A 284,694-nucleotide genomic window follows, 5' to 3' on the forward strand; every position below is an offset into this window, starting at 1 on the left:
CAAGCTATCGCGGACCGCACGACGGGACGACGACGACGACGACGACGACGACGACAAAGGAAATCACGACAACGCCACGGCACCGTAGCTCGCGCTCCGTTCTACTCTCGCGTGTCGACACACAGGCCCTTGCGCGTCTCCTCTCGAACTTGTCTCTCCCTGTACCTCTCTCTCTCTCTCTCTGTTTCTCTCTCTACATCCGTGTACGCCGTCGTTCCGTTCTATCTTGGAACGCGGCCGCCGCACACGGACCGTACGTTCCTTTTGTCGATCCTCGCCGAGTCTCTCGCGAGACCGTACCTCCGCCTCTCCCCTATATACCTTGCCGCGGCGTTTTTCCCGCCGTCGTTTAACGTGTTCCTTTTTGCGTCCATCGCGGGCGATAACGAGCGCGCATTCTACGCTGATACCGAGCAGACACGCGAGAAGACCGGAGGGATTTTCGGAAGCGAAACGCGCGTCGCTTCCTCCTTTCTTCCCTCCGCATCTCCGACAACTCATATGTACGTCAGCCACGCTTCCTTCTTCTTGCGCGAACCACCTCCGAATCTTCGAGCGATAGAATTTCGACGATCGCGCTGATATATCGGGGTCGAATGTTACAGATTCTTTTGTTACGGATTCTTCACCGATACGAGTAATTTCCGGAGCGAATTTGGGCTATCGCGCAACGAGCCAACCGCTGCGCCACCGTTACGTCACCCTTTCCTTCGTCTCGTTTCGGAATGCACGCGGCAGTGATACTTTTATTACGACTCGGTTACGGGTGCCGGTTGTTTTGAAAGCTAGAGTGCCGCGGGCGATAAAGGCGAGCGTAATGAGATATAATGCCAGTCTCGAGTGGCGACAAACACAACCGATGCCACTCTCTATCGCTGTGCAAATAAAATTACGCGTCCGCCGCGGAGGTGCGCGTGTGAGAAAAGCAACGCGCGCGCGTCGTGCCTCCCAGCCTGCACGCCGGACGAGGAGTCCCTTTCCTCGAATTCCTCACCCGCCCAGCGTCCATTATCTTGTCGAACCTCCGGCTCCCAATGTCCTTCGACGCGAACACGTATCGACCGCGTGGAGGGAGGTTCGACTCCTCGAAGCACGCCGGCTGAAACGCACGCCCGATGATTACACGGCTACTCTCGCTAAGCGTGCCACCTGTCATCCTTTTAAAAATTCAATAACCCTACCCCTGCGCTCCGAAACTACGCACACGCCGCCGGGACCAGCCGAGAATGGGACGGGAATCTTGAACCGCGCGTTCGTTCCACTTTTTATACTCGTGCTCCACCCACGCGTTAAGATTCTCTCCTCGTGTTTGTTTGCTTTCCCGTGTGCCGTTCAAACAGGAGCGATCGAGGCGATAAGTGTCAACCGAGCGAGGCTGAGCGGGTAAAAACGAAAAGAGAAAAGAAATCCTTCGGAGCGCGGGGCAACCCGGTCGAAAGATCGATACACCTCCGGGTGGCTGTCCTTGCACGGGAAAACGTAACGAGGTCGAGTAATTTTCGATAGCGTCGAGAGTGAGGCGGAAGGGAGAGGGCGGCGAGCGGGTAGGTAAGGGTGTATCGAAATTGAAATTTCCAGACGTGCACGCGTGGTAGCGGCCGACCGGTGGCGTTGTCAATTCGAGGATCCGCGCGGGGATCGCGAACCGTGGAAACGCGCCATTCTTCGCGTCCACGCCGGCTCGGTTCGTTCAATGAACTTCCCCCCCGGGCGGCCGTGGGCCGACGCGACGACGAGCCCGCGTCCCAGGGACGCGTGAGAACCACTGAATCCGCACCAAGTCCTCGGCTACGTACCGCGGCTCGGGCGCCGGTCGGTCGCGTCCGTCGGCTTTCGCTCGGTTTCGGTGGTTCTCGCCGGATTTCGGCCCCGGCATGCAGCAGTGCTACGTTGCGGGAAGAATTCGAACGCGTACGCCGCGTTCCTGAAGCGCGCGCATCCCTGCCCGGACGGGACAGACGAATAAATTAATTGCAGTTTATACGGACGCGGTGCCGGCGGCCGCGATGCAAATTCCAGCCGACGGCGGCGGCGACTCTCCGCCGCGCCTCGCTGCGTATCCTCCTCTTTACGCGATTGCATCTGCGCCAGGGAAAACGGTGCGGCACCGTTGCACCACTGCGATTCCCAGAACAGCTTCGGGGTCGAGAGACAACCGCGCGAAGCTTCTATACCCGCTCGTTGATTATCGATGCCATCGATCACGGATGAGATCGTCGCGTAACGAGGATAGATCGGTGGGTTCGTTCGACTGGAAACGTCGAGGGAAACGCGTATTCGTCGAGGAGTGAGAACCACTGGCCTGTAAGGGTGGTTGAGTGAACCAGGGCGTGGGTGGATTATGCGGGTGGTGGGAGAGAATCGGGCGGGAGAAGCAAGGAAGTATGATACTACGCCGCAGTGTAAGGGGTGGCCGATCGATGCCGACCAAAACATTGCCACATGCCCTAGCCACCGCGAACGCTCTCTACCACCTTCCGTAACCCAATTGTTCGGCTAGAATACGTTTTCTAAACGCGATTACGTACGCCGTGTTAACGGTGTCCTGGTTCGCACCTGCTAGGCCTTCTTAAACGATGTTTGCGGTGGAAAAAAAAACCCGTTTACACCGTCGACGGTTTTCACCGACTCGACCGCCACCCCTCGCTCCGTCGTTTTCGTCAAACTCTCTTTTTACCGGGGCGTGAAACGAGGGAAACGTCTCTAGAATGCCCCCGTGCAATTAAACGGAGACAGAACCGTTCGTGACCGAACAGTTTATAACCGACCAGTTTGTTTCTTTCGACCGAGAGGATATGTATTAACAAACGGTCTTCGCGAAACTTCTTCACCGCGATCCTATTTCGCGATTCTTCAAGTATTTTAACGAGCCAGCCATTTCGTCCAATTATCCGAGTTCAACTGTTCCTATTAGTGCGATTGCACCGCAGAAAAATCCGTCTCGAACTCTTCGTCGCGCACCTGACACATCGATCCCCTGCCTACCACCCTCTCCGTTCGTTCTAATGAATTTTCCGCCGCGATTCTAGCTGGGAAGGAGAAAAGAAAGATAGAGCCACCGAGAACCGAGACGATTCGCGATGATTCGGTGGCAAAAAAAATGCCGCGCGCTCAAAAATCTGCCGTCTGCTTGCGTCAATAGATTTAAGGAATCGTAACGCCGCGCTTATGTAACCAGGTATCGACGCGGTTCGTGTTATTGTATCGACGCGTGTCAAGGCGACGCCACGGAACCAATATCCGGATAATGGAGCGTTCTTAAGATCCGGCGACTAGAGTACGTACACGCAACCGGTGCGACACCTTTGTCTCCTCGAACAGCTAAAATCCTACCAAATTCTCACTCGCACGAAAAAAAAATGACACGTTCGAAGCTGCATAAACAGCCAACTACTACAAACTATCGTGTGTACACCGTTATCGAATCAATGTCACGGTAACGTATCGACTTTTTTACAGCGCGATCGCGATAGGTTTCCTACGAAAAACGATAACCGTAGGCTAATCTATCGGTTCACGAGTGCCTTATCGGACGCGCCTAATTTCAAGGGACGTAAACGCGAGCTGAATGGAAGTTGTTAAATAAATAAAGCTAATTGCGAAGGCGGACGGCGGCGAATCAGGGGATGATTGTCGTCGGGGGAGAGAAAACTGCGCGAGACCTGAGCACGATAGCGATTGTTTACGGGATCAATACGGAATTATCGGGCATACGAAATGTTCCATTGAACGGGGTGAATACAGAGAGTCTGTTCGGGAAGCACGCGAGATCACGGAGGCTATTACCAAGTATACATACCGGCACGGCAGAGGCACGCGCACAGATAATTGGAATTGTCGTTCCGCGTACGTGAACCGAGCCACCCCCGTGTTTCTCTGTCCACCGGTCTCCGAATCTTGTCGAGCGTTCGTTTGATACCGCGTACCATCGAATATCGGAAATATCTGTCCGACTTGTCCCTCTGAAAACCCCCTGGAAACACTCGAAACGTTTCATTTTAAACGATCGACGAAGACTCGCGCCGCAAGGTAAACTCCTAAAGGGAAACAGAATAATCCGAACGATGCGCGATCGGTGCATCTGGCTGCGCGAGCATTTTTGCATTCGCGAGAACGCCGCGGAGCGTGCTGCGCCAAGTGTCAACAGCGATAGCGATAATTCAATTTACTTTCGACGAGCATTCGATGGTAATAAGCGGTCTCGACGGTTGGTGGTACCGATTAAAATAAACGGTGAAGCGGCAGACGCGTGCCCCGCGAGAGACGGTCGCACGCGACGCGAGTTACGCGGAGCCGGTATCGCGAGGATTTCGCGCGAGGATGATGGTTTTGTTCCTTTCCGCTTGATATTAATAGACCTCCTGCTGGTATCCCGTCGTGGGTTTTGTCGCGGCACGAGGAAGCAAAAGCGTGCGAAACCTCGTTCGGTACTTGGTGCACGTAACTACGTGGACGTCGACTTGCCCCGCGCGTTCGAAGAAACGGTGGTACGCGATATACGCCCGTCTAAATGGAGCACCGCCGCGTCTAATCTACGCTCGTTCAAGAAATCAGTCGTGATTTACTGCCCTACACCGGTACGCGTCAGCTCGTTACACGCTCCCCCGATACACGTACACACCTACACGCGTATGTATATCCCTGTTACGATTGTCGAACGATTTTTAAACGATACGATCGAACACGGTGAGTATCGGAGAGTAAGGGAAAAAATTGGAGTAGAAGTAACACGCGTCGCTGTCCGTCCTTTGAAAGAGTCGAGAGAGCGTTTCTTTTGTAGGCCGATGGAGATGGGATAATTGTGCATCGTTAAAAGGAACAGAATGCTTGCTTTACTCTTCCTAGGAAATCGTCTATTTAAAACGGTTTCCTCTGTCGTTGCGAATTACCTGACCTATAGCTTAACCCTCGTCGTACATTGTTCGAACGAATGTCACACGACAAATTTCACACGCGTACACGCACGCGCGCAGGCAAACAGAACGATCGAACGTGTTCGACAAGAAGTTATTCAATGCCCAATTCCGTTGCGTCTCGCGTAGGTCAGGATCCGTCTGGAGCAAATAGAGGAAACGGCGCGAATACCATCGAAAAGTCGATCGTGGTAATTAAAAACGATCGAAAATCGATGGTACGATGGGATCTGCCGGTGACCGACTGCTGAGACGCCTAGTTCGAGAGCGTGCAAATATTTCAACCATGACTGTCCGTATTCTCGTGAGAAACCCACTCGTCGAGATGCTACTCGTCGTACGAGAATAAACTCGATAAAAAAAGGCATCCCGATTAATCGAAGGCACAATTACCGGGCAGACCTCTGACTCCGCGCGTCCAGTCGCAAGCGCGCGGCAGCTAAATTCGCACGAACCGATCGGCACCGCGCCGCGACCTGTCCCTCTGTCTCGTTCGGACGCGACGGTAATTGCGCAACCGTGCCGGCTATTTTGTTTCAAAAAACGCGGCGAACTTTTAACACTGCGCACGGTACGAGGAAAAGTCATTAAGCCTGGCTTAATGAATTGGTTCAACTTAATTGGATGGGTATACGTGCTTATTACCGATGTTTGCAGATACCATTAGCGATGTTAAACAGCTCGCGTCGCCTCGCGCGACATAAATTATTTCCAATGAAAATTGCAGATAGCGAGACGGTAAAAAGGATGCGGGTCGTGAAAAGGAATAGTGGCGAACGGACGAGAGAGAGAGAGAGGGGAGGGGGGGGGGGAGAGATCGGGTAATATCCAATTATCGAGACGGCCGAGTCGGTGGATCGCGTATCGGTGAGACGCGGCGAGAATTGCGGGACCAAGTGTAGCGGTTTACCGCTGCCATCATGGTCCCATTCTCGTTCTGGTTCGAGTTTCGAGTATACGAGTAACTCTTCGACGCGCGTGCATTGACCCTCTCTACCCTTGTCCTCACCCGTCGACGACATTCTCGTGTCCCGATCCCCCTGACTCCGATCCCAGTTACCCGTTCCATTATCCCTCGAACCGAGCTCTCGTATCTTTCGACGCGTCGCAAAACAGCAAGCCTACTTACTCTCTTCCTCTTTCCATCTCTCTCTCTCTCTCTCTCTTTCTCTCTCTCTCTCTCTCAAGCCGCGTGCGCGTCCATACAGCAGCAAAGCACACCCTTCAAACGATACGCATTAATAAATGCATCGGGGAATCGAACGCTTCGAACGTATCGAGAGGCGGAGGGCTGTCGTATAATGACGCGACACGACCAATACCGATTACGCGTATCCATACCCTCGTCGAACGACCGTCGAGCGATGACTCTGGTTCGATACGATGATCTCGCACTTGGAGCCGTCGATCGTAAATTTAAAGGGATCAGCCGCGGAATTAGTTTCCGCGTCGAGTTTCGACGGAACGTTGGGTGGCGCTCCGCGCGAATCACAACACTGCCACGCCGTCTTCTTACGAAACGTGGTTCGGAGCAACCACGAAGCGAACCAAAACACACCCGAGAAGGCTTAATGCGTCTTATCCGCTGCGTATCGCGACGAGTCACAAGTAGAATTGATGCGTTCGTCTACAGCAGCTACTTTACGGGTGTAAAAAGTAAAGAAAAATGATACACACCCCCGAAGAAAAGGCGAGAGAAAAAAAGAGACCAATTGTCCCCCGATACGTACTCGTAGACCAGCGATGTCTCGATGTCTCGTCGATGGCGACGCGTCGGGCGGCCTCGTGGTGGACGTAAACGAAGAGGTCGACGCACGTTCGCGTCGACGATCGCGGGATCGCGTGTGCACGCACGTAAACTTGCGCGGCCTCGTGGCGCCAAAGGGACAGTCGTGTACACACCACCGATGCACTCGCGCACGCAGTCGGTGCGCGTCCCCGAGAGGATACAACAACTGCAATTAGAACGAGAACGACGTTGTCTTTCGTCGAGGGTGAGCGGCACGGAATCGTTTCTCGCGTAACAAGCGAACAAGTACAGAGACACTGAAGGAAAAGCGGCACGCGCCACCACCTTTTTGTTAGAGAGCGAACTCTGTGTACCAGCGGACGTCGACTGTGCCGAGGGTTGAACGCGAACCAGCGGAGGGGTAAGAAAGTGCGCAGTAAGGAAAGGATGGGCTCCGCCCTCCGCAGCTTCCACCCTCGCATCCATCCCCACCAGTCCGACTCTCGGTTACGCTCACCTATTGCCTGCTCCGCTTCTCCGACAGACTTACGCTACCATCTGGAACCCTCTTGCCACTCGAGCCACCCCCGCGGCTCGGCTTCCGTCACTTCCACCGGCACCGTAATATTACGATCAAGCGTAGGAGCCGACCGTAGGTGTTTCCTTTCCGTCTCTCTCTCCCTCTTTCTCTCTCTCTCTCTCTCTCTCTCTCTCTCTCTTTCTCTGTCTCTTTCAACCGATCGACGAATCGACTCGACTCCGGTTTGCCTTGTCGCCGCTCCCTACCCTCGCGCCCTCGCTTCTTTCCACCGCGTTTTCCTTTTAATTCCACCAGCTGCCCCCGAGTTCTGTTTTACCGCTTTGTGCAAGTGATAACCGTCCGAGAAGATTGTAAGGCTTGAACGAAGCTCGGTTTCTTTGAATAGGAGGAGATTAAAGCGTGGTACACAGTGCGTGGGGTGTGCCGCGCGAACGTAGTACGCGGGTGAATATCAATGTTTATCGTACGCGTAGAAATAGAAGAGAAACGGAGAGAACGAATGGTTAAGAGAATTTAGGGTAACATCGTGGAGCGAAGTGGTGAAACAGACGCGATCTGAAAATACATCGCAGCGCAGCGCATACCACGTAATTAGCGCGTTAATCAAATCGGAGACCGGTTTAGGTCGGTGGTTGCGCGGCGGCGTTTCAACAGGTCCCGTCACTCGGTTGACTTTATCCATCCGACCAACTTCCAGGGATCTCGTTAGGTTTTTTCTCCCCGCGTGAGAATTTAAAGGGGAACGAAGAAGATAAACGATGTCTACGAGAGGACCGCGTAGAATGTATGCGCTCGAAGGAGCCGAGGAGTCCAAGTAAACCGGACGAGTCGGTAGCGCGTCTCCTCGGCTTTATTCAGCTACACCGTTCTCCAGTATGCGGCGCAGTTCCTGGTTCGTCTCGACCTGGAATTCCGTGGCGTCGCGTTCGCCAGAGTCCGGCGAACCGTGGGAAAACGGAGACCCTCCGCGTAGCGGCCTTTCGGGGTCGAGATTCGCGATAATGCGACTTCTACGTGCATTAATCAAGGCCAAGTCGATCCGCGACGCTCTTCTTCTTCGTATTAACCGCAACTACCTACTCTTCGCGTACCGCGTAATCTACGATGGTTTCTACCGCAGTCTCGCTACACTCTTTACATGTTTAACCCAAAAAACTGCTCGTCCAAGGGGTGAGATCTCAAACTTGCAGGTCGACTCCATCCTAAATGGCAAGTGAAATTTCTATGCTATCGTTGGCAGGGATTACGCTCGATTGGAAGAGATTTTGGCTGGCAACCACTCGAAAGAAGAAGATTCGTACGACTCGTAAGAGTTTCGTTGAAGAGCAACGTCTGCAGATGATACGAGACGATAGAGGGGGCGCCATCCAACGGCGAGCACGAAAACTGAGCGTATCGTCTGTTCTAGCGCGATAAGCGAAGATTTCGGTCGCGAGAGTTCACCCCTTTTCCATCCTTGGCAACCCCTCACGGCGACACCTTCGCGCGGCGCCCGAGTTTTCGCTTCTACGCGGCGGCACCCCTACGAGACCTTGATCCGTACGATCGAATCAACCCCTTTCTCCATCTGATATCCAAGTGGTACCTAAGCGACATCTAATAGCTTTACGTTACAGGGATCATCCCTCTTCGTGGCTCGTAAAGAATTCCACAAGTAGCTTCGAATAAAGTTCTCTGCTAGGGAAAAGACGTCGTTCGCGCTCGTTTCCGGGTGATTTACGCCGACGAGAGTTTCGCGCCATTTATCACGGTAAATTGGAGGGTAGCGTTCACGTCGTATCGCAAAGTTTAAGTAGAACCGGCGAAAGGGTTGGGAGACAGCGAGAGCGGGACCGGCGAGAAAGAGAGATCCAGCGGGGGCGAAGAGGGAACGAGCCGCGAAAGCAATAACGCAGCTGTTTATTAGCGTCGACAGTCGGACAGACACTTGAAGCGCTCGTTTAAGTATTTACCCACGCCCAAAGGACAGCCGTGGATATCGTGAGCGTGAAACGCGGTCGCGGTGGTCTCTTCTTCTTCCCCTTCTCCGTACGGTGGCTACCAAGGAGGAAGCCGAAGGAAAACGAGACGCAGGGGTAATGAAGAACGGCAAAAAGGAGGAAGAAATGGGGCGCGGGGAGAGAAGTAGAGCGAGATAGAGAGATGGAAGCGGTAAGGGGGAGAAAAGGAAAAAAGTTGAGCAACCCGGTCCCGAAGAGGGAGACGAGCAAAGAAGACGGACGCGTGCATGCTCGTCCGCGGTCGAAGAGGAAACGAGACGGTAGAGAGGATCGGAGCGTAGAGAGCGCGGAAGGGGGCAACGAGAGAAGGATTCAAATATGGCGCGAGACAACGGTGGAATGCGCTTGTTATATACTAGCGAGAGATTCGTTTTGCTCTCTTTGCTCGTACCCGTTGGACTATTGTCGGTGCTTTTTCCCCTCCCTCCCACCCTCCTGCCCCTTCTTTCGCTTCGTTCCGATCCTCTCCTCTCTTGACTTCTTCCCTTGCGCCCTTCCTTTCTGTCTCTTTCTCTTCAGCTCCTCGTCTCTGCGAGTACCTTCCCCATGCCGCGCCGCAGCAAACCACGTACGTACGCTTATTACGACGTTTCTCCTCGTGTCCTCCGTTCGGGTCTCCCTTGAAACCGCGTAAGGGAACCTGCGTGCTCCGCGATGCTTTCCATCGATCCTAAGATATCCTCGATATCCTCGCCGTAGCGCGCGAGTTCCACTCGGTTATCTCACCCCTCTGAATCGATTTCGCTTGGTAGTTGGTATAGAAGTACCAAATCCACGAAAAATAAAAAATGAAGGTACGAGGAAGGAATGGAAGTAACAGCGTCTAAGTAGAACTTGCGAGTGGAGTTACAAACTTGGTCGGTTAGCGCGACTTCGCGTCTGACTCGTAACTGGGTGTTCCCCTTATGATTTTGGGGGTCGAGCGCGTTCGACCCTCGTGCAGCGAGTATCAGCTGGGCTGAAGCTCTTAATTAGCCCACGCAGCAAGTAAACTTGCTTCATCGAGTTCGTTCGGACGACAATCCCCTCGCGTTAGGGAGAGATGCCATCGTGATCGACCGCGGCGTTTGATATCGTGGCTCGTTGTCGGGCGAGACAAATCGAGGCTCCATTCGAGGAGCGTCCCAAATTACCGCGACGCAACGCGTTCTCGGCCAGCGAGACCAAGTAAGCAAGTAGTATCGACTTCGCGCGTCTGGCCGGCTCGTTTCTATGAAGAATGCGAGCAAGTCTCTCTCGTCCTTTCGAGCTGGGTGATCCGAGAACAGATGTTGGCCAACGATTATCGTTCTGCGTTCGCTCGCGATCGATACCGAGGAACACGTTCCAATTATTGTCACCGTGGAGAATCGGAGAAGTGGAGGCAGCGGGTGGGGCGGTTGCGTGTCGCGGCAAAGATGTTTGAAAATCGATGAGTCGAAACCTCGAACGCGAATCCCGCGAGCTTTTTCGCTCGCCTTGACACGTAACAGACGGCGCTATGGAAATCTCCGCGAGGCGGTCCCGGTTGATCCGTGCTAGCGATAAAAACAGTCGGGAATCAAATAACGGTCCCATTCCATCCGAGAGACGCTGATACAGGGCTGGCTCGGCAGAATTCTACATCGGGAGAGCACTATTCTCGTGCTCGCCGACTTCCTATTCGCCACGGCGTTCTCCCTTTCTCTCTCTCTCTCTCTCTCTCTCTCTCTCTCGCGCGCGCGCGATCCTCCTGCCAGTCGAACGATATTAATAACGAAAGAAACGTCACACCGTCGTGGCATCGATAATCGATAACGGTGGACAGCGGGCTAATAGACTCGCGAGGAACGTCGGCATAGACCAACGGATGCACGCTGCGCGTTTCCCTTCTCGAAATAGCCTCTCGAACCGTTCGAACGAAAAGGGAAAAAGATGCACGAGGGGGTGGAAGTATCACGGAAAGGGGGACAACGGCGTTCGGTGAGAAACGTTCTCCACAGCTGATCTAGATTCGAATCGGAGGCTCGGAACGCCGCGTGGGCGGAACCAAGACGGAGCTGCGGCGTTTACACTGGCGGCTACGTCCGCAACATCCGTAACACCGCTGGATGGTGAGCGTGCGAAGAAAAGCCGGATGCGCGGTGCGTCATGTGCGTAGCCGGCGCTCTTTTTCTACTATTCCACCCCGCCCTAGGAGGCCGTGCGCGCGATCCTCTCCTCGGCCAAATCGAACGGACCCGCGACAACTTGAGCGCATTCTGACGCGCAATAATAGACGGCTAGACACGCGGCTTCGACGACGATACTCTCGCTTTCGAACCGTTCCGCGCGGCACGCAACCGACAGAACGACGAGGGTACGTGCGCGTACGTTCGCGAGACTGAATGGTATCGTCAATTTTTTCTGTCTCCTAAATCGTTCGTCCTATCGCCTATTGAATATTCAAGAAAAATGCAAATCTCGATATCCATACAATAGTTGAAATTCACCGGCGCGCGCGTCGCGTCCCTCAAACCTTTTCTCCCCTGACCCATTCATGGAATTCGGATTTCTCTGACCCTGGGTACGGCCGCGCGTTTTGCAATTTCGTGACGAGGAAACGAGGCCCGGTGTTCTAACGGGTGTCAGCCCGTGGATTCCCTCGAAAAGTACGCGAGCACCGCGCGGCGATATACACGTACGCGTGTGGTACGCGTACGCTCAAAGAGAACGGACGGCCTACATTCCGCGTCGGCGATTCGTCGGCGAATAATCAAACGACCGCTTCTGCGCGTTGCATAATTTACGGGGTGCGCGTAAAAAGGGAAAGAGGAAACCGAACGGTCGGCTCGCACGCGGCGGGAAACCGCACGCGAAGGACGGGCGGTCCCTTCGCCGGAATTTCTCTCGATTGGTCGCTGCCCTTCGAAATCTGTACACGCGCTACCACTCCGCATAGATACGACGATAGGTCGTGCACGCGCGCGAGCGCCAAACACACGGTCGAGAGTATATGTGCCAAGGCTGAAGAGCGAGCGCGCGCCTCGACGAGGCCCCGCGAGCGCGCGTAAACAGAGAAGCCTCGTCAGCGGCGGCGACGTCGATGAAACGTCACCGGAGAAAAAGGTAAGCGCCGCGGCACGATGGAACGACGTAGTTTTCGGCGCTCCGCAACCCGATAGCCTCGGTTTCGCGCTCGATTATGCCCGATCGGCGCGATCCTCGCTCGATCGAGAGTAATCGCCGCCGCGGGAATGGGAACCGGGTTAAGACAGCGCGGGTGCGTACCTCGAGAGTATCGAAGAGGCGAGAGAGACGAGTCTATCGTGGACGAGGAAATAGGTCGAGGCAGATTTTTAGAGCAACGAGATATGGGCCGATCAACGGAGCCGTTCTTCGAGAGCTTTCACCGTTGGAATTCTGAGGGGGAGGGGATCGCCCCGTGAGAACAGAGAAGTCGCGACAATTGTAGGAAAAAAAGGTAGAAGAAGAAAGGGAAAGGGACGAAAAGGGCGGCGGCAGCGGCCGAGTGGTAGGAACGGCGTGCGACGCGTGCGAACACGGTTCTTTCGGGACGAGGCGAGTACTCGCGCGTGGAATGCGCCGCGTTCCCATCGCGGCCGGGCTCCCGCGGACGTTCGAATGAAATGTAGTTCGTGGAAGGTAGAACCAGCAGAACCACCGAGGAACCTCTACGTGGCCACAGTTTGCATACTTAACGTGCTCGAGCAACGGCATCGACGAGAGGGCACCCGTTCCCTTCTCTTTCCGATCGTCGTGCTTCATCTTCGCTGCTGACCCCTTCCTTTTTACCTCTACCTCCTTACGCTCCTCCCTGGCCCCTCTCTTTTACCTTTTCCCATCGTCCTCCCACCGCCCACCCTTTTCATTCTCTCTCTCTCTCTCTCTCCCTCTGTCTGTCTCTGTCTCGACGCGTCTCGCGATCCAGGAATCCTCGAAACAAACGCGAAAACAATCGCGCGGCAAAACCTCGATACGCGATTCCCCCGTTATCGAACGTAGCGCTAACGTTGATCGGTACCCGTACGTAGCGAGTGCGTCGAAGCGGAGGCAGAGATACTCGAGCTCTTTAGCTCGTGCTCGCCATTGGGTTAATTAGTGGCGATCAATTCGCACCGTCGAAGGTCGTGGCCGGCCGTAATGTTAGAAATCGACGCGTGCACGTACGCGCCGTGGAACGATAGAATATTTAAAGATCGAGGGGAGCATACAGGAAGCGATCGGCGAAGAATTTCACAGAGAACCGCTCTCGAGACACCGGTGGCTGCCTACCGCGGACCGATGCAAATGCAACCGGCGACTTTCTCGACGCCCTCGTTGTTGCAATTCGATCCGCTGCCAGAGCGAACGCTCGACGCTCGCCGCTACCTATTGCTGTTCTAGAACGATACCGTTCGATTCGATCCTACGTGTTTTACTCGCGAATCATCCCCGACTGTCCGACCGTCGCCTGCTGATTCTAATTTTTTACTCCACAATGTAATTACTTCGAAATTTTTCTTTCAACAGTAGTGGACGCGATCCGAAAATAGCTGAGATTTGCATGTAATTAACGAACGAGACAACGCCTAAATTTAACGAAGACGTGGACGATATAACTCAGCGCTAATCATCGATCGGGACGTGGAAACGGCTGGTCGAAGGATTTATGCGATCTAAACCTGTACACGTGTTAGATCGGACAGGACAGGGCAAAAGGAAACGAGCGTTAACAGGAGCCGGATCGCTATCGTCCATGAGAACCCCTTAGCGAAACCGAACGCGTGAACGCGCGAACGTCGACGGTCGCTACAGTTACGAATGCTCGCCGCCGTGTAAATCGGCTATAAACACGTCGATGATTTCAGCAGAGAAAGCGAGGCGACGCTGCCCCGTGTGGCTGGGCCTTGTTCGTCTTACCAAACGTTTTCACATTCTCGGCCAGTTACGAGCGCAAGAGGAAAAACGGGCGAGAACTAGCGGCGGCGAATCGCAGTCATCAGCCGGCCGATTAGAACTGAAACGCATGCGAAACGGCGACGCGTTCCACGAAATCGAATACCCCGGTGATAATGTTCGGTCGTGGCGACCTTCTCCAGCCGAGGAACGCGCTCACGTTGGCTCCACGCGCGTCGATTCGTAAGCAAATATTTAAGATTCTCGCGTCGAGTTACAATATTCGATAATATTGCTCCGCGCAAGCTTTCGAATACAAAATCAATAGACGCGGTTATATAATAATGTGTAACATACCGAGCAAGGCAGGAAAATTTGCATACGCGCAGGACTGTTCGATACGTATTATCTGTACGGAGGTGTTTAACCCTTCCTCGATCACGACCAGCTCTTACCAAATAAAGTATCATTGGACGCGGTGCGAGTAGTAAAACCGCGAGCCAGATTTCCAAATGTCGCGCGCGACGACGAAGAGCCGACGCGACATACGGCTCTCTGATCGTCGTTGATCGTTGGTAATGATACGTAATCGTCGGTTGATATTCGTGAGAATCCACGGTAATTCATAGATGCAATTACCGTGCGTGAAATAGTGACGAAGCTAGATTCGATGGAATGCGCGTGTCCGTGATAAGAGCGATCCGCGCGATGATGGTTGTCCTCGGTGGATGCGCACGTGGGACTCGGTGGTGGTGAAAACGTCGCACGCGAACTAGGCGTTACGTGGAGAACGGATGAAAAAATATGGCGAGACGCGAGGTGACGCGGGGAAAGGTTCTATCTATTTAAACGAGGCATGCGGAGCGTCGTGACGTCAGCCGCTTTCGCGATGACGAACCGAACCAAGTGGCAGCACAGAGGACCGTTTCTTCACGGTGTCGAATCGAAGGGGGAGGAGGAGGAGGAGGAGGAGGAGGAAGGTGGTATCCGCGTTTTCTTACGCAAGCCCGGGAAAATAAAGTCATCGGTGAGATCGCGGCGCAGAATGTAAGGACGAGCCGGCGCTGGTGGCGAACGCAATAAAAATTTTGTTTGCGACGCGTACGCGATGTGTTGCGCAACTTGACCGAGCCACGTGCGATGGTTACAACAAAAATAACGAATGCTCGCGCCCGTGCACGAATTCGAGGTTTCGATAAAAAAAGATACAAAAACGCGGAAAGTAGCTTCTTTTTCCTCCTTCTCTGAACTGGCAGAGAGACTTCGCGAATAAAAATTTCGAAACGATTAGCGAGAATCGCGAGCAGCCGAATCGAACCAGCGGTTCGCGTCGTTATCCGTAAATAGACGGTCAAAGGGTGACGATAGTTGGAACCGAAGCAAGATGTTCCTAGGAACAGCGCGCCACGTGCGTGACCATTTTCTTAAACGACGCCGATACCAGGAACGAGTACGCCCCGGAGTGGACGAATTGTAACGCGTTAATCGCTTAACAACGGGAATATTCCCCTGCGGTAGTGTCTGCCTATTTACCGCGAACCGTGGAGCCTGTTTATTCAATTACAATAACCCGCCGCAGCCCCGAGGCCGTCCACATGTAAACACGTAGTTTTTTAGCCAAAGTTGCCCCGGTCGGTGTTGCTTTTTCAGGATACCTCGATCGTTCGTAAAAGGAGTGACCGCTCTTTAGTCGTTCCAAGAATCGTCCCTTAGCCGCTAAATTGTTTTTCTTCCCCCCGGGAGAGAGAGAGCACGATTCCTGAATCGGAGAAAGAAAAGGGTACGTCTGTTGTTCGACGCGTAGTAGCGGGCTAATGGTGCAACGACAGACCGATCTATATACCGCGCTCTATGCGGATAATCCGCGATTTAAAGCGTCTCGATGACTATTTCGTTGCTCGAGGCTGGCGCGAAAAGAGACGAGAAACTCGCTCGAAAAATCGAGTACTTCTCATCGAAGCGACTCGCGAGAGATACTCGAGCGAAGTTAGCGTATCCGGTGGCATCGTCGTCCGTTTACCTGCGCGAAAGGAGGTTACGGTGGAGGAAAAGGGTGGATTCGGTTGGAGGGTGAGTCGTTGAAAAATTCTGGTTCCGAACGGAGACAGAGAAGCAGAAGAAGAAGAGACGGCACGGAATCGGTCGAGAGTGGTAAACAAGGAGGCGAGAGTGGCGGCGAAACGAGGTTGGCCGAGCAGCCGCGAGGTCAGTGACTAAAGAGAGAAATATCGTGGAATGCGATATAGCCGCACCGCCGCTCTGCCTATTGACGTTTCGAGGACCTTTTACCGAGGAGCTGGCCCCACGACGATCGACACCGACGCCGATCGCGCGCACTTCACCGTTTCTAATTTCCTATCCACACAGCCATACGCAACATCTACCGTAGTACCGCTCTGTTTTATCTGCCTCCTTGTCTCTGTGTCTAGAAAACTATGCTCCCTCTTCTCCTTCTTTCTTTCTTTCTTTCTTTTTCTCTCTCACTCGTTCTCTCTTTCTCTCTCTCTCTCTCTCTCTCTGTCTCTCTCTCCTTCTCTCACTGGCACGGTCGCTCGCTCGCTCGCTCACTGTTCCTCATTGAGCCATTTTTACACCCCAAATCCCCTACCATCGCGTACCACGAAGGAACACACAACACGCTCCAACTACGCACACGATTTTCACATGTCCGAGGCAGCAGCGAAACCATTGATATCGTCGCGACGCGTTCAACGCGAAACCATGCGCCGCGGACACGCCGCGTCACCGAATCGATCTTTATCCGGCCTAAAGGAAATTCGAGACGGATGATATTATCCGACGATCGGTCGTGTGTCAACCGATGAAAGAGGTAAACGATCGCGCACTTCCTTTACGCCTTTATTCCACGCCATCGCTATATCCCCCCAGCGCCCGTTCACTTTACGTTCAAATACGGGAGAAATGAAAGAATGCGTATATACGTGTGTACGTGTGTATATACAGAGGGACGCGCGCGCTACGAGGCCGACACTAAACTGACAGTCAGCCGAACGGGCGATAAATGAAAAAACGAAAGACGCTCGATTAGGATCGTCGAGTGATAGTGGCGCGCATTCCCAAATGGGAAGGGTCACGACGCGAGCAGACGAAAATTCGATCGGGCAACCAGAAGAACACTGTTATCGAAACGTTTAGACACGCGTTTCGCGATTTCGCGGTTCGCTCGTAGTCGCGCGCCAACCACGGCCATGCTTCCGAAAATACACCGCGTAGAAAGGTATTCGATAGACGCCGTGACCGGGATCGTAGGAATGCGGCTGTTCTATCAAAGAAATTCCAACTGATTCACTTACCGTGTCAACGTGGAGGGAAGAAGAATCCCGGATCTTCCTGGTGAAACACGCGAACTAGCAGGCTCGAGGCTGATCGAGAGTCGATCGATGACACTGGAAAATCGGTCAGCGGGGAAGACACTTGTTCTACGTAAACACGATCGTAACAGTCACCACACTCGTAAACATACGCACAAAAGGGGAACACACGAGGTGATCCGGGGTAGTCGAGTTTCTTAGTATAGAGAGAGAGAGAGAGAGAGAGAGAGAGAGAGAGAGAAAGAGAGAAAGAGAGAGGACAAAATTTTTTGGTTAAACCGCACTGAAACACCACGTACCTGGCCGTGCTCGCGAAACGCACACCGAACGATCTAATGTGCGTACGGTACGATTCATTGTGAGCGGCGGTATCGCGCTCGTTCGCAAGAAAAATCACGATTACTCGGGACGCAGATTCCCCGCACGAGTCGCACACAAGTTGTTTACTAGAACGCGCACCACGCCATGCCCCGTGAACGTGCGTCCGCCTCCGTATCCCCCTCGTCCCGCCGAGCAAAACAAGACTCTGCGCAGTAGCCTCGCGCGCACCTTCCGGGCCATGTTCGCACGAGCCGATGTGTGCGCCGTTTGTCGTTGCCTCGTGGTCCACCAAAGCGCCTCCGTCCCTCTGCTTTTCAATCTCTCCCTCTCTCTCTCCCTCTCTCTCTCTCTCTCTCTCTTCCTTTCCCTGCTTTCGACTCGAAGCAGACTCGCGCGCGCACTCGCTCCTTTTCTCCTTCTCTCTTACTCCTGCGTACTCGTTTCTCTCGACCTCTCCGTCTTTCCTTCCGAGACTGGCTTGCGAGCGACACGATTCCCCCACCCTTCTCGCGAATCTTGCTCCTGTCTATCGTCAGGTTCATACGATAACCGTGCTATACGGGCCGGACGAGGTATAGCGACCAAGTAGAATTCAACGGAGCTCGTCTTACGTTCTACGACGCAACTACGCTTCGCCACGTAACGCGTAAATCGAGCAGGTCATCGTACCCTCGCGTTGCCATCACGCCGGCTTGTTCCGTTGGAAAATTCCGAGGCCATACTGTGATCGCGCGGCGACATCTTTACGACGACTGCGCGTACCATCGACTGCGTCGGTAACCACGCTCCCGTGAGTCTGCGCCGCCGCGCAGCACGTCACAACCGGCGGGAATGTTCGAAGCGAATTTTCAATTTATTCATTCGAAACTTACGCACGCATGATTATTTAACATTTATTTATGCTCTCCGAAACACTTTTTACCTGTTCTAGAAGAAAGTAGACAAATACGAATATGAAGCGAACACTGGTTGAAAGATGAGGTTTATGAGGATCACAGGAGAATTAAATGACCTTTGTTACCTGTTAATATAATAGTAAAGATAATTAATTTAAACATCGCGATACCGAAAGCAGCGTAACGAGTCCTACAGTCATGGAAAGAGCGCAAACTAGGGCCAGTGTGTCCTTGTTATAATTCGGGCAAAGCTCCGGTTGTCTGCATCGCCTAGAAGATATAAAATACAATGGCTTCCATCCCGTTCCTCTCTCTCGACGATCTGAAAACTATCAATTTTCCCCACCATTTCTCGATAAGGATCACGACCAGTCCGGTGACAACTTTATCGAGAAAAGTCACGATAGAATAGACGATGGCGCTTCGTTCAGTCCGTGGCCCGATTATTTCCGCTGTCACGCTCAACGCTGTGACCATCGTAACGGAGCTTGCGCTTCCGATTAGAATGGCCACGATGTATATGACCGACGCTGAATTCCCGCCGTACTCGGCGATCGCGGCGGACAAAATGCCGATCAAAGTTCCTAAAAAATAGCATACCTGAAAGCCAATGAAACGTTCGATCATATTTTCGCTGGACGATGCTAGGCTTTAGCTTAATAGCCTTCGTTCGCATTTGAAAGATGTACCTTTGTTCCGCACGATTTATTTATGTATTTCAGCAGCAAAGCAGCGACAAAGGAGGACAGGTATGAGACCAATGGGACCGTAGCCAGGGCCTCCTTACCGTCGACGTCCGTTTCTTCGATGTACAAAGGCAAATATACCGTAGCCAACGTGATGAACAGCCTGCTGGCTACGTACAGCATAGCAACCCGTAGTAAAATTGTCGTACTGACCAAGGAGCTTCGATTATTCTGGGAATTATTGTCGACCAGCCTTCTGGCCTCCTCGACGGTCCCTTTGTTATTCGGACTTGATTTTTCCAAGAGATTCCCTTTCAGAAAGACGTGAAACAGTACGGTAGACGTCAAACCAATAGACGTTAGAGTTAACACAATGTTCTGTAATAGGAAACTTTCGATCAGGAAATGCTCGGCTGTTACAGATGTCTTACAGTCTTAAGGAGATTAGGTCGATTAAACGCTCATTGCGTTGGACAGGAAGACGTACTCCTGTGGAGTATATCCCAGTCAACGAGACCGCAGATACGCGTAATTGCGGTGTATTTCGATAGTCTAATCGAGGTACTCACTCTGAATTTATAACTGTCCTGTTGATCCAATCGCACCACGGCCTCTTCGCTTGTGGGTAAGACTATCCACGTAACGACGAATACCACGACGGCTGCTCCAACTTGAGCTGAATACCTGTACTCCAAAATCATCGAAAATTATTAGAATAGAAAATTATGTTGCATAGGATTCAATTAAACAAAATTATACCTTATCGCCGTTAAATCGGCTCGTGCCAATAACGAATTCGTTAAAGCGGGGATCATGGACAAATGGGATATTTGTACAGCTGCCCAGCCAATCTGGAACATGACGATGCTGACCACGTACAAGATCATGATACCAGAATTGGTCGATTTGGCGAAGCCACCAAAAATCACCGGAAACGACAGTGTAACCAGCACGGAGCCCAAAACGTGCCAATTTTTTTTCTTCGGATGCCGATCGACCAGTACTCCGAAAATAGGAGTCATGAAGGCGTCCACGATTTGTCCTGGAAAAAGATATCCACGCGTAGTTAGAAATAGCTCGAATTGGCGAATTTTAAATATAAATTTTATTCACCTAAAAGCAACAGAGCTCCGGCAGTAATGGGCTCCAGTAAAGCTACTCTTTGAAAGTAGATAAGGGTGTAGGAGAACCACATGGCAGCTGTGAGGTCATTGAAAATGTGTCCCAAAGCGTAGGCGAATTTCGTCGAGGTGCTCACTTTTCTCTCCAACAGTGGAGATCGCTCTTCCGCGCTGTCCATTACGAAAAAGCCTCGATCGATGATTTTCGCAGGATTTACAAGATATTTCAGAGACGACTTCGTTGTACTCGCGTTTCAGGTGCAACCGCTGCAATTACGGCATGGACTCTCCATCTTCGAGACTTAATATTCTCGAACAACCCGAAACCGCTCGATGAACCTACACATACATTCAAATTAATCCCGCTGAAATAAAACCAAAAACGATCGTCAGGAATGCGAAGTGAGTCAGCGGCGTCTGTCGCACCTTGCCGACTATTATCCGAGTTTCTTTCGTAATGCGACAATAATCGCTTGAATTAACTGAAACAAAGGACTAGCAAATAACTTTGTGTAATTATCGCGCAGGATACCATCTGTCAAACCACGCGCGTGTGCAAATATCTTCCGCGACTGTCGTACATAGCTACGAATCAAACTCTCAAACTTTATGAACATAAATATCAAACCATTAGATGGATGTTAAAAAAAAAAAAACTGTACACCGAAATGAAATTAAAACAGATTTATCTTTGTTGATGTTTTCATTCAGACGTCAATCCATCTAGTCTCGTTCCGTAACGACACCGGAAGCCGCGAGGGACTCACGAATCTCCCAACTGGTCGAACGCTTACGTACTCACCGCGCGTGGTGAACGTCTCGACGCGACGAGAACCGCAAAGGGAGCAATTTTCGCGGAGACCTAGTATTTTTAAGGCAACGCTCGCGCTCGTTCTCCCTTTCACCGGCGAATCGATCCGCAGGGCACAAAACGATTTCCGCTTAAGGCTGTGCACCCGGGGCCGAAAGCTTGTTAGCCGATCGATCGATCGCAGTAAGAAACACAGCTCGCGTTTACTCTGGAGATTACACTGAAGATTGACGGTGGAACGTTACACGATCGCGTATCGCGGCATCGGATTCCACGCGGTTACCGGATGTGTACACTGTATTTGTTTCTCGCGATTATTCGCCTCTTCGCGTTTCCTGTCGCTCGCGCATCGATCGCTCGCGTTCGCGTCGGACGCTGAACTGAACTCGTTGTTCAAGGAGATCCCGAGAAAGTTCCAAAGAACAAAGATCAAATGTTGCGCATCGCGTATCGCGTTAAAACGAAAACGCGAGAGAATGAGGATTATGCGCTAGAATGAGATGGTTTCTGTACGCACGATGTACCGTGAGCGAGCGTGAGCGAAGCGTGCGACTAGCCGCGACAGGATCGCTTAAGCGACTGAACTTTCAAACGCGTGCAGTTTCCCGCTTCACGAACCGAGGCTTATCGTTATAATCGATGACTGGATTACGACCGCCCGCTGACGCGATAGCGGTAATCTTATCGGGCAAAGGAAATACCTTTATAGGATTATGTACAGAATAGGTAAAGTTGTGCCAACATTTACATCCAGACGCGATCGAAGACGCTCGGATACTCGGCTGATCTGCTCGAGACCATATCTGTTTCTCGAAGGCAAACTACTTGCGCATTCCGAACGCAGTTGGGATAAGAAAATTTCGGAAACCGCGTCAGCGTTAAACAAGCAAGCTTAAGAAGGTCTAAGCCAGGTAAAGATTTTTCGCCTTCTCTGCAAGAGATGATAAGCGATTTGAATCTTGTTCGAAGCAAGCCGCGAGGAGTTAAAAATAAAAAAAAATCTATCATTAATGGATTTAAAAATATCCTTACTTGTAACGTAATAATAGAAGTCGGAGAATTTTTATAGAGCACAGCTATATATGTAGAGGAAGGGTAGAAGTTGATGCGTTAAGTTTCGTTGAAAAGAAGGAACCAGGTCAGCCGAGAATGCGCTCCAAGTTGGACGACGTATGTGTCTGCGGTTCGGTGCACGGCCGTAATTAATGCATGCGCGGTATGCACAGGAGAAGTAAGCAAAGGTGTCCCATAGGCGAACAGAAAAGGGGAACTGTAATCTGAGCTCGCTAGAGAGAAACGCGAACGAGAACGCGCGCGGAGAAATCGATACCGAACAAGTTCTTGTACGGTCTCTTCAGTTAGACGATCTCGCAGTAGAGTAAGTATGCACGTCCGGAGAGTTCATTCACCGGCAACCGCTATAGGCGAGCAGAGACCACCTCAATCAAACTGGTATTACACCGATCGCAACATCCCTCCGAATTTGCTGTTCTTTTCACATAATTTTTTTTTTTTCTTTTTGTTACAAAATTATATTTATTTCGAACAAGTATATACAAGTCGAGTTGGACTGAATATACCAGCGACATTAATTTAATCGTGATTTACTTAGTTTGTATTTTTTGAAACTTTTTAATCGATTTTACGCTTAATCCTATATTCTTTATTATTGTTTGTTCAATTGAATTCTTTTATTGACAGCGAACACTTTTTTTTTTATTCTTTTCCCCTCTCGTAAAAATTACGATATTGTATCTGCTACCGTTTGATCGAGAACGTTTCGAATTTACCTTCGAAACATATCGACTTACGATCAATAAATATTCGCTTAAAAAAATATAACAGGCCGTACTCGTGAACATCGCGATAAAAAATCGAGTAAACGTTTCACAACACTAGTACCTATATACACGTAAAATATTTCGGTATATTTGATATGGTGAATGTATTTGTAGAACGTTTCCGGATTTACTGTTATAATCGATGCGTTCTACTGGTAATGTGTAAATCAGACTGGTCATTGATCAGGAATTAAGTAGAGGAGCGCGTACATGTAAAATGCGCGTCGATCTAACAATTACGCATCGTATTGTCCAGAGTCCATGCCAAGGGCGCTATGATTTCGTTCGTTCCGAAGCAGCGTACTCGGTTCCATCGAACTGTCTCAAATGAATCTGCAAATGCGTTTTACTTCCGGTGAACAACGTAAATAAAATTTTCTCGATCGAATCGAGAGGAGGACGCATCGTCAATCGCATACATATATAGTCGATTGTGCTTACCTGCAAATGTAAATTTACTTCAGCTGCTCGACTTAAATATGGAAAATTTCCACCGCTTTTTAGATGGGCTAATTTAGCATTCGGGTAACACTTGTACATTTCCTCTCTCACTGAGTTCGATAACGCGTACTCATCAAATACATCTATAATCGTGATAGGCAAGTGGCATATCTTTTGTGGTTGAACGTAACAATTGACACAGTTCATCGTTAAGCGAGACGCTAGTTCGGGTTGAGTTAAACTCTCTAACTGCGAACAGAAAGGATCGTCATTATTAAATATTATAAAACACGAAATGTACATGTAACTTTGCCATGTTATACTCACCCTTTCTACCATAAAATCAATCGCCTCCACTATCTCCCCATCGACTTTCTCCGTCACAAAGTTTCCCATTAGCATCTTTTTCAGTACCAACGACGGTAGGATCCAAAAGCTGCAATTAAAATTAATCAATGATGGAACAGTCCCACGCGAAACATTCGCGATAACGTATCGTGTTGTGTCATACGCTTACTTATCTCGAAACGGACGAGAAACAAACGTATGAAACGCTACAGATTTATTTGACTTTTTATAGACGTTAGAAAACAAGGCACGATTAATCCCCTTACAGTGAATCACTGATATATCACACAAGGATTTTTAAGGTTTCTGTTGGTTTATTAAACGACACTACATTGATGTAGGAGGAAATATATCGATGTTTATGCAACATCGTACTCAAGGCGTGTACTAAGAGTACGCGTTAGAAATAAGCGTTTAATACTTACACTGCCGCGGAATCGTTGTAACTAAACACAGACGTATCTGTGAACGTGTTGCAGAGTATCAACGATACCACTCTAGGACAATGAGCGTTCACCTCGGTGAATTTTTGCGCTAAAAATCCGCCTGAAAGCAAACGTAAACGCGATTTCAATGAAAATTCTCAAAACTCCAGCTTCGTAATCGAGTCGATCAATAATTTTCGTTCGTACGTTCTGACCTAATGAAGCACCGAAGAGGTGCACCTTATCCAGCTCCATGTAGTCCAGAAGTTTTCGAAATCCATCGCACCATTCCTTAATATTCCAGTACACAGGTGGCTCGGCCTGAAGCAGAATTTATTTCAGAGATCAAGCAAGCTTTCGCGCAACAACCAACGTTCTAATATTTGTACTTACTGATATGATTCTGTATCCTTTAGCTGCTAAGCCCAATATTTGTTTAAAGAAAATATCGGCCGTCCCGCTAACCGGTGGAAGACATACGAGTGGACACTTGATAGTCTTTGGACTAGAATCGTACACTTTCCATCCCTAAAATAACAGAATTTCTATCGTTTAGATGAGCACAATTTTCATAACATGTTTTATTTTCTATTTTTATCAGGGAACGCTTCAAGTAAAGATAGAAGAGTGTCACGTTCCATTTAATAGCGGCGATCCGGATTTAAAGTAGAATGGAAAGAAAGTACGTACACAACGCAAAATAAATATTCGAACTTATGTATATGTATATATGTATACTTTCGCTGTAATGAAAACGAGACGATAACTTTTTTAAACGTAAAACGAGACGTAGGAATGTACGTAAATCAGTCAGTGAGGTCATCGATGCGGGTCTCGATCTGATGCCAGTCCCACCGAAACGAAACATCGAGTAGGGAAATTGACGTAGAACCAAAGTGAACGATTACGTACCTTAGTGCCATCGGCGTCTACAACGATTTTTCTAAGTGGAACAGAGCTACGAAAGCTGAGATACTCCTGGGATCGAGATAGTTCGCTCGAACACGACATTTTCTTTGTAACACTGCGGCTGATCACAGTTGTTTTTTTTTTAATCGCTTCAGGACTGGTTGCCTGCAGAGTTACAGATATCTAGAAGAACGGAGAAAGAGGGAAAAAGTGAGATAACAGAGTTGTCCAAACCGGAGATTCTACTTTGCGCGATTTGTTCGATTTTTGAGTGATCGGAGCACAAACAAGGATCCGTTTAATGTGTACAATTGTTGCGGAGTCGGAATACGTAATGGTTACAGACATAATGGTTACGCTTGTAATGTTTGGGTGAACTTACCTCAAAAATCAGGTTATAATGCGAACAGTTGTCTTCGTATCGTTACTCGCAGCGAACATCCTTGATCGTCGAAGGTTTCCAAAAAGGAACGTTCATGTTATCCAGTAACTTCGAAGGTCAAATCACTTTAATACTACTTGTTTGCGAGCGTATACCAGTAGTGCCGTTCAGTTTACACCCCCTTCCGAGCATCGTCGTCCTTTATCTCACTTGCTCTTCTTGGAGGTCTCGTTGCATTGTCACTATCGCAAACAACAATACGCCTGCGCAACAATTATCGTATTTCCCCGGTGTTCTTGTAATTTATCGTCCACTTATGGCCACACTTCGACCACACACGGTTCAACAAACTAAACCGATATACGAATTGTAATTAGAACGAAAATATTTGATAATAAATATATGCGAGCGTAACTTCTACGACGAGGGTAGCGCTGTTACTGTATTCCGCTGCGTGTCGATAACGTATGGCGTGCAAGACATAAGCCTACAGGTGGCACAACTAGCGCCATCTCTGTGGAAAGTAGTGAAACCAATGGCCAACCAGTTTCAGCATTTCTCCAACAGATGGCGCTAGTAGTTCTTGAGGAGTTCACTTCGCTGTCGATAACGCTGTGCGACCAGTTTGAGCACTTTTCACAGAGATGGCGCCACGGGTTCCAGAGAAGGGTCTGCTTCATCTATCTCACTCTTTCTAATAGCTTCTTTCATATATCTTTCTCTCTCTTACCTCTAAAGCGGGAAATATCAAATAAATGACAATAAAACTATTGAAATATACTAAATTGATGAATGAGGCTGATACCAGGCGGTATCGGTAGTGGAACAGTACCGCGTGATGTTCTGATGCATTTAAATATGCGTAACCCTCGTGATACTTACGATGGTGCTTTTTAAAGCGTTATGCGATCTGCTGTGTTGTCTGGGTAATTATTTAGGAATAAATAATAGAATGTTATCAAATGTAAAACGCTGGTAATCGTCCCCTTCCGCTGTTTCCGTAGTTAGTATTTGCGCACTGGCGATTCGCTCGGGTAGTCGCAGCAAATATTTGCGATCCCCGCAAAGTAGGGTCGCAACCACCGACTCGTGCAGGGGTGTGGCAGAGCTGCTCGCGTATCTACAAGTGTTACTCGTAGCTGTTCGATATACACCAAATACCTACTTCTCTGCCAACCTACCAGCTGTAAGATTAACGATTTCGCCTGTTCCACGGTATTACCCAAGGGTACTCGTCGACCAGTTTCTTATCCCCTTTCTCATTTTCAACCCCCCCACCATTCTTTATGTTTTGGAATTTTCCAATCATCGACAGCGCGCTGAAATAATTTATAATCTTACTGGTAGAAGGAGAGGCGCGCTGGTTTTTCTAAAATTCGACGATCGAAGAGAAACAAGGGTTACAGAGCGTGATCGTGAACGATGCAAGTATCGCGTAGGAAGGCCAGCGATCGCCGGGCGGTGGTTTTATTTGAGTTTTGTAACGTTTACGTGTTGTTAAACGATCGGGGATAATTAACCGCGATTCATCCGGCTATAATACGATCCATCGGCTGGTATCGGCTGCATTTATCAGTCGCGATTAATCTAAGCTTTCCAAAGTCACGAATGCGAAACGCTCGGTAAGGTTTACATTGGCAGAGGCCCGAGTCATTAATAACCGATACCGAGAGAGCTTCGTTCCTGTCCCGCGTTAATTCGACGTATCGAATCGAACGACACACCACCGCTCGTTAATCTTCTTCCCCAATCCGTCACTCGAAGCGATTTATTTAAGGAACGAATGTATATATATATATACACACCCGCACGGATGTATGTATACGGTACGTTGTCTCGCTTTCCTTCTTGCCTCCCTTCTTTATGAGGTTTCTTTTAGTTTCGCGCAAAAGCAAACGGTCTGGCTAAACTTAATTAATGCGAGGAGCATCGATGGCGTTAAGCCAACGAGGCATCGTCCCAGAGACCAGCCATCGAGCATTTCGTTGCTCCATTGTCCCGATATTCCGTCTCCCGGTAACGCAGTCGAGTTCCACCGGCTTGAATCGAAACCCAAAAGGTTCGCCGCGTAGGAAAATTCTGATCCGGCGACAAATAGCGACGTACAACAATCGTAAACACTGATATTCAGGCCGGGGTATTTGCGGACGGCCATAGAAATTTTATTGGGCGCAGGAAGCGGTTCGACTGTAACGCTACGAATTTCCCGAAAGTTTCGAAGGTTCGCGGGTATCGCTCTTATTACCGGAAAGGTTAACTGCGCTTTGAATTTTAGAACACGGCTATAAATACCTGTAATAAAGCGCGCGATCATTAATCTTCGACGGTAATTTCGGTTTGCAGTGGCGACATTCGCCATCTCCTTTGCTCTCTAATTCCGCTCCCTCCGTCGACATCCCCTTCGTCCCTGCCACCGCCGCCGCCGCTCCAGGTCGGCTGGTCGCGCGGCGCACGGTATCCTGCTCGTTCTCGCGCTTCCTAGGATAATTAATGATCCTAAAAGCGATCTACTCACGGTTGTCTCGTTTCGGAGCGATCTTTCTCCGTCTCGCGAGAACCACCGCCCACGACTGGCCCCCTTTTCACGTTGCGCGACCCTCTCGAACTCTGATACGCGGATCGGCACACGGATCCGCGTACGCGTTCGCGGTACGATCGGTAGAACGTCCGTTCAGAGCGTGTTACGAGGATGGTTCGATGATCGACAAACGTCTCTGGGACGGCTTTCACCGGTTCAGCTGCGAAGACGAGTTCCCAGTGTTATTAATAACGCTGTTGTTCCTTGGAAATTTCTGCGCTCGTTACGACTTACGGTTAAGCACTGAGACCAAGGTGGCGTCTCCTGTCCCGGTGCATCGAAATTTGTTTTACGCCCGGAGCATTGTTCGAGTTTCCCTTCGAACGATGGATCTCGTCCAACGGTAAAGGATTAGCGCGGAAGGAGTTCGGTAAAAACGGAAAGAGGGGAAGACCCAGAGGAATTAGCATAGAGACGGTCCAGGTGGCGTCTTCGGCCAGTCTTCGACGCAGCCGTCGATCTCTAATTATCTGGAAACACGGGGGAACAACGGGGAAGCAACTCTCTTTCCCTTCCACCGCTGATAATAAACGAATATTTTCATGACAATCGAGGGAACGGCAGGAGGAGACATTCGCCTTGGCTAATTCCTTCGACGCGAGTCGCTCGCTTCAGCCTCCCGATGCATCGACGAACCTTCTTCCATCGTCTCTCTTTTCCACCGTCTCGCACGCGTATCTCCTCTCCTCGCCCGGCCAGTGAATACGGAAGCGGCGAAAGCTGGAATTTCCGGTTGATTCGGCACGCTAACGATGGGGCGGTTCAACACCCCATAGGGGCCACGAAGACTTACGCGGAGATCCCCCCATTGTCAACCTTTTGCCGCAATCTGTTCGCCGATTTGCACAATAATGGACACGCACCGGAGAACAGCAAATTAGCGGACAGAAGCCGTTGAATCGCTCGCTCTCTCGCTTCCGTTTGCGAGATGCAACTCCTTCGTCGATTCTTCGATCGTTCCGCCAACGGACACCTGTCTGACGTTAATTGTAATAAATAATTAGAGTTTGCTCGGTAAAACGGTGCGGCCTGTTCTTCGTGGCGTGATGGGAGGCTCTCTCGATTAACTCCTGCGAAAGAACCGAGCAACGACAGTTCGATCTCGTGATTCATCGTCGTAGAAAAAGTCAAGCTGGCTCGTATAATTGAACATTGCCGTCCTAGATTCCCGCGGGCCGGATTCCGCGAACAGGGTACCTTTCCACTCTGAATATATCCGTTCTTGCATCAATATTTAATCGTAGCTAACAAGATGGCGGTGGTATGCACGCCACCAAGATGGGCTATAAAAGCACGAGGAGGCCCCGTAATAGTTAACTTACGTTCTCGGTACATCCTCGCGTCGGTGTGCGCGTGTCTGCACGTTCGACGACAACGCGTTTACGCGTACTACCAACGCAACCGGGAGGGGAACAGAGATAGGGAGAGGGAAGAGGGTAAGGGGAGTGGAAAGAAGGTTCATGAAGCGTTTAGAGAAAGAACAGAGACGATCGCGATTTCCGCAGGTAGGATGGAGAAAGGCAGAGCAAATAGTTGGACCTCGTGGCCAGGCGCAGGCCTGAGAATTGTCAATCGAAGGTGCCAAGAAACGAGAAAACGTCTGGAGGCGCGGCTTCTCAAACATCCTTCCTCGGGCACGGGGGCCGTCGATGTTCCTGGGACCGTGTGTTATTACGAACGGACCTCGATCGCTCGTTGTCGCGCAGCGATGGTTCCATCGCCGTAGTTCCAGGGAAATTTTCTTAAATTCGTTTCGCAAAAGTACTCGATAATCGTCTTCCGAATATTTACGGGCTAATTAATTTTCAGAAGGATTTGCAGATCGAGATAACGCGAAATCGCCCGGTAATGGTATGTATTTACGAACGCGTAGCGAAGGGCAAAGCGGTAGGGCCTGGTCAGGGTTTAATACCAAGGACCCGGCTTAATCCTCTGGCCCTTCGGCTAATGTGCTCTTGGGGATTCCGTAATACGATGAAAGTTGGTACCCTCACGGCACCTCGGTTTCCCTGCCACAATTTTTCGATTACGCTCGAGCATACGGGCGGACGCGCCGGAAAACACGTGTGCGCGTTACACGCTTTCACGTGTTGCTCGTCGCTGATGCATAAATTACAGGTATTCCTTCCCTGGGAAATTGATAGCAACAGTCGTGGCTCGAGGCGGCTATCGGGGGAGCACCGTGGCGACGTCGGGAATCGAATTCGAACGAACGTCGCTACTTTTATCTACGCGTAACCATTGCGACGGTTAGAACGATCGAAAGCGAAGAATTTGTAGAGGGTGAGAACGCGTGGGCGCGCTCGAGCGAACAAGCCGGAGTTTAGTCCGCTCGAGGGGGCTCTCCTATAAAATTTTCAAAATCGTAACGGTTTAAATTGGAATGAGCGAGGTCAAGAGGGACCAAGAAGGTTCCTCGGGGCAGGTCTGATGACCTTCCGAGAAACACCGTAACGGACAATGACTACCTACCGACTCGAAAATTCGATGTCCGATCGGTTTCCACTTGCGGTGGAAACGACCCGACCAACGCTTCCGACCAAGTGTCCCTTCGAATATTTCCATTGAACGTCGTCAATTGGGAAAAAATCATTCCCTCTAAAGTGCTCTTCCAAAGAGAGATAAGCAGATAAGTACGAATTTAAGAAGCTAGGAGACGTTTGCGCGTTAAATACCTAAATCGAAGACTGTAAACGTCCCGCGGGGAACTGTCGAGCTTTTCTTCGACCGGTCGATATTTCCCCGACTCGTCCAACCGCTCGAAATCGTAAATCGCGAGGAGTAAATCGTGCATCGTCCGTGGCGTGCAATTATCTCGCGGTTGGTCCGCGAGGTCACAGGGGCGGATCTTAACTGCGGCCCGGTTCGTTCCTCCGCGTAGATCCATATACCCTTATAAAGGATCACGTTTGTAAATCATAAAATTCGCAGTTTCACACGCTCTCGACTTCCCCCGGTGCGCCTCGTACCCTGGCGGAGGAGGAGAGCCCTCTCCGCGGGCTGCAATTACCTGCAATTTGTACTACGAGCACCGTATACGCCATCTTGGCTGTGTATGTGACGTGGGGCGCATGCAGATGCGCGTACAAACGCGCGGGAGATAGCCGAGGGATCCGAGGGACGAGGCGAAACTCGAAGAGAACCTACGGGAATTCAAACTACGTACACGCTAGCAGAAGACAGAGAAAGGAGAGCGAACGAGACGAGAACAGTTTCAGAGGGTGGATGTTTCGCGCAGACATTGCTCTCGTTACGTTTTTTGCTGGATTCCATCGGTTACGTTAATTCGTCGACTTTTTTGCTGCGAACGGAGGCGAACGAGTTTCAACGAATCGAGTATCGAGGAAAGGCAAACCGAGCCAGTAAGTTTTATAGCTGTCCAGCGATGAGTACTGTTGCTCGTCGTTAGATACCGATGAGATCGAATAGCCGTGCAGGTGTTAACTGCCTACGCTTCGCAAAAGAACCTACGTAACGTTTAATACCATTTACCGGTAGACACAGAGATCAGCGTTCTCTCGTTCCTCTCGCCGTTCGTTGCTTTCGCTGGTGCACTCTTCGACCTCCTCCTGTGCGATCGCCGTCGTCGCGCATGGTTTACCACGATGCACCGTGCACTTCGAAGGAAGACACTTGCGTTACTCTTGTCCGCTTGCGGCGGTGTGTTTTAAAGGCTACATCGAAGTAGCTTGTCACTCGTGGGAACGATTTGCCTCGCTATTTAACCGCTAGCTACGACTCTTTTCTCGTGTACCAGCGACAACGTCGACGAACTTTAGTTGCAGTGTACTTTAGCCTGCAATCAAGTAGTTTCGACTTGTGCATTTAATTTCGAGCGAACATAGGAGTCGAGAGAGGCAACGGTGTAAGTCAGAGATACGTTTTCAGTGGGTAGACGAAAACGAGGTGTTCCCTGAAGTTCATCCGACTTCGTTCCATTACTTTATTCGCGTTTGTTCAGGGGGTGCGGGAGTGTACGAGCGTCGAAAGAGTACCTCCGCGTGAACGAACACAGGGGATTGTTCACGAGCGAGTAGCCAGATTCATGCAATGTTGGCGAGTTCACGGCCGATTTCACAGACTAAATACGTTCACACTTTGGCGACCGTACATCCGTATGGACTGGCGATACCACGAACCCTCGAAACAACTCGACGAAAGATAAAAACGATATACCATGAAATAACAGTCTATTTTTCTTTCAGAATGTAAAGTGCAGCGTTTATCGCGGAAAATGATCTCTCTGGTAATAAAGGAAAAACGGAGATGTCGTGACGGGGATCTTTCGCAGGGTGGTATCGCGGAAGGGATCATCGCAATCACGGCCAATTACCTCGATGCAACGTGATACGAATACGAAAATGCGCGTAAGCGGAATCGCGAGCGGACGATCTCCTACCTCGGGCGTTTCCATCGAAAGCATCGTGATTGCTCGAGGTCGGCCGCGAGTTAACGAGCGTGCAGGAAAATAAAGGAAAATATAGACGTCAACCGGAGCGTAGGCTTGACTGATGATCGTTATCATTCGGCCGCGGTAATTGCCCCCAGGCTGAATAATTGAATTCCGTGCGAGAGAAATCGACAGAACGAACGTTTCCATTAAAGTGTATATAATGAGGGGTCCTTTTGGCAGCGCGTGCACGCATACCTCCGAGCAAGGTATCGCGAGACGATTCTCGGGGTGAAACGGAAGTGAAAACGTTCGAGGAAATCCTGCGCGACCGCACCGAAAATCTCCGTCGAGCTCGTAGCGTAGGGGTCGTTATCCGATAGGGTGCACGACGAGGAGGATGAAAGGAGAGGCGAGAGAGTCGCGAGGGGGAGTGAGAGAGAGAGAAAGGGTGAAAACGTCGGGGCAAAAGAGGGGGAAGAAGAGGTAAAGAAAAGAGGGAGGTGTCGATACCGGGCGTGACCATCGGTCTACCACCTACCGCAGCCCGATATACGTTGCCTGGCGACGGCGTTGGCGTCCTAGGCCTCCGCCCACTGAATGCTAGCACGGGTGTCTGGCTCGTCCTGTCCGCCAGCGAACGTTCGAAGCCTGCTATCGAGGCGTGGAAGAGTAGAGGGGATCGCAAACGCGAGCGAACGTCGAAGCGTCAGATCGCAAGGGGACGCGAGTGTGCGCGCGTCAGCTCCGTCGTCTTCGACTGTTCAAACGTTCCTTTTTACCCGGTCCGTTTCACGTTCCGTTCCGTTCCGTTCCGTTTCGTTCCGTTCAGTTTTCTTTCCGTTTCGTTTCGTTTCGTTTCGTTCCGTTCCGTTCCGTTCCGTCCCGCCCGATCAGTAGTCGTTGCGGTATTTTCCAAACGTTCGAACCGCGCACCGTCGCACTGTTCCGCGTTATCGTCGTTCGTTCGAGTGACGTTGATACGCGACGCGCGATGCAGAACGGAGTCGATGGCAAAGCGGCGCGCGTGTAATCACGGAATCGGTAGAAATCGGCTCGTATTCCGTCGCGTTCGTGCATCATCGCGAACACTCGCGGTCGCCTCGTGTCCTGCTCCTTTTCGCTGGGCTCACCCCTCCAATCCCGTCCACGAGTCTCTCCTTATCCCCTCCCCCCGCCGCTGGCCGTCCTTTCTTCCTTCCTTCCTCCCTGGAGTGTCAGTCTTTTTCGGTATCGCGGTGTGCGCGCACTACAACCGTACGACGACGGTACACAACACTGGCCGAACACGTAGACGCGTACGCGTGCGCGTCGTTCGCTCGTAAACTTTCCGCCTTTTTTCTTCCGTGCCGTTGTGTGTCTAACGCGCGACGGCGGCCCAGAGGTTCGCGATAGAAAGCTCGCGCGCATGTCAGCCAGCAGCGCGGCGCGTGTGATTCGTTCGCATCGGTGACAGCCAAGAGAACGGAGTGGATCGCGAGTTCACGGTGTAATCGGTACGAAAGAAGGATTAACCAGAGACATGGACAGGTATCCGCGTTCTGGTCGCGTCAGTGTTCGTCCGCGGTGCCAATGAATAGCCGGGTACACGTCGAGACCTGCCATTATTCACCGGTAACGTGACACTTACCGACGGAGCCAATAATTCGCGTCACGTGTGATTCACGCGGCCGCGGATAATCGGCCGGTGTATCCCGAGGGAGAGAGAAAAAAAGCAGCTGGTGTGCGATCGCGCGGGCGCGCGCGATTTCGTTCTTTCCGGTTCGGTTATTCGCGCACGGCGTTCCACGGCGTTCCACGGCGTGTTCGTTACGTGGAACATTGGACGGTGTCCTCTATCTCCGTGGATCGGTAGTTTTGGTGGCGTGCTCCGCTGCGGGGGTGTCTCTCGTGTCGTTGGCGACCGCGTTGCGGTAAAACAGCCAAAATTCGGGTGAAGAACAGAGAGCCGTTGCCATCCTACGCGATGGAAATGAGCGACGAGTATCAGGACATGGGAAACCCTGGGGGAGGGGTCGCGGTGGTCAACATACCTATGGCCCATCATCAACACACGCCCGACAGTCCATTGGTGAGTGTGTTTTTCTTTTTTCATCTTTATTTACGTTCCATTGTTTGCCACTCTTAAGAACATTTCCGCGCCAGTAATTATAGACGGCGAATCACGTGACCAAATCCTCTTAGTTTCTTTCGATAGCCGGTTCTCGGAAAAACTTGACCGAGAAATCCGCGGCGTTAACGTTCGCGCGCTCCTACGGACGGCGTGTAAATATTTTTATTATTCGCGAGTACGTCGGTGAGATTACATCGCGTCCCGTTGGCCCAGCCGTTTCGTCGATCGGCCTCTCAGGTCGATCGATAAAATTGCCTGACAATAGAGAAGACACACGTACGCCTGTGATTTATGTATTTTGCGGTATACGTCACTGGAAATACACCGAAATGCCACGGTCTGCCAGAAGGGCAGCACACCGTTTACAAACAATGCCGGGCTGGTTGCCTTGTCGGCGGCTTGGAACGCGTTTTTTATGTATCCCGGCAACGAGTTTTATGCACGTGCCTATCGTTCCTGATATAAAAGTCACATTCGGCTTGTTTATATCGCGATCGTCCTAGAAACCTCGATGAATTTAATGCCCCGTAAACGTTACCTACGCGCGATCATCCCCGGCCGTTTTGGTGCCTTTTTAGAATACCGTAAAACCACTACAATAAACGTTGAACGATTCGCGAGCGATACCGTTCTCCCGGGTGATTGATGTCGCGAGGATTTTGCAACGCGAGCGAATTCATCGGCGTTCCTAAGAATAACGATATCCTTGGTAGAGGGTACCACGAGGTAGGGTTACATCGAATAAAAAGACACATCGGTCATTCTCCTAGCGGATTTAGCACTGCTATTGTTGGCACGTTTGTTCGTAGTCGATTTAGTGGCGAACGATAATATTTGACGACAGTGTTTGCTCGAGCTCCGAATCCTGTTTTTATTCCTCGTTGTTGACATTAATTAAGTCGTCCCGCTCTTTTTATTGCGCGCGCCGCGATGGCTACCAAATCGTAACAGGCTCGCCCAGGGGTGAATTTTCTTTTTACTAAACCGCCGAGTGAATCCGAGAAGGTGACTTTCAAACGCGACCTACGAGATTTATTACTTTCGCGCAGAGACCAACTGCAACGACGCGCCATTACGAATAGTCCGTGAAGTGCAGTTAACTTTGCGTCCCATTAGTATTATTACACGTATAAGTATACTTCTACACAGTGTATACGTCGAACAGTCTCTCGTCTGATTAATGCCATTTAGTGACGTCATGAAAATTCGTGACCCAACGTGACGTCATTCTCCAACAGCAAATAGATACTAATTCCTACTTATTATTGCTATTCGCCGTCCGTCCGGCCATTGACGTCACCGAACGTGAAATATTTAAAATATCAGCGGTTTTCAATTGAAATCACGCGAACGTAACGCGTAACGACACAGCGAATATCCGCGAACGCGGACAAGAGAAGTTTTATTGCATTCAATCTATGAATAGACGGACAGTACCGATAAATTATGAAGCAATAGCTGACCCTACGCAGAAACGTTCCACCGATCGCGATTTACACTGATGGAAAACGCGCGTAGCAACGCCCGCCGCCACCTCCCTCGAGCCACCGATCCAGGAATGGTTATTGTCAATTTCGATCTCTCTCGGCTCTTTCCAGTAATAAAACATTCGCGTGTTCGCCGAGAGAGAAATTTCCATCGCGCATACCTGCTCCATTCTTATCCGCGTCGCTCGAAAGAAACGGCACCCTGCGCTCCCTCGGCATCGATACCGTTGCAACACTTTGTAACAACAATTCGAGTGATCGATTATTCCAGCCTGTTCCATTCTCCGTAACTAAATAGCGCGGAATGGTTCGATGGAAATCCAGAGAGAGAGAGAGAGCCATCGCGTCTTTGATCTTTGCCTTGATATGTCCGTGCTAAGAATACACGCATCTGTACGCGCAACCCCCTACCACGGCGGCGTGCGTTTAACGAATTTTACGTAACGTTACTCGGCGTCGATGCAGCGGATGCGTCGGTCGCGGGTTCACGCGAGAGAAAAGTCGTTCGTCAGCCGGTCCGCACGATAATAGCACTGTAAACAAGGAGAGTAAGAACGGGTTAACGAGCGTCTCGTCCGAAGTAGAAGATCCTTGGCCGGGCTGGACGAGCCGCGGTGCAAGGATGCGGCGCGAAACGACGCCGTCGCGTTGTCGTTGCACCAGGAGAGAGGTGTAAACACAGGCTCCAGGTTGATCCTGTGTCTGCGAGGAGAGGCGTGTGTGCGCGAGCCCCGTGTCACTCTCTCTATACCTCTGCGTCGAGTATTTGCGCGCGCGGTCACCTCGTCGAGGGGTGCCTTCTCTCCTAAGCTCAAGAGAGAGGAAGAGAGAGAGAGAGAGAGAGAGAGACAAAGAAAAAGAGACGACACGAAAATGACGTACGATTCGCGGGTGTGCGCGCGAGCTCATGGAAAAGGGGAAAGATGTAGGGAAAGGGAGAGAGAAAAGAGAGCGCGATAAATAGAGGCGAAGATAAAGATCTGGAGAGCGGGAGAGGGCGAGAGAGGGGGGTGGGCAAGAGAAGGGGGTTAGCCGGGTCGGACGTCGGGCAAACGGTGTGCAGAGCGAGGCGGAAGGGCGGGGATTCCCCTTTCGGCCAATCGGATCGACTAGCGAGTGCGCTCACTTACACAGCTAACATCGCTGCTTCACCTGCAGACGCCATGTCGTGACGTCATGTCTCGTTACGACGGGACCAGGTAAAACATGTGCGGTACCATCGTCGTGGCAGTGCTGCAAGCGCCACCCTGCGACAAGGGTACCCTATACCGGTCCAATAGATTTTTCCTATCGTTTGCTCCGCGAGAGATTTCGAACGATCTCGCCCCGATTCGCACGGTTGATAGATATTTCGAGTCCAATATATGTCTCGTGTCTTCAATATACTTGATTACTTAGTATCGCTGATTGATGCTGATGAGATATCCGCTGGCTTCCGTTTTCTAATTAACATTCCCACCGCGGGATATTTATCGTGTAAATCAGTCATACGCGGCCCGCAATTCGCGTTGCAATGAAATAAAACTCCACCGTCCTAATGAAAATTTGATTAGCGGCTGGTGTTAGCTAAATAACGTCCTTGACAGTGAGTCAGAGTTTCTTTTTGGAAAGGTCCGTCGTGGTATTTCCCATCATCTTGGCAGAGGATCCGTGGCGGTCGTAGCCTTCTCGCTCGAGGAGTTGCGCACTATTATTCGGCTGTTTTACGATAGCCCTATAAAAATCTCATAATTAGATTTTGAAGGTAATATCCTGTCGGAGCTGGGCCCTTGGACGCCCGGCCCATAGGAAGGCCGGGCCTAAAATTGCGAACACCAATCTCTTCCTTCTCCCTTTACTCTCTTTTTATCTCACAGATGCACCGTGTGTAGCGTGCTCGAGCGAAAAGGAGGACGAAAGAATTTTTTTCCCCCCGCTCCGTCCCGTTACCCGTTACACCGCGATGATAACACGTCGGTCTAGCTAATTACATAAGGAAATAGAGAAAAAGCATCGTATCGATCGAACGGAGTTACATTATCGCGCGACATTGACGCGTCGAGCACTGCACGCGCCGAAAACTCATTCAAACACTTATTACCACTGGTTAACCAATGAGTTAATCATTTGAACGGAAGGTCGGTTAACGTCAGGATCGAATATCGCGGACATTTTACGGGTGCTCCCGTTCCACCTTCCGTATCGCGTACCAAGACGAACAGGGGCCGAACGGAACGGCAGAAACATTAATAACTTTGCGTTTCGTTTTCTTTCTCTGTTGGCACGTCGCGCAACATCTCGCGGTACCATTATCGAGTTACTGTACGACACGAAGAAACGCCATCACCTATGTGTAATGAAAATTTTCGCGAAATCGCGTCGCATAGGGCGGAGTAAAGCATTAAATCGCGTGGATTCGCGGCGCCACGCTCGTCTATCGTTGACGAGCGGCGTTGTTCGTCGGCTAATGAATGGGTGGATGCGATTTTATCGGTGGCACGTCGTCGCGATGGCGTCAAATGCGGTTGATCGTCGGGCGCATCGTTGAGGACGCGCGGCTCGCGGAGCGCGCATGCATTCCTCGTTGCAGCTGCAATGCGCGTGATCGCGATCCAACGGGCCGTGAGCCTGTGAGCACGGACCGTGTCCCGATGGTGGGGAATCAGTGTGGCCGCGTAGCCGTAGAGGGGGAGAGGAGGGAGATAGAGTGAATGAAATAAAGAAAAAATAAAAATGCCGGTGGACCAGGCTGAATCGCGATTGGTCCAAGCTCGCGCCGCGGTCACGCCTGCCTTTATTTATGCGCCGCGCCGCTCGAACTCCCTTCGATGCAACACCGACGCGCCGCGATATCTCCTGCGTTCGATTTCGATCATCCTGCCAATTGCGTGCATCGCTTAAAGCCGATAAACGTTCGCAACTGCACGCCTTCGCATTCGAATAAACCACGTCGATCTCTTCCGGGTAGATCCGTTCGAACGAGCTGGATTCGAGTAATTCAATTTTTCAAAACTTTTTAATTTGACGCTAATGACACGTCATCTAATGTTTTTACCTTGTATCTGATAATAGATAATCACTATGCTGTAGACGTACGAGTATGATTTATCGTCGTCTTACGTATTCGGATATAAACCTGATACGATCGCTTCGTATAATTGTTACTTAACCTTAGCTGTTAGCTGAAATTGGTCCGATATCGATCGTAATAGCAGACGAAATTGATTAAGAACGATTATAACCATTAATCGAAAACTAAAAGCAGCTATTTTCTTTTCACGTGTCTCGAAAGCTGTAAATATAAAGAGCCGAACTGTCTTACGTGACGATTCCAAGATTACAATTACACGGCAATCGACGATCGTTGAACGTGTGTTACACTTTAGACAAGTAAAGTGGTCTGTGAATATCTGCAACTATCAATTATACGATGTTTTGAATCCTTCGACTACGTGGAATCGAGACGATCGATGCAAGTTCAAGGTATCCCAAAGAGGAATAGAGTTCTTGATAGGTTCGCTTTCGTTTCTAGTCGACGAACTGTGCTTCATAAATTATCCTAGTCTTTACGTTGCCAGGCCGGGTGGTGGTTGGTAAGCGGCCGCGGACGCTGAATATTCTATTAACTTTTTTGTCATCTCTGTACCCGGCGTCGATTATCCTTTTAAATTACCTTTAACGAAGGGAGTGTTATTGGCGTAACGTAAAAAGTCCCGCGGTTCGACGATTAATTTGCCCTCGAAAATTGCGTTCTGCCGGCAGCGTCGATATCTAGATTCCTCGTTAGTCGATGCGCCCCGTATATCCTACCTACCCACGTGGTTTTTGTCCGGACGAAATTAAGCTGCTCGCAAGGTGCACCTGTGGACAGGGTGGACGCGCGATGTGTGTGGCGTGGAAAACGGAACACCGTGTAAAAGGTGGAAGGAACGACGTCGGATCAGATTTTCGAAAGGAGCTGCTCCCTGTCGCCCCGGTTTGTTTGTTGTCTTCTACGAGTCAAGTGGGACTTTCTAAGGTTAGCACCCAATTGGCTATCACACCCCATCCTCTGGCTCGAAGGTAAAGGTACGAGCGACCATTAGGCAAGACTTATAAGGTGGCTACTGCCACCAAGGTGGTCGTAGGGTCCTCTTAGCTGGAAAAGACCCCATGCAGGTAATGGGCCTGGCACGAGCCTACCGATTCCCTTCTGTCCGGCCGCGTATATACCGCCTGTAAACGCACCGCTTCTCTAAAGGTTAAGCCGATTTCACGCGTACAACTTTTCACAAAACTGCCGTTTCTCGCAACAACGCGTTTCGCTCGTTTTCCTCTCTCTCTCCACGTTATACGCCTACACCTTGCCGCGTATCCATAGTCCTCGCAATGCACGGGCTGCCCGATAATCGGGAATTCATTAACCAGATGTAGATACGGGGATTCTTTGCTTTTCTTTTATCGTTTCTACGAATCCTGAATAGTTGCCTCTTAATTTACAAATCGGTTCCTTCTCGACTGTTCTCGGGCTCGAGCTTGCGTCATATCCGGCAACGAATGGAATATCGATCGGATTTACATTATTTTACGATTGCCCGTAGTTATTTTACGATTGACGCGTCGCCGGCAGCTTGGAAAAGGGAAATCGTCCGTATTTTTGGGCATACCCCACCCTGCTCTCGGTTGGGATATTTAATTTGAGCCACCTTGTGTATCGCGTGGTCCTAAGTAAACTGAAACCTCGATGGACTCTCTCGCGGATGCCCGTGCATGCTCGACAACGAAGAAGGCACGATGGAAAAAGGCGAAACGGGTTTCTCCGTCCGAACTCGTGCAAACATCGAGAGCCAGAGACGTGCCACGACCGACCACGAACCCTCTTGTTGACTCTTCAACTTTACTCGCGCCTTTTGCTCTCTCTTTCTCCGACGCCGATGACGCTTCTTCGTTCTCCTGGTCCGAGTCCTCCGCTTCTTCGGTACACCGGCCACCTCCAGGTCGGTCGGGTCGTCGACTTCTTACCTGCCCGCTTCGTGGAACCACGCGAGAAACGGAAAGAGAGAAGAGTTTCATTTAATTTTGTACGCCTGCTCGATGAAGCGGTGACCGGTAGACGATTTTCATTCTGGTCGTACTCGAAAAGTTATCCGTCGTCCGAGGAAGAGTCGATCGTGGAACCGATCGGGTCAGATTCGAGAATCGGTGGCTCGCGTGCGCCAACAGCCGGTCGTTGAGACGAGACTAGTCGCTCGAGAAGGGTCGTACCGATAACCGTCGAACCTATCGGAACGCAATGATTTATCGAGGAATAATTTTAGCTAATATATTTAATAGCCTGGAATAATCGGTTTGCCGAGGTTGTGCACGATTATCGTGGAAGGCGGTTGCCGCTCGTCGATGGGCTGTGTGTGTGTGTGTGTGTGTGCACCGAGCATAATGGTGGTTTGCGCAACCGATGCACACTTTGTGCCTTAATGCACGCGCACGAGAAGTCGGTTCACCTGCACAGCTATGCCCGCCTCTACTTGCCTATCGACGTACCCACGAAAGAGATGCCTGGCCACGTCGGGTGCCGTAACTCGTCCATTCACGTATCATTATCCGTACCAGTGCCGGCTGGGTAACGTTGTTGCAATCGCAGCGCAATTATATTTTTACGATCTCAGCCAAGGCTTCTATTCCGTGACTATTAATGCCCGGCTGGCCACCTCGATGTTCTACGATCGAGAATCGGCCCGGTTTCTAACCTAAATACCCCGTATCTGAGAATGCGATTGTTTTTCTCGGTTGTACCGTTTTGATCGAGGCACCGATCGCCTCTCCGTTGGGAGTGACCGACGAAAAAGGAGCGCGAGAGAAATAATTTTGCTAACGGTAGCCTGGAGGATATTTAGTGGGTTACACGTTAGCTTAGCCATTCTAGGAGCCTTCTTGCCACTGGCCTGCGTCGTTCTCAGTTGCACGCTCTTTTTTTCTCCAAGTCGCTAAAAACCGATCCGTGCCTAAGACAGGGAGCGTGATTTATTTTCTTATCGAACGTCCTCTTCTGCGGCTCGTGGGATATTCCGAGGAAGAAGGATTAAGGGCCGAAGAAAAATAGCTTTTAACATTATCTTAGCCGATCGGTTTTCTTCGAAGCCATCGACGAGGCGCGTATTCGAGGGTTACTTCCTTTTCCGTTGCCTCTGTTCAAACAATAGGAATAATTTCGTAGAAAGTGCCTGTCGCCAGTCAGGTCGGTCTGATGACTTTATAACTCCTGCAAGGACGACAGAGTACCTTCTCCTTAGGGTACGACGTTACCTTTTTTCCGCCCGTGACGTCACAATATTTTCATTTTCACGATAGCCAGGTAGCCCCATAAAGATTGCCATTTCTTCCGGAGCCACGACGGGAATACCCATACCCTGTAATTGGCTTTCTTCTTCCGTTCCCCAATTTAAGGCGTCCTAGGTCGTTTGGATTTTTATGCCCCCCTAGTTACAATTGTTCTTTTCGTAGATGCCAGCCTGTCGTTTTTACTCCCTCTCTTGTTATAAATAGGCTCGGTTGCCCTAAATAATGCGGGATACTTTTTATTTCACTGCTACAAAAACTTTTACACTCTGAACGTGTTCGCGATAGATTAAGGAAAAAATAACTTAGTTCTTAACAGTTGACAATTACAACACTTGTTACAACGTCGGAACTGTTTCTCAATTTTTTTTAAATATCTTCTCATAGATACGTGCTGACGTATAATCTTGTCACATGTTTACCAATTGAAATACATAGTCACGTACATGGAAACTATCATCGATTGCATACATCGCCAGCAGATGAGAATGCAGAATTGCCCACTATTTTAACATTTCGTATGTAGATTTACATTGAACGTGCATCGCCTCGCTAATTTCAATTCATCGATTCTCGCGCGATATCCTCGAACCACACCGTTCAATAACGGGTGTTCCAGATTTTCCACGAGGCGAAAATCATGAGACATGCGTTCGCCGGTAATTGCACTAAAATATGGTACCGCGTCCACCGGTATTTACCGTTCGGTGCTTTTGTAATAATTACCCATGCAAAGCGTGCAGCTGCAACGGTTACGTTGGACCCATGGCGACGGCGAGCGTGTTATTATCGATATTTATTACCGTCAATTGATTCCTAGCAAGCGCGGATATAATAATCGGCTATGGCGGTTACCGCGAACGAACGAATCCGTGAATGATTTTACCCTATTTCGAGCTAGCCACTTTACGCACGCCCTACTTTCGTTTTAATAAATCCGACGATCGCGCTCCTCCGGTAATGGTAGCTTTGATGTCTCCGGGGTAATGAGATAGAGCCTCGTGTCCAGAGGATTTAGGTACAAGTATAATCTCGACGTTCCTTTCCATCCGAACGAGGCCACGCCGTTTCGCATTCGTGATTCGTATAGACTCTTTAGTTTCGCGCCTTCCTTGTCGTTAATTACGCCGTTTGTGTTGGCGATACTTTGTTGCCTTATCCAACGGCCGGGAAAGAGAGAGAGAGAGAGAGAGAGAAAAAAAGAAACGCGTTTTACGATCCTCGTGCGATTCTCTCGCAGAACCCGCGATAATTTACGATCTGATTGCCAGCAATTAAACGGGGGAAATACGCCGTGGAAAAAAGCCCGTCTAAAAACGGTCAAATATTGCCGCGAATTGTCGGTAGCGATGGTCGACGAACGGCAGGAGCGACTCGAGTTCCGAGGGAATTAGCATCGAACGACCATAAGTCAAGGGACGTTCCGTTAGAGTTGAGGAGGGTAGGATTTTGGGGAGGAAAGGAAGAGTTAGCTCGGTTAACGGAGCCACACGCAGGACGAAGCCAGTAGTTTCACGTGATGGGCTGCAGGATCGCAGACCTAGATGGACGACGACGATATCGATAGTCATTGTGTATCGAGAGCCTTCCTATCTCTTTGGGATTATCGATCGAGGGTCCCTTCTCGCTGGGGGGTCTTAAGACGGTCTCGTACCCCGTTATTTGCCTCCTGTACGATCTACGATTTCGTTGTTTCTTTCCAAAGCGTACTTCTCCCGATATCTTGGCGCTCGTTGCTTCCATTAACGCGGTGTTTGCTAAAATGACCGATCAATTTTGTCCGGCTTCGTCCCCGATAACGGGTGTCGCGATCATCGAAGATGAGAGAGGGAACGGACCGTGGAGAAACATTTATTAGTGTCCCCAGTGTCTATGGTAATCGAAGGAGACGGGAAAACATGATGGATTAGAATTCGTTTTGTATATTTAAATAAGATATTCGAGGAAAAGATGAGAATCACTGGGGCTCGAGTTGTATCTAGCAAAAGGGACATTCGAGGGTGAGCCGCACGTGCCGACCGTATGTTTCCAAGACTCGCCTTCTCGAAGGTTTTAGAAAAGAACCTTTCAATTTCCGCTCCCGTAGATCCTAGCCTGGCACTAATGCACGAGGTTCAGATGCCATCGTCTCATGTAGGTCGTGAATTTATGCGGCTGCTGCCCTTGCATTGTGATGCGCGTTACGCAATTCTCTCGTCAAATATTTTCCGTCCGTGTAATCGTTGGCGAACACGTCTACGCCTCGCCTTTGCCACTTTGTCCGTATTAATTTACTAATAAAAGGAAAAACATTTTTTCTCTTTCCGTAACTAACGGAGCAATAACGTTGTCGCGTTAATTCCCGGGCGTATTTATGGAAGATCCTTGAAAGCTGTCCCGGCGATAACACGGCTAGATTTTACTTGGTAATTTTTCACGCGCGTCAGTGAAAATCACGTAGCCGGCCGTTTCTTCTTGTTCTTCTTCTTCTCCTCCTTCATTTTTCTTCTCTTTCCCCCCTTTTTCACCTCGGCTGTCGCGCGGTTGTTCGGCCGAACAACAATCCTAACAATCGTAGAACGGTACACGCCGCGGCCTTATTGTACGGGTAGCCGGCGTTTGTTCGTTTGCGGCACCGATTGCATTCTGCCGGCAGCGAGGCATCATTGTCGCCCGCGGAATACAATTAGCAGTAAATTAGCATACGCCATCGGGGCCGATAATAAAATCCTGCATATTATAACGATTGCATCGGATCTCACAATGCCGTTGTCGACCACAAATTATTAATTTAATGGCCGAGTGCCGGCTGGCGCTACTCGAACACGGGCCGAGGGAATTACGACTCGGGAAGCGCTGCGCGACGCGTTCGATGGAAATTTTCTCGTGTCCCCCCTCATCCCGCCATCGAAAAGAATAACCGTTCGCGTGACAACTTTTAAACTTTGTAACAATCGCGTTGCAATCGTCCCGCCGACCGGTTTCCACCGTGAAATCGGTACGCGTTTCTGGAGAATTTCCATACAGCCGAACCGGGTAGAACTGGCGTGTCTCGTTAAAGGCACACCTGTTGAAAGATAAGACGTCGAGGCTCGCGGGATAGAAAACTTGTTCGCTCGCTCGGGAGAAAATTCCCCCGGAAACGTCGAGGAAGGGGAGAGGGGAGGACGATGGTGCTTTAATGAAAAGCAATCTCTCTCGTAGGAGAGGAGTTACGTTGGACGTCGGTGCAGAGACGAAGGAAAAAGAAGTAGGTAGACCCGCGTGGAGGGCGGCGGTCGATGTTCCAGAACGAATGAGTAGAGAGGGAGATATTTCGGAGGTTACGCTTCGGGCCCGTGTCGCGCCATCAAACTTCGGAACGGGGGTTCGCCTCTTGACGTCTGGCGCGAGTTGCATTCGCTCGTAAAGGCGTCTCGTAACTCGAGGCGTTATAGACATCGTCGGGGGTATATAAACGTCTCGTCCTATGTACTTACTGGACGTCCCTCTCTCTCTCTCTCTCTCTCTCTCTCTCCTTCTTTCTTCGAACTCCTCCTGGGCTGGTGGTGCACCGTGGTTATGTACCGTCCCGTAGATACATACCAACGGGGCACGTCCCCGCGTTGAATACGCGAACGCGCTATCCGCAGAATGCACATAACGGGCTCATAACTCGGAGGACGCTTCTTTGTAGCGGCGTGCCACTCACGTACACCGTGTATCGACATTATCAGCGGATACTCTGGACACGTCGCCCGTTTCTTACGCGTTCGGAACGTCGCTTTACGGAATGCGCCGGGCAACTACTCGTAACTCGGAGAACGAGTTACGGCTGTACGCTATCGCGAGCATGGAAACTACTCGCGGCTGGTAATGGCGCGGCCCGCGTAATTGGCAGGGATTTAGCTGCGAGAGTTACACGCCGCCGGTTGTTGAGACGTCTTCGGAGACCACGCGGGTCTGACGGCACGTTGAATTACGAATATTATCGGAGGCCGGAGGATCTTCATGCCGATCGATGATCGCGTACGCCAGGAGGGCAACCGGGTACCCGCGATGCATCTCAACTGAACAATGTTGCAATGTTCGCGTGCGCGTCGCTGACACTCCCACTAGCGCACAAGAGAGTTGTTCTCTTCTGCGAAAGTTTGCTTTCACGAGCAACTACCATTTTATTTTTCTTTCGATGATACAAATATCGCTAGAGAGCCGATTACTTGGAACTCGAACATAGAATAAACCGGAATAGTCACGATAAGATAGATAATTCGCTTAACATCGTGCCGCGATGCCTTGGAAGTAATCGCAACGTCGTTTCTTGGAAGTCGGTGTGCAATCTTGGGAACATCCCACAATATATTTTAGCCCGAGGGAGCGTTCGTCCCGACGTTGCATTTCGCTCTGGTCCCGCGATACGCGAGCAGCATCGGTTCGGGCAGCCGATACCGCGCGGCGATTCCGTGACTCACGATGTTCGTTTCACCGAAAGCTACCAAGAGATCTTCCAAGATGGTACTCGGTAGCGGTGGAACGAAGGGGAGGGAAAGATCGGGTGGAGAGGGCGATCGTTTTGAATATATCGCTCGGGGGCTGTCGAATCGCGCCGCCCTGCGAGACCCAGACCGAATCGGTTGCACGCCTGCAGGATTCAGGATGCGAGCGCGGATTGGAGGAATCCACGGCCAGTCTGATTCTCCACGCTCGCTCGCTCGGCACCGTGTCCTCTTTCCTTTTCCCGCCGTCTTTCCCAGAAGCAGGACAACCAGCCAACAGGAACAAAAGTTCGCCCCGTAAAAGATCGGCGTAATCGTTATAATTAGAGATCGTAAAGCGTCGAAGAGGGCTCGCTCGCGCATCGATGAGAAAGCAACAGAGACGGACCGAGCTCGGGTGGGGACGAACGAGTAGGAGCGAGCAAGAGGGACGCCACGCCGGAGAACGAAACTTTGTTCAAGCCCCGATAACTATAATTTCGACGCGATACCGCGCAGACGTTCGAAAAGTAAATTCAAAGTTGAGATCGGTGGGATTTTGGGAAAGAGCGAGAGGCTGCTCGTCGAACGAAATTAGCTGGTCGTCGGAGGCCCCGCGCACCCTGGGACACCTGTGCAGAGAGTATATGTATATATGACTATAACCGCGAGCGTTTAATGCACGCTCGCAGACAACGCGAGACCAGACGAATTTTATAGGCTGTTCAGGGTTTCGGCTTAATAGCCGAATTTCACGTACCCACACACGACCGCTGGTGAGCGAAGCCCGGCCCTGCAGCGGGGAATTATAAGCCCTGAAACGGCGTCGTCTCAGCGTCAGACTTGCATTGTTCCTTCGCAGCGATCGCTCATTATTCTGTCGATTTCAGACAGCTACGTCACCGCCATTGTTGTCGCAAGTCGAAAGAGAAATCTGCGAAACGTCTGTGTCGTTCTTAATCGGTCTCGATCGCGCTACCGCTCTTCGAGTCGACGCGAACAATCCGGAAACGGAGAAACCTTAGGGCTCGCGATGGATCGCTGAAAAAGAAAAACAGAGAAACCATTTGAACGTGCAGGTTTTTCAGCTAGCTCGAACTAAACTGGCAAGCTTTAAAGCCACAATTTATCCACCGGCGAAGGCCAACAATTAATGTAATTACTCATTGAATAGGAATTACCATGCGCGGCGGCTTGGTCACGATCGTAATTTTTTGCAATCGTCCCTTAGATCGTAAAACGGGAGTAGCTGGCAGCTCTGATCGAAACGGTCGAGGATGCAGTTCGTCTTTGCGGAGAAAAGTCGCGTCTTACCTTAGCGGGTACGTTCCCGTATTATTTTCTGGCGGAACGTGTTGCGTCTCCCGGCGTTCTCAACTAGTACCTGCCACCGAGTTCCGGTCGTTCGAGCTAACGTATTGCTGAATTTATGAAGGTAGATTCGCTTTGGCGGGCAGATAGGAAAATTTGTTGGCTATCGCGGTGAACGGCGCGCATCGCGTTGCAATCGTTACGGGCTGAGCTCGTATAAAGCTGCATATCAGCTTAAGGGGGGTAAGGCTAACTCGATTAGTCGCATTATTGGTATCGGATAATATGCAGCGCAAGGGTTCCTCCGGTGCCGGGGCATATTAGTAACAGAATCCGTACAAGGCTGCCTCGTTTGATATTACCTACCGTTACCGCGAGCGAGACGGGTGTTGCGTTTTCTTAGCGAGTAAACGGCACACGATCGACCGCCGTCTCGTGTACCCATACGTACCCAGTCGCGTATGCGAACGTACGCGGTCTATACCTACGTACACCTCGTAAATCGAACGTAAATTACAGTCGGGGAAACGTATTGCCACCGTCGAGACGTCTCGGAAAAATATCATCCTTGTAAACTGTTCCCGCCCGCGTGGCTTTCATCCGCCGCCTCGATGCTTGACAAATTTCTGCCATTAAGATCGTACCGCCTACTCGCGGCCTCCCGATCATTTTTATTTTCTCTCCCCCCTCCGGGCTCTTAAAATATTCCCAGACGAAGAGAATCGAACGTCAAACGCTTAGAACGGCGGTGGATACGGAGGGATATCTATCGAGAGACAGGCAGAAAGAGAGAAGGGACTCTCTCCTCTCTCGAAAATAGAATCTTTCCACGAGATCATCGAAGAAGACGAAAACACCACGTGCGGCTGCAACAGGGAGGAAAGGATCAACTTCGGGAATGGTTTATTTCCGGCGGATGTGGCGGGAGGGGCGCGTCGCTGCGCCTTCTTCTTGTACGGTTCGAAGATTCGGAGTCATCGATGAGGTCGAAACGAAGCGTAGCGTGCACCGCGCGCGATGATTCCTCCGTGGACGAGTTCGTAGGCGGAGAGAGAGAGAAACAGGCTGTTGCCGCAGCGTGGCTAGCGCGGACGGGAAGGGTGCCTCGTCGAGGAGGAGGCACACACGCGAACGGTCTCGTGCAACGTGGGGCTCGCACGAGGTGCGTGTACGCGAGGTCGCGTGCTGACACCGACAACCTCCCCAACGCGCAGACCTTAAGTCTGTGGCGAGAAGCCCCGTGTTTACGGTATCCCGTTTCTTTCTCGTTTATCGTCTTCGCGCCCTATACGCGAATTTCTCGGCCCCGACGCGTCACCGATCATCGCAGATATCCACCCCTTCGTTCGCTCCGTTCCGCGCGCAACCGAGGATCGCTATCTCCTTCGAATCCACGGGGCAATAAATGGAATCGTAAACCGGCGAATTAACGCAAGCTATTTGCTCTCGTTATTTCCATGATTTATCTTGCATTCGTACGCGGATCAATGTTTACAATGGCTCGAACATTTTGTTACGTTGGATCAGCCCCGAGGAAAGGGGTCGGAGATTTACGAACGATGGCTAATTGCTCCTTTTACGCTGGCTCGCGATTTTACGGCAGAGCAGCACACACAATCGAAAAGAGCGTGGAAACTGAGCGGTCCGCTTGAGCCCCGAGCCTGTTTAACTACGAATCTGTCTCGCTGGCTCGACGACCAATTTTCAAAGCGAACCGCGATCGGCACGCACGCACGCACCTGCGTGCGCGCACCCTCGATCGAGAATGGGTTCGAACCTGCCTCGCGGTTCTACCAACTACTCTACCGGAACAACGAGAGACTTCACAGTTTTAATTAAATTTGGCAATCGACAACAAGCCACATTTTCATTAGTACGTAATAAGGCGGGATTTGTCTGGTTTCGCTCAGTTTCTGCTCGATCGACGAAGAACTTTGGCTCAACCGGTATACCCGCGATACGCAATTAACACGAATATGCAAATAGAGAACGTTTTATTTCCACGAAATCCGTGGCTAGAGGATGATAGTTACGTTAGTTATATTCTGCTCCGAAATTTGTAGATGCTCGAAAAATGAATTATGCGACGTTTCGAAAAATGTCGTTCAACTTCCTAATTGTTGGCCCACTCAATTATAGTTGGAACCCTTTCGTCGTTAAAATAGGAGCAACCAGACGATCTCGACGCGCGCATCTATCCACGTGAATGCGGGTGCACGGTGCTGTTTGACATGGAAACGTCAACAACAGCCTGGAAGCTTTTACAGGCCAATATGTCACATCTCTCTCGCTTTCTCGCGTATCTCGTGACGGTGAACGAAACAGAGTTTACGGACTCGCGGCGACCGCGTTCGGCGTACTTTATTATAAACACGCCTTTACGCGGCCTTCCCGAAGCCGCCGCTAAGCTTCGTGAACTGGTAGGACCACCTCGGTAGCAGCCCCGTAACACCGATTCAACGCGTCACATCGCGATTTATGCACGGTATCCCGTTTCATACGTTCCGTGCTTGCGCGAAACCACGCTGAGAAATTTTCTTTTTACCGAGATCGTATACAAGTATTCGCGTTCCAACCGCGAACCAGCGATAGAATTCAGTGGATCCGAGCATTTCCCGCGAGTTCTACGGAAATGAACGCATCGCATGTTCCGTAGCGAAAAAGGCTCGAATCGACATCGACTTTATCGTGGATCGATGCTGCCGTGTGTAATAATATATTGCCAATAACTTCTCCGAGCCAAGTATTTGATATGCAACCCGCGATGAAACTCTCTCACGGAATAAACGGAAGGTTAAAGAGGCGTATAAAGATATTCCACGAATCTGATCGGGACATTGCGTGACTGCAGATGTTCCTGAAAAGGTTGGTAGTAGGTAGATAGCGTATAATAATAACCCGTACACGAGGATCATCTTTGATCTCGTGTTTAGGTTATAGCGTCCTCGATAATTGGATTAATTAGCGCTTTTTGTCGAGGCGATCCCTGTAATCCGGCGAGAAGATTCTTCTTGGTAACAGTCTCGCTCGCGGACGATCGAACGGATATCGAGTCCCGTGGGAAGTTCTTCGTCGCGTCGAAAAAACGAATCGCCTCTCGCTAATCTGTCCTCGGTTCGCGTCTCGCGACGGGGCCGTTTTCCGCTTCACCCCTGAAATACGAAGAGGCGTGCGATCTCCTTCCAGGTTCGTACGCAACCCCATATACGCGAGCGACGATTGTATTATCCCGGTAGTTAATGCTATTTCGCGAGCCGAGTTTGACGAGTTTACGACGCGATTCTACGAGGGTACAAAACGGATGGACGGACGGTTCGCGACCGACCGCCCCTCGCCACACCGCCATCCTTGATTTATGCCCGACGTTACCTTTGCCAACGGATTTACATCCCGATATTTATTATTCGCAATATTATCGCGCGCGCCTTTATTGCGTTAGTCGAAAAGCCTCGGACAGCGAGGTTCGCCCGTCCAGCTTACCAGAGTCCCATCGCCTTCCTTTTTCTCCGCTTTCGTTCGACTGTCTCGCGTTCGCGGTGCCTGCGGCCGTCACGTTCGACAGGATCTCTCGAAACGCGTACTTTTTATCGAGTCGCCTCTCGAACGGGGTATTTGTCTCGCGAAAATTCTGATCGCTTCGCTCTTAATTGGGTCCGCTTGTAGGACGTTCACGTGCCAGAGTGTTAGCTGAGATGCTCGAGGCATTTCTCTGAAGAAAATTCTCCGATATCAAGGTTCATCTTCCGCGAAGGGAGGGTACGAGATAGTCGTTCTCTCGAGGCTCGTGTATCATTAAATTAACGTTAAATAAACGGTTACGCGGAGGCGTAATTTCGGTAGGGGCTGGATTTCCGTGTGTAGCCGAGCGAGCGGTGTGCTCGGACCGATTATTCATTCAAGGAGCGAAAAGAGCCACTGTCGGCTCCCGTTCCTTCTACCGGACACGCGATCTGCTATCGTCATCGTCGCGTCGATCCTTCGTTTCTCTCGTGCTCTTCTTTCTTTCCTGACCAGTGACCTTGGATCACGCCAACCACTTTGCAACCCTATCGTCTTCCCATCGTTCGATCCAGTATCAATGTTCAGTCGTTTCTACGACGAAGAAGCTTCGTCTTGATTTCAATTCAGGAAACCAATGGTTATGCGCGAGCAAGCTTTCGCGATCGATAATCGTGCTGATATTAATCTTGTTACGACGCAAATGGTATAATATAACTAAGGCTCGAGAACTTAAGTTTTGTTCCCTTGCCGATGAATGGGTCGTGAATTCGGGGCGAAAATCAGTGGAAATGTCGCAACGATGGCCCCGTTACGTACCGGAAGCAGTAAACTCGGTAAATTGTATTTATTGCCGACAGAGGGCTTGTGCAACTTCCGCGATCGACCGCGAGATACACGGTTCTCTATTGGTCGTAAATTGCGCGTGGCCGAGCATTCTGCCTGGAAGCGTCTTTTCTTTTCAAACTGCCGATCGTAGACCAGCGAAATCGAAGGTGGCGAATATTAAAGACAACCATCTGCCGTGAAAACGATCGAGGAGAGTTCGGGAGACGGAAACCGCTTGTCCCATCCGGAAGCGTATTGAAAGTCGACCGCACGTCCAGTTAGCCATTCTTTCCACGAAATTGCAGATTTCCGCGTGAACCTCGTATCGATTCTTTTACATCGTAGCGAACTTATTCGTGTACAGTGCACGTTGTCGAAAGTCCAGGGAAAGAAAACGTGTAGGACGATCTTGGAGCATTCGGTAGTAGATAAGCAAATGAATAGGCACGCGCTTCTGTTTCGATGATGCCACGTTCCAAGGTCAAGGCTGTTTCATCCCAAGAGCATCTGGCATCCCCTCGTGCTACACGGTTCTTCCCGAAAAACTCGCCGAATGGCTGCGCGTTGGGCATGTTTGAAGATACAGCTGGCGATAAATAAACTTTGGTTGCATGCACCAGTCATCGACTTGATTCAAAGAACTAGAGAGACACTATGCCCACTATGCCCTTATATACCTCCTCTCGTTACATATACAATCGTCGAATCGAAAATCTAGTTAAGCGCCGGGGTAGTAATCTCCCGGCTGCCTGCGGAGATGTTTTCCGGTGAGTCGAGTGGAGAATGTTGCTTGTCGACGATGTTCCCCTTATCGGAGAATGTGTCTCAGATAACTGGGAAAAATTACAGAGGGAACACTTAAGAACCGGACAGCCGGTCTTACGTATCTCTCTCTCTCTCTCTCTCTCTCTCTCTCTCTTTCTCTCTCTTCCCCATTGTAGACTTTCGGTTTCTATTCTTGAAAGTGAAATCGAGAAAATTCGATTTCCATTCCTCATTGTTCCGTTTCGTATTGTTTCCTTTTCTCTTCTCCTTTTTTCTTTTTTTTTAAAGATGAAGAAAATATCTCGGTTCTGACGTGTTATTCTGGATTTCACCGTTAACTCCGAAAGGAAGAGTGTTGCTGGATGGAAGGCCACGTGGGTGTTCGTTAAAAATTCCTCCGATATCCAATGTCGTTGGCATTATTTCAGAACCAGCGTCGTCCTGGTCGTCTTGGCGTCGTCACGGTAATCGATCTTACTTTCCGCTCCAAGTTTTTATTTTATTTTCGTGCCGATGATAAATGCGCAAGATTACGCATTCGCCCCGGCAACGATGGCGTGTCATTATTAAATAGCCCTATCGCTATCTGCTGTCTCATTTTCTTAATCGTTGTACACGGCTGTTAAAACGGAGATGTTACACGAGGTACTTACACGGTGTTGCCGGCTAGAAACGAGCGTCGTAAAGTTGCTCGTATAAGAGCGTGCATTATAGGTACGATCGTACCGTACGTCAAATATTTGTCGATCCAAAAAGGAAACCGTTCCAGAGAGAATCGAATCGCCGCGGCAGATTCGGCGAGGCCTGGAAAACAATGGGAAAATCCGACACGCTCGAGGCGGGTTTAAGCTCGTTAAGTTCCTCGGACAGTTTTCCATAAATTCGTTCTATTCTTACGGGCGGCGACCGAGGAGTCCACAAGCATCTCGGTTATTCTAGGTTATGGTTTAAGACACAAGACGGTTTCGCGGAAGGAAAATCGGGGATTAGGACAGGGGAGGGCAGAAACGATGAGCGAGAGAGCCGATCATGTGGTCGACAGATGGCGGCCTCCTGGTTCGTTGACAATAGATTTTCGGGATTTCCCGTTTGTTCGAGCCGAAGGACAGTTTCGAACGACAGGCTCCACCGATGCGTTAACGATTCCTTCTTAATTAACGCTTCGTCGTGAGTCTTAACGAATCGCACGACTCGATTCGATTCGATCGTTTTTCATTCGCTCCAAGCATCCGTTCGCGTTCGATCTCGTCAAAGACGTTTTCCCTTCGAGCATTCCGAGATAAAATGGAATTCGTGTTTGTCGTACGGGGTGTCTCGAGAGGATGGTTACCCTCGCTCCCATCGTAATCAGCGATTCGTGATATATGCGAACGACATTAGGCTAGATAAGACAACGGCCACCGCAGAATGGTACGTTGTTTTTGCTTTAATGGACATTCCGTGAGTGCTCTTGGGAATCTTATATTTTCCATTCCTGGCAGTCGTTTCCGGCCCAACCGAAGGCACGTTCATCGCTAAAGCAAACAGTAGTGCAATCGCGATTTCTGGCTAAACCAATGGACATCGGTGGGTAACGTTGGTATCGTAGGAATGGGAGGTCTACGCTGGCCCGTGAGTCATCGGTTGGGCATACTTTGAACCGTAATTAGTCCTTCAGGTAGCCAAGGGCCTGAAAGATTCTTGAAAAATCTCAAGGTCCGTGCGGCTCGGGTTCGACGGATGGATCGCCGACAAATACCGAATCCGGTAGTCCGCGTGGCTGTTCGCGCGCAGTTTCTTATTCAGGGGCAGCTCGATTGGTAGTCGATATCGCGATTTAAAACCCTCGTGAAATCGAAGGCGGACGAACGCGCAGGTTTTCTACGTTGCCGATCGCCTAGCTGGACGAGTTAATGGACTGTGAAATCGCACCGCTCGGTCTAACGGTTTTCTTTGCGTTCGTTTAGCGCCACCCCTTCGGCGCACGTGGTCCGAACCAGCGACAGAAAGCCAGTTCCCGTTCGTGCCTCTCGAATCATCGCCAATAATTCCACAAGTTTCTGTCACGACGCGTTCTAAATAAAGCTCGACCGGCGGGCACCGGGAGCGGGTGGACGATAATAACCAATAAATTAATCGTAAATTCGAATTCGTCATTGTCGCGGTACGACGCGGGAACAAAACGACGTTCGACGGTGAACGAGAACGGTAAATATCCGCGCAGCGAGTGGTTCGCGGCCGCTATTTATCGAGGCCCGTCGACGGCCCTCTCACCGAAAAAGCTTTTGCTGGGGATCGACGACGCGTGGGAGGCTCTCGATCTCTTGTTGTTACGGGGGCACAGCAGAAATCGGATCGAGAGATGGCGATACAGAAATACCGAATAGTTATCTAAAAGTGTGTGACGGACGGACAGCTGGCCGTCATTAAAACCCCATTAGCAAGGAGCTCCCCTCTGGACCGCGTAACGCAGCCCCCGAGTTCTAACAATATCTTCCACGACGCTCCGCCACCACCCACGCTATTAATATTGCTCTATACCCTCCCCCTTGGCGGCCAACGCGGTACACCCGCCCCCACGAACCCTTCTCCGACTCTGCTCGTCCTCCTCCTCGGCCACGGAATTCGCATAAACTTGCCTCTTGGATTTAGATGACAATTATCACTCCGTTTTAAGCGCGCTGCTTCGTTCACGCTCTCGAACCTTTCCCATTGTTGCATTTTCGCTCGACGCTCCAATTGCGATCCCGCGTTAATGCCTCCTCGACGACTCGATTCGTATCGTTTCCTGGTTACACTCGAGGAAACGATCACCGCGGCCATGATACCGAAATAAATGTTACGCGTACCGCGGATCAGTCCCGTGGAAATGAAGACGCGTCTCATCCGACGACCCTGATCGATCAATCTATTTCTTTCGGCACCTCGGCTGACAAACGGAAAATAAAAAGAGCCGAGAGAGGAACGTCCGCCGGTTCGACTTTGACTACGGTGTACCCGTCAAAGCGCAGTTCGCCGGAAGGCGGGAATGTGGGTCAAGTTCGAAATAACCATACAGTACCGGTGAGGTCTCTTCTCTCAGTGCGCCGCGTTTGTCGCGAACTTCTTGTTTACTTTAACCAAGTACTCCAATCTTTCACTACAATTCACTCGTTCTGCGAACCCAGACGTTCGAGGTTCTCGCGGATCATCGTTTTATCGCGTTCCCGTGAGAAATCTTCTTGCCTCCCAAGAATGTTAACTACTGGTCGCCAAAAAGAATGGAACTCGGTGTGTTTCGTCAACGTCCGCTAGTTGTTCGAAACTAAACGATCGTTTGTGGCGAACGCTGGCGAATTCTAGGGGGTTGAAGGAAGGGGTTGAACGTCGCGGCGAGTGGCGGTGCACAATTTGTCGAGCGACGTTCTCCACGCGGAGAGAGAGAGAGAGAGAGAGAGAGAGAGAGAGAGAGAGAAAGAATGCCGGCGTAATAAAACGGCGAAAGGGTCGAAAAAGCAAGAGAGGGTAAGCCGGTCGTGGCGCTTTGGAACAACAATAAGAGAGAGAGACGGGACGTGGGAGAGGCGAGGCCGCCCTTTACTCGCGTTTGCTCGCTCCAAGACCGAAATAAACGTTTGCTCTCTCGGGGCCCCTCTCTCTCTCTCTTCTGCTCGCTCTTTCGACGGGCTTGGTGGCCGTGCTGGAGGAGGGCGAGAAACAAGAGGGAGAAGGAGAAAGAGATCGGGTCTTGCCTTCGGTCTTTGTAGCGGCAGATCAAACTCGGCGGGTCATTAATTAAATCTGGCGGAGCAGCCATCGTCCGTCCGTCTTTCCACCGCGTCTCCGATTTACTTTACACGAAATGCGCCACGGTTATAAATATGGCTCGCGCGATGGGGACCCTTTTCCCCGAACTTGATCTTGCGGACCGCCCTCGGAGAGCTAGGGATACGTTGTAAGCTCCTCGTCACGTGCCCGCCGATCGGGACAGCTTTTCCCGCGACTCACAAAGCCGCGAAAGCGACGCGCCCTCAACGCGCGAACAATCGTCCGCCCTTATATCCTGTCACTCCTCTCCTTGTCTCTGCTCTTATTTCCACTTGCCTTCCGTTCGCCTCGTACAGACGATCGCATCTGTAGGTTGAATCGCGGGCAAATTTCGCGACCGAAATACGTACGTGTCTATATGGGAGTCTATTCTTGCGACGAAGGCGAAATGAAGATACCCCTTTGCTATATGTACACCTATACGCGCGATTCGACTCGATATCCACGCGTAGACGCCTCTTCTCTAGTGAACTCGGTAAGGTTCGCTCCTTTTGGAAACACCCCCTGCCAAGGGCGAGCGAAGTTGCATAAGAGCAGATTGATAAAAATAATTCGTGGCTGTCGTGAGAGGTTTCGAGATCTCGAATCTGGCAAACACGTGGAACAGAGCCGACCGCAGAAGCCGGATCGTAGGCTGCGCTCACGCGGTTTACGATCGATTGTAGTTACTACGAGGAGAGGCTTGGTGAGCTCGGAAACGGGGTAGAGGAGTCGTGACCAGTCGTAAAGCACTTCGCCTGCGTACCGTTGCGCTCGAATTACCGAAACGGCCCAAAAGGTCAGACGACGCTGCACGCGCTAGCGTCCAGAGGGACGATCCACGGCGAGGTGTCCCGTAGGAAGCTTCACCTAAATAGACAGGTTTGATCGATGCGCCTTCCCGGCGATATTGATAAATAAAGGCGATTACAGCGATGACGATTCCGATGGTCAATGAATTTATATACCTGACAAAAGTCCTGGCCGAGCCGATAAATCAGCCCCCTTCTACCCCACCCGCGGACGTTCGTCCTCCCTCGACACGATGGTGACCGCCAGGGGTAATCTCTCAATCTAAATCGATCGATCTGCCAAAACGACTTCGATTCGGAGCTGTTTATCATCGAGCAACTTATGAATTTATTTCACGAACGCGCTCGGCATAGACGGGCGACTCGTTGCGTACCGTGGCGCAACGTAAAGATCTGGTGATGAAGCCGTGATCTCTACGTGGGAGCACCGCAGGGGGTCGGAACGGAACTCGTGTAGATACTTAAACTTTCGTTTTTATTGCGCGTCGATGAACGCCGGGCCATTCATTAAATCGTAGCTGCACCACGTAGCTGCACCGTGATGCTGCCTGGGCTACGGAGCACGAACGCATCGCGCGGTACGGGAAAAAGGGCTCTCTCTCTCTCGTAAAGACGTGAAAGCTGAACGATCCCTCGAACGGGTCGCCGTTTCTCGATTCGATCGCGTTTCAACGCGCGGTTACCACCTTTCGTTGCAGTCGCGAGCGAACCGCAGGAAGGAAATAATGCCATCGAGATGAGTCAGAGTCTATACGCTTTTAGATGCGCACACTTTCCACGATAGCGGCAGTATTTACATTTTTCCTTATTCACGATTAATCATCGAGTTTACCCAGTCGTTCTTAATTTCCGCTCAGCCGTTGCCGCTATCGTGCTCGTATCTCGCCTCCAGCACCGATCATCTATTTTATACCGATAACATTGACGAGCTGTTTGAAGAAGATACCCCGCGCATGGAAATACAGCCGTTCATTCGACCAAATATACGAAGCAATTACGGAAAAGCAGTTTCCTCGGTTCCCCGTGTTACCGGCTTAGGAAATGAGCCCCGATAACGCTCCCGATAACGCGTACTGTTTCGCGCGGTTAAACTGCTGGTGTTGCAATTTTTTACGCGTTTCAATTTGCCACGAGCAACCGGTGCGCGTCTCCATTTTTTTCCCCCTGGGCACTAAAGATTTCCCGGCGAGAGGGGAAACGTCTTTCGCGATGAGGGCTCCCACGATTACGTCGGTCCCAATTTGCCGCTACTATTTACGCCTCGATAAGGAGTTATTTATTTTTATCAAACCCGCCACGTAGTTTTATTTTTTTTATCTCCTTCCGTTCTATATTGCTTCGCCGAGGTACTCGGTGTTTCTAGTCTTGGAACGTGTTAAGCATAATTACCAAAGTCGTAAAGCACACCCGTGTGGCTTAGGATTTATAGCGGGAAAGACCGCGGTGCAGTTTGGAGGGAGACAAGAAAGAAGAAAAGGAAAAAGAGCCGGGGAACGTGCTCGATCGGTGAAACGAAGTTCTACTTTGGAAAAACAAACGCGCCGCTCGTTTTACGACGCGTTACTGAAATGATCGCGAGCTGACGGCTCTTTGAATAATCGACGAATCAGGCGACACGGTGTTGCAGCCGCGCGATATATCTCCTCGCGGTCTCGCGCTCTAGGTGGGGTCAGATTAATCGTCCGTGTAATACGCCTGCGATTCTACTATTTCTTCGTTTTCCGAGCGACCCCCCTCCGTGCAACGACTGTGCACTCGACACGTCGTCACGAAACTCACCCACGAGTCTCCAAGCCGAGGCTCGCTCTCAGCGGTTTTGATTCGCGTTTTAATCTCGCCCCCACTAGTTCGTTCGGATTGCCTAATCGTATCGCGTGATTCTGCTCCCCTTTATTTGATATTCTTGGATACCGAGAACGACACACTCACCTCTGTCATGCGTCGCGGTTTCCCTGGGCTTGCGAAATCGAGACGTGGCACGATGCAACGCAGCCTGATCTCGCGCGCGGTACCAACAGCTGGGCGAATTAATTTATCGCGTCGGGGGGAGGGATGCATCGTAATTAAGGTCTCAAACGTTTGGGACGGAGCGAGCGGACGAGTCGATGGCAGGACAACAATAATTAGAATATTTAGAGAGCCGTTGCCCGAAGCGTTTAGGCGATGATTTATTGGCCGTGGCGCGAGCAAGACGCGCGGACCACGCGCACGGATGAACGGCATGGTCGCGCGGGTCTTTGTTACGGAGACACGGGTGTACGTACACCCGCGAAGCGTGCAAACTATAAAGTATAAACAATAAAACAATCGTACAGAGAGCGGCGACGCGGCGATAAATCACGACGGACTCGGTTATCTGCCGTTGCTTGTAAGGGATAACGCGTTCCCGTACCGGCCCCCGGTAAATTTAGCTATTGTCGTGCCTAGGATATATTAAATCTCGTTAAAACGTCTTCATGAGGCGTCGAGAGTCGAGTTCGCGGGAAACCTCCGCTGCCTATAACTGGACGATGGCGTCGCGCGGTCCTCCGCTGATTTTCACGTATTTAATCACGAGCGAGTTTCGTATTCGGTGGATCTCCGTTCGAAGAATGAAACGACAGAGATAGAGAGTGGGAGAGAGAGGGAGAGAAAGATGTTCAATATCGACGTGAGAAACTCGTGACCGTTGTAGCCGCGTTCGAAGTTTAAGAATCTCATTTGCGAGTCGTTTTTTCTGATCTGTCTCGCATCGGAAATAGACATCGAGCCGATAATTGGACGTGCCCGGCCCGTGGCCGTCATTTGGCTTCTCGGCCCTGCTCGAATAAAGGAAGGCGACGATCCCGCGGAGCCGCGTCGCCCGGCTCCGTGAGGAGTACAGGTGTAGCTTTTGTGGCTAATAGAGAGGAGAGGCGCTTCGCTGGCGTGAATAGACCTCTTGTGATTCGATTAGCTGCCCACGAGTCAGCACGAGGCAAACCCGGTCCGTGGAACGTGTTTTCGGTAGGCGAACCTACGAATTATGCAGGGACACAATCACCCACAGGTATTCCCGGTGACAGAAACGTGGGAGTGATTCTCTCCTATGGAAGAGGGACAGGCCGCGCCCACTTGTTTGCCCAAGGTAACAGTTTTACCTGAAGCTTCGCCCGGGTCTGGCTTAAGCCGCAGGGACCACTCGCCGCGCGCGCTCTCTCTCTCTCTCTCTCTCTATTGATTTATTCGGTTCATCTCGAGCTATTATCGCGGGACCAGCGACAAAGAGGTCGCCAGAGACGAGCACACGAATGTTTGTTCCTCTTAAAGATGGTCTTACAGCGAAACATCGCGAAATAACTTCCTCGAGTTTCTATTATCTTGTACGGATGAGAAAACGATCCGACGATCGAGAGGAACCTTAAAGGAGGCGCCAATGTTTCCGTCGAATACCTCTAGCCATGATTCAAACACCTACGTGCGAACGGTCGGTTCGAGTTAGAACAATAGCACCCCCGGACGCCTCTACCGTGATTACTGTAATGACGCCACCTTTCCTCGAGCACCCTCGAACCTCTTCAATGATATGATTTGTGGCCCGTGGCGCGTCGCGAATACCGATGCGAGACCGTTAACTAGCAGTCATTCATTTTCACTCTCTTGCCTCCCGTCCCCCTCCAAACTGCGCCTCCTCTTCCGATCCGACTTTCTACCAAGCGTGCGCGTCATTTTTCGCGAAATCGCTAGCCTTTGCGATACCCGTGGAACTTTCTACGGCGTCTTATCAGGAAGCTACCTCCGACGTCGTCGCCGTTCATTGCACTTGGAACGACGATATCGACTCGTTTAACAACGCCGCGGAAGGATTGGTATTCTCCCTATGATCGTCCCATTAGACGGATCGAGATCCTGCAGGACCGACTACCTTGTATTTGATTAGGATTCGAGCGTGGCGGACCATCGTTCATCGGTGACCACCTCGAAGGGTCAATATTATCACACGTGCTCGGAACTCCGCCGACAGAGGGACCGCGTCGTTCTATCTTGCCCGTTTCCATCCGTGATCACGATTCCGTTTCAGATCGGGGGACCATCGGTTGGTACACCCCGCGCGGCACCTGCATTCGATAGATATAATATTTATCCAAGTCCGCCCTTTCCAGGTAGACGCTCGCCGCGCCATTTGAATACACTCGAAGATTCGATGAATCTATTTGCATGTTCGCCTCGTAGATAAAAGGGGAGGACGGGGGGGGGGCACACCTTGGAGGGTCGGTGAACGCCCCTCGAATTTTGTTTCCTCGGTCCTATGGGAAAGAACGCGGCGAGTTTCGATGGGCGGACCGAATGGTTTGGGAAACAAGCATACCGTGTACCGGTGAAATCGTCGCGAGCATTTTCTTAGCTAAAAATTTCGTATCGACACAACGGGACACGGAATAACATCGAAAAAACGGCTGGTTGGAAAATACAAATAGGTACAAACATTGGCTCGTAGCCACTGTATATGCAAAGGATAGCAGCGAAAACGTGTAACGAGCGAATTATCGCAAGAACCGATGACTGTACTTAAATACTGGAGTGTAATCTTTGGACGGCTGCGTACGCCCTGCCCGCAGAAAGTAGCAACAAGTAATAACGCGTAGCGATACGATCGTGAGAAGGCAATTGTCGGGCTGGCGATAACGCCGATTCCGCGGCGAATGTAACAGGTTAGGGGGTTCGCGAGGAACGGGTGTGTACCTGGAAACGAATTAGGCGTTCGTCAAAACGGAACGACGAACAAACGAATCGCGGATAATTCGAGGGCAATTATTCGCGTGCATCGCGAGCGAACGGGTTCGAGGGACGCGGCTGCACCGGTTGCAGAGGATCGTAAGACAGGACCGATTCCGCGGGCAAGACAACCGAACATCCGTTTTTTCCACGTTTTTTACGATGCTCATTTCCGTTCACGGTAATGTCACTTTGTATAGTTTTATCACGGGACCGGTGCAACGGGCACAGTCGTAAAACACTTATGACACCCGTAGCATAATAATGCCGGCCGATAGCGGCTATCTGGCCGTATAGAACGCACCGCATTCGCCATTTTCCTAATTAATGTTTAATGCTTTCGATATCTGCCCTCCTTACCCACGATTATACCTGGACGGTTGATATCGCGTATCAACGCTCCCAGGCCTTTCCTTCGACTCGTCCATCCGTGGAATCAGGTTAAAATTTGCGTAGTTATTATTCAACAGATAACCGACAGAATTAAACGCCGGCAATGGGAGCTTAATCTTAATGGTCTTTCGCTTTTTTTTTTTTTTTCTATGAGTCACACCGTAATTCCGGCGAACGGAACGGCCGAACGAATGATCGATCGTTATTAAGTTGTAACCATCCTGACGAAAGTGGGTAATCGCGACAAGCGGTCTAACCAGAATCGTTTCTCTGTTCCCAGTCGCACCAGGAGGAGGATCTGTCGGATCCGGACCTTCAGGACGAGGAGAGCGGCGAGGAGTTACCTCAGCAACCACTTCAGGGTAACACGCACTCCTCCTCGGATAATGCATCCGCGCAGGCCGGTACACTTACTCCGTTAACACACTTGAACAGCCTGATGGGTACCCACCATCCGCACTTTCTGGCGAAGCTGAAAATGGAGGTCAGTGGAAGGAATTTTTCGCGCGTTCGCTTCGTCCTCGAAGGCTCTCGAGGGAACGCCTCGAATCCCCTGTTAAGTAAGAACGTTGCGTTTCGATGGGAACGGTTTCGATAATTGCCAGATCGTTGGTACGCCGCCGCGGACTAGCCGCGCGGCTATTTGCCAGCCTGGACCAATCGTTGCCCGGCGAGATGGATAGAAACAGATACGAGCGACACACGGGGTTCGGAAAATCGTTAGAGATTTTTCTTAACCGCCGGATTGCATTAGCTGTCGCAATCTTGGCGCCTACCAGGCGCTATTGCAACTCGTATTTCTGTTTCTCTTACGCAATCAAACAACAAGACCATTTTTTACGTTCTTTACTTTCAACTCGCGATCGTTATTTTTATTGTCCGACCCAAAGTCCACTACATACGTAATTAAACGGGCTGCCGTCCGGTATATCTACAATGCAACGTCGCATACCAACAATAAGCAGCAACGTGTACGTTGGTATAATGCATTTAGCGATAGAGAAACGATCGATGATACCTTGAATGCTAGCTACCGGTCGCGTCGAATCGTTTCGAATCGTTCCCGGGTATGAAATTTCATTAGCGACCGTTCTCCACAGCAAACAGACGTGGACGCGTTGAACAATAAGAGCGGGCTGGAAGCGTTGCAAGCTGCGATGGGCGGCAGCGGTTTCAATCTACCGTTCTCGTTTCCACCGCCAGCGGCGTTCCTGACGCCGCAGCATCACTCGCAAAACAGTCATCCGCAGTCAGGTGGTGGTATCGGGAGCAGCGTTGGAAATCAGGTAACATCGTCGGCCAGCTCGCATTCCAGCGAATCGTCGCAGGGCAGCGCCAGAAACGGCGGCGAGCCTCGGGAGAGCAGTAATCATTCGCAGAGCAACTCGACGGGAACGAATCACCAGCAGCAGACCAGCTGGAGCTTCGAAGAGCAGTTCAAACAGGTGCGTCAGGCAAGTACCTTACACATTCGTATGCATTGTATGTACCTACGTTTCGCCTCGCTGTTGTTATCGGGTCCGCCGGCGAATTTGTCGATCGCCTTTATCTAAATTGATCTCGCGCCTGGCCGTTGGTCGATCGTTGAAGAGGACAGCGGGATCCTTGAACTTGTTATCGCGCGATTTTCACCGTGGCGCCCGTCTATATCGCGCTCCTTTATCTGGGAGCCCTTCTTTTCTTTCGGTAGCCTTTATCGCATTCAGGGCGTACGAATGGTTCCGCAGAGTCCTCGCGGTCGTCGAACGTTCTCCAACAGCCGTGGCGAGTACCTCGGATGCAGAGGGATCGTAAACTAGCCAACGTAATTCGTCGTCGTCGTCGTCGTCGTCGTATCGATAAGGGTTGAACTTTTTCGGGACTCGCGTGCGCGCATCGGGGGCGTTCGCGCGAGTTTCGTGGGCGTGTAAAAGCGGTCGCCCTTTGTGGGACAGTGGTTAGCGGCATAAGGGACGCGTAATTACGAGCGGCGGGCGTTCGTGCGAGCGAAGGTGGAGGAAGGAGACCGTCCGCTGGTGGGGAGTTTAATTAATGCAACGATGGGAGCTAATTATTATTTTTACACGCGCGGAAGATAATTACCGACCGTCCCCGAATACCGCCTCGGTGGCGGTGTGTTCGTTGTCAATGTGCAAGGACACGACGATCGGCAGCGTGTACAGGGCTGAGGGGGTGGAGAAGAGGCGGGAAAAGGAGGAGGGAAAAAAGCAGGAAGGAAAAGAAGGAAGAACGGAAGGAACGGGACACCGGAGGATAGGACCGGAATAAGAAACAGAAGGGTGGAAAATAGGCGAAGGTGGAATGGGGGTTGGAGAGTCGGGCTATAGGACAACCTGAACGCGCATCGGAGCCTTGTTAATGCTTTTTGTCTCGCCTCGTTCTGGGTTCTCTCTACTCGCTTCGATATTTTTGCCCGGCCTGTCGGCCAGCCAGCCCGGGTCGATGCTACCAGCGTGGTTTTCAGTTTTTGCAAAGAGGGTGTGGTGTTGAATTACCATTTAGATTGTTCACGCGCGCTGCCCGCCGATATATTCCTTCGCGGTCTACGACAAACCTGCTCCTCGCGAGCCATCAAGAGAGGGAGACGAGAACGCGTTTGATGCACGCGCGACTTTTGTTTAGCTTTCTTGCTTTCGAACCGAACCCACCTTTCTTTCGCCTCCCCCTAGCCGCTCGATCGTTTCGCGTCACCGAAGAAAAAGTTGAACGAGAGAACTTTCTATATTCCACGATAGACGCGCTCGGCCGTCCTCGGGCTTTGATGTTCAAAGACCGTTGCGCAGGGGCTGTTCTCGGAGGCAGAGCGAGGCCTCCGGTTCGATGTCAAGGAGACGAGTCGAGTCGAGTCTGCGCGCGAGGCGTATCGCTGATTAAAGCGTACTGACGCGGGAGAACGCGAAAGAGGAACGATAGGGGAGACGTGGAACAACCGTAGGAATGAAAATGGAAGTCTCCACCTACTCGAAGAGCGGCGCCCGCGTCTCACGGATCGCATCCATCATTCCGGTGGGGGCGTACTTGCCGGGTCTTTAATCTTTCTCCTTAGCGAAGATGGTGGTGGTTCCTTCCCTTCTCCCTTAGGAGAATCTTGCCCCCTTTTCGACGCTGACACGACGCTGCCTCGACGCTGGCCCGGTGTTCTCGCGGCTCTCGATCTTGCGCGCCAAATTTAACCCAACACGCTCCAACTTCTCTCTAGCCCCCTACCGCCTCTCGATCGATCCGAAGAGGTTCGAAGTGCGAGACCGAACCGATGGCCGTTGCCACGTTCCTCGTACGCCACTTTTATCGTCCATGTTAGACGAACGTGAAACAATACGAATTATTTATTTCGACGAAGATAAAAACTATTTCCGCATTCCATCGACCAAGTAATCACGTTGCACGAGCGTATATACGTATCTGCTTACGTACGCCAGCCTCGAACGATAATGTCGGATATTAAAGTTCGGATCGCGAATCACCGGATTTCGTATCACCGGTTGACGACAAATTTACGATCCGTTGGTTTTCCATTCCTTTTTTTATTCTTTTCTAGTACCTTCACGCTTGCATAATCATATGCGAAACGATCGTTTAACCAATAGACCGTTGTAACACTCCCTGCGGTCGGTTTGTTTCTCTTCGGAACAATTTCATTACGAAATCGCCCATTTAACTGCCCCGCGATCGATAAATCCAACAGCCGCGAGTAGTTTATTCGTCAACGCTACCAGAAACGTATCGGTACCGCCAATGATCTACGAGCATGACAGCCGCTAATTCTGTTGTTAACGATCATACGGCTCGCAATCGAAGATTCGAGCAACCTTTCAACCTTTACGAGGAGCCGCTAACGAGGCGCGAAGGTAAAGGTATCCAGCTTCGAGCGGTTTATAGTTCTCCAGTTGTTTTCTGGAAACAAGGCGGCGGGCATCCCGCTACCTCGCAACGTACAAAATTCCGTTTCAATAAACCGAACCCGGCATACATTCATCCATGGTACACAGAGCTAGGTAGCTACCGTTGGCTAGGAGCACGCTTCCAGGCCGTCTCCGAGTTGCAACTTTAAAACTACACCTACACGTATCCCTCGACGCGCATCATCCCTGCGCTCGCACCACCGTTCACTGACCGTGCACTCGAGCTACCACGGCCATAGTATAATACTGTAGCACTATACTTTGCAGCCATTGTGAAATAACTCGTAAAGCTGCAAATTGCCGGGTATTTCGCTGCCATATACGTGTGTACCAGGCCTCTTCGCACCGTTCCACGGCTGTGTCTGTGCGTGCATCCATTACCGACGTAATGCACACCCACGAGCGGCTCGTATGCACGACGGCCCCGTTGCGTGAGTGTACGTTCGAACAACTTGGTCTCGAACAACTACCTTGCAACCCGTGCGCGCACACGTACACCCGCTCGCATCCGTGCACACGCTCGAGCCAACCGCAACCCGTGCATCAACTAGTGGTGTTCCTACTCGCGTTATCATTGTGATTATGCAAATGCGTTATCATTATGCAAACGCGTCGACGGAGTTTAAGCGCGGCCTACGATTCGCGCCTGATCGTTGTCGTCGCTGCTGTGCCCGGATGATGGGTTCGAATCGCGGGTGCGAATAACACGTTGCCGCGAAATTTCAAGAACCGATGGATTACGGGGAGTGACTTGTCGCGGTGTCGTTTAATAGCGCTCGTGCATGAAAAAGGTATCAGAGACGAAGCGAATGGTCACGCGAACTGGATTACCCACGAGGAAACATCGCGCGCGGACACGTAACAGTAGCGTAATACGAGTCTCATTTTTCTTTGCTCATTTGCGAAACGAAGCCGGTCAGGTATCGATGGCCTTGCGATACGGCGAGCCGCTCGAGCGCGCAGGCCGCGTACGAATATTCTACAAGTTATAAGGCACGTGTTCGTATCGAACGTTTTGTAATTATCAAACGGAGAACAACCGTTAGGGCGCAGAAAACGGTGAATCATAAATTTTATCGGTAGCAAGCGCGTTATTCGACATCACCGGTGAACACGTGGGCGTGCAGCCTAGCCGATAAACATAATTTGTTTTCCTCCATGTATCTTCCTCAACGAAGTTACCTCGGTTAACGTCGCCGCGGACCCCTCTCCCTACCCCGTTGGACCTCTGAACGAGTCACGACGTATTAATTAGTCGGCGGAACGTCCATTAATGTCCCTTTTTACGGATTCTCGATTTTCCTTTTTTCCAACGGCCGGCATTCCCGCCGGTCATTATCTCTGTATTCCCTCTTATCGATCAATTAGCAGGCCCATGCATGCAGAAGCGCAATTACGGCACGGTGCAACGAGAGATGGTTATTGGACGGAGCCACGTTCACAGAAGAGGGAATCGTCCGAGCGGGGTTAGGTCCCATTGTGCCACCCCTTTGTTTCACCAGCCGGCGGTGGTGCAAACGTTTGTTAATTCTCCTGCATTCGGGAAGGCAGCACCTTCAAAAGAATCTCTCGCTCGTTCTCGAACGGATCATCATCAGCCACGGGAGAGCTACTCTCGTAATCGGGTAGCGAAGCGTCGAACGAGCCGCGAAATTACGAACGACCGTGTTGCGCTCGACGATCGTGCCAAGCTTAATCTACTTACTTGCTGCCGCGGCAACACCTGCATCCCTTGCTCGGTAAACGGTCTCGTAGCGTCCGTTTCTTTTTCCTTTTTTTTTTTTTACGTAAGCAGAGAGAAGGAAGAACGACCCAACGGGGCAAGAAAGAGGGAATAGGATATATTGACTCGCGGATTGTTCGTGTTTACCCAATAATTGGATGAGGTTGTAAATATGGCTATTAAGCTACCTACGCTTACCATCGCGCGCTTGCTACAAGCAACCGATTGTTCTAAGAGTGTCTCTGATCTTTGTATTTCTTCGGGTAATGAACGAATAAACGAATCGTTTAACAGAGTTTAACGTTCACGAGGGATGACGATTCGCGACGATTCCGTCGCATCGGTTTTGTCCGTAGAGAAAGGTGTCAGTCTGCATCGTGTCGGCGATGCATCGCGTGCACCGCTGGCAAAACGATGTTTAAGCTCGTTCTGGCGTGACCGTAGCTTCTTGCAATTCCACGGAGATAGGAATCTCGTGGCCAGAGCGTATCGATGGAATCGCGACGTTTGTGTTTAGGCGACGGGCAAATTGGTTTGTTACGCCGCGTTGCGCCACTCGTGGGTAGGACCAGATTTCCCGTCACCTGGAAACACAGGAGCTTTGCAATTTCCCCGTTTCCTTTCTCGCGTACAAGTTCTTTTCTTCGAGGAACAAGAACCATAGACACTGGCTCGAGGGGATCAAGTAGCCGATCTGAAAAGAGTCAGACAGGAGAGGGGAACGTCCGCGTAGGAAGCGGTACACGCAGGAATTCGGGGATGTCTCCATCGCGCGAACGACAAACGACCGACACGAATCTCGACGGCCGTCGGAAGAGTTATATTTTGACCCCGGTTAGCATACCAAAGCTGCATTATATTACACGAGCCTGTGTGCTCGCTATTATAATGAATATCTTTGCCGGGCTATAAGCATATATGTAAAGCACGCGCGTTTCCATGGGGTGTCGGAGCCGGTCTCAGAGACGACCAGCCGCGCCGTCACAGCCGTATCGTGGTAGACGCGGACTGGTCCAGGAGGGTCGTCTTCTTCCTCTTCTTCGCCGCGTCGAGCCGCGCAGATATCATTTGAATTTCAATGAATCATGTGGGTGCAAGTGTCGCCAGTATTCATTCACGGTTTACATACGTACGCGGGGCTACGGCCCGTGTTCGTACACGAACCTCCGCGCGTCGGTCTGCGTGAACGCCTCGGACGTATACCTCGGAGCGTGTTCATATGTATGTAAAATATCATCGGCCCCTCGTCCTCCTCTGTCCTCCGCCCGTGTGGAAAGAGGAGACAAATGTCGGAATCCTCGTCGTTCTTTTTCCACGGCGCATTCACGGCCTTGCGTTCGAACCGGGCACAAAGGTGTCTGTCGCGCGATTCAAGTCGCGGCCCACAAAAGGAGATTATCTCCGATCGTCCTTTGTCGACCGATTCCACCGTGTCGTTGGTGCTCGACTATTACAGATAGCCCATTGGTAGCCGTATCAAACCTCGTAATTTTTCTTCTCGCGAACGCCTCGTGAATGGCTCGACGTCGCCGATGCCGGTGACCCTTTCGAGAGCCACCGCGCCACGGCGTCGCTTCTTCGCCCCGTGCTTTCGTCACGTGGACCAGCCAGAAACGGTGCGTCGAACGGGCGTAAAAGGTGTCTCCTCGATGTGGAACAGCAACGTGGAAATCCGAATCTCAATGGGATTGTTTACACCCCGAGATTCTCATAAAAGCCAGCATACAAGTCCGTTTTAATTTCCATTGACACCGCGGCGCACAATGGCTGGCTTTTTATCCTGGTCTTATGCAAATGCAACTCCGAACGGATTCCACGATGCAGTCGTTCCACGTTAGGTAATTTATATGAGTTCTATAACGGTTTGTCGCATTCGTCTCGGCTCATTAACGCGCACCGCGCAATTATATACGCCTCGCGTTCGAAGGAATTCAGTGTAGAATCGTTAGCTTCGGAATAGAATGGTTTGGAATTCAGTTTGGAATATTTTTAAATCGCCAACGCGAGCCGTCGAGGTTTTCCGTTCGTTTTTCCCCTCGATGTTCTTGCCTGGTAATTATCAAAATTGCCCCACGAGCCGTTGCGTACCAGCGTGCGCGCGTACGTTGCGCCGGGGGAGTCCAGGGTACGATGCGTGACATTGTCGAAAATGCTCGCGATCAGTGACAGATCGCTGGTTATCCAGCAACGATCTTCCGGTGAACGAAGTACTTCCGTGATTGCAGGTGTCGTTCGTCACGGTGGCTCCTTTGTTCGCGAAAAGCAGACCGAGGAGTTGAGCGTAAAAATTCGGCCGGTGCAAGTGCGCGGCAATTGTCGCCGCGCAATTGCCTCGTTTTCCTCGCGGAATTCCGCAAAGGTGACGGTGGCACCGGCGAATTGACGCTTCTTTACGAAAATTACACATAATTGTTAACAGCGAGCGTGCGCAGCTGCCGAAAAGTGACGGTTGCGTATTACATTATGTAGCCTTTTGCGTACAGAGCCGTTCTGCCCTCGCACACCGAAAGAAACACACCTCCGGTGTCGAGTCGTCTTTTAGCTTTTTAGCGAGTCTAGAAGACTCGAGATCGCAGTTGTATACCTGCCCTTTATTCGATTATTCCGGCCCGTCTCCGCGACGGACGCGCGCTCGAACGAAATTAATTTCGTCGCGCGACTATGTAGCAAGGGGGTCTTCTGCTCGCCTCGCGTCCTCGAGGAGATCCGCGTGGAACGGAAAGAGGGAGGAAGAAAGCCACGCGTGGGACGCGCCATTTGCTTAATTGCGCTATCCGTGAGACACGCTCGTTCGCATTATTCGACCAGGCGTGCAACTCGCGACGACTCGCGCGAGTTAAAGAGAATTGGAGCCGACCCGTGCAAATAGGGCGAGTGGAGAGAGAGAGAGAGCTGTCTTGGCCAACCCTGGGATACTTTCGCTCGATTGTACACGAAGGGATGGTATTGCGGAAGGGACCGGAGAACTCGTGCGCGAGCAGAGAAACCAGGCTGGAAATAATCTCTCGATGGAATCCGAGGTTGACGATCCTGATGAGTCGAAGCATCGCGGGGCGCGATGTCATCCCGGATATTTACGGAACGTTTGAAAACGGAGAACGGAAAATGGGAAGCAGAGATCGAGTGGCGCAAGAAACGGGATGTGTCGTGGGGCCAGCAGTGATGGAAGGACGACGGTGAGAAAGAGGGACGGAGAGGACGAGAGGGGTGAATAGAGAAGACCGGGCGAGAGAAAGCGCTGGAGGGGTGGGGCGCCTTGCCTTTTGACACGACATGTGTCGGTCGTCTCTCGCGCGAGATCTAAGACTGGACTGGCTTCCGCTAATCCGAGAATCGGGCCTTTTAATGCGGAGGCGAGTTTCGCGATTATAAATATCAGAGATACCGGGAACCCGGGCCACGGGGACGTCTAGACTCTAAATGAAACGGTCGCCGCGCCGTTGCGGGGGTTGCGGACGCATCGCGCGCAAAAAGGCCTCGACGGCCTGTGGAACTCGGCCCGTGCGTCTCTCACGCTTCTCTCCACGAGGCTGCCACCAATCGAGCCGCCTGATACGATTTGTAACCCCATCCACGTAATCGTTTACGATTCCTCGAGACTACTCGCGCGTTTCTTCTCTTTTCCCGTTAATTAGATTAACGTTTCGAATTTGTTCCTCGTGGGTAACGTGAAATCGATATACACGGGTCTACGTACCGTTATTACCGAGATATTTCTAAGTAGTTCCACGTGTAATAGACCTCTACTCTTTTTGTAAAAAAAAAAAAACATTATTTCCTAAGTTGTACCATAAAGTGTTAAAAGGATAATTGGGACGATTCGCGACGAGAGATAAGCAAATACGCGACAGTTCGACCCATTACAACTATTACGAGCGTGGTTAGCAGCTTTTCCGCGTAAGCTCCGTACGCGGACGTGAAAGTACGTCCTCGAACGGGGAAGAGTTATGAGCTGCGACGTTTCGCAGCTGCGAGAGAGGCTAGCTCCGTCCCAAAGGGCATCAGGACGGCCGGGCTAGCCAAGGGTTGTGATCGAGACGTCGTCGGCGATGGCACGCGACCCGTGCTGGATACGTCGAAACGTTCGGTGAAACGAGATGCCGATCCTGCGTACACACGGGATAATTTTAGGCGAAGTCACCGTCTGCTCTGTCACGGTCCACATGGATCGCTCTCGCCGCATTGTTGCGTTTGCCTGCGGCTCGTCGATAATTTTAGACGGAAAACCCAGCCTTTTCCGTATTTCGATATTACCCTAGGCAAGGCCACCGTTCGTACCACGCGTCTACGCGTACTTATATATAGAAGAGGGAGGTTTCTTTCCGAAATGCGGAGGAATGGATCGTCATCCGACTCGACGTCAACCGTCTCGTCTGGTCCATTTTAGAGAAATACGGTGCAGCTTTGCTTCCAGCCTTATCTCCCCGGGAAAAATAAATCAGTCGACCCCGGAGGAAAGCGTAGGATTGCTGGATTCGAAAGGGTGCGCAGTCGTTGCGTGGCTTATCCTGAATATAGCCGGTCGTTTCGTTCCATCGCGCCTTCGTTGCTATTATCAGACTCGCGATCGTCAGATGAGAGAACCTTCTTGCGTCCTTGCCAAGATGCCAGGCATACTATCGTAACCTTAACGGGTTAACCAGGAAGCATAATTTCGCTTGCATATAGAGATCTCCTATGAAATAAATGACACGCTTCGAGCTCGAAACCAAAGGCCTATACACCGCGTTTTCGTCCGGGGCGCCACCCCCGTTCGAAGAAACGATTTCGAACGATTCGTTCTTCCCTCTTTTGCTCCTCTTCGAACACCCTACTCGCATCTCTGTACACCTGCTGCTATCAGCTTCCCACGCGGTTCTTCACGCGGGGTTCCTCTGCTGGAACTACGGCTAGCACAGATACGCCTCGAGTAAACTGTGGCCCCTAATAAGAGCATCTCTCCCCGAGGACAGTGGTAAGCCTCGAATCCCGAGGCGGCTACCGTTGCTTCCGCCTCTGCCTGCGATTGCGTGCAGCGTCGCGTGCACCGACGCACCGCGCGATGCACCAGAGATCCCTTATCCTCCTGTAAACATCTTCCTCCAGCTTGCACCGTTCGCTTGGTGGTTTCCGTTCGCCGACCGCGCACCACCGCGTTTTGTCTCGACGCGTCCGCGACCCTAAATAATTGGCTGGCGATGCGATTCGTCACGAGAGAACCCCGAACGGTGTTCGCGTGTAGGTAGAGCGGATAGATAGAGTCGAAGGTCGGCTACCGCAGCGCGTTAAGATGCTTTTTAAACGGAAGCGCCGTTCATCGAAACGGGAAGAGTTTACTGGGCCAGGTTAAACGACACGGTTCACCACTTCTCCTTTTTTTCTCCTGTTCTCCGGAACAAGTTGTAGAAGCGAGGATAGAGAGTTATCGGCGGAGTATCGGCGGGGAATCGCCTTACTTTTTACGCGGTTTTTATCGGCACCCTCGAGCTCCTTAAGTGCCTCCCTGCAACAGGAATGTTCCCCGTTCGGATAATTGGTAACCGGGTGAAAAGATTTCGACGTTTGAAGAATTCTCCTCCCCCACTCTAACTGCTGTTTTCACGAGGACGCAGAGACAGGGCAGTCGTGGCGTCTGGTTAAGGGGGAAGGGCCAGAACAGGCCCTAGGAGAAACCATCGAGGGGTTGATAAGATCGTGCGTCGTAAACCGTTAAGTATCGGGCAGCGAGTAGGAGCGAGGCTGACTGAAAAGGAAAATATAGGAGCGTGGGACGGAAGCGGATGTAGAGGCCATAACTTCCTCACGGACCTACTCTACCTACTCGGCTAGCCACCCTGCTTGGACCATGATAGATTCTGTGGCCTCTGCCTATTCCGTTTTACGGTTTCACTTTGTTCGTCGTGCGCGGATGATCGATAAAACGAAAAGAAGAGAAAAGAAAAGAGACGCGCGGCTATAAATCAACTCGGCGGACCGGTGTTGTAATTTGTAGCGCGTGCGAGGTATCGTGATAACGGATCGATCGGCGCGCGGAGATCTCTCGGGAGAGATCGCGAGGGGATCGCGATGTACGTCTGTTCTTTCTGGTTTCGACGGGAATTATTCGGGAATTAACTCGTTCCCCAGGGGCAAGCTGTGATCCTCGTGAAAAGAGCCGCGTGTAGGTAACTACTGGCCCTTCGCGATATCGCACCTGCGCGCGCCTCTCGCCCTAGCGTCGCGGAGTGCGTGCGCTCGACGATTACGGTGCATCTTTGACCTCGTATGGAAAGCTTGCGATGTAGATAGCATGCGTAGACGCATCGATACATCGAACGGTTAAGAAAGCACCGGTGGACTCTGGATTTGAAAGTTTGTTCGCGGGCCGATCCCCGTGCAATTGAAATGCAAATTTCCCGCGAGCGGTCGATCCGTTCGACAGGCGTACGCGAATTTTAGCGGGTACCGTTGCGTAGAGCGCGTGATGCATTTGCAATGCAAAATGATAAATGAGATCGGAGGCTGGCTCGAGTAGCTCGGCAACTCGGATCGGCGCGATATCGGGAACGAGGAATTACGAGAGGAATCATTAGGGTATCTTTAATCGATCGTGTATACCTACTAAACGTACGCGCACCATATGCTATTAACAGTCGCCTGAGTGTGACCTCTCTCTCTCTCTTTCTCTCTCTCTCTGCCTCCCCACCACCTTTAATCGATCGCTTTAATGACCGTGCCGAGCGCGATCGAACTATCTCGATGGTAATTAATGCGATCGACGATGAAAAATGATCGGAGCGAGACCGGCCGATGCATCCAATGCGTTACGCTCGCTCTCTTCCGCTCTTTGTGATTTTATCGGACAGCCTGAGCGACATCTCATCTACTCCGACTCTATTTTCGAGCCAATCGGCCGGTGATCGATGCGAACGTAAATGCATCTCGCGAACCAACTGCACCTACCGGTGAAATCGAATCGAAACCAGTTACTATTCTTCTTCTTCCTCGGCTGAAATCCTCGACCCGGCGACCACGGTTTTTTCGGCTACCTTCCACACCCGAATCTATCGCGGAATGCGATCTTCGGGAATCTGTTAAGTATTCGAGTCGCGGCGATCGAGACAAATTGAAATCCTCCGGTCCACCAACGGCCATTCAACAATCGCCGCGCCACCGCGTCCTTTTGTGCCGTGATTTAGTGTCTCTGGCGCATATTATTAGCGAGCCGATAATGGGAGTCCGAAATCGTTCGGTGAATCCGTAATACTGTTCCACGGCGGCCGGGTAACCAGGAAAAACCAACCACCGCTCTCCTCCGCCATCTCTCCTTCTCGCCTCGCATCTGCATGAATTTGTTCCGAGCGTCCGTCATCGCCGCGGAAGAATGCCACTGTCGGGCTTTGCTTTCAACGAACCCTCTATACCAACGTGACGTCCAATGAATCTCCACCGCGGACGTGGAACGAAATCCATGCCATCACCTGTCCCCTGACTTCTTCGATTCTTCGCTTCCGCCTTGACAAATGCCCCTCGTTTGTTCTCCGTACCGGTGGATATCTCTGGAACGTTGCCTCGATCGCGATCCGTCCTGCTCTTCCGCACCGTATCGCCTCGTATCGCCCAGTGAATCGAAACTGCCTATCGTTCCCGGCGTTATCTTCCATCGAACGTTTACACAAGATCCTCTCGGTCAACCGTGAACCAATTATTCGTTAAATACCGTTTAGCGCCACCCATCGCGAGCGGTATTCGCGTACGCGTTTCCACGACGTCCGTTCGCGATTCTTATCGCGAAGAACGATCGCGATTCACTGCGAATGTTTTCAGGTATCCCCCTCGAAATTGGCGAATTTTTGACGAAATTGTCCGTCGCCCGGCACGATATCTCTCCCCTCGAGTCGAGTTTAATTTCGGACGGCAATTAAGGAGCCACCACGTCCGTCGATGGGACGCGGTGCTTTCCCACGAGGTTGATTCGCTTTCAATCAAAGGGCTCGCACCCAACACGGTGACAGATGCGATCCCTCTACCCAGGCCTGAACATCTCGAACATTACGCTTGCTCTCTGTAATTGTCCAATTTGCCAAGTTGGAAACCGGCGAACACGCCACAAATCATTCGCACACCGGCAGCCGTTCCCCTGTCGTTCGTCATTCCAGTCTCCTCCTCTCTCTCTCTCGCTCTCCGTCTCTCTCCCGCTCTCCCACCGTGGCTCTCCCTTAATAATGTTATTAAAATCGTTAGCGCGTTCCTGGTACTCACCAACGGCACACTTTGGCCACGCGCTCTTTCACGATGACAGCTTCGTCGAATTTAAACGACACTCGTAACTCTCTATCGAGCCGCCAGGTGTCAACGGATTACGATGTCAAGCGCGATGCTAAAGGGTTAATTTATGCGGATCTTCGCCGCATTCTCGATTCTGCGAATAGCACGCGCGGCGCGGAAGGTGAACGAACGAGGCGCAGGCTACGAACGTGGTCCTTGGCTCTACCCTTTTGGTACCGGTCTCTTAGCCGCACGGTCCATTTAGCGTCCTCTGGGAAAAAGAAGGGGTTAGCGACGAAGGGTCGGACGGAGAGAGAGAGAGAGAGAGGAACGGCACGCGAAATGCTGGACGGCTCGATGCGTGGCGGGTGGAAGGGAAAAAAGTCGGCAGGAAATAGCGCGAGAGGCGAAAGGGCACGGTTTAACGCGATATCGCGTTACACGGCGACACGAGGAACCGTGCCGCGATCACTATGTTGCCTGGCACCGGGGCCGTCCGCTTTGGAGCCGCTTGGTGAACGCGCGTGCATCGAACGCCGCCGCCCAGCCCCCGTTGCGTTTGCGTGAATTCGCGTCGGTCGCGTGCCACACCTGCGCTCGCGTGTTATTCGCGTTTATCGCCAACCTATGCCCCATCGACTTTATATCGGAAAAGCGTTCTCTCCCGCAAAAATAGCCAATCCAAAATGGCGGGATCGAGGCGCGTCGCGTTGCTCCTCGTAATTGATCGCGTCTGCACGTACGATTGAACTCGACGCTCGTTCGTGCAATTAGACGGTTGATGTTTCGTGGTGGTTGTAAAACTTTGAGCTACTATGTATAGGCGCGAAACAGAACGGAGCACAGAGAAAGACCGAGCCGGGAACGATAAATATCCGGGTGGTGAAACCGACCGCGGTTCGTGACCACCGGCAGGCTACGGACAAAACAATATTGTCACCGGCACACAGCGACGCTGAAGGCCCCACTCGTTAATGCCACACGGCGTGCATTGTTTCGAGCACGAATCTTCGCGGCCCATTTCGCGGCTCTCTAAACAGTACGTCGCGAAAATTCCCCGTAGCCGAGAAAGCCTAGCGTTCATCGTTGGCAAACGAGTCGGCTGCCCGGCAGCGTGACGATCTCCTCGGCTACAAAGTCGATCGAGAATATCGCCCCGCGCACGTGCTCCTCTTTTCTTCGCCGGAATCGTTCGAATGCATTTCGAAAAACCGCGCACAATGAGGTTACCGGGAAATTTTCTTTCCTCCAACTTGTTCCCATTCTGCAACTCCTTGCACCTGGGCCCCCACTGGGCGCACCGAGGCGACCCTTTTGTTGGCCTGTCGCGGATCGTATTTAAAAGGGTTGAGGTCATCGCGAGCGGACCGTAGCGGGCGTCGAGGGTGCGCGAGCGCGACGCGTTAACATTGTTTGAAAGCCGCGTCTTTGATCTGAACCCGGTTGGCGTACATCAGTCGGGTTTTATGCCTACCAAGAATTCACGGCCCCTCTCCGTCAGCGGGTAAACATTCGGACTTTGGTACCATTCAGCGATTTAGTGGGGTCCTCAAGACCCGCAACGCGCAACCGGCACGAACGACGTCGTCGTGCTCCTCTCGTCACGGATTGTTTCGATTGCGCCGCGCCCGTTGCTTTCTCCGTGGAAACAAATTTCACCGGCGTTTGATCGTCGGCGCGTATACCCTCGGTTGATTTGCCGTCGACGGGCCACGGGCACGCGGCTATTCTCGTGGCGTGCCGCCATCTGAAACCCGTCCAAATACGCGCGATTCAATTTTCCTGGTAATTCCGTGGCCGCTTTAGCGCTGGGCCTAACGCTGTCTACCGCTAATTGGGGAAAAGGAACACGAGGTCGGTCAGTCTTGCGACTTTCTCATCAGCCGGGCTGCAACTATGTCATACGTGGCTTATTACCGCGACACGATCTTCCTTGACGATGACCGCGCGACGAAACGAAGGAAAACGACGCGGTTGGATTTGCCCGGAAGCGAGAGACGGTCCAGCGCGGGTTGACATGCGCTCGCGAGGTTGTACACGTCGAGGGAGGCTCGTTCATGAAGCCATTAAGGCGGATAGATCGAGCCGGGTTCGTTCTCGTTTTCACGAAACCGTTTCGTCTCGGTGTGATACGCGTGTGGCGGACACGCATGCGACTCGTGCGTGGATACGCGCGCGTATACACGAGCGCATACACGCGTTCGCCGCGTAGAGAACGAAAGGGAAAGAGAGACAGAGAGAAAGAGAGAGGGTCGCGTCTCCGTATGCGTGAGCGCCCGTTAATGACGGGGTACGGTCCGGGTATAATGCGCGGGGCGGACTTTGGCGCCTCCCTAATCAATTAATCAGCGAATCTCGCTTTTATCTGCGCCGTGTAACCACGTAATTTTCTCCTTCTCGGTTTATTAGGAGCCGATTAAGGGGCTCGCTCGTTCTCGAAGGGAGATCCGCCGGGGGAACCCAGCCAACCCCCGAGGGAATAAACTCCGACACGGGAACTTAATTGCGGACAATACGAAGTTCTCCCGGCGGCGGACGAGCGTTCGACGGAAGTAGCCCGAGAAAGGCGAGCGCGTTATCGGTTTATCGATCTAAACGCGTACAAACCGTCCCATATTTTTCTATCTGTCGGTACGATCTGAGTGTCGCGCTCGTCGAAGGAGAGGTTCGCGCCACGGTGGGACGATATAAACGCGCGGTTTGTCGTCAATTACGATAGTCGTCGAGGTTTTCACCGAGGCGTGCCAGAGCGGCGAGGGGATCCGTGGAACGGGCAGGAAATAACTGTCGCGAGATCTTAATCGGTACAAATATCAATTAGGATAAAATAATTACGCGGCGAGCGGAGCATGGCCCCTCTAATCTTCGACTAAGCGCTATCTCGACAGGTATCTCGCCGTGTAACGAAGCTCGTTCGTTATCGTCGAATTAACTAGCTTTTCGCGGTGGTGCGTTCGCGGCGCGCGGCTCGAATCGCGCGGAGCCTGGCACGGGAGATAGGCGGGGAAGGATGCGATCGGTTGGTAGCCAGAGCGAGACAGAGGGAAACGGCGAAGAAACGCAGAGGAAAGGGTGGCGCGAACGAAAGAAGAAGAACCGCAAAACAATAACTCGCGCGCCGAGTCGATCCTAAGAGAGATCGCTTACGCTCCGCAGAGAGGAACAGGGAAGAACCACGTTGGGAGGGGAGGAAGAGAGAGATCATCCCCGTGGTCTGCTCCTCGTCGGTTAATGCGTTGCCACGAAGATCTATGGACTGCCCGTAGTTTATATGCTAATCCGTAAAGAGTGTTAAATACTCGATCATTTATCACGCCATCGCTTCTCCTCCCCCTCCCCCTCCCCCACCCCTACCCACTGGTTCCTCCTGTTGCTCTTTTGCCTCCTCCTTCGGTTCCTCCTTCTTCCCTCTGGCCCCGTGCATTTGTCGGCCGACCATTCGAGTAGCTTCGAACGCGTTGTTCCCCGAGCCTTCTTCCACTGTTTCTCTCCCCTTTCCCCACCGGTTGGCTTTAGCGCCTTCTCCGCCGCTCGCACCCCCCGCGAACCGACAACGAGTAATTATTATTCTTCACCCCTTCGACGTACGCTCGACCCTTTTTACCTCGATTCACTCGGACGAGCTCGCCCCCCAGCGGACGGAGAAACAAACGAAAGGGAGAAAAGATGCCGGGCAGCGCTTGACCATTTTCTCCATTTTTCACGGTGCAACGGTTGCCACGGTCCAGTTTCCCGGAATTCTCGGTAATTTGAGCCTCGACGGCGCCGTAGGGACGCCTCGTGGCATACCAAGATAAGGGGTAGTAACGCCGGTGGGTGAAGGAGAGAGAGAGAGAGAGAGAGAGAAGAACGGAAGAGAATTCGGGTTATCGCGCGAGAGAGAGGTTTGATCCGTCAGCGTGTTTATGGGCCGCGGAATCGGCAACTCGGGGCGAGATTTACGATTCGCCACGGATAATCCAATAAGCCGCGAACGATGAGGCGTGGGTGCAAATGATGGAAGTTCGCCAGCTGGGTCCACCACGCCATGCAACCACCGTTGCAGCTGGTTTCGTGCGTGCACGGACAGTGTCGGTCGTTCGACGCGCTGGTGGCGAACCGTTTCGCGCCCGCGCGCGCTTTCTGTCCGCTCGTAATAATCGTCAACGTCGAATTCGAGCACGGCGAATGATAAATCACGGCCCAGGCCGCGGCCGATCGTATCGCGGCCCTCGTGGAAACTTCGCCGGCCAATAAATCTTCGCCGCGCCCGTGAAAAAACCTAGTCACGCCGTTCCGAGCGTGGCTCGAGCTACGATTGTCGGCGAAATAGCATTCCGCGGTAGTCATTCGGGCGCGGGTCATTCCGCCGCGCGATTCCCCCGCCCCCGGCGCGTTGCACGCGGTCACGCGGCTTGGAAAAACCTCGAATCACCACTCGAGTTTAAATATTGTATTATTTTCTAAAACGTCGGAGAGCGTGAACGTTCACCGTGGCACGCGCGAAACGCGTTCGCCAACGACCGATCGATCGCCTGCGTGCCTCCGAGACACGTGGTGAAGTCGACCGGCGATTTTTCGTGCTTACCTACTCACGCGGCGCTTGCTTATGCGCCCGACGAGTGTACTCGAGATTCAGCCTCGTCTCGCGCGGAGACGACGAGCGAAAGAATGGCCAGCGGAGTAAGGGCGAGAAAGGAGGAGCGAGAGAGGGCCGCGTACGGGTATTTCTAAAATTAAAACCACCAAGAAGGAACGCGTCTGACACGCATCTACCGAGAATCACTTCACTGTCTCCGGTAACCAGCGTCCTCTCTTTATTACGAGAGATCCTGAAGTATGACTGGGCACGAGGATCGTTCGCTTTTCATCGTTCACCCGCGGGAGAAGGGAGAAGAGAAAAGAAAAAAAGAACGACGAAGGAGGGAAATCGCGCACGCAAGCAAACAAACCGTCTCCTCCACGCGTGCACCTCTTCCGTTCTGTCCCGTTCCGAGACGAAGGATACCGCGTAGCATCCTCGAGAGCCGCCGTCAATGGCGTGCTAGCCATTGTTGCCGTTTTACGAACAACTTCCGCTTTCAACGGTCCGTCCTTGCATCCGGAACCATTAATTTATTGCGAGCAGATCGTAAAGCTTTATTCCGGCTGGGGTTCCCGCACCTGACTTCCCTCTTGGGACTCGCAGATCATCGTGGTAACTTTTCATCCTCGAGGTTGACCTGTTGCGCACCGTAAAATCGATCCGATCCCTTTGTAAACGTCACGGTTGCCTATAGATGCCAATGAAAGTTTGAGTTTCATCGAGGATGCGATTGATGGGCCTCCACAAAGAGAACAGTCGACGACGTGGCGCTATTAGATCGTCGATTCGTAGAACGTTCATCCGTCTGTACGGTACGAGCTCATTAGACCGCATTTGAGCTTGATTAATTACATTTTCGACGAGAACCGTCGTCCCTTCGGCGAGGGCCGACCGAAGGTGCGCCTTAATCCGGCCCTCCCCAAGACCCAGGGACTCTCTCGTCCGTATCGGAGATTTTAGAACAATGTTAAGATTCAGAAGCAATAAATTATGTAGAAACGGCTCCCTGTGCTCAGGTAAGATAATTCCTTGGCGGAGGTCAGATCGCCTCTTAGTTGGGGATTAGAAATCGTCAGGTAGACGGAGACACACGGCAAAGTGGCTTTCCCTCTAGTCACGGTACCGTTGCAACCTCCCTGCTCACCTGCTATTCTCTATTGTTTCGCGGTACCCAAACAGACGCGTAAACTCTCGAAAAATGTTCACGGTTTAAACGAAACGCGCGAGCACTTTCTAAACGCGTACAGTTTTGAATATCTCTGCGAAACTGCCTCTGCGAACAGGTTTCTGTGATTGAATCTTCCATTGACAAAAAACAATACCGATTCGATTAAAGTTAGCCACGCTGATACTACGATTCCAGGGAAACGATACGAATCAGAGGAGACACATCGCGCACAAATTTCAAACGCCTCGAGATAAAATGGAGGGTGGTAGAGCTTAGTGGGGATGCTCGTCGAAGGATCTGACCCGCGCGCAACGGAAGAGACAAGAGTAAGAGGGAGAGAGAACGGTGCCGAGAGGAATGCCAAGGAGGAAAAAAGAGGTGCATCGGGAGGACACGAAAAGCTTCGAAGCTAGGTTTTCTAAAGGCCAGTTTTCAATGGGCGGCCTCGCAACAAGGTCACGTTTTCTCCGGCACGTGACTCTGTCAGAAAGCTCGATCGACTTCGACGAAAGACGCGCTTATCGAGTACGCATTGGCTCGTTGGTGAATCACTCGCGAAAAATTTCTGCCCTCTCGTGGTAAATCTCGTTCGTCGGAGATGGGACTGAAGGACTTGGCGTCGTCGGACTTGGCCACAGAGAACGTTCGAAAGGGAACCCCGGTTGGTAATTTCGGGCTGAAGAATTCCAAGGAGACTTCCACGAGCGTACTGCGCAAGGTGCGTTTTCAGAGCTGCTATTCTACAAAAAGAGCTTCCGTACCGTCGATCGAATAAATCGTATCGGATAGTCCAATTAAGAGGGCCTCGTTATCGCGTAATGGGGCTTTTATCGCGTCGATTCTCGATTAAAAAAGAGCGGGACTTATAGGGCCGCGTATGCATGCATCGAACGAGCCGGCGTGCTCTCGTTTTGCCGCATAAACTCGCGCACGAAAAGAAGCCGAAATAGAATTCTCGGTCCGGGGGAGCAGAGCCCGTAAATGAGCGGCTTGGCAAGGGGTGGAGAGCGAGAGAGAAAGAAAGCGGCGGTCAGAGAGGGTGGGGGAAGTCGAGCAGCCGGATAATCGCGGGCGTTAAACTTTTATAGGCCTGATTTTCATTTATATGTTAAACACGTCATAACTCGGACGGTGGCCAAGGGGAGAGGAGGCTAGCGAGAGAGAAGGGAAGCGTACGCGTGTGTGCGCGCAAGTTTTTCGACGCGTGTGGGTTCGGTTCACTTGCAGGTGTTGGTCCCTGGATCGCAGGTAGGGATCCGGGGTGGCGAACGGTCGAGGGCGAGGGCGGGAAGGGGGTGCCGACTTTTATTTCTAACAAATGAGCGGCAGGTATGACGATATAATATAAAAAGATTGGAGCTAGGTTGCGAGAGAGCGTAGTCGAGAGGGAAGGCGAGAGCGAGAGGGGTGCGAGACACCTGATTAATCGTCTTTTTATGGCTGGTAAAATATCGCCGTGCGTAACGACGCGGGAAAGGATACATAGAAAAGTTTCGGCTGACAGATATGATTTTCGGTAAATCCTCGTTCCTCCGTCGGTTCTCTCCCTTCCGTAGGTTATTGAAATATTTGGCTGTTTTTTGTTCCCGAGCGGATTTCGTTCCGGCGTGCTAGCCGCTCGCACGGCCAGGAAACGTCCGATTAATATCCCGGCTCGCTCGGTGTCAGGAACAGGGAAGCCGGTTTCTCCTCGGCTGGTTGGAATTTAACCGATTTACCATTCCGATTGCATCGATAATAAAGAGATATCAGGAGAGAGAGGCAATGGTATCAATTTGTCCTCGCTTCACGGTCTCCCATCGTCCCCTAGACGGGATCGCGTGAAAGATATTCCACGTCCCCTCTGTCGCTCGCCGCGGTCTTTTCAGAGAGCGCAACAATACCAGCGTCTCGGAATCCTCTTTGACGAGACGAGTGTCGCCTCGCGGCTCCTTCCAGGAGACCGCGTGACAAATGAACGCGATGGAATACATTACGCGCCACTTATCCCTAAAAAATATAGACTAATAGGTTGTACATACGTATAAATGAGAGAAGACGTCGTGGCGTGGACGAAAGAAAGTATTGAAATCAAAAGGTTACGGGTGAATCCGTGGCTTAAATGGCTACCAAACGCCGTGGCTCTCCGTGGAGGATTCTCGAGAAATCCGAGTGTGGCATCGATAATAAATTCGGTCGCGTCGGTTTCTTCGGCTTTTGTGCCCGCGACACGATCGCTGAAAGGACTCGGAAGTATTCGAAACGCACTCGCTGAAAGGGAACGCCTCTGAATCGGTCAGGCCACGTCGCTGATCGATCGATGATTTCTCTTCTCGCGGATCGTAAAAGGGTTCGCGAGACTCGCACGAATTTCGGCCTTGTTAAATCTGTTGTCGGTTAGAGCGAGGATAGCCGCGTGGAAACGAGCCGGTCGCCGCGAACGGCGAGCACCGCCGATAAACCTGGAACGACGCCCTAAACGTTCTTCGTTACGGTAATCGTTTAATCATTCTGATACGCGGTATCCGGTAAAACTCGTCTAGAATCTCATAAACGCGCTCGGTAGGCCTCCTAATTTCGATGGATATGGTCAACAAACGTCCTGCCGGATATCTTTTACCAGGGGCGGGCCTGGTGCGAGAGCAGCCGACTTTACAAAAGTGCCAACCGGTGGCTTTTACGATGACCGGCGGCGGGCCCCACTAAAAATTATTAATAAAAACGTTCTCATCGGCGTCGCCCCTGTAAACATCGCATTTTAGATGTCGTATCCGAAATCGTAAAAGAACGCTGTCCCAGGGATCTACGCCGTTTCGACCAGATCGAATCGACTTTGCCACTTTACGAGCCTGATTTTCTCCCGCGGAGGGGTACCAGAGGGGCCCAAAATGTCACCCCGCGTTTCGCGTGGAACACCCACGTAAATTTATTGCCGTCCTTTCTTCTCCGGTATATACTCCGTATACTCTGAAATTCTTCGCAGCGTCGAGACAATTCGCGCGGCAAAGGGATGCCCCTGAGGGGCGACAAGTGGAATCGGTAGTCGTAAGCGTACGCTGCACGTTCGCTCGTAAAACGTCCGAGACAATGATAAATTTGGTGGCTGAACAAAAATCTTGCTCCGAAATCTTCGCGTCCGGATCAAGCCTATCTCGTAACCCGTTCTTCTTCGTCTTCGGGCTCGTTAACGAACACGAATCTCGAGATATCGAAACGAGGGAACGGCTTCTGGATAATTGGTCGCATTTAAATATCAATCTCGCGAGCCTGGCCCCTCGCCGGTGTGTTAACCCGCTCCGTAGGGGCGAGGGTCATTATGCGTTCAAGGGTCGAGAGCACAGGCGGTGCTCGAAGGGTGGGAGAAAGCCGGGGCGAAGAGAGACAGAGCGATCGAAGGAAAGAAGGTATCGGATAGAAACGAACGGCCGGCGGGAAAGAGACGGAAAGAGGTGTTCGGACAAATAGAAACGTTCACTTCGCTCGGCTCGAGAGACTGTTCTGTGAGGTCGCCGGCTACATAGCGCTGTCGTGTAAACACGCGCTAACTGCCTCCTCTTGCCGACGCCGGCCGTCGTCTCCACCCGCCGCCCCTTCCTCTGCTGCACACCTCTCTTCGGACCTCGATTACCACCGGCCGTCTTCGCGTTCTCTCTCTCCCTCCCTCTCTTTCTTTCTCTTTCCTCCGTTCATTTCGCGAATTTCATTTGTCTCCCCCCCCCCCCTTTTTTTTCCTTTTTCACGTCCCGTACCGTGCGTTTGTTGGCAGAGTTGGTTGTTAATGGAACGTAAAAGTAACGATTGAAAATCCAATCGGTGGTACCGGGTCCGAGGGACGTTAGAAATTCGAAGGCGCGCGCGGCCCGCGCGGAACTTTTCATCGCCACTACTACTCGCCACTCTCTAATTCGATCGTTAAACGCACGCTCATTAGATCCCGATAGCCACGGTTTATAACCCGTCCGTAAGGAACTCGGTATTTTCGTACGTTACATCGCGATATATAGTGGGGATCCTTTCACGGTTCGATAAATTCCCATCGGTGAAGAATCGCGGAGGCACGAGGAAACAAAGATGGCCGTTGATACCGCGGGCAGGAACGACTGTGCGTTCTGTGTGTTCGTTCGATTAGCACGGCGGTGCGAGTTGTTTCGCTTCCTCGTTAATAAGGGAGCCTCCCCTCCGTCTTCCTCTTCTTCCCGGACCGTCGATCCCTCCCCCTCGGCCCCTCTATTCATCTTCCCTCTTTCTTTCTGATACGTAATTCAAGCCAGACGCATGATCTTCCCATGACTGAGGCCGCGAGTAATTCCGCAGCCCGCTACAGACAATACCCGTTGCTGTTACTCGCGTGGGACTACCGCTTCCTTCCTCGCAGACCGGTATCAGCTTCGCGGAACGAACCGCACGAGATTCAACCGTCCTGTCGTAGATATTAATCCTATTACACGGTCCATTGAAATAAATTACGATATAAAATCAAACTCGTTCCACGGGTGACGGTGAGAGATCTCGGTCCCTCGGGGTAGAAACATTAATCGCCGGTCGCAAACCCTCGCGTTGCATCGTTGCGAACCGGGCCAAGATTCGATTGCAGCCGCGTTCCTCTGTCCCCCTTTAGTTTAGCTGTTCCACCTCTGGCCCAGCCGTTCCTTCATTATTTACGTCTTGATTTATTATAATCGAAGCTCAGCTCCGTTTGATCCGCACCGAGGTGGGCCTTCCATCCCCTACCACCTAACACTGACCGATTCCTCTTCTTTTCCTCACCTCGGCTCCGTTGCGTTCCCCTTAGCCACCGCGATAAATCGATCTATTACTCGACGAGATATTTGAGAGATTCTGTTGAAATTCCAGTGAGTTTTATTGAAACTGGAGCCCCGGTGCTGTCGCTTCGTTCCTCTTTCTCTCGACCCTCGCTCTCGAGAACGACGCCTCGGAAATGCAATTGTGTTATACTTGATCTCTCAGTCATCCCTTAAATTCTTTGGCAACGGTAGCCCGATGGGCAGAGCGTACGTGCATCGGGACGATAAAAATAAATTCAAATTACGTCGGCGAGGCTCGCTTCACGTGTTCTTGTTCCCACCCCGGCTCGGATCGTACGAGGGGTTCGAACGATGTGACCACGGCACGACGGACACCGCAGCTTTATCGCGATATCGCGATCAAATTGGACGAGCTACCGAATTAAATCTCGCGATCGTAAATCTCGGGCAGCGGGCATCTCGTTATCTCGTGGCCGGATTTGCCAAGTGGCGAAGAAAAAAGTCCACGGGCGAGGACGACGGCGGAGGAAGTTATTGGCCGGGTCTACACGCCGCCTTACTGGCACAGGGCACCCGGTTGATAAAGGAGCTGCAACGAGCAAAGATTAACGCGCTGGTTAACACGCATTTGCACCAGGGTCTCTGACCCGTTCTCGCTCGCCGTGCAGTTTCCCTGCGTCCTCGCACAAATTGAATTAAGAATGCTCGAACAGGCGAGCGCGGTTTTTTCAAAAATCCACCCGGTCTCGCTACGGTTCGCCAGCTCGATTTCGATAACAGGAAGATGGTTGCGTAACGTCGCGTTTAGACGTCGCGAGACATTGAAATGCCCGTCCCGATGCTTACCATATTTTCAACGCATCGGATTAACATATCGCCTGAATGTATAATATATAATCTCTATTAATTCATACTTCTTTTACATCGTACGTTTTTAATGCGGTGTACGACATTGGAAGTTATTTTGTTTAAAGTTTTTACGCTCGTCACTCGTGCGTTTCTCGCGCGGGCGTCGAAAATGAGTGACCGGAAAATCGTAGCGCGTGGCAGAGCGGATCGAGTCGCGACAGAGGACGGATATCTTAATTCGACGAGCAAACGCGTTTAAATTAATCGCGACACGGGCCACATCTTGAGGCATAAAATATTTGCGCTTCGATAGCGGGGTGTTTGCTCTCACCGCGAATCGACGTAACAACGCGGAACACCAACGCGAACGATAAGAGATCGCGGAGGAAAAGCGGCTCGAGCGACGGTCTAATAAGCGGAACAGGTCGCTTCCTCTTCAAAGCTTTTACCCGGTGACTATTTTCTGCTTAGCCGCGACGCGTCGATCGCGCACCCGGATGGAAGAATGCGAGGAAGCGCAGACACGCGAGAAAGGCACGGCCGTCGCTTGTCACATAACTTCGTCCCGAGTTCAACGCCGGCACGAGCGAGTCGACGACGCTCTTTTTTACAGCCATCTCGAACGCGGCCGTCTGCCCGTGGCTTGTGCTACTTTTTCTTATTAACCAGTCATGAGCTTTTTTCCACCGTACCGCAGATTAAGCTATTAATGGGAAAAAGTAGGCTAAAGTTAATTTGCTCTACAAAGTATTCTCGAACTGTTTGCATTTACCTATTATTGCGGGGTCGTTCGATCCCGATTACGTAAATCGTACCGATCGGTAAGGTTGTCGAAAGAAATTGTAGAAGAAGCGAACGCGTGTACGGTTCGACGAAAGGGGTTTGTTGTAAATTGACCGTGGACAGCTGGACCACCGTCCGACCACCAACGATCGCGGTCCACTCGTGCTGCGCGGAGCGGAAGAGGAACGTGACCCGTTCCAGCGGGACCAGAGGAACGAAAACTGACGTGCTGGTCCCGCGGCTGGAGAAAGGGAGAGAAACAGTCCGTGGAGATTATTAGGCGGTCGACATAAAACGTGCTTAGGTGCGATTTAATATTTCCAGCTACGGGCATAAAATCCCCGGCGTATCGGGACTCTCGGTGAGAGTTGGAAGGACGCGAAGGGACCACGAACTTCGCCTCTCTTTATGCCGTCTCGTCTTTGTGACGCCGACATCTGGCGTCATCGAACGTCAACCATCTTCTCGTTCCTTCTATTTTATACCCCTCGCCCTCTTCAAAAGAAAAAGCTCTCGACCTCCTTCGTCGTTTAATAGGCCAGCCTCTTCGCTCGTACTTTCAAGAATCGCGACTCCGTCGATCGACCAGGCGTTCCACCAAGATTATCCTTCCCTCGATATCTCAATTTTCCGAAGGAAACCACATCGTGGAAACGAGGAAACTTTTCGGAGCATTCCTCGCGAAAATCTATTAGATTATCAGGTGTAAAAGAGATTTCACGGATGGACAAAGCAATAATCGATGAAAGGGAGTCCATCGAGCGCGTTCAATGTGCTCCTCGAAGGTGGCGGGAAGGTTCGGTTTCGAGATAGCCCGCAATCATCGGGCAATCACCACCGAGGGGATAAAGGAGGAACGCCGGAAGAAGCTTTCGGAGCGAGCAAGCCTGAATCGCTTGAAAAACGTCAACGATTCCTTCTGGAAGCTGTGGCTGGTCAAAGGAAGGCGAATGAACGCGAGGAAAATCTCATTCGGATTAGAGACTAACAGGGAGTTGAGGAGAGGGGAAGGCTCTTCTCTTTCCACGAGTCGATATCGCTGGAATAAAGCCGATTGATTTCGCCCCGATAATGGGAACTCCCAGATTGCTCCTCGCTACATTGTTATAAGAACGTTACAATGTTCTCTCGTCACAATGCGCGACACACCCTCTGAGCGATGGAGACAGTGCACGTTTGGAAAAGGTTAACAGGCACAGTTGGAGATGAATTCATCGGCAGCATTTAATGTTTCAAGAATCGTGTTGCAATTAAAGAACGGTCGTTCGCGCAAAGTATTTCCTCGAACAGGTGAAATTAGCTCGCAAACCGCAATCGTCGACGCCTCTATGGAATCGCGGGCAACGATCCCCGTTATTACCCCCGTGGCGTGCGATCGTTCGCGCGGGATGCTGCCCGGAGACAAAACCGGCTCGATATAAACGAATCCGGCCTTCCCTTCGGATATACAAGGGGGCTGGTCCGCGTCACGCTTATTGCTTCTTTGCCGGGTAGTACAAACAATCCCGCGTTTCCCCGATATTTCAACCGGCATCGCGCCCGAGTTTCCGCGAATCCACCTTACCCCTTTCTACCGCATTTCGCCGTATCGAATCTACCGCCGATTCTGGGTACTCCTCTGGGTCTTCGTGGGCCAGTTTCTGATCAAAGGAAGTGTCAAAAGGGAGTGTATCGACCGGCTCGGACGGAAATATCGAATATACGTTCCTTTCTTCTTCTTCTTTTCAAACATTTTCGTTCGATTTCTACTTTACGAGATACGTATATAGATCGATGGAGCAAGATTTAAACCGAGTCAGGAGTTTCGATTATTTGTTCAGGATAGATCGTACGGTAGACGCGAAGAAGGTATTCCGAAGAGTTGTAGCAAAGGTCTACGGTTCGCGTCTATTCTCGACGTTATGGTGGTCTCATAGAAACGTGGAGCGTTTTATATACGCTATTCTCACCGTAATCATAATAATTACCAGTGCTATCTTTAATGCCCTCAAAGAGGATAATGGTAGTAGCGGCTATTACGACCGCTCGTATAAAACGCGATCTTGATATCCCGTTGGCTTTTCCTCTTTCTCTCCTTCTTCGAGGAAGATGGCCGTTTACGGGCCGCTACGTTCGTCCAAAAATAATTTCACCAGAAATCCAAACTAACTTCGGAACGCGAACGAAAACAAAATTCTCTGATCGATCAATTCGGTTCCGAACGCTATCTCGAAACGTTCGGCCGGTTTTCTTATTTCGTGGATCGGCTGTTCGGAATCGCTTCCGCGTCGGATGCAACAACGGTTCCCGCGTGAAACGAGCGCGGGCCAAGTGCGCCAGTCCGCTACTCGTAAATCAACGAAACGGAAGAGGCGTTGTTTGCCTCCGCGAGGGTTATTATTTATCGATTCCCGACCGATCGACTTTCCCCGACGCGACCGCAAAAACCGACGCGACTGGTTCGCAAACGCGCTTCGTTAACCCTGCCTCCTCTTACCATCTTTTGCTCCGTTTTTCTCGCCTGTCTCCCTCTTCTCCTTACGAGCGCGTTGCCAGGATTCCAGGCTTATCATAAAACTCGAACCGCTTTCTCGATTCTCTTGGTCGACGTGGATTCTTCGACGGATACCTTGTCGAGTCGAAACGATCGTTCGAAACCTGCGTAATTACATTTCTCAGGCGGCGGAACGAGATACACGTGGGATAAATCGGCAACGTAATAAAATGTTCTCTCCTCTTACTTCATCGCGTCTCGTGGATTTTGCTTTGCACCGGACATGTTGGCTACTCGGGACGACGAGTCCTGGCGATTCCAGTCGATCGAAGAAAGTCGATCGCTGACTTGACTCGCGGAGCCGTAGATAGGTCATTCCAGGAAGCGCATCGACTCTGTCTTGACCTCGCCAACCAGCCACGAACGCATTATTTAAGGCTGCACCCGTTTCCGTTTCGCTCGAGACGCACCCTTATAAAAGCTTTTACGAGCGGAAGTTGACCCCGTGCTCGCGGGGCCACGCTATCCGTACGAAACCGCAACTATTGTAAATTATATAATTCCGCAGTCGAGTTAATGTACGAATTGAATTGTCCCTTGGCATCTTTTTTATCCGTTGAACCGGTTCTGAATCTCATTTTCTCATCGCCCCCTTGTTTTACATGCTTTCAACGCCTTCGTGAAAACGATTGGAATCTGTCAAATGCACCGTGCAAACACGTAGCAACGTTCGCGCGTTATCACCGTTGCTTATCAACCGGAAGAACGAGTTATCTAAATCTCGAAGACGGCAGAAAAAGCGCGGCGCATCGATAATTACCCGCCGTAAAGGCAGCGACGTGTGGCGTTGAAACGGCGTTCTCGCCGCCTCGCAGCTCCCTTTCGTCGTCTTCGCCGGACGATTTCACGGGGTTGACCCCACTTCCGGGTCGTGTTCGCGCTCGTAAACCCGCTCTCTCGATGATAATCGCGTATTCGCGTTCCCTCGGCCGTAAGCTGTTGCCAGAGAGAACTCGCGACGAACCGCGTCGAAGGAAAGCCAGGAGGAGCAGCTACCGCGAGCGTGTAAAAGGAAGGCGTTACGAGAGATGTTGGGAGTCGTTGTTGCGAATCGATCCGAGTGATAAATCGGATGAAAAAGGCTGGGGATCCACGGGCGAACGACGCGACGATGGGATGCTAACGATAGTTAATCGTTCGGACGATAAAAGCACAACTGTATCGCGTGGTCGACGGCGAGGATCACCGAGGACGGGGCGCTAGCAGCGGCGCGTACACATCGATCATCTAAGCGGGTTGCGCGTCCCTCCTCTGCTCGCAGGGACGAAAGTAACCCGATCAACGTCGGCTGTATCAGGAATTATTATTCACCGGCCGTCAGTCGATGAGAAGGAGAGGGCGGGGCCGCGGAGCATGCATCATCGAGAGCAAATTCCGTTCGCCTCTCTTTATTTTACGGTAGTGAAGGATAGGGGAGAAGATACGCGAGGGAGAAGGAGGAGGCGAGAGGACGCGTACGAGCGAGAGGAAGAGGTCATCACGTGGCTGCCGTCAGTCCGCTTAACTGTAGATCAATCAATATACGTACTGGTTGAACCCTCGGAACTCTCTCTTCCCTCTTCGTTCCTCCACGATCTCGGACGGTTCGTTCCTCTTCCTCCGACCTTTTACCCCGTCCTCTCCCTCCGGCTGCCCCTAACGAGCTCATCGCTCGTGTAGCCAAAGAAAAAACACGAGAAAGTGGTACAAAATGGCCCTTGAGAAATGCCGTCCGTCCGTCCGTCCGTTCGTTTGTCCAGTCGCTCGTTTCGACGCTCGGCCGTAGCAAGGGTGGATGAGATCGGGCTAGGGCGTTGCCATGATCGCAGAATGGAATGTATGAATAAGCGGAACATGCGATGCCGCCATTTCGGTGAACGAATTCATCCTTGGTTTCCACTCGCACTTTCGACGATAACAGTGATCGACAAATCGCGGGTACCTGCTACGATTTGCTTCTCGTTGGTTCGATCGTACGATACCAGATAGATCAGCCAGCGACGTAGGCGTTGGTGAACGCGAGACACCTGCCAACGGCCTTGGGAAACGGAGGATAATGGGCGATGAACCACCGGAAACACCTGTATTCTCGCGCTAAAGTTAAACATTTCCAGCATTGTCGATCACATCGCGACGTCTTTCGCGAAGCTTCTCGCGATCGTACAAAACAAATAAAAAAAACCAATTAACCATACCGTAACGACAGTGTTTGTCGGTTAGAGTCTGCCATGACGGATCACGATTCTTTTATTGTCGAAAGGTTACATACGTCATATTTTCATATCGATTGAACTCCACCGTGGCAAAAAAAAAAGAACCTCCACGAGGTGTCAATAATTAGTATACCGTGTATTCTATTGGCACCAATAAAACACATATTAATTGCCGTTCGTGGCGCGTAAAAAGCCAGCCGTGACGCAACAATCGCGCGGAAACGCGACGATTGAATCGGGGACATGCAAAATTGATTTAGACGCGCAGAACTGGCGTCGCCTTGAGACCGTCGTCGGATTTTGTTCGACGCATCGGAAACGGTATGAAAACACCTGTGGCTTCTCGCCACCTGAACTATGGCGCCTCGTGTCCACTCTCTCGGTGACATCTCGACGGTATCTGCCGGTCGTGAATACCAGATAGGATAAACGAGTCGCGTTTCAATTAATTATTCACCCCTCGCGGGAGAGGCAGCTCGCGTTCAATGAAATTTATCGGCCCGGCAGATCTACGAGCGGTGCGCGGATGGGAAAAGGCTCTCGAGCTTAAAGGAGTGGAACCGCGCGCGCGCGCGCGCGCGCACACGCCAATAAGAAGAACGGCTTAAACATTGGGTCGGTTCATAAATTCGCGCGTCGGAACCGGGTGTTACCTCGACGACGATCCAAGGTAACGCTCGCGCGCTCGGCACCGTGTAGCCGGTGTTCCTATTAAACGATCGTTTGTCTCGGTTCCCGGACGGGAACGATGGCGGACGTGTGCCACGTAATTTCTAAAAGCGGAAATCGCTGGACCGTCACGTTCCGCGCGCGGTTTATCGCCGTCCGGTGACACTCGCGCAGCTGTCGCCTGAAAGAGATAAAGGACCGAGGAGATTGTTTTAAACGGTTTCGGGGACGATCGTGAACGACGAATCACCGGTGGGAGATGGCACGGATGGAGTCTTGAGAACAGCAATTACTTCCAATAATTGTTAACCGGAGTTGATGAGTAGCCGGGCGAAGAAATAAGTAGTAGAAACGGCGGTCGAGGGGGGGAAAGATCGGACGACGGTGAAAGGTTGGGTGGCAGGGGGGTTGGAGGTGGGGCGGAGGTCGTATTATAAAAGCAATTAGAGGGCCTCGGATTAGATATAACACATCGTACATAACAAATATGATAATACGAGGCCCGTTGGCCCGAAGGGAGTTTGGCTTTCGCTCGGTCGAGGGGGTTTCGGGTTATGAGCCAGGTTAAACGGAATCATTAATAATCGGAGCTAACTAATCTGCCTGTCGCTATGAGCACACTTGTTTCACTCCTGTTTTTATTAGTCCGGCCGGAATAACATTTTATTCGTCGTGAAACGGGACGAGTGAGCGAGGATTCGCGCGCGTTGCCGGATAATCGTGACGATGAATCGAAGGATGAAAGCCATATTATCCTGTTCGTTTGCTCGGAAAAACAAACGCGATTCCAAATGTCTGAGACCAGCTTGCTTACCGTCACTCTTTGGTTCTTTCAGCTCTACGAGATTAACGACGATCCGAAAAGGAAAGAATTCTTGGACGACCTCTTCAGTTACATGCAGAAACGAGGTAAGTCCCTGCTTGTCGCCTGTCTTTATCGCATTGTGCGCGTTCATCGCAACCAACGTGGTATTCCGTTATCGTCCGATCGATGGATCGTCCCACGGGAATTAATTCCGCAAATATTGATCGTCCCGATCGGCGTTCAAGGCCGATTCGGCGTCGGGTCGGTAAGAATGTTCTCTGCATGCTCGGCTATCCGTCCGCATCAGGTCCCGACATTTGTCTCCATCCCAGAGGCGAAGACTTATTGCGATCCGTTGGCAAGCGGTCGCGTTCCGTGCGGGCCTGCAATCTTGTCATAATCCCGGGTACTTACACACACGTCCAACGGCGGGACGCCCCCGAATCCCGAGACGAGACTCCGGATTTAACCTTAGACCACCTACGCTTCCAGCCTCGATCTTCGTGGATCGTTTCTTTCGATCCAACGATTCGATCTCGTTCCAAGATTTTGCGCTCGTTTTCGCGACTGCCTCGCATTTCAACCCTTCGATACTATCGTAGATCATTGCCGGGGGTGAGAAAAAAAAAAATCTTAATCGTCGTTCGATTCGAGCGGAGGCGATATCCACTTGGCTATAATTAACCGACACACCTGTCGGGGACCCGTTGCATCGTCGCGCTCGGCATTATTTGTATCGTGGCGCGAACTTTGGAAACCGTGCCAAGGTATTTAGAATTCGGTGAACATTCCGCGCGCTCGCGGACAAGCTCCGAACTGGCTTCGCGTATTCTAATCTCTTCCGAGCGCAGTGAACTCTCCGCGGGCACTAATTAACAATGCTAATAACGATGACAGTTGATTGCGTAAACGAACGGTGTCTATCGAAGAAAAGTGTAGAGGCAGCCACGGTAGTAGCCTAGCGTGGTCAGGTGCGAATTATCGAACTTTTAACGGGCGAGAAATTCCGAGGATCGGAACCGTGTCCAAAGCGAGGGTGAGCCCGGCTCGGCGTTGCGAAAATTACGAGGCATTATTCACGCTGTCCGCGAACGGCCGGTTAAAGAAGCGTACGCACACGTGCGACCCGCATCTCGTTTCCTGCACACGTGGATTCTCGGGAGGCTTCGCGCCTAGCCACGTCCGAGCGCCTCGTAAACGTCCACGTGGTTAAAAGGTTCGATAACACGTTGCATCTGCCTCCGTTAGACGGGACGAAATTAGATTCTAAGGCGGAGGAACAACGGAACCGCGGAGCTTTGTCCTTCCTCTGCTTTGGGAAGGCAGGATGGAACTGTTGACGCGATTCGAATTTTTCGCGGGTAAATCACTTGCGTTATACCTTGGCTCGGTTGGCGACGGTTAAATTGGAATCCCAAAATGGTGGGGTATCGTGGAGGAACGTACCGGGCGGGAAGACAATCGGAGCCGGGCGTAGGACCGGAAACGCGAGCCTCTAATTATAAACTGGGTGACCCGACCATCGATCAACCGTGGCAATTCTGCGTCACGCTTCTTCTGCTCCATCTCCCTCAAAGACCGTGCTATTATTTTTCGTCTCCACTTTCGTGAAATAATTGCAACAAGTCGATTCAACGTTCTCGCGTTCGACGAGTCCTCGACGATCAAATCAGCCACTCCAAACGATGCCAGTTGAAATTTCCAATCACAGCCGATTGATCGTTCGATGATGCGGTCTTTACGGGGCCGATTAAAATCGCTGCTCGAGAAAAAAGGGGTACCACGAGCAGCGAGGAGGGAATATAAAGGCGCGTATCGGGGGGGTAGAAGCTCGAGCGAAAAGCCAGGGGAACCACCCCCCGTGGGGCCCGTTATTGTGTCGACGCGAACAATGATTCGACGCTAACGCGATTCATAACACCTCGACCACGTCCGTAGATATAAAAGATCATTCATCACATCCCGCTACATTAGCCGAGCCATCGACCCGATCCGTGTTGTTTGTTATCGACGCGCTCACCCTTCGAGGGTGCCAACCCGTATCGGGGCTCGCGCTCGCGAGTTCGATCGAATTAATTACCGTGAATCGTTTCGAATCGGACGACGCTGTTTTAATTTCGCATTCCTCCATCGGAGCTCTAGCGGAAAGGTAAACGTACGCGCGCCGAGATTCGGTCTTCCTCCACTGGGAATAACGACGGGATTATCTTAATTAACGGTCGTAAAGTTAATCATCGATAGAGAGTTTTTGTCCGGCAGTTTTATCGCCGCGGCCACGAAAAGACACCGAGCTACCATTTCGCGGCACTTATCTCCGGATGACCTCAAAATTCGGCGCTGCGGTGGATATTACGAGGTCGTTTCGCAACAAAGTGTCCGACTCGTTCGTATATCAAACGAGCCGACGAGCCGGAGCGGAACGCACAAATTCGCATATAAGCGGAACATAATTGGCGACGATAAGTCCGGCCCGTGGGACGATATCCTTTGGAACCGGTTCGTCTCGAGCAACGACACATTCGTGACTCCGATATCTATGGGGACATCCTCGCCGCGGACTGTTCACCGTTTCGTCGCGTCTACTAACCGACTAGTCGTGTACGTTCGCCTTATCGTAGGCTCTATCACTGAAACGAAGCTGCGCGAGATCCGACCTTCGATTGATCAAACGTACTCCCCGCTGCAGACGATTTATTAGGCTTTGTCAGTGGACATTGTTTCCGAACATCGGCGAAATCGATCGAACGTAGCAAGAGGACGAGGATGCCGAGGCTCGGTGACGGTGGTGCGGCGTCTATCGCGAAGGGAAGGTTCTTTATTTATCGCGCGTATTGCTAGCACCTCTCCGGGGCCGACCGTTATAAATCTCAAGCCATTTAATATGCAAATCCCGGCATCTCCGACAGCCCGAGGACTCCCCTCGGCTGCCTTTTTTTTTCATCGCGAACGAGTTTCAATCGCCGATGTAATTCATACTGCGGCGGACGACCGCGCGAGAGCAATGCCATTCTCTGTCGAATACGTTATTATCTTACTCCTCTGGGCCCCGTATACCTCCAGCCCAGTCCCTCGCGTTTCTCTCCTCTTCCACGATGCGTTCTCGGCCCGGTTGCGCGCCAACACTCCCACGAGAACTGCGCCCCGCTTAATGATATCTGCTCAATTTCATCGAACCCCGATAACAGACGCCCGATACAATATCTCTCGCGTTCCGCGCCTCTTCTCTTTTCTCTCCTCTCTCTCTCTCTCCGCTTCTCGTCCACGGTTAATTATTCCACTCGCCCAGATGGGGAGAACCGGCGGGAGCACCTGGGACCGCGGTGATTCCGATACCGTTATCCGAACGGCGACAATCTTGTCTTATTCGATAAAATATCTCCCGCGTTTCGCTATCTACCTTAATTTTCCACCTACGGACGGTGTCCAGATTAATTATTCGAGAGGTAAGCCGGACGACACCTGGAGCCCCGTCGATCCCCGTCGCGATACCGTTCTTATCCACCAATTCGTCCGAACGACACGGACGCGCGAGACCTCGGGTGCAAACTTTCTCCTGGACGTTGGCAAGTTCATCCACCTATCATCGAGGTGCGAAACAGACCGAGAGGCTGAACGGTAATATTTCAAGGGGGCAGAGGCGAGCGGCGCTCGGCTTGCAGAAGTGCATTGCACCGGGCAGGGTCGCGCGTCGCGTTACGACCGCCTCCTGGAAAAAATGCCTTTTTTACGCGGCGCGGGTAACCCATTAGCGGCTAAAGGAACACGTGTTCGGCACGAACACTTTTCGCTACACACTTGTGAACAGCCACGCCGTGCGTGCCCGTCTGCGTATACACGACCCGTGGGCTCGCACGTATCGCTCTTTTTCCCCCCTTGCGCCGATACTTTGCGCCCGTTCGCGGATTATCGTCGCGCTCTCCTCGCGAGGAAATGGAAAAACCACCCTACCACCTTTCTCTGGCGCAACAATTCTATCTATAGAGCCGTGTGCCCGGATTGGCGCCGCGTCGAGCCGGTTCTTAACGTTCCTCGTCCCAGTCGCGGATATATAACTTGGAGGGTGAATTCAGCGCGCGTGGGTAACGAAACACATTTTCCCTAGAACGGAGCAATCACTCTAACCGTGTCCGAAATTGATAGATTTCGATCGCGTTGGCTACCTACTACGGCTTTCTCTGGGAAACATCGCCGAAACTCCCGTTTAAGGTTCCCGTGATGCAGGGTAGTTAGGTCTCGCGTTATTTAGGGACTCGTTTCGGTTCGTATCGACTCGCGTCCGTGACAGCGCACGTTCGCACGTTAACGAACGGCTAAGCTCGTTGCATTTCCATTCCGCGGCGCGCACCGACCGGCGTGATTCCTTCTCCCTTCTACCCCTCGGGACGTTTTTTTCGCCTCTTTCTTATTATTCCGTATTTGGTGCCGGGAGCACGTTCGTTAGTTGTTACTCGATAACGGCGCGTCGTCACGGCACATTGCGACTATGTAGCCGGAACATTGGCTGCCGTGACGTTACAATCTCGGTGAAACACATCCGTTTCTTTGAATCGTTGCGCAAGACAGGGAATTTGTTGCGAGCGATGGAGGCAACGCGGCGGAAGCTCGACGAGGGAGCGTACGATCAAGGTATCGTGGTCGCGTTAATGCCTCCGAGCGGGAATTAAAGGCTGAACGAAACGGCCGACGAAACGGGGAACAGTCTCTCTCTCGGAGGCTTTATTACGTAATAAATATTAAAATTCATACGGGTTGCACCTCTACTGAGAATCGATCTTCGACCGGTCCAAAGGGACGGCTATAAAAGTCGGAGGAGAGAACGGGAGACGCGATCCTCCGTGCCGAAAGGCAGCTCCTCTCTCATGCACGACGCTATTTTACTTTTATTCGAGCAGATCCATTCTTGGACAGTTTACGATCCGTCCTGCCACGATACGGTCTATCTCTCTCTCTCTCTCTCTTTCTCTCCCCCTCTCGTGTCTCTGCGAGACCCGCGAGTCTATTCTGCCAGAGGACCTCGCGTCGATTCGTTTCCGTTACGTGGGAATCGTCTTCCGATTAATTAAGAGATCGACGAAGACATTCAATCCGGAGAGCAGTACCTAGTTATTTCTTGTGCAACACGTCGGCACGTCTTAATCCATCAGGGTGACTCGCCAGTGGCGATCGCGGACGCTCGGTTCTGTATACGAGCGATCGTATAATTGCACGTTGACGCCTGCCCTCGAAATGATAGGGCGTCCAAATTACAGACGCATACTTATACGGCTGGTATAGAGGTAGGTGGGTCTCGACAGGGTTGCCTCCTCGCGGCATCATTTTTCATCGTGGAACGCGACGAGTTTGCTCGCATCGCGTACCCGTCCGAGCGTTCTAACGATCATTCGGCGAGCCGTCAATAGGATACGCAAACGTAGCGGTCGAGTACTGGTACCGTTAAGGCAGCGCACTTCCGTGGCTAAAGCAGAATTAGAGGAAGATTTCCGAGTAAGAAGAAACCGATCGGTTTTCGAGGTAGAAGAAAGAGGGAGGGACCCGTCCGTCGATTGATCCGGGACACCTCCGCTTTTACCTTTATTTGTACCCCCGCGAGCCGCTCCGATGTCGTTCTATCGCGTTTACGACCTTGTCCAGCAAACGTACGAGCCGAGCGTGGACCTTCGACGACGACAGACAGAGTCAATTCAGCTTGTCCATAAACACCCATCCACGGTTACCTCCATAAAACGAAATAAAGTCCTAGCGCGCGCATCGTCGAGAGTCCCGACGATGGGCGGACTCTCCCCGTTCCCGCGAGTGATGGATTTCCTCTTTGACGGATCGCTCGTAAACCTCCTCTAAATGTTTTCTCGGAAACGGCACGGAGAGAGAGCCAATACGCTCGCTGCCTCTATCCCACCGCCTGGTCGCGGCTACCTTCGTCCTTGTCGGATCACGGATCGGGCTGCTTAGGGCCACCCGCTGTTTTTAGAGGGTCTTAAATCGGGATTATGTCGGGATTACAGGATCCTGCGTACGCTGTCCTCTCTTCTGGTAGCGGGCAAAGGATTGCACGCCGAGCCCACGGCGAAAATGATCCTCCTCCTCCTCCACCCCCTATTCCTCGGCGATCATCCCCTAGAGAAGACTCGCGCGATCCTCGCTGCTCGCTTCTTTTTCTCGATATCTTTTTTCCCGTGCAACCACAATAAAACTCGAACTGCAGCTGGAACCGTATTGTTCGCCTCGTTTTCTATAGGGTAATTTAGAGACCAGTCGAGTCGGCTTTATTTGTTTCGGTTCCACGTAACGCACGGGGATACGCGAGGGGATACGATCGGACGGGGGTAGTCGCGACGAGCGTCGTGCACTTTCAGGATTATCTCCTGTCCGTCACGAAACTGTTTCTGCACTGCAACTGTTTCTTCCGTTTCGCTCGATACCAGGATCGTTTCGCCAAGAATCCGCAAATTGAAAACACCCATCCCCAGGTATCTCCACGATGTTCGTTTAATTGCTTCCTGCAGCCGATCGGTGTGCCTCGCATCGATCACTTTCCCTTGGCCGTTCTCGCAAATCAGAGAGACCAGGCCCGATCGTCCTCGCGTTTCGGAGAAGTTTCGTGATAAGTCGACGATTAGTTGGTTCCAGAGAAGCTAGCCACGAGGATGAAAGGGTGAGTAATCGTCAGCAATTATTCGGAATCCCGGGCATATAACGATGTGCCCCCGCTGATTGATGCCCGTAGGCGATCCGGCCGCTGAGGTGGATCGCGGTTTCGTGCAGAAGCTCCGAAATTCTTTCGGCATTAATTATTATAATGCGAATCCGATGAGATCTGACCGTGCCGCCGACATTCCGGGACCGGTAGCCCTCGCCTCGGACCACGCAAAGGGATAGCCCGTAAATCGTGTCATTTTTTAGCGAATTACGCAGGAATTCGAATAGCCGTCCCGACTTAGTGCCTTTTGCTCGGTTATTGTTTCGTAACGTAGACGTATTCTCTATGGATAAACGGTGAGACTCGAAGCTCGAATATTGTCGCGTTCCTCGAGCGAAACGGTGGTCTCCGCGCCAAGAAAAGCAGAACGATCCACGGGGCGCGCTAGTCTCGGAGTAAACGCGTAGTCACGGTGGGAAGGGTTTCCAGCCAGGCGAAATAGGGAAGTCGAATCGAGCGCGCGTGGCGCGAAATTTCGACGCGGCAGGAACGAAGGGGAGGAAACGGCGTCGCGGTACACCTGTCCAATTAGTTCTCTCCGCTCGTGCTCGAATTCGACCTACATTTTCCAGCGGCGGACAAGTGACCGGGTAGCTTCCAGCATCGTCGAGCGTCGAGGAGAGCGAGAGAGGGAAAGAGAGTCGGCACGGTTCTCCGGCACGTTCCAGTGCTATAGATAGCTCGCGCACGCGAGCCGAGCGAGCTCCGTGCCGAGCGAAAAGCATTTAGCAGGATGACGTTCGCACATTCTAGACGTCTCGACGCCGGCCGTTCTCGCCGATCATCCGTTACGTTCCCGTGACGTAATTGTCGAATTCTTGCTCCGACAGACTGCCTCTCCGTCTCTCGGCTGACTCCCTACCCTCTGCAACGCTCTCTTCGCTTCGTCTGCGCCTTGCCTCTCTTCACCCTTCGCGTAGGTGCAGCACCACCTACTACACGGCTCGACGCGCTGCCCGGATGACACGAGAATGATCGTCCGCACCGGTTCGATTGATTAATGGCGTGGGCGTCCAGGGTTTTTCGCGATTCCACTTTTGTCTCCCCGAGATACCGCGAGAGATGGGGAGGGCGGTTGGAGGAAATATCGATGCGATGGGAGACGGGAGAAGAGGACGAATAAGAAGGGAGGAAGGTGGAAGAAATCGGAGAACGGGTTCCGCGTTCTACGGCCTCGACGTTGCCCAGGCGTGGGAAGTGAAATACGATCGTTGTAGACGGCCAACGGCCATTTCCATCCTGCCGGTTTAGTATTGGCGGGCCACTAAGTCTGAACTAATTTGCTTATTAATATTTCACAACAGCGCCGATCGCTCTGGGGGTTCTTGATATATCGTCTCTCCCACTCCGAGCCACTCGTACCCTCACCCTTCGCGTTTTTCGTTGCGTGCCTCATGCGCCTCTCGAAGGTGCTCTCTGCTCTGGTCTTTCGCTTCGTTCGCACTATTGCTCGTGAACCTCGATGCACGAATCCGTGGTGTTTCCTCGAACGTTTTGTTTAAAAACGTTGTCTCTCGTCACTAAGAGCGAAACAGAGTCCTCGACGTTACTTTGCACTTCACTTCGGAACCGTACCCTTCTTTACGAACCATCATCGATCCAAGTATCCCCGGAGCGATTGATCCAGCGAAGCTCGAGGAGGGGAGAGCGTCGTTTAACGAGCTTTCGTCCGAAGACACCGGACGGCTACGAACCGAGCCAGGCTACGTGTGGGCAAAAGGGCCCTCGACGTAGGTAATTACCGCGCGAAGAGCTGCCTTGCCGCGATTAACGTCGTTAAAGCTCACAGCCGTATCGGCGCGTTTACGATCCCTGACGAATCCGCGTCGTAACGGCGAAGAGGAGGCGGCGAGCGGACGGCGAGGCGGCAAAGTGCGTGTGCGCGCGCACGGCCATGCGAATTTCAGGATATTTGGGTCGCGACGGTGGCCGTCGGTACGACGGACTTAAACCCTTATTCTGGCAGAATGACAAGCACGAATCGAAAGTTATTTCGGCGAGTACGATATATAGATTGATTTATGCCTGGCATCGGACAATAACGCGAACCGGGGCCCGCAATCCCGCGGCTTACATTGGTATTTTATAACCCTGTAAATAGCCGCGGAGACGATGCAGTTTCTCGGAAGCTTCGATTTCCGAGAACCTCGACGGACCGCTGCGTAAGAATCGCCTATCGGTTCGTCAAGTTAACGGCTGGGAGTGCTCGTTTCTTTCTCCGATTGTTCGGTTTCGAGGAAGGACTGTCGTCGTATCGATGCTCCAACGATAGCCGCCGACCGGAAGAAGTTCGCGGTTGTTACGGTATCAAAGCGAGGACAAGATTTCGCTCGCTCGCTCGTGTCCGGATAAAGTCGTACGATCAGCCGGCCGTGCACGAACAGAGTGCCGGTTAACGTGACATTTTACGTCACATCAAAGCTTCGCCACATTGTTGGCAAGTGCCTGGCAATCCTCCCAACCGTGCATCCCCCGTGGTCGCGATCGCGACCGAGACACCGCGCTACCAGCCGCCTCCAAACAGACGACCGCGACTCGAACGCTACGCGGCAACCTCGTCGTCGTTTTCCTCTCTCCTTTTCTTCTTCGTGTCAGCCGTCTGCCTCGGAGACATCGAGAGGCGAAGCGGAGGTGCGTTGAATTCAGTCGAAACGAGGTCCACATTTGGAAACGAGGTCTCCGTGGAACTCGTTAACTCCAATCAAAAGGAAAATTATGATCGTTTCCTCGACTCCGCTCTTTTGTCACTCTCGATGCTCGTCGAACTGACGACAGAGCGATCTTTCGACTGGCAAATCGATGAGCTGGCAAATCACCGAACTGGCTTTTATTGCGATATCAATCGCAGATTTTATTATCGCGTGGCGAACGGACGCGCGCAATATAAGTCGCGAGCCGACCATCCAACTGGTGGGCCCACCCAGGTCGTCGCCGTTCTTACGAATTCCATGGCCAAACGAACGGGAAAGTAGAGTTAAAAGAATGACGGACAAAGAAAAGAGCGGGCGAAGACGAACGAGGTGGAATTATTCCATCGCGCGCCACGCCCTGGCCTACGATCGTGTTTTGTCTATCCGGTAGCCCCTGATCCGTGTTGCCCGGAAACATCATCTCCGAGCAACCGGGTGACGCGTACCGTGGACGCAGAACGAATAGGATTTGGTACAGATACTAATTTCGGTGACGGCTGGCTCGCCGAAACAAATGTCAAGAACGCGAGGCAGGATTATGTAAGGGTTGGAAGCTCTCGAGGTCCGTAGTCAAGCTCGTCGATTTCGTATTTTGCGATTAGAAGTTACTTCCAAGCTTAAGGATCGTACGGTTCGACGAAATTGCAAACGAAGTAGAAAATACCCCCTTCCTGTCGCGTCTCGTTTGTCCGGGTTGGAGAAGAGGATTGCAACGAGGGCATCGATGCCACCCAGAAATTATAAGCCACTCCTGGAGTCGACGCAGGGGGTTGCCACCGACGAAGATACAATTATTTGATCGACGAGCAACAAGTGGCAGCGGGGAGGTTCGCGGGGGATCCCCTATTCCGGACGGGGAGATTTCAATGCCTCGATAGACAGGCTCCTGCCGCAGGATCGTCCCACAAGTCTGTATAATCCTACCCGGGCTCGTGCTATATCGAGATCAACGCGTAACGAAGTAGGGTCGGTAACGGAGGAAATTTTCGTAGAACACCAAATCTAAATAATGCCCGTTACCATGCAAAAGAGAGCACGAGGCGAGAAGGAGAGAAATAAGATAAAGAATCGAATGAAGAGAGGACTGTCTGCGCGATTCGCGTTCGTCACGGCAAAGGCGAGACACGGTGCATCCCCTCGTTCGGTCTTGACGTTCCATCGCGACTCCCTCGACAGTTAACTTCGCCGAGACGTATCGTAAATTACGCCAATATTTCCGCGAAATCCTAACAAGATTATAAAGCAGATTGTAGCACTGTTCGCGGCGGCTGGCTCTCTACCGTTCCTTCCGTACCCTTCTTGATCTTTTCCATAGGCCAGGTCCGAAGGGCTGCGGAGCTCGACGTCGGTCGACGGAGGAAGGGAATGGGTCGGCGCAAAGGATACATGTGGGTATACAGACACGTGAGAAAGGGGAGGTCGTGAAGAGAGAAAGAGAGAAAGATCTATTTATAATGCGTTCGCGTCTTTCCAGGGGCCCCAGCCGGTGGAGGCAGTAAATGTCGCGTGTATTTCATATGAAACTCCACCCCCTCCCGGCTATTCTTCGCAATGCCAATCTCGGTCTTTCTGTTCGTCTGATAATGCCGAGCGTTAACAAAGTTAACCCGCATGAACAGAGAGTCTCTCGGGTCTCTTTACGCTCTCGTCCTTCCTTTTTTTCTTTTACGCCCGTTCCCTTTTCGCCGTTCCGCGCCCGTCCATTCGAGGACAAAACTACGCCGAGACGGCCAGGTTATTAATATCACTCGAAAATTTCTCATTGATATACGATCGTAATTAGACGCGAGCTGGGAGTATATTTTCGGTTTTTAGATGTTTTTGAACGCGTTCAAAGACCCCGTTGGCCGGGGCAGCGTTACGATTTTCGTTGAACGGCAGCGCGTACCGCAAGACCGCAAATTAGCTCGTAAAGGGTGCGTTGAAAGTAGCGTGGCGATTCCCTTCGTTCGAGGCGTGAACCGCGGTTTTCGGACGGTTCGTGGGAGAATTAAATCCCGACGAGTCCTCGCGAAACGCGCGCGATCGATATAAAGCTTCCCTTGGTCCTCGAGGCGAACGATTACCATCTCCAATTATGCTGTCCGAATCAAGAACGTGTATCGCGTATAACACGGTCGAAAGGGAAATGGACGCGAAGCAGGGGTTAGACTCGATATGAAATCGAAGTTGTAAACGGCGATGGGGAAGTAGAATGGGATGGGACGCGTGGTACCGCAGGGGTATACTCCGTTGGCAGCTTATTCAATAGATTCCACAGCCGTCACGCGAGATTCTGGGAAAAGTCGTTTCGCGCGCGTCCGAAAGGCTTTTAAAGTGGGCGCACAGTCGGGCCAGAACAGGCCGCAGTTTCTGCGTCGGTTAATAAAGGCCTCCGACATAGTCGATCGTTATTAGATCGGGCACTCCTTCGGCCCGCCAATCCTACCCGCCCAATATACTTCGCAATAACCCATAAAATGCAACATTTTGTTTCGTATACCAATTACCCCTACTCCGAGTGGTATCGACTCTGCCATCGGAGACCGCTCCCTTCGGACCCGCGATCGTCCACCTCGGTCCCCGCTCGGATTCTTCGTCCACGATGGACCAAGAGGCGCGCGATCCATCGATCTTTCGTTACGTAACGAGATTACGTTAACTCCGTAACTCTTGACGGAGATCTCGGTGTCGTAATAGCGACAGGGCGAAGAGAGTTCTTGAAGGGGCGTAAATATATCGTGGAAAGCGGAGGAGCCGAGCGTGTCTGACCGGTATCGGATGTATCTACTGAATATGCAGTAGGAAGCGAACGACCGCGGACAGATAAAAGGAAAATTAGCTTTTCATGGGAGCAGCGAAAAGCCGTGACTCGACATTGCACTACCGTCACGGGTTACGCTTCGTGAGCCCCGATCGCATCGCGGTGGGCCCTGGATATCGAGCCGGTCTGGTTTCCTCTTGGAGCGACGACGTCGCTTTGTTCTCTCGAAGGAAAATCAAATTGCTCGCGTCCACCTCGCGGCCGTCTATAGGGAGGTAACGCGATTGTAAATGAGCGATGGGTTCGCACGAACCGATGAACCAGTCCCATGGGTCGCGTCGTGCGCGCCGCGCCGCGCCGCCCCGCGCCGCACCGCGCTGCTACGCTCACACCCCTCTGTTCCCAGCGAGGCGCGCGAAAATTATGTACAACGATAGGTACATAACGCCTGTACGCCACGTCGAATGGCTACTTTGACTGGTCGGGGCGAGCATGCAATGGCCACCATTGCGGCTCGCTACGGCTCGAATACGCCGGCGGGACGCGGCCGCGGCGGCGGTGGCGGCGGCCATTATAAAAATAACTGCTGATTGGACGCCCTACCAAGAAAAGTCGTAATCGCATCCTGAAATGCCTCTTCTCTCTTCCTTTCGCCTACCTCCTTCTCCCGCTCTCGTCCCCTACCCCTTCACCCCTTTTCTTTCCCCCCTCGTTATTTCTTTCTCCTTATCTTCGCGTCTTTCTCTACGTCTTCCCTCTTTGCTCGCGGATTTCAACCCGTTGTCGAACAACTGCCGCAGCTTCGTCACTGGTACCGCGTTTCTCGACGCGACCACTTTTTCCCGATATCAATAATCTCTGGCGACCGTGTTCCGCTCGATTTTATGGACAACCGGTAGGTTGCGCGTTGCGCGTTTCCAAAGTTTGCCGTCCGCAATCTTGTCTGACGATTCGCTTCTTCTTTATGGAACGATCACCGGCGGTCGTGGTTGCAAACTAGCCATTTTCTTTCGAGGGCAACACACGCGCGGCAATGATTTGTGCGCGGTGCACGGAGCAAAGAAAACGCACGGAACACATGGATGGATTGGACAGCAATAGGGGTTTACAGTCCGCGAGGCTCGTCGAGGCGATACAGGGATGGGAGGCAGGGAAGAATCGGGCGCCATTTTGCGAGCGCAGCTTTTATCGCCGCGCCCTATATAGGAACATTATGCCTGGGTTGCCGGGTTGCGCGTATATCAACAATAATTGCAGGGCCAATAATAAAGCCGGAGGGACCACGCTCGATAGCCCGAAATTGCCGGTTCCCCTACCAGGGCTTGCAACGTTTTATTGCCTCCACTCTCGAGAGCAAGAATGGCGGCAGCCCCCTTCGTCCTTCTCGATGGCGGATAAACGATCCCGCGATACCTACGACGCGAACGCCTAGCGATGGCTCGGCACCATGTTCTCGCTCTCGCCGAGGTTCGAATCGTAATCGCGTACAGATTTAGCGAAAGTGGTATCGATCCGTTTCACTCGCATATTTTCTCGAACAGCACCGAGCGCGTTCGCAATCGCAACGCATCGAGAGCATCGGCGAGCAACGATAGACTCGACTCCGCTCGATGCCGCGAGCGTTCCAGGTCTCCTCGTTACCTCAGGCTCGCTATTATTATTACGGATACCGCTGCCGTGGCTGCCTGGTCTCGCTATTATTCCTTTCGCTGCTACTCTACGTGGCATCGTCGTCGTTGGTTGTTGTTGTTGCCGATGCTGCTGTTGCAGTAAGGTGTTTCGTACGAGGAATCGTTCGCGAGCTCGTAAAGAGCCGCAAAGGAGAGCTCGCACGCGCGATAGTCACGAGTATTGCCCTTGTTAACGCCCCGTTAACTCGAACCTCTGGACAAACTCGTAAAATTTACCGGCTACGAGCCGGCAAGACTACCACCGCGCGTTGTACACGGCTGCCGGTGAATTTTCGCGTGACTTTAAATCGAGCCGGAATTATGTGTTTAGTGCAAACGCTCGGCCTCGCGAGCATCGCGATGCGAGAGTATCTCCTTCTTAGCCTCGTTCCGCGGGCGATTCTTTCTCTCCTCGTCTGCTCTTAGCTCGGATCGTTCCCCTTTCGAATCGACGCAACACCACCGTCGGGGGAAAGAAACGAAATCGTCGATGGACCGTTTAGCGGCGAAATGATGACTCACGGGTGACTCACGTGCTCCAATAGGGAATTCCACCGGGGCACGGTGAGATACGGGTGGATCGCGCGATGCTTTCAATTATTTTCGTCCATGGACAGCGTATTTACGACGGCGACGATCAGATTACGACACCGCGAGGGCTCGTAAACCCGACGGTTACACGTACGTTGTTGAACTAGGAGATAGTCGCGATCGCGTCGCCGACTCCTGTTAACACCCCGTTAACACCGATCTCGAACAACCTCGTAACGTTCCCGCGGCAGAATTGCCGCGGCTGTACGCGACGCTCTCGTCGGCCAACTTCCACGCGAGTTATTGGAATCGTTTCCAGTGACTCTGGTATTCCCGTTACGGCCGTAAAGGACAGGTCCGTCCTGAGATCCCGAATGAGTTAGGATCTCTATCGAATTAAAATGCTGGGGGGTCGTCGTTAGTTCCGCGACGTTCAACGCGATTGCGCCCCGTTATCTTAAATGCCGGTTAAAACTCGCGTAGGAGCTCGTAAAAGGCTCGTTTGGTGTTTGCGCGGACGGAGTTCACGATAATCCCGATATAATTGCGATCCTGCACGCGGAGGAGTCGCGCGAAGAAATATTTGCGAGATTATCTGCAGCATCGATTCGTTTCTCGCGCTGAACGGCTCCTCCTTCCACCCTGTGCGCTCCTTCGTTGGGGTTGTTCCTTTCTCTCTATTTTTTTCTTCTCTTTTTTTTCTTTCTTTTTTATTCTATTTGTTGTACGCGAACGTACGATACAGGTAAGGAGATCGTAAAAGCCACAGCGCTCGCGTGATCGTTACGAATTCGTTATTGCTCTTGTTAACGCCCCCCTCGCTGGAAGCCTTGGACAAACCTCGTAAAGTTTCAGCGGTGCACCCCGCGTAAACCATCGTCGAAAATGCGTCCGAACCGATCACGTGACGGATAAGAAGACCCGAGAGAGTATCTCGAGCAGCTTCGAGCATTAAAAAGTTCGCCTCGAATCGAAAATATCTATCGCGTCCGCGTCCCGTTTCTTCGACTGTTTCAACTCTTACTAACGACCGGTTGTTGTTTCAGGAACACCGATAAATCGGCTACCGATCATGGCCAAGTCTGTGCTGGATCTGTACGAGCTGTATAATTTGGTGATCGCCAGAGGCGGGCTGGTCGACGTGATCAACAAGAAGCTCTGGCAGGAAATCATCAAAGGCCTCCACCTGCCATCGAGCATCACTTCCGCCGCGTTCACTCTGCGCACCCAGTAAGTAGATCGTGAAGTTTCTCATCCGGGACCCTATTCCGCCCGTGCCTATTCGCTCGTAATTCGCATACAATGAGTCCCCGCGCGTCGGCGAACGCTCATCTGAGCATGAAATCTGCGTCGATGACTAAGAACCCGGGCTTTTACGTTTGCCACGCTTACCAATGGATCTCCAATGTATACTCCAACCCCGCGTGTATCCCCTTTTCCTCTCCGATCTCACCTCTCGAATCGAACTCCTCTCCACCCTCGCGTACGCGCGCGAAAAGTGCGCGATACTCCGCGTCTCGTTGATATCCAAAGTCGATTCGAACGGATAGATGAAAGGTAAGGGACATCAAAGGGTGCTCCACGCCTTCCGGACAGCCGTTGTTTGGATAAACGCTATCATCATTACCGCTGGCGAACGCGAGCGGCCAAGGAGGGACTGTTTGTGTGCTTAAGATGGCGGCTTGTATCAGGAACAGCGTGTTCTCCGCGAAACAAAAATATACGAACCGCCGCGCGGCACAAAAGAACCTCGGCCCCGGGGTAACGCACAATATTAACGCTCCTGGCCGTGCTGCGAACACTCAAAACCGTGGAAAGGAGCCGGAGAGAGCGGCGCCTGGGCTCGTGCCGGTTAACCCCATTCGTCACCTGCCAGTGGAAGTCGACGCGCCTTTCCTCGCCTCGTCCCCGACGAGTACGAGGATCGAACCGGGTGTCAAAACAGAATGTTCGCTCTGGGTTCGACGAAACCGCTCGTTTCGTGCGCCCATTGGGTGGCGGGCGTACACGGAAAGATACGAGACGGTTACCGGGAATCGAGATCACCGACGTTCAGCTATTTTTTCTTTATCGTTCCTATTATTCCGTTAGTCGGCAGCGCTCGAGAATGGTCTTCTTGTTCGACCGCGTTGGTCGCTCGTTCGTAATCGCGATCCCGTTTACCGTCGATCCAATGAATGCGCGATCCCCAGCGTAAGTTTGCGAACGCGCCAAATTCCGGCCGGGGACAGTTAATATAAATTTGACGGTCGATTTATCAGGCAGCGGCTATTTCGAGTACGCGCGATTCGCGACGCGTCAACCGGCCGGGTTGGATGAAATTAATTAAAGGTTCTCGAATATTTGTCGCTACAAAGCAACCGTTCTATGCGTCCACGTCCCGGGATTTCTAGACAGAAGTTGGAGGGAAGACACGAGCGCGGAACAGCTGCTTCCTTTCGCGAGGCCGCTTAATCGTCTACCCGTGACTTCGACCAGGTTTCGGCTGGAGCCTTCGACGCGATACGCATCCGTTTACATAATACCGCGTGCTACGCGTGTACCGCCTCGACGAAGATTCATTCGCGTTCCACGGAATACGCGCGCAGAGACGACCAGTCTCCGAATGGGATCGATAAAGTTGGATCAAGAAGCGCACTCGGTGGTATGAAAAAGATCGGGGAGACTCGATAAGCAAAGCGTGACGCGTTAAATGCAACGCGAGCTAATGCGAATTATACGGGCCCGTAGCGAGGCACGCTCGTGAAAATAACCCCGCGACGCTCCGTGCGTGACACGCGACGGAACGTCGGGACGCCGGCGCATCCATCACTCCGGCAACCGGTTATCTCCGTCGGATGGACAGGGACAAACGGAGGAAACGAAATCGTAAACGCGAGACGCCTCGGAGAGTGTATCGCGGTGCCTACGACTATATCGAGCAACCCGCGTCCAACGTGTATAATTATTTATACCGCGAGGGAGGCAGTGCACGCGCGCCGATCCATTGTGTCCGCCCTGAGAGCGACGTTATTCACGACAAATTTCATATTCTCGTACCGGCTTGGAATGAATGATGCACGCCAGAAGTGATGAAACGAATCGCTGGTACAAACTGCAGACGCGGACCAACTTTGTAGACCAACTTGATACTTTCGTTTGTCTCGTGGAAGCTGAGAGATGCGCGTTAGTATAAAGAGAGCATCGCGCGACGAGCGCGGACGAAGCTCGCAGGCAAGCCTGGCGCCCGGTGAAATCGCGTCGCGCATACATCTTCGTTGATCGTAATGAATACTGCAACGCGCGAAATTCACCGGGAACCTGGTTTCTTTCGGCGACGACACAGATTCGGCGGAGGACGCGGCACCAATTTCACGACGGCTCTCGTCCGGGCGATGCAACGCGAATTTGATTATCACCCAGAAAGAATGAAAGAAGGTTCGCGTGCACACAGTGGAAGCTGGGAGAATAGCGCGGGGCCAGCGAGTCGGTCGTTGTTGCTCACGCACGAGATGCATCGAGATTTCGGCTCGTTGAACGAGAGAACTCGGTGTTCCTCACCGGTGGAGAAAGAAGAAGAAGAAGAAGAAGAACCAGACGAAGATGGCAAGGAGGCGGTGAAGGAGGGAACGAACGGGCCGAAGGGCTAGTTTCGGCCGCAGTCTGGCAGACAATCGTAAAAGCCGAACGATCCCAGCGCGAATTATAGGCCGCGGTTCTCCCGTAAGAATATGTCTATCCTGGAACGGGTGTGTGCGAGTACCGCACGATCCGCTGCCGCCTTTTTCTTCGTCCGAGCTCGATAACGCGTCAGAATAAAGAGTATTTACGAATTACCCTGGCTCACCCCTTTGCAAAGCTACGCAAGACTCCGATATCTCGTCGATCCCTTCCTTTTTTCTCTCGTTTCTCCCTTACCTTTTGCTGGCCATTCCTCTGTATTTTTTGTTCATCGAGTAGACTTGAAAAATTAGTTCCCAGTGCGTGACTCATGTGTCGTTCAGGTGCCATTAACGCGGTATGGTCGAGCATTGAAGTCGACCGTGCGGCTCACGGGACGCGCGACGCGGGATTAAATTAAGCGGTGCGTCGCGCGACGAGCGTCGCCCGGATCTGCCTTGCCAATTTCGCGTTCACCGAACCGCGGTCTCTTCGTCCGTCGCGATGGACAATGCCGATTAATAACTCGTCCCAATTTCGCGTCACGTTGCTTTCGTTTGCACGGAACATAAAACATCCCGCGGATCAAGGAAAAACGACGAGGACACGCGTACCGCGCGCGAAACGGAATACCTCGCGTCTCGTCTAAAGCAATATTGTCTTAGAAAGCGAGCAATAACGGTCGCGAGTGGAAAATCAACACGCCGCGGCGACTTTACACGCTTTCTACGCGAGTCTCGACGCGGTTGCATTTTTCTCTTCTTTCCAGATACATGAAGTACCTGTATCCGTACGAGTGCGAGAAGAGACGGCTGTCGACGCCGGCGGAGTTGCAGGCGGCGATCGACGGGAATCGACGGGAGGGACGTCGGAGCAGCTACGGGGCGTACGCGGCCAGCGGCGGCGCGACGGCGGAGAGCCTCGTCCAGAGGAACCCGCACACGCCCAGCTCGCTGGCGTTACACGCGCAAATGTCACCCCTGTCGTTGGTCACGGCGGTGGCGGCAGGCGGCCAGCACCATGGTCCCCAATCGTTGGTCAACGGAAGTGCCGCGCACACACCCCTGCCGCATCACCCTCACCATCCTCAACACCCTCAGGGACTTCCAGGGCAACCGCCCAGTGCAGGTCAGTAGTTGTTGATACGTATGCGTGTGTTCAAGAAGAGCCTTGCGGAACGTATGGTAACGCGTCTGGCCCTCGGTGTCTTTCTAGTAGTGTTAGTCTTCATTGGACAGACGCTGCCAGATGTTTCTCCGAGGATAGAGTATGCAACGGTATCAATGCTATTAGTTGTACAATCTTAGTAGAGCATGCTTGTCTGGCTGCGCGTTGGAATCTTCACTCTTGCTCCGCGAGACAATAATACAAAGTGTCGTTGATCGCGACGGGGCTGGATTGCATTCGATCCATGGCTCTTCGAGCGGAGAGAAAAAAATGGAAAAAAGCACCGGAAACGAGGGAATTGAAGCGGTGGCTAGAGGGTCTAGATGAAAAGTTAGCGGTACGCGAGGAGACAGATGCGAACGGAGAAAAGAGATACGTCGGGAGCGCAGTAGAAGAGGAGCGAGTTTATTTTAAATCGGTAGTTAGGGTTCCAGGCCTCCCCGGAGATGATGATGCGAGAGCGAAGGAGGCGTAATTGATTGTACGATCCTCCGGGAGACAGGCGTTAACGGATGACTCTCGCTAACGAGCATTCCTACTTCCCTACCCCTTTCTTCCTTCTTCTCGCCCCTACCGCCACCGTAGCTTCGCCCCTTTCGTTCTGTTTCGCCACCCTCTGACCCGACGCCGGACCAATTTCGCTCCTACGACTCGCACCCTTCTCGCTCGTCGTTCGTGACGCCCCTCGAATTTGCGTTCGCGTCCAATCCGGTTTGCTCTCATATCCCTCGGTTTATAGATACTTTCTACAGCACGTTTTACGCGTTTCTAATATTTCCACGAATCACGTTACCCGATACTACGTATTTGTATACCGTACAGTAGAAACATGTAGCGCGATTGGTGTTTCTCGTTCACCGTATCTGCTAGCGAGTCGAAGACGGACGGTGGCAAAGCCGCGTTTTCGGATGGGTCATTTATCGGGACGTCGAAACAGGAGTTTGGCCCAGACACGCTTCGGATCTTCTCCCTTCGCAGTTTCGTTCAGCCGTTTTCCTCGTCTACGCCGTGTCCGGTGGAGCCACGCCAATCACCGGCGCGCTCGTCGCTTTAATTTAGTATCCCGGCAAGCACGGTCTGCTCAGACGCGAGCAGAGCGTTCGCTTTTGAACTCGCCAGCGATTGACGTGGTCCGCTTTTCGATCGATCCGTTCCGTGAATCGACGCTAGCAACACGCGTCGCGCGACCCGTTTCCCGGCGTTAATCGTAACCAGTTGCAGGACCTATTCCCGGGATGGCGCCGTCCGAGTTCGAGGCACGCATGGTCGAGTACGTGAAACTGCTGAACAAGGAGCTGAGGAGCGCTGGCGCCGGCACACCGCCGCCTATGATCCACCGACAGGGAAGCGCGTCACCGCCATCCTCGACGCCACCCAGGGATGGGACGTTCAGCGCCCTCGAAATGTCCCGGCTCACCTTATGGAACATGTACAATAACAACACCCTCTACCCAGGAGTAGGCCATCAGCCGCCCATGTCTCCGCAGGCCTCGCATTCCCCGGTACCACCGGCCTCGAGCCCTGAACCGCAAAGGGAAGCCCTCGACCTTGGACTCAGGTAAGAACCGAACGAAACCTTGGAACCGTTTATGACGCCCCTTCTGAAAAGGGCTGGCCAGCATTTGTAATTGGTTCGCGCGATCCCGTTAGGTCGTCGCCGGTGTCTTCGTCGCCAGCGAGACAAAGTTCACCCTCCTCGGGAGGTAGCATGCAAGTGAAGAGGGATCCAGATCTGACCGGCATACCTGGACCCCCGCCGGCTAAGAGGTTACTCTCGGATGACGATAGCCCGCTCGAGAAGAGTGCCACGGCTTCTATAGGGACGCACATTAAAATTTCCAATCGGGGTAAAAGTTTACCTGTACCTTAAATATTCCATCACCAGTCGATCTTCTACTGGCGGTCGAAAAGAATTTTTCGCCAAGCTTCCGAAATGAACCAAAGTTGACAGTGGAAGATTGAACCGGTGCTGATGGAATGATACTTTTAGTAAAAAATGCTGATTTCAGGTGACGGGAGAAGCGGTGACAATTCCTTAGTAGTCAGTATGGAACTGAACGGAGTGATGTACCAAGGTGTTTTGTTCGCTCAGAGCGACAGTAGGTCCGCGAACAGTACGGCGACCAGCAATAATAGCAACGCGAAAGCGTCGCGGAGCATGGTCTCGTGAACGCGCAACGACCAACGAACCGTCAGCCTATCCGCGCCTCGATAATTAACAATCATAGCATTCATCCATAGCGATAATTACCATCTCGTGAACGGACGAAGCAGTCTGCCATATTGTTAATCACCGATCGATCAACGGGTCCTCGTAATCGTGCATATTATTGAAATGATGTTTCTCGGGAGATAGAGAAACGAATGGTGAGATTCGAAGTAAGCACGAAAGCATGATTTTTAGTTCAATTCTCGATTAAGCGATCTCCTTCGCTTGCAGGGGAACTTTTAGAGGGGGAATCTCGTTTGGTTCAGCCACGTTGCGAGTCTGTCGTTCGTTGTTAGGTTTTTCGATGTTGTTGCGAAAAGCTCTGAATTCGTATTGTGATATTAGGGGTGCGCGCGGGTCCAGCCGATCGTCGATGCTTGCCCGATTTCTTCTTTCTTGTTTCCCTTATAGACTGTTGACAGCGAACAGGACAGCGTCCTTCTGGTACGTTCGTTCGGATCTTCGCAAGCTCGAAAGAAAGGTCGTGCTGCTCGTGTTAAGCTATGCGCGAATACCTGCCAAATTCGATATAATATATGTGTGATGTTCGAATGAATCGCGATCATGGTAGGCTGCTCCGCTTCGACGATTGGAACGTTAATGTGTGAATAGTAACGTATGTATGATTTGTGTGCAATGGAAAAAGAGACGTCTTTTTTAATTATATTTCCCACGCCTTGCGTTCATCTTTCATTCAAGAAACTTTCTCGGAGTGTCGCTCGCCGTAGATCTCGTATCGTCTTTCCTTAGGTTCAGTCTATAATAACGTATAAAAAAGAAAAAGATAAAAAAAAAAGAAGAAAAAAAATTACGCAAGAAAACGATTATATTTGTACGGGTGAACTCTCCAAAGTATCTTGACTGGGAACACTAGGCAAAGTAGAGCAAATCACTGCTCTGAGAAACGAACTTCCGAAACGGATCGATTTTTTCTACAATTATTTTCTTTTTTTTATCGCTTTATCACCGAATCAAAACATTTTAACTTATTTATTGACGCCGATTTCTCGATACACACCTGGAGGCTCGAGCGTCGTCCGTGCGTTTAGTTTCTAGTAGTTTCCCCCTTTTGTTCGACGCGACTCGAGAAATCGGCCTCCTTCCGATATTTTATAGTGTAGCGCTGCGTTTCCGCAAGTTTGCGGAGTCGCGTTACTGGCACGCGGTGCCACGGCGACCACCGGTTGCGGAGAAGCGGAAATCAAGGAGAGCAATACCTATTGACAAATCTGGACATCGGAGCACAATTTTAATTCGATCCTTTTTATTTTATAGAAACTTTTATAGTCCTCCGTCACATCTGCATACGTTCATTTACTAGTTCTATCTTAGACTATATGCTACGATATATAATATTCATCCTATCCTCCCTTCTAATACCGCGCGCGATCAATTCGTAATATCATAAAATCATTGTTATAATCGTTTTCCGCTATATGTTCAATGGAAAATCGTTTACAAAATTCCTTACCCTTTTTACTAGTATCGCGCGCACAACTTTTCTCTAATATCTTATCTTCATTTAATCGGTATCCTAACGACTATGACTAACGATGCATTTACTCTCTCGTTCTGATCGCTTTGTGAATGCATTTAGTATCTTCCAAGGGGATACGTTTCCATATCTCGTACGATTCTCCATCTGCGCGTTACATACTAAGTAAATTATGTAAAGTAAACGTTTTTGTATTTATACAATTATAGATCGATTCAACGGCGTTTCGTGTTTCATAATTCCATTAGCTGCGCGTTCTATCGTTATCGAACTGGCTCTAGTCGACGTTGGTGAAACGTGGCTATTTATATCGTTAGAAGAAGAAAAACCGAAGAGGAACTGCACGATCGTGGATACGCGCGATGACATCGAAGGTGCGAAACGGTGCGAGCTACATGCTTCTTACGATAGACGTTATAAACAGGCAGCGACGGTCCGTTTTCTCGTTCACGTCGTTTTCACGTCGGTATCGCCTGTTTTTTTCATCACGAATCTAGCTACGACATTAAAGAAAATAAAAACTACTCGTGCGTAATAATATAGGGGTCATGATAATATTAATTAGAGTATAATAGCGTATTTTCTTGTAAACTGCCGCGCCGAGCTCTGTCCCGTTTTGCGAATACAAATAAATGTTCAAATGACTATATTCACTTAACGAACGAGCGACAAGATGGACTATTGTTCACATATTTATGTATATATTTATATATGCATATGTATACACTTTTCCTTCCCCCCTCCCTCTCTTTCTCACTCTTTTTTTAATATTCGCAGTAACATCATGTTAACAGTGCAGCATGTAGTCTAAGATAGAACTTTAAAATAAATGTATCTATAACTTAGGAAGTAAGTGCACTCGCGGAGGTGCAAGTATAAAATGAGCAGCTTGCGGTGATTATACCTTGGGGATGTTAGAACTATCGAACAACAAACAAATCCTGCTATCTAGACTTATCGACAGGTACTGCTCTCTTTGATTTCCGGTTCTCCGCAACCCGGTCGCCGCGGTACCGCATACCGTAGTAGCGCGACTCCGCAAACTCACGAAACTGCAACGCTACAATATATTATATATACGGTAGAAATAATTTCTTATAATGGTTATTAAGAACGATATTATTGTCATCGTCAATATTAATACTACGACTATATTACTACTATTCCTATTATTACTATTAGTATTATCCAGCTATTTACTATTATCACCTTGTTATAGCGTGATAGTGAGTAACGGTTCTTAATAAAAGGACAAAAAAAGAAAAAAAAATATAAAATGTTCGCGTTGAAATGAGAAAAAGGAATCTTTGTTGCTCTCGTTTTCTTGCACGACGATAAAAAAAAAGGTGACTCTTTTTATTTCGTCTCTATATCAAACGAAGTGGCTCGAGTATAAAAATGGAAATACTTCCGCGGCGATCTCGGAATTAGTTAATTACGATCTTTCCGATCTTTTTCTTTTTAGGTGGTGCTAAGTTTGCTCTTTTCAGTTTTTCGATTGAATAAAAAAAAAGCCGTAAAATATCGAACGAAGGTTCACAGAGAAAATCAGCAACGATAAAAAAAAAAATGTAACGTTATAGTTTCGTCGCGCTCGATTGTGATTTTGATAGTTTATGGGACGATCGTTAATCTTTATTGAACCGGCCGTTTAGCGCCAGTTTATAAGTATTATTAATTTCTTCAATAATGTCGAAACAGAAATGCACCACATTTACAGCTACAATATTATAATAAACATAAATGTTGTATATACTAAATATGATATTGAAGAAAAAAAAAAATTAAACACCGATGACATTTAACTATTATAGTCTCCGTAAGTAGCGTCTTAGTTATCTGTAAATCCATGTAAACGAGCCCACGAATATCATAACGAATAAAATCGACATTACTTTTATATCAACAGTCCTGTGCGGCCTCCTTACATCTTCGTATATTACTTAGGTAATATTAATTCGCAGTATTGCTCAGTTTATGATTAAAATCTTCAATCTTGGACAAGAGCATTTGTTTCTCTTCTAGTGTCGCGAAAGCGTACTGTACAGACGACAAACAGAGCTCCACTAATTCTTGTCGTCCTAGTCCAAACGTTGAGCTAGCTGTTTCGTATTCTCGAGATAAAGACGTACGGAAAACACCTTTGTCATCGGTCTAAAAAATTAAATATTCATCTTTTAATTGGAATACTCTCTTAAACCAATTCTAACAATTTTACTCACACCAAGACAAATAGGATGACCAGCCTCGTACAAATATTTAAATTGATGGAACTTGTAAGTGGGTACTGTTTTACACCAAACATTTGATGTTAAACATAATTCTAGACAAGAGATAAAAATCAAACATTCAATACATTCCTGAATAACTTAATTAAATAAATTTTCATAATTTTACCACTCTTACCTACAGGAATTTTTGTATCAAGGAGCATACTAAATAATTTATTTGACCCTTGTAGAGTAGGATGAACACAAGTACAATGTCCTAATCTATCTGGTTTAAATTGAAGAATATCTATAGTTTCCGTTTCATTTGGAACCTATATGAGAGAAAAGTAGAAAAGCATTGAATGTGTTCAGTAATATAATCAACTTAATATCACTTACCTCTGCGCAATGAGCTGCAATTTTAAGTCCAGCCACTCTGGCCTTTTTTAGTAACTCTAAGAATGTACCTCCTGTCATTGGATCACCACTGAGATCAAGACCGACAACATATTGCGGATATTTTTTGAAGAAATCTATTGCTAATTCTATATTTTCTTGTGCTGCCTTGTACCCCTGTTTACGATTAATAGATATTAGTAGTTTTACTAGTATATTTGGAAAATCAGTCTTGCAGATCCTATAATTACAAAACAATTCAAATAAGAAAACTATTCAATAGCTTTTACTGATGTTGTTGAGTGATACACTCACTCAAATGCTTTCACAATTGCTTCCACATATTCTTGTTTTGTCATTTTGTCTGGAACAGTACGTGGAGTGCTTCTAAGCTCCAAATATATTACATTATCATCTTTGAACTCTTTGATGGTATCATAAGTACAATGAAAGACTGCTTCTGGTGTTACTGTCAATGAATGGGCTACATCAAATACCTTAAAACATCTGTGAAGGATTGTGCATCTTCAATACGATTAAAGGATACAATTTAAAGACAAAAACTATAGCTTGAGTTAACATTCGTACTCGCTTAATGATGAAAAGTTGTCAATATCCACAAGCATGCTCTCATAGTCTTTTAAATTAACATTTTGCATTTTACATAATTTCTTTAAAGTGTCCGTGCTTAGAGATCCATTTAAGTGAGCGTGAAGTTCCTATTAAATATGAAAAACATGTTTACTTAACTTCTAACTTAATTTATAACTTAACCTGTAAAAGTTATTACTGAAATTTCATCGTTTGCATTACTTACTAATTTTGGTAAAGATCGACAGAAATCATCCATACTCATTGCAATAGATAAATCAGCTTTTGTGTATATTACAAAAATATTTATTTGATTTTAGCTAATGCTTGCGACATATAATTATTACTTAACCTTACAGAAAGCTAAAAATAGCTGAATGAATAGCAAAAGTGATCTTTCCATTATTTGACATAATATACACTATATAATTTATTTACTTTTCAAATTAGTACACTTTCAAATTAAAATATATAGGAAAAAGAGCATACAGAAAGAACACACATGTACAATGTTCAATTAAAATACATATTTATTACTAATTTCATAGTAATAGAAAAGTATCGACATACAAATTTCATACAGAATTAAAAATAGCAACGCAATTACATTCTAAGGATAGTAAAAATAATTTATACAGTAAGAAAATACAATACTTATTGAAGCACTGGGAACTATTACTTAAGGATAATACGATTAGTGTCAGTGTTCGGTGTATAATTGACTTTTCTTCTGTACAATTTATGATCGATATTGTAAACTTAACAATAGTATTAAAAGTTGTATATTACGAGAGAGATTTTGTTCAAATGCAGTATTTCTTGTCGATGTAAATAGTTTCTTAATAGAGAAGATCTTGTTCGAAATGTAATGAATGATTTATTATCTCTAAAGTGAAATATATTCAATTCGTTTTATATGTCTGATATTATTTGTTAAATACTTTTCTTTTTGTAACAAATATATAGTAAAAACTAAATTTGTATGCTTATACTTAAGTATAATAATACGCGCGTGTATATTTTATAGGAATGTGTCTTCCCATATGTATGCGTGAATATTCATAACTTTCTAATTGAAAAACTTGAACATACAAGCGTATTACATGTACGAGATTTTTAAATTAAAATTTCAAATATATATTCAACTTTCCAAATTTGGCCACAAATAATTTGCACATATAATAAGTGCACTAATATTTATAAAATATATTCATATTTTCAGAATTGGCCACAAATAATTCGTATAAAGATAATATCATGAATAACATCGATGCCAAGGCAGGCAAGAGTAACTTTGACATAATTGAGAAATAAGTTATATTTTAAGATTGAATACCATGCCCAAGAACTGTTCGTAGTGTATTGTGATAACACCATCCAAATCTGTATCTAACTGTCTGAAGGCAGCAGTTAATGTCTGAAAATTAAGATAAGTATGAAATATTAATCTTGAAAAGAATATGATGCATAATCTATAATGAACATTAAACGAATGTATACTTACATACAAGACTATACAGCATTGAATAAAATCATCAAAGTATATAGTTCCACGACCAGCTCTATCATATTTACGTATAAGCATATCTATAATTTGATCCGAAAGTCTGTATCCAAAGTTTGTGAGGGCCGTTTTCAATTCATTTCTATCAATATTTCCACTGTTATCTCTATCAAACGATCGGAAACAGTTTTGCCAATCCGTTACATATTTCCATAGGGCTCCAAACTCTTCAAAGCTGACTGTTCCTGTCTGATTTTTATCGAACATACCTGAAGAACCAGGATCATTTTTGTCAATGTCAAACATACCTGCACCAATAAAAGGGACTAAAGATATATTAAAAATGATAACTGGCCACGCAAATCTACTCGGGAACTATGGAAATTATTGTACAGTGTTTCATTGTACACTTTATTAATACAATACGTCTCGATGTTCCTATTAATTCTTACATTTATGGCATAAAAGCAAAATAATTACCAATCATCAAACGAACTGTTTCTGGATTAAACGGTGTCCAAGTCCCATTTGAAAGAGCCTGTTGCAATTCATCCGCAGTAATCGCACCTGATCTGTCTTTATCAACTCTACAACATACAAATTAGAAAATGTTTAAACGCTACCAATGAAATTCATTATTCATGTATACATATTTCTAGTAATTTCTAAAGTGACCAGAGATAAACATAAGCAGTACATTAAGATAAATTGTATCATTTATGATTAACAAATATAATTATCGCTAAATAATTAAAATAACCGAATACACACCTTTGGAAAACATCCATGAGGAACTCTCGGCTAGGCATAGGCGACACGAAAGACATTTTTGCGATTAACTTCTATTTACGGACGGTATAAGCTCTTATAAGGTAAGTATCTTGAACAGTTTTATTACGTCGAATCAAGTTTAAGGTGATATGACTTAAGTTCGTAAAATATTTTACAGAAATGTGCTCAACGTCACGCACACGTCACACCCTAACGTTTTCTGACGTGTTACAACCTCACTACAGTTCGCTAGTATCTTTCAACTGACTCAGAAGAAGTTACTAGATCGTTCTTAATTTTATAAAATACGGTTAAACAAAGGTAAGACGTCGTTCTTGGAAAACTTTATTTATCAACGACAATCATTATGGATATTATAAAGCTTGTCATAAAAGTATAAATAGAAAAAGAAGGTAATGTACTTTGCACAGTTAACATAACCTAAAATATAAAAACAATTTTAAACTTGAAATTAAATCGTACCTTTCCGTACGATCTTTTTTAGTAAGACAAAGACTTATTTACGACTCTTTATATTCATCTAAACTTTCCTTACAAAGGAAAAATACTTCGTGATTATCATATCAAAACATGATATTTCATAATTATAGTATTGAGTGTAAAGCGTTTTGTAGATGTTTGAGTTTTCGACGCGCGTTTACTTTATGTTTGCTTCGATCGTTTTATCTTCCATGCTCCGATTCTATATTTGTACCAAATAAAAAATAAATCTGCACCCATTTGTACCCAACTCCAGAAAGGTACTATTTTAGATCCTTCGATTTCTGTCCAGTTTACTGGGATCTCGGTAATCGGAATGTTTAGAACTTGCGCTATGTATAACATTTCTACATCAAATGCCCAACGTTCAACATGCAATGCTTGGAATATAGCTCTTGCGGATTCTCTTGTTAAAAGTTTAAAGCCGCACTGTGTATCCCTAATACCTCTCACTCCCCAAAACCATACTAAGAAATGGAATCCGTGCATTAACAATAATCGGAAAAAGGTTCTCTTGGCAGTCTCCTCCTTCTCTAAATGAGCTCTAGATCCGCATATTACCGCATGAGAAGAACTAACTTCATTTGGGTTGCTTATATAATTAACTGAAAAAAAAGAATAGTTTTATATGTTATATGTACCATATGCTATGCTGTTTGTATAAAAAATAACTTACATCCTAAAACACTCTTTAAACTATCATCTAATTTTTCTAAATCTCTAAATTTAGTAGCACCATCAGCATCAGCAAATAGTATTGCGCTGCCTCTTGCACTCAAGATACCCTTAAATAACATATAATAATAATAACACAGTCATAATATATAGAACTTGTGTAATATTGAAAATGTTGAGTTGCTAACCAGTCTCACGGCACCACCTTTGCCTCTATTTTTAACAAGACTTAGGACTCTAATATTCTCATATTTTAATGCATATTTGTGTGCAATATCTACAGTATTATCTGTACTTCCATCGCTGACTATGATCACTTCATAAGTACATCCATTTTTTAACAGATTCTCTAAATATTCCATGCATTCGTCCAACATTACTGGTACTATAAAATAAATGAAAGACATTATACGACTCTATAGTGTTATGGGTATATTGATATTTACATCTTTGCTCTTCGTTATATGCTGGTATTATAACACTCAAATGTACACTCCATTTATCGTACAAAGATGGGAAAGGTTCTGTATTTTTTGTTTTTGGATTCCAAAAATATTTTTCTTTCTCATCCCGCCATATTTTTGGATATGGTTGTGTTATCAGGTATAATACTACTGAAAGCTAAAAGCAAACAATATCGATTTTAATATTAAGTCACGGAAATAAGGATAATTCTTTAATACAAATCTATTTAAAAGTTAGTAACGAATCAGTAGAATTGCCACGTTCATACAGATTTTTATAACAAACAGATTATGATATAACCAAAAACCTACCAGAATTATACATATTATTGCACAGAAAATAACGTAAAGAAGTAAATTCTCCAACGATATCATTGTTAACAATACAGCGATTTTAAATGTTAGCAAATTTCACTTCATAGAAGACGGCAATTGACACGTATTCCTTTATAGTTTGTTTTATTGTACCGCCACTCATGCTTTTGTATTCTGATAAATTTGCCTGTATACTTTGCTGTTGACTGCACTATCGATAAAATGTAGGATAGACTTTCGGTATTTTGTGTCTCGATTTCTGTATTATCAATCGTATGAAAAGATCATAGATTGTGGCGACCAGCACCCAGAACATACATGATGTGGCATCTAGATTAAGCTAGTATAAGTAAATTGCTATAAAATAGTCCCGTTGCATTTCTTTAAAACAGCTGTTCCATCAGGAACCGCCACAAGCTTGTGTTACGTGGCGCTATCTTTCCGAAAAGTGCTCAAACTGTTTGCGAGTGAAATACAACACTCCACAAATCGCGCGCGATCTCTGTAAAACTGGATCAAACTGGTTGGAATTTAGTTTTAGTTTTGCTTGTACAAATGGCGCCATCAGTTTTTCAATAGTTCACTTCGCTGTCGGTAGTAGTGAGCGATCAGTTTGAGCAATCTTTGGAGAGGTGGTGCTACATGTCCAGAGTGCGCTCTTTTTAAATAATTAAACAGCATTGCTAAATTCATTCTATACTTTGTTGTATGCAAGATTTAAGAGATGATTTTTAAATATAATGGCATCTGATAGAAATAGTAAAACAAATATTTCGGACGAACGAAATATTTATGACACGCATGAAGAAAATATTCAAATTGATGATATCGCAGCGGATGAAAAAAAGCCAAAGAAAAAGATAACTATAACCGTAGATGAAGATGATCCGTGTCTTAGAAAAGATGAAGATGAAAAAGTAAAAGAGGATTTTAGAACTCCCGGTGATGATCCGAGGTAACACTTATCAATTAATCTATTTAACACTTGAAATTAATGCAATTCTAATACCATTTAGATTTCAGCAACAGAACCAAACGCTACGTTGTTGGGTCATGTACACTGATTTCTATCGTTGCGAACGTATTTTAGGCGAGGGATCAAGTGCATGTACTTGGTTTAAGCAAGTATTCACATCTATATGTCCCAACGATTGGATTCGTAATTGGGACAGTCTTAGATCGGAGGGAAAATTTCCTTGGCATAAATATAAAACTCAAGGAATGTTTCCTGGTGATAAATACGGAGTTTAGGGATGACAATATGCTTTCTTCTATATAAAAGCCAGACTTAGTATTAAAAATAAAGAAACTCTCGGCTAGAAAAAAATATTAATTTTTTTTATTGTACAGGTACAAGACTTTTTATGAGGTAACTTATATAGAAGTACGAAATGAATATTTGTTGCAATGTCCGACGCTGGCCTGTCGTACGGCTATCTTCAACAATCGGTCAACAATTTCTTCATTTATTCTTATATTAATCACACTAATTACTTGCAGTTTATATATGACACTTTTTACATATGTAAAAAATAAACACTTGCAGCAAATCTTCTTTAAACTTTCGTTAGAATAGAAGCTTGAAGTAGCACAGTATTAAAAATTTTGCTTTTTTTTAATTCATGATTTTTACGTAATAAAATTACGATAATTTAATTTGTGCACAAACTCCTGCCATGATGAAGACAACTTACCATCTTCGGGTGTTACTTCTGCTTGTTAACGGCGTTCTTCCATCTACATAAGAGATATTGCGCTTCTTCAGAAACAGAACCTGCAATTATAGAAGTAATACCATCTTATCGTTAACAAAAATTAAGCGATCGCTCGATTCTGATTCTATTATTAATTATAGAAAAGTGCGGTCACTTTGCAAATATTAAGTTTTCATTTTTATTTTATAAAATGTCCTCCGAATCTTATGATTAAAGATTAAAACCACCTTACGTATAACTTAACAATGCCATTTTAGTAGCTAAATGCTACTTGGCTTGACTCTCTGTATGGTGAATAAATTGACAATCTCCGTCACTGCAAGTTCCCATCAGTTCGTATGGACAAAGGACACCATTGGGATTCGTGTTCCTGGTTAAAAATGATAAAAAACACAAAACAAATGCTCAAAATTTGTATAGAATTTAAATCGATATGAGTTCATATTATTTATAAACGAACACATTAAGGACATTGAAATATTTAGAGAGCAAAACCCACCTTGGTATTTTAAAATGCATTAATATCGATTCGTAGGGTAAGAGCGTCTTTTTCCTTTGAAGATTTCCATCGGATCTCGTACTGTTTCTCTTCTCGCTGTCAGATTCTAAAGTTGTAGGCCTTACCACGATATTTTCCGATGTTTCCTTATTACTATCTAGTTCTTGAGCATCCTGTGCGTTTAGGATACCAGCGGCAGCAGGAGAAGTATCACATAAGTTTGTTTGCTCGCTAAGTACTTCTTGTTCAGTGTTGTTTTGCTCAAGCGAGTCTTTTTCAACACTGTTCGGAATTGAGTTACGTAATACAGGATTTGTCTCTTGTGTTGTTTTATTTACGTTTATCGCTGTATCTTCTGATTGTATAACTTCTTCAGCTTCGCTCAATCTTATAGGAGACTCATTTTCGGTTAAACTCGCTCTATCAGCGTCTACAGTACCTTCTTTCGACAATGGATCTAGCGGATCTACGCTTTGCGCAATTTCCGTACATTCAGTAAATACATTTTCGTCTTCCAATTTTGTCGAATCGTATATTTCAGGAATGTTAATCGATGGTACTTTCTTCCGAGAAAGTTGTCGCGTATGGTTAGCAGCTTCTTTCAGTCTATAATCTAGAAGCTGTGCTCCAGCATCAGGTACTCTAAAAAATGGAAAGATACAATTATGTTTTAAGAAAAATTCGTAACCGATCGCAACGATTGTATAATTTATGTAACAACCCTATCGATACATTACTTGTATTCTTTTCCTACGAGCCGAGTTCCTAAAGTTGAACAGATATTTGCAAGCTTAAAACATTCTTGCCGGCCTACGTTAATCTTCTCGTGCGCCATTACCACCTTTGGACCTATACTATTAATACGATTACGCTGAAGTTGTAATCTCTCCTCGGCAACTTTTAGTTGTTCCCTGATCTTTTTTACTTCCGCGACCAAATTCGTTTGTATATCTCGCTCCATGTGCCATCGACGAAGGCTTCTCGACATATCAGCCAAATCATCCAAGATCGTTTGGCTATCACCATCAACGTAAATGAATTACTACGTAAATTCGCATTTAACGATGGCAGATATATAATAAAAAACTTATGTCGAATATATTTACCGTTTCATAACTAATTTTTGTTCCGTTTCCTTTAAACGTTGTTCTTGTTCCAAGCGTGAAAGATTAACAAGAGTGGTCAGCTCTGTTTTAACGTCCTTTTTAATTGCTTCCCAATTTTGTTCTATACTTCTTGTACCCTTTGATAACACATTATTTTTAAACAACGGAAAATGATCATCATCTTTAGTTTGCGGGGTTGAAGTCAACGATGTATTATCTCGAGACTGAGAAAGTACTATTGTAGATTCAGACGTATCGAGACTTTGACTTCTCTCTTTACGTTCTCTTGATAAAATAATAGTTGATGCATCTGAATCCACCTCACTTTTACTACCAGATGGAGGAGTATTACTGTTGGTAACATCTTTTTCTCCAGATTGCCTACGATCGCACGTACTTTTAATACTATCGTGTTTATTTTCAGAAACATTCTCATTCCGCTTAGTTACTGTTTCGCTATTTAAGGTCACTTTATCATTTACCATCAGAACTCGTTCGTTAATAGTATTTACCACTTGTGTTTGTACATACTTCCGATTTACTTCGTCCGTGGATAAAATTTTTAAACCAGACAAGGCTTTTTTCATTTGAACTTTCCTCGTAGGAGTTTCAACAATTATTCGCGATGTATTCGTAGATTGCATCGAGTTTCCAGTTCCTTTGTTACCAATATTAGTTGCACTATTCTCAGTGGATAGACGAATGTTCAAATTTGCTACTGACCTTGGCATTGTTTTTGTTTGATTCGAAGTCACATTTCCCTGTTTATCACTGCTACATACTTTATTAACGTACGACCGAACGTTTGTCGTTAATACAGCTGTATTTTTAATTGTATCCACTAAATTTTTCGAGCAATTTTCTTTATTCAATTGTTGCGCAGTTATACTCGGACCTTTTGCGAGCACTGTTTGATTTACTTTTATAGGTAACTCTTTACTTGGACTGCTAGACAATGTAGACTTTGAAGAAAGTTCCGTATTCTTATTCTTTGATAAATTGTTATTTTCTATAGTTCTATGAAGTTTCAATTTCTCGCGTTCCAAGATTTGTTGCTTTAGTCGCCGATATTCTTCTTGTTGAGATGCGGGCAAGTGACGAACAGCCTACAAAAGTATAAAATATATTAATGAATCGATCGGATGATCTTTGTACAGTAAAATATTTCTTTGTAATACTCTCACCAGTGGTGTGTGAAGATTGGACGAATTCGATACTTCTGGTTTTGTCGTTAATACTGTATCTTTCTTAGGCGGTTGCGGTGTCGAAGTTGGTCTTGCAGCTGCCACAGATTCATGACTTTTCCGTACTGCGCGCAAAAATTGATCCAGATTTTTCTCAAATTCTGCCGTGGAATTTATTGCCGGTTGATGTTTCTCTAATGCAATGGAATTGGTCGAAGAAACGGCCGTATTCTTTTGCCACTCGGATTCAGAATCGCTTTCTGTATCCGATTCCAAATTGATAACGATTCTTTGCGTATCGGATGCCTTTGCATTAGACTGAACTTTAGATACAATTTTATTATCCGCCTTTTGTTGTTTGTTATAAAGTGTAGCCTTTTGTAAATTTAATCTCCTTTGAATCATTGCATTTTGGTATTTCTTCGCATTATTTACAACTTTTGTACTAGCAGGTACTGGAATTCTCTTCACGAGTTTCTTTTGTGGACCTTTTGTTATAGGAATTAATCTTTTCCTCCCAGAAGATACGGTATTTAGTGGTTTAACACTTTCAATGGATAAATTCTCCCGGCTAACATTATTTGTTTTCTCTCTAGCATTTGACTGATTTTTATCATTTTCAGAACCATATGTATTTGTATGTGGTGTTGATAAAAATGTTGTACCATCGGAACTAGTATTAGTTGTGTTAACTATGGATAATTCAGTGTTTGATTTAGTTTGATCTGTAAATGCTTGATTTGCTGCAGTAGGCATAATTGCAGTTGAAACAGAGCAATTGTTAACAGTTTTTGCCCGTTTTGGCAGAGAAGCTAATAAAAGTGCTCTTAACGCTTCTTCATCTTCGTCGAGACTTTGTCTTCTGTCATCTGCACTCTTTCTCTGTGTTTCTTCTTTGTTTGTTCCTTGAGAAACTTCATTTTTCTCGTTAATACTTGTGGACGTGTTGATACTATTTGTTGCATTTGTTTCTATCCGAAGTTCTTCCTGACTCTGTTTATCATCTGTTCTAATAATTTGATCTGATTCGTTTATCTGTTTATCTACAGCATTTATATTATCACTACCTGTATATGATGTACTTTGCCTTCTTGTAAGCAATGGTACTGTACTTCTCCTTTTTAATCCTTTTTTTGCAAGCTTCTTTCTCCTTTGTGTTGAACCTTTATTGTCATTAGTTTTATCTGGATCTTTTGCAACTGTATCATTTTGTACCGGAGTTGAACCGTGAGTACCTTTTAGCGGTGAAGTAGAAGCTTTGTCTGTGGATTTTTCATTAGCTGAATCTTCGTGTGAAAGATTCTGAAATGCATTAGTAATTGCTAAACTGGTAGGTGGTTTTAGTAAAAATGGCAATTTTATTGGTTTGAAGGAAGTATTTGCCTTTGTGCTAGTTTCTTCATTAATTGCAACTGGTTGCATATCTGCACTCTTAAATGTTGGTTCCTGTTGCATTACACATTTCTTGGTAGGTAAAGGTAATTGTAATTGCTTATTTGTTTTTAAAATTGGTGCTGGGACAAGTGTTCTATTAATCAACGTTGGTATTTTATTTGTGTCTTTGGTAACATCCGGTACTCCCCTCATATAAAGAGGTTCTGATATTCTTTCTTTAATGTTAATTGGTAAATCTTTTGAAATACGCTCTTGAGAATGAGCTTTTACATTCCTGAGAGAATCAGTCAAAGGACTTGCGTCTACATCGGTTTCAGGAAGATCATCAATTGTTATCATTGAACTACTTGGAGAAACAGACTCGATGACAGAAGTTGTTGCAGAACCAACAGCAGGATCCAGTGATGCAGTTTCAACTTTATTTAGTTGTTCATCTTTGTTTGCTGTGCTTATTTGTTTTGTAGTTTGCATATGCTGAATCGGTGATATATAATTATATTGTTCACCACTTCTATGTACATTAGAAGTATATGATTCCATAGTAACTAAGGAAGAACTTGAGGTAGTGAGTGCATCGGGAGTTTGTGGAAGAATGTGTAATAAGTCAGGATCATATACAGGAGTGTCTGTAGGAGAATAAGGCATTTCTTGACTTAAATTAATATCTACAAATTCAGAAGTGTTATTATTTTTATGAATATTATATGTATTTTCGTAAGAATGCACATTTACATGGGAATTGTGTACTTTCATAAAATCTGGTTTAGAGGTTTCTGTCAGATTAGGTTGTAAATATTCCATATTTGCATTTGCAGTACATAATGGATGTTGGGTTGGTGCATAATATATAATATTTGGTAAATAACTTTGATTTTCAATAATGTTTCCCTGATAAGATTTTTGTTCATCCTGATTAGATGTTACCGATGTTGTACAACTTGGACTGTTATTTGTTACAGTAAGACTGATGAATGACACATCAGATGGCTGAATACCTAACAACTCTGTGTCCATAGATATATTAGCAGTAATTTTATCTGTTGGGGAGTATGGTAATTTTTCTTTTTCTCTTTCAACATCTGTATCCAATTCCATGTCTTCTGTATGATTATTTTCACTTGTAGGAAGCGGTGTGTGAGGTGGTGATGCAAAATTTAATAATTCTTCCCCCGGTATAGGAATACTGTCCAAAAAGCTCTGAGTGAAGGGACTTCCACTGCGGGAAATATTAGACTTCTTAAACTTTCCAGATTTTATACCCTTTTGAACTCTATTCTGATGCTTTTTTAGTACAGCAGAATGAAGGGCAATCATTCTCAATACTAAAGCCTCTTCATCTTGATCATCATTTATATTTGTGCTTGTATTCTTTGCTGTTTCAATTCTGGCTTGATCGTTCTGTTTGTTTGATTTATTCTGTTTTGTTTCAAGGGCCTTCTGTCTTAATAATGCTAAATCTTCCTCATCATCTCCATCGTTTGATTCCATTTTATTTATATGCACAGTGGTCTTCTCTTTTGAAGAATTTGTGAAATCACTATTGTTATCAGACACTGTTTTCATCATATTTGATAATTTTTCTTTTAACGAAGAAGCATGTTCTTTATTTTTATTTAAAGTTTCTTCCAATGAATGAGTTCCTATCGAATCTAATTGTCTGACCTTCTTCAGCAGCTTATGAGTATTACAATAATTGTGAGATGATATTGACTCAAGATGTGATGGTTTTCTATGCATTGTTTTTGTTGAAGACTTATATGATGATCTCTTAGGAGATTTAAGCCTTCTTGGAGATCTTCTTATTGGTGGCGATCTACCATGAACAATTGGAGATCTTGATCTCTTGAAAGGAGATTTACCTCTTAGAAGAGATCTATGTCTTCTGGGAGGTGATCTTGAAATTATTTTTGGTCTATTTCTTTGAACAGGACTGGTTTCTCTGTGATGCGATTTTGAAATACTTTTAGCCACATCATGTTTTAGTGTATTAACACAATCTGTGATAGATATATCTACATTAGATGGAGAAACTAAATCATCCAAGGACAATACAGTTGTATGACTTCTTTTCTTTTTTCTTTTCTTCTTTGCTCTACTTTTGGTGGAGGTATGTATTACAATTTGTTTAGAATTATCTGCAAGACCAACAATTTCCATATCGCTGTCACTTGAAATAGGTACAAGATCATCATTTTTTTCTTGAAGCGTAGATGCTGTATGCTTTGTTCCAATGCATCCAGATTCTTTGATTTGATGAAGGTTTTCTTTACCCTGGACTGCATCTTGTAGAATAAGGTCAACTTCTACTTGATTAGAACATGATATGTCGAAAATGATAGTACATTGGGATAGAAAAATACAATATATTATTAAATAAGAGTCTATTTTGAAAATTAAAGCTTTCATGAAAATGCTGGATTTCATAATTAAATAAAAAATGATTTTTGTATCTTTTACTTTAAATTATTTGTACTGTTTATATTTTTATATATTTTTTAAGTAAAGTATATTGTTTAAAATTATTTAAAAATGTGTTAATTAACGTACCTCTTCTATTAGGGCCCTTGGAGGGATAAAACTTGGCAGGAGCAGTACACCACGTTGCATTATGTTGAATTGACAGGCAGTTTGAACACTGAGAATTTCTGGTTCCATACCCGTAATTTAAGTGTCCTTCCTCAGAAGAACTTACATCTTCCAAGGATATTTCACCTTCTTCTTTCTCATCCAGTACACCAATCGTTTCTGTACACTCGCTCGACAAATCGCTAGCCATTCTTAAACTTACCCTCAAACAACGAACAATTAATCGCGTCCATTCATGATAACCAAAAACGAAAATTAGAGTTAATTACGCGTGAACAATGCTTGCAATTTTTCACAGATCCTAAACCTCGCACACGTACACAACACTTTATTACGAATAGCAAAATTCTACAATTTTATGCAATTATACAGCAACTAAAAAATTTAATTAAGCCTGAATATTATATTTGATATAGAAAATGAACAGCTTATTCACCACAATGTCCGTTTTTATCGCAGCTTTATCCTCACGCTTGAAAGAATGCAATGATTCAGCCATGATAAGACGTTTTCAACACATGACACGAGACGGCTGGTACTCATGAAATGGTTGCGTTCTAAAATTGTACGTACAAATGATCACGTTACATGAGAACGGGACAATTTACTTTCAAACGAGTTTATACCTTTATATTTTGGTTTTCCATTCCTTTATTTTCGTTACAATTTAATTGACATATAATATAATACACTAAAAATTAATTGTATACTATTATCCTAAAAAAATCCAAATATGACAAATATTACAAAATACATTTCTAAAAGAGTTATTCTACACTTCATAAGAGATTTCCACGAAGATTGTACGAAAAAAGCGGAAGTGTTATTTTTCAGTTCCGTTCGGTCGTAGTTTCATACGAAGGATGTTAAATTCTGGTGCAACGTGATGTTCAAGTAAATCTTTATCAAACATGAAACGTGCCAACGCCTGATCGCCAATTCCAGACAGAACAGCTACAAATCTTCCCATTTCATTTACACTCTTCATCTGATCCTCCATAAAACCGGTGACAATAAAATCGCTCGCATTTAAATCACCATGTTTCTCCGCCACAGCGTTTACCGCCACCAGCTTGTCGGTTACTTCGATTTCCAAAGCCAATGCTGTCTAAATGAATTCAACGACCACGTTCGAAGAGATACGTATCATTAAGAATATTTATTATTTTTAAACCATTTACTTTGAAAGCGTTCAGTGGACATTTCCAATCTTGATCGTCCGGTGGATGTATCGGGCATAAATTTACGCGACCGCCGCGCATTTTTACATAATTCAAAAATCTGAGAGCGTGTTCGTGCTCCTCGTGATGCATTTGCATAAAAAATGATTCGCAACCTGGTAAAGCCACATCAGCGCGTCCGAAGTATGCAGCCTGTAGCAAATAATCAATTGGAAGCAAAAGTAGTATCGTAAGAAGAATCATTCATTATTTGCCTCACCATGGACAGATAATAGTAGAATGCCTTAAGTTCGGCATTTATTTGCTCATTTAATATAGCTTCGGTTTCTTGATGAAATTTAAAATTTGCTGGTTTTCCGCTCGGCCATTTCATAGGTTTATTAATGCATAAGTCATCCATGCAGGACGTAGCAAAGAATTTTACAGGGAATATTTTTGGTTTACGTCTTTCCTTGGAGAGGGTTTAATTCTCGAAAAATATTAGATATATTTCCGAATTATTCACTGATAAAGTAGAGACTTACTCCTTCTTTATATAATTGGCGAATATAGGGATAGAGTACGTTACTAAGAATTTCTCTACGACTGCACAGTTTTAACATGTTTTATCTTTGGTCAGGGACAATTTACGTACATAATTTTTCAATAATCAATAGCCTTACTAATTGCAAAAATTATACACGAAGAAATTTTCATTTTAGTTCACATGTCATAATATTGATGCGCAATTTGTTTTCTACATAACATAGTTGAATTTCGCCTCAGAAGAGATTTATCGCAATTATTTCGTTCTTACGACAAGAATTCGAGTATTTCCGTACATAATGTACTGCTATATTTGCAATTAACATCATATAGATAATAAAATAATATATAGAGTGAAATATTACATATGTTATACGTGTTCTATACGTAAATATATATATGGGATAATATAAATTTCTTCGTGCAAATTGTCTAGAAGAATGTGTATCATAACACAACAGTGAGTATTTTTCTGAGAAAAATACGCAAGAGAATTTTCCTGGAACTCCTATTTTCGAGAAGTGTCCTTTGTAGTAGATTTTCAATTAGCTGATTTGTTTACAGTTGAAGCAGATAGCGAAATACCGAGGCCACGGAATGAAACGTAGAAGCGTAGTTGGAAAACTACGTTCGAGCGCTTTCGGTCTGGTTCGAATGTCTTCGCGGGCATTCGGACGCTTCTGGGACGTGCGGAGAGTGGCACCGGCAGTCAGTTCGCATCGTACTCGACTGGTGGTAAGACTGGTGGTGCAGATAAAACTTGTCGAGACACGTTTCTGGTTTCGAGGTACGTTCACAAGCTTACTTGTCGGCTGCGTAGTATTCTTAATTACTATTCTATTACACTTTTGTTCTATTATAAACGTTGTTTAATCTTTGAACTCGTTTGCTATAAAATCTTAATATAACTGATTTTACATTTGTTTATTTATTCAAATTGTTTTGTTTTGTTCTGTTACAGATTTTTAAACAGTTATGTCTTCCAAGGAATGGATAATATGGGCAACGAACATTATTATTAATATTGTAAAAGGTGGGATGCAAAGACTGTAAGAACTTGATGAGAACGTATGGTATAAATTTATATTACCTTAGTATTCATCATTTGGTAACATTTTATATATAATTGATTATGAATACATGATGTATGTAACAAATAATGAGTTATTTGTTTAATAATCATTATCATAAGCAATTTTGAATATTTATAGCATATAATATAGCTCATTGATTAAGAATATCGAATATGCTTTATATTCTGATACCAAATAATCATAATAGATTTTTTATAAATCAATCACGAATTCTTAATTTATTTATATATGCATATATTTTTGCATAGTTAAGTAATTGAAAAGGGAAGTAATATTTTTTTCAACAAACGCTCGATCAGGAAAAGATGAAGAATATTACGACAGTAAATTGTATGTTGTTTTTATTTATCCCTTGTTCCCCTACTAACAATGTTTTTCTTCCAGAACATTTTGGTGACCGCGCGCAATGCGGTCGGTAGAGTCAGTGTTTGCTGCGATAATTTTAATATTTTTTAGAGCACAGCTGCTCTAATTTTAATTACATTTTTTTTATAATATTCATACGCGGAAGAATAGAGTCAGTGTTTGTTTCGCAACTGGCAATGGTATAATAGTCTTTTATTCATAAATTTTTTTTTTCTTAATTTTTTTCTAAATATCTGCTGCCTCGGTATTAGAATCACATTGCTGTCTACCTAAAGGATCTAGCTGTGTTTCAAAGGACAAAAATGTAAGTATCTTTCGTACTTACAAGACCAAATTTGTTAAACCTTTAATTTTTTAATTATTAAATTAACATAATCGTGGTTAATTTATTACAAGCAATCAAAAAATTAATCACAATGAAGTAAATTAATAATTGAAAATATTAACAAGAACTTTAAAAGGCCAAATTATAATAATATGGTTTATATTCAAGATTTACAGCTATCACATCTACTTCGAGGCTTCAACATCTCTGATGACTTCCTCCAGGCTTCAACATCTCTGATGACTTCCTCCAGGCTTCAACATCTCTGATGACTTCCTCGAGGCTGCAGCGTCTCCGATGACTTCCCTCAGATATTGGCAACATCTCTGATGACTTCTTCCAGTCATCAGTAGCATCATCGATCTATGGTCGGTGAGTCGCATGCCTTTAAGTTCCTCTGGTCACTCAATCATGCCGTAGGACGAAAGGTCCAAATCGGCACGGGTGACTGGTTGTAATTACGTAGAATTTTTTTTACGAGCATAGTGACCATGGATATACTACTATATCCTAGCAACATTTATTTTGTGTATTATTTATTAGCTCAGGATAGGTTTTCTTGCACTTCGCGTTTTTAAATGTCATAATATAATAATAGTAATATTGATAATCATTAAATAAGTAAATATGGGTATTATAATATTTGATACACATGGTATGAATATTTGGAAAGTTTTAACTGATAGTAATATTTTAAATGCGAATATATATGAGAATTAAATATTGTGTATAGTAATAATTAAGTAATATATATTACAACTGCCTTGTTGTAGCAGTGCGTAGTGATGAAGTCGGATACCCTCCGATTTCGTTTCTGTGATAATTATAATTATTGTACCACGATGTTGATAGTGTATCAAATGCTTTAGACATTTAACCGAATTTGTATTTATTGAAGATTGAACACATGAAATATATGATAAATATATATGGTAAATATCAGATATATGAAATATATTGTAACTTTATAGTATAGCTTTTGTTACAATTAAAATCCATTTGTTTAATTACCGAAACCATGTTATATTACACGTGCAAGAAAACATTTTGCGTCGAGCAGATTTTGAAATCAAAGCATCGAGCTTGAATATTATTTTCATATTTTAGAATGATTGCTTTGATGACGAGATCGCTCGAAATTAGTACATTTATAATTATATATGTAAATATTATATGTTAAATATATATTAAATTAAATACTCATCGAGACAATGAGAGAGGCGCTTCCCATTTCCTTCTATCATTATAATGTATGGGATGTACAATAATTGATTTTAAATTTAATTTTAATTTCGAATTTAACTTTGATTTTAAATTTAATTGTAATTTAAAGTTTATCTTTAACTTTAAATTTACTTTTAATTTAAAGTTTAACTTGAATTTGAAATTTAATTTTGAATTTAAATTTAATTATTTTTGTCAGTCAATAAATGAATGTTATGTTCATTGTCGAGTAACGTGGTGTTACCACTATAGCGTCCCAGTATTGGCCTCTATCCCGTTGCGTAAGGCCCTTGGTTATTCCAAAAGGCAGACGGGGTAGTCCGTCACCCCCACCGAGGGCATCGGTAGTGGTGGACTGCGTACTAGATTACTGCACTGGGTTCACTGCCGGCTGATTGGGCGTATCCCAATCCCTGCCTCAAGGAGAGGTCGTGCCTGGGTGTCACCGTAGGCACCTGGCCACGTTAAACATCTCGCGGACGTGAAAATACGTCAAATGGTACTGGTGGCTGTAGTAGTAACCTCCTATGGGTTTGCTTTGCTTCTTTTTAAGATCACATGGGGGGGAGGGTCCGCTTCGAAGGAGGGGTTACATCCCAAAGGATGTCGATAGTTTTCCACTCACTTTGTCCGTGTCGCGCCGCGCTTTTTTACTCAATTCTGTACGTTATAATATTATAATGAATTGTGAAGCTCCTCTTTCATGTCTCGAGGAAATATTTAATAATTGGTAGTTAATTTTACGCTGCATAGAGTACGTTGAAGTAGTTTATCGTTGTCGATATCGCGTCCCAGTACGGGTGCCCTGCCCCGTCCGTAAGGCCCTCGGCTATTCCGAAGGGCAGACGGGGGAGCCCGCCACCCCCACCAAGGGTATTGGTAGCTGCGGATCTCGCTTAGGGGTTCGTGGCGCGCTAATTGAGCGTATCTCAATTCCTGCCTCATGGGAGGCCGTGTCTGGAATGTTACACGATGACATTCTGGTCACGTTAACTATTTTCGCGGACGCGAAAATGCGTCAACCACGCTGGTGGCTGTACCGGCAATCGCGTGCATTTTTCACTTGATCATTTCTAAGATCATGTACAGATCATGTTTGGGTTAGGATTGAAAGTAGAATTCTTTACACCTCTATGCAGTGTAATAACTATCAATGAATAACTTAATATGTGAATGAATAAAATAAAATAGTAGGAACCGAAGTACGGTTGATATGTGTTGTTGCTTTTGTACTAATCATGATATTTAGATCAGGATTTTCAGCTTCCTTTTCCGTGTTCGTTGCCAGGACCCCATTCACGTGCCCATGTGCTACTTGGATGGGGAAAAGGTGATGGATACGATGATTCCCCACTAGTTTATAAGATTTTTTGCAATCTGATGTCCTAGTGTATTGTATGAAGTATTTACCACACGTGTGATTAGACTGTGGGAATACGTAGGTTTTTTCAAACAATAATTATAGCATTTATTCCATTAAATACATTATTACTTATAATAATAGTAATCTACAACGATCAGTAACATCCCTCAGATTGCAATAGATGGTATGCAAGTAAGTAAAACGTAGAAAGTGTGAGATTGTATGCAAGTTCGCGACTATTCCGTGTGTTGTACGTATGTGTTGGTGCGAGTCTGTTGCCATTTTTTAAATATAGCGTTAGGTAGGTAGGTAGTTTACTCTGGTATGATTGTGTGCTAGATTTAAGTAGGTAGGGCCGGGCAGGTTGACCACAGTCACCGATCGGGCAGGCGCGTTTTTTCTCGCGTGGTTCAACCTGTTTCAGGGAATTAGATTTGAATGATCGACGGTATAGCTGACGCGAACGGGGGATGCCGTTCGCCACTGGCTTTACTCGATCCATCATTCGAATCGACCCGCGGTCGCGGTCGCGATTTGCCGAAACGAACGTTTCTTTCTGCTCGAGGTTTGGCACGTTTGTACGAGCAATGATTCTTTACAATCGTTGCTTGTCTGCGTGCGTTGAGAACTTTCGCGATTTATATTTTTATTTCACCTTTGTATGTTATTTTTTGTTTTGCGCTTAGGAAATCTCGAGCTTAGATATAAGTTTCAGGATACTGGGCTTCAAGCCCGAAGAAAGAAGAGGCTATGTGCTGAAGAGGCCCGGAGAAGAGGGCTAATGACTATGCATTTGGAAGTAACTCTCTGAATGCAAAGTCATTCTTTGTTACTATTTTGTCACTATGCTCGTATTTGTGTAGTAGTATATTCTGGCCAGCAGAATGTTGGCCCACCGAATGTTGGGCGAATCGCGGTTTTAATTGTAGTGTTGCGTATAATTAATTACGGTTCTTGTTAGAGTTGCGATGAATCCAAATCGCGGTTTTATTAGAGTTGCGTTTAAATCCAGATCGCGAATTTTATTAGAGTTGCGTATTCATCTAGATATCGCGTGTAATTGCATCTTCTTATTTCTTGTAGAAGAATTAGTTTTTAATTGTTTAATTTCTGATTCCATTTAGTGTTGCGAAAATGAATGATCGCGGTTAATCATTCACGATAGTGTTGCGATTAATAAAAGCCCAAATCTTCCACTGATACGGTGGAAACATCACCCTGTGCATATCAGGATGATATTGCATCTATAAATTGTTCCACTTGCGCTGTGGAAATGTGATCTTGCATAGAGTCACCACAGTAGCCAAAGTGCTACATTGCACCGTGGTGACATTGCACCTATGCAGATCACTATTTTAAAATCATTCTATTAGTGTTGCGTAGCTAAATTCTGGGTGTATAAATTAGTGTTGCGAATTAAGAAAAGCGTCCCGAGATGGTTGCTCGCGCATTGCTCTTTCATGACACACCCCGCGATTAGATTTCAGATTTTCTTTATTTGATATTTAATGAATTAGTGTTGCGAATTATGAAGAGCACCAGAGTATGGCTGCAGTCACGATTCATTTTGCTAATTTCTATGTCAATAAATTATTATTGCAAGTATGTTGAAATGCTTACCGCGATTGAATTTGAGATATTCTTTCTTTCACATTTAATAAATTGATGATACGCAAAAGAAAGAATACTATATTCGCTAATATTTAATAACGATTATAATGAGAGACGATGCATTGCTTCCGTCTCTTCAGTTCTTCATTTCATATCTCTGTTGATCGAGCGTTTGTCATAAAATATTACAAAATGATACAATTATTTTCCACAAATAGATACTCTCTGGTTTTCATAACCTTTCATTTAATATCGATTTGTGATTTGATATTAGAATTGTGATTGATATTTAAATATTCCATTGTGTGTTTTGTGTATCAGAATACATAAGCATTAAAAATTACAAAGTATATTAGAATACAATTACCTGTAAAATCAAAGTTAGTGTAGTTCAAAATTTAATTAATTTAATGAAAACTAATAAGAAGTGAGAGAGAATGGAATCTAAATTTTTATTTTTATTACACTAATGTATATTATAATCAAACATGTTGCTTTTATTACATGTTACATACATCATTCTTATGATGTTATTTCGATAAAATGATGCTTTTCTATTATATATCTAATTTATAGTGTTTATTCGTCAAATTTTTATAAGGTGTTACTAATCCATTGTATAAGTTTGTTCCAGCTTACAGTTTTACACGGACGACGTCCACTTGATTCAAATAATACAAAATCAGGATGAAAATATATGATGGAAGTATGTACGTATATTAAATGATACTACAAAGATGAAGGTATGATGTACATATGTAATATTAATTGATAATTATTACTTGTATATAAATGTCACTTTTTATATTTGAACCTGTGTGTATATGTGTATGTGTGTTTCTGTTCTTGGATATATATTCTTGTGAAATTTGTTAATCTGTATGTTACTATTTTACTTGTTGTACATTTCTGTTTTAGATATTACAGCATTGCCTGCCCTGTTTATTATTTCATTATTATTATTATTATTATTATATATAATGTTAATTATATGTATCTTACATATATATGTATCTCTTTTTGGATATATCTTTTGTGTAATCTATTAACTTGTGTTATGGTTCCACATGGTGTACATTTTTGTTCTAGATATTGCAGCGTTTCCAGTTTTATTTTAGGTGTTCCAGTGTTTCGAGTGCTGTTTTAGGTGTTCCAGTGTTTCCAGTGCTGTTTTAGGTGTTCCAATATTTTCAGTGTTGTTTTAAATGTTTCAGTGCTTTCAATTCTGTCATCTTTTATCGTCAGTCATATGTTGTCTCGCATCATGTAAATTCGGTCGCCTCTGTTCATCTGTGCAAAATCTTCTATCACATTCTTCTTTTATTGCTTCAGAGATTCTTTACTGTTTGCTTTTGCAAGCACTTCGAGTTCATAAATACAAAGTACTTCACGTACTGTGTTCTCTTAGATTTTTGCATAGGTAGGGTGAAACATTTTCAAACCTATTGATAGGTCGGAATCACTTCTTTTAAGTTGATATATATTCTTAGTTAAGTTGATTGGTTTGAGATTAATACAGTTATTGGCTAGGCAGGGTATTTGTGTTCCGTTTCATTTGTAACAATCCTTTCTCGCGAAAATTCTTTATGAAACTCCTTCCACTGTGCGTTTGCATAGGGATCAAACATCGAACTTGTTGCAAATGTACATTGCAAGGAGGTTTTATTTAATGATATCTTGTATAGAAGGAGGGTGGACGGGACGTGGTTAGGGTGGGTCTCCATTCGCAGCAACCTCCACGTGGTGAGACCCGGGTTCTATTTATTTAATATATAATTATTAATTGTATCATATAATGATATGCTACAATTAAAAATTATTGAGTAAATAATTAGAAGCCAATGGCTGCCATAGGTTTTTTCTATTTAAATTGATTTAGAATAGTTTTCATCAAATTGATTTAATTGCATCGATAGATTGGGGAAGTATTATGTTATTTATAACTATTTGTATTATATAAAACTGAAGTTTTATTGTAATTTATTGTATATTTCATTAATTTTATTGCAAATACTTGCATATTTCCCGCTTTGGAAGTAAGAGAGAGAAAGCTATAAGAAAGCTATAAGAAAGAGTGAGACAAATTATACCGGCCATGCTCAAGAACCCCTGGCGCCATCCTTGTAAAAAGTGCTCAAACTGGTCGCATACAATTATCGACAGTTCTTGAGTAGTTCACTTCGCTGTCGATAATTGTGTGCGACCAGTTTGAGCACTTTTCACAGAGATGGATCTAAGGGCTCTAGAGTAGGGTCGATATCATTTATCTCACTCTTTCTTATAGCATTTTTATATATCTTTCTCTACCTTATTTCTAAAGCGGGAGGTATAAATTATCTTACTCTTACCATTCAATGAAAGTTAAGGAATTTCTTTGTTTAATCAGCAGTACTCTAAAATTTTGTAATTAAAATGAGAAGGAGAAGTAGAGAGAAGGAAAGAGAAGCGGAAACGAAATCAGGAAGGCAATAGATGTGTAACGTATAGGGTGATTCACTACTCGTGTGACACATTTTTACAGCCGATACTACACCTCAAAAGCAATAAAAAAGTTCATATTACCTTATTACCTTTCCAAGTCCTGAAAAGAGATTAAAAAATTTTAAATAAATCGCAAATAACTTAAACGCAATACGTAGTCCTTAGCATGATATCGTTTTTGAGAAACTAATTAATTTCTCAGAAACGTTACCAAGTACCCAGGTCCACCAACGAGGAGGTGACTACGTAAGGACCCATCCCTATGTCCCTAATCCCATCCACCCTCCATTACATCTGTGTGTTCTCGGTACAGAAGGTACCGAGGACTGACTCTACTTTAATCATTTAAACGCGGAATCCATAATACATTCTCCAAAATCTAACACAGATTTTAGAGACTGCAGTATGGACCTTACGAAAGAGATAATAAGAAATGCCATTCTCTTACCAAAAGTGAAATTTGTTAAATGAATCTACAAACACTTTAGAAAATTCAAAGTGTTCTACGGTACGATATTTAGGATGAAATTAAACTAAAGTTAAGAAAAGATACTAATTCGAAGCAAGATTAAATTCGCGACGCGAGCAAAGCGAACAAGTACCAACGAACCTGCGTTAGATTCTCGCGAGAGGATTCTAATCCGATGGTCCAATACTAGTCACTAGGTGAACCATACCCGACGCGAATCGCGAGCAAATTATATTTATGCCACGTCTTACAACGAAACAGCTGATACCACGCTCTCCCCAATGGTGAATGCGGCTACCATCAAGAATTCAGCGAGACTTAGCAGTAGGACGCATTGCCCAACGACAAGAACGAACTTCGCAGACCGCCCCAAGTCGTCTTACAGCAGGTCCGAAGACCCCAGCGACACGGGGTAGGAGCTACTCGGAACGAACCTGCGTGAGCGCGTCCAATGTACTAAGCCTATACCCAAGTCGAGTACCCAACGGGCGTACCAATCGACAAGGGCTGCGAAATCTCAATGGGCTCCGAAAACCACATCAGTTTGATTGAGTATCGACTATTTCGCTGCGTGGAAATGGAAGACTAAATCTCGAACGAAAAGAAAAGAAAGGAAAAGAAAAGAAAAATACGTGAAGCGATTTCACGTAACAGAAACTTAGAATACTCAAGGGAGAATGTAACGCATATTTATCGGTACTGACTACACGCGATTGTAGAATAGCCATTTCTCACTTCGGATAAGAAAATGGATTTCTTTACAATTTTGTTACAATTGAGTTACAATTACATTACTTAAATTTAAGTGCTTATAACTATGGACGCACGCATCCCACGGCGATCCATCGGCGATCCAGCTGTGATCCAGCGTCGAACGTAGAAATTGAAATGAAGAAGGAACGAAATGGATATCAAACCATCAAATGACGAGAAAAACATAACATTTACGTGAAATAGTTGGAAAGAATTTTGGAAAAGATGGAACTCCAACGCTGTATTCACCGGAAATACCATTTTCTCATTTCCAAATGAAAAAAAGAATAGTGAAACTGCTTTACAGAACAACCCTCCGCCGAGAACAAACACCACAGACAGAAAAGTAATGAAAATGATACCCAATGAACTGATTAACGACGACCATAATTATACTCGATTGAGATAAATTAGGGAAGTCAGGATAGGAGGGATTCAGGTTACACAGTTATAATATTATATTATGTGAATGTACAGATACGTTCCTTAAAATTAACTTAAACTATTTGCAATCCAACTTAAACTTTCAAAGTCCTGAAAAGGACTTGAGAGATTTAAATTGTACTGCAAAAGACTCGATACTAAAAGTACCAGTAATTAAATCATTCTAATTTACTACAAAGATAATGAAATAATAGATAATGAAATAAATAAATGTAATAATAGTTAGATAATGAAATAAATAAATGTAATAATAGTTAGATAATGAAATAAATAAATGTAATAATAGTTAGATAATGAAATAAATAAATGAAATAATGAAAGTAAATCTATGAACCCTTTACACAAGACAGAAGTTAGAAATCGTAATCTTTTAACTGATTCTGATACTTTTAGTATCGAGTTTACAATTATACTTATATATACGTGCGTAGTCCTTAGCTTGATACCGTTTTCGAGAGACCGGTCTCTCGAAAACGTTACCAAGGGCCCAGGCCCACCCCGTGGAGGTGACTACGCAGGGACCCATCGATTGTTCACTTACCTATCGATAGGCAAAAGTCGTAGTCATCACCGTCCACCACTGTCCACGGCTGTCCACAATCGTTTACAATGGCTCACAATAGTTCACAGTGGTCCACAGTGGTCCACGATCGTCCACAATCGTCCACAATCGCCCACAATCGTCCACAATCGTCCACAATCGTCCACAATCGTCCACAATCGTCCACAATCGTCCACAGTGGTTCACAGTGGTCCACGATCGTCAACAATCATCCACAGTGGTCTACAATGGTCCACGATCGTCCACAATCGTCCACAATCGTCCACAATCGTCCACAGTGGTCCACAGTGGTCCACAGTGGTCCACAGTGGTCCACAGTGGTCGACAGTGGTCCACAGTGGTCCACAGTGGTCCACAATGGTTCGCAGTGGTCCATCAGTATCCACTATCCTTGGCTACTCCACCGACGTCCACCAACGTCAACAATCATTCACTAGTGTCCACTAGTGTCCACTAGTGTCCACTAGTGTCCACTACCCTTGGTTCCTCCACAGCTGGCCACCAACGGCAACCAACCCCATCCTCACCGTAACCTTCTCGGTACGACGTCCAAACGGCCAAAAGACTCTTGAAGGCCTTGCACTGCTTATATACACCCATCTCCAATGACGTCAACCCCCTACTCCCTTAAAGGCTACGAGTTAACAAAATCAATTTTCTTACTAATGACGTTAGCTAATGACTACCATAGGTTTGTTTAGTTTAAATTGCTCTAAAATAGCAATTTTTAGAAATAATTATATAGGCAATAGAATGATAAAAAATGTTAAATAATTATAGCCAACGTCAAATTTGATGGCAAAAATGGTGGGAACCATAGAATTACTATACTTTATTACACGATCATAGTTCGCAAGGCACTATGAAATGCACTATAATATTTATCACATTTTTTGATGTAATGCAAGATACAGATTTTGTTAAAAACCTTAATGTTTTTTAGTAACCTGTGAATTATGTCTTAGGAATATTTGTTACTTGGACGCAGGAATTGAGAATGGCTTTTACGATTATACAAGCATATTTTTTATTAATAGAAATTAAACATTGTTCCTTAATCTAGCATTACATGATGTACAATATTTCAGTCATCATTATGTAGTTAATTTTTAATATACGGTTTTGTTTTGTACAAATTATTGAAAATTTGTTTGCTGTTAATACTGTTTTATTATAGATCCGTAACTTTATTCTCTGAGTTCCTGATCATAAATGTGTACTCCTAGACCCTCGCCAACTCTTTCTAGTCTTGTTATGTGATTAGCAATTTCACTGATAGAATCCACTTGTTCTTGCAAATATTCAGTTTCGAGGAAATCTAACAAGTTCGGGTCGTTGTGCTTTGTTGCTAGCGCGTGCAACTGTAAGAGGCTCTGAAAAATGTTAAAATATTTAGACAAATATTTAATTCACCAAAAATATATTATCACAGTACAAGATGTTTATATGTTCACAAATTAATAAAAAAAGTTTAGGGAAAAAAAGAATTATTTGGAGGAGCTGGGATTTGAACCCAGGACTTTCCGCATGCGAAGCGGACACTCTACCACTGAGTTACACCCCCGCTTGAGATATGAGATTCTAAAACAGTATAAGTAGGATAGTATGCTGATATGTTAGATACATTAAATTATCATACAAATTAGCAAATACGTGTGAAGTATAACAGTAAAAGTATCTAGTTCATTGCGTAAGAGTACACTATTAGTAGATAAAAAATAATGTATTTAGTTATATGGCAGTATTCTCAATTAAAAAAGCTATTTGTTCATTTTAGTAATAGAGATTTCTAGTGCTCAAAAATAATTTCACAAATATACGTACCTCGTTAACTTTCCTCTCTAACTTTAATGCCTCTAACATAGCATCACGAGCGCCAACCCAATCATTTTTTGGCGGGTTTTCAATTGCTGTCAGAATGATGGTGCCACCTCTCTTATTTTGATAAGTCATAAATTTCATGGCGTGTTCTCTTTCGTCATTTGAAGCTTTTTTGAAATATGTATAATGACCTGGCAAAGCTACGTCACTTCTATCGAAATAGTATGCCTAAAGAAGAGTAACAATTACATGGGTTAAAATGTGGAACATATTTTCGGGAAAAGTGATTAAAAAATGTGTCTATTTTATTGAAATATCTATGAGTTTTTGTTAAGAATAGCCACTTAATCACATACAATACACTATCATAGTCACAATACACTGACTAACCATGGACAGATAGGTGTAACTTGCATACAGTTCTAAATTGATTTGATTATTTATTGCTTGTTCGCATTCTTCGTGAAAATTCTGTCGAACCAGACTCATAGTGTCTAATTTCAGTGTAATTTCGATAGAAGAAAACACCAGTAAGTGAAACTAGTCTCGTGGAGGTTCGATACACACTAACTGTAAGCAGTGGATGATACGCAGTTGTGATGCACGCAAGCGCGGATGTTCACCATTTATCGATCATATGTTCAAAATGACCTTGAATATAAACATTACCATTAAAAAACAGAAAATTTAAAGTAATTAGACTTACTATATAACCTATTACAATATTTACTTTTCCTCGGTATATTTTTAATTAAATATCCATTCTAAAATTACTATTAGATCTATTCTATCTATTTAGTTGTTCACATATAGTTGTATGAATTATAAATTTCACCTCGACAGGACTTGTTCTATTTAAAGATAACTCTAAATCTACTATCGGGATCGTAAAGAAAATAGATAATAAATGCCAAGAGTAAGGTTATCTTTCGCCTTAGATACCGATGATACGATCTTCTAGAAAAAGACTCCTTCTACCATCCGCGTCTGACACCAGCTCGCAGTTGAATAGGTAAATAAGTGGATTGTATTCGGAATGTTTCAAAATGTGGAAACAAGATTCGAATTGATGCGCGTCTGCGCAGAAAATGTAGCGCGATTAGCACTGCGCAGTCGCGTTGAAGTAACGTAGTTTCCGGGAAATTCTGAAATTCCAGTTCGTTTTACGGGCACGTATCGAAGTATAAGGAACGAGTGCGTGAGAAACAAGAAAAGAAAGTAATTCGACTAGATCTGCAGCCGTACTTTTGCAACATATCTCATTCGAGAATTACGTATCTACAGGCTAGCTGATGAATTAATCTGCTTAACCGCAACTAAGCTGTGGCTACTTATAAGTTTTTTTACTGGCCATTACGTCATAAAAAAAGGACCTCGAGTATCCTTGCCAGGCATACGAAACGCAATTTCCAAGGTAAGATGCTAAAAAGAAAGTTTCTTTGTATCTACTAATGTATTACGCGGCATTGGCACAAACCAGGTTAGCCACCTTTGAGATAAACGCCATTGGCTCCTTTGGAATTGATGTCAATATCAATATCAACTGCAGTCTTTTATGGATAGCCTTTGATTAATAATTACATCATTATATTAAAAATATTTTTAATTTTATATACTTCTACATTTCTTGCTAAATAACGTGCGTTCGTAAAGCCATCTCAAATGCGGTTCTCAATGATACACCAATAGAAAGATAGTTTCATGGCACATAACTTAAATAGGTTTCGAAACGCACATACTAGTATAGAGGTGTCATGGCATCGCAATGAATTTGATAAATTGATGATTTCAATTGAAATAGTTGAGGTAGCTTCTTTGATCCTTTTTTCATGAATTTACAGCTGCAACTGTTCTTAGTTTAAGAATTATTTTTCTTTCATTAGTACTTCGAAGATTTTGTTAATCTAGTACAAACTTGGTTTCATTATTTATAATGTTGTTCCGTTTTGCATTACATAGGATCCTATTATTGATCTCAATGTTAATAATGCTTATTTGTAATCACTAATTTTGCAATAACCTATTGGTTCGTTACTGGAAATGAAAAGATTCGATCACAGGTAATAGGTTATATGCGGTGCTACTTGCAAGTAAATTGCAATTGATGCAATTTTTTTCAATATGGTACTGCATTTCCTATGAATGAACAATGATTCTAACATAATCTTCTAACGTTTCTAAATCAAGAGACTAGATTTAAGTTTTGATGTTAGCACAGAGCAAAATTTACATTTCATGGATAGCACTTATGTCATTACAAACAACTTATTATTCGATGTCGAATTTTATATTTCTGCAATAGCAAAAAGCACTTTAAGAGGTATCAAATGAGATATAAAGTCTTACAACGTATATTCTAGGATAAAAGGGAATAGATTATAGGTTTAAGTATTTTGGTGATAAAGGACAAAGATATGATTAATACTTCATTCTTATATTTAAAAAATTACTGTAGTACATTTTTATTAATAGTAACAATATATAGTATTTTTAATATTTCTATAATTTCGGAAATATTAAGGATATAAGTATATTCGTTTAGTTTATAGATATTTTATATCTTCAATTGAAATTATAGTTGAAACTTTTACCAGCCATTTAATAATGATCTTGGAAGGTCCAAAAGCTCGTTGAGCTTTCCTAACATAGTTATTGCAAAACTGTATGTTACAGAATAATTACAGAATTCTTTTGTAGAAATTAAGTAATTTTCCTAACAAAGAAAGATAAGTTAATCATTGCTTTCGGTTGACACATTAGTGAATGGAGACGAGGGTGATTCCCCGTAACAGAATAAACCTGTGTTAAACCTGTGAACATTATCCGAAAGCTATAGATTTCGTCGTTTCATCGATGTTTCATGGAAGCCCCATCATAGCCGCTGTCACACGCACAAGAGTCTTATGTCTAATCTTGTGCAGTGGCCAGCAGCTGCACTGAGATCCATTAATTGTTCCTTTTTTGTCCTTCACACAAATGGGTTCCTCTCGAATAATTCATTTCTGAAGTCACATAGTTTAGGTGGTAATGAAAACTATAAAACCATACTCGTTACAAGAAGAGCGCGTCGGCATACGAAATGAATTCCATCCGGATTGAAACCATAAAATACTATTCGAACGTGAGAGATCGTGTTGGATCTCATTTAAGAACGAGTTTCCTAGTCTTTTTATTTAGCATAGGCTTAAGTTTATATCGGCTATAACATCTCTTTGATTTCATTTTTCTCGTAACTAATAGTGAAGCCAAATAAGTAGTATACGAAGCAGTAGAGTACGTATAGGTGCCGTGAATGAATGAGTAAAGTACAGCTGTTATTTGCCATGTATCAATGATGCGAATTTTTGCTTTAAGTGCTCTTCAGTCCCAGGAATTTTTGACACCGTTTCATACTCTTCCTCTTTGTAACATTGTGTTCAATTGCCACAGAAAATATGGTTGCGTCACTTAAAATAGGTTATCGCGTTGTTCTTTTTCATTATTACTCGAATTTCTACTGACACATTTTCTATCGATACCACACAGAAGTAATAACACATGCAGGCCGTGTGGATACGCGAAAAGTATGTCCGTACCAAGATAAATTGTGGGGACCGGACATCTGGTGGTTCTATAGGTTGATGGGATAGTTCAACTGGAATACAAAATTCATCGTCTTCGATTTTCCTATCCGTACATATCTACGATGAACTTACCGTAGTTTGTACACACCGAGGCTAACTCTTCTTCCATTTGCTATCCACCGGAAACTACACTACAGCTGAGCGTGGTCGGTAATGAACGGTACAATATTCGTAGATACCGCGAAAAGTAATGCTATGATCGAACCTTTAACATTTCTCTATGATTACTTGGAGAGCGTATCGTTCAGAATCATAGATACCCCGAAAAGTTAACAACGACGTCTTAAAGTGAAAGATATTGGGTACTATTGATAGGGGCGGTTAACACAATCGAGGTACACCTTTCAATTAATATAGTTGCATTTCGCCACTCACACCGGACGGTTCTTTAAATACTAGTTCACGTGTGAAATGATAAAATTCAAATGGTTCCAAGTGCTTTATCCATTGGTGGTTGCACGACGAACGGCGAGTAAATATCAAGCAGAACTTCCGGGCAATCGCACTTGATCAATGTCCTCGAATTGTTTCGGTATCACTGCACGGTCGAAGCTCGACGCAAGTTAATAAACAATGATCTTTGCACTTCTGTCCATGTTCCAAGCACAACTGCCGATACCTTCTTAGTTCACCCTTGGTTATATACCAGGACACCACGTGGTCATCTAATCCATCGACCAATGACGGGGTAGCTTTAGCTTGCATCGGCCAATGAACAATTTTCTTTAAGGCCGCAAGACACGTGTTTCTTGGGAAATAAGGGCACAGGCATTACGAACGAAATCGTATTTGCGTTACCAAAGTTGGACGATCGAATAGTAGGCGCTTTGCTTGCTTAGCTTTTCTTCTGCACCCACAATATTCATGCTTCATGCGACACATCACGGTCCGAACTGCCTAATAGTCAATTATTTGTCTAGTCTAATCTTTGATCTTCCTTAAAGTCCTCGTAGAGATAGTGCTTATTGCACACGATTTCGTTCTTTAAAAAAATATGTAGTGTAGATCTGTGTATGTCGAATTCTAACATTCAAAGCAACATTGAGAGTTGACCATGAGCTACGAAATAAGTTTCCCTTCATCCTTTTTGAGATCTGTATGTTATGTTTCTATCAATTACATGAACGCTTTTTATTTTATTATATAACTTCAGTCCAATTTACGACCTGGCTATTGCCGTCTGTTGGCAATATTTTTCGTTGTAGTAGTATTTAACGATATTGTGAAGAGGTGAATCCTTAAAACGTATCCCACATACATACCAACAAGAAACGGGTACGCCGTTAGTTAAATAGCTGGATCCGGCATTAGGACGACCTAATTTTTATGCTTCAGTCTTCAGACCGTTACTGTTACGCTAAATTTAATATCTATCTGGTACCTACCCTCATTAAAAATTTTATAAAATTATCGCATTTAATGTATATGGATAATCGCACGGTATTACATTACACAGCTTTTTCACAAAAGCTTTTTATTATTTTATTCAAGTTTGGTCACACATACTAACGGATTTAGATTGACATAATCGTGAGTAAAGAGTAAGATTACCGGGGTCGTTATCATCGCAGACTGTCATTGACTTTTGCGGCTTCCTACGAAGGAGGTCACATGATAAAGGACACGGTGCCAAATAAGAATCTACCTAGCTTCATAGCCAATTTTATTTGCGCGATGTGATTCATACATGTTACAAAAGATATAAAATAAAAACGAACATTGAACGGTGGCTAGCGGCATGTGCAAGGAACATCGATGCCAGGTAAAAGCGTAAGGTGTTCGCACCATCATGATTTTATTCAAGAATTCTATAGTCTGATGGTACCAGATGAACGTTCTTTGATGAGACATTTGTCCGCATCGATCTTTCACTTTGATAATCGTGGAATCATAGATAACCGATTGGCTGTTTGTTAGTTCTGTACGGATATACATGTTCGTGCAGTTCTCTATAATAATTTGAAACTTTGAGAAGGGACTCGTGGTCGAGGTGGGTAGTTTCGTCAGTGAAGGAGTTCAGTTCCTAATAAGGGTGGAATGCGAGAAGCGGATGAAGATGAGAAGTCATCTAGCCCACCTTACGCCCCTGCTGTATGTGTTCCCTTTGGCTGAGGAGACAACGGCAAGGAGAAAGAAAAAGAGGACGGTGGTAGCGGGGGTAACACTAGCCGAGTAAGCTCTGAACACTTCTCAGGATTCAGGGCTTAGCACCCCTGGATCCTCAGGCTTCACGTCTGCCTGGCCCAACACGGGACTCCTCCACTGACTTCGCCGATACTCACTGTCCCGTTTTTCTTTCCACTCTTCCACCAATCAGTAACATTCTTCCCCGTGGTCCAATTCAGGAGATTATGATTGTATAATAGTGAGCATCACGTATGTTTTTCTTGCAGTATTCGACTTAGAATTACCAGTCTGGGGTTCGTGTTTTTCTAAGCTCTAAAATTACTCTGTTCATGCACATTCTATTTTTTCAACTAAATGGTCATGTTATCAATTTTCATTCAAGTCACACAAGAGAAGGTATATGCAAGTTTTTAACCATATTCAGAATGCACATGCATAAACTGTTATGCAATTGTCGCCTCAATACTTACAAAATTTGTAGCCTTTGCTTGATGTCCTTTCAATCTCTTCCTTGTTAGGAGATGTCACATTATGTTGCTCGCAATGATGAATTCGTTGATCATATAGGTACCCACCTTAAGTTTATGTCATATTTCATATCGCAATTTTACAATGAAATAAGACAGAAACATAAGACGGCTTTCCTATGGTACATCGTTTATGTCGTTCTTGCGCTGATTGTTTCCTCTTCTTCATGATGATGTCCATATGGATGACGAGTAGAATTGTATGGACAATATCGTGGTTATCTTAACTTCATATACGTCTCTTCTTATAGTTTAAAATAGTACTACTTGCGCCATTGTAGAAAGAATTTGTTATGTGATACAGTGCGTGGAAAACCGAGTGCTGTAGTGTCAGATTGGTATTAAGTGTCGGAAGGGTGAACATCAGTTAGGATTTCAAACTGGAATTATTTCCAAAAACAGTATTACTTGTTACTTTCTTCCTCTTTACCATTTTCTAGTAAATTAAAGTTGTACGCTCTCACTATCATTACAACATGAGTTGTAATTCTTTCTTAATACATATAATGTACAACAAATGATAAACTTACATAGTATAGGATTCTATTTTATGTGTGATTTTGCTTTCCGGTAGTGAACATTTGTAATTCTTTCCAAATTAAGGCAAATTGATTAGAAGGCTGTAGGTTACAAGTGAAAACAAACTGGTTCAACTTCTCAATTGTGATAGTAGGTATGGTTCAGTCAGAAAGTTAATCAAAATTATTTCAGTGATTGAATTAAGAGAAATGTATTTGGAAAAGAGAAGGGAGCGTTGCGTACAAGTGCATAAAGAGTTGCATACGAATATATGCACGTGAAGTTGCATAAGAAGCCTTAAATCTGCTTGAGGTAAACGGGATTAATCTCATCCACCCTACACGAAGCCTTGTCAATCTCATTGGCGTAGAAAAATAGAGTTCTTCTGTGAATTACAATTTTTTTGGCTCTAACGAGATTCCGCTTCGTTCGTTTTTACGACTTCCAGCTTTTCAAAATATCATGATGTTGGCTTACATATGGAACAATTGTGCATGCACCGTTAGACTTCCACTTAAAAAATAATTTCTTAATATTAGACAAATATGAGAAGTAGGACCTACTTAGACTTGAAAAAGCAATACAATTGTGTAGCCATAGAAAGTAGAATGTATCTAGTACTTGATAGGAAAAGATATTTTTATTAAGGACTGAATAAACATAAGAAATAAAAGTTTAAACAAGAATATAATGTTAGGCCTATTGCAATTGATAACTAGTGTATATCTCAATAATGTAGGTTATAATTGAATTATTTGCTTATCAATTAAGAATAATTCAGTGATATTGTTTACTTCCAAAAGATAAGGAGAAAAATGAGAGAGTTTGAAAAATTATCTATATAATAGAATTCATGTTAGTAGTAGACTCCAATAAATATTCCAACAAATGTTCAGCCATGCTATCTAAATAAACCATGCGACATTCTACTAATCCTATAAAATCTACATTATATTAACAATTGAATTAAAATTTATCAAACTATGAAGATAATACAAAAAATATTTTTTTATGTATATTTAATAAATAAATTTGTTGTCATTCGTGTAGGTGTATAAGAGTTGGTGATAATAATCCTTTTGTAGAATGAAAGCACACCTCCTATTTAGAAGAACGAGAGGAATTAAAGTATACGTTATACTTAATTTTTTGAAGTGTTGTTTATATACCGGTAGCTAGCCTCGATCTTTGATGATGGCACTCGCCCGACGGCGCCTGGCGTCTTTACGTTCTGGATTCACACGATTTCACACAATTTTTGCTCGTTTCATCTCACCACAGCACTCGACTTTTCGACAGTTATTTTGTAATAATAATAAACAAACGTTTACGGAACACCGATCGTGCATGACGCGTCTGACAAAATAACTTGTCGGTTTCTCAAAGTTTAACCTGCCATCTGGTATGCTCCAGAAATACTAATCAACTTGTTTGATTTTTGCAAACATTACACAGATATTTTGCTCTTAAATCTGTGACTCGCTTTCAGAAATTGTAGAATTCTTTCACAAATCAAGGTATTTTCGTACGCAATTCTATTTTAATTGAGTATTAACTGGAGTAAAGTATGAACAGTAACGTAGCAATAAATACTATCTTCTTAAATTGCTACTCCTAATGAAATATAATTTTTAATACAACAACCACAGACGAAAATATCTAAGACATCCAATTGTCTAAGATTTGTTAGTGTCTTGGTAATATAAAGAAAATATGTAGAGTGCATTTTCATCTGAGTCAGAATTAATTGTAACATACACCAGTAACGTTATTATTTTATTTGTTAAAAAGTGCGCGTGTTGTTTAGTTCTTAAATAGAAAAAGAATAACCGATTTCTCTTTTTTAGTTAACTATTGAAACGTTGTAGTGTTTAAATGGTGTGCGTTAGTAGGGCAATGGCTCGCAGTAGAAGTATCCTCTGCTCGGTCAGACATCTCTCGCTGAGCACCAACCACCCTTTTCCTTCGGAATAACGAAACCTTCCGTAGCCCCGACACGAAACCGTTCTAGTACGTTACTAACCAGTTCCCACCACCTTTACCAATGGTCACCAAACCACCTGTTCCCCTTACCAACCCTTGCTCGACGGTTACCGATGTGTCATGCTCTTATCGACCTACCTGGGTACTACAGTTTGTTGCCTTGCAAATATTCACCCCCTATACCCCTTATATTTTGTTACAACATATGTATAAAAAGCTCATCGTATATAATTTCTCAAAATTTTCATCCCGTATCGATTTTAGAGTCGCAGCGTCCAAACGTTTCAGAGAGATGTTCGAAGCTATATTCTTTTACACTGAATCTGGCATTAAATCATTACCAAAGTTTGCAGTTACAATAAGGCGTATTTAAACTCATACCAATGTCAAAGGATAATGTCGCTAGTATGACGTAAGTATTTGATGACGCCAAAGAAAAATCAACTATAATAGGACAGTGAACTCGTTCTTAAAGCTTGAATGGAAAAGGTTATAGAGGCGTAGGGAAACTGAGATAAAAAAGGGGTAGAAGGAGTTGTGGATAAATTGTAATTTTCGTGCTCTAGTCGTAAATATTGATAGTAAGGTATTATCATGCAAAATTCAATAGAAATGAACGTTCCTCGGGAAATATGATTTTACTGGTCGAATATTAATAGCAGTGTACCATGCTAAAACGTGAAATTTCCAACCTGTGTATAAATAATCCAAGCGTGCAGGCATATTCTAAAGGTCAATTAACACAGTGACATATGTATGTAGATGTATGGCAATAGATCCGTTAGCCTTTTATAGAAAGGCAATGGTAAACTTTACGTGGAGGTTTTCGTCAAGTAAAAGCAACTGTTTGTATTGAAATTATGATTGTGAATTGCAGACGAGGATAAAGCTAATTATTCGCAAATGATTTTGCTTGATAATTTAGGACCTTATTAGATGCCACGAGAACACAGAACAATGGAAGGTGCAATTATTTCCTTTTTCGCGTTTAGGGACAGGCTTCTTTACGTCGCGCTCGTAGGGGTCGTTCATCGAGGGTGGTTCTATAAATAGCATGCTACCTAATATATAGGTATTCGGGTCAGTAGAAGGCAAGCCAAGGGCGGCTTGTTCAACATTTTCAACGATGCGTGATTTTTCTATGCCACGCTTTATACGGTGACATTTATTAGCAGCATTTTTTCTTTCAATTTGACTTCCAAAGAAATATCATCCGCGCATGTTCGGCGGACGGATAAAGTTATGGAGGAACTTTTGAATTTGTGAGCGTTAAGATCAGAATTTCTCGCACGGGTGTAATATGATGCTCTTTTTGAAGTGAAACTGGACATTGATGAGACAGAAACGAATTAGAATATAATAATTCTGGCTACTTACCTTCGAGAACGAAATGATCGAACGAAAATACGATCCAACAGTTATCGGGCAGGTGAATGATTTTTGTTGGAAGTGTAGAAATATTTCTAGCGATTCGCGGGACATCACTTTCCGTCTAAGCCGTGGCGTAAAGAATGTCGAGTTTAGTTGCTAAACCTGGACAGCGGAACACCGCGTATCTTTTCAGTGGAAGAACTTAAGGAGACACCTAGAACATCTCGTGGGTTGACCCAGTTTCTCCCATGAACGCGAATTCCATTGACCCAAGGTGGTTGCCAAGCAACAGCACACCATGGGTCTTGGATATTTTGGCAGAAGTGCAACGACTTCAATCTTGAAGAAGATTTCGACTTTTATGGGTTGATTTGGCACATTAACTTGTTCGAAGAACTTTACACGAGTACGGAAATCGAGAAGAAGAAGAGAGAAATCCAACTACTCTTCTTCCGATCACAGTTAACCAAGTCGTCAACAGTATATCTATTATATTCACAATTAGAATTAATCGGCACTCGATCACTATTCTTCGTGAATCTGAGATTACGCGTTCACTACATTTATTAATGAGACCAATCACGTTTTCTACCACCGGATGGAATTGTGTGCGTGTGTATGTGTGTCCTTGAAAGAAGACCGGGAGTCGTTATCAAAATCGGAGGTTGCTTAGCAGGATATGCACTCTGTGTTTGTCATTCTCTCACTCGCTCACAATCAATCTGATCTTATCCCTTTTCACTCATCCTCTCTCTCTCTCTCTCTCTCTCTCTCTCTCTCTCTCTCTCTCTCTCTCTCTCTCTCTCTCTCTCTCTCTCTCTCTCTCTCTCTCTCTCTCTCTCTGCCTATTTCAGATGCGTGTCGTTGCCGTAGTACTTGGTGGGGAAAGATTGTGAATGACGCAAGTCATGGGAAATCTGGGTCACCGGGTCATGCTACTCCATCCCCTGTGAGTTCCTCTTCAATGGGGCTTTATTTATGAAACTTGATGTCACACAATCGGAGATCTACCTGCGAGAAGGCTCGTTATGCGACCATCAGAAATTGCAGTGAGTCCACATAGATTTTCGTACGGAAAATCTTTCGCCGTCACACGCGAGACAATTTCACCGACGAAGAGTGGTCGCGAAACGAAACACTTTCGGTTAGACGCGGCTAGAATTTTTGGTTCGATCGAAGATCAATCTGCCCTCTCTGATAAGAATTTTAGAACGATTCGTTCGACGTGTGCGTAACAAGATATTCTTCGAGAGAGAATAAAGTACTGGAGGATAATCTGTTGGAAGTAGGAATTACGAAATACTGCCCGTACATTCAGGAGTAAATACGCGTTGTCGATAAATTTTTGAAATGCCAGAAAATTTATTATCACGATCAACAAGGCAGAATTGAAAAATGATAACCGAGCAGGAAAAGTGGAAAGAGTTATAAGGGTAAAGGATATGGGAAAAGAGAGGTAAGAGCGGGAAAAGAAGGGATGTTAGGGTGACGAAGAAGGTGAAACGTACGGCGACCTCTCGGTCCGCACAGCCTTGGAAAACTGGGGCTTTGAACTGTCATGCACCATTTCTCGATGCCTATTGCAGCCAGCATGAGAAGAGTTAGGGGTAGGGGGTACAGGCGCATGTAGTCAGCCCCTATGACGTCAGTGAGGTAGCGGCCAATCCTGTGTCCGCATTCTACTGACGTCATCACCTCCCCCGAGGTGACGTGCATTCCAAGGAAAAGAGGGGAACAGAGGGTCGAGGCACAGGATTGTCGAGGGACAAAGGGGGTTGCAGGAAGGTGCAGAATGACGAGGATAAGTAGTGCACCATATTTTGATCCAATTAACGCGCCTAAACGACCACTGTGAATATTGCTTATCCTTTTGTTCAAATCTTTTTAGATAACCCGTCTTTTCTATCCCTCGATTGATAACTGTTTTCTAATAACCGGATATCTCCTTTTCATTCGTTACAGATTTTGGTATTCGAAATTTAATTTCGTTATGTAGTTATCGATTCCCTTAGTTAGATATTTCAAGTAACAAAAATTCGATTCTAACTTCTTCCTCGTTGATCTTTAAATTCCGAGCAAATTTCGTTTCGCTACGAAAACGGTGACCAGTTCACTCAATCGAATGCACTCAGTGAAAACTAGGACAATGACGCTACCTGCTAGAGTAGCGTCATACTCGCAAGACCGTTGAATCTTTTATGAATAATTTCAAAATTAATTGGTTAATCAAGCGTCAAAAAAAAAAAAAAAAAAGAAAAAAAACATTGAACTATATTCGACGTTGAAGGTTCTATTGAAAAACTACAAAGGACATGTTTACCGATGAAAATGACCTTTAAATTCTTGACAGGAGAAAGTGTTCGAAGTTTTTGTTGGAAAGGGCCAGAAAAAGTGATTTAACGATAAAATGTCAGGTGCAAATTAATAACAAAAAATGGGAATATGATATTTAATTTTTTTGATACATCCGTCTTTAAATTCACTTCGATATTTTATGGAGAAAATAAGAGAAAATCCACGACATTTCGGTCTCAAGTGAAAGCGAAAGTTATGCGTAATCTTCTAGCCATGGACTTGTCTATCGAGAATTTTGCGTGGGTGTGTGTTTGGGTTTCACCCGGACCACGTGTTCATTTGTTAAGATATATAGCTGTCTAGATTGTTTTGTCTAATTTTTAAAATGATAATTCAACATTATCTTTATTCGGACGTATCATTTTTTCTGTCTATGATCAAGTATGCAATGACTTCAAAATGTATGTTTAAAGAAGTATAATAGGAAACCGTAAAAACAAGTGCCATCTATTACTATTTACTTGTCCGAATATAAAAAAGATGGAGTTATGCGTGAATGGAAAACACGCAAGTTCGACTACTTACAATGTTCTGCGGCAAATAAAACACCATACACTTTTTGGTATCCCCTTTAGCTGCAACATTTTCTTTCGATGTTCACTTCAATCTTTTAAATTATTTTATAACGTTTCGAATGTTTTCTCGACTTTTAATCTGTTTAAATACCAATCACATTTTCTCTATTATCTTTAGTAGAAACTGGCATGTTTTTCCGATGCTTCGCAACAATTAATTGATAGAGATACACGGAAGTCTATCTGAATAATTATTTGAATAAAAGTCGACTGTTTTCTGTGACAAAAATCTGTCTAACGAGGGACGAGAGTGAGATATTGAAGGGAGCGGATCCAGCCTCGAATTCGCGCGTCTCAGTGATCGAGGCCGAACTGCAGTCGGGCTAAAGTCCGATGGAACTCGACGACTTTCCACTCGGAGGCTGAGGCTGCCAGATTTGAATGGAGCCTCCCTGCGATTGGTCGGGCAGACAGTGACGTCACTGCATTGATTGTCCCGCGCACGTCGCACCACGTGGTTCATCGAGCATTTCTCTCTCGCTCATCCACCCCCTTTCTCTTTCTATCCCTCGTTCACCCTTTTTCTCTGGTATCGCTCTTTTTGTCGGCTCTCTCTCCATCTCTCGTTCGTTCGGTTTAAAACTGCTTAGAGGAAGGGTTGCCTTGCCAAAGGCACGGGCGAGATTCTTGCTCGAATCTGTCTTGCGTCTGGCCCCCAAGCGCAGACTACTTAAGGTCTGCCTTAAGTCTTCCTATTTTCCTTAGGGTTACTTGCTTCGAGCACGCGTCTACCTTTGAGAGCCGCTCGAGAGATCCGCCAACCTATAGTCGATCTTGTTTCACTTTCCTTTTTCCTTTGAGTGGATTAGGCTTGCTTAGGCATCGTTCATAGCCTTCTGCAACTTTCCAGCCGTCTGCAATTAATCGGAGTTTTCGTGGTCGCTTTTAATGCAGTTACAGTAGTTACAGTCTGTAGAGAATATAGTAGTATCTATTACGATCATGTCCATTTTCGTACAAAGGTTCCACGAGTCGAAGGTCAGTGAAGCCGTCGACCTTACTAAATATTTTTCAATCGATAATCGCTTACCTTGTAACCATCTCCTTGTGAATCGTCACGGGATAAAGATTAAGGTCATTACTGATCCGTATCGCTAATCGATCCCGTGAATTTCTTCCGCCTGGCGCGTACGAGCACCTGTACGCTCATTTAACGCTTGTCCTGAATGCCTAATACGACGATTCCAAAAATACCCCGTCAGAGAAGCAGCCACGACGGCGGCGACGGTAACAGAACCAACACCACCGTGGATGCTCTTCTCTAGCAACCTCATTCACCCACTTTTCTCCCCTGCTGTGCTTCCCTTGCGTTGACCCTTTCTACTGAGAGATTCTGTCGCCTGTTCTCAGTCTTCCATTGCAGCTAAGAAAACGGCTCTACGTTTTATCTTGCTAACAAGTTCTTAACCAAACTTCCTTTAATTAAATTATTAGCGAATGTTGAGCACAATTATAAATACTTCCGGTGTGACATTTGATTTATGAGGAAGGAATATACTTTATTTCGGAAGTCTCGTATACCATATACCTAGGCCATCTACCATTAAAGCTGTTCGTTCGATTAAAGAAATACATTCATACTATGTGCGTCATTCAGGAATACCGCAATTTCTGGATGTCCTGCGTCTCAGCAGGTTTGATCCTCTCCTCTCGTCCTGGCGAAGGGGGATGGCTGGATGCTGGGCGCGCGAGAGAAAGGGACGGATAGATGACCAGCTAGGCAACTGGGGGTTTCAGGTCGATGCACCCCTTCGGTCGCTTGCCAACGAGGGTTCGACGCCCTGCGTCGTCCCCTGACGTCATTCGAGCGCCCTGACCCCACTCCCCGCGCCTTCTGCTTCGCCGGCACCGATGAAATGCCGAGAGCCTCGCCAGACCAAGTTTTCGTCCTTCGAAAACTGGATCCTCCGAGCTCCTTCGTTTCGAAGCCGAGGCTTCGCGGTTGTTTTTTAGGTCAAATTTTACCGACGCGATTTTTAATTGGTTCCCTGCCTCGCGCCACGCTTCCGTTGACTAGATAGTACCAGCTGGGCTCGATTCTCCTTCTGGTAGCAGCAGCTAGTTTTTCTTCGCGTTTTTTAGTACTTAATTGATCGCACAGTTGACGATAGACCTTACAGTTCTGTTCCTCCCAGTGGGTGTTTTTAATTTCAAGTATCGCATCTCGCGGTAGTGTACCTTAGCCAATTTTGCTGTATAATCACTCTAGACCAAAGTTATAATGCCATCTGTCTCTTGAACCGTAGGAAAATTGATGACAGTTGAACTGCACAGCTTATTTAGGGGGAGACGTGTATCGAGCAGCATCTCGTTGAAATATACACGAGTTCCTTGTGCACTCTCTAGGGGCCCTCGGTTAACCTGTAATTCCAGGGGACGTCGCGATTGGTGTACGTGTTATCGTCCGAATTTTCAATCGATGTCGGGAATTAATATTCTCGGTGGTACAGTCGATAACCTGTCCCTGACGTAACGCCCACGCGGTGCAGTGGTGGGAATTGACGGGGCAGGAGGAGGCAGAGGGGCAGGATGGTCGGCCAAAGGGGTGGCAGCGGCAAAGGGGACGCCAGGGGGTGGTCAACAAAACTGGGTCACTGGAGCTTCATTCACATTACGCGGCCATTCATGAGATTTGCCAACCGTTCGGCTTTCATGCTTTCGATGCATTTCTTATGTTTTCCGAAAACCTTTCCACCCTTGCTCCTCCACGACCGAACGAATCGGTTATGTTCAATCCTGACTGGTCTTCGTCGTGAATCGTTTGCTTAATTCTAGGCTAAACGAATGTATTGAGACAATGAGATCGGTGAGACACGTTGATTTTTATGCTCCGTTTTTTTCCCCTTTTTCGTTGAATATGTTAATCATTTGTGACGTACGTTTATCACTCGTGGTTCGCTCGATATCCTTATCACTTGAAATTTTATCAATTCCCAGTGAAAGCATAAAAATAATGAATCGAGAAAGGCACTGAGAATTTCGGATCCTTGAGGTAGGTCAACAACGATCGCAGGGGACCAGCTGGCTGAACCTACGAATCTTATCATTCAGACGATAGCGATCGCTCGTCATGATTGAAGCTCGCAGTTGTATCGGCAAGAAAATTGCTACCCCGACGGGGGTGGTTCGAGCTCGGCCAGGAAATTTCTCAATAAACTTTCGAAAGCGTCTTGAAGCGGTCCGGCTGGGTCCGCCCGACCTACTTTCGCCCGGGCAATGACGTTGAATATGACGTCACGGGAGCGCAAACTGGGTCGCGAGGTCGAAGGCACCTCGTTGGTTTCCCGTGGATGCTTACCCCCTTGCTTGATGGCTCGATTCATTGAAAAAAAAAGAGTGGGACTTAATATCGTTATCCCCATCAAATGCACCCATTTTTCCCTCGTACGCAGATACGCCTCTTTTTTCTAAATTTCTTTTCATTTTATTAGCAAACTTGGCGTTCGACTCATTGTTCGAAGAATTTGAAAAATTTGTCGCTGTTCATTTTAATTTCATCAGTACACCCGCAAGTACTCGTCGTGCGAGCATAAGTAGTCTGAAGAAAGTACTAGATACTAAAATTTGTGAGGGCTGTAGAAACATGTAGCAACATGAGAAGATGAGGTACAGTCCGCGTCTAGCATCATACTAAAGAATATGCTTTACTACTTTGTTACATCCCGACAAAGTGTATAGTCTTTAACAATATTTATAGTCTTCAACAATATTTTAGTATCTACGCACGACCTCGTTTGACTCACGGAAACACGATGCGATCGTCACATCTGTATCGATATTTGCTCGTCAAAATTTATTGGTTGACCGCATTGCGGCTGCGTTGAGAATCGAAAACCGCTCGAAATTTTCTTTCAGACTTTTTTGTTCCTACTAAATCATCGATAAGGCAAGAGTACGAGCGTCCCAAGATATGTAGAAACATTTAAAAACATTTTTTCAATGCTCTTCTGAATGTAAATATCGTTTGATTTGAGGACAGTAGAGTGTCTTGCTTGTACGTAAAGATCGTCACTGAAGGTATCAATAAGGTATCCTTGAATCTGCTAAAAAATCATGTCAATGTATTGATATTAAGAACCCCCATTTTAAACCCTCACACCATTCACCCATAGTTCGCAATTCTGCGGCAAATAGAAAAACAAGGAGAAGAACAGAATGGCAGGATGCAGACAGGGTTAGAGGATGGTAAAGGATAAACCCAGTCGGTGAGACTGGACTGGGGGTAGGACACGGTGAGATGGGGTCGGTGGTTCAGCAGGCGACACTGCTTGGGGAAGGAGGAAGAGGCGGTAAAAGCGGCGCGCAGGGCGGGAGGAGGGGGTAGGTCGGTGATGGCTATTTTTAGAATGTGGGTCACCCATAAACCCCGGCTTGTCCCGTGACGTCACAGGATCGTCGTCGTCGTGGCAACAGGGACGCCGGGTTAATCACCCTTGGTTCAGAGCTACCTACCACCCTTTCGCACCTATTCCACCCCCCCGTGCGACTAGTCGATCCATCCCTCGACAAGCATACCTGTGCTGTTCCGTCTAAATGAAACGGTGTACGCGCCGATACAATAATTAATACATCTTCTAACAATATTACCGTATACAGTTATTAAGATTAATGTGTATAGAACGTTGGGAAAATTGTTATTAAGCTGTGACGCTCGACTGTAGAGATATTCCATTTATTGCGGTATAGGTACTCTTTAAGTTTTAGCTGTCCTTCAAGATATGGTAGCAATTTCGATTTTCCTTCGTCAGTAGTTCTACTTATGCTATTCAATGTACTCATCTTCGTACATGAAAATAATTGAAAAAGGTATTTTTTCATGTACTAGCCACTTTTTGGTGATTGGACCGCATATCATTTCTGAACTCACCGCCCCAAATTATTGAGAGTACAATGAAACCTCCGAGTGCTAGCAAGATCGGTATTTCAGTTCCTGTGATACAAAGTACTATAAAATGATAAGTCTGTCCTGTAACTTGCCTGCGATTACACCTATCTCGTAACTATACCAGTGAAACGAACACAGGGCTCTGCGTTATCAACGCCGTCCGCTTGTCTGACTAAGCGTCGATATGCACTACGTGTCTGTGGAAACGGGATCATTCTACTTGACCCACCGTTTCCTACTTTAGCCGTGTGATTTAAACCTCGTTGAATATCAGCGCTACGCGTACCATCAACAGTGTACTGGGAAAACTGGTTTTCTCAAACAAATCGATCAGTTCCTTCGTATGTTTTACATTTTTCTTGAATCTTGAAATCGGATCTCCAAATTATCTTTCAACTTATCCTTTAGAAATTGAATTTTACAGGAATTAAAGACGGGCCAACAGGTCTAGAAGTAGCTACTTGAGCAATGATTAAATCGTCGCGTCGTGTGTCCTGGATCCCAATAAAAGTCAGACAGAATATAATATCAGGTGCAATCATAAGTATTACATTTGGACGACGATGTTTCCATCAGCGTTACCGCGTTTAGTGCCAAACAGCTGGCGTACTCGAAATCCAGAACGATCCGTTAATAATATCTTCGTTCTACCCTGACGCGTTTCGAGATACATCTACGAGTAACTTCCAAATTCCAATTGCACTCTTGGGTCGAACTTTCATTTATTTAACTAATGAACTGGTTACTATTAATAGAAACCACATTTTGCGCCGTATTACGTAGGCGCGCCTCTTTCGTTCTCCATAAATGATCAAATCTTTGTATTCCCATGCAAACACTTATGTTATTGTACGAAATGAGAATATATCGTGCAGTTCTCAATCATTGTATTCAGAATATTCAAGAAAAATGTAGGTGGAAAGCTTCCACAAGTTTCCAATCAGGAGTCTATTGTTCTGGCTCGAGATAATAGGTGTAAGGATTATTTCTCAAGTATGAGAATAGCCCGTTAAATCGTTCGATCTTCATTAACGCAATGAAAGCAAAACGGGGGGCAGCGGCTGCCTTCTCGACGTGGATAACCTCCGGATTAACACACTTAATTAAGTGCGTTTGAAGGAAAGCAAGAGATCGAGCGAGCATACGAACAAGCAACTCGAAGCAGGCTCGGCTCCGTTTTCAGTTTCCGATTATTTTTGGCAGCAAGCAGAGCGGGCAGAGCTCTCGCCTAAAAATGCTTACGACCAATGGCGAGCCGTCATTGGTCGGTAACTACCACGTGAACAGCTCACGATGGAGGTTCACGACGTCGACTAGGAATACACGATCGCACAGTCAGCTGCCTAAGGTCCGGTTGGCCAGTCGCAGCCAGCAAAAGTTCTTCTCAAGGTAAGCCCAATCGTCAACTTCGTATGGGGTCCCTGGAGCGCGTCGCACGATCGTCGTGATCCTCCTCAGGAGTCGAAGTCGGACAACGCGAAGGATTTCGCTCCTCGAACGACCGGCTGTACGAGACCGCTGCTCCTTTCGACGTATTTAGTGTCAGTGAGAGGTGCTTTAACAGAGATTCTTTTCAAGGTCACGAGTGTTGCCCGACGTTTCAGTTCTCCAGGGATTGTGACGTATCTCGGGCCGACACGAAACCCTTCGCGTGAGTTCCTGCGTGTGACGCGAGGCTTCCAGTGACAGGAGCCGAGATTTCGTGCTTTCAACTCGCCTAATTTCTCTCGCGCGGAGGTGAACGATTTCCTCTTTTTGAGAAAGATGTGTTGGAATTTTCAAGCATCGCAGTGTCTTATTATCGATCTAGATCTTGGAATCTTTTCGAGCTTCTGTAGAACATTTCTGAGCCCTTTACGAGCGACAGAATGAACTCGCAATGATCGTCTCGCTTGGGTCGCTACACGAATCCTCGTGGACGTACGTAAACAGCCTTGTATCAGTATTCGCCGCGATTACTGATATCTCCTCGACAAATATAGCTTCGGACGTTTCTATGCCGTCGCAATTTATCACACGCTTCTTCAAAGGGAAAAGCTTGCGAACCTTCTGGCTTCGATATAACCTCGACCTTTTCGATTTCACGTGCAAAAGAACGCGAGCAACATATTTTACGGCGACGTACCGACGAGTTACTCGATTTTTTCGGGGAAAACGAGAATGCAAATGGAACGATCCCCGATCCACGTCGACAGAGGATCATCGTAGATCATCCGAGGTAGACTGTACGTGTTTTCTATTTTTACGGTACCGGGATCCCCTTTGACATCGGAGACGAGACACAGATCGGAGTGTTGGTGGGACGTGTCTTGGAATGGTTCGAGCGTGAGGGAATCTATACTTAGCGAAGGCGATCGTCCATTTCAAATATAAAGCTCTTGCCAGTGATCGGATGAAATTTCTGCGGGTAGATGATTCCTCGATCCTCTGTTATTTGGCTTGCAGACCAAAAATAATTCAATTATATCAGGATCACCCTGATGTTATGATGGCAATTTTGTTACTATATTATTACGATATTTCTGTAATATTGTTTGTCGGTGAGGACAGATAGTTTACGAGGATCAGAGCCAATGTTGCAGACAAACATATTACACAATTCACGTGTGTAATAAATTTGGTATCTATTTTCAAACATTGTTTCTGACTCATTGCCGTCGCGGCCACGTCGGCATGTAAGATGTTCGCCAAGGAAATGAATTACCACGGGCCTTCGCATCCCCATTTATTACCGACGGCCCCTTTAATATTTCATCATTTTCATCTTATTACTTTCCACATCTACATCCATTTTGCGCCGTTGAAATGTTTCATACCAGATGGACAATGTTGCGCCCCAATTTATATAATTTAGTTAATATTGCTCCTTCAACTCGTCTCTCGATTATTTTTCTATTTCGATCTTATATCCACAACTCTTTGCATTTCACTGAAGAGAGCCAACGTTTCTGTAAGGACGATCCCTCCAGCTGTCGTTGCTCGTATCCTCCAGTTCGATCCGCCTTTCCGTTTTCGACATCGAATCGAGCCGGAGAGTCTCGAGGAGACGAGGGATCTACCGGGTCGTTGCATCCAAATTTGGATCGCCGACGTAGCGACGTCTCGGCGACGGCTCGAAAAGTGGGGACGGTCCGCGTCTATTTTCGAGCACCGGATATTCTATACCGTTGCCGTTCCGTGCAGCGTGAGGTGAAATTTACGTTCAGAATGTAGGATTTATCGTGCCGTTCCGCGCGGGAACGGCTGTCACTGACCGGCAAAAGAAAAATTTATCCAATGACGCAATCGGAAATCTTCCCCATCCTCCCCCTGCCCTCCCTCTTCTCCGCGTCTTATCCCCTTCTCTCTTCGTGCGCGCGTTAAATTTAACCCGTGCAATGTTTGCATTTCGTTTGGTTATCCGTGTCACCGAAACGAACGTATTTTATTTACGCCGCTGATGTAACGACGACGGTATTGTTATTTTGCCACGGATTCGCGAAACACCCCTTTTTTTGCTTTATTTTTAGGTAGACGGGTGTAGCAGCCAGGTACCACGATGGCGGACGATGAGGTTAGGTGGGTATCGGGAAAATCTTCCTTCTGAAGATCATTAATAATCCGTTGCGAGACGGATAATACGATGATTTTTTTTTTTATTCGAAAGCTCAGTCTGACTAGGGCAGGTTTTAACTTTTTTTTTCTCTATTCCATATCTCTGCTCTTGCGACTGCTCGATGCGCCTAATTCTTGACTGTACGCGAAAATGGCGAACGATGGATCTTCCGTCTGCTTCGGGCCGTGCAGTAAAGTTAATATCACTGAAAGGTACGCATCGCTTGAGCGCATTATGTTTGCGAGATGTCCTTAAAACAAACCGACCAAAAACATGATTAATCCATGAATGAAAACCACACCTTCATCTGTGTGACTTTTTGAAAGAAAACACCAGAGAGCAGCCGATTTTTTTCTCTGGGATTTTTTACATTTTTCTTTTTGTGTATTTTACCCTTGGTTACGAACTTTTTGTACGATACTTCATAATTACACGGGAGAGGCTTCCGCTGACGAGGACGCCTCGATCGATCCAGCATTCAAAATGGACCGAGTCCTGTATATCTGTTTTTGATAGTAAAAAATCGATAAAACCATGTGAAATATGGTCGACGCTAGACCATACGGTTTGACAGTTCCTGTGTTTTACAGAATAACAAGGATACGGTACAAAATTATTCCTCGCAATTTTTCTTATAGCGTGATACATCGTGAAATCTCTCCCTCTATCTTCATTTCCTCTGCACTTCCCTTATTTGTTCTTGTTCAAAAAAATATAATTCCGTGAGTAACAAAAAAAATGTATCTTCGTAGTAGATGTTTCTTACTCGAGAATTCGGAATTGCAAATAGATGACAAGTTGCGCATTCCACCCATATCGAAAAACAAAAGTTACAGCCAGAGGTATTACAAGCAACACGGAATGGACTTCTCCTCTGATTTACCGTCACACTCCTGTCCTTATTTCAACGTTATTTACCATTCTATACGACGTGTCTCCCTCGGTGTATCCTATCTGTTCCACCACCTTTCCTCTTCCTGCTATTTCACTGTCTCCCGTAACTTTTCTCCCCTACTCGTAGTACTTCTTCCCGCGATTGTAAAAATGTACCATCAATATTTCTGTAACTTGTATTTTTCGAGCTGCCTTCCACTTCTCCATTCGTCCTTCCCCCGACTTTGCATTCGAATTGACACGGAGGGTATTGCAGCTAAGATAAGAAAGTACTAGAATTCTGTCAGACTTTCCTCGACGTAAATCTTGGCAGAAGTTCGTTCTAAATGTAAATCAAAGGATTATGCAATGGATTGCAAGAACGCACATCAGTCTTCCGTGTCATTCGATGCTGTTTTACGTTTACTGCGTGGAAACGTCTAACAATTGTTACTATTCCACCGTTTGGACTAAGAATAGTCGGTAGTAAGATTACCTAGCGATAGGCTATTAGAACGCCAAGCACGAGCCATGTAATAACCAGAAACCTAAGGTAATGTAGGTACTATAATCGCAGAAACACAGAATACTCCTACGTCTTGCGATTTATAGCATCCTCGTGTTCCAGCAGCATGCTACTCACGCCTACCTTTTATTTGTTTGTATTTAATATATATTATATTACGCGGTAATGTTACCTCATTTAATTTGATAACGGATATTTATAGATGAAATACACACAAGTTATTGCACGATACACGATGCCAACTCATACAAATCAAACACGTTAATTACTCCGCACATGCAACCGATTGAAACTGCACATTTTCCACGTTATTGCGAATCACACAAATGACATCGCTTTCTGAACGCTTGCCACTTCTCCAAAAGCGAAACTCGAAGGGTTATTTACCGAATTTACTGCAACGATAAACTTTTTTCTTTACACAGTCTATTACACGGTTCAACGTTTCGTGTTTCGCTCACATTGGCCTGACAGGGACGGATTTTTCTTACGATCATTTTCTGTTTTCCTTTACAGAGGAAACGTCTCGAGGATGTACGTAAGAGAGGGGAAAAATATCTGTGGAACACTTAAAGTCAGCCGGAAAAGGACGGCCCAACTCGCGGAACTTTTTCAATAACTTGTCGAAACTCGCTAATCGAATAGCTTTGACAGTTTTCGTATTAAAGGCTCGTTAGGAGACACGACGGAACTTTCGAAAATAATTTAGACTTTTCTTCATCCCGCGGGATTTCTTAACGCGACTAACAGTTATTATTTTATTACTTTATTAGCGCCGTAGAAACAGTAAGGATATTAAATGGTTTAATTGAGATTTATTTAAGAAAGAGAGACCCTTCCGGTCCTCGTCGTTGAACGTTGCTTCGAGCTATTGCCAGATAAGATATTTTATGGGAGTTTCGTACGGAAAATGTAGGAAAAGAAGAGGAAACAGGCGGAGACCGACAGAAAGAGGGCGGAGGTCCGCGCCCGCCTTGAAGAGGCTTCCAAAGCCAAGAAGGCGAAGAAGGGTTTCATGACCCCTGACAGGAAGAAGAAGCTTAGGGTAAGTTTACATTCCATTCCGTGGTAATTTCTTGTTATACTACATACGTCTAATTAATAACAACCAGACAATGCCCCAAATCCTTTACATTATCCTTTCATCGTACTCTACGATCAAATTTGAGAAACTTTCTACGGTCACGTAACATTGAAGCGTCCTCTGTAGAAAATTCTTGCCTCTTATCGAACGGCACACTGACGAGTATCTTTGTATGTGCCGGCAGTTGTTGCTGCGTAAGAAAGCCGCCGAGGAATTGAAGAAGGAACAAGAGAGAAAAGCAGCCGAGAGAAGGCGCATCATCGAGGAACGCTGCGGAAAGCCGAAGAACACCGACGACGCGAGCGAAGGTACTTTCAGACTTTTCCAAAGTTCTCGTCGATAACACTATATAGCCGCGTTTTCTCGGTTCATCGATACGCGACAGGTCGCTAACAATTCGGTCAGGGTCGATGGTCCGCCAGAGATTGCTTTTTTTCCCGACATGTTGACAGACATGCCCGGGAATGCAATTCGATTCACAGAGACAGATATCGGACTGGTATTTTTTTCGTTCGTCCCCCGTCCATACTGTTCGCAGACGATCTTTCCCCTTTTTTGGTCGAGCACAGGATATTTTGAAGCTCGCCATTTCACGTATCGCATCTCGAGGATCCTTCCACGTCGTGCGCATAGATTACATACACACAGAGTCTCGACATCGCGAAAAAAAAAGACTGGATATTTTCCATACGTGTTGCTTCAATTGTACATGATGAATTCTGTCCGATCTTTTTCACCTTGGTCCACACAGAAACCGTGAAGCGCGTGCTGCGCGAGTACCACAATAGGATCACAGCATTGGAGGATCAAAAATTCGACCTCGAATATGTTGTTAAGAAGAAGGATTATGAGGTACTTACGAGAAAAGAAGAGTACGCGAGAACATTACGAGACGTGCAAATAACGACACCGTAACGATGCTCAATGTTGTTGCACTTGAGTAATGTGCCGCACTTGCCCGGTTACGTTTACGTTTGTTGACGAGCAGCTTCGGATACGATTGGCAAAGAGCTCGAAACGATGAGTCGACCACGTTGGGCAACATCGTAATTATTTATAAGCCAATGTTTATTTTTGTTATCAAGCTTAAAAAAAGAAGGGTAATTTTATTCAGAAGAAAGCTCGAGCTGTTTGCTAAATTCGAATCGTCAATGGTGGTCGCTTTCCCGTAGTCTGGGCAAGTGGCGGGAGCTTCGCATTTCGTCACACCGTGTTTCAATAATTTTTACTGTTTTACTTATATCTCTGATTTTCTCACTTTCATAACACGGCTACTTTCTTTGTCTCTCTATTTCTCTATCTCTGTCATTCTGTTTAGCACAATTTTTTCTGTTGCCATTACTTTCTGAATCTGCCCAGAATTTGATCGTCTTTGCTCTCTTCGTTTAATGCTATCTGGTCGTATTTTATATGGTGAGCTGAGCACAATCGTGGAATTGTTAGCGTATTAACTTAATTGCGTTCTCACAAGTTGTCGCCAGAAACCGCTATTCGTGTATGATGGAGTAATATGTACTTATGGTAATAATGGTAACTCATTTGATTTCGAGAGATACGTGCTTCTCTTCAAAGTGTTCGCACGTGTATTTCGTCCGATGTACAATAATCTGTTCACAATTGCTTTCTATGTTCATGCATCTACTCACTATCCGAGTATCGAGTTGTATCGTGCTCTATTCGCGATTGTAACCGAAGACAAGCTCGATAGGATCGATCCACACGAAAGCAACGCTGACACTTTGTAACGTCGTTGACAAATTTCGTTCAGCTTTGATACCAGACACTGCTACACTACTCCCTGCTTTTACACGTTGCCCCGATGGTCGATAAATCAAGAAGAACGACACGCAACCCTTTCACGTCTTATATTTTGTAACCGTGACCGTTTTTTCTTTTTCTTTTTTCCAAATCGATCACTTAGACAACCGACGAGGAAAGAAACGTATAGAAAATTAAAAGAACAAAACAAAAAATACAAAACACGTCAGCTAAAAACGTTCCTGCTTCTTGAAAAGGGATATTTTTCAAGGTGACTTGGAATTTTGACAGCTAGCGTGAAGTCCATTCTGATCCAGTATCATAAGAGGATCATCGCTCTCGAGGGGGAAAAGTACGACCTTGAGTACGAAGTCGCCAAGAAGGATTTCGAGGTCGAAAAGTTTTCGATGCACAAAAAAACAGACGACGCTGCAATTAACACAAAAGAGAGAACAGAATTTTTGTTTCTTCCGTCTTATTTCTTTTCTACCGTTTTTTTTTTCTTTCTATCCTTTTGTTCTGGATCTTTTTTTCTCATTAGTACGCAAGGATCTGTTTTTTGCTAGCGCAGCGCTGATTGTATAACGACGAAATTGAAGTTAGGCATTAAGGCTGAATCGTCTAATTGCACCAATTTTTGTAACGTAGCATTCGCAAGATTTCCTTTGACTATTTTCTTTAGAATGTCTTCCTAGAGCGTACGTAATGATTTAGAAAGAGAACAAAAGCACAGACACGCGTGATTCGTAGATTCGCCAGCCAGTAGATCTCAAGTAATATCGTAACGCTGATACCTAGTTCCTATCTTGAGCGATTTGAAGTAGTCCAACAATTTTTCCTCTTTTCTTTTTGTTTTCTTTATTTGAGCGTAGGCAACTAGACCTTCTTACAACCATTTGATGCCAGTACTACTCCGAAAATATGTTTCCACCATTTCCACTTAGAATCCCTCTTTTTCGTGTCAGGTTAACGTTCACGCAGTTCTCAGCTTCGTGCTTCTTGCTTCCAAAACACGAGAATCTCATTCTCTTCTATATCCTTTGAATCTTCTTCCCTTCCGCGATTAACCCTTTAGCACAGAGTAGTATCGTAATTCTTGACAGGAACGCGAATGGTAAGATTTCATCGAGTCGTAGAAGCGAGGATCTTTAGTCGTTTTCATTCTGATTGATCTAACATTTTTTACATTTTCCTAGTTTTCTAGTTTTTTTTTTTTTTATAGAATTTTTGCGCACCGCTGAAACAGTAGATTTTAATCGCGCGATGAGAGATGGACGAAAGCATCCGTCTAATTTTTTATTTACTTTTTTTGTTCTACTTTTTGCTCTCCATTCTTAGAAATTTTTGTTCTTTTAGCCGAGCTCCAGACGATCTGTTCGGCATATTGGAACAGAGTATACGCGCTCGAGGGTGATAAGTTTGACCTCGAGAGGCAAATTAGGTTGAAAGAATTCGAGGTAAATACGATCGGCTCGCCTGAAGAAAGCCTAACGAGTCTCCTGCACAGATTATTTTTATCTGGTCTCCCACGTGATTCTTTTTTGGATTTAATTTAACTTTGCCACGTCTTGGACCATGCGATGCGATTGGTCGACGTCCCATGTACTTCTCCCGGTCGGCGCACCCTCGAAATTTCACTCCTGATAGTTTTCTCTCTTTATTTTTTCTGTTCGATCCCGCGGAAAACGCTGGGAGAGTTTCATTTGAATTCTCGCTGGAACCTTCCCACTTGATTGTGCGTGTTCGTTTTCGTTGGATTTCGTCGGTCGTTGTGGATTGAAGTTTCGAGGGAATCTAACCGGAAGCGTAACTTCGTGTATCGTTTCGGTACAGATGGAGGTCGATAGGACAATTTCCATTCGAACGAAAAGGAGAGATTTCAGAGCAGGTCACGTTCGCGTCAGTTTCTCGAGGCCACCATCCGGTTGAACCGCGCTATGCGATTAGGCATTCGGTTTTCGCGCGACTTTTATTGCCGTACGAGCAGAACGAGAGAGACGTTTTCACAGGTCGCGCATATTTCTATGAAAATCCCCAGCGAAATCTCAAATTCTCATTCCAACTATTTTGCCATCTGATCGTATAGATGAAGAATTACAGTCTCTCTCTTTCTCTCTTATTGCCTCCTGGCTATTTAGTGAAAGTAACGTATCATGAGTAGAAGATATCTGAGAGACACTCCATGTTCTTTGTAGACGATTTGAAGGAGATTTGCCAAATGTATTACGAGCGCGTCTACCTTTGTGAGGGTCAGAAGTGGGATTTGGAGCGTGAAGTCCGGAAAAGGGACTATGAGGTACAGGAGATAAATAAAAGAAAGCAGCAAAAACGGTGAACAATGCGAGGAGAAAGAGAGTAACCGAAGGTGGCACGTCTCTTTTGTGCAACCCCCTCTCTGACTTTCTCTCTTCGCGTTGTATCTCGTTGTTCCACCCTCTTTCTGTACATATGCATACGTCTCTCTTTATGAGTTCTTTCTCTCTTTCACGATGTCTCTCTTAGAGAACACGTTGAGTGGCTTTTCAACAACCAGAAAACCGTACAAAAATAAAAGGAAAACGACATCACTATTTTTTCGCGTCACGTGCAAGACAAAAGCGAACGCGAGAATAAAAAAGGAACACGATTTTCTTTTTCATTCTTTCACTTTACTTTTGCTAGTCCGACGACGTTCCGAGAGTAAATCGGTGCATCGTATTTTACTCCACATCGTATAATCTTGGTCAGTCCTGTTTCGGTGATTTATCCACCCCATATTTCGACTCGTCTCACTTTTTTCCAAGTTTTTTTTCCCGGTTCACCGAACTCACGTCAACCCCCGAATAAAATGAGACAGCCGACCGAACTTTTTTCTTTTTTTCGCGTGGATATGAAGTGCCGCAATTAAAAGCATTTTTTTGCCCTTCACCCTCCAATCGCTCTCTCCTCTTTTCTTTCATCTCTTTTTTGTCTTTTTTCCGCGACGACGAATCGTCAATTTATTCGCTCGCCATCTCTTCTCTCTCTCACTCGCCTCTCTTTTTTCCTCTCTCTCTCTCTCTCTCTCTCTCTCTCTCTCTCTTTCTCTCTCTCTTTCTCTCTCTCTCTTTCTCTCTCTCTCTCTTCTCACATTTATTTTCTATAAACGTATAGATATGTCTATTCGATTTAAACGCACCCACTTTACGTCACTCGCTCTTTCATAATAAATCTCTTTCTGTCTTTCTGTTTCTACGATCTCTCTTTCTGTTTTCTTCTCTTCACGACTTTCTCTCTACTTTCTGTCCTCTTTAACCATATAATGCAGACATAGGCTTTCTGAGCTTTCGACTAACTCGCCAAGGAAGAGAAAATAAAGTAGAAGCCTCTCGCGAGATTCGAATCAGGGCTGGGCAAGCTTATGGAGGAGACGTTTGTCTAGTCAAAATCGATCCACGTATCGATGCGGGTGTACAACCCTCTCTCGCGTCTGTTTGTTCATTCTCGAGCTCACGTCTCTAGTTGGTCCGACGATTTTGCCAGGCGATCGTTTCGATGCGATCGAGACCGCATAACGCGTTCTCGCCGAGAAAACGAATCGTGAAATGAGAAGGGCCGCGGTGTCCCAACGGTAGAACAACTATCCTCGACATTTTTTTGTTTTTTTCTCCTTTTTTTTATTCAGATTCTTTTTCACCCTTTTCTCTATCTCTATCTCTATCTCTTTATGTATCTCTCTTTCTCTTTGTTTCTTTTTCTATCTCTTTTAATTTTTTGTAAAAATTGTACATATACAAAACAGTCAAAGGAAAAAGAACACACCGAAGGGGCCAAAGAGATCCCTTTCAATCTCACGCGAGATTCAAACCTGTGCGTGAAACACGCGCGTGTGTGTGCGCGTGTGGGTGCGTGCGTGTGCGGTGCAAAATCGGGAAAATCAAAAGGAACGAGTAAAAGAACCACAGGCGAAAAAATAAGGGAAGCTGAAAAAGGATCGTATCGAACCGTATCACCGCCGATCGGCTACCACTGTACATTTCACGTCTTCTTCTTGTTTTTTTCTGCTCGCTTCACCAATGTTTTTTCTATCTCTCACTCTGTGCCTTTCTCTGTTTAACCATGCCTTTCACGTCTCTTTTCTCTCTTTTCTCTCTTTCTCTCTCTCTCTCTTTCTTTCTCTCTTTTTTTGATCTATCTCCGTTTCTTTGCGTTTCTTCCTTTCTGACGCTTTGCGAGCTTCAATTCCAGAATGTTATTAAAGAGGCTGCTTTTTCTTTTGCTTAACCGCGCATGCTTGGGCTCGAAATACCTACTAACAACGACGTTGAGGAATATTTCTTATTGTAAAGTGATTTTCGAACGTGAAATCTTTTAATTACATTGGAAATTTTACACGGTGCCGCCTGGAGTCTTCGTATGTTATTTTTAAACAATGATTTGTAATCGTATACGGAACAAATGGAATTGGCAGACGTTATTTAATTACTCATCGTGAAACATTTCAAACGTTCTCGACAACGATACACGTGCGCTCAATTTTTCTTCGGTTCAGTTGGTATCGAAATTAACAGCATGGATCAATTTTTCACGCTGCAGCAACGCCGAAATACGCATTGCAGCCCTTCTATTAACTTCATTTCGCGCGAATCCGGGAATCCAGTCGCAGGCAAATTGATCGATATCTGCAACAAAGCGGCAGGTTGTACTTTCTCGTAAAACAAAACTGTGCGAGACTTGTATTTGTTTTTGCATCGCGAGAGGGAAGTATGGCACTTCATATTCCCCGCGAGGGAAGAAAAAGAAGGTATGATTCACGACGTCATTCTAGAAAACGTTTCCGTACGATTGTGACGAAAGATTGAAACGGACGTTGATGATGATCGAAATATGTATATACCAATATGTGCTGGGAGGTATCGAAACATTCGAGCGAATGCAGAGCACAGTAGGTATGTAGATCGAAACCCGCCTCTTAGAACTTTTGCTGCCCACCCCTTTTGAACTTTTACCCCAACGATTTTCTGATCACGTGATTAAACAAGAACACTCTCGTATATCATATATGGTATTATTCTCCCCGAAATATGTAGATAATCAAACGCTGGTTGTATGTTACCTCCTTCTCCACGCTTTTCTGTCTCTATTTCACTGTTTAACTCTCACGAAGGTGGACCTGTCTCGAGAACGAGTGGAACGACCACGAGACCGAAGTGCCATGCTGTGAAAATTCTCCGAGCCTTGACCGGCAACCCCAAACCCTTTTTACTTGTTACCCACCCTCGCCCACCACCCCCAACCACCCCTGTTCTCGTCTGGTGAACCTTGTGTAAATTAGTCCCGCACCTAATGTACACGTGTATGTGAATGTAAATCGAAAGAAACGATACGTATTTATTTTATTTTTCTTGTTCTTCCTCTGTTGCCCCGTGTAAGAGACGTGAAAGTGAACACGTACACGCGTCTACGATGTCGTAATGGGAACGAGCGAAAGTGATTTTGCACCGATTCGCACGCACCACCGACTGTCAGTGTCCTCTTGTCATGGTGTTCAATTGGGCCTGTAAATAGCGGATCCTTTCTGGCGGAAATCTGTTCCACCCTTATATCTCTCTGTTCGTCGATCCTCTCCGATTGTTTCCGACAATCGATATATACGGGTTCGTCACGTCTGATAATGGGAGTTTAATTTCGCCCGATGTCTCTTTCAATCTAGCAAGTATAGAGGCCTGGCGAACATCGAGAGGAACAGAATTCCAGCAGTCCAGAAAAGGAATTGTAGTGGACTTTTTACTCTTTTTTTGTTTCTCTTCACCCTCTGTGGACAAAGAGTTGATCGTGACCAGCTCTCTCCCTGATTGGCCAGAATGAAGTTCACATCCTATCATCGCTGATCCCCTCTTTCTTTTGATCCCTCCGTTCGTTCTCTCTTTGTTTCATTCTGTCTGTAATTCGTCAATCCTTTCCACTCTTTCTTTCTCTCTCTACTTCTCTCTCTCTCTCTCTTTCTCTCTCTTCATTTTTCTCCGATCGGCTTGTGTCCCCCCTTTCTCGTCGACAGTCGTAAAGGTGAGAAACGAAACGAGAAAGGATAGACTCGACGGTCTCTCGGGGAAGGAGGAGAGAATCCGACAAGTGGCTTTCGCAGGAAGTTTCACCAGAAGAAGCTATTCAAAGACATTAAAGAATCAATTTGTTCGAAAGACTAGGAGAAAAAAGGGGGGGCACTACTTTTTAGAAGGGGATACCGTCATGGTAAGATTACGTTGATTGAAATAATTGACTGAGAGCAGAATAGACTTTGATTTGTATACGTTGTTAATTTTGCGTTACTTTGTCTATTTCGTACCGCCGTTGGCCGTTAAACAACGAAACCGCGAATGAAACTTTAACGCAGTACGGCTGAATATGTTGCTAAACTTGGTCAATGTGTCACGTACGTCGAGCTTCGAACTGCAATTGTTAGTTTTCTCCCCTGAACAGCAGCTATCAGATATGTATTTTGTGTTAAATGTAAACGAAAGAACGTGGCTTTTAATTGTCGCAATCAACGATAGCTTAACTTTGCAATTTGTCTCTCGTTCAGTCCTCGTCTTTTAAAAGCGGAACGTGTACAAGTTTGACCTAGTCGCTAAGTCCAATTTGACCTTTTCTTTTCTAATTTCTCTTTACGACGCACCAACCTCGTCTACATTTCTCCGATGCGACCTTTTACCCACTTTTTTTTCTCTCTCTCTCTCTCTCTCATCGACCACCCATCCCAGCCAACGGTTACCTAGCGATGCAGTTAATCAGCAAGCCAATTTACTATCAATCTCGACTCGTCGAGTGGCTCGCTAACCGAATATCTCTGTATTCACTGCAAATCCACGTGTATTACCTCTCCCCGCCTGCTTCTGGCACGCAGGTCGCATGCTAATTTCTGCTCGAGTACCGTGTTCTCGTCCTCTCGTCCGCTTAACCAATCTCGCTGCCCGATCAGTTTTCGATGAACAATTCTACCTAATATGCCCGCGAACGCTTCCTTAATTTCTATTTAGTGCCCGTGTGACAGTGTTCTTTTGTTTTGCGACTGGATGTGTTTTCACTGTGATTAAAAGAAACACTCGCTGCTTCTTTTTTACTGTAATTACTCTGTCCAAGGGGACGAGTGTTCCTTCCGTGAGCACGAGATACCCCATTCTGGGGTATCCTCGTGGAACGGTTCGCCTCTGGTAACGCGATTGTTAATCCAAATATAATCCCCTTAATCGATTCTATTTAAAAGTGTTCCACACGGAACCGGGATAATCTCTAGTAAATGTTCCCAGAGGGCATCGTTCCATTGATCTCCTATGTAGCGTTTCGCGGTGAAAATTCAACGGGAGACACGCATGATCATAGCCTTTGCTCGATTAGAGGGATCATCAAATTAATACTATTTTCGATCGGTGCAGATCGCGGACTTGAACAGCCAAGTGAACGACCTTCGAGGTAAATTGTAAGTAACCAGTTCGCATAATACCCGTTTTTCCTTAGCGCTAGCGTTTTACCGTTCTTTTTTTTTTTTATCGTGCCGGGATCTTTTCATTCTGGGATAATAACGTTTCGTTAATATCATTAGCATGAAACCCACCCTGAAGAAAGTCTCCAAGTACGAGAACAAGTTCGCCAAACTTCAGAAGAAGGCGGCCGAGTTCAACTTCCGTAACCAACTTAAACAGGTTAAGAAGAAGGAGTTCACCCTCGAGGAAGAGGACAAGGAGGTAAGAACGATCGTTTTCGATAATACAAACCGATGCTATTTAATATTTTACGTAGACATTTTTTACCCCTCCCGTCGATGGTCCGGGGTTATTTTGACTTTTTTTCATTCAGCGAATATCAATTTCGCAATTAATTGAGCAGACTTCAGGGAAATACGAGATTCCTTGATTAAAATTACGCGGATCGATATTTGCAATTTTCTTCTTCGCTCGTCTGCAGTACGAGAAAATGAATCTTGCATTTCCATGAATTTTTTTACACTCTTACGTCTCTCATTTTTCGCCATACGACGGGCGGGTCTGTATTCACATTTTTGTTTCCAGCCATTGAGTAAGACAGTTTTTGTGGCTCTGGTTTTCTTTTCGTGTATAAAACCCAATCGGCAGGTTTTTCCTTGTATCAGTAGTACTCGATCGTCCTTCCACGGAGATCAATCCGTTTTATTTGCAATGCGTTGTTTCTGTTTTGGTGGCATCCGTTGAGTAACTTAAAAGTTATGAAACGCAACGCGGAAAGCGTAAGAAAAAATATACCGGTTGATCTCCCGAGAGGGATTCCATTTTTTATCCTTTTTTTCGTACATACGTAAACACCCCTTACCCCCAAGTAGTAGCGATGGTTGACTAGGCAATTGTGTTGTTCTCCACAGCCCAAGAAGTCCGAGAAGGCAGAGTGGCAGACGAAGAAGTAGATTTAAAGAACATGAAATAAACATTAAAAAAAAAAAGAAAAATCAAATCGAAACTACACACGCGTATACAGGCAAACAAGTAATAATAATACGATATACGAAACAGTTTTAATACGTGCATACAAAATGTCACACGACCCCCGCGTAAATCCGTCGCGAACAAAAAGGTGAAAATCGCGAGAAAATTCCCGGAGACAACGTTTTTAATTAGTTATCTCCATCGATTGTATAGTTCCACGTTGATTTCCCCCGAACCGTTTGCACATACTCGTTCATATTTCTGTCCCTTTTTTTCGATCTTTACTGTACCTACATAGAAATCGTGCCTCATGGTTACGCGAGGAACGAGCAAATAGTTGATTGTACGAACCATTATACGTAGATTGTAAGCCAGAATTATTTCCCGTCTGGATTGATTGGTAATCGCCGGATTCGATCGCCAGTGTTCGCGCAATTGATCGGACGAGAGCAAAGATAAAAAATGAACGCCAAAAAATGCTATGTCAATAAACGGATCGAAGAGAGTGCTTGTTAAAAGAAGGCGAATAATTTTTTCTCGACGATCATTTCTTACTCGTTCCATCCCCTCGACGATAGCTTATCGTTTCCACGATACTTTACTTTCGTTTTGCTCGCAAAGAGGATCCATTTTTTTCATTCGCATTTTTTTCATTTTACACACGGAACCATGCTCGATTTTCCGCGTGTATGAAAATTTGTTCGACCCCTATAAAAGGGGATGAACGCGAACGTTGCCCCGAACGATTTTATGGTATATCCGATAAGAATGGGTCGAGTGTTATCGAGGATCGTTCCGTTCTGCTCCACTAATTTTTTCTCTAAGCTGCTCTTGATCTCTTTTCTTTTATCCATCTCGTATGTCCGACAATCGGTGGTTATTCGTGAGATCGTTTCTGTTTTGCTTTTTAACGCGTCTACTCTCGTCTCATTCTTTTTTCTCTCTTATCTTTAACGCTATTTCACAATTACGGCGGCAACCGCGCAAATAAAGAGTCGATTACGCGGTGTAAAAGAATGTAACGAATAAAAAGAAGCGATAAAAAAAAAATAAGAATAGAAAAGGTGAGAATGGCTTACAAAGTATATTTAAAACTCACAAACTTTCTTCCACGTTTCGTACGTAATCGCAGACGCGCTTTACTCACAAGTGCCTTTTCACTCTTCTCTTCTCTTCTCTATCTATCTATCTATCTGTCTGTCTGTCTATCTATCTCTTTCTCTCTATTCCGCTCTATTTCTCTCTTTCTGTCACTTTCTTTAATTATCCATTCATTGGCTCTGCCAGCATTCATTTCGTTTATCTTCTGTTTGAACTCGTTTATATCGCGCAGACTCCTTCATGCAAAGTACCCTCGTTTAGGGAACGATTGCCGCGCGCTACGCAGTACAATTACAGAGGATACATTAAAACGAACGCCAGCTGCGAAAGTTTCGCGCGCATCACTTTCAATTAAAATCATTTCAAGATACAGAAATAAGCTCTTTTTGCAGCTTGCCTTTACCGCCATCGTTCGGCTGCCATGCTTCCAGGCTGTACATGTAGGATTGTCGTCCCGTCTGAATTTTTCTCTCGATCCATGCATCGATGCTCCCCTTTGAAATCTGTTCCAGTATCCGAGAAAGATTAAAACGGACGAGCGAACAGTTGACTTAATAACATTGACAGTGATCGATGCACGGTTCGATCACGCCATAATCGTTCGAACGTGATTCATACCGCGATCGAAACGAGGACTTCGATCGAGCGCATGAACCACGAGCGATCCGTTAATCGTTAAGTTATTAATTAGTATGTACGCTCTAATAATTGTCCATGTCTTATTTGTTGACTAATGATGTTGCTCTTGCATTATGTTCGCAGAACGCGTCAAAAGATAAGGTAAAGCTTTAAACGATCAACTCGTAGATCGGCATGCTTCTGTAGGGGAGAGTGTGCGTGTATTAGACAAAATATAGATTACGGAGATGGTGTGAAAAAAACGAAACAGAGGACAAATCTATAGGATTAGATAGCAAAAGCTTACCTACTTACCTTAACGATATGAATCGATAGACGATTTAATCCATAGATCGTTTTGGTTTTTTTCAACTTTTTTCAAGATGGTTTTTCCGCAACTTTTTGGCGTTTAAAATTCAAAGTGATCAATCTCGACGGAAGTATTTTGATGTTCGTAGGAGAACTCGGCGAATCTTTTCTTTTTCTATTTAATTTTGTTCGTACGGGCTCTTCTCTCATTTATTTTTTTCACTAACAATCTGCACGGCTTTCTGGATGGCGATACAGAGAGAAGATCGAGAAGCCATCGTACCTACGATCGGGAACCATGAAATTGGCGAATATTCAAATTGAACAAACCCAGTACCACAACAATACGATAGAAACGGGAAGTGTACGACGGAGGTGTATACGCGGAAATTTTTCCACGCGATTTTGAATAATTCATCGTGATGAATTTTTCGCGCGCTCCTCACCAGGAAAGTTCCGTGTGAAAATGTTACCCCCGTGTTACCCTGCTTTGCGAAAGTTTCCCAGAGCGCTAACCACGGACCTGGCGTGTGCAAATTTGACCGTGTTGTAGTCAGAAACTGCAGCCTTCTCACATACGTTTTCTGAACTTTGCAGAAGAAACCGGACTGGTCGAAGAAGGGCGAGGAAAAGAAGGTAAAGGAAGAAGAGGTGGAGGCATGAGGCAAATGACACTCGCTCTCGACGTTTTCGAGAAGGGATCGTCCATCCATCCATCCGATAACATCTCGACGCAACAAACTTCCTCATTATTACTTTTATTTTCTTTTTTTTTTTCGTTCTTATCGTTTTTGATTAACTTTACGTCTACAACTCCCGAAATGCACGCAAAAATCACGTTGTCTACATGTTTCGTATACGATGATTCCTCGATTAAAAATACTATCGAGAATTCACTAGAACAACATCTTTCGCGTCCAGGTTCTAATCCAGAGTTCGGAATTTTGTGACTGACCAGCTGTTTTTTCTTCTCTCGTCTACAAGATGTATGTGTATATATATTTTTTTTTTTTAAGAAACAGAACCCTGTACCGTGTCCGTCTGTCATTGTTCTTTTTGTACACGTTAATCCAGTAATACTTGTTGGTATAATTCTCTGTGAACCGGATGAAGGGAGAAATGAAACGTAATGGAATAGCACTAAAGGGAATCGTTACTTAAGGTTTATTGTAAAGCAAAATATTTAACAATAATGAAATATAATACCACCTGTATGTTCATTCTCCTATTTTCCAGGATCCTCGTTGTTCCTCCGTTGTGATTTTCAATGTTTCTATGTTCTACGATCGAAGACGTCAGTTTTAAGCGAGAATCAAACATTTGATTGTTCGTTTCGTGAACGACTTAGTTACAACGCGAGATTTGCGAGCCGTTGCGCAAGAAATTAAATTTTCACCGCGTTCGAACCCTTGCTTCTTAAGAAGGCTGTGAACCCATTGAAGGCTCAATGAGGCGCGTCGAAGAGGTAGAGGGTACGGTGAAGCGCGTACATTCTACCGGAAAATTTTACCGTCACATCTTATAAATGTCGATAGTGTCTTAAGTAACTACAGACTTGCGTTAAACCCGACGTCGTTCAAAAAGAGAAAAGAAGTTATCCATAAACTTTAACCAATTCGTTTAACGGATACTCGTTTATGTATTTTGCGGAAAAGGATGATTAAAAGAATTTAATTTCCAGCCGACGGACACACGGTAGGTGTGACAATAATCAGATAACGCTTATTTATGATTCGCTATGGGATCTCGACTACAAAGCGTTCCCTGTGTGTACCTACACTGTTCGCGTTTTAACGTAACACGCCTGTATCGAAGGAGAATTATTTCCCTGCATATTTTTCGCGTTCCCAAAAATAACATCACTCGTAATACCTCGATCGTTACGTCGGGCAACTTTTCATTTAAATGTAGCAACGCTCGCCGTTGAAAATTATATATTCACGGGGCGCGAGTAACCGCGACGCGAACGTAAAACTCACTCGTTGAACGCGCATTGAAATTACTTGGCGGTGTTTATCACGGGAACGCCATTGTTTAATTATCTTGACAATATTCGGCTATCGCAAATGGCCATTGATTCACGCTATCGGATGGTCACGCATGGGGAGAGAATCGGGCAACAGCGTCGCAAGCTCGCGAACGTTACATAAAGCATTATTATCGTTTGCGTGGACAAATGATGTATCTATAAACGACGCTTTAATGCGACAACGTTCGTGAAATGTGCCCGTTGACCGTAAATCACGCAATTTAACGCGCGTGTCGTCGACGCGCTGCGCGGCTGGAAATGTAATTTTATCCTCGCTGCTGGTCCTGTGCCCGGCTAAATTAAACAGCAAGTGCCTACTCGTTGGTGATAAACGCGTCGTTACGTTTTTCTGTCCATTTTCCAATGTCTGAATCGCATGTGTCTCAACCAATCGTCGGAACAATGTGTTCGTATTAAAAACGTATGCAATATCCTACGATGAAGTTCCTTGTAAACCGACCTAACGTATGTAAGTTCCTTGTCTAACGATGTGATTGTTCCGTACACGTGAATTGCACACTTTCACGAGACGGGAATTTCATGAAGGCAATTGTTCCTGCATAGGACGAGCCACCGCCCCAACCAACACCGGAACCACCACCGGAATCACCTGCACCCCCGACACCTTCACCACAGCCGGAACCGACACCATCGCCGACACCTGCACCAGAAGCAGCGCCAACGCCATCACCAGAACCACCAGCACCTCCAGCCGAAGGTGCGCCTGCACCTCCTGCGGAGGGCGCCGCACCCCCAGCTGGTCAGTACAACAATTTCGATCACCGTACGATCATCACGGTATTTGTAATAATCGTCACGTCATTCAAGTCACACGTCGACATCGTGCACTATTCGTTTGTAATCTTCGTATGTTTGTATCTTTCATGACAACGCGAGCAAATAACTGTGCCGCGGGGAAGAGGAACTCTGGAAGACAATACGGTCTTTGTCACGGTCCGTCCTTTCATCTTAGAGTAGCGTTTGTAACGTAAGGTGCATGTACTTGTTCAGAAGGTGCTCCAGCAGCTGCACCTGCAGAAGGCGCGGCGCCACCAGCGGAAGGTGCGCCACCAGCTGCTCCTGCGGAAGGAACAGCGCCGCCACCAGCGGAAGGCGCGCCGGCCGCACCTCCTGCCGAAGGTGCACCTCCCGCTGAAGGTGCACCTCCTGCCGAGGGTGCACCACCAGCGGCAGGAGCACCACCAGCGGAAGGAGCACCGCCAGCGGAAGGTGCGCCGCCAGCCGAAGGCGCGCCCGCGGCACCACCAGCAGAAGGTGATCTTGAACTTGGTCATGAACCCCTTTGCTATCGTTTCTACACGTCTCTACAACATTGTCCGTCCCATTTGACATTACAGCATCTCTTTTCCATTCAACAGTGTGCCTGATCGTAATTGAAAACTGGACGAAATGCGTAGAATGATCTTTACGTCTAGTTTTCAATTATGGAGAATAATTGAAAGTATTGGTGTAAATGGAAGTTGGTAAGAAACTAATGTAAATTTACAAAGGCGCACCTGCACCAACGGAAGGAGCACCAGCGGCACCACCAGCCGAGGGAGCACCAGCACCAGCACCAGCCGAAGGAGCACCGGCACCAGCACCAGCCCCCGCGGAGGGAGCGCCAGCTGCACCTGCACCAGCCGAGAGTGCACCAGCTGAGACGCCGGCCGCACCCCCAGCAGAGGCTGCGCCAGCACCCGCGCCTGCTGAAGGTAATCTGCTTCTTTTATTCTCGTACGTTATTACGGTTACGTATTATTCATTACAGGATTAATCATCCGTTCTCGTTCATTTATCATAGGAGAAACTGGGCTACTTCCGCTTTCCATTTTTTTAATTAGTCCTCGCTCGTTTCACGAGCGAAGCGTAGCTTGCGCGACAACTCGTTGCCGTTTTGATAGAAATGGGAAAGCAGCGTACTCGTTTCCGCCGTTCATCATACATCTTCTCTGTTCCATTACTGTTGATTTTTTTTATAATTTCCTTTTTTCTTTAACTTCATTTCTAGCTAAGGTAGTTTTGCTTTTGAAAGTTACACTGAACGTCAGGCCCATTCGCCCGATAACTGGTTCGAAGTTCATCACGTACGGTATGTTTAGCTCAAGAAGGTTGACGTTCTAGTAGAGGACTAAAAATCTAGTCATCAATCACGAGTAGCGTCCACAGAAATAGCCGACTAATTGTATCATCTATCATACCGATCAACACCGTTGCCCGCGGTGATACTCTAATGCCGAAGCAATCCACATAGCAGAACATAAAACCAATACTCATCATCTTCGTAACAACCAAGTTTCTGCATCTTTACGTACGTTTCACGATGATTACACTCCGAGGAGAGCATTAATATCTTATCGTCTAATTATACTTCCGCTCTCAGAGTGACCATAACTTTAGTCGAGTAGCAACTTACAAAACAACAGTAACAGCAATAGATGCATTAGCATTAAGTGTCATAATAAAATAATAAAAAGTGGTAGAATCTGTTACGAATCCTCGAAACTTCGAGGAAAGTGGAAAGGACCGAGAAGAATGCGCAGACTTCTGCATAAGAAAGTAACGACCAGCTAAAAGGACTAAAAGATTGATTCATCTAAAAAATGACTTAATTCCTGCGACATATGTTGCGGGACCTAACACACGAAAACACGGTTTTCCCTCTCTAATGATAAAATTTCTTTTCTCTTATTTGCAGCACCGCCATCGTAACTTCGTCGAAGTTGAAACGGACGAAGGGCCTCCTCGCTATACGATTTCCACACGTTACATCGTCAGAATTTGCATAAAAACATCGATAAGCATAGAATATGGATACACATATTCGTTGAGCCATATTATTCTCGACACGATGGTTCATGCGTTGCTTGTCATCATCATCATCATCGTCATCGCAACCATTATTCTCGTCATGCACACGCGTCAACTTCAACGTCATACTATACGTCATGCACATCTCGACAAACAAAAGCAAAAGGGAACGAAAAAAGATATGACCATTTTGGGGGGAAGGGTAGAAAACGGGACGTTTACCATTTGACGTGTTTCTCTTCGTTCCTTCGTGGATTTTACGTCATCTTGTCATTCAAAGTAACCAAGACTTATCGCGTGGTGCCTGGCCAATTTGTCGCTTGTTTTACCTAATTACAAAAGGAAAGTAATCATAAGCCGTGTTGTTATCCTAAGGCATGGCCTTGTTTGTCCGTGATTACGTCGGCCGTAGAGTTCGTCATGCTCACGATCGTCACGGATTTTTCTATCGACTGAAATCGAACGAATCTAACTCGAATTATATAGACTACCGCAACATTTTTATGTAAATAATTTACGACGCGTTATATCGAAGATTAATACAGATTTTATCACTACTTCCTTACACGAAACGATTGGATTTCGTAATAAAAATCTTTTCTGTGATTATCGAAAGTTACCGTCCGCTGAACGTATCTCCTCCCTAATCAATTCAAGTTTGGATCACTCTCAGTGTTACGCAACTCGGTACATACCAGGAAGAGCATTCTTAATTAATATTCAACGACTCGAGCCACAGATTTTCTCCTGGCGGAAGACTTATTTGGGAATGTCTCCAGTTAGTCTACCACCATGCCACCACGTTGATAGAGATCATTTGTACATGATGATCGCTGTCTTGTTGCGCGTTTTGCTATTCCCTTTGTCGCTTTGTTTCGTTACATGTAGACAGTTTACAGAAACAATAGACGTTCCTACCTAATGGAATTTACGTGGGTTAGTCTTATTGTGAGTGGTATTCGCCGTCTGGAATACCGTTAACAGTAGAACTGATGTTCTAGCTATCGAGGTAAGGTAATTTAATAATATCGCAGCAATTAGAAAGATTCGCAAATATTTGAAGTTCGAACAACTTCACAGGAATTGAAGGAGTAGGATGAACAAGTACCTCGTGATTCTGCTGAAAATGTTCGTTGCTCTAAGAAATGCGTAACAGACTCGTCGTTTGGGTATATTTCGCAGGAATACGGCAGCTAAGAAATGACCACGTAACATCAATGTACATTCATCTCGGAATAGTAAGATGACAGATGTAGAATGTGGAGTCGTTAAGCCGCGCGTAATTTGAAACTCGAGGTCGTGTGCGTAGCGGCGAGCCGGCTCGACAGGCCAGTCGCGCTCCAGCCGTGCTAGTGGAAGGTGCTCGCCGCGCTCTCGTTTCTCTAACCTTCGCGCTGGCTCCCCTCGTTTCTCCCTCGCTCCAAAACAAATGGATTGTTCGTCCTCATGCCGCGTGACACGTTGTGCTAACAAATTAGTGTTATCTCGTGTGTCTGCGCGATAGATCAAGTGTTCCTTCGCCGTGGCCCGAGCCGTGTATGCGAACAAGTTGTCGCCGTTACGCAACCGATCGTTCATTCGCGGCCACGCGGGAAACTTTTTGAACTTGCCAGTGCGTCTTCTCCTCCGCTACGTCTTCGTTTTGCGCCGTCACGCAGTCCTCTTGAAGACGTGCTCGGTAAGTCGATGCTTCCCATTCAATTGACAGCAGATACTTTGTGCGACGCGATTTTTCTTGATCGATGATACGAATGTATGGGACTTTAAAACGCAACAGTGCCAAAAATGGCGGCCATTGTTTAGACTTAAGACGCAATTCTCTCTCTCTCTCTCTCGGAGAGCAACCATATTTTTGTGACTATTATGAGATTACTATGTACTAACGATCCTCTGTTTGGTTGTGTGTTTTCGCCTCCTAGTGTCTGTTGATTCCAACCTGATCGCGAACGTGTGCAATACGCAAAGTCAAACAGAAACTATACTCGACTACGTTACGAGGAGTAGCGTACACAGACTTTTGCAAATAAATACAAACAATTTATCGCGTCGCACAAAGGCTTAACGCGTATATGTATCCTATGTGTTTACGCAAATATATCATTGGAACGTTCGATGAAATGCAGATAGATCGCAGCATGATTGGTGGTTGCGGACGATACGAGTTCGTTAAATCAGCAGGTCGCCAGACAGACTTGTTTTGACAGTCGTAGAAAGAATTCCGCCAGTTCGTTCCGGTCATACCGGTTCCCATCGTGTAAAGCCTATGAAGGAAGCGCGGAATAGAACAACGGGAGTAATAAAGACAGGTAGGTGGGTGAAAAAGAGAGCAATAGGGGATCCGACAGAACGGGTCATCCGACGACAAGAAATCCGACGTGCGACACCATACGCTTTTCTCCTCGCGTCCCCTGAGACAATTACGCTATATTGGCCACCGTGCCGGTTGATTTTGAGGCTAACGTTCATTAAGTTTTTTCGCCCTCTCAGCGGAGGCGTTCGTTTGCTTCTTGTTACTTGCTCAAGTACATTAATAATGAAGTAGCGATCTTGCTGGAAACTTGTTATCTTCTTACAACTGATACTTTTAAGAAAGAAAGTCGCGTCGAAAGATATAATTTTAACAAATTTGGAGGATTTTATCATCCCTCTCACGAGGATGATTTGCAGCATCCATCATTCAATCAAGAGTAAAATCGTCTATTCGCTACTGAAAGTACCAGTCAATGGACTTGTTTTATGGTCGAAAGATTTAACGCGAATCGTTTTCTCCCTTCTTTCGTATTCAATCCAAGCGAGGTCGGAGAGAGTCCACCGCATGAATGTTTCCTCAGCTTTGATTTGCCCCGCCGCGTTCCCTTACGATTTTATTTGCCAGAAACTTATGCAAACTGTACACGTCTTCTGAGTATTTTAACGATGGTAAAACAATCTGAAGTAGTCTCGCGATTTCTAAATAACACAGAATAAATTGTCTCAAATCTTGCAACAATAATGATAAGGTTGCTCAGTAAAAAAACGATAACAAGACTGGTAACATTTATCAAGCGAGATTTCTAAAAGAAATGGCGTAAAACAATCATAAAATAACTGGAAGCCACCATTAGCTTATCACATTTTTACACGTAACGTAGGCCTACGTTATCGATTGATTATACAAAACTATGTTAATATTTCATCTGATACGCGGGCATTTAGAACAAGATAAACACACCTATCTTCCCTCGCTGAAATATCTCCACTTTGCGCGTTTCGTCGGCGTACCGACGTTGCACGAACAGCTTTCATGCAAATGGAACTATCCATCAACTGTTTTAAGCTGAGAAAAGCTTTATTTGTAGAAAAAATTGCAGTTGTTATACATGCGGATTTTATATATAGCATATACCGTACTGATACATCGCTTTGAGCTTTTTGTATCGTAAAAGCAAACGCGTAATAACAATAAGCTTGCGATACTCGAGAAATGAAACGATTTAGTTTCATTTGTAGAAAAATTACGAAAATATTAGGGACACTTTGGGGGGATAACGGAATCATATATCGACGGTATAGCTTTCTATTTGATATTTAAGGGGGTTCGCCGTTAGTGGTGGCCAACGATAGGGCTGTCGAGGAACGGCACGTCGATGGTTCTCCAATTACCTGAGGTACACGAGCGTCTCCCACGCTGAATATGTATCGCCGATAGAACGGTAAGAACGGGAACTATGAATATACATACGAACGAAGGCAATCGTTCCGACTTTGATTCGACGTTAATTGGAATTTACCTTCTTGACGTTTCTCCGATTTGTTTAAAGAGCTAATATCTCGGATTCCTTTCGCGAAAAGTGTTAGAAAGGTTGAAGGAGGTTGAAAAGTTGGGAACGCGCTAGCTATTTATTGATAGATTGCTATTTAAATATAGAAACGGAGTCAAGGCGTTGGCGCATTTTGAGGCGCCGTGACGCAACAGATCGGATGTTGTTACTATGCATATATGTCCGCGATTTCTGCGAAGCACACACAAAACGTTCCCACTCGTGTGTCCAGTGTTTCGTTATCACTGTTATCGCCTGGTGCATGCATACGGGTCAAATATCTATGCGATATTGGCGTGCCCCTTTTGCATTTCAAAGTACTTCGCTATCGCAAATATAACCGGAATACAAACAGTGAAATTCGTTCTTAAAATCGACGCGTATAATGGTATCGAAGATCCGGAACATGATTGTAAATGTCTCATTGTTTCAGTCCCTGAAAGTGACGAAACAAAAAAGTAACCCTTGCTCTCGGTTCATCATCAAAATTCAGGGTCAATTAATACGTCGACTCTGCGGTTTCTGTGAGCACTGGCCCAACTCAACACTGACCCAACGCGAAATGCACTTAGACCTGTTGCGAGCGGGCGTGAAAATGAGCCACGCTAGTAAAAAAAGACTATCCGCTATCTAAACGCCCGTAATAAAAATGTTGCCGCCATTATCATTTTAATTAAGGTTAGAATTGCCTCTTCGCTTAAATGGTCCGTTCGTTTCGGTGTTACTTTCGTGAGTAACGTCTGGAAGATTCACTGGAAACGAGTTCTGGAGCGGTGGTGAAATTCAGGAAGAGTACAGGAGGAGAAGGAACACAGGATATCTTCAAATAAAAATTAACCGTTCGCGTGAAAGCGTATAAATTCGATGTACCCTATTTACGAGATAGAATACGACCCAATTTCGCTCCATTCGCATAGTGGATTTTCACGGTTCAGGCCATCGTTCGATTTGACTATTTTCCGCGTTATTAAATCGATTGCTTAACCAGGCGCTGTATAGATGAACGAGGAGCGTGTTGCCGCGCGTGTGCGCCTAGAACGTTGTCGGATAGAACCATAGGAAGTAAGCGAGTTAACGATGCATATTTAATGCTCGGTACGCGAGAAACATCGGGCAATGATGTAATCTTCGATTGGTCGCGGTTCTATGCGGGAAAAAAAAAACGACGCGAGAGTATTTATAAGCGTACGGTGGACTTTGCCGCGTTCTTCTGTATCGTACGTGGTTGCGGTCTCGGTGTTATCGGAGAACGTAAGCGAAATCGAACGCGCCATTGCCCGTTTCCATTAGTTTATGAATTTTAGAGTGTACAACCGAGAAGCGCCTCCGCTGTGTCGCGTGTGAAATTTTTATTTACCTTCCCATTTTCACTGTTAATCAAAAGGTGTACATCGCGTACTAATTATGGCCACTAACGAGAAAAAGACGGCAATTCAGAAAAGGACACTGCCGCGTCAATTAGCGCACGAGGTTGTTACGAACGCGCGAAATCACGCGATGGATAATTAAAAAGTTACCGCCTGTAATAAAGGCACTCCGGCAAGCCTGCAGCGTGTGTGTGTGTGTGTGTCGCGTGTGCGTACGCGATGCAGCGTGAGTAGGTTAACGCGCGAAGAGTCGGAGTCGCGGATGATCGATGGGTCGCGAAAGTATCTAATCAGTCGGACGTTTCACTCTCGTCGCATTCGCGGTTAAATGCAAGTTGCAGCGTGGCTCGGTTGATTAAACCGTTCGCTGCCAAGGTCGGGGAACTAGACGTTAATTCGACGGAGCAGCTTATAAGCGGGAAGTCACCGATGGAATCGGGTTCGCCAGCAATTTTGTAATCGATCGTGAAATTGATTAAACGACCGATACCGTTTATTAATCGGAGGGCGCGGAATAGATTATTATTCCCTCCCGTCGAAGGGAATCGATATGAAATTTTTAACCACGCACCCGCCGCGAACCCACCCGCTATCTGGCTCGCGCCGATTTATTTAATCACGTCAACGTCCGCACGCTGTTAAGCATGTCGTTTCTTGAATATTAAACGAGGCGTGCGACCGGTCGAACGAATGCCCCGGCAGCCCGTTAATTACGCTAATAAGTACCTATATCGAGCGTGACCGCGGGACGGTTTCGCCTTAAATCTCGCCGATTCACCGAGCATTACCTTAAAAAGCTGTGTAGCCGTGGCCAACCCTCTTCTGTCTCCACCCTCTTGCCCGCCACTCTCGTCTTCTCGCTGAATGCAAATTTGCCGCACGAACGAACGAACGAACCAGTTCCCTTCTACCTATGCCGCCAATTAAAACGCTCCTTTTCGAGCCGGGGCAGCCGCAGAACTTGGGTTTCGGTGTGCTCGCTCAGAAACCGCCTGTTCTGGCTGCACGAGAAATAAGAATACCTGGACGGAACGTCCGCTTTTTGCTCTAACGGACTACTAGGGATATTCGCTTGGCGCTTTCGCCTGCGAGCACGTACGATTTCATGAAACCGAAAGACGAACGAATGTCTCGACTTGCCCACGGCGATCACCGGCGCATCGACGGAGAAGAGCGTCCACTTTTTTGGGGGGAAAATATCGCGACACAGGAAACGTTAACGGCGCCGCAGGCGTCCCGTTATATCCTGTTCAGGCTAGCTTTTCGCTATTCATAGCGGATAGAGGGAGCACCTCTGGATTGCAAATTTCACGTGGCACGCGTATTCACGTCCGCCTTCCCATTAGCATTTGATTAGCCTTAGAAGGGTGGACGATCATTATTTTCTCTCTTACGCATTCTGTCCTATCCTCCGTTTCGATTTCGTTCGTCCGTCACGATTTAACAGCGACGCGGTATTTTCTCATTCTAATTAACCCTTTCACTACGCACTGCCTACGGATTAAACGCATTCGTAACATCGAGTAATAATTTATTCCTGCAGCATTGAATTATTTTTCATTCCCGACGGCGCATACGTCCTTGGCAGCGAAAGTGGTAATTACTGGAGAGAGAGAGAGAGAGAACGGAAAATCTGAATGTCCAGATTCGCTGTGGTAACTAACGTAAATTCGCTTATAAAATCACGACCGAGAATGTTAATGATCGAACGATGTATTTCCGGTGAGACGCCTAATATTTTCAGTGTCCGGCTCGAAAAGCTCGTAAATAAATCCACGGTGTAATTGAAAAGGGTGCGGGGGCCGGGGAATGTTGGGGTGCGCGTGGGCGCGCGTTAAACGAAAGCAAAGGCCACGCTCTCATTCGCGAGGAAACAAGGAACGCCGTTGTAATTGATTCGCTTGATAGATGCGATATAGAGGAGCGTTGCGCACCGTAATCCGGATCGCTTAGCGACCAGTACGCGCTTTATCGTACCTCTAAAAATAATTATTTAACGAGCAGCTCGCCCGTTCCCGTTTCAGCGCGCCGCGAGTTCACCAAGAAGCCAGCCGTGCTAGCCGCTCGAAGAACCGATCTCGGCTCGCTTAGCCGTTTGTTGACGTTCCCCGAATGATTTAACGTCGAGCAAAACGTGCACGTATATGTATGAGGTAATCTATTATGGTAATGCGTCGAAGAATTTGAAGGGGGCCGGAGGATGGGGGCCACGTCACAAACTCCATTCCGGGGAGATTAACGATTAAAGTGTAATTAATGGCGCCAAACCGCGATACACGTGTGCCATCGAATACGACATAATTTTCGACGTGACACTTGTAATGCAAGTATCCGATGATTAATTGCTGTCACGTGTTGCGTTCTTGCTACTCTAGACAAAACGTATCCGAATTTGTACCTCGATATCTATCTAATTATCTGGCTCGTCGCGGACGGGGTGTTTCGTTGCGTGACAGAGGGGGGACGAAGAAATTTGTTCGTCTCGAATGGGGTATCTCGTAGCCAGTGGACACGCACGTGCGTGGGCACGTGCCCGTGGCACCTTTTAAGGCGTTCGTAGGTAGAAGCTCCGCCCGACCCATCGAGGGAGCGTAATCGTTGCTCGCCATCGTCACGTATCCCGCGGAACATCCTGTATCATTGTTTTCGGCGGCGATTTTTTAACGGGCCGGACGAAATGTGCGCAATTGCTGTTATTGTTCGAGGAAAATGTCGATTTTTCGTTCGAGTGCACTTTACGCTCGCGTGACCGTATTCTCCTCGTCGGAGATGCAGCGAGGTTGCATCCTAAATGGGGTACACGTCGACGCAGCCAAATCCGGCCACGTATGAATACCGTGGACACGTGTGCTGGTCACGTGCATGCCTCCTCTTTGTCTTGCTCCGTCGCTGCGACGGTATCTGGACCTGTCCACGATACATTAATCGCAGCGTCCCGTCCAGGAGTGGACCGTGTCGAGACGTCAGCTGTCCACGATTGTTCCCAAACCGTGTAACGGCATTCCCCGGTTCCAGTCCCTCGAAGATTGCGCTTCTCCTATTTTTTTCCCTCCCCACGGCGTTTCCCGGAGGGAAAATTCAGCGAAATGAAGGCACGTTCCATCGCGGAAAAATGGTCGGCAGGGCGCACACGCGCGCGCCCCCGTTCAACGTGTGAATGGAATAACTCGGCCGGCTTGAAATTTCAATTAATTCGCAGCGAAACTCTTCAACGCGAATATCCCATCAATTTTCGTCGAATGAAATACTGCGCCAGCGTTACCTCTTTCCCCTCCCGTTAACGGCTGCTTGTTATTTCCGGGGCAGGTGCCATGAATCCCGTGGAAATATACGCCATTGTAAAAATAAACCATTCGGTTAAGGAGTTTCCGTCGCGCCTTTCAACGTGTCCCGGTATCTTTCGCCGAACAATGCTAATGAAAATCTCTCCCCCGTTTACCGAAATGGAAATCGAGCTGCTTTTTAGAACGATGGAATTTATTAAGCGCATTACTTTACGAGAGCAATAAAGCATCCTCGCGATACGATTGTCGGAAGTGCTCTCGGCGATGAAAGAGGGAGCGGAGGTTCCTCGCGTTTAATAGAAATATCGTGTTATTTATGACGGTTTCAAGGTGGTGTGATACTTTCGCAAGAAACTAGCCGAAGCAGCTAGCCGGCCTTTGCGATCTTTGCTAGGGACCGTACGCCGCCAGGGCATTTGTACCTGATGTAGAAATAAAACCTGCTGAGATTTCTCTGAAAGGACAGAGAATTACGTACTCGAATAGACCCCTGAACGGGACCCATAATCTGCAGGTAGACACGCCACCCTTTGGATAGAACCGTGGGAGTTTAATTCGAGAGGGGCCGTTACCAAGGGACTAAGAATTCGAGAGTAGAAAAGACAACGACCAACGCCACGCTCTTTAATTATTGTACGATTGCGATCACAACGTATAGCTTTGTTCGCGATGGGCGAGAAATCTCGTTTCGAACTAACGTTTCGATCCTAGTCGACAGAGGTGTGTGCACCGCGAGAAAGAATTGCTCGTTACGCACGGGAAGTCCTTAGGGAAATCCTCTGCAGTCTCCGAACTCGTTTCGAGCAACTTGAGATTCGAGTTTCGCGTGAACGACGATTTCCAAAAGTTACCAGCTAAGTACACATCGACGTAAGTAGCGTAACTGATGAAACGAGTTCCGTGGAAGCTATTTTAATCTCAGCTGAGATCTTCGGCTAAGTAAGAGGCCAGGAGTTACGGCGCCTGTATCAAATGTCAAACTGTAATCGCTGGAATTAGTTTTTCCTAAGTATTCGTTGATTAGCATCGAGTCGTTCGAGTTGTCTGGTGCAGTTTCTGCTAGGCGAGCTCCGCGCGAAAGCGGAAATACGCAATTGGAATGCTCGAACACGAACGGCTGAGGTGTAAATAGCTGTAGGTCCTAAAGGGCGATCCAGTTACACAATGATCTGTACAAGCGGTCGCGAGAGCAGAGAAAAGCCGTGAAAGTAGCTCGTTAAAAGGCCGGATCACGTACACGGTAGCTGGTGATTTTTATCATCGTTGCCTCGACGCTTCCATTCAGCGTGTGGAAACCGGCGTCGCGTGACGACTGGTCCTGTCGTTGAGCAAGAGACGCGTCAAGACGCCCGCTAGCCGACCGTTCCTCATCTTCCGAGGGAAGAGAAAATCGACTTAGTTCCGCCAGTTCCCGGCTTACAGACGCGCTCCACCGGTCGTTGGCTTCATTAGCTCCGTTACATACGTTAAATCCTAATTAGCCTCATTTACTTTGGACCCAGGCGATTAAGATCTCTCCGCACGTGTACCCAACAGGAGAGCTCCAAGTTCTATGAAGTCTGATCAGACGTAAGAGAATCGATTCTTAGTCGATCGACGGTCGTTTAACCCTCTGAGCGTTCACTGGTACAGTCGAGCGTTAACTCGTAGCAATTAAGAGCTCTGATTGAAATCGTGTCTTTTATATCAACGCGCTGAAGTTCTACGAATAGTTAAATTAGATTTCCCGTGTACCTCGTACGGTATTCAAAGTAAACGCTCAAAGGGTTAATAAAGTGGCGATGTTGCTCGAACGCTCGCATCGATCCAGTTACAACGGTAAACTTGGCTGGCGACGCAGCTTCGGTAGGAAAGGAGGTTTGTTTCTCGTTTTCGCTCGGTTAACATTAACAACGCACGGTGTCGAGCTATTCAGCGATTTTTCCTGTTCGTCCCCCTCCGCGGAACGGTGGCACGAGTTCCGCTCCAGAAGCTGGGGCGAGGAATCGATTCAGATACTCGCCGATCGACGTGGATACACGATCCACCGCGAGCTGAGACGAATTTTTCCGCGATGCTCATCCTCGATACAACGCCCGATACCTCGAGTGGCATTCCGCTCTCTAATTAGTGTAACGAGCCCAACATACCAGGTTAAAATGTCGACTAACTGCGCCGACAAGTATCTTTCGTTGCTCTCGTAAACTTCCCATCGGAATGATACCTGTTAGCGACGCTATTAAGAGCTCCGATGTCGAGGAATTAATTTCACCGACCACCTTTTTTCTTCTTTGCACACGCTACCATTTTAACGAAATTATTACCAGCCTGGAATTACACGCGGAGTATTTCCACTCCGAAGGACATTTTATTAAATTCACTTGCCAACTTTTCACGATCCAATGCTTGAACCACTCGCGAAACTGCTAATGAATTTTTCGTAAACCCGTTTCGTTCTTAATTTTACGACAAAATGGGGAATGTCTTCGACTCTCGTCGAACGGTCGCCTAGGAAGATATCGTAAAACGTCGATAGTACGTAGGGGTGTTTATGTAGCTAGGCGTACGTAACGATCGACGTTCGATTCACCGATCTCTTCGATCTCAGACGAAGATAATGCCGCTTCCGCCTACGCGGCGATATAGGAGAAACGGCGACTGATCATTTGCTGCCGAGGTTGCCAGTCCTGGCTCTAATATTTTACAATCGGTACCCAGCGTGCCGACGAGGATTCGCGTAGGTGCGCGTGAGAAAGGGAAAGGCAAAGGGCCTCTGTGATCGACAGTACAGAGGGAGGAGCGAGGGGGAGAGAAGGATTGCCGGCGAGGTCTAGGATATTCGAGGTTATGTCACGGTTCACGTCGTGACTCACGACGTATTATTAGTCACCGTTCATTCTCGTGACTTTCAGGACGAGTGGAGAACGGCTTCCAATTGGTCCCCGTCGCTTTTTCTTCCGAGGACCCCGTTGTCCTCGCGGAGAGATACAACCGGGTAACGTCGGTCCCGTGTTTCATCAGCTTTGGTTTGCTTGGGCGTCCCTCTCTTTCTCTCTCTCTCTCCCTCTGTTAGCTGAGAGGTAAACGATTTTCGTGTACGTTTGTTCGTGAGAAAGTTTGGTGCCCTCATCGACGATCGATAAATCGTAGGCGGAGGTTCCGCGGCGATCGATGGGATTAGTTTCAGCATAACGATAGCCGGACAATAGCTGGCTATAAAAATTGATGGGGCAATTTGCAATTTATTAATTTTGATCGACTCGAATGGTCGTCTTGTATAATAACGTAATTTGTTAACGATTTTTCTGTACGAAGCACCGCGACATGGTCTCACGAGCAATAAGAACGACCCTGCCATCGCAATGGACAGTGGAACGATTTTCATCGGTGCATTCATTAGTCGTCGTTGAAGGCGGACGTATGTATATACGCGTGTAGAATTGCAACAGGAAATCTAATCCATTCGTCCCACTTCGCAAATGGTTCGTGGCCTTTGCTCTTATTTAATAAACGGGTCGTGAACGTCGGTGCCCGGCGGGGACTTGCCCGGCAAAGTGACTACGATTAGACCAATTGAAGCGCCGTTAACCGTCTCGCTCGTGAACCCGTCATACAATCTGCGATAATTGGACCCACACTGATTCAGCCTGTCGACGCGAAACCCGTGAAAAAAAGCCACAGTTCCTGGTATCTCAATATTCACATTAAACATCACAGTTTCGCAGCACACGTTCCCATCAGAGAAGAACAAGCAATTTATTTGCTCGTGTACTCTGTTCGTCCGTGTCTGTTAGTTAGCACGACGGTCAGAAAATTACGAAATGGCAAAGCCAAGCGATTCCAAGGTGCTTTAAATGTACAAAGCTAACCGGACATTGCGCAAGTAACTCGCGATATGATCGGTCGTAGGACGTACTGAAATCATATATCGCGGTGTGGGTCTGCAAAACGTTGTCTTCCAGGTATTACCGAGCAAGGCAGAAAACACGAGCAGCTAGTTGGAACGAATGATCCAGGGCCGAGAAAAAGAGTGGCAGAGCCTCGAGGTAGCAGTCATTCTTAATCAACAGCTCGAAATATAATGCACGGCACGCGCTGACGAGTTACGAGCGCGGAATGTAAAGGAGATCCGATCGATAATGAATCGGGACAGGTATCGGTGCGTTTCGATGTTGCGTGACTGGAGCCGAGTTACTTTCGAAGCTGGTATCTTGGGGGACTCTCGTAGCTGATAAGATTGGCCAGCGTTCCTTAATAGAATCTACCCTCGCAGCCAGTGTTCGGCTGACGGCACCAGGTATTAGCTATGTAAGTAGATTGCACCCTGGAGAACACTCGCGTTGAAATTTCTCTCCCCGTGGGCCTGGAATACCTAGAAATCTCGCGTAACGTGGTTATCTGGCTGTCGACCGTCCAAATTACGTTCGAGTGTCCGCTATATTGTTAGATGCAGATTACCTGGCAGCAGTTTTCGAAATTGATTTAAACACGTGCCAGTGCGCGAGTATCGTCGGGATCGATGCGATCCTGCCACTCGTCCTGACTACGCGTCCTCGTTATTGCTTTGCTGTTTCTCTTGCGTTTCCATAAACCTTGCGATTCAATTCATTTCGCGACTATTACCGCTGTATGAAGAAATTCGTCTTAACGTTGGAAGTATCCGTCGTGAAAAGTCTCGAGACGACACCGGTCAATATTCGCTGGTAGTCTTTCCGCTGCCGAGGCAGGCAGTCGGAAAGCCATTTGTTAAAAGCCGTAGAAACGCTACGTCGCGAGCGCGACGATACATATCATCGTGAAGAAGCGTCGCAGGAAAATTGGAAACGCTCCACGAAAGTTTCCTTTGATACGGCTCTCTTCTTAGACCCTCGGCTCGCGAGCGTCAGAAATTTTTGAAAAACTACTTGCTTTCTTTCAGCCAGTTCGAATGGAAGGAGCTTTCGTAGCCTCGCAGATCGATTCGACGTGGGCGACGTAACGGGTTGGAAATGGTATTTTCGCAGACAGGGCAACGTTCGCGAGGGAACATCGTCGGTAGTTCGTGTACAGGATTGTTGCTTTTCCTTTTTTTTCTTTTTTCTGTGGCAGCTAGAAGCATCGATAAGATGTCGCGTCTGCTCTTGGCGCAGCTTAGAGAGATGAGCGATTATCCGCTCAGGATAAGATGTCACCGTTCCAAAGAAGGTTTCTCGTCAAAATATCAATAGTTGTCGCAAACAACGCAGCCATGATACGCGCTCTAATTTGATTGATGAACGCGGAAAGGTTGGGCGCTGTTTTTTTTTTTATTCACGTCTGCTACCTCGATCGTTAGTTGGACGATTCGAAACAAATTGGAAAATTTCCCTCGTATATTGGCTGTAACTTTAACAATTAATCGATCGGCTGGTTGTTGAAATTGGAAAATTTAATAGATGCGGAAGCGTAGGCGCGTTTAAAATGGACGGCGACGGCGGAACACGTTCCCCGTGCGAAATATATGGAGATAGAACTGTAATAGAGTTTAATTCCCTTTTCTTTGCCCGTAACCGTGGAGAAACGACACCGTTGACCGTGTTTCGTTCGCTCGGCCGACGTAATTATATATCCTCTCTCCTAGCGTTCTATTTTATTACCCGGTTTCACAAAGAAGGGACGGTTAAGTTCCTGCGGAATCCATTTTCCGATACGAAACAGCATTCGGTTTAAAAAAAAAAAGAAAATGCCAACAGAAACTTATTTAAACGACCAGTTCGACTGGCAAATATTATGTAATTAATAAGCATCACGCGAATTCGTCGCGCTGTTCACGAGTGAATTTTAATAAATCGGCATCCATTCAGGCGTAAACGAGTATATCGCATTTGTACATTAAACGAATGCGCGGTTAATTGATGTTTGCTTCGAAATGTTTGTTCAATAATTAATCGCACGAACATATAACATTCATGTAGAATATTACTGTGGCTCTGCAAGAATTGCGATAATTAACAATCGTCCCGATTGAAAAACGTACGCTTCGTTGAAATGTTATTTCCGGTGGGGAGGGAAAAAGATCCGCGCAGCTTGTATATTTCTATCGAACGGAGCCATAAATATTTGATCATCCACGGCAATTGCCAGTGAAATCATCGAAAATCAATAGAAACCGCTTTGTAGGCTGATTTCGCCGGGTCAAATTAAAACCGTAACGTTTCCATGCAAATTCGCTCGCGATGCAAAACTGGAGGGACCCGAAGACGAGACGGGGTTAAATATACGCCGGACAGAATTCCCTTTGTTTCGAGAATTCGTGCAATTTCTTTTGCGGGCCTTTGAAAGGACGCGAAAGATCACGACAAAAGGACTTCTGATCTTCACAGGAAGCTGCCATGCTCGAATTATGCAGCCGACTCGCTAACGAAAGGACGACCTGGCCAGGCTCGTTGCGAGGGATCGTTTGAGCGTTCGTCGCAAATCGATCGTCGTATCTTCAACTCTAATCGACGATCGTGCTTTAAAAAGGGTAAACAGTATAGTCGGTCAGGCGTGTAACAAACGTTTAAAGGAGCGCGGATTAAGCGAGAGGGTTGCGAAACAACGAAAAAGGTATCGAAGTAACGCAAAGCGTCGGTAAATAGTTCCGCGAGCGTCCATTCACTAGAGGCAAGCGGGTTTCGAGCGTCGAGGTGCCTTTGATCGAAAACTGGGATATTGTTGACGACTGACAGATAAGAGATGGGCGATGGTATGCTTTAGAACGTCGCAAGGGGGCAAAAAATGTCAACCTCCCTTTTATCTTTCTCCCTTTCTCTTCTCATCTCGCTCGCCACCCTCCGTTTCCTCTAGCCCTGTCTTCGTCTGTCGAGTCGCGCTTCCGTAACATTCGAATGGAGCCTTTGCCAAGCTGGAAATGCGCGTTCTTCTGCTCTTTTTGCGGCGGCTACCTTGGCAAGAAACACGTTCGCGATCACGATAATCGTGAAAGAGCATCCTTTGAGCTTTACATTTTAATTCGTTATCGCTTGGAATCGTGTTCGAGCAGTTGAAAACGTTCCCTACGGTTTAACTAAGTGAGGAACGTTGAAATTTTCTCCCTTCCTTCATCGTCCAAGAAGTTTCGCGACTCCAATTTATTCGTACTCAGCGAAATCGAATTTTATCGCCGTTTCGTGAGACGTTTCGACGCGGGAAAGACTTTTTGACGCACCTTCATAATATCGTGAAACGAGATTGATGCGTGGCGCGTGAGTAGATCGAAGCCAAGAGGTTCGTCTTTAGTTTCTTCTGCGTCGCGGATGCTCGAAATGCTCTGGACCCGTTCCTTAATTACCATTAATTGCATCAACTTCTGTAGCGGAGAGAATTCTCTTCCGGCCAGATTTAACAGCGATTGAACGATCCAAGTTTTCGCACCCCTTTTATGGGACTCCATTAAAAGCGTCTACACCGTCTAGAGAGAGCATCTCTCTTTAGCTATAGAAAAGTTTCCGGCCGCAAGAGTGGCGTGCTTAACGCTCAATCCACGCTCCGTTTGCAGACGTTCGCATTAGTGGGTCGTGGCTTATCACGGTAAATGCCGTGCTCGTAAATTTGATCGCGTTTACACGTCGCGGGCAACGCGCGGCGTTTATCCTATCCCAGGTGTCGTTCGTACCCAAGCGTGCCATAGACCCTGAATCTTTGTCACGAAATCGGCCGACGACTCGCGCCAAGGGGTGGTTCGTCCAGAGTGTTAGCGAGTAAATTGGGAGGTTAAGCGCGTTCGTTTCCATTCGTTACAGCCAATTATCCTTTACGCGAAGATCGCCTGGAAAGTGTGCTCGTTACCGTGAGAAGGCTCGAAGCGATAATAAGAGCGCGGAGCATAATAATTGGTAGGTGTATTATTGGGTATGTAGGGCGCCCACGTTAAGTTTAATTGTTTGGAAAGGAGGAACAAAGCGCGATATCAGCGCAATGATCGTAAATCTTGAGAGAGCGCGACGCAATCTTGCTACGACGATCTCGATCTCATTCTGCAGATAATTTCATTAGAAAGATCAGCGTTTAATTTCTATTAACGCCAGAAAATTCTATCGCGGCGCGCGTAATAGAATTTCGGCTCGGTCCGGACGGCGGTAGATATAAATTTCGCGGGGGGAATTGTTCGCGTGAAATATTAAAGAACGTTCGACGAACGGGAACAGATATTTCACGAGAAAAAGCCAATGAAAAATCCTATTATATGGAATCGCGAAGGGATACGTTCCTTATTTCGCTGGAAGGCGGCCACGTGCCGCGCGTACGTTCGCCGAATGGTAATTGCGGGCGACCATTCTTCCGATGTATTCAGCGAAAATTGTGGACAAGGTGGGACACGGGCGAAATATCGATTCCCTCTGTAACAAGTCGATCCTCTCTGTGTGTTTCAGGACACGTAACGGGGCAGCAACGAAGAGAACTTTTTAAAAATTCTAAAGTGGACATGCGTATCGAGGATTGGCCTGAAGCCGCACACCGATGACGCAGGGTGAGTCCGTGTGAGCCCGCTCGCTGCATCCGATCCGTGGACAAAAGGAGGAAACACGGATTCGGAGGGTCGATGAAAATTGTCACGGGACCCCGGCAGCGTGCGCCATAAATGGCGTGGCGCGGGCCAACGTGCGCGTTTCTCAAATCATTAGGTGAAAGGCCCTCTCCGCGTCGCGTCTCTTTTTCGCTCTCCACTGATCGACTCGTTCCTCTTTCCTCATTAACTTGATTGCTCGATACCTCTCGTGGTAACAAACCGTGCGCGGTGCTTCCTGCCTCGTCCTCCGCGCTGCGTGCGCCGTGAAAAATGGCCCAATTAATTTTTTCTTCCCCGCGCCACACGATTATGGCACCGTTAATTGCCGCCACGACCTCGGAATCGAGAGTTATTGTAAATTTTAATCGAGCTTTCTCGGTACGCGGTCCGTTTGTTCGAAAAGTTGGCTAAACGAGTCTATAGCCTACTCGTAATTGGCAAGTATTCTGCGAGCATTCTACGTAGCTAGGTACTCGTGAGGCTGTTCGTTTTTAATTGACTCACGATTTTTTACCCGATATATTATTTATTCCTCTGACTGTTGGAACGGTAGAAATGTGGAAGAACGAGGCGGGCAGAGCGCTATCGCGTTTTCGCGTTGGCGGCAGACGAGCGCAGAAATTCTATCTGGAATCGTTGCGGAAGCGCAATCGATGGTCCGCTTTCCTGGCAATATCGGAAGCTTCGTCATAGCCATTCAAGCTCGTTTTTTCGTTTTTTTTCCCGTTTTTTTTTTCGCTCCTCGAAATAGGGGCCATTCTGAAAAATAACGTTTCTGCTTCCGCTGGAATATTCAAATCAAACCTGCATCACTGCGACAGCATGGTCGATTCTACGAACGTACGACGACGTTATTTTTTGTACGAGTGTAAATAAAATTAAATGGCTCGGAGGGACCGTACCCGTACAATTTATCTCTTGTTCGTAGAGGCGTGCGACCACGAGCAAATAATTGAAGTTGCGCGGAACTCCGAGCCCGCTATACTTCACGTGCTAAAAGATTCATCAAGCGTCGGAGCTAATAAAAAATTGTGCGCGCCAGCTTCGGGGGGTTAAAATTATAAAATAATCAGAGGCAGAGCCCCGTCGTAGTTTCGCTGTAATTATGAAAAAAGATCCCGGTAATCCAGCGCACAGGATGAAAAATTCGTTCATTTATCTGCGTTCCGTGTAGTCCTACAATGAATAAGCGGAGAACTTTCGGAGTCCGGTGTTGATTAGTTTCTGGCTCTTGCTCGGTTCGTTTAAGCGCTTTCAAGTTTTCCCCTCTCGCCACTCGGTGCCTCGGTTTATGTTATTTAATGTCCGCGGAAAAGTATAGCTCTGTTTCCACGCGAAGTACGCTTGTAAATAAACGGAGTTAATACGCGCGGGTGGATTCGTCGGAACAAGAGATTCCCTTTGTCGACGGTGAGCCGTGTCGTCTTTTAAAAAGCATTGTTTCCCACTCGGCTCGGGGCTAAACGGCGCGATCAAACGCGTTAGTCACGAATGAAACAGTTCCTCTCGTTAATCGTCTGCGCGGAAATTTCTTTTCTCTTTGCTCGCGAGTCAAGTGAAATTAACGGCAGAATGGAGAGGAACGAATATTAAGTTGCATCGTTTTTAATTAGGATCGCATTAACCGTGAAGTTATTAGCGACTTCTGTTTTCCTTCCTCTTTTTGTTTTCACTCCCGAGCGGGAAATTCTATTCGATTTCAGCACAATGCCGATTGTCAGCACGATTCCCGCTTCTCTAAAATTCCATTTATTCGCGGCAGTTTCATACTGCCGCGAATATCGTTTGGGGAATACGAACTTGAAAAATTCTCGATAGTTTTTCGGCCGCGCGTTCGCGTTATTTCACAGCGGAAAACGTTCCGCCGCGACGTGCCTTCCTAAGAGATTCCTGCGCGTTGCATTTTATCTAAAAGCAACTCGGACACAGTTTATCAGCGGCTGGAAACCGACGCGATAAAAACCGTCGTAACGATACTTCTTCTGGCTGGCGGAGCAACAGGAGACGGCTGGCGAACGAAGCGAATTGAATCGAAGTCACCTCGAGGAGGGGAATTCTTCGTGGCCTCCCCCTTAGCAAGAAATCGTTCCACCTTAACGTTCCAATCAGCGGTCCCGTTCTGCGATTTCGATGCACTCGTTCACGATCGTCCGCTCCCGAAACGAAACTTCCTCTGGCGGGGCGAAATCGCGCGTCGCCCCGTTTCAAACGCGACGTCCCAATTTGCGGTGAACGCCGTTATTATCGCGGCGCGTCGCGCCTTTAATAAGCCGGCGTTGAAACGCGAATTCAATAACACGCGTGCCCCGCGAACCGTGGAGGCCGCGCATCGCTCCGGAGTACACCCCCCGCAATGCCATAAGCGAGGCAGCCTCTGAGGAACCGCGTCGAACCGTGTCGGAGGAATAGGGAGAGAGAAGCCGGAGGAGAATAAGCCCAGGATGTTTGGCGTGAACCGAAGCACGAATTCCGGCAGCCGCTCGAGGCTTACGTTGAAGCCAATAGAACGGTCTTGAGTCACGGCTATATTGAAAATGCTGGCATTCGGATTGGTATTTTCAGGCTGACGTGATAAATCGTTCAGGGACGGGTCTGAAGGGACATTATAAAAACGACCAGGATATTAGAGGAATATCGCGAGCAATGAGAACGAAAAAGGGAGGAAAAATTGTTGGAGACGAAGGGGAAAGGTCTGGCATTGTTCGGACGTCTAATTTGTAGTTTACGAGTATATACTTCGATATCGAAGTACATGCAAAATAGAGAGCTGAGTGGGGTATTGAAGGGTTCACGGGGACGAAGTCGTGCAATCCATGCTTCGTAATTGAAAGTAAACAAGATTGCATTATGCAGCCGTTGCAGTCGTATAGGCACTAGGAAAGTTTCCATTGCAATCCCGCTGGGAAGTTCTTCGCGCGACTCCCGTTTCCTAAACGCCCCGATAGAATTCCTCGAGTAATTAAACGGCAGGCGCAGCCCTTCTGCGGCACCTATTTTCGTTTGGCAAACAGACGACCTGTACCTCTCCACCCTCCCCATCCCCCTCGATCTTTCTCGTCAACCTGGATGTAGCTGAGAACAGAAAGGAACGATCTCTCCAGAGTGTCGAGGTGTTCCTCGAACACCGACACCTCCTGATCTTCCTTGACGTTCCTTGCCCCAATCCCCTCCCCTTCGCCCCGGTCGTTTCGCTCTTTTATATCTATTCCAGAGGCGTGGAGCAGGAGGCGAGCACGGAGGGAACTTCTCGACCTTTGTCCTCCCGAGACGACGCTTTTGTTTAGCGCGGCGTAAAGTCAGCTCGTTTGTCTGTAAACTTTAAACACCTTTTCATCGTCCCTTCCTTCGCAGCAGATAAATTCTCTCCTAAATCCCCGTACTCTCGACGTAGTTTCGCAACGCGATTAAATCTTGCAGACTTTCCGCAGTTAGTTTCCATTTCCTCCAGCCTGTTTGGGAGGGACGCCGGAAACGAAAGACGCGTTCCCGTCGCAGATCAATTTCCGACCGCGAACAACTCGAGGGAGCACGGCATATGCTTGATTGCATTTATCGGCTCCGTTAGCTTAAATCGCGATTGACTCGCACATCGCCATCGCTCTCGTCGTAATTGAACGTTCGTCCAGGCAAAAGATGACATTTTCTTTAAACGTAGCCTAGTTGAACACTGGCTCATCTATAATTTCATCCGTAGGTATCCCTGAAGGCGGGCGTAAACGATATCTTCGTCTCTGACAAGGCTCGAATGATTTAGAAATAAAGAAAAGGGAAGACAAACGAAGAACGGAGAAGGGTAAAGAACGTTTCGAGCTGAATGGAATATCCACGGGCACCAATGGAGCTCCTCTTCAGCGACATGAATGCGAAGGTATGAGGGATCTAAAGCAGGAAGGCATTTCGTTTAGAATCGGACGGATTATTTTCTTACCGTTTATTTCAGCTTAGCAGGGTGGGGAGGGGAGAGGGTCGAACCTTTATCCCTTCTTCCTCCGAATGGGTCAAACACGGAGCTATTTCTTTTCAGATTGAACGCTGTGGACTCTGTTCACGAACCCATTCACGATATCGTGAAGTCTCGTTCTATCGTCGAGATACTCCTCGAGTGTTGGTAATTTTAGCAACGGGTATTGAAGTCGTAGCTCGTCGTCCCGATTAAGCGTTTCTACGAACGCGCTGGAACGAATGAATTGGGAAGATCTCTGCCCCTGCTCGAGGTCTCAACGTTCTCAGTCACGATTTCAGAATATTCCTCCGATTAACAGTTACCACGCTAACCTACCGGGAAGATTAACTTTTTTCGTTCACGCTAAACCGACCGCAGACCGTTTTTCTTTGATCCCTATTTTCTCACACGCGCCAAAGCGTAAACTCCTCATTGATAATCAAGAGAAGCTTACTCTCTGGGGTCTCGCTGACAGGAAGAGCTTTTCCTTCTTCCACTTTGATCAACATCTTCCTCCTAGCTGCGAAAATAACTTCTTCTCGTGCTCCTTATTAGAAGCAAAAACGCAATTTCCGCGCCACGTCAGTTCGAAACTGACGAGCTCAGGGGCCGAACCAATGGAATCCAAAAATTGAAATTTCTCAAGGGGACGAGCGTCGACTTCGAAATACGAAGAACGTCGCGTCGCATCGTTTCTCGGATATCTCTCCCAGTGGAGATATTCAAACGGATCCGTGGCGCCCTTCCTCCCCGCGATGTCGTCGGGCGTTTAGTAGTTTTTTCTACTGGCGGTACTCAGGGCTCATCTGTCACGAGGCAACACGCGAGGTTCGTCGTTTCTCCTCGCTTCCGCGAGTCGAACAAATTGTACCTGACAGCGGGACACGGCCGGTGAGTAATGGTCCTCGGAGGGGTGGCCCACCCCGCGTACCACGTCGAAAGTCAGCGCAAGATCACTCTTTCGTTTCTACCACCGGCTGCGCGGCACGCCTCTTCAATGAATACACGCGCGCCTCTATATCGCTGCGCGTTTTATTCCCCCTTTTTTACCATTGTATACTAGCCAGCCAAAGAACGAATGGAAACATCACCATTTGAATAAAAAGTGTACGAGCCGCGGCTAGTTAGTTTCCGCCCTAATAGCCGGAACCGGTGAATCCAAGAATGATGAGGCAAAAGCACGCGGACACAGTTTTGATTAGACCCGAAGAGACACCTCGTCCTCCACCCATATACGCACGACGTCGCCGCAGAATGAAACGTCATCCCTATTGCTTTCGTTCCGTCGAGCACCACGAGGCTCGTGCGTAGGTGGCTCGTTCAAACATTACACGATTTGAATAACACGATTGGGAACACCGTCCCGCGGGATCCGTCCACGGATTCTTGCTCCCTTTTCATCTAAGTATTTTTATTCCAAATATCGGGCTTGGATCACCTTCTGGACTAATCCTTGGAGCATCGAGAGTGTTTTTAGAGTATAACTAGTGTAACGGGTAGACGAGGAATCTATTTCATAGCGTCCTACCATTAATGCGAAGCTACGATGTTTTTGTAAAGATTTAGAGGAAGTGGTAACTGGCATTGTTATTTCGACGAGCGAAAGGAGGACAGGAATTTGTGGGGCTTCCGAATCGCAGGTTTGCGGTAAGCAGAGTGGCAATAAGTAGACGATAGAAACCCATGGCACGATCTTCGATTACATTCCTAATCGGATTTGCATTCTTTTCGAACGCCTCGCGTGTAATCCGCCGTGTTCCCAGTCGGGATTTTCCGTACCAAAAGCCGATGGTTAACTATCAGTTGGAAAGTTTTCAGGCTTCAAATCGTGCGGATATCAATTTGCTATCATATTTCACTTAGTGCATTTCGCAACCCCCCGTCTTCACGAATTTCTACCAAATTTACCTAATTCAAATCCCACATTTTACGAATCTCAATCCGACAAGTTTCGAGCTAATTCGTCCGATCAAGTTTCGTTTTCGCACCCCGTAGAACAGACCCGTACCTTCTCGTCAATGTTTGCATGCAAAGCCGCTAACGCTACCAGTCGGAACCTGCGAAGCGGATATCTGATCCTCTTACGGACAGGGAAGAGCGATCGCGAAGATTTTAATTCTTCAAGAAGCCACCACGAAAATCGCATTTCACTCGCTTCCATTATCGCGAGCGTCGTACGTGAGCAAAATGTACGAGTAAAATGTAGGAAGCTTGTGACGCATGGAAATATAAGGATTTTTATTCCGTCGACTGTAAGCGGCGAAAATGTTTTCTCTTCGGTTGCGTTTCTCCATCAGGGATGCTCGTTTTCGGTCGAATCGGACTGTTCTTGATTACCAGCTTCCCTCTGCTATCCTCGCTCGTGTTGTTTTTTAGCCGCCTCTAGACGGATGGTCTTTTTATGAAGCAAATTGCGTTCCGTGATGAAAGAGTCGTCAAAAGTAAATTACTCGTCTGATCAGAGATTCAGCTGAGAGGCTCGAGGAACAAATGTTATTCCTGTCCAATATGCAAACCAGAATTGGAAAATTTTAAGCGTTCCTACAGACGTCTGTAAACTTGCTCGACTTCCGGAAGGATTCATTCGGAGGCTTGCATACCGAAGCAACCTGACTGCGATCCCAGCAGGGTATTCAAAGTACGAAACCTAATGGATTCGGCGAACTCGAAGCGAAGGCTACTTGAAAGCAGCCGTCTCGATGCCGTTTTGTTTGCGCTCGCGTCGCGCCTTTTTTCCTCTCGCAAGTCGGCGAGGATCGCGACTCCACTGATCGTGGCACCGACTCTTCCTTTTTAAGGAGCCAAAACGGATTCGAGCCTTTACGCGTCGCGATAAAACTCGTGGTATCAGCGAAAAAGATCGAGAGTCGAATCCCACGGGGTGACCCGTAGACAATCCATCGATGGGACGTCGGTTAAGTCAAACATTTGCGCAACGTGTCATCGGCTTATCGATCCCGCGGCCGATAGAAGCGCCGTTTCGAATAAATTCCGTGAATCGACGTACGTGTCCGACCCTGCGAAAAAGGAACGAGAGATTGAAAGGGAAAATTTACATTCGTAGAGAAAATTACACGGTCGAAACGTTCGCCGGGTTGATCGATATCCAACGAAATAGGGAAATCCAATTTGAGGTGGTCCTCGTGTCCGCGCGCGGCGCTGAAAACAATCAATCGGTATTTATTCCTCGTAGAACGTCCGTTAGTTTGTCTTCGGGGATTTGAGCAAATCCATATCGACGACGTTGACAGACAGAGAACAAATAAAGCAGAATCGCCACAGTTTTTGCAACATTTCCATCGGCGTGGCGCGGGCGCGTTCGTTACCGCCCCTTATGCAAATAGGCGAATATTTCAACCGTTTGTCCGTCCGCGACCGGCTCTCCGAGCGAAATGTGCAGGCAGACGGTAAACACCGTATTCGCGTTACCGTTCGCGAGCAATTCCCGAGCACGCCGCTCTTTCCCCGTCCGCTTTCGCCAGGGTGATCGTTACTCCGCGTGCTCCGAGAGTGGTAAGATTGTAGCGACCCAACCAAGCCAGCGCGAGCAGCATCTGTACAAGTGGAATGAAAGTGGAAGTGCAATGTTTCGTGTCCGCCCACCATAATTTCTGCCCTTAACTTTTCGCCGTTTTAACTTGCACGGGGCCAGAGGAAGTAACCAGGGGTGGGTGCAGGGCGCTATCTCGAAACAGAGATTAGTCTGGCTACCCGCGCCCCGTTGTTCTCCACGATTTACCCCCGACGCGATTGCCCTCTGCCACGTTCTCCAATCGCTTTCAACATTTTACCGTGCTCTCTCTCTCTCTCTTTTCTTAGCTGTTGATCATCGCAAACAAAGCGACACAGGAAATTTTACGTCGTTCGTTCGTTAGTCTATTTGTTCGTGCACCGCGCGAACTTTTCGTTTTAACGATCGAGCACCTTGCAGCACAGGTTTCAGACCGTGTTTCGCAACTGCGCGACTTCTCTGCGCGGAATTATGGACCCTCGTATAACCGGGATTATTTGAAATCAATCTTATTAAGTGGTTCGTTCGGTAGCGAGGCTTGGGAACAGGCAGCGGGTGTCCTGTCGTGACACGCGAGAATTCGTTTCTTTAATTGAACAGGCCGCCACAAGGGACACGCGGCGGGTAGATTAAAACGCGAACGGGTCCCGCAAGTTTTCCCGCGGCTAAGTAAACGGATGTTGTCCCCCGCCCGCGTAATTACGGAGTGGCAGTTATTTAACAAGTATTAGCGGTACTCTGAACATTTTAATTAAATTGCCGCCCATCGTACGCGAACCTCTCCGCTCGCAGCTTCCAGTTCCGCGATATTAACGGACTTAGAATTGCGTGTGCCAGATATTGTTCGCCCGCGTCGTTCCGTTTCCTCGCCTATTCGTAGATCGTCCTATCGACTTCTGTTTGCAGTTAGACGGCCCGGGTATAATTATAGTCGGTAACCGGTGCCCTCGAATCGCTGAATCGATTCTCCGTCGAAATGAATGGAGCCTTTCCGCTTCGAGACACGCTAGACGATTCGCTTTCACGCGAAATAAATGAGTTATTTCATATTAAGTAATTGCAATGGCGTTGCTTTTAAATTTCGTTAACAACGCGTTTGCTGGAACAAACCTATCCATTAACCAGCCTGCGTATTCGTTTCGCGGTAGCAATTGTTTGTGTTTAATATAATGAAGAGCACTTGGCGTTAACGACGTTCAGCCAGCATCGATGGATGATTGATCGATACACCTGGTGGATTAATACCGTGGCGCGTCGATCGATACATCTGTCGCTAAATACGTGCAGAGTGGAAGAAAAGGTCGCTTAACTCTTGCTCGATCCGGTTCTTCTGAAATCAAGACATCGCTCCCGGCTGATCGCCGGAGGCAAACCTTTCCTGTACCATCGTTATTTCTCTTCTCCACCCACGCAAAGTCTATATACACTCGCTCTCGAAAGTACGACGTTCGCTTAATTGTGATAAATGCTTCGACAAAGAGGCTGAACTCTCGGGAGATGATTTAAGGCAGGACATTTGAATACCAAGTTTTCTTGGGAATTCGTCTCGAACGGATTAGCGATCGTCAACTGGAGGCACACGCTCTGCCAGTTGAAACACCCGCTGTCCACATTGCGTACTGTCAACGATATTCGTTTTCACCGATAGAATCGCGACAAGTTCGGCTGACGCTCGCGGATTTGTTCGCCGATTGTGCGCGGCTCGATGGCTGCAAAAATTTCGGGTAATTTAACGCGACGGTTCACGTGGATTCGAGAACGTATTAACCCGTCGAGAGGTTTCTGCTCGTTGAATCCACGTCTCGTTTGCGAAACTACGCTCAGAACGACCGGCGATAGTCCCGTTACTCGTGAACCGAAAAAAGAGCTCGTAAACCCAGTTTTATCTGTAGAAATGCTTTCCCTTCCCTATGGAAAATTAGCCTCGTATGAAGAGAGAGAGAGGGAAAGAGAGGGGGGATTTTTTTTTCACGATCGTGCACGACGGAAATTTATTGGTTTCCCAAAGGCAAAGTGTCCCGACCTTTTATGGCTTGGAACGTAAAATCAGTTCGTCTGATGGATGTATAATTTTACAACACGATAAGAGAGGTAGGAGGAATACCGGTTACGCGTCTCATCGAGCAGATGGCCCGCGAGCTTTATAGACGTACCTTCTATCAGGATCATTATGTCGTTTCTATTTGGTTTACTTTGCGGTACGGACGGCGGAATTTCCAAAGGAACGAGTATTCTACGGTGCTTGGAAAAATATCGTCGTTAGTTACCTTGTGCCATCGGACGTAGTAGAGGGAACATTTTCAATATTCTTCCCCGATATTAACCGGAGCTTTGATATTCCACACAAATTACTGTTTTTCCTGAACTTTTCTATCATATTGCATCGACATGGCGAACGAAATTTATTTGATCCCGACCTGATTACGCGAAAGGATGTGGTGAACGTAATCAAAGGCAGCGGGCGAATGAAAAACCCTCGGCTCGAGTCTACGGTCAGTTTATACCGGAAGGGTTGAAGGCGATGGAGTTTTACGATCGGGCAACGTGTGCGCGCAACAACTCCTCCGCGTATAATCCTTGTATTTCGAGGAGAAAAGTGACGTAAAGACGAAACGAGTGTCCTTTACGATCCCTTAAATGCTCCCGTGTTATTTTGCAGCCGGCGGACGATATTCAGCGTAATAACGCGATAAATAACGGGTCGTAACTTCCGTGTACCAACGTACCCACCGTTTAGTATTCGGCTGGGCCTCTTCATTCCGGGGCACGTCGGTTTATAAACGTTAATTACGCGTCCCCCCGTTGCGTCGACCGCCTCTTGCTTAACGTTACAGGAAGCGATGCTAAACGCCAGTTCCTAACGCCGCTTAAAAAAGGTACTATGTTGTCGTAAAGAACGCAACACGCGCCTCTCTGTACGGTACACGATAAATGGCGTGCAATTCAGAATCAGTTTGTGGGACTGAAGAACAAACGTTTCGTTTAGAAAATTACTCGAAGAGCGTAATAGAGTCCTCCGCTAGAATGTTCCTATACGTGTAACTGGCATCATCGAGCAGAACGGGATTAAGCAAAACCTACTCGATCTACCTTCCCCTGGTCGAGGTTGAACCGTTTCTGGAAAGCAGCAGTTGCATCGCAAACAGGAAACCGAACCAGTGAACTGTGTCGGACGCTGCGCGGCTATCGTTCCCCGGAAGGGTAGGAAAATTCGAAACGAGCTCCAGGTCCGAAGGAGATTGCCAGGCTTCGCGATAGCGCGGTGCGGGTTCCCGCTTGTTCCTGGCCTGCAGCCGCATTATCCAATTTTCCACGGTGCGCCGCGGTGCAATTGCACGCAGAGGCGGATGGCGTGGGCCGTGGCAGTACTCGTTCGTCGGCTGGTTCCCGCGTCGCACTTTTCCACGCGTCCCAACGCGCCTGCCTCCACAGCTGGTGCGCGCCGTGTCCGACCTGTGGTCGACCGATGGTAAATCGAGAGCACGCCAGTAAAATCGATACCGTTCTAGATCTACCGTTCCTCGCGCGAAACCAGCCGATCGATGTAAACGATATTGCGTTACGTGGGATCTCGATATGACGGATCGCGTAATTGAAATGCGTGATCGAAGTTAGACGACGGTGACTCGCGCGCGCGCGCGATCAAGAGTGAAACGCAAAACGAACAAGGGTGCACGAGAAAGTATATCGTCCACGCAACATCCTGGATTATCTGGTTAACGATCGAAGACAGCGAGACTAGGATAACGGTTACATCGAACGAGGATATCCCGTCGCGAAGGGATCTTTCACTGTCGACGAATGATTCACGATGGATCAACCCCGGATAAAGGGTAAAATACCTTGCTTCGAGGTGCACTCTTCCTTAATCTTCGGCTATCTTTACTCCTCTTATTCGATGGGATTTTTCGACGATTGCTCGAAGTTAACGATCGCCAACCTGCCTGTATCTCCATCATTATCGACGAAACTTTATGGGGTGATGTACACGGTTTAACGCGAGGCACGAGCGTCCAGATTACGGTTCCAACTTAAATCGAGCGCCCAAGGAACCCAGGCGCTTTACGCTCCGGTCGATACGTGACTCCGCACCGTATGATCTGCGACTACACCATTTTCTCGCCATTACAGCGGAGCCATTTAACTCCGTGGCTCCCGAGGGCTCATTCGAAATGCCCGCTGTATAAAGTCAAGGGGGTTGGCGCATCGTGTTTCGTGGCATTAACGGCGCTTGTAGATCGATCGATAAAGGTAAACAACGTGTCCCAGTGTCGGGGCATCAAACACCTCGGTGGCCGTGGTGTGGTTGCAAATGTGTAACACGTCGCCAGGAACCGGCCAATAAAAAGGAGACCGGGGCCTCTGAATGGCCGGCAAGGTTAATGCGATTGGATGATTGGCTCGATTAGCAAATTGGCTGGCGACGTGTAGGACATTGGGATAAATGAGGATATGTCTATGCTGGGAACACGGCACTGCGGCGAATTGATGGGAAGGGATCGAACGGCAGCCCCGATGTTGTTGCTGATATATTATGAGACGTGGTTTTCGATAGGCGGGCTTACGTGCCGGTGTCAGTTTGCCAATTAACACGAGCCCCGCGGCGTGGTTTACTGGAAACGAAAATGGAATTCGAACGACACGATCGACCGTTTTTCTTGTCCGCCTACACGTTCTCCGGGTAAATCGCTGATCGACTGAAATTTCACAAATCGCTCGCGTCCCGTGACACGCGTCGCGTTCCACGCAACGCGAGGGGTGTTTTTTTTTTTTTTTGTGGACGGCGGGGAAAAACGATTAGAGGAAAATCAACCCACCGTGGCTCTAGCGCGAGGCAGTTGCAATGTTGCTGGCTGTATGACGCGAGAAGACATAGTGAAATTGTTCGGTGTGCAACATCTCGAACGTCTATCTGGATAATAGTGAATTTAACCGGAGGAATGCTTTTTCGCTCGTCTAAACAGTTACGTTCTCTGGATGCATCTCGTAGGATCTCTCTCAGCGGGCGATCACCGCCCCATCGATACGCCTGGGTTTATTTCCTCTGGATCGGCTGTAAAAACAAATTCAAGATGCATATCGGTGCGTCATCGCGGACGTGGGCCGTGACTTTCAGCGTGGGTGTCTGAAGCCATCGCACGTGGGCCATCGCGAGGACCGTATCGGGCGTGAGGCGCGTGGCAAACGAATATTTCCTTGTCACCGCCGTTGATTATTTTCTCGTCCATTATCGTGAGAGATGCATACATTTGTAGCTTCGTTAGGGAAGCCATTTGTACGGTTCTGTCGAAATCATCGCCACTTCCCGGTCGTTCTCCACCGCCTCCGTAGCTCCGTAGGTACCATCTCCGCCATCCGAGCGGAGAGGCTCCTTTCTACGGTTTTAATAGATCGAATATGTTGGTGCCACCGCGCGGGAATCTCGCCCCTTATCTCCTAACAGGACACTTAAATATTCTCAGAAGCGATCTATTAAAACAAAGTATCCCGTCGTCCGGCGTTGAGCGGAAGCAGTAAGTTTTCCTCGCCCTTTCTCTCGTGATCTATTCGAGTTTTTCATGCCGGAAAACCGCGTTGTTTACCACGTTGTTCCGCGATCCACGCCCTTGTCTCCTCGGCTTTGTTCTTCGGGACAGGTTAGCGTAATGAACGATAGTTCGGGAGGGGTGCAAACTTTGCTGGCTTGTCTGCCTTCTTACACTCCATAACACCGATGTAACGGCGCGAAAAGTATCATCGCAGAATTTCCAGCATATTTCAACGGATTACTACACTGTTCTCTCGACTGGAAATGAATAACATGCCCGTTGAAACACCGCTACCGACCGTAACTCCCTCGTAAAATAAAACACGCTGGCTTTTCGACGAATTGAAAAATTCCCGTTGAAATTGATTGCGGACCGCGGAACAAAAACGAAAAACGGGGGAGCGAAAAATAAACGACGCTGGGAGGTATTCAGCCGATGCGCGAACAAAATAGCCGATATAGCTACGCGCGGACCAATAGTCGCGGAAAGTTATCCAGCGCACGTTTCGTTAAACGCCCCGTACCAGCCTCGTTGCAAGAGAAAAAGGAGAAAATTAAGGAGGGAGGAAAGAAAAAGTCGTATTCGCATCCAGGCGGGAACTTTCCTTTATGCCCCGCTCGCGGTCGAAACTACTTCGCCCACACGAGCGAGACGGGTCACACCCATTTAATTTCGCGGTTTCTCTTCTTTCATCTTCCCCTGCTCAGGTTTCTCGAGCATCGCTGCAATCACCTTGGCCAACCTCCATCCTCCTCGTCTCCCTCCGTTTGTTCTCATTAGCCCGCCATTTATCCTCCCGTTGAATTCAGCCCCGGTGGTTCACCAAAATCCCCGCGAAGAATGGCCCCGGTGAATTGCGTCTTCGTCGGCGGCAGCGCCGATTGTTTCTCGATCGGATACGCTCTAATTGCGGAAACACAATTAGCGCGAGTAAATAAACGCGACAGAATGCCGCGGTTTCTAATTAATGCGATTGAACCACGCGCACGGTTCGCTAACTTCGAATCGGGACAATCGATTTCTCGTCAATTCGCCAAAGTGATCAGACAAGTTTCGCTATCGTTTCCATCGCGATAGCCAGGATAATCGGAGGGGCGCGAAAGAAATTTCTTCCAGGCTGGATACGGGTCGAGTCGTCACGAAGATAGCGGCAGTCGATTTCGTGCACGCGACCAGAGCTAGGGAAAAGGGTTAACGGAGCACAAAAGGGATGGGAGCGAAGGGAGAGGCGCGCTCGATCGGACACGGAATTCCTTGGTGGAACGAAACGATGCCGGAGATGGGTTCGTGCCAACTTGCGTCGCTTTTGCTTTGCCCCGTCAAAGGTTTACTTCCGGTTCCTTGATCGTTGATCCTTTGCCGGTTCGTGCCACGCTACCCTTTGATTTGATTCGATTTGATGACTGCGTTTCACTGGTGTACACGTCTTACTTGTACGTACTTCCTCTTCCGTTACGCTTGTTTTGGCTTAAGCGTTACTTGCTCTTCCTGTTTGGCGATTGTCCTTCGTATTCAGTAGACTCCTCTGCGTATAGCGATTCCAAGATTCTTGAGAAAGCAAACCAGATATCTTCGGCAACCTTCCGGCCAATTACAAGGGGCGGAATCTATCGGATTCCCAAATGCGACCATTTCACCGGAAATGCTGAGACGCGTGATGTCTATTGGCTTGTAGCCAGGGTCCGAAAAGAACGTCGGAACATAAATTCACTTACAATCAAGGTTATCGGAAGAAGTTTCTAACCGTGGAAAGCCATTTCTTCGCGTCATTTTTACACGGATGTTCCATCCGTAAATGTTGCAACGTTGTTCACCAGACACACCTCTGGCAGACGTATTCCAAGCAACGAGAAATCGTTCCAGATAACGACGGCAGAAATGCACTTTCATCGTGGCGGGCAAGATCGAGTCGCGCTCGGTCGATCTCGTCCACCCCTCGTCTTTCACGCCCCCGAAACGACTGTAAAAATCTCGAATCTAATCGAATCTCGCGTGCTTTCAGAGTCAGTGACGGGGTGACGACGACGACCACGAGCACGACGGAGACACACGACGAAGAAACGAATCAACCAATCATGGCTAAAAGCGCTGAGAGGCTACCAGGCACCTCCACCAGACTGAGGACCAGAGACGACGGCTGCTGCTCCGTCAACTTCCTCAAATACGTTCTGCACATCTACAACGTGGTGTTATTTGTAAGTACCGCGCGCGGTCACGTACTCGCCACCGCGTTCTATCGAGCGGAACACGAGGGGTACAGTGCATTGTCAGCGACGGTGGTAAACCATTTACGTTTTCGCGTTTACGATTGGCCACGTTCTCTGTAATAGGGTCGTTTCGCCCCTGGTAGACGCTCCCTTTTAATTGTTATTGCAACCACCTTGCGTTCTATCGGTGGACGCGAACGAAACCAACCGTGAGTGGTTTCTCGGACACAAATCGCCACAGGAGTGCTCTCCGTTCTCCACCGAGGAAGACGAGAACGCACAGACGAAGTGTGTTACTTTTTAAAGGAAATGTATGCTCGCTGAAATTAACAGAGCACTCTTCCCACTCGTCTGCATCCCATTTTCTGGGCACACGAGTATCGTGTACAATCTGACGAGCATCCATCTGAGAGGATGCAAATGAAGGTCGCGTCGTAAGGCAACAACCGTAAAAGGAGGAGAGGAATTGCAAAAGAAGCAGAAGGATCACGAATCGATTGGAAGCTCTCTCTCTGCCCGTGTGCGTGGCAAGTTTAATGCATAAAATGTCGACGCCTTACGGAGGAGTGGGTCCCAGCGTGAACGATCGCGAGATTAAAAACAAGCGAGAAACTCGCTCGAGCCGTACACCCTGTTATTGTCGCTGTCTTCCAGCGAACGCTCATTTTTCATCATTTTGTCCATTATATGTATACCTTGTTCTCGAAATCTTGCCAAGCTACCGCGTGTACAGGCGTTCAGCCTGTAACATTGTCGAAGCAATATCCATTTAAGCGAAGGGCCGAGCGTCCCGCGAAATCTCTCGCAGTTTCGCGCGAGAAAGAGAAGAAAAACGCGAGAAGCGGAGGAACATCGAGAGTCGTTCCGTTCGAATGTCTTCGCACAGAGCTTCGACGCGCTTTCGCACCTCAGCCGGATCTAATCGAATACCGTTTCGTCCGGGCATCGCCCCGTGATCGAGTCTATCGGGACGCTCGACAAGATTGCAAAATCACCGCGATGATCGTTGGCCGGAACAGTCGACATAAGCCGGCCGAGCTGAATGGCTGAGTTTAAACTCGATAATGCAGGGTTAATGCAACGGTAACCTGCTGGGAACAATGGCCGCGTCACAATGCCGGTCGCTGAACGCGTGCGTTTACTGGCATTGATTGCGAGTGCAGTCACTTCGCCTGGCCGAAGTCGCTCGATCGTGCCGACGATCCCGATGTCGGAGCCGATTCCGTTCGAAAATATTTCGCAGCCGAGCATTTTTCTTCGAGCTCGAAACGACACCACTCCGCGACATCCAGCTCGAATACGACGCTATCGCTTGGAAATCGTCTCAGTCGTGACATCGAGCTGATCGCCATCGGTCAGACACGTAGCCAATAGATTCCTTGGCTCGACAGCGTACCGTGTTGGCAGAAATTCGTAACCCTCCTTGGCGCATAGTTGACGCAGTTAGGTGTGTTCGCGCGACGCTAAGCGAATAGAGAATGAGCTTGCACACAGGGTGAGCGGTGACCGTTGATTTCCCGATCGTTAACGGATATCTGCGTCGAATTCCTCGTTAGAGGGAAGTTGGACGCCGCCAGTTGGAAAACTATGCGCGGTCGAAAGTCGAATCGAAGTTCTACTGGGGGGGTGGCGGTTGCACCCGAACGGCTTTACCTGCTCGTTAGATCAACGAGCGTAGAATGGCTGGTTAAGCTTACAAAAAGGAGAGTTACGGGTGGCGAGAACTCGGCAATTAGGAGATAGGATAAAGCTGGTTATTACACGGCTGTGATTTATTAACAACCGGTGATTAAAGGGGCAGCAAAGAGCGACTGTTTTCACCGACACCTTTATCCCCTGTATCGGGTGATAACCTTATAATTAATCGTCCCGTCGATGATATAATTACTCGTCCGGAGCAAGCGCACGATTCGTCTGATGGCCACTGAAGAACACTTAAATCATATATAAAGATTCATGCCCAACTGCAGACGTTGCTAAGATGGTTAGCTCGACGTGAAAGGAACCGATAGCTACTTTGTCGCGATTCGTATGCGACTTCCAATCGACTGGCTCGGTAATCAAGCTTTCTTGCATGCACGGTACCATGGGGTACGATTACTGCAATTTGAACGACTCGCGTACCATTGTGGAACTTTCCGGCATGAGAAATTGCTGGCCTCGCGAAGGATGGCTTAATTATACAGTTAGCAGGGATCGACTAGCGAGCTACTAATTACCGATTAATAATAGACCGACGTATTCAAGCTCGGCTATTGAAGAGCTCGCATGATTTTCGCCGTGGCTTTTCAAACCTCCCCGCTTGAATGTCTTTCCTCTGTTCTACGTAATAACGCGCGTAATAATGCACGAATTGTATCCCAACGGCAGAAGAGGATACAAGATAAAAGAGGTTCGCTACTTTGTTTCCCATTGTTCCGGCGTGACGCGTGCACCGGCGCGTGTACACCGCGAAAAAGCACCGCGAAAAGTTTATTCATCAAGGGTGCACTCGGTGCACGGCAAACTTTTCACCGCGTTACCCGTGTCGGGTGGAAAAAAAAAGGGGAAAAAAAATAGAGGAGAGAGAATTGTTTGAACCAACACCATTTTCAGCCCGATACAAATTAATTCGTACAAGCAAACAATAAACAACGAACCACCTGCGCGCGTTGGTTGCAAAGCTGCGCAAACGTTTTCATCGGGACACTGAGGACGGTAAACTGAACGCAATTTTTCCCTCGCTCCTCTTTGTCGACAAGTTTGTTCGTCGCTGAAAGAATCGCGCGACGCGGGTAATGGATTCCCCGTCGATGAAAATTGCCTACGCTCAAATCCTCTTAGCAGTCCTTTAAAGCCGGATTAATTCTAACGATCGCTAATAACGAATATCAAGGCACTTCCTTGAACCTCGAGGTTCTCTTAATAAAATACGATTATCTCGCCGCGTGGCCCAATCGCATTACAGCCGCTGACTATAGTTATAATTCCCGCGTTCCACGCGACCCATTTTAAGACCACACCGTCGTGGTCCCCGGTTAAATATCGCTCGTTTAATGCCGCTGAGACAGCAGAGCAGACCATACTGCATTCGACACATGTTACCATCGTTAATCCTCTAAATAGTTCCAACGAATTTACGAACTCCCCGCCAATTAGTCATTTACGATCGTCCATCCAGTTGGAAGGTACGTACGATTAGGATTTCCCAGGGATCTCGATTGGAATTCGTTCCACAAAGAGATATTTAAATGCAGTCATTCACGTTTCCGTATCTTTCCTCGTTTGATTTGCATAGAAAAAGGAGACGGCCGTCCGCGATTGCATCGTCGCGCGGAAGATCAGCGCGAGTTACTCTAAACGAACGAAACGACCGTCATCCGGCTTATTTCTCCGGCGAGAACGAGTCCGAAGGTAATGGTCGTCCGCTCTGGACGTGCACCTACCATGGGACACCTAGCATTCCCGGGTGTACACTTGCATTTCCGTGCAGGCAGATCGCGTGCACGCGAACCAGGCGCAGGAACGCGCGTAGGCGCGCGCATACCGGTGCATCGTCCGGCGACAGATCGCACTTGACGCGTTCGCCGATCGCGAGCCTAGTGACCGCACGCTCGCACAATACGCTCCTCTGTGTTCCGCGATGGAACCCTTTTCACGCGGCGCGCCGATCGTGCCTCGAATCAACCCGCGCGCCACCGCGCGCCGTTTAATTATCCTCGAGAACGGCTGTGCACGCCGCCCCTGGCTTCAATCAGATTTTCACGATAAACTTTCGCGCGCTCGAAATTTACCGCCGCGTCACAGCCGCGTACTCGAGGCTTGTATTTCGATTCAATACGCTTCTTGAATCCCCTTAATGGATGCACGCGTGCAAAATTCCTGGCGCGCGGAGATCTCGCTAATTTGCACCAGCCAGGTGGTTCCGCGCGGGCTCACGCGTCGCCTGTTAAACACTGTTCCCCTCTGTCCGCTGGGAATTTTTCCTCGCGTCTCCTGTTTCCCGGCAGAAGCTGGATACTCGCGCGAAATCTTTCGTAGCTCGGCGGAGGAATGAGATGAGGAGGTTGGAAACAAGCCACGGTCCCTTCGCGAGCTTTCGAGGAGCGGAGAAAGTACGAGGGTCGCCGTCGAGACGCGATGTTATACGTAATTATTCTAATTTCGCTCGGGGATACAACGGCCCTCCGGGGCAGGATTTACGTGCCGCCTTCTAGTTTGAAGATCTTGGTTGTATTCCAGAAACGCGCTGGTAGCCGGTCTCGCAATCGCGAAACAACAATCTTTACACGAGGAGTCGGTACGTGCCGCGATGGCACGATGGAATCTCATTCCCAGCGGTGAAGAGCAGGGAACAGCTTCGACAAGGGGTCTTTGTCGTCCTCCGAGAGGTTATTCGATAGCTTCATCGCCGGATGATCCTTGGACGTCGCGTGGATTGCGCAAAGTAGCCACGAGTCGTGTCTACTCGAGCCTCGCTTGCTGTAACTGCATCCTCGAACAGTGGTGAGCAGCTGCTCACGACTCGTCCGTTCATCCCGATGCATCCTTGCTGGATCGCTTCATAGAGAGTAAAACCCGCGAGTATAGAATGATTATCCGGGACACGTTGTAAATAAGGGACCAGCTATCTTCGCGAAGAGATCTTCCCGGCTCTTATGCTAATGGATGCCCACCTTCGGCTACGAACGCCTCGAACACATGCCAGCTCTCTCGGTTAACACGCTTCCGACCGATTAATGTCTGAGATCCACTCGCGCAACACGCGAGTTTACGCTCGCAGCCTCTCGATCCACTTGGCTACCGGCTCGCGATCGATGGATCCTGCAGCCGATAAACCCCGATGGAATGTCGCGCCCGCCTCGCAATTTCTGCGACCGCTTCCGATACGGCATTCCCCGATTCTCTTATCGACCGTGCGAGAAATTGAATCGGAATTCGAGCATCGCGTGAAAACGGACAGGCTGTTCGAACTTGTCCAGAGTCTCGATGCGTTTACGTGTTTCTGGCCTTCGCAGAAACAGCCGCATCATCGTCAGTAATAGGGAAAAGAGGTTGTTTGTCACTGCACTGGAATATTACACGTGTCTCGTTACTTATCGCATCAAGAAGACAATTTCGTTGAGCGAGCAAACTCCGAGATTACAAGATCCCAAGGATGCGAGGCGCGCGCCATTGCACGGCGAACGGAAGTCGATCCCGGGGGTTCAACCGACTGCCATAAAGCTCGCGCCACAAATGATTTCATTAAATTAGTCGACGCGCTCTGAGTATCGCCATGTTTCGTGGTTGACTCATGGCGCATCGTGGTCGAGCTCAGCAGCGTCGAAAATGTTTATCATTAATGGCATTACGCAGCGGTGCTGGTGGCCTTAAAACGACCGTCATAAATCATACGAGCACGCTACATTATGTATGTATACATACGTATATACATATATATATGTACGCAAGTATTATGCCAAGGGAGTGGAACAAACAGGCTGGTGTACCGATGATATCTCGTGGCAGCTGCAGCTGCACTGAAGAATGCATCGGGATCGAGCGCCAGAAATCGTCGAATATCGAACCTGTGTCTGGTTGCCTCTGCTCCGTTTTTTACTTATTTCATACTGGAAACTGGGATGACAGAGATAAATAATGTCGTTCGTTCGACGAACTAGCGCCTAAGCGCCAATTCGAGGGACCCGATGTTCGAAATTTCCTCGTTTGGTTATTTTAAAAAATTGTCCCCTTGCTCCCACGATCCCCAAGATGTCCCCGCGTCGAAAACACGCGTTGTTCTATTCTGCGTAGGGTAACGTGCAACCGGCGAATTCTTATTTGCGCGTAACTCGCGGATGCAGCAGGCAGGGTTTAAAATTAAACACATCCCAGACATACTTTGTCCCGGTACGTGATCCGACGTGAAAAGCTCGTGCGTTACATAACCGCGAATATTCCGTTTCAGTTAAAATCCACTGGCCTGGGTAGAAGAGCCACCGGGTTGCGAGCGCAACAAAAATGCGATACAGCCGTCAGTAAATTTGACGCAAGGGAATTATAAAGGCAGAATTGTACCTAGTATCGATCGCGGAGGTAGTTACCATGGTAACAGAGTTGTCTTCGGAATAACAAAATTTGTTTAAAACGCAATCGCATCCTCGGATCGATTCGAGGCGGAAGAGGAAGGAGACGCGTGTCGAGGTCTCGGAAGATAAGGACCAATCGAGGAGCAACGCCTGAGATCTTCGCAACGATGCAAAGAAAATCGTGCTCGAAAAGAAAGAAAGAAAGCATCGTTACCGCTGTGGAATAGTTTGCTCGACGCTCGTAATCGTATCCAGCGAGTTATGCAACTCGTACCTGGTTACCGTTCTCATAAATTTTGGCAAAAATTCAAGAGACTGTGCACCGTTATTTATGAAAGTAGCCGCTTAATGTTTTGCAGCCGCTGGCTGAGAAGATCGCCAGACTTGGGACGAACGTTGCTCGAGTGTGGTAAACGCCTCCTTCGAATTAATTACTTTACTTGAGTTCTGGTTAACTCGCGTGACGGATAGCTGGAACGAAATCCGACGGATTGAGAAATTTACCGGAGCAACGAAATCTGAATCGCACTCCGTCATCAGAGCAGAATCGTACCCGATTCTAACGGATAACATTCAGCTTCTCCTTCGAACGATCGCGAGGAGGAAATGAATTTTCTGCCCCATCGGCTGTCAGGTGGGGCGTGAAACGCGGTAAAAGGATGACCGTGGAGCACCGTTAGACATTCGTCTCTCTTTCTCTCTCTCTCTCTCTCTCTCTCTCTCTCTCTCTCTCTCTCTATTTGCTCTCCGAATTCATAACCTTTGAAGAAGATAAGCCACGTCTCGGGAAAGCCGCCGCACAGAAGATTTGAAGCGGCGAAGGGCGAAGAGGAGGGCGCCGCGGGGGCGTTTCTCCGAGACGCCGGCGTCCCTCGAAGAATTCCAGAAAACCTGTCCAAACGCGGCTTTCAGACAGGCCGAGACGAATGTCGCGTATAGTTAAGAGAGAATGCGACGGGTCCAGGGGATCAGACGAAATCCAGCGCTCCTCTAATTGAGCCGGCTAGATAAAAACGTCCGCGACTGCCTCTTTTATTTTCGGTTCAACCCTGTCGAACGGGAGACGTCCCGTTCGTTCAAGTCCTCCTCGAGATGGATTCGATCGCCATACATATACTCGACGTTCGACGATCTCTAAAGCTATCCTGCAGATTCACAATTCGCGATTCTTCTTGGTCGCGATGGATCATCCGGGTTCTTCAGGAAGTGTCGTTCAACTCTGTCCGAGCGATTCGTCGCGCGTAACGACCAGCGAGCTGGAAAAATACGATGCCGCTCGGCCTCCTCGTCATAGTCGCAGAGAAAGTTTCCGGTTCGAGACAAGCTTCACTTGCGATTGTAAATATTCCAGCTGTTCGAAGCACGCGCACGCGGAAATAACGTCGAACCGACACGTTCTAAACATTTCACGAGTACTGATCGTGAATTACGTTCACCATCCCTTTCGAGATATCGTGGCGACGGCTGGGGCCAAGAAGAGTCCACGTATACCGTGGTTCCTGTTCGATTACCCTCTCGGTTATTAAAGATCGATCGGTGGAACGGTTTTTCAGCCCGCGCATAATGCAGCCTGATACACACGTTCATCCCCTTTGTTTCGCAGTCGACGCACGGTCTCGTGGGTCCCACGTGAACCGATGGAAAATGCATCTGCCCATAGAGGCGAGGGGTATTCAAGCGATAGACGGGATTTACAGCATCGTGGCCGCGATACGCGGTCGCCATCGGCATCTGGACAATGATAAAATAATAAATCGCTGGCCCCGCGAGTGGCTTCCCCGCGGGGAGAGGGATTTTCGGAGCGGTATACGGTACCAAGAGGCCATCGGGAACCGAATGCACCGCGGAGAAACACGGGACGATGCCCACTCGGACTGGAAGCATTCCTGGTCGGATTCTTTCACGAAGATATACGGTCTAATACGTAGGTGTGGTCCCGTTGCGTTGGCTCGGAAAGAATCGACTCGGACGAACGGCGTAGATAAAGGAGTATCGATCAGATGCAAATCCTTTTTCAACCTAGGATCGTTTCACGAAATTCATGGCTTGGCACGACGAGATAAGAGGGTTTCATAATTCCTGTTATATCTGTCCACGTGGACGGCTAGTACGAATGGAACGAATCGCGGTTGATTATAGGAGAGGGCCATTCCTTTCGAATCGGTAGACCAGAGGCTTACGCGTGTACCATGAGATTAGAAGCTTAAATTTGTTGGACGACTGGTTGGACCACTGCTTAGGCCCCTGAAATTCCTCGCCCCCTGAATCTATAATTTATCACGCCACTCTTTACGCATTGTCCACTTCTCGTTAATGATCCCTTATATCGTTCCAAGGAACGCGTTTGCCGTTTAAGGCTGCTTAAATCACGGTTGAAACGGGACTCGATGCGGAACGTGGACGATATTTTAGCGCAATACGACCGAACGGAAAAGTTCCGGGACAGTTAGCGCTAGTAATGTACGACGGTACGGTCTCACGGGTGCATCTTTCAGAGCGCAGGTAATAAGCCAGGGGGTTTCGTTTGTGGAATGCGCGTGTCTGGAAAACTTGGCCATTGTATCGCCGTGGCTAGCGCTTCCCACGTATGTATCTGTCGTACATTCATCGATACCGTAAATATCGCGCGTCCGCCGATATTTACGTTGGCACTGCCGTATATTTTCTACTGCTTTCCAGCGGTGCTCCCACGGGAAAGGCGATCTGCGACGCGGCCACGATGTCGATCGAACGAACAACAATTACAGAGCGTCAAGTCAATGGGAAAAAAATTGAGTTCGAAGTAAACGAAAAAAAGGGAGAATGAAAAATAGACGAATCGCTGCAGCAAAACGACGTAAAGGGATATGTTCGACCCCTGTCTAGCGGCTGCTCGTGTCAGGCTCATTTCCGGTTCGTATCGGTGAGGGACCATTTCGGGTCGTTTAATCCCATAACTGAGATGTCTGAACGCGTATCGGTACACGAGCGATGTTTAACTCTTTGAAGAGAGGAAATTTTTATGGAGCTGCGTGCGTTTCAATTAAACGTATAAACTACTCGACAAGATGGTATCGAAGAGGGTGGAGTCAGTGGGCATCGTCGATTCCGTTCGTCGCGTGTACGAGCTGACGAACGAGGCACGTGTTTCGAATCGGACGGGTTAATTGGAACGGAACGATGTTGTCGAGCTTTTTACGCGGAGTGACGCTTTGATGGCACCCTGCGGGGTTAGCGTCGATTTCAGAGTCGCGTAGACGCTCTTCAGAATCGCGGGTCGCGTTATGAAACTCCGCTGGGGCGAGTCTTAGCGGATTCAACGTTGGATGAAACGCAATTACCCGTAAAGTCAACTGCGAATCGTTCACGCGGTTTTCGGTTTGTTTGATAGACAAAGGGATCGACGAGGGTCTCTGTCGAACGCGCGAACGTAAGAGGAAGACCGCATACAGCTCTCCCGGTTTTCAACCCCTGCACGTTGGAACGCGCGTAGCTTGGTAATTAACGACTAATAGTTTATTTCTGTTTCAGTTGTCTGGACTGGTGGTGGGCGGGATTGGTATCTGGACGGTGATCTCGAAGCACAGCTACGTGTCCCTGATGACGACCATGACGTACCCGACGCTGGCTTACGCGTTGATCGTCGCAGGTGTTTTGGCCGTGGTCGGTAGCTGGCTCGGATGCGGTGGCGTAACGTCTGAGAATAGATGCGTCCTTCTAATAGTGAGTAATCGGTAGAATTGTTTAACCGCGTATCGGACAAACCGCCGACAGATCCGTGCAATTTGCTGTCCCAATGATTTTGAAAAAGGGATATTCGATGCGCTTTAAATCCGCTGGCAAGAACGGGGCCATTGATCCTGGCAGCGTGTCGATCGAGTCGAAATACGCGCCTCGTGCATCTCCGGCAGATTCATCGGTTCGTCGAGAACATATAACACCGTTGATGGTAGCACGGTGTCTCTTATCGATCATGCGCTTCCGCGCTGGCCATTTATCAGGGTGCCGCTATTGTCTGATTAATTAATTCCCCGGTGGGGTCGAACGCGTGTAGCCAACAGAGGAGGCGAAGATAAAGCTGGGGATATAGAGGAGGTTGGAACGGTTAGGGAAACCAGCCACTCGAGTAATTCGAGCTATCGCTTTTGGAGCTGCTTATAGCCTTGGTACCAGATGGCTCTCTCCGGCTAGCAGAGCCGATCGTCCGTGAAACTTTCGCAAATTTCGATCCGCCTCGAAAACTGTACCTCCGTCCGCGATAGTATCTGCGAGAGGGAAACACACGACGGGAATAAAAGAAACGCTGGCAATGGTAATTAAAATAAACGCGACACCATTGGAAGCAATCGTCTCGTCGCGACGTTTTAAAAAAGATTTCACGAAGTTCCGTTTCCCGGCGCAGCTTCAATGCTCGTCTACGTAGCTCGTCTCTTCCTTGACTGCGGGCTTGAATTTCTCTTTGACTGGCTTCGCTGCCTCCGACATCATCGCCCCGGGTTAAAAGACTTTGTTCGCCGCTAAGCTCCCTTTCACGATGAAGATGAAGGAAAGGCGTAGCGAAGACGCGTGCCTGAAAAGCTGCTTGCGCACCCCTAACCTATCGATTGCTCCTCCTAATTGTACCCGTCGTTGGCAACACGCTGTTTCGTTCTACCTTGAAAAATAGAAGCCGCGTCCTCGAACTGTAGGTATATCTGTACGGTACTTTTCTTTTTACCTTGCGTAAAATATAAGTTCCATCGCGAGCAAACCCCTTTCGCGCAGTAGCACCTAATAAATACTCTGTTGCAAGGTCGATTTCACCTTGAACATATGGTCGATTACCCTCGACATTATCGCCTCAAGTCCTCGACATAGTCTCCCCTTGTTGATCGCGGTGCTCGCGATCGAGCGACGGTTTCAGCGTGGAAGCCAAGTCAGCTAAAGAGGAACAAACGGAGGGGACGTAGCGGTAAAAATACCAGATTTCCCTGCGACTAAAATTTCCCGTTACGGTAGCATCGTATTAATAAGTATGTTTGCACGGTGTCGTTTCAGGAGGCGAGCTTTTAAATTGCGCGAATGTTCGCTGAACGGAATGGGGGTGGTCTACCCTCGAGAGGAAGGGTGAAGCGTAAAAGGGAATGAAAGAAGTTGGCGTATAAGGGTTGCTTTATTTACTCCCGTCTGGACGTCATAATAGACTTTAATACGAATCCACTGAACGAGGAGCAGGGGTTTGATTTTCCTATTATCATACATCTCTGCGGTTCCTCCGTTGATCCTCGAGCATTTCCCGTGCAATGGAGTCTTTCGGTCCGGTAGCTATTTACGCGACAGTATGCCTCTCGAATCTGTATCTCGCTTCTCTATTTGAAAACTAGCCCTGTTAAACTATAAATTGTACTTAAACTAGAATTAGCGCGGCAACGTACCGGTATCTCGCGTTTCCATTAAGGCTGCACTGTAACTGGACTGGCTTACACTTAATTCCACATAAATGATAGTTAAATTCCACATAAATGATAGTTAAATTCCGCCAACATCCCTTGCGGGCCGCCGAATCCTGGCCTCGTGGATCATTCTCAATTTAACTTTTCGTGCGTATTCCGTGCGATTTGACCGTCGAAAATCGTGACTTGACGGATGTTAATTTCCGCAACCGCTTTAGCAACCACATCAGAAATCCGTCCAATCGATACGACCTTCGAAGCTCATTGTATAATCGCCACCCGTCTAATTTCCTATAATACCACCCCCCTGTTCTCACTCCTCGATGATGCTTTCGCGTGCAACGCGAGCCACATGTAACCCACGTAAGTCACGTTACGAAACCACTTCGACGCGATTAAGATGGACACGCGAATACCTTTCGAGATCGTCGAGCAATAATTAGCGGACGCGTGTATTAACGAGGCAAAACGTGTTCCATTTAGGTTTCTACGGTAGGAATGACGATTTTTCTCGCGACAGTGCATGTCCAAACGCCTCGAAGTGATTCAAAAACCTGTTCAACTCGTCGTTCGTACTACCGATCCGAACGCTTCGGGCGAGACCGCATTACTTCCAAAGTATCCATCGGCCGATCGCGCCACTTACGATCAATTTATGCCCGAACGAGACCGTGGTCGGCCATTTTCAACCGGTAGTGTTACCCGTCAACAGAATGATCATTGCGAGAGTTACACTCGATCGTTCTCCCGTGTGCAGCAATATTTTTCCCAGATTTTCTTTGGGTATATTTGTACAAAGTCAACGCGACTTGTTTATTATACGAGAACCCTTCGTACAAACTACACACGGTTGTACACGAACATAAAAGAGTTCATTTCGAAGCAAAGAAAATAGACTGGTACGCGGACCTCCGCAAGCTGTGTTTTCTCCGAGCTTAGGGAACTTCATAAATGCGACGTTAGAGGGTTGCTAAAATTTTCTCGTACTAGAGTAAACTACAAGCGGGGGTAGCGAATCAGACACCGGAGACCCGTGGAAAATGCTTGGCTGCTTCTTTCCATCAAAGTTTTATGAAATTTTTCAATAACTTACTACGGTCCCCGTGTAATTAACTGATATTTCCAAATGAAAGGAACGTAATGGACACGTTCGGCGGACGAAGGGTAGGACGCGGGTCGAGGCTCGTTAAAGTCGGCGTGGTACGCGCGAGGAACGTAAAAGGAGATCCTCCGAGGATCATCGGCGATATCTCCTTGTTAAAACGTGTCCACGTCGCGGTATAACGAGACGTCCCTCGATAGCGAATCTAGGGCTCGTTGGTTGCTCCATTTACTTTGTGAACGCACACGAAACGATATCCGCGATTATGGTTACGCCGTATACGGCCGGGAATATATCGCGACTGCCTTATCCGGAGCCTTTTATATTTACTTACACGAAACAGGCCTCGCAAAGAGATAAATGCGCCTCGGTTAAACACACTTGGCCGCTTCTGCGAGCCGTAACAACGTTAAGAAACACTAAGGCGATGGATATCCTTTCGCTGGATCGAAGCCTCGTTACTGGGATCCGTACGAACACCCGCCTTTGCTGGCCACTGTTCGTCGATAGTGGTAAAACGGCCTGAAACTGGAGGATCGACGATTTAAGGACCTCGCTGCAGTCTAATCTGGTGGCGCTTAGAACGTTCCAGGTTGTTTCGAGTCTCAAATACTGTAGTTTCTTAGATTGAAGAAATATTTTTAGGATTCGTCTCCGTTGACTTTCAGTTCCTGAGACCATTCCTGAGAATGGTCTGCCAGTTATATAGCTTGGACGCCAGGAAGACATTACCGATCTCCAGATTTCGTCTCGGACTTCGTTTCTTTCTACGAGTACTCTCGTTCTCGAGGATTCGACCACTTTAGATTTAATGCCTCCCTAATTGCACGATGCAAGCTGGCCGAGCCATTTCTATCCTGCTCTTATCCACCTTCTCGTGCCGCGGTCTGGATTATTTTGTAGCCCTCTCAGGACACTTGGACACGTCCGGGTCAGGTCTCCGTTCGCTCCTCGCAACGGCTGTTGCGAATCTTCTCGTTAGAACGCGTCATCGGGGATTAGTGATCAATTAGAAGACTGTCGTTGCGTTTCGAAAGAAAAGGAGAAGTGGTATCCCATATCGATTCGCGGAAGCGAAGGAGTAAAGAATGGCTCGTTCGAAACGAGGCGTTTCAACTTCCCGTTTCGGTACGTGTAATGAATTTTTCTGTCGGTCGGTTATCGGAACTGTCGCCGAGTAGTAATATCACTGTTCGCCTCCCTCGAATCCGGTGCTTGTTTCGCGATTATCCCCGGCATATTCCATTTTATTTCCCCAGCATTTCAGGATCGCGGTCCAAAGAGAAAAATCTATTACGCGCGTCGTTCGTGCGACTGAAATCAAATCGTTGATTCTGATTCCCAATCGATTCCCACTCGTCCGCCCCGTCTCTCGCTCGTTTCCTCCTCAGCCTCAGGCGATACTGTAACCAACCGGGTTGCAGTCGCCAGTCGAGACGAGCGTGGATTCGTTTTCTTCCGCTTATTACATCCAGTAATTCACGAATACTTCGAATCGACGAACTCCCCCTTTCAATCGGCTGGAACGAACCTCGCGCGTTCCTGGAAACTCCTTTTCCCATAGTTGAAAGCTGTTTTTCGCCGATTTTCACGGAGAATTCAGCGGGTAGGTGCGCGGCTGGACAGAAACCACCTAATCGCCTTGGCTGATCGATCACGCGCCGCGAAAGGTCCCCGGTCGCGTTGTTTCGACCAACCTTTTCCTTCTCCTTTCCCACACAGGCCTTTTGCTCCCTTTCACCACCTGTACGCGCGATGGCACGAGCGAATCGTCTCATTAGCCGAGCCCATATACGGCGCTCAATTAAAATTTTTGCCGCCGCCTGGTAGAGGTAGGTAAATCCCAATAACGAGCAACCGCGGCGGTACAAGCGGTAAAGGATAAAACTCGCCGTGTTTCCACGGAGAAAGTAAAAGGTGAATCCAGTTGACCAACTGTTGGACTCGCGCCGCGGGAAAACGGTTCTTAACTTTTCTCTCGGGGAAAAGCTTGCCTCAGCCTCGCCGCGGCGAAAATAATTGGACGCGTTTAATTAACGAGACAACCTCGAGGGCCCCGTTCGGCGTCGATTTCGAATAGGAGATCGAGGCACACGCCGTAGCACGTGCAGCCGTACCTTCGCACGGGGAATCGATTTATTTGCATTGTCCACGGATATCGGCTGTGACTGCCGCGACCGCAGCCAGTGTTCATGATCGACCGTCTATTCGCTGTCAGCGGTTCTGTCCAATTCTAAACTGTCAATTGCCCGTTCTCGCTCGGATGCCGTGGCCAGTGTAATGTACAGATCAGCCGCGTGCGCATTGAATTTAAATTGGACCGCTTGTGCGCCGCGTGTCCGCTTCGACTGGACTCGTCTCGCATCGCGTCGGCTCGAACTGCACCCGCAACGTTTCCTATTTCTTCTCCGCGAAGAGTTCTCTGAATTTTTCGAGCTAGACGAGATTGCAGGTAAAAATAGAACGTTCCTTCGCGAATCCAGGGAACCGTTCCTCGTCCTCTCGACGATCCGTCGACGAACTTCTCGTCGAAACGATCGGTCGCGGGCAGCTTCGCGCGATTTGAATATTCATGCGCGCAGGTCGTCGACGCGTCCAAGATTTATATTCATGAAAATTCTAAAACGCCACGCGCAGCGTTTTGCGGCTCTAACGCGTATCGAAGCGGCTCCTGGTTATTCCGTTGCTCGATATCGTCTAGATATAGACGTTGATCTTTTCTAATATGAAAGACCTGAAATTATTCACCGTCAAATCGAGTTATTATTAAATAAACGGTGGACCTCTCGAAGCCTGCGAAGTTCACAATGTAGCACGGTAGAGGACGAAATGAAGTGGCGATAATTACGCAGGGGGGGAATTACGCGGAGCCGCTGCTCGTTAGCCTGAAAATTAGGAAAGCACGATATACTCATCGCGTGTACGCGGGCCGGTTACCGTACAAGCCCGGCATAATTTATCGCGACGGAAAGGAAACAGGTTGTCGAACGTGTTTTCATCGCCGGACTCGGGCGACGAGTTGCCCGTCGCGCGCAGTTATTATTTAATCGACCGTTCCGGGAACCGAACTCGCTGAAAACTCGCTCGTTTCGAGCCATCAGGAAGCCGTCCTCCTGATCCACACGCGTTCCCTCGCGATCGTTAACCGCCTGGTGTTCCGCTTTCGGAGCCGAGCGGAGTCGTTAGCGGTGGATGAGTCGCGTTGGTCGTTCGAAGACAGCGGAATGACGATGAGAATACCTCTCGAACATGAATTTCTGGACGTCGTCCCGGCTCTCGTCGATTGTCCTCGTTCGTTTCGCTAACTGTCTCGAAAACGGCAACGAGCAGTCTATAAACGGTCTATAGAGGAAGTCTGCGAAAAACGAGCTGTGTACGTTTTCTGTTAAACGTAATTAACGCTTCGTGCCTCTGCATGAACGATGTGGTATCACGTCTTACGAGGTCGTTGAAATGATGGCTCGAAACAGCGCGGTTTTACCATTTCCTTCGATTCGTTAATCCTGTTCTGCGCGCAGTACGTGTTCATGGTGATGCTGGTGTTCGTCCTGGAGGCGGGCGTCGGCGCCCTGGCCCGGCTCTACGAGGAACAAGTTGGCCCAGAATTGAAGATGAATCTTAACCGCACCTTCCTGGAGAATTACGCCGTGAGGAGCAGGGAAACTTCCGCGATCGACCAGATGCAGATAGAGGTGAGTAAGAAATCGATGGCTGGTGAAACGAGCGGAAGACGCGTCGCCTATTCCGGGAGTAGAATTTTAATGGCAACGTTTCCCCCTCTTCCTCTGTTTGTTTACCGGGAAACAATTGCAGGTTTAAAGGGTTCCTTATTGCCGTCGATGCTCGCGATCGGTCCACGTTGCTTCGTCTTAAACGGAACGATCCTTCTTATTTCATTTTCTTCTTCCTTTTTCACCTTCGCCCCTCTCCCCATCTCCCTCCGTTGCTATCGTTCAACGCAACGGAAGACGTCGTTAAGTTTCGTCGTACACGAAATGGCTGCGGGCTGCCTTACGCGCGCGCGATATCGCCTGACCATTTTTCTTTTACGTCCCAACCACCGATGCCACCCGCGCCGCGTTTACGACGGCAAATCATCGTTATCGCGTCGAGGAACAGAGCCTCGGTTCGTCCTCCGCGGGTCGATTAACGTCGACGCGGTTTCCTTCCATCGATCCGTTCGCTTCTTCTTCTTCTTCGTCGTCGTGGTCGTTGTTCAGGCGCCGAATTCACGCTGTTCGGTCAACAGACCGCGTCCGGGACTGCTCCGCGTCGTGGCGTCGATCGTGCCGCCATTATTTATTCAGATCGGAATAGATTTATAGCCGATACGACGCAAACAAGCTTCCGGCGTTTCAGAGCTAACGGAGATCGCGGTGTTTATTCGCGGCAGGTTTATCCGCGAGAATCGATGTTTCAGTTCAAATGCTGCGGAGCCCTGAAATTCGAGGACTGGCTGATGAGCGAGTGGCACAAGGACGAGGAGGTCCTCAAGGATAAGAGCCTCGTACCCGACAGCTGTTGCAAGACGCCGACGCATCTTTGCGGAAGGAGGAATCACCCGTCGAACATTCATTACACGGTACGGGTCGACTCGCTTCTCGTTCCAAAGCGTTCCAAGGACGTGTTCTTGGAGCAGCGAGGGATCGTACGATCGTCCAATAAAAATGATAAACTACTCCTATTCAGGGTTGCATCTACAAATTCCTGGAGACGACGAAGGACCACCTGATCATCCTAGGCGCGGTGGGCCTGGGACTCTCTGTCCTCGAATTGTTCGGCATAGTGCTCGGTTCGTGCCTGTACATAAAGCTCAGGCACGACTTCGACGACTGAGGATTGCTGGAAGTCCGCGAGAGCAACAACAACGGCCGCTCCTGGTGCAGGTACATGCAAAACGACACGGGAGCCGTTTGATCGTCGCCCCGGAAGGGAGAGAAGAGGAGCAGCCGTCGGAAAAGGGGAGATCCGTCTTCCGTCGTTCGCCATTCAGGATTTCCTCCGTCTCTACGTCCCACGCCCCCCTATCCAGTCGTCCCTCAAAGAGGGATTCCCGTCCGGTTCTTTCCCTTCTCCCCAAGGGACCCCCTACAAAGGACTTCGAAAAGGGTGGAGAGAAACGGCCGAGAAAGGAGGAGACGGTGCGTTCCATTCGGGTCACCGGGACGATTTCCCTCGCCACGGGAATATTCAACGTCCTGGCGGCTCTTTCTCTTTCTTTCGCGGGTCCCGTAGCCGCAACGGGATTCGACGCGTAAAACTGAAATGGCATAGAGAGGAGAGGTTGAGTTAGCGAGATTCGATAAAAGAAACGGTCGCGAACTCTTGCGCTTCCGTTCGCCGATCGATCCTCCGTCTCGAGGAAAGGGACTTGCTTTTATCGCGCTTTCGATCGATCGAGACGAAACGGAGAGCTGGTAAATAAGGTAACGACGTTCCAGATACGGCTACCCTCCCCCTCGACCAGGTGAATCTCAATTAATCCTCGACCACTGCCCGGAGGTAGCCCTCGCGCTCTTACGCTATGTCACATCCATGACGAGATTTTAGAGAGAACATTTTAACGAACGCCCTTTTTGAACGTGTTTATTCGTAATTTAGGAAGCTCGTGCTCTCCTTGTTCCGCGAACACTAACGATCCAAAGTTTCCGCGCGTTGCTCCTCTTCCTCGCGGATGGAAGAGGAGAGTGTTACTCATTTTTATAATGGAACCGCATCGATCACGATGGTTCGTTCACTCGCGACAAGTGATCCCTGTTACGTCGAACGTACTCGGCTTTCACTGTCCGCGATGTTCTTCCGTTCGTACAAATCCGTGGAACTGCGATCGTTCATGCATTTGCATACGAAGAGTGTAGAAGATGTACGGAATGTTGTAAAGTACGCGTGTCTCGAATTGGTTTTTGTAATGTTCATCGAAAGATATGGATCTGCATTAACCGTCGCAGTCTACACTCGCAATCATCGTTGTCTCTTTGTATACTGCCGTAACGAATGCGCACAAATATTTCTAAACTTGTTACATACATATACACCGATTATACACCTGCGAGGAGCTAATTTAGCGTCCCTCGAATGGGTGCAGCAACGACGGCGTGCACCAGTGGTCGCGATCGAAACACGGCGCTGTTCCTTGGGGCCAACCGTTCCCCATTCGTCGATCAACTGGACCATTCGATCGTCCATTATCGTATTTTCACTGAAAGGAAAGAGGACAAAAATAGAGATCCGATAATTAAGCCTCGTTCAGGTCAGTCGACTCGAAGTGACGTCAAACTTCGACTCGCGTAACCCATAATTAATCTAAACGAGGCACATTAGAGCGATCGCGAAACGATCGTCCCTTCTATTCGACGAAAATCGATCGCGTTCTTGAGATTTCTTGATCCTTTCTTTCCCTTAATTTATTCGATCAAACGGAGCCAATCTTTAGAATCGCTCGTCGGAAAACTCGAGAACGTGGATCGAATTTTTCGAATACGGACACATCGTGGAATCAGCGAATTCAGAGCTCGAACAGAACTGTAAACAGTGCCTTGACGAATTAGAATTAAGTTTGAGAGATATTTTAAATTATCGCCGGATGTAAATTCAGGCAAAGACGACCGTTAGCATTGTAAATGTACGTAACAGTATTTATATATACACATATACATACATATATATATATATTTATCGGTTGCTTCGCAAATCAATAAGAGCCTTCGCACATTATTTATAACAAAGTGCTACGATTGTCGTACAACGAGAGCACACGTGTTGCGTCGACGATTGCGCGCGAGGACATTCTTCACTCGTCCCTGCCACGGGAAACGCATTTCACGCGTTTGCGTTCGTAATTTCCATTCGTCTAACATTCTTTACTACTTTTACCGTGACTTCGTCTCGAATGTACCATCAATTTTTTTCGCGCAATCGTTGATCCAGCTTGGTTGCCACGCTCGAAACAAAGTCCGAGGACATATTTTACTATTGCAACTGGATCGCGCCATATGTTATTTTATTCTCAGCGTTATTGTCTTCATTGGTATTTACGTGTACCGTGTACTGTCTATTAGAGTCTAGAGGTTTATAAATATTGTACATATCAGACCCTATTCTGTTACGAATAAACACTAAAATCGTAACGCGCAGCATTTCTTCATCCGGCTGATAGAAGACCAACAGCAAGAAATTAAGGAACCGTGTCGCCTCGGAAGAACATTGATTTGGTTACGACCTAGAGGATTCGACGTCGTTCGCGTACTTCTCCATCGACTGCAGGTACATCAAGAACGAGTCGTTCTTCGTGCCAAGGGAGACGAACAACCAGGCGAACACGGCAAGTAAGTCCTTCGACATCGTTATCTTTTGCCAGCTACTCAAATCGTCCACGAGAGACTGGACGTTGGTAACCTGGAACGAAATCCAGTTAAACTTTGAAAATAACTTCAGTCGAGATCGCTTACGTTCTCCAATATGCTATCGTTGGAACTGTAGTGTATCAAACCCAATCGATAGTCTGCCCCTGCAGAGACTTGATGAAGGCAGAACACGATCAGATACAACGGAACCGCGATCACTGCTCTGTTATAGTCGAGATAAAGCTCGCGTAGGTGTTCCACGTCGAATCGCGCCAGATCGAATCTGTAATAGATAAGAAAATTTGATGATTTGGAAATTTCAGAGATATACAAACGATCAAATTTAATAGCGTACTTATCAAACGTTGATATGATGCACACAGTGAGAAGAAACGAGAAGATATTTGTATAAATCTCGCAAAGTGTTGAGTACTTTAGCACGAAGTCCGAGGTAGTATTAAAAAATACATGTAACTAGATAAAGAAAGAAAGATTAGATAATTGTGTAGAAGAATAGAACAATATTGGCGAGGTGACTTCTTCATAAATAACAAACACATGCCATTATAAAGTGCATGAACGCCATACCGCCTAGAAGACCTTCGAATACAAAACCAATATTCCTCCAGAATTGTTGAATCGCAATGGCTATCCTTATAGGAGGATAATTCCGTTCTTCTATGTTACCAACGCTACCCTTTTTACCATTATCGCGAAAATCTTTCCTCTGACTAAGTCTCATAGCACTAAAACCACCTCTGTGTTGTACATAAATCTTATCGGTAGTTAAAACGGGAAACGGTGATTGATCTTCGTACTTGGTTCGCGTATTTTCTTCGGATCTCTTTAAAATTTCCGTAATCGGTAATTCGTTCTCCTCTGCAAAGCAAATCAATGAATCATCATCCGTGACAATAATGGTCAACGAACTATTTAACTGTTTTTCTACCTCGATAACTTCGTTTCCTCTTCTTCGATCGTTCCATCTCGCTTTCACCATAGTTCTCACCAAACGACCCGGAACTAAGCGTACTCTGTTGCTCCTCATCATCCTCAGAGTCCCCTGAATGGCCGCCGCGTCTTCCTCTTTTATGTCTCTGATTGCATCTTCCTTTCTGCTTTTCCACGACTCTTTCACGATCGTTCTCACACTTTTCACGACCGATGTGCTCTTTGCGCTTCTGAAGTCTTTGTGATCGCTTCTCGTCGGAGAACGCCTCTTCCGGATCCACGACCTTCCCTTGACCTCGTCGAGACCTGTTGATCTGCTCTAGATCCGACCATCTGGTTCTCAGGGGTGTGCTGGCGTTTCTTAAACGCGGCGAATATTCGGTGCTGTCGGTAGGCGACGACGACGATTCCTCGGTGCTGGTCGAGTCGTTTCTTCGGGAAGCTTCCGGGCTACTCCATCGTCGCGAAACTCTTTCGTTCGATCGACTCATTTTACCGTTTCTCCGGTCGCGTTCTACTCGTGATCACGACTAGACTTGGTCATATATCAACGCATCGGTCTGTGAAACGTATACTTCATACGTGGTGGCGAGGGAAGTATCCATAGTAACGGTTTGTTGTTCGTAACATATCGGAAAGAGCACATGGGGTAAATCGATAACATCGGATGTAGTAGGATTAGAAGGTGGATAGATAAAGAATGTAGAGACAGTGGTAGATAAGAAATTTGAATTTATTTAATGTGTTTCCATCTGTTGCTTTTTTTTGTAAAGACACGCATATTACATCTACATAAATAGTATATCAATACAACATTATTGTGTAAACGTTATTTACACTAACGCGTGTATCATATACAGTTCTGCCGGTTTTTACTGTATGAAAGCAGTTATAGGATCTCCAAATCGCAATGCCGAATATACGGATGCTTCTTCTACAAATACCGAGAAACATAGAAAAATGATTAATGGACAATATGAAAAAATTAGGATTGATACGTAAAGTACTCTTTCTATACCTTCAGTTTGAGTTCCACCCTGTCTATCTCGCCGCCGACCGTATCGACGATAGCTTCGCCGTGTTTTAATATAAAATTTTCCAGTTGGTCTATATGCTTAATGTTCTGTACTTCCTGAAAAGCAGAATTAATTGAAAAAATAACTTACTATTTCTTGGACGTAAAACCTGTTACCTTTAACATTTCAATGAGATCGTGCTTCTCGAGGTAAGATCTGGTCAATTCTCTTCCGTCGAAATCTAACTCAGCCTTGTATCGAACTAAGTTATTGCCCATATCGATACCTTTGACATCGTAAATTGCTCGAACCTAAGTGGCGATCGATTGAAATAAAACTATTTATTCTTACTGCAATTATTATAATACAGAATAGGAGAGAAAAATTACCATTATATCTGCCTCTAATTCCGCGTTAATTCTATCGAGATCTTCTTGCGATATACTTCTTCCGATTAAAGCACCAACATTCGTGTGTATTATAAAACTGGCTACCACGCCAAGCAATCCACCGACTAAAAGTGATCCAATAGAATCGTACATTGGATTTCCCAAATACGAAGTTAGACCCATGCAGATAGCCGCGCTAACGAGCCCAACAACCTATTGAATTTAAATGAACATTTAATCTTTAACAAGCTCAGTTGTGATAGCTACATTGACTGTAACCTGCTGTTACATCTAGCTGTAAAATACTTGCCGCTCCAAAGTCTTCCATAAGTACGACATTTACGGACGGATCTTGTCCACCCAGTACATACTCTTTAAATGTCTGCCGCTTCTCTTCAGCACCCCTTTTTATCGATTGTATCGCTACTAACAAAGTTGCACCTTCGGATACCAAAGAACCAGCTAAGATAAAATACGCCCAGTAGAACGATTCTATTGTCGAAGGATGAAAAAGGCCGTGAATTCCGTGGTAAACCGATAGACCGGTTCCAACGAAAAATATACCAACACCGGATATTAAGGAGGAAACGTATCTCATGTTTGTATAGCCATATGGATGGTCAGGATTAGGCGTCTGAAGTATGTTAAACAAATATAAATATCAAGACAGATTATTTACTCTTGTAACTTGGCGCGATATAATTAATACGTACCTGTACTGATTTATAAATTCCGTATGCCAATATTAACTGGTTAAAAGTATCCGCAGCAGAATGGATGCACTCCGAGAACATACTGTGCGAACCAGTGTACAGCCACGCGCATAGTTTACATAAAAAATTGCTGCCATTGCTACGGGGGAAGAATTAAGAATTTTGTTGGTTCTTTTCTCATACTATGCTGTGAAAGAGTTAAATAAGATATAAAGAAACGAAACTTACATTGCAATGGCGGTTAACACTACTTTACCGGATCTTCCGAAAAGCCCTTCCTGTTCTACGAACTCGGCTCTGCTACCCATTTCTCGTCTATAGTCTCTCAGTCTTCGTTTGACAGTAAATATATCTATGAAAGAGATAACATTCGAATTAAAATACTTCCAACGCTTACTCACTGGGAAAGATACATAGTGCTAATAGGGTGAATGACAATAACACCTGGAAGATCCATAAGCAAATAAAAGCTAATCAACTTATAAAAGCTTGATCGCAAATATATTTAGAAACAACCATTTTGAAATGTATGTAGCAGAGGAAATGAATATTATCCTTACTTTGTTGATACGCTTTCTGTTCAACCTCTTTCTTAAGAAGTTCTTTTGCTATGGCTTCTTTCGACCCCCAAACTTCTAATGCTCTGTAAGCAAAGACAACTTTCTAAACATGACCGCATCTCATAAATTTTATGCCAATCGTAAGATCTTACTTAGCTTCTACATCTTTCCTCCAATAAACAGTAATTGGAGGCTCAAACTCATAAGGTGATCTTCTTTTTGTCTTTGGTAAGTTCTCCAAATCGGAAGGTTTTAATAAAAAGTCAGACATTGCTCTAACTGGTGTAATAAAGTTACGCTCTAAGGATGATGCGCTTTTATCCATTTTAGCCCTCTTTTTAGCTATAAATAAAAATACATTTGTACGTATAGAGACCAGTAACAATATGAAACAAACTAACTAGTGAAACAGAGTCAGGAATAAAACGAAACCTTTTTTAACCGTAGCTCCTTCCGTTCCTTCTGGTTTTGGCTCTTGTTGGCCATCCTTTTTGCCCTGATTATCATCAGTTTTAACATCTAACTTTCTTTCTTTCAATTGTCCTAAATTTTCTTCTTTCAATTCTATTATTCTCAGCTCTGTTTCATCTCCCAGCTTTTTACTATCGCTCGCAGACTCCTCTTTTGTACTTTTTGTGCTCCCAGAGCTGCGTCTGGACAAAGTGACAAAAATCCACTTCCCTTCCTGTGAATGCTCGATTCTTTTGAAGCCAACAATCTTTTGCGGATGCGTAATAATATGTAAATTATGTCTGGCATCATAGTTGTATGTTATCAAACTACTGGCATGTCTTCTTGCACATCCTACTTGAAAATTGTATAAACGGTCTTTATTATAACAGCTAACATTGTGAAGAATTCTAAGAAGGTTAGGAGCCCGTTGTAACATGATTTCGATACTTGATCGCTGCCAGGTGTTGTGAAAGGGCACAGTCTTACAAGAACCTGCGAACCGCCTAACCTATAAGAAAAACAAGTAATAGTTAAATATTTTCGCAAGTAAAAGCAATTATTTGGAATGGGTAAGGATGGAATTTTTACGGTTTAAATGTCTAGCAAAAGAAATAATATAAACTTAGAAAATTAAACATTATTTGAAAATAATTTCTATACCTTCTTTCACATTCACTTATTTTACAGAACGAAATACATCGTTAATGATACTATAGATAAATACTGTTTGAGATTAAACTACTTAAGAAAATATTCCGGTAAATTATACGTTCGAACTGTCAAAAAACTGATCGACTACTGTTCGATGCCAGCAGGGTTAACAGAGCATCACTATGTTCGACGACAAGAATGTTATGCCGCTGTACAATCATTCATGCTTATACTTTATAAACGATATTCCAAACTCTTGCATAATAATATCGTTAATTACGATGAAGGTATAAATTATACGATTCAATCTCTATACCGCAGACAAGGTGCAAGATAGACTCGTCACGCGATTCATTTTTACTTTACGATTTAGTTTCAGTGAGTAAATTACTTTATCACAGATGGCGAGACCAATCCAACAGACATTTACTTGTCCGTTGGTAACAATATGCGACCAGTTTGAGCACTTCTTCCAGAAATGATGCCACCAGTCCAAAATTAATTTGTCTAGCAATCGGTAACAATTTACAACTTGTTTGAGCCTTTTCCAAACAGATATTGCGACTAGTAGAAAACAATTTTATAAAATAATTGTATGATTTATTTCGACAATGTAATTTGAAATATAAATCTCTTTCATTTAAGGGTTTATTCGGATATGCTTTGCGTAATACGATGATTAATTTATTCTTTATTCTTTCTGTTACAGTTGGCTGCAAGGGAAAACAGAACAAGAAGAGTTTGAGAAGTTTCCGAAATCATATCAATCTATTAGTATCATAGTTTGTTCTGTAAAAAGCAACATTAGATTATTGTATTATAACATATACTATTGTATTATTAATTATTGTACTATTTATTTGTTGAATAAAATAATCTTTTAAGCCTAATCTGACTAGTTTAATCAATAACCCTTAAATTTACCGCCAACCAGATCCTTTTCCTTGCCGTTTTCAAAACTTACCCCAAAATAAAACGTAATTTCCAAGGATTTCGCCAATTCCTGGAAATGACGTCATTTTCCAAGAAGTGGCACAATAAGAATACCTCCTCGCGTATCATGTTCTCCTGATACAAAATCCGAAAATCGGGTTTTCGATAGAAAAATCACTGAAACTTGGCGGTTCCTGGAAAATGACGTCACTTCCAAGAATCGCCGAAATTCCAGGAATTCTCGATGACGTCATTTCCAAGAAGTGGCACTATTCGGATACCTCCTATGACGTCATGTTCTCCTGATACATTGCCGATTTTTCGAACAAAATCTCGAAAATCCGACTTTGTATCAGGAGAACATAAGTGGTGAGGAGGTATTCGCGCCACTTCTAGGAAAATGACGTCACTTCCAAGAATCGCCGAAATTCCAGGAATTCTCGATGACGTCACTTCCAGGAAGTGGCACTAATCGAATACCTCCTCATATGTTATGTTCTCCTGATACATTGCCGATTTTTCGACTAACAATTTGAGAATCCAAGTTTGATGACGTCATAGGGGTTCTCAGTAATTCCAGGAATTCTCGATGATGTCATTTCCAAGAAGTGGCACTATTCGGATACCTCCTATGACGTCATGTTCTCCTGATACATTGCCGATTTTTCGAATAAAATCTCGAAAATCCGACTTTGTAACAGGAGAACATAACATATGAGGAGGTATCCGAATAGTGCCACTTCTTGGAAATGACGTCATCGAGAATTCCTGGAATTTCGACGATTCTGAGAAGTGACGTCATTTTCCTAGAAGTGGCACGCAGACCTCCTCACCACTTATGTTCTCCTGATACAAAGTCGGATTTTCGAGATTTTGTTCGAAAAATCGCCGATGTATCAGGAGAACATGACGTAATAGGAGGTATCGGAATAGTGCCACTTCTTGGAAATGACGTCATCGAGAATTCCTGGAATTACTGAGAACCCCTATGACGTCATCAAACTTGGATTCTCAAATTGTTAGTCGAAAAATCGGCAATGTATCAGGAGAACATAACATATGAGGAGGTATTCGATTAGTGCCACTTCCTGGAAGTGACGTCATCGAGAATTCCTGGAATTTCGGCGATTCTTGGAAGTGACGTCATTTTCCAGGAACCGCCAAGTTTCAGTGATTTTTCTATCGAAAACCCGATTTTTGGACCTTGTATCAGGAGAATATAATGTGCGAGGAGGTATCCGAAAGGAGCGCGGGAAATTCAAATTACAGGAATTTAAATTTTATTTAGACCAGGCCTGTTTTTACGAGATTTCTCTCGTTTAAGGACTAGGATTGGTTACTGTAGGATTGTTGGAGCAGGTTAATAATGTTTAAACAATTATTTAACACTGATAAAACGTTTATTGTAACTCGGTAACAACGTACAGACCACAGAAATGTTCTTACAAGTTAATTGTTGTAAATTATTTATGTATAATATATCTTACATTAACACTTTACATAAATTTACAATAATGATAATGTAGGGTGTAACAATAATTGGCTGAGAGGCTTGTAACCATTATCTCAAGGATGCCAATTTCTTGTTGTAATTGTTGTACAAGTGTGCTGGTAATCCATTCTTGCGCGATCCTGGTTTTCCTTGCGGAAGTTATTATTAATAAGAAGTATCGAAGATCCTGAGGCCAATCGACAATATGCAAGGAAATATAATAAAAGTATTAAAATATGCAATAAATTATGATAAAAGTACTGAAATGTACAAGAACTTACAATAAAACTGTTGAAATATACAATAAATTAGAATAAAACTATTGAAATATACAGGTGCGTTACACCGCGCTTTTAATTTCGTTACGCAAATACTTTTTAAAGTCTAAAACGCGCCACAAGCAAGTTTGCAAGATGATACATCTACATAATTTACCTCGTCCGTGGTGGAATGAATGTACCTTTCTACGATGTGTATGCTCCGCACTTGTCAAACAGATAGTAATAGGTGCAAAATAAATAGCTATGGATGGAAGTCAGTCAAAAGCGAGTGAATCGCAATTTATTTCATTCCAAGATTTTCCTTCGATAAATCATGAGGGAAATATTGGCCAGGCACAATTAAGTATCAATACCTCGAGTCATCAGTCTTTTAATAACCTCTCAAATGACCCTACGGGAATTGGTATTATCGAGGATCTTCAGGGAATGCCTGATAGAAATGAAGGTTTATCATTTTTTCTATTTTGTTCCTACAATAGTTATTTCTTTTTCCATAACAAATACGATTCACATAAGCGAGGAAGTTAAATGTCCGTTCGCTTATGTAGAACCATATTTTTCTTCTTTTTAGCCACATCATCGCATAATTTTTGGACGATAGAGTACTATCAGAAATATTTTAATGTTAGCACAAACGATGTAGTGGAAAGAATTAAAAGATCAATGTTTCCACACGGCAGTGAAAACTATCTGATATCCCATATCAGACCAAATCCGGATCTCTACGGTCCGTTTTGGATTTGTGTTACATTAATATTTGCTATAGCCATCAGTGGAAATTTGGCTAACTACTTACAAACAGCTAATTCAAGCAAATATCACTGGAGGTATGAATTTCACATTGTCTCGTATGCTGCGACTTGTATATTTCTGTATGCATGGTTACTACCACTTACATTGTGGGGTGCGCTAATGTGGACCACTAGTGCAAGAAACACAGAGGAAGAATTAATCGAGGTTTGACGCGCTCTGCTTTTTTTCTTTCCAACGCACTGTGCAGAATAAGTGGCTAAACAAACATCTTTATTTTAGTCTGTACCAACGCCTAGCCTTTTGGAACTCTTGTGTCTTTATGGTTATTCTTTAGCTATCTACATTCCAGTTGCTTTTCTCTTGACAATCCAGATTGAATGGCTACGCTGGACTTTAGTTGTAGTGACAAGTTTTTTATCTGGTGGCGTGTTACTAAGATCTCTGTTGCCACTAATATCAGGTACTACATGCAATAATATCCATATCTCTTAATATAAATGTGAATTTTATAGTTCAGCGTAAGAAAGCCACAAATTTATTTTCAGGGAGATATAGAATAATATACATCGTGGCGATCCTTGGAATGCATCTTTTACTGGCAGCAGGATTCATGTTATATTTCTTCCGTGTGCCGTCAAGGTTTGACCCCGAAAGTCAACTTCAACAAGCTGTAGTGACCACACACGCGATCGAGACTGCTACCCACGCTTCGAGTAAGGATCCCACAGGTTAATGATAACAAATATCGATATCATTCGATTTTAATGCATTTCGATGCGTCTGTATTTTAAAACGCATTGCCCATATTGTCGGCAAGCACATCTATTCCATTAAACGCCAACTAATAGAGTCAAGTGGTGCAAGCTGCACATGTCCGTTGAACTGTAATTCCGTCTTCGTGCAAGTAGATGTAGTATTTATACTATATACCTGTGAACGAAAAAATAAATGAAAGAACTAAAATTTTTTGTGACATTTGAGGCACTAGTGTTTATTAAAAACATTTCAGTCGACTCATACCAAGTATTATATTTTATATTTATATAATACTTGATACGTATATATATATATATATATTTATATAATATTCCTGTGTGTCAGGGCAATATAGAAGGCCAACAAAATGTCTGGTTGATTTATTTTCACAGCCCCCTTTTTAATATAGGGACGCGTTACATATCAACGCAACACATATCATTTACAATCATACGAACCTCCATGTTGTACACAGTAATTGTTATTAGTACTTGTAATACAATAGATATAGTTAATTGTTATTAGTTGTCGTTAATACAATCGTACGTGATTCATTAATATTTTGTTTTTCCTCCTTCATTTATGATTAACCAATGTGACAAAAGGCAACATTCACTTTGTAGTAGTATCGTTACGTTATTATCATCAATCTATATCAATATATACCATGACAGTAGTAATTTGCTTGCCGTTTAAACGTTATTACACAAACAACAGCGACATTGACGAATAAATCTCCAATTGTATTAATATCGCGTTTTGCTAGATTTTTAAATTCCTTATTTTTGCCACGCAAATACGGTTTACTTGATCTCCGCTGGCGCGCGATAACCGGAAAGAAACGAGTGCGTTGAAAAAGGCTACTCCCGCTAATAATATTCATTTTTCCCTAGATACGGTACACCACGATTTCCCGTTTGGGCCTAATTGCAAGTTAACAATTGAATTTTTTTCAGTAAGAGCCAACACGACAATCTCGACAACAGTCCACCAAGCGATTCGCAATAGAATAACACGATAGTAAAGTTTAGCAAACGTCGCGAGATCTACGAAGTCTTCCGTTTTGCGAGCCTTGTCGATGTGAGCGTCGCGTGTACAAAATACAAAAAATGTTCGATCAGAGCCTGCCTCTTGTAGCCTGTATTCTCGTCCAATCTTCTTTGGATCTGTTCGATTACTGTAAATTAAATTTTACTGACATAATGTACGTACATACTGGTTATATGTAGCTGCTGCTGTGATGGAAAACCCATTGACACGAATTCTTTCATCCGTTCTGTACACAATCTGTGTAGTTGTACGTACAGAGAACATAATATTGGATACGGTGAGATAATAAAAATTACAGAATATACCGAGCAGACGTCTCCTTCTTTTAATACTGTAAAACGATAAACATTTGTTTTATTTAGATCGATTTTCTCATTTGGACATTGGTATTCTCGATACAAGCTACCAGAATTTCTGTTCGAGTGTGTTCTATTTTTTTTTTTGGTTTGTTTTTCTTTTTTTTTATCGAATAAAGCGTTTCGACGACCACGAAACCGCCGGAACGATAATCTACAATTTACGGCTAGAGCTCACAACGACTTGGTCCAACGTGTGTTTTACAAGATAATTACAGTCAAAGATTGCGAATAGGCAGGAGCAATAATAACGAGTAATAAATCTACGACAGTCTACTTAGTTACTTCATTTTCTTCTTTCCTCTGACGTTCACGCGGAACGCTACGTTTTTGTATCCTCCTCTTTCGTTTTATGTCTGGGCGATTCCTTAACGCGTTTGCACGATGTACGAACAGCGTGCCAAACGAGTTGAGAAAGGGGTCCGTAAATATGTAGTTCTTATTACCGTTATTTACAATAAGATGTGTCGTCGGGCCTGTCTATCGTTATCGTTACTATTAATAATATTAATATTATATAATATACAATATTTTCTCTTCTATTTCGTAAGTGCAAACACGCATTACTATTACAGAGACGTACGGAGTTGTGGCTGCGCGAAATCGCGCACACACGCTCTTTAAATATTGGCTCTTTAAATATTACACATAGATAATAGTAATGTTTACCCTGGTTTTTATCAATTATCATAAGTATACACATACATATATACATTTGTGTCTGTGTGTGTGTATATATATATATTCATATATACTTATATAACAATGCTCATAAATGTCATATTCTTTATACAATCGTTGACTATTATTTTCTACCATGTTACGCAATATTGCAATAATTTCAGGTTGATTATTCAGTCGCATGCTTAGATAGTACGTAAATCCATTAAATCCTGAACTCATCGGCTTCCTCGAAAATTCTACTTGCGACAAACGAACTTTTAAACGATACCGTACGTCGAACGAATCTAATCGGAGATGACCGTGTTGCGGAGGAAATGATTTTTCATCTGTTTTTGCTTCTTTCGCCAAGACGTTACCGTCAGGCTCGATAAACGGTAAGAACGCGTTAACGTTTCGCGCTTCTTTTTATTACTTTTCACCCGTTGCCAAGGTTTGCGACTGTATTGTAATTATTGTATCTTAAAGCTGGCTGGGTTTCTCGCGTTTCAGAACAATTGTTACTCGCGTTCGTTAAATGAATAAATTTCATTAAATTCGATCGGACAAAAGCGTACGCCTCACGGGGGTGTCTGGTAACTATAGCGGCTGGTCGGTTCTATTTGTTCGATGCGACTCGGTACACCTGTTCACGGTTTGCAAACTCGGCCACTTAGGATGCGCGTTTCCGTGATTTAAAAACAGTCCACGCCTCTTAGCACGTTTTGCGAGGAACTTCTACTCTTTGTTGTACTATCTAGGTGAACGGTACGCTTCTTCGAGAAATTAAGAACAAGAACGAACGAAGAAAATAGAAGAATACCAACTGTTTTCTTTCATTTTTGTCTTTCGATTGGCAGAATCGTTCCAAGAGGAATTCTGTGTACGTGACGTTGATATGTTCTGTTTTTAAAGAGAGGGATTGCATGTTTAGTCCAACCTGAAGCGCAACTAAGCCATTGTTCTCGCCACGAGGATTGGTAACGAAAGATCTGTGAAAACTTTACAACGAACCGCGGCTCGAATCATTGAAAATCGTTGGAAACATGGCTGAACCGGTCGATCGCTTTACCGTAGCTACCTGGAAGATAACGTTAGCCCGTTTTGGTCGGTCACTTAGGACTGGTAAAGTTATCCTTAGCTTCTAAACACGAACATGAGAGCTACGAGAGACTTACACGTCGAAGGGTAGACGGTTATCGTACAAGTATACGCGTGTATGAACGCGTGTCGATGGTCTTGCGTTAGGTAAACCTTGTTGCTTTCTAGATATTATCGGCACGATTACAATTAGACGCTCTAGCACGTATACTACAAGCTTCCGGTAAAAATGTACGCCGCACGCGTACACGTTGGCGCGTATCCGTGCGTGCGTCGCGTAAAGGCGTTCGATACGTATCGCGCTAAAAGCATAATTTACACGTAGAGCTGAGAATGAACGGACTGCGAACGAGGCTACGCGCTGAACCATTTTCCCGAGTCGATAGAGGGTATATTTTATAAAAAGGGACGTTTCGTTTGCTCCTCCTCCGCTTCCCCCAACGACTTCTCGTTCTACGTCTTCGGACGCGAACGCGAGGCTCTTTCGATTAGATACGCTTCGGCTTAATCGATGTTTTTTTTCTTTTATTACGGTTCGATCGAACGGTTGCTTTGATTGTGTGCTTAAGTGATACCAGGTACGTTAATTACACACGTAGTGAACTCTATTTTTTCCTTTCGTCGAAAGTTTCCTTCCAGGGTTGCGCGGTACGCGTTTTCAAATAGCTAGAATTCGCCGTCGACCGTTCTCCGTTTCCATCCGCGAGCTTGGTGGTCGAACGAGATTCTACTGCTCGAATCGACGCGACGAAACCGCGCGCTCTTCTTCCTGTTGTAACGCGAGACGCGCGGAGGTTCGCGAGAGAAATGAAAGAACGCAGGAAGTGGAACCGTTGATATCGATGCGAGTCTGGGATGTGGTTCTTTAGAGTTTCCGCTTCAAAAAATTGTCGATCGTCGAAAGGGTCAGGGGCGGGCAGATACGTCGATGCAACGTCGCGATCGTAGCCGCGTGTAAAATAATACGAAAGGGAGGAGAAAATTTGACAAAGAACACAACCGTGAGAAAGATAGCGAAATCGGTTGAAAAAGTGTCCGAGTGAATACACGGATTTCTCAGCATTTATTAAACACTTGAAACACAGTGACGCCTGTACCGCTGCGAGTACCTCTCTTTCTTTCTCTGTCGTATCGTTTTCTTTTTAGCCTTTCCGTTCTTTTTTTTTTCTTCTTCTTTTGCTTTGCTTTCAATCGTTCAGGTTTGCATAGCTTAATTCCTCGATTACACTTTCCTTTCCTTTTTACGCGGCTTCGAAGAGCGTCGAGGCTCTCGTCGATCACCTTAAGCATTAGTCTTTAGTGTTTGATTATTATACTACAGTAATATACAGAAAATCGTGGTTCCTGCCTTCGTATGCCTGCTCGTTCATCGAACCGTGTACTCTTAATCGTATCTTTGTCTACGTTCTCATCCCCGACTGTACAATGGATCGCCTCGATCGAACACCAACGTTCCGCTGAACGAGCAGCCCCCGTAGGCTTTCAATTAATATTCAATAATTACAATACACTAAATATATAATCGGCCCGTGTATATTAAAATATAAACATCAAATAGACTTCTTGCCCCCGGGATATATGCACCTGAATGCCGGTACGTGACTTAAGAAATTAGGAAACGTTCATTAAGTAAGTCGTCACCGATCGAGTTGAAGGTGTTCGTGATCGAACGAACGCGGAGCTCGCTATCATCCAAAGTTTCGAGGAAAACCGAAGCGAGGAGTCGTTTAATCATCGGTCTAATAATAGTAATCGCCAATTTTAGTTGCCTAACGATACGTATCCATACCGCATCCAATGTTCGCACTCTTCGTTACGATATCGAGGGCGTTGCGTCGATCGACAGCGACGAGGAAGTTTTTCAGAGCCGTTGGGCACGGTGCAATTTAAAGCCTAGGTACTTTTGATTTATCTGCTGATTGATTCACAGCTGTCGTCACCGTCGATCATCTTCGTCGAAGCGTTTTTATTGTCGGACAGGCGAAAGGGGAGACAAAGTGAACGGAACTCGAGTGCCCACGGTCGGTCGACGCAACGCCGGAAACCATAACGCAGGGTTTCGTTCGCGCTCTACGTTAGCCCCTTGATGCCAGGCAATCCGCGCGACAGATCATCTTCTCGCGCGATCTTCATTTAAACGGATAAATCGATGAGACGAGTGCGCAAGTAAGACACAGAATTGTGGAGATAACAAATGCGGAGCTAGGCATCGAGGGTTTAAACGTTACTTTCGCTGGTTTACATTTTCCAATCTCTCCATCCGTTTCCCGTTCGTTCGCCAACCGTACAACAATTGATCTCTCGCTCGAACTCGGGATTCTCTCTTCAATCGGTGTTTCGAACGTTCGACGACGACGACGACGACGACATTCGTTTCGATTCGTACAGTCCGTATTCGCGCGCGAACTATTTCCGAGACCAAACTAAACCTACGCTTTGTACTCTGGTCGACCTCTGAAATAATTCGTCGCACGGCGCGCAAGCGATGGTTACCTTTAGTTTTCTCTCCTCTGCTTCGCGTTATACAATTTGAATATATATATATAATATGCGTATGCGCGTATGTATATACGTATCTCTATATAGATATATGTATATTCATATTTATATACACGTGATAAAGAAGAAGCGGCGTTCGGACCGAGACACCCGGAGCATCGGAACGCGGGACGATCGAAAACTTGCTTCGAAAAACAATTAGTCCGGTCGAGAACGAAATCCAGAAGGGATCCATATGCTTGGATCGTCGATATATAAGGCACGCTCTACTAGTAAAGAAACTTGACGGTCGACAAGTGCTTCCGTCCGCTTTCGTACGCATCTATGACTTTTCGACGTTTTACAGGCCACTCGTTGAGCTACGAAGATTCGATCGTTCTGTTTTTTTTTTCTTCTTTTCTCAAATTATACGGAGACGAAAATTACCGACTTCGAGGCGCGTCGTTTTATCGAGACGACGAGCATCTCGGGCAGGCGATCCTCCGCGCCTTTCGCGTCTCGCGAGAAGTCGTGAATGCAACAGCGAGAAGCGCTTCACGTTTGGGACTCGAGTGAGCCACGAGTCGATTCTACACCACGCGGCCGGGTATTTCGGTCGAACATCATTTTCATTCGACGACTCCACGACTGTACGGCCATCATACGTACGCACGCGGGCGAAGACAATCGGCGCAGCCTGAGAGTTTTAATACTTTGAAGGCAGACTTTCCGCGGAAGCTTTAAAAAAACCTTTTACTTTTCTCTGTCTTTGTGTTTCGTTTTTTCTTTTTTTTTTCCCCATCTTCTTCTGCTTCTTTGTTTGCTTTTTTCTACGCTAAATACCGCCATTTAGAAACTTCACTTTACACTCGCCGCGAAGGGCGATCGATTGGGGTTACTTATGTTGCTGGATGCATGGTCGTACGAAGGGTCCGCGTACGCTCGGATTCGTTGCAACGGGTGCGACAACGTTCCCGTTTCAAATCTTCACCAACACCGTGAACTGGCTGGTCGAAATGGCTATCTGGCAATCGCGGGTACGAAACTGGAAACGTCGACGAACCCGAGCGTACGAGGCAACGATAATTTACACATTTATACAGCTGTATCCGTTACGTATAGGATAAAGAAGTTTGATAAACAGTAATATTAATCGACGGCACGAACAACTTATCCTCTCAACGTGTATTACTCGTGTGTGTGTGTGTATGTATCTATACGTGTGCGAGTATCGGTGTAATTATCATACATATTGATGTTAATGGTATCGTGATAAGGCAAATGCTACGAAAATTCCTCGCAGAAAGAGGCTTTCAGGGAATTCAGCGAGAAGAAACATGTTTGTTTCTTCCTTTTCTTTCGCTCGAATTCGATGGACGAGAAGAATATACCAAACCGGAAAAACGAAACTATCGACGCGGAAGATGAAGGGGTCTATGGTCTAGCTATTTGTCGCCATATCGATAAAGTCCGAAGAATTAAAATTAGTGGATATAATACGTATAATAGCCCGTACGACATGGATGAAACAAAACGGTGTTTAATTCGTGATCACAACGATGTTAGAACGGTTATCGATGACGGTATAAATGGCGCTACTACTATCATAGTATAATTAAAATACACAAAAAGACGAACATTCATATACGGTACAAATATATAGTATAGCCATACAGTGTTAAAGTTTATCCGTAACAGCGAATTCGGCTTACTCGTACGATCGTATAAAGTTTCTAAGTTAGAAGGAGTTTAGATAAACCTGTTTTACTTTCGTTACGAACCGTTATGTTTTCTTCTTTTTTTCTTTTTATTCTATCTAGCTGTATTTGTTTCTTTTTTTTTCCATGGAGCATCCGTTCCGTTTTAACGACTACTTACAAGCTGCAAAGAAACCGACGGGGCCAAGTGAAATTAGGCTTCCGTAAAAAATGGAAACGGCACGATGAAATCGGTGCGAACCCTTTTGAATGCGACTACCTGTAGGTGAAGTTTGCCTGTCCGAATGCTTTGCTTCGCGAAAGAAAAGAACCGACCCAGTAAACAAGTAGTCCGAAGTAGAATGTTCCGTGGCACGAACAAAAAAACAATGGAAAAATCTCTGCCAGTTGAAAGGAACGAAAAACAGTAACGGGCAACTACGATCTGGAAAAGGAAGAAAACGATATCCTAAAACCGTACGAACATCGAAAACACCCACAATTTTCTACTTTCCTCCACAGCGAATACTATCCAGCTATGCCAAGGCGTGTCTCTAATTATCGATCTAAATCCGTCACCCATTAAAGACGAAGAGAAACTCTTGTTAACGATTAACAACGTCTAAGCAGCAGTGATGTGTTCACGCGAGTGTTTTTCTGCCCCAATATCTTTTTTTTTCCATTTTTCCTTTAAAAGCTACGATTAATCCTTACTCGTCTAGTATCATTATGCATGAGTCGACAAACGTATAATACAAGAAAGATAAGAGTACTACCGTTAATCATTACAATTGCGGATATTACCATAGTATAATAGTGAACATTAAGAACATCGAAGAACAGTCAGATAGGTGCGAATCATCGATTCTAGCCTAATTTTTTTTTTTTTTTACCCGCGCGATCTATCGTTTGGCCCTTGCTTCCCCTAATCGGACATCATTTACTCGTGGCCGTCACGATACGGAGGAAAAAGAAGGTTCGCCTTCCTGGCTCGTCGAAATTTTCCACGATCGTTCGACGAATGTGGCTACAAGGTCGGTACGAATTAAAAACTACGGACTATTGTGATTTCGTGTTGCGCGTATTTAATCTACGAGATCTGGCGCGCACGTGGAACCTGAACGATTTTTGGTTCCCGTGTGCGTGGATCGTGAGCAAAATTCGTGGCGACGCGTCGCGACGAACCGAAATTTAGGAGAAATCGTATCGTAAACGCGTACGCGCGATTGGGCACGCGTGGTGCATGAGTTTTCTATCAGTTTCTTTTCTCTCGTTTCTAGATGTAAATGTGGTCCGATTGTGATGAGCAATCCGACGATTAAAGACCAAGAACGTAAGAAGACAGACGTTTAAGAACTCACAGAGCACAATACAATGTCAATCCTCTAGTAGTAACTCCAAAAATATGTTATTCTCTTCTATATTTATAACTACGCTAACTATTTCCTCGCAAAAAGTCAGTTACTTTGTTTTACAGTGATAATATATATATTTATATATATATATATATATATATATAATTTTATACGAACTATATATATATATATATATCCATACAACGCGATGAACATTAAATCCTAAGTCCACAAAAAAACCTAATCTTATCTGTGGATGTCCCTTTGATTCCATTTTCTTTTCTTTTCATTCACTCTATCTCTCTTTCTTTCATCATCGCTTTTTCCCTCATTTCTGGCCATTTCAACGCGAGTATCTGCGTTTAACGGTACTAAAACTCGTTCGTCAAACGTATTTCGCGACTTTGAGTGCTCGTACAGAAAAATATTCATCAGCTTCTAAAAAAAAAGCGCACTTTGTTTCTTCTTTCTATTAATTATATATATATATTTATATGTATACCTCCCCCCTCTCTCTCTCTCTCTCTCTCTCTCGCGATTAATCTTCTCTGTCTTAGTTGCCAAATGAGTTTGAGCTAAATTTGCGTTCTCTGTACGAGCACTCGAAATCGAACGTCAGAGATTCCACGCTAAATAAATTTACTATTGGACACAATCTCGTTAACATTTTAGGCACTACACCTAGACACTAAGAAATCACTCCGCTCCCATCTAGCCCTGATACGATAAGAAACGTATGTACAAATTTAAAAACGATTAAAATAATTCTATCTCTATACCTTCGAGTGTACGTGTAAATGTCTGTATACAAGTGTCTCTGTGTCTATCATCGTGTCATCCGAAAGGAACAGGTAACCGTTACGTTCCCGCTCAACGACAAAGGTACGTATAAAGCGTCACGGTCTACGTTAAATGGAGAAATCCACACGATTTAGCAAAATTGTTCGTTTCGAAGTGATACAAATTATGGAAGTGAGAACCTATCACGATCGTCGCCCGATCAATCATGTCGAACGAAGCGAAATTGGTGAAAAAGAAAGTCCCGCGAAGAACCGTCGAGGAATTCTGATAAGCCAAAATGGCGGGCGGTTAAGGTAACGTCGTATCGTCCCATCGGAAATGACAGTCGTGTGACATCGTATGATCTCTTGAATTGTTAATGACAAACACTCTCCAGTATTTTGTATACATGTACACTTGTGTACGTGCTACACAGATATCGCGTGATGCACGCGGGCTTTCCGGAAGGCCCGAGCAAAATAACGCCGCGCAAATATTGACCCTATAATTAATAAAATATCACAACTAGAACCATCGTTACAGTTACGGTACGTTTGTAAAAAAAAAGAAAGAAAAAAAAAACAAAACAATCGTTTCCCTTTTGTAACAGCTTCCGGTAGCGTTGCTACAATAATCAGATAATCGTTCACGTCCAGCGACGTGCTTAATTGTTTAACCGTACACACCGTAAAAACTTGTTCATTAAAAATTAACAAATGACTGCGTTAAGTATGACTCTGAGCTTGTACTGACTGACGATCTACACCTATAAATGACAAAACTAACACAGGACCATTGTGTGTAGTTGCGTATACATTCTAAACCCAAAAAAGCTGTTAATTAGTAATAACATCGACGGCGATACATCCTATCTGTTAGAGAGTAACCGGCATCCGACGTTCCACAAGCAGAATCCACCTAAAATCTACTATCAGAATACTTTTTGTGTACCTCGACACTAATAACAACGTGAACGTAATAAAATAACATACGTATACATATACATTTATATATATATATCAGTGATTAAATCCGAACGATCGATTCCACGATCGACGATAATTAGAGTCTTATGCTAATGTTACGAATATTACACATCGTCAGTCAAGACTTGCTCTTTGGATGAAGAAAAAAAAAATAAAGAAGAAGATATATAGACCTGACTGAAAACTCTTTCGCCTACTCTAATGACACGTGCCTAAAACACGTTCAGGCAAAATGTGAAGCATGGTAAATATGACTATGATGCGTATGACTGTCGCGTGTACATTCCCTAACTGTGTTTGTGCATGTATCGATTCGCGCGAAGAAGAAAACATGCCCCCTATCCTACGTAGACACCGCGCGCGACAACGGTTTCCTCATTTTCTTTTTTTCGTTTTCTTTTCTTTTTTTTTCTTTGCTTTACGTGGAACGCGAAAAATCTAAGGATATGACTTTTAGTTCTCTCACGAGTTACGAGAAGGAACGGTAGGTTTCCTTCGATGCGATGCAACTTCTACGGGTTATATGGAAGCATACGTATATACATGTAGGCGCGCAAACGTGCTCGTGTAAATGTTACAATAGTATATTCGTACCGTGTACGGTCGATACAACACGCAAACACTTACACGCTGATTGTTACTAGTTTTTTTTCTTTTGCTCTCATCCACTGCAACTGCTCGCCACACGCTTTGTTCCGTTAAAGAGATGCATCTCTCTCTTTTTTTGTCTACTCCTCCCGTTTTGCAGTAAATATAAATGTACGATTATTTGTTAAACAGGCACATAGACTTGGTTACATGATTACTCATCAAATTTACATCGTTACTTTGCATGCGAAGAAAGATACCGAGGCAAAGCCGATTTGCGTTCCGGTTAAACGCGCTGCCTTCAATTTAGAACGTTTTAAAGGGAAAACAATGGACGCTTGAATGAAAATATCGTTGGCCAGATGTTTGTAATGGGTGCCCCTTTGACGTAGAAATTTCCATTAAAAAGAATCTAGCGTCTATGTATTTAATCGAAATCAATGAACCAGCAGCGTCGTGTTGTATTGATTTTTTTTAAAACTTTGACATTTTCTTCATGATATCGGCAACACACGCATCTAAAATCTCATTTAAACATTCTCTCTGAAATCGCTCTCTTCCTTTCTCTCGTTCTCTATCACTCGTTCCTCGATCACTCCTATCCACTTGCTCGTTTCCATTCTCTCTCTCTACGTGTAAAATACTTCTAATTAAACTCTGGACAGTGAATCTCTTTAATCGACATACAACACAGCTAACATCTCATACGTACGTGTAAGTTATCGTACGGCTACGGTATATAAAATAATTAGCAAAACAATGCCTAAGCGTCATTTCATTTAAAAACCACGAGATATACGTCAGTACGCGAGAAAACCTTTCTTAAAAGTGTGTCGCAAGTCGTACAATGATGCGTATGTGTGTGTGTGTGTGTGTTCGCGCGTGTGTGTGTGTGTGTGCAGATTCACCTTTACACAGCTGTTTGAACATTGAAACGTAGGAAGAGAGCCATTCGTAATAATTAATCTATGTACAAATCGACAAATTGAGTATGCACATGTACAATTGAACGCGTCAGCGTTCGAAGAATCGTGATCACCCTTTTTCTCCCCCAAAAGAAGAAATTAGAAACTGGTTTCTATGTATACCGACGTGGAAAAGTGCGAGAGGGAAGAACATGATCCGACGAAGTGAGGAGGGGGGAAGAAAATGATAGGGATTTGTTAAAAACTTACACCGTCGACACGTTCGTCGCTAATTGAAAGAATCGAATGTACGTTGAAGAAAATATGTGTGCAATCCGACATTGTAACAGACACTCGCAACGAAGACTTTTTCCTGAACGAAAGTTACTCCTTTTTTTCCGCGAATACTTATGCACGCATCCCCTTGCCGTTGCTCACGTTAATTGTTCGATGTACCATTTGAGATTTGTGCAATGTACCATCCGACGCGTACATTCTTAAAGTAGAGCCCTCAATGAAATGCTGAACGTTGGATAACAACAGAAGAAACAAGGGTATACGATGAAGAGAAGCGTGTTAAACGTGCTGTTACGACAATCGTCTCGAAGCATGTTTGCGAGAGCACGAAATCTCGTTTCAAGAGAAACCTAATCAGCAATTCTAACCGTGAACGCGGTATCTACAAAGAAACCTACTACTGTAATTATCTTAAAGGTCAGTGATGCCTAATTGCAATAATAATAACAATAATAATAATAGTAATAGTAATAGTGGTAGTAGCAGTAATAATAATCATAATAATAATAATAATAATAATAATAATAATAATAATAATAATAATAATAATAATAGTAATAGTTATGATGAGGACAATAAGGCTAATTATGTAATAAAAATAAATAGTGAGGCTGCTGCGGAGAGACACAGCGTTTGTCAAATAGAAGTTAACCGTGCGATCAAATATAGTATATGTACGTATGTAATCCCGTTAGATATTCGAATCAAAATAGAATAATTTGATTCTAAACCCAAACACGTATTTTCGTACATTGTAACATTCCTCCGAAGGAGTGGCTGAAATTACAACGGCATACTTATACAAGACGGCTCGAAATAAATCTATCGATAAAACTCGAAACACACTTTTACAACAAATCAATGCGTCGCGGTATGATTGTGTGCATGCGTGTAATTGATCAACTCCCTTTCGACTATCAGAAACAGGACGGGGAATCTTCATCGATAGCCCGTTTTAAAAAGAGAACGCTTAAAATATGTGTATTAAAGCGTCGTTACGCTCGTTAACAAACATCTACAGCCGGTCGAAAATCACCCTTGAACCCTTACCGCGCTGAGATTACTCTTTATTAACGAGCATTAAAAATCTAGCGTGTATGATATGTATCATACCATAAAGAAATGCAAACTTATTCTCGTTAACGCTTATAACTTCGATAAAAGGACAACTTGCTAAGTGTTGCACGGTAAAGTGAAACAGTTCTGGCAAATCATCGACAATGATATTCCTTCTCTTTTGTCTGCTTAAATCGCGCATAATTTTCATTCACAACGCAGACCTTCAAACAGTCGCGACGAAATAGCCTGGCTTTTGCTTTCTTTTTTTTTTTTCTTTTCCTTTCAACGTATCACCTTTTCTTTGGCGCGACCGTTTCTATTCAAAAGCATACACAAGAAAAACGTCGAGTATATAATATATATACCGTCACGTATATAACACATATGCGCCGTCCAAGTCAGACGAAATTGTACGTCGATCTCATCACCACAAACGATATTTGGAAAAAAATAATACAAATAGAAATGATCGGAGCAATGGTTCACTGAGGAAACAATTGCGCGACGCGAAGCATCGATAAGTAAAGCTTCCTCCTCTCTCTGTGTCGTTTCCTTTCTTTTCCGCTTTTTATTTTAATCACTTTCGCTCGTTTTCGTCGCGATATTCATTCGATCGAACTAAAGGAGAAAGACGAACACCGACGTACCACGCGATAGGCATGCGACGAATTACAGTTGATGAAAGTATTATTAGGACACGACGCGAACACGGTCAGTCCACCAGCCCTCGGACCCGTGTTATTCGTCATTTTTTTTCCATCGAAATCATGGACAATCTTTGATATCCTTTTTTTTGTAAATAACGCAGACAGGCAGTTCGAAGGGGGCGATCGCTGTTTAAGGACGGATTGTCATAAGTTAAGTTGAAAAACGACATCTCAGGTCTCGCTCAAGATCCGCGTCGAGTCTTTTCAGTCGTGAATTTCGTTCTCGTCGTAATATAAGCCTAGCGTTTTACTCTGTGCTTTTCGATAGTCGATAACGGTGTCGCGAAAGGGACCCCCTTCGTTCGAAAGTAAAATAGAAACACGTTTGCGAGGAATGAATTGCGACAAGAATGATCGGGTCCTCGTTTTCCTTTCGTCCGATCGTTTTCGTCGTGATCGTTATATATCTCTCGAGCTTGTAAAATTTCATCAAACGAGAGTGAGAACTAAAAGACAGTAGACAGAGAAGCGGCAGAAACTAATGCTCGTACGCCCGTTTGATTTTGTTTGTTTTTCTTCTAAAACCAGACAGAGGAATATAATTTACTCGGTGAACCACAAACCAGAAGGTTGATATTGATGTTTGGCCGGTGAAAGCGGAGCCAATCCGTAAACGGCTGTTGGCTGCATATGTGCAGGCAGTGGATGCGCTGCATGACTTGCCAGCAACGGTCTTGCCGAGCTGTGATGAGCTGGTGGTGGCAACGCTCGACTAGAATCATACAACGTTAATGGAGACGAGCTGTAAAAAACGGGATAATGAACGTTAGAAAGTCTCCGGTAAAGCTCTAAAAAGGGAAATGAAACATTTGTTTTATAAAAATCATTTCTTCGTTCCACACGCATTATCAGGAAATAACATTATATATCTATATAAATATTATATATATATATGTATCATACACTAAGACAAGAAAATCGAGTAATCGACAAGTTTCCTCTTTTTTCTTCTTTTACATTAAATACATCACTCGTTTATATTCTATATATTTACGAAACTTCTTTTGTGCAATTGTCTAAGCAGGCAATCAATGGTCCACTACTCTGGTATAGAGATACCGTGTACACTCGTAAGTAACGACAAGATAATTTACACTTTTAAAAAAGGGAAACGATGAGAGACGCAAAGGTTGTTTCTCGTTAGAAAAGAGTATCGATTATCCGACTGGGGTTGTATATATATATATATGCTCGTAAAGTACATCGCACGATTTTTAGAACGTTACATGCCATTGAGAACGAGGTAAAACGGTTGCACGGGAACATACTACACGTAGATTGCAACAGTAACTACTACGATACGATCACAAATATAGAACATTACGATAAAACTATCGCTAGAACGAAAATATAATAAATGGTACACACATGCATGCATCAACTAGGTGTCTAGGTACCCACCCGGGTGTGAATCCCTGATAGGTGGGCACTTGTTGCTGCTGGATAGCAGCGGGAGCCTGAGAAGGCGCGGCGGTAACGTATACCGGGGGTGGCACGGCATGGGCTCTTGAACGCACATGGGCGTACTCCTGGTACAGGGGTTGTCCCAGGTGTTGGGCACTTCCTATTACAGGCCCCCCCGCAGGACTTCTACCCCCGCCACCGCCCCCAGGGCTTAGGTGGGCCGGATGCCCATGATGACTGTGGGTATGACCCGGATGGGCTGCCGAACCCACCACCTGGCTCTGCCTACAAAACCCAAAACAAAATCCAACCCTTCGTTATGCAATTCCCATGCGCTCTTTACTTACTGTAAGAAGTCTCTCTAAGAGAGGACAGAGACCAAACCGACAGAGAATCGACATACGCTCCCAGGCTAAGCGCACGAGTCTCTCTTAAACACAACACACTTTTCTCGTGCCTGCTTTAACGGTAGGGTAATCCTGTCTTATTTCAACGTTTCCCGATCTGTAAGCCAAAAGTCCGTACCCGTATACGCCTGGTTTCTTACTCTCGGCGTTTCTTTTTCTGTTTGCGAAAGTAACGATAGAAATCTCATGCTGTTTACTTGCCCGGCATTATGATACTCAGCCCGTCTGCAACACGAGCTGCCAGGTGTCATCGGTTTGGTCATTTCTCATTCAAGAGAGAAAACCTACATGCATCTCGAATAACTACGTGCAGACAAGATTTCGGTCAACTATCTAGTTTCTATTTTCTATCTGTTTGCTAGATTCTTCTAGTTCTATACCTCTGTACGTGTGTGTACGTGTACGTGTAAACAATATAAATAATTTACTACATGCTTCGAGTGTCGTGTGTTTCAAACAATTCTGCGACATGCGACGCGACGCTTACCTGTACTGGTGCACAGTGTTCGCCACCGCCCATTTTTGGTGATCTCTCGAATGAGCAGCCGGCGGTTGGACGTACTCGTGTTTGTATTCCGCTCTCTTACCAGGCCACGATACCCGCTTGTCCGTGCCGGTCGTGTACACGATGTGCTGCTCTTGAAGGTGGGGATGCGCGCTACTCGTGGTCACATACTGCAAGAAGTAGTCATGCATGTCATAGGCATCATCCTAGAAAACATTTCCAAAAGAAAGATTACTAAAACAGAGGCGCGGGGGAGAACCAATAAATGAAGGCCAGAATCGTCGTTATCGTTCTTCGGTTAGCTGTTCAGATCAAGGATAACGAACAAAAGTGATACTGAAAATGAGGACCGTAGGAAACATTAGATCGTAACGTATCGACAGACCGAAATAAATGAGAAAGTGAAAATGAAAATCGAACGAGAAATTTTAATCGAATTGAAATTTAACCTGATAGGTCGGTGGCTCTTTGCAGGCTGGCGCGTGACACGGATGCGGTGCAAGGTATTCGACGCCGGGCTCTGGTTTTGTTGCAACATTCACCATATTACACTCGGACTGTACTTTCGCCAATAATCGTTTCTTTTGTGACTGGGAAGAGTATCCGGAGCTACTGCTGCAATTAACAACATATCACGACATCACGACGGATCAATTGGAACGATATTATATAAAGTTTCACCGTCCATCCAATTACCTGCTGACGTGATGCTGTTGCTGAGGCTCGTGTTTAATTAGCTGCGTAGTTTGCTGATGCTGTGGATGTTGCGGTAAATGTTGGTACAGATGATTGTGCGCCCGACCTGGGCTCGCCTCGCCATCGCTGTCGCCGACAGTTACACAACTGATTATATTTTTCCGTTGCGTCCTCTGAGATGTGCTGTGCGTCGTTACGTGCCCGTTGGTATGAGACTGACTGCTCGAATGTGTTTGCTGAATCGGTTGGACCACGCGCGGTGTTGATTGCGTACTGAAAATGAAACAAGAATCACGATTAGTTGGGTACGAAACGATCAAACGTCCAACATCCCTGAGCAATTCGTAATGGGTTACACTCAGCATAAAAAAAAATGGCATTATACGCTAGAGCTGTAAGACAGAGTGTTGTTAGTTCGTGGTAGTCGCGGGACAATCGACATTCCAAGCATGATAAGTATATTCTTAGCGGTTATTAACCATTAATCGATGCTATTTGTGTGTGATGTGCGTGATACTACGTTATAATTCATGTACCTTCGGATGACTTCCTCGCGGATTGGACGTCCATCGCCAGACAGGCGAGTTGCCAAATTCTGACAGGCTCCGCATTGCCGATCTCCACAGCTGTCAATGATATTCATGCATGATTCCACTACTTTCTATTCTACTAATAAAATACTAACAAATACGTTCCACGATAGGAACGTCTATGGACGAAACTCATCGGTTCATTTCAATACACAGAAGAACAAAAAAAGAGAAAGGAAGAATAAATTTATATGCGAAACATTGGATCATCATACACTTCTAAATTTATAGAGCAAACTTTGCAACAAAGCAAAATAAGAAAATTTAAATACTCCGCTGCAACAGTTTCATTGCATTTTCATAACTGCGAGCAACTTTCCAACTACTTTCTACCGATCTACAAAGACGAGTGAATCGTAACTCACCATTTACCCGGTGTTTCGTCTTCGCTATCACTGATCGTGATAACAGAAACAGCTGGCGATGGTGTGTCGTGGATGGTGATGGTTTGCTGCCGACCAGATGTAACTTGATGATGCTCCACATTGTGACTGCTGCTGTGTTTGCTGCTGTGATGATGCTGCTGCATAGGTTGCTGCTGCCAATGGCCGTTCGACGGTGAATGTCGTCTCATGTTGCTAGGTGGTGTGCTCTCTTTCACTCTCTTCTTCACCGGACTCAACTGCTGCGTCTCTTTCTTATGCTCGTGCCTATGCTGCGATTGTTGTGGCACCGTCACATGATGCTGATGATGCTTCGTCACGCTACGTTTACCCCAACCCTGAGACGGATGCTCAACAAGGGCACTAGTGTTATAAACTTCTGTGACAGGAAATACTGGCCGCTGATCCTTCCCCAAAACAAGGGAGATTAGTTAGAAACCTGTTCGTCCGTTTTGCGAAAACAACTGTTTCCGATAAAGTAATAAAGTCTACCTGCAAAATAGCAGAGCTGTCGACGATAAGAGGTCTTCCCCAATCTCCAGCGTCGCTTAACAATGGCTGCTGTATGGCAGCATGTTGCGGCGGCAACTGCTGCCAGGATGGTACGATAGCGGCCATTTGACGACTCCCACCAGGCCAAGAGGTTTGTACAGCATTCTACGTTACAAATACGACATATTACGTATATATACGCGTATTCAGTATTCTGGGTGTTTATTCCGTGCAAGAGTACTTACGGTTAATAACATTTGTCGTCCAGTTTCCACCATGGACACAGGAACCGCTGCATACTGTTGCTGGGCAGCTGCAGCTGCAGCAGCAACAGCCTGCTGCGATATGATCGATGGTTGGATCTGTAGCGGACCTTGTTGCGCTTGTGGAGGCTGCGAATAACACGAGACGCGATTAAACGATGAATCATGATCACAGTAAATCACGATAAAAATTAGAATGTTATTTACTTGAGCGACAACTACGTGTTTTGCAGGACTTGGCATCGTCTGATAACTGGGTGGATGACAAAGTAGGCCAGGGACCAATTGATGCGGAAAGTCGTGTACTCCACTTCGACCACTGTTCGATCCATTAGACGAGCTACTGTACTGAGTCGCGCGACGACTACTATTACTGTATATTTGATACTGAAGAAGAGAAAGAACGTGCAATGAACACGGTGTACAACATATTTCACACGTAAACGAACGCTATTTTGTAATTAACGCGGCATTTGAAACTCGGTAAGGTGGGAAGGATTTATTTACGAACCAGATTGTCATAGCCTGTTTGCGCGGTGCGATGTTCCCTGACCAACCGCTGTACTTGATTGGTCAGTTGGTTGTTAAAGGTGAAAGTTACCGCGCTGCCATTCGTCGTCGGTACAAAGTTAGCTACCAATGACGTTGGTGGAGGTGGTTGAGGCGCTGGAGGAGCTTGGTGATGCGCTGGACTAGCAGTGAAATCACCTGCTCGTCGGCAAACCTCCATCATCTGGACGGAAGCCTTAACATTGTTGCAGTGTGCATAATCGACTAAGTGGGCCAGCGTAACAAAGGCATGGTTCAGAGCCTCCCCGGGTGTTATACGGCGCTCCTGCGAAAACGATGACAATACGCGATGGATGAAAGATAACTTTTCAACAGGCCGAAACAATCGTTTCTTAAATAATTTGCTGATACACCAAAGCATGGGTTAGATATTACTACCTGGTCCATCGTGAGCATCCTCTTCAAGAGGTCAATGAACTCTCTCCTATCTGCTTTTTCAGCCAGAAGTTGACCGCCTTCCAAATCAGTCGGAACATTAACTTGACCAATATCGTCGAGACAGTTAAAAATATACTTCCTCGCCTCCTTAGATTTGATACCAGTTTCGGCTTCGTGCTCTTCCGGTGTTTTCAATCGCCAAAACGGATATGTGCCTGCGATTAATTGATGGATTATCAGTGGCTGTTCGTAGAAGATGCAGCGGCGCAAATGAAAAGGATTCGCGTAGACTACTCACTGTCCATGTCTCTGTAAAAGAATTTCGTCGTTTTGCTGGCATTATTTAACATATGCTCCGTCGGTAGGCCTTGCGTTTGACTTATGTATCGGATCTGATCGTATTCCGAGCTACCAGGGTATAGAGGCCATCCTAAAAACAATTCAGCAACCACACAGCCGAGCGACCACATATCTATCGCTTCACAATATGGAAGTCCAAGTATAATTTCAGGCGCGCGGTAGTATCGCGATTGCAAGTACGTGTTGCAGACAGCTTTAGACACATGGGAGGCTGATCCAAAATCAATAACTTTCACACGATAAGGTTGACGTACTGGATCCACGAGCATTATGTTTTCTGGTTTAAGATCGGCGTGAATCAACCCCAATTGCTGGAAATGTATATTTGTACGATTATTTCACTGGTGATTCGTGGAAATGACTAGGTAACGAGATTAAATTAAATTACGATCAGTCTCACCTTAAGTTTTAAAAGAGCAGTGAGTACTTGTTGGAGAATCGGTCGGATGTATTTGAGCGGTAGGGGTGAGAATTTATTCTGTTTCAGGAAATCATACAGATTTTGTTCTAGCATCTCAAAGACCAAGCAGGTATGGGATTTGTGCTGAAAGCACTCATAAGCGCGCACAAAGTTGAACTCATCCGCGTTTTCCTGACTGAGTCGAGACAGGATGGAGACCTGGCATTCGAAAGCAAAATTGTACACATAATCACGGCCCGCATACGCATGATTGATTGGCAAACCGATTTAGCGTTCGACTAGCTTACCTCAATTTGCCCTTGGCGCGCATAAGATGGATGGTTCTTCAAAATTTTGATGGCTACTATTTCATTGGTTCCTTTTTTCCAGCATTTCACGACCTGAAAGGAAAGAAAGTCGTTTGAACGTACGTCTCGGCTCGGTACGGCAGGTAGAAAGAGACGAGTCCGTTTGCTGCGGGATACCAAAGGAGCCTCCTTACCTGTCCAAAAGTACCTCTACCCAAAAACTCGAGGACCTCGTACTGATTAGTCATAGAATAGAGAACCTCGTGCTGGACCAACTGATAATCTCCGTCTCCTTGGGGGTTGCTGCCACCACCGCCTCCATTGGCAGCGTTGGTCACTTGCTTGCTATGCGCCGTCATGCCTGTCTGCTTGTGTTGTTGTTGCTGTTGCTGCTGTTGTTGTTGCAGTTGTTGTTGTTGTTGTTGTTGTTGGGTATGGTGTTGCGACACTACAGTACTGCCCACCGCGTTGGTCGCGTTGGCGGAGTGGACTGCCAGGCCGTCACCATTACCCTCCCTCGACCAAGTTTTTCTCTGTAGGAGGAATACACCTTATACAAAAATTTTTGGACGTTAAGAGAGTCGTAGGTAGATTTCTGATAGCTTAAGTTGGTAAGGGACGAGAGATAGCGACGAGCACACACGGGGGAAGCGAGAACTTTGAACACGACGTGGAGGCAACACCAAAACACGAACTCATCAGTTACGCGGGTATGCACACAGACACAGAGGATGGACGCGTATGCTGTTGGAAATTAGTCAAGAACAAACATCGATGCGTGTATCGACAGAGAACGTCGATGGATATTTATGAATAGCGTTCGATCGAGGAAAACGGGAAACAACGCGTGGTAATGATTTGCATGTGCTTAAGCAAGCGTTAGGTCGACGCCTTTTCGACGACGTCGATCGTTCGACATTGAGATTAGTATCGCGGTTTAAGCGTTAGGAAACGCTCTGCTCCTAGCGGAAAGTCCATCACCAAAGACTGATATGAAATATGAAATGAAAGCCTTGAAGGCAATCGATACGCAACTACGCCGCGCGGAAAAGTCACTTGGCAAGCGATCGTTCATCCATCGCGTGGAGCTCGTCGTAGCCGTGGCGATCGACGGGTCACCCGAAACCGATTGTTTCGACTTGCTAATTATCCGTCGAAATACTTTGGATATTGATTCGCGGGGCAGTCGATACGATCGATGTACCATGGACGAAACAGCTGACCTTTGCGAAAATTACCGTCAATCAATCGAACGTTAATGACGAACGCCAACAAATATTGCCTTAACTCTTAACTACTCGAATGATCTGATATTATCATTTCTAGATCGTTATTATAACTAGTTTTTATCGTACTCTTTGATCCCTATTCTATTCTGTTGAAAACCTGCTTCCTTCGTTTCTCGAAGCTGCTGCGAACGCGTTGCACAACACGAACAATGTGTACGCGCGACTAAACAGCGCGAGTAATTAGTGGTTAACAGCGGTCCGCTCGAGCCGCTTTCTTTGCCAAACGATTTTGAAACCGAAAGTCGCCGCGGCTGGATGACAAACGCGATTCCCGACCGGTCAGCGAAAGAAACGACGGCAAAGATGACTGTTCGCCCGCGATAGGAAAAGATCGCGGCACTATTTTTAGCGACCGCAGCGCAACACGTATTATGAACGACTGCGGAAAGGGAGAGACCGGGGAAAAACAACCGGAGACCAATGCCGTGGATAGACGTTACGTTTTCTTTATCGTGAAAAACCGGATGGATGTCGAAACGAGCGACGTACCTCTCTACGGATTCGGTTGGATTTGTTAGAAATCGATCACGGTTTTCGGAAAGGGACGACGAATAACGCCGGATGAATGGCGAGGGAAACGTGGGGAGGGTAGACGGAGACGAGAGACACCTGGAAGGATCTCCTCGGTCGTCCGTAGGATTTGAAGAGGTCGTCGTGCCTGCCCCGAGATGTAAGGCCGCTCGAAATAAAACCGAGGCTACGTCGTTCCACGGCAACATTCGTAAATAAGACACGTTTAAGCTCCGAGTCGCCACGGGTCCTGTCCGTGACGAGACGCTATCGTCGGATGCGGTATCGCGGGTTACAGGACCGTGGAAGAAAGTCTCCTTCGGGTTCTTTTTACGAGGTGAACGTCTACAGCGTTGACGCTTATTTATAGTCGTTTCGAGCGTATCGTTAGCAAAGATGGAGTTAACGGTGGGTAGTTGCGGTGGAGAGCGAGGGAATCGCGCGAATACATTATCCTCGATTACGAAGTTCCGACCTAGGCGTATCTCTGGTGTTCATCCTAGCGATGGTTAAAGCGTTAAAGTCGGATGTGATAGAATAAAAGAGAGAAGCGAGAGAGCGACGCGATCGCCAGCACACACCGCGCGGGTCAGAAGAAGAGTTATCGGTAGGAGAAGATCGCAGGAAGTGGCACCAACCTTCTGGCCACAGCGTTGGTACGTGTCTAAGAGCTTGATCGTCGAGGCTCGTACCAGGGTCTGTTGGTTCGGGCTACTCTTTTGCAGCGCATTATTGTTGTGCAGCGAGCTAAATGCGGTATTAGCACCGTTCACGGAGTACCGTTGTTGCAGACCGGTATTGTCTAATTGGTAGTCGCCGGTCGATTGGACCAATGCGTGCTGGATCACCGGCTGACTCACGTTGTACTCCAACTTGCGTTTCTTGCTGTGGTGGTGAACGGTGTTGTTACTGCTGCTGCTGCTGCTGCTGCTGCTGCCGTTGACGCTACTCGTCTGCTGTGTTTGGATGAACATGTCACACATTCCCTGGAAATACACAAGCGGACAGAAATGGTCATTTCAATCGTGGACACATTCCTCGCCGCCGTTCCCCGGCGAGGTAGACCCGATCAAATTCGAAGGACGACTTTCTACGATACGGCACGCGATCCTTGGGATCTACGACTACGTTTCCAAGTTATCTAACAAGCGATACCGCTGTTTGCCCGCCGTGCGGTAAACAACCGGCGGGGAAGCGGGAGGGCCGAACTAAAAATAAACGAAACAAAGTGGAAATTAACAGAGGATAGGCGAGAATTTTCGGTGCGTATGCACAGATTCGTCGATGGATTTTGCCCGGCGTTGTCGCGGGAACAGCAGCGGGGGAGGATCTCGTTCGGCGGTAGAAAAATGGGACTCATCGCGCGTCGTTCCGATTTAGGCGAACCGGGTGCAAGGGAGGGAGACGGAAAGTAACCCACGGCTCGCCATTGCGAGCAGCCCGACGCGCGATATATAAAAACGTACGCAACTAACAGCCGGAGACACCACGACGACTATGAATATTTTAAAGTCTCCTTCACGTACATGTGCCTTTGTATGGTTCCACGCTGATTCGGGCCAGCGGCTCTCAAAAGGCATCTACCGAATATCAGGTTTCCGCGCGTTGACACTCCGAGTAGCTGCAACACACAGGGCAAACAGATTCGGTTGGGGTCTCTCAGCTCTCTATCGAGTGTGGGACAGGCCTCCTCTCCACCGTTCTCCCGTTACTCGCTATCGTTTCTCCGGCGGACAGAAATCGGTGAGATTTCGAAAACCTCACGCCACCGTCGAAACGAGAGAACGGTCGAAATCCTTAGGAATAACCGTACAGTGGCTACGAACAGTGCTTACGTACAGCGATACCTTCGTCCGACTAACAGAATCCGATACCGCGAACACGAAACGCGGACCACGCTGCAAAAGTATGAGCCTCGGCTCGAATAGGCGGCTACTCATAGAAGACGCATACAGGCCCGTTGTGTAGTCACCGTACACCGTATTTACCAAATTAAGAGTACTCGATAAGATAAAACTTGCTACATTCTCCTCTATTGATCACGAGAAACGTGCTCGAACGCGATACTATTTTAGAGAGTCGCGGAGGCCGTAGCGTCGGGGAAAAGAAAAACGAAACGCGACGAAATTCCGGGCACGGTCGATCCTGTCCTGGATCGATCGACGCGTGGCGAACGTTTCGGTAAACTTTCGATAGCTCTGATTCAGTTTCCGGTTAGCCGTGTATCCGGCACGCGTTCACCTTCTTCCATTTCGTCTTTACCACCCTCTTCCGGTCATCCTCTCTCGTTCATCCGCATGTGCGCGACGTGCTCTAATTATAGTGTCGGTTGTCAGAAATAGTGTTGCTCCGTATTATGAACGATCTACGGTACCGCGAAGTACAGTTACGTTTACGTTAACCGTCTCGTCGAACGGCGAGAGAGAGAGAGAGAGAGAGAGAGAGTGTCTTGACTATAAACTGGTGCACAACAAATAGCCCCGTATCGAATCGTTTAGAACGGCGATGAGCAACCCGTGGCCTGCCAAAGTTATTCCAACCATCCACTTCGATCGATCAAAGGGAACAATTTCGCGTTTAATACGATAGACGCGGCTCTCGTCCACGTTCGCGCAAAGATGGCGAACTGCATTCTCGGTTAAAACGATATCTTCGTTCGAATTGAAGCCGCGCAGGAGGACAAAAAGCGATTGGGATATTTTTGCGCGATGAGCTCTCCTCCGCGATGTTATTTGTAATTTGTTCTACTCGTTAAATCCTATTCGAACAATGTATAAAAATGGAGAAGCAATTTTGAAATTAGGTACGTTCGGTTCGTTGCGGTTGCAGCGGCTCGCGGGCGACTCTATCGGGTTTTTAATTTTGGCCCGCTGCGAAAAAAGGTTACTCATCGGTGGCGGCTATAGACCTGTTCGAGCCAGGGGCTCGTGTGTATCGGTGGCGCTGGCCTAAAAGTCGACCATCGGCTATCTCGAAGCGTGCGAATTTGCGATTCGTTCGGGAGGGTCTGTGTTCGAGCGAACGAGCTTCGTCATCGTCGCGCCGTCGTCGTGCCAAAACTACATCCGCCCCGTGCTCTCTCTCCGACGATCTCGGTCTTTGCGAGATTGTATCGAAGGGGAACCCTAGCGGGGCCGAGAACTTTCATCGGTACCGCGGCGAGGTAGGAACCGCCAGGGGAGGGAAAAACGTTCGCAGGAATTTCCAGCGAACACCTGGCTCGTTGAGGACTCCGACACGTCTCGATTCTCCCGGGATTTTTGTCCCAGATTTTTCAGCTTTTTTATACCATTTTCCTCCAGCGTCGGTTAAAATTTGTCCGTTCGAAAAAGAGAATAAGAAAATGTTCGATAGATTCGGATAGCCTGTACGTCCATATTGAATGTAGAAACGAAAAGTGGATGGAGCGTAGAGTTTCGGTAAAATCAATGGAATTGAAGCGTTAAGAAGTGGTAATAATACGACGTGTACGCGCTGTTTTGTTTTCTATCCGACTCTTACTTCATCGTGTTCGTTTTCCAGCAATATATCGGCGTTTCGTTTGGAAAATCTGATTCCTACCGTGCGCGAGGCGACGAAGAGAGTGCGTTGATTCGGTTTGCCGTCGGTTCGAAGGCGCAACTTGCGTCAGACGAGCTGGTGCTGGCGAAAAACAAGGAAAAAGTGGGATCAGCGAAAGGCCTCGTCAGCTGGTCGTGTTTCGGAGCGTAAAGCCATCCGAAGTACGCCGTAATAAAGGGAACAACTTTACGTAATATGTAGCGTCGCGTAGCAGATTGCGGATCGAAGTAGTTTCCGCTTACTCGTAACCAACCGACCTTTATTTATACACCCGTTATCGCGTAGCCAGTCTTTATCGATTTTGCAATTATTTATCTAACGATTGTTTCGGGTCAGACCGTGTCAGAAACTTATTTCGGGACATGATGCGACAATAATGTGCGCAACGAATCAAAGCTTTTCGCTAATTACTGTCGATTCATTTTCGATTGATACTTTGAACCTACTCAGACGCTCCACGCAGACGATTAACGCAGGAAACCTACCAGACATTGCCCTTCAACGTTTCGTACGCTCTTTATTCATCGGGTGCTTTGAAAATTGTTTCGCCGCGTCAAATCGTAATTTTCTCGATTCGATTAATTATACAAGGGAATTTACATCTATTTATGGGTTAACTAGGTGCAAGCACTGTGCAATTCCAAGCAAGCCAACTCTTCGAACGTTCCGCGTTACGTACAACGATGCGTCCTGATTCATACCCGACGTACCGCACTGGACCTTGGCAAGCCTCATTGGTATTATCGAAGAATGATCTACATTTGGGTGCCACGCTTTGCCCCGAGAACGATAGAATAATTCAGTACAAGCTCTTAGCGACCGCGAAGAACACGGGCAGGTGATATCCAACGACGAGCCAACCGAAGGTAATGAAAAAAATGTTAAGGAATATTATATTCTACTTTATTGCCCGTAGTTTATTACCCAGGTTTTATCTGCTACCCGTATATATTATTTGATACATGTGCAAGTACGTACGTTGGTTCGTATCCGCGAAAATAAATAAAGTACAAGGAAATATCATCGCTTGCGCCACCGCGATAAACGGCGCACCACGTACGCGCAACGACATGAGCGGGCAAACTTTGCATTGCAAAGTCGCCTCGTCGTCGTTCTCGCTACCGACGCTCGCGAACGCCGTTGATCTTTCGAGTTATCTGGGAGCGAGCCGCGCGGTATAATCGTCTGGAAGGCACCGTGCGCAGCACCAACGGGAAAGAGACGAGCGACGGCAAACGACGCAACGCCGGCTCGTAGCCGGAGAGAGAGAGAGAGAGAGCCCTAAAATCCCGCGCGAGTTTTCGCGGTTGAGTCTCGCGAAACGAACGAACCGTGAGCTTCCATACGCGGGACACGAGCTATTGTTCCTATCTAGGGGTACGGGACTGGTGAGCGACGATGAGTCATTCTCTCTCTGTTCTATCCGCGCGAGTTGCGCCAAGGGACGAAACGAAAGTCCGACTTTGATCGCGTTCCATACCGGCTGGCGACGATCTAGCCCCTCGCCGCGACCGCGTAGAATCGCCTGTCCTCTGCACGCAACCAGCGCTCTGCCAAGTCGATCGCTAGATAATTGGGAAAGCCAATGAACACTGACCTAGCCGGCCGTTTCGCGCGGCGCCTTTCGTGGAAATTTTTCCCGTCGACGCCGTCATCCGATCGAACAACGAACCGGCGATGAATCACGGAGAAATTGCCAGGACCCGTCGCAGCTTTTCAGCGCCACGGTAGGAACAAAGGTCGGGAGCACCGTGAACTTTGAAAACGTGTCGAGCCATCGATTCTCGGTAGTCTGACGCGAGAATAACGAGCGTCTAAGAGAGCGCGCATACGTACGTATACTCCAACTCTCGACGAGACGAATCAAAGGAAACGATCGAAGGCGCCATGCACGCGTTGGATGCATGCTCCCGTCATTCTCGCTACTTTATCGCCCGAGATAGAAGTAACAGATTGCCGCTGATCAATTGCGGTGTCTGACGGTCTAGTCGATTGATAACGGAAGAAAAATAAGTTGGAGAGGAGTCGGATAACGCGTCGGCTGTATTTTTCTTTCCGGCACCTTCAGACGGTGGATTATTAATCGAGGAAAAGTCCCGCATTCCCGACTCGAAGTCGCGCGGAATTGAAACGCTCGATTAGACCCGGTATAGGTAGAGACGAGGATGTACCGCTCGGATACGTCGCGTTGCTTCGTCCGCGAAAGAGGCTACGATGATGTTCCGAGCCCGTCCGTTATCGTAAATTAACCGTACACGGTATCACGATCATAAACGTCTGCTGTTACGTCCTGTATTTATAACCTGCAATCGCGCTCACAAAAGTTCGCCGACAAATTGGATGATCACGCGTTAGGCTTCGTTTCTACCGCGCCGTAGTTTCCGTGACGACGTTAACAATCCGAGGAACAGGATAATGCTTAGGTCACGTTTGCAACTGAAACCGACGTTATTAGCGCTACGTCGTCCGTGTTCGTACTTGTCGTCGAAACGACGTACAAGTTGGTTCCCGTTGTTCAGAACGAGAGGGATCGGTTTGAATTAAGAAATTATTATTCATCGATTGCATCGATCCTGGGTGAAGGCAAAATAAATTCCCTCGGATTCTCCGCGCGTTTTCCCGAGCGAAACAATTTCGATCGGCGATACGAGATATCGCCGCGGCCAGTCTAATTATAATTTTCGCGCGTACAAACGACGGAGCTCGAAGAACAAATCGTTGCTCGATATTACGTAAGAGACCCATTTGAACACGCTCGGACGGCGGTTTTCGCGGAAACGTAGAAACCTGCTCGGTCGATTGTTAGGATTACCACACGATAAATATATTACACGCTGCTACGGTTTTCCCTGTTCGATTCAAACTTTTCCCTTGTCGTCGCCCGCCGAAGGAAGCCGGGAAAGATAATGCTCGTTCGACGGCGGAACCTCCCAATTACTGTTCCTACGTCGCGTTCACGCCCTTACGGGTTCGTCTCTCGCCTTCGAAACACGCTCGCCAAGCCGTGATACTGATCCTACGATGTTTGCAGGTATAAATCGAGCCGCTGTTTGCCTACATCGTAGCTCGCGGTACGTCCACATCGAAGGCCAGGCCGCTCGTCCTCCAATTTTCTGCCCGCTACGCCCGTTTCCAAACTGACCGCTGGTTTACACCGATACGCTCATAATTTATGGACGGTATTTAGGAATTTTTATCCAGCTCGTCCAAGAAATATTTGCAAAGACCATTTACCTCAGTTCGCCAGCTAACCGTGACCGTGTGTTCCCTAGGTACATCGAAGGAAACGAACGTTGGAGCATCTCTGTTTGGTTTGTTCGGCGGAACATAGCGACAATAACCTACACGATATTTCTATCGATCAAACAATGTAACAGGACGTTTGATAGGTCTCGTGTGCCGCGTTCTAACTAGCGGGCCACGCGTTTCTGCAAACGTACGTTGTACACCAAAATCGAATTGGAAGCGTATCAGAAGCGGCGTCGAGGGGAACCGTGGTCTACTGGCGACACAATAACGAGATCCACCAGGTGAACGATAAACCAGGCGTTCGAGTGCCACTAGGGAAGGCATGGGAAAGCTTTTCATCGAACCTCGATCGTTGCACGGAGGGTTCACGAAGCGTGAAAGATTCCTACGGATGAAAATCTCGTGGACGTGAACCGAAGAGCTCCGCTACTTGAAGTATCCACAAAATGCAACGTCGACGAAAACGTGCTTATTCTTTCTCGACGGATATGTCGTAAAAAATCATTTGGAATGAATTTCCACTTCGTCTTCGATGCGAGCCGCAGAGCACAATCTCCGGATTGATCCTCGATCAAATCCTCTTCCTTGGTAATTCCGCAGTTCCCTCGACAATATACACAAGAATGATCCCTTATGGTTAGTTTAATACGTAAACGCCTCACCCATCGAGGTACACATTACCGTAAAAACGCATACCGTGTTTTCTTATTCCTCTGTACGTACCAAGATTAAAAAATAACACGGGAACAAAGCATGGAATGGAGGCGTACATCATCTTAATGTCATACTGAAATATCTTGGACTTCCTCTTTATTTTCTCGACTTTCTTCATTTTGAAAAGAATCTTCTACGTCACTCAGTAGGGCGGACTACGGAAGATAAGGCAAATGAGTTTCTGTTTTGCGATTTGGAAGTATCGCAATTCTTAATACCCTATTACAGAATTATGCTTGGTCACTGTAATTTAGTATATATTTTATACCAGTATACGTATTTACGAAGAAATAAATGTCTGCGCACGTCATTTGGTTACTTGATTTCTACAAAAATACGTACTTTACATAACAAATCCTAGTGTATAAATGACTGTTGGATGTCTACTTATAATAGATACATATCCCAGGGTAACTATATACGCGAGCGAGCGCGCGCGCGCGCGTTAGAAAGGTATGGCGATCGAAAAATGCGTCAATGTCCTTCTGAACCACGTCTGCACGTGTCGTACAGTGGGAAGGCGAGGCTTTTACGTTCGAAAGGCCATTCGGAAGGTCACGTTTGAGAAAATCGAGTACCGAAACGAGATAAGAAAAAAATATATATATACTATCGCGACAGCGGCCGGTTACCACTTCCGATTTATTCCATCGTTTGCCTGACGGATTGCTAGACCCCGGCTGGTAATTAGAAAACGATAATCAAACGCGAAAATATAGAGCATCGATCGATCGGTGGATGAACGGACTTATCCCAAGGCGGTAAAAGGGGTACGGATGAAACTAATTGGATTTCGAGTCGCAGTTCCGCGGGAAAACGATTCGATTCGACAATTTTTTTTCTTCCACCTTGAAATTGCTTTTGCCCGCCGCTTCGATTTAGGAAAAAATATTCAACTCTTTCCTGTTTCACGTGATGCAATCGCAAATACCCGAAATACAAAATACAACATGCATAAACGTTGATATCGTTAGTATTCTAGCCGTCGCTAAAACATTTTAAACCGAGGATAAAACGACTGGCGCCAACGCTACGCGTTCGCATCGATATGGGAGCGTTCTCGACGAGAGAGAGAGAGAGATAGAGAATAAAAAATATCGTCGATGCTTATAAGAATAACTTTTAACGTGGAAGACACGAGGGCAGTCGCCCGTCGGTAAACGAACAAGCACGTCGGGACGTAGTGTCTGAAGGGAACGAGGAGATAGGAAAATTTCCACGCGAACTTATGCACCCATTAAACATCCGACCAAGTAACGAGAAGCAATAGAATTTCGTTGATACTAAAGTATCGCACGCGAGCGTGTGTCAGTGTTCTTGTAGAGATACATATACAAGTACATACGTACGTACATAGAGGATTAATTAGCAATACGGTGACAGGCAGAAATCACGATGTTTTCGAAGACGAAAACATTACCGCGACTCGAGCTCTAAGCTACGTGCACACACAGTTGCTAGCTCGACAGATGTTCCTCGTCCAACGTCGCAGCTTATAACGCAGAAACTTTTCCATTCCGTCGGTGCGAGTCAATCCGCACTGGCATCTCGTCCAACTCCCGGGGATACGATACGTTTCGCGGAATTGCGTCCCACCGCGCAACATATCGAGATCCACGCTTAAAACGATCGTTACGATCGGACAAGTTCGCGATGAAAGTTGTTTATTGGACACGAACGCGCACGTACACACCCACCAGCGAGCCCGTCGATGAAAGCGTAAATCGAGCAGAGGATACGCGGATTAACACGCGAACCGTCTACGTGCTCTTCTATCTAACGACGCACGTAAACCGACATTTTGAGGTTAGGTTCGCCGTTTCGAACCTTTCGGCAACAGATGTTCCCGATTCGGTTCCACGTCCGGCGATCTAGGTGGCTGTCGCATCGGCACCGCACGGAACCAGGTGCGGAGTAAAAAAATTTAAACTGTCAAAGTCGCTAACGTGGCCAAGTTGCAACGTACGACGACCCCGCTTGGGGATCACTAGGTTTCGTTTCAGAGTTTTCTTAACACAAACACGCGGCGAGTCGATCGACGTTCACGGAAAAGGAGCTTTAACTTGTTTACGTTTTTCTGCGTACGGAACGTTCGTTCGTCCGTGGGATATTCGCGATGATCGTGATACGCGGTAAAGGCGACGAGAAAAGAACGCGCAAGACACGAGCCACACACTCTTCTCGTACACCTTCGAGTGGCTGTCAACCGCGATATCGTGCGAGAAAACGCCGAGGAGCATCGTTTTCGGTTAGGCAGACGAGAGGGCTGCGAAGAGGAGTCGCGAGATCGGTGTGCGTCGGAGAAACCGATGCGGATCGAGGGTAAAATTAAAGTCGGTAAAGAAAAAAAGAGAAAAGGAGAACGTACCTCTCGTTTCTTGGCCAGTGTCTCTCTGTTCAGGGACGGGCCCGACGATCACGTAGCAGCATGTTCCGTTTATCCCCGGGTTGTCTTCCCCGTCTGGTTTGTCGGCCTCTCGTTAGCGACACACAGCCATCTTGCGTAGTGCCTGGCCTGGCTCGGTCGCTTTCGGTACGATGGCCTCCGCGAGTGCGACAAAGAGGATAGTCGCGGTGAATAGGGGGGTTCGAGGTAAAGAGGGAACGAGACGGGACAATAAAGAGAGAGCGAGAACCACGGCCCCGGCGAAGTGCGTGTCCCACCAATACACGCGCGCATACACACCGAAGTAGCACCAGCAACGCCACACCGCCACCACCACCACCGCCACGACCACCACACCACCAACACCACCACTACTACCAACACCGCCACTGCCACCGACGTGGAGGCACTGCACCTCTCTCACAGTTTTCGCCACTTTTTCGCACGGCCCTCGCCCACCTTCCTCGCGTACATATTCCGTGGAGCAGCCAGCGTTTGCGCGCACCCTCGTTTCACTTGACAGACGTTCCCGGAGACGAGGGTAAACGCGACGACGTTATTTACCCATACGACCAAGTCTCGCGTTTACTCGACCGATCATACCTCCTCCTCGGTTCGTTCCGTTGTTAGCGCTGCGCCACCGTCGCCGTCGCTGCTGCTCCTGTTGCCGCTAATCCGCTACTGACTGCCCGTACCTCTCGTTCCAGCACGCACGACCGCGATCGGGGATCGCTCGGGCTCGACTGCCGCACGACAGACCCACCTCGGCCATCTTCGGGACGGCTCGGCGGTTTACGCTCACTCTCCGCGCAGGGACGACGATACCGTGGGCGCATCAAGCGCCCCGTCCCCGTTTCCTCCTCAATGACTCATGTGCCACACACTCTGACGTATGCAACCTCCAACCGTGCCCGTTGCTTTAAGAAACCATTGCCGGCCTCTTTATTCTTCGTATCTGTGGGACATATGGACATATTCGCTACGTGAAACAGTTGCGATCTTATTGGCCCAGAAGCGACGCGCGATTGCGTCTCTCTCTCTCGTTTGAATCGCGCGCCGCCAGTATTCTCTACCGAACTATCGATACTCGTTCCTACATATCGTTCTTCAAAAACGTGTCCGACTTTTCGTTCCAAGTTTAAATTGTACGATGTCGATCTCGAACGAAATCGTGGTCGCGTTGATAAACAGGCCCGAAACTGTTAGTATTCTCTTTTCACGCGGCGTGATCGATCGAATTTTGTTTTCCTTCGTGAGCATTTTTATCGCGGATGAGGAAATACGCAACGCGTGCGCCGCGATACGTTCGACGAGCGTGTTTGCCTGGTAATTTTGTAATATGCATAAGGCTACGTCGAAATAAACGTTTCGTGCAATCGTTTTCACCATCGATTTCTCGTTCTACCGCGCGCCACGGTACGCCGGTCTCTGACGAAAAAAAAAAAAGACAAGGCAACGGTATACGGGTGGTCAAACCAGCGATTTGTAATTATCGTAGTGAGACAACGGAAACGAAGGAAATCTTGAACGATCTACGTACTTTCACGAGCGTGTAACCATCGACCAAGACAAAAGAGTCTCTAGATTAATTATTATCTTAATGAAAGAGTAAGAAACGAAAGCTCGATGGTCTTTTTCTCTTCTGCGTCGGGACTTGATAACTCTGTAGCCTAAAACGAACGGTTCGCCAACGGGACCATTTTAACGCGAATTCGATCGAAGGATACAGCGGTACCCGTGGAACGAAGCGTGGAGTCGGAGAGGCCGATATCTTTACGACTACATACATACTTCGTTCAAGTGACGGAGTATTAATATCGCGGCGGCGGTCTTTTTGTAAATTACGAAAATAGCCCCCGCCTTGCGTATTACCGATCCGTTCATATCCGGGAGCTGCGCCCATTCCTCGAAACGGTCTCATTATTTCCTAAAGGACTCGGAGGAGGATCGTTATCGGCCGATCGAACGATTTATACGAACGATCGGCAATGCCTTGAGCATGTTCGCGAAAGTAGACGATAACACGGCGAGAAATTTCGGCCTCTAGATTAGAAGATAATCCGTTTGCGTCGGAGCCAAGTGAA

The 284,694-nt window shown here is 46.5% G+C and overlaps 17 protein-coding genes and 1 non-coding gene across 65 annotated transcripts in view; 6 read left to right on the forward strand and 12 right to left on the reverse strand.

Moving 5' to 3' along the window:
• Positions 1–18,637: 18,637 nt before the first annotated feature.
• Positions 18,638–20,688, reverse strand: LOC143428856 (major facilitator superfamily domain-containing protein 12). The gene is made up of 6 exons (XM_076904059.1): positions 20,368–20,688; positions 20,014–20,296; positions 19,824–19,938; positions 19,258–19,632; positions 18,915–19,168; positions 18,638–18,838 (listed from the first exon to the last, which is right to left on the reverse strand). The coding sequence occupies exons 1-6, from the start codon at positions 20,552–20,554 to the stop codon at positions 18,718–18,720; spliced, it is 1,335 nt and encodes a 444-aa protein (XP_076760174.1). The 5' UTR covers positions 20,555–20,688; the 3' UTR covers positions 18,638–18,717.
• A 2,145-nt stretch (positions 20,689–22,833) lies between these two features.
• On the reverse strand, positions 22,834–25,356 carry LOC143428989 (maspardin). Its single transcript, XM_076904327.1, has 7 exons — positions 25,154–25,356; positions 24,635–24,769; positions 24,457–24,562; positions 24,242–24,362; positions 23,796–23,904; positions 23,469–23,717; positions 22,834–23,360 (listed from the first exon to the last, which is right to left on the reverse strand). Exons 1-7 carry the CDS (start codon positions 25,250–25,252, stop codon positions 23,301–23,303), a joined length of 879 nt encoding a protein of 292 aa, XP_076760442.1. The 5' UTR covers positions 25,253–25,356; the 3' UTR covers positions 22,834–23,300.
• An 8,998-nt stretch (positions 25,357–34,354) lies between these two features.
• On the forward strand, positions 34,355–117,611 carry Retn (retained). 3 transcript variants are annotated; one of them, XM_076904053.1, is made up of 9 exons: positions 34,355–34,571; positions 63,214–63,417; positions 64,034–64,387; positions 95,124–95,196; positions 110,470–110,653; positions 113,832–114,190; positions 115,445–115,787; positions 115,880–116,076; positions 116,239–117,611. In XM_076904053.1, the coding sequence occupies exons 1-9, from the start codon at positions 34,467–34,469 to the stop codon at positions 116,397–116,399; spliced, it is 1,980 nt and encodes a 659-aa protein (XP_076760168.1). In that variant the 5' UTR covers positions 34,355–34,466; the 3' UTR covers positions 116,400–117,611. The 3 variants fall into 3 exon arrangements, with proteins under 3 accessions (XP_076760168.1, XP_076760169.1, XP_076760171.1); XM_076904054.1 differs by having other exon boundaries at positions 113,832–114,184; XM_076904056.1 differs by having other exon boundaries at positions 64,034–64,378.
• Positions 117,612–118,980: 1,369 nt separating this feature from the next.
• Ada (adenosine deaminase-like protein) lies at positions 118,981–121,526 on the reverse strand. The gene is made up of 7 exons (XM_076904610.1): positions 121,357–121,526; positions 121,128–121,258; positions 120,855–121,046; positions 120,543–120,780; positions 120,340–120,475; positions 120,156–120,256; positions 118,981–120,087 (listed from the first exon to the last, which is right to left on the reverse strand). The coding sequence occupies exons 1-7, from the start codon at positions 121,393–121,395 to the stop codon at positions 119,887–119,889; spliced, it is 1,038 nt and encodes a 345-aa protein (XP_076760725.1). The 5' UTR covers positions 121,396–121,526; the 3' UTR covers positions 118,981–119,886.
• Positions 121,527–121,642: 116 nt separating this feature from the next.
• On the reverse strand, positions 121,643–123,643 carry Alg-2 (Apoptosis-linked gene-2). 2 transcript variants are annotated; one of them, XM_076904262.1, is made up of 4 exons: positions 123,406–123,643; positions 123,115–123,221; positions 122,635–122,942; positions 121,643–122,547 (listed from the first exon to the last, which is right to left on the reverse strand). In XM_076904262.1, the coding sequence occupies exons 1-4, from the start codon at positions 123,459–123,461 to the stop codon at positions 122,446–122,448; spliced, it is 573 nt and encodes a 190-aa protein (XP_076760377.1). In that variant the 5' UTR covers positions 123,462–123,643; the 3' UTR covers positions 121,643–122,445. The 2 variants fall into 2 exon arrangements, with proteins under 2 accessions (XP_076760377.1, XP_076760378.1); XM_076904263.1 differs by having other exon boundaries at positions 122,635–122,903; positions 123,406–123,634.
• Positions 123,644–124,031: 388 nt separating this feature from the next.
• Wol (Dolichyl-phosphate beta-glucosyltransferase wollknaeuel) lies at positions 124,032–125,598 on the reverse strand. The gene is made up of 5 exons (XM_076904261.1): positions 125,358–125,598; positions 125,028–125,202; positions 124,770–124,966; positions 124,583–124,691; positions 124,032–124,511 (listed from the first exon to the last, which is right to left on the reverse strand). The coding sequence occupies exons 1-5, from the start codon at positions 125,418–125,420 to the stop codon at positions 124,069–124,071; spliced, it is 987 nt and encodes a 328-aa protein (XP_076760376.1). The 5' UTR covers positions 125,421–125,598; the 3' UTR covers positions 124,032–124,068.
• A 502-nt stretch (positions 125,599–126,100) lies between these two features.
• Positions 126,101–126,975, forward strand: LOC143429423 (cytochrome c oxidase subunit 6B1). The gene is made up of 2 exons (XM_076905090.1): positions 126,101–126,315; positions 126,377–126,975. The coding sequence occupies exons 1-2, from the start codon at positions 126,101–126,103 to the stop codon at positions 126,609–126,611; spliced, it is 450 nt and encodes a 149-aa protein (XP_076761205.1). The 3' UTR covers positions 126,612–126,975.
• On the reverse strand, positions 126,682–134,358 carry LOC143429421 (uncharacterized). Of its 5 annotated transcripts, none has more exons than XR_013102531.1 (8): positions 133,807–134,358; positions 129,865–133,562; positions 128,681–129,786; positions 128,312–128,590; positions 127,575–128,216; positions 127,308–127,445; positions 127,055–127,134; positions 126,682–126,939 (listed from the first exon to the last, which is right to left on the reverse strand). XR_013102531.1 is itself a non-coding variant. In XM_076905088.1 (7 exons), exons 1-6 carry the CDS (start codon positions 134,033–134,035, stop codon positions 127,343–127,345), a joined length of 6,057 nt encoding a protein of 2,018 aa, XP_076761203.1. In that variant the 5' UTR covers positions 134,036–134,358; the 3' UTR covers positions 126,682–127,134; positions 127,308–127,342. The 5 variants fall into 5 exon arrangements, 2 of the variants coding, with proteins under 2 accessions (XP_076761203.1, XP_076761204.1); XR_013102532.1 differs by having other exon boundaries at positions 127,303–127,445; XR_013102530.1 differs by having other exon boundaries at positions 127,055–127,445.
• Positions 134,359–134,659: 301 nt separating this feature from the next.
• On the reverse strand, positions 134,660–135,769 carry LOC143429002 (ferritin, heavy subunit-like). The gene is made up of 4 exons (XM_076904346.1): positions 135,540–135,769; positions 135,286–135,481; positions 135,027–135,218; positions 134,660–134,953 (listed from the first exon to the last, which is right to left on the reverse strand). The coding sequence occupies exons 1-4, from the start codon at positions 135,626–135,628 to the stop codon at positions 134,669–134,671; spliced, it is 762 nt and encodes a 253-aa protein (XP_076760461.1). The 5' UTR covers positions 135,629–135,769; the 3' UTR covers positions 134,660–134,668.
• Positions 135,770–147,297: 11,528 nt separating this feature from the next.
• Positions 147,298–148,673, reverse strand: LOC143429001 (soma ferritin-like). Its single transcript, XM_076904344.1, has 3 exons — positions 148,455–148,673; positions 148,068–148,292; positions 147,298–147,616 (listed from the first exon to the last, which is right to left on the reverse strand). Exons 1-3 carry the CDS (start codon positions 148,551–148,553, stop codon positions 147,431–147,433), a joined length of 510 nt encoding a protein of 169 aa, XP_076760459.1. The 5' UTR covers positions 148,554–148,673; the 3' UTR covers positions 147,298–147,430.
• Positions 147,736–147,807, reverse strand: Trnaa-cgc (transfer RNA alanine (anticodon CGC)). The gene has a single exon. It is a non-coding gene; the product is annotated as a tRNA-Ala (tRNA).
• Positions 148,674–167,269: 18,596 nt separating the features above from the next.
• Positions 167,270–189,186, forward strand: LOC143428857 (troponin I-like). Of its 19 annotated transcripts, none has more exons than XM_076904065.1 (14): positions 167,271–167,418; positions 169,539–169,582; positions 171,540–171,557; positions 171,940–172,068; positions 172,292–172,415; positions 174,157–174,257; positions 181,257–181,300; positions 181,424–181,565; positions 184,140–184,157; positions 184,902–184,940; positions 186,898–187,093; positions 187,845–188,048; positions 188,345–188,425; positions 189,032–189,186. In XM_076904065.1, exons 2-14 carry the CDS (start codon positions 169,568–169,570, stop codon positions 189,043–189,045), a joined length of 1,125 nt encoding a protein of 374 aa, XP_076760180.1. In that variant the 5' UTR covers positions 167,271–167,418; positions 169,539–169,567; the 3' UTR covers positions 189,046–189,186. The 19 variants fall into 19 exon arrangements, with proteins under 19 accessions (XP_076760187.1, XP_076760186.1, XP_076760180.1 ...); XM_076904062.1 differs by lacking the exon at positions 174,157–174,257 and adding an exon at positions 175,222–175,322; XM_076904063.1 differs by lacking the exon at positions 174,157–174,257 and adding an exon at positions 176,061–176,161.
• Positions 187,218–187,721, forward strand: LOC143428924 (uncharacterized). The gene is made up of 2 exons (XM_076904201.1): positions 187,218–187,275; positions 187,327–187,721. The coding sequence occupies exons 1-2, from the start codon at positions 187,218–187,220 to the stop codon at positions 187,719–187,721; spliced, it is 453 nt and encodes a 150-aa protein (XP_076760316.1).
• Positions 189,187–190,477: 1,291 nt separating the features above from the next.
• On the forward strand, positions 190,478–240,962 carry LOC143428860 (CD151 antigen). 7 transcript variants are annotated; one of them, XM_076904088.1, is made up of 8 exons: positions 190,478–190,822; positions 205,947–206,044; positions 209,778–209,951; positions 221,068–221,260; positions 230,833–231,024; positions 237,354–237,527; positions 238,256–238,417; positions 238,525–240,962. In XM_076904088.1, exons 3-8 carry the CDS (start codon positions 209,944–209,946, stop codon positions 238,669–238,671), a joined length of 876 nt encoding a protein of 291 aa, XP_076760203.1. In that variant the 5' UTR covers positions 190,478–190,822; positions 205,947–206,044; positions 209,778–209,943; the 3' UTR covers positions 238,672–240,962. The 7 variants fall into 7 exon arrangements, with proteins under 7 accessions (XP_076760203.1, XP_076760204.1, XP_076760206.1 ...); XM_076904087.1 differs by lacking the exon at positions 190,478–190,822 and adding an exon at positions 191,268–191,450; XM_076904089.1 differs by lacking the exon at positions 209,778–209,951.
• Positions 240,963–241,047: 85 nt separating this feature from the next.
• Positions 241,048–242,806, reverse strand: LOC143428872 (uncharacterized). The gene is made up of 5 exons (XM_076904118.1): positions 242,117–242,806; positions 241,735–242,052; positions 241,534–241,652; positions 241,284–241,461; positions 241,048–241,230 (listed from the first exon to the last, which is right to left on the reverse strand). The coding sequence occupies exons 1-5, from the start codon at positions 242,618–242,620 to the stop codon at positions 241,048–241,050; spliced, it is 1,302 nt and encodes a 433-aa protein (XP_076760233.1). The 5' UTR covers positions 242,621–242,806.
• Positions 242,807–242,844: 38 nt separating this feature from the next.
• Znt49b (solute carrier family 30 member 9) lies at positions 242,845–246,161 on the reverse strand. Its single transcript, XM_076904117.1, has 11 exons — positions 245,921–246,161; positions 245,240–245,768; positions 244,960–245,149; positions 244,808–244,890; positions 244,476–244,599; positions 244,248–244,386; positions 243,845–244,168; positions 243,535–243,747; positions 243,322–243,456; positions 243,148–243,261; positions 242,845–243,063 (listed from the first exon to the last, which is right to left on the reverse strand). Exons 2-11 carry the CDS (start codon positions 245,694–245,696, stop codon positions 243,019–243,021), a joined length of 1,824 nt encoding a protein of 607 aa, XP_076760232.1. The 5' UTR covers positions 245,697–245,768; positions 245,921–246,161; the 3' UTR covers positions 242,845–243,018.
• A 2,597-nt stretch (positions 246,162–248,758) lies between these two features.
• LOC143428859 (protein YIPF1) lies at positions 248,759–250,338 on the forward strand. The gene is made up of 4 exons (XM_076904083.1): positions 248,759–249,062; positions 249,189–249,574; positions 249,650–249,830; positions 249,916–250,338. Exons 1-4 carry the CDS (start codon positions 248,861–248,863, stop codon positions 250,101–250,103), a joined length of 957 nt encoding a protein of 318 aa, XP_076760198.1. The 5' UTR covers positions 248,759–248,860; the 3' UTR covers positions 250,104–250,338.
• The window catches only part of Hipk (Homeodomain interacting protein kinase), a 40,677-nt gene continuing 6,142 nt past the window's right edge, over positions 250,160–284,694 (reverse strand). Inside the window, exons 2-21 of one of the 17 annotated variants that reach the window (XM_076904008.1) lie at positions 282,593–283,565; positions 274,167–274,321; positions 273,339–273,686; positions 271,096–271,434; positions 270,902–270,994; positions 270,594–270,812; positions 270,132–270,504; positions 269,831–270,048; positions 269,397–269,720; positions 269,093–269,272; positions 268,868–269,014; positions 268,623–268,787; positions 268,113–268,537; positions 267,694–267,783; positions 267,158–267,430; positions 266,911–267,076; positions 266,444–266,667; positions 265,514–265,834; positions 264,709–264,887; positions 250,161–250,300 (exon numbers count right to left, since the gene is read on the reverse strand). In XM_076904008.1, the coding sequence (XP_076760123.1) occupies positions 250,293–250,300; positions 264,709–264,887; positions 265,514–265,834; positions 266,444–266,667; positions 266,911–267,076; positions 267,158–267,430; positions 267,694–267,783; positions 268,113–268,537; positions 268,623–268,787; positions 268,868–269,014; positions 269,093–269,272; positions 269,397–269,720; positions 269,831–270,048; positions 270,132–270,504; positions 270,594–270,812; positions 270,902–270,994; positions 271,096–271,434; positions 273,339–273,686; positions 274,167–274,280 (4,206 nt within the window). In that variant the 5' untranslated portion in view covers positions 274,281–274,321; positions 282,593–283,565 and the 3' untranslated portion in view covers positions 250,161–250,292. Of the gene's footprint in view, positions 250,301–264,395; positions 264,888–265,513; positions 265,835–266,443; positions 266,668–266,910; positions 267,077–267,157; positions 267,431–267,693; positions 267,784–268,112; positions 268,538–268,622; positions 268,788–268,867; positions 269,015–269,092; positions 269,273–269,396; positions 269,721–269,830; positions 270,049–270,131; positions 270,505–270,593; positions 270,813–270,901; positions 270,995–271,095; positions 271,435–273,338; positions 273,687–274,166; positions 274,322–279,854; positions 279,941–282,592; positions 283,566–284,694 lie in introns of those variants that run through there. The other 16 variants (XM_076904020.1, XM_076904019.1, XM_076904014.1 and 13 more) reach the window with 16 other exon arrangements.

Source organism: Xylocopa sonorina, chromosome 11, assembly GCF_050948175.1.
Source record: "Xylocopa sonorina isolate GNS202 chromosome 11, iyXylSono1_principal, whole genome shotgun sequence".
Classification (NCBI taxonomy): Eukaryota; Metazoa; Arthropoda; class Insecta; order Hymenoptera; family Apidae; genus Xylocopa; species Xylocopa sonorina.

Excerpts from the sequence above, each read along its gene's own strand:
- LOC143428859 (XM_076904083.1), top strand. The coding sequence starts at position 248,861 with ATGGATGGAAGTCAGTCAAAAGCGAGTGAATCGCAATTTATTTCATTC. Across the intron at positions 249,063-249,188 it reads AATGCCTGATAGAAATGAAG|CCACATCATCGCATAATTTT; the intron begins GTTTATCATTTT and ends TCTTCTTTTTAG. Across the intron at positions 249,575-249,649 it reads CAGAGGAAGAATTAATCGAG|TCTGTACCAACGCCTAGCCT; the intron begins GTTTGACGCGCT and ends TCTTTATTTTAG.
- Znt49b (XM_076904117.1), bottom strand. The coding sequence starts at position 245,696 with ATGTTACAACGGGCTCCTAACCTTCTTAGAATTCTTCACAATGTTAGC. Across the intron at positions 243,748-243,844 it reads TTATGGAAGACTTTGGAGCG|GTTGTTGGGCTCGTTAGCGC; the intron begins GCAAGTATTTTA and ends TAAATTCAATAG. Across the intron at positions 243,457-243,534 it reads AATTAGAGGCAGATATAATG|GTTCGAGCAATTTACGATGT; the intron begins GTAATTTTTCTC and ends ATCGCCACTTAG.
- LOC143428856 (XM_076904059.1), bottom strand. The coding sequence starts at position 20,554 with ATGGACAGCGCGGAAGAGCGATCTCCACTGTTGGAGAGAAAAGTGAGC. Across the intron at positions 20,297-20,367 it reads CGGAGCTCTGTTGCTTTTAG|GACAAATCGTGGACGCCTTC; the intron begins GTGAATAAAATT and ends ATCTTTTTCCAG. Across the intron at positions 19,939-20,013 it reads GCCGATTTAACGGCGATAAG|GTATTCAGCTCAAGTTGGAG; the intron begins GTATAATTTTGT and ends TTTGGAGTACAG.
- LOC143429001 (XM_076904344.1), bottom strand. The coding sequence starts at position 148,553 with ATGAGTCTGGTTCGACAGAATTTTCACGAAGAATGCGAACAAGCAATA. Across the intron at positions 148,293-148,454 it reads GTTACACCTATCTGTCCATG|GCATACTATTTCGATAGAAG; the intron begins GTTAGTCAGTGT and ends ACTCTTCTTTAG. Across the intron at positions 147,617-148,067 it reads TAGAGAGGAAAGTTAACGAG|AGCCTCTTACAGTTGCACGC; the intron begins GTACGTATATTT and ends AACATTTTTCAG.
- Ada (XM_076904610.1), bottom strand. The coding sequence starts at position 121,395 with ATGAGTATGGATGATTTCTGTCGATCTTTACCAAAATTA. Across the intron at positions 121,047-121,127 it reads AACTTTTCATCATTAAGCGA|ATGTTTTAAGGTATTTGATG; the intron begins GTACGAATGTTA and ends AATCCTTCACAG. Across the intron at positions 120,781-120,854 it reads GCAATTGTGAAAGCATTTGA|GATCTGCAAGACTGATTTTC; the intron begins GTGAGTGTATCA and ends TTGTAATTATAG.
- LOC143428857 (XM_076904065.1), top strand. Across the intron at positions 181,301-181,423 it reads AACGACCTTCGAGGTAAATT|CATGAAACCCACCCTGAAGA; the intron begins GTAAGTAACCAG and ends TAATATCATTAG. Across the intron at positions 184,941-186,897 it reads AGAAGGGCGAGGAAAAGAAG|GACGAGCCACCGCCCCAACC; the intron begins GTAAAGGAAGAA and ends GTTCCTGCATAG.
- Retn (XM_076904053.1), top strand. The coding sequence starts at position 34,467 with ATGGAAATGAGCGACGAGTATCAGGACATGGGAAACCCTGGGGGAGGG. Across the intron at positions 64,388-95,123 it reads AGTTCAAACAGGTGCGTCAG|CTCTACGAGATTAACGACGA; the intron begins GCAAGTACCTTA and ends TGGTTCTTTCAG. Across the intron at positions 95,197-110,469 it reads CAGTTACATGCAGAAACGAG|GAACACCGATAAATCGGCTA; the intron begins GTAAGTCCCTGC and ends TTGTTGTTTCAG.
- Wol (XM_076904261.1), bottom strand. The coding sequence starts at position 125,420 with ATGATATCGTTGGAGAATTTACTTCTTTACGTTATTTTCTGTGCAATA. Across the intron at positions 124,967-125,027 it reads ATATAACGAAGAGCAAAGAT|TACCAGTAATGTTGGACGAA; the intron begins GTAAATATCAAT and ends TTTATTTTATAG. Across the intron at positions 124,692-124,769 it reads AAGGTGGTGCCGTGAGACTG|GGTATCTTGAGTGCAAGAGG; the intron begins GTTAGCAACTCA and ends ATGTTATTTAAG.
- LOC143428989 (XM_076904327.1), bottom strand. The coding sequence starts at position 25,252 with ATGTCGTGTTCGAGCGAACTATCTCGATCCCAGGAGTATCTCAGCTTT. Across the intron at positions 23,718-23,795 it reads TTGATTTTATGGTAGAAAGG|TTAGAGAGTTTAACTCAACC; the intron begins GTGAGTATAACA and ends TTCTGTTCGCAG. Across the intron at positions 23,361-23,468 it reads AAGTAAATTTACATTTGCAG|ATTCATTTGAGACAGTTCGA; the intron begins GTAAGCACAATC and ends ACGCATTTGCAG.
- LOC143429002 (XM_076904346.1), bottom strand. The coding sequence starts at position 135,628 with ATGTTAAAACTGTGCAGTCGTAGAGAAATTCTTAGTAACGTACTCTAT. Across the intron at positions 135,482-135,539 it reads AAAGAAGGAGTAAGTCTCTA|CAAGGAAAGACGTAAACCAA; the intron begins CTTTATCAGTGA and ends TTAAACCCTCTC. Across the intron at positions 134,954-135,026 it reads GTCCACTGAACGCTTTCAAA|ACAGCATTGGCTTTGGAAAT; the intron begins GTAAATGGTTTA and ends GAATTCATTTAG.
- LOC143428860 (XM_076904084.1), top strand. The coding sequence starts at position 218,163 with ATGGAATTCGAACGACACGATCGACCGTTTTTCTTGTCCGCCTACACG. Across the intron at positions 218,219-221,067 it reads TCCGCCTACACGTTCTCCGG|AGTCAGTGACGGGGTGACGA; the intron begins GTAAATCGCTGA and ends GCGTGCTTTCAG. Across the intron at positions 237,528-238,255 it reads TCGACCAGATGCAGATAGAG|TTCAAATGCTGCGGAGCCCT; the intron begins GTGAGTAAGAAA and ends TCGATGTTTCAG.
- LOC143428924 (XM_076904201.1), top strand. The coding sequence starts at position 187,218 with ATGACAACGCGAGCAAATAACTGTGCCGCGGGGAAGAGGAACTCTGGA. Across the intron at positions 187,276-187,326 it reads GAACTCTGGAAGACAATACG|GTGCATGTACTTGTTCAGAA; the intron begins GTCTTTGTCACG and ends TTGTAACGTAAG.
- LOC143428872 (XM_076904118.1), bottom strand. The coding sequence starts at position 242,620 with ATGAGTCGATCGAACGAAAGAGTTTCGCGACGATGGAGTAGCCCGGAA. Across the intron at positions 241,462-241,533 it reads ATCATATCAACGTTTGATAA|ATTCGATCTGGCGCGATTCG; the intron begins GTACGCTATTAA and ends TATCTATTACAG. Across the intron at positions 241,231-241,283 it reads ACGATAGCATATTGGAGAAC|GTTACCAACGTCCAGTCTCT; the intron begins GTAAGCGATCTC and ends ATTTCGTTCCAG.
- LOC143429423 (XM_076905090.1), top strand. The coding sequence starts at position 126,101 with ATGGCATCTGATAGAAATAGTAAAACAAATATTTCGGACGAACGAAAT. Across the intron at positions 126,316-126,376 it reads ACTCCCGGTGATGATCCGAG|ATTTCAGCAACAGAACCAAA; the intron begins GTAACACTTATC and ends AATACCATTTAG.
- Alg-2 (XM_076904262.1), bottom strand. The coding sequence starts at position 123,461 with ATGTCTTTCGTGTCGCCTATGCCTAGCCGAGAGTTCCTCATGGATGTT. Across the intron at positions 122,943-123,114 it reads AACAGTTCGTTTGATGATTG|GTATGTTTGACATTGACAAA; the intron begins GTAATTATTTTG and ends TTATTGGTGCAG. Across the intron at positions 122,548-122,634 it reads AATGCTGTATAGTCTTGTAT|ACATTAACTGCTGCCTTCAG; the intron begins GTAAGTATACAT and ends CTTAATTTTCAG.
- LOC143429421 (XM_076905088.1), bottom strand. The coding sequence starts at position 134,035 with ATGGCTAGCGATTTGTCGAGCGAGTGTACAGAAACGATTGGTGTACTG. Across the intron at positions 133,563-133,806 it reads CAAGGGCCCTAATAGAAGAG|AAGTTGACCTTATTCTACAA; the intron begins GTACGTTAATTA and ends CTAATCAAGTAG. Across the intron at positions 128,217-128,311 it reads CTCGTAGGAAAAGAATACAA|AGTACCTGATGCTGGAGCAC; the intron begins GTAATGTATCGA and ends TCCATTTTTTAG.